Below are 288358 nucleotides of genomic sequence, written 5' to 3' on the forward strand. Positions count from 1 at the left end.
GTAGATCCTCAGTTAATGTTTTAACTTCAAATTAACTTCAGCTGTTGTTATGCTCCCATGGCATTCAATATGTCTGCATAGGATTTATAATCCTATTGGATCCTATATGTTTTTAAGAAAGGGTGACACTTTTTTTTGTTATTTGCTTTTGGAAAAGTGCTCTAAAAATCTGTGTTAATAGTTTAGATTTTGACTCCCGTTTTAACCTGTTTTTTAAGAACTGTATCCTATGATTTGCCATCCATTAAAACATACATTTAACCCAATCTAACCCAATCTTACAAAACTGCCACAAGATGTCCCCCTAGTGCCGCGCAAAAGGAATCATATTTGAGTTGGGAGCAAATTTATGGGAAACCGGGAGACTTTTTTGGTACATTATTAGATGCCTTTAGGTCCACTGTTGATAACAATGACACATTGTTTTAAACATTTGAAGCAAATTTTGCTGTAAACACTGAACGATTTTGTCGTCTGGCATACATGCTCCAGACATTGCTTTTAGGTTTGGAACAATAACTATTTTGTTAGCAAAATTTACTCACTTGACCAATAATATAAAGGGAATTGATGCAGTAGATTAACTGAAATCCGCTTGAAACCTAGTAGTGCTCTTAGTACTAATGTTAGATATATGTGCGGCTGTTTTCTGAAAAAGCAGGAAAAGGTCACAGACAATGTTTCAGTTCAGATCATATAAATATTTAATTTATTTTTTTCAGCTCCGCATTATCCACATGCATGCCAAACAATCTTAGTAGCGGTACAGAAGGTCGCTCCATCTCTAGTGAACGTAACGGGTGTAGCGCATAAGGGTCATTTCCTTCACAAAACACATTCGTAGGAGAACGATAGAACCAAATGAGAAACAGTCTGTTGGGCAGGGGGGAGAGTTTGGATTTTTGTAGGATGAAAAGCAAAAAAATGAAAAGGCAAGTGCGATTCCAAGATTTCTGAGTACCTTAAAAACCAACGCTTTGTTGATTCTAATTTGTTCATTGAGCTCGGCGAGTTTGAAACTCCCTAAAAAAAAACAGTTAAAAAAAAAGCTTTATATATATATCTTTTTTAAAAAGTAGTACTGTGCGGTAGTATTTCCTTCCTCAGCGTGAGGCCAAAACAGTTCTGGGAGTACAGTAGGTTTAAGAGGAGCCACGGGAAGCAGCTTTCCTGAGAGACAACCGCAATAGGCCACTTTTCCGATACAGGGTTCCTACACATTGTCAAGGACCAATCTCCGGACTTCTTGTATGTATGTTTATGATGTAAATTCATAGCGGGTAACCAACATATATGAACAATTATGCAAAGAAACAAACAAAGAAAAAGGTTAAAAGAGTGCTTTTGAAAACATGGAAACTGCTAAAAATAATTTTTCAAAACTATTCCTGGCTCCCCAATGGGGGCCTGTGTAGGAACCCTGTATGTACGATGTGTCAAGTCAACACGAGGAAAACAAATAAACAAACGGCTCAGCTATTGATCTGGCACTCAAGATATATAAAGAGGAAAATATGTAAAAGTAGGTTGCTGGGGTGACGGATAACCTTATATACCTTTTACACTTTAGCAGCTGTATACACAGGAAAACACACACACACCATGTTCAGCGGGAGAATCCGAAACTGCACACACGCCAAAGGGGGTCGCTGCGTGGCAGAGTCGGGGGGTAGACAAGACGGCTTTTCAAAATCCCTTTTGAAATCGTTAAAACTCGTTGGTGTGCAATCATAAGCCAGTTTGCACAGGAAACTGTACAGTAGATGCATATTGACTTCCTTGTTTTTTTTTTGTCTTTCTTTGTCTTTTTTTACATGTCATAGCACATAAGTCGTTAATTCATGCATAGAGGAACAAGACGACACAATGTTCACATAACGTACTGTTACAGGATCAGGATGCTACTTGTTTGTGTGTGTGTGTGTGTGTGTGTGTGTGTGTGTGTGTGTGTGAGAGCGTGTATGTGGGTCAGTTGGATGTAAAAAAAAGCCCAAAAAAAACACAAAGAATCCCTTCTGTGTTAGTAACCGACCGAAACGGGTGAAATGTTTCGCAACAGTTAATGAATCTGATCATTTGACTGTCAATGAAACGATTCAACTGTCTACTCGATGTGGCTGTGTGGGCGTTGCGAGCAAAAAAAATTTTAATTAATCAAAACAAGCACTTCCGTGTCCCATACAGTAGTATATGTCCCGTGAGAAACTGACTGAAGAAGCATGAGTGGTCAAACTGAACGTGTCCGCTACACTAACCTGGCATGAAAGGATAAGTTTGTTATTTTTCAAACCAGGCCTTATTTGGGTGTTACTTTCCATCATTTCTAACTGTTCACGACACAAAATCGCTAAACACTTGACTTTTGAGAAAGTTACCACTCTGATGCAGCTTCTCACTGGGCTTGAATGCAGTCCAATGGGGCAAACGTTTAAAAAAAACCTTGTAAAAAATATGTAAAATTTTCTTTTAGAAAAAACAAGAAGCCCACAATATAGCCACACATACTGTTTGTTATGCCAAAGAAAATAAATGGTTGCGAATCATGCTTTTTTATCAGGGTTTTATTAGCTTGTTTGCCTCCGTGCTAATGACAAGAGACTAGAAACAGGAAGTTGAGTGGCTTCCTACTGTGGCAACATAACCAAAAAAAAAAAATCGACTGTGGCATTGACGCTTTTTTTAAACATGCTCAAAAATATTCCAAGAAAAGCAGAAATATATTGAAGGGTTTCCATCTTCAAAAATATTTACTATGATTTAATATGTTTTTAAGGCTTAAATGCTTGCCCCATTGGACTGCATTTAAGCCAAGCAGAGCGATTGTGGGAACCGATATTTTAATAAGCCCTGGTTTGAAAAAATATCCAACCTATCCTGTAATCTGCTATTACGGCCACCTGGTGTTTCTTTGTTGTGTGTTGATTAGCAGTCAATAATAACAATTTTAAAAAAGCGAACAGTAAATGATCGATAGTCGCCAAAACCGAAGAAAGAGACGGGGGGTCGTCACTGAAACACCCGGAGTGGCCGCCGGAGGGATTTGGGAGACGTCCACGGATTCCAGTCGCATCCGGAAGGAGAATCTCATCCCAGCTTTGTTTTCGGAGGTCCATGTCTCTATTTTTCGCCTCCGCTCCTCCACACACCCCTCCTTTAAAACAATCACGTCTGGTCGTTGCGCTGCGCTTCCCCCCGGCGCCAATACAGGACGTGAGCACACGGGGCCATACGACGACCCAGGTGTTGCACCAACCCGAATTGTGTTATAGGTGTATAGGTGTGTGTATGTGTATGTGTGAAACTCTCCTCGTTGAGCATGTGTGACGTGGTGCATGTGTCAATCTGCCACTGCATATCAGAATGTTCCAGGCTACTTGTGGAACCGCTGCAGGTAGAGGGTGGAGTCGTCAAATAGGGGGTTCTTCACTTCCATTTCACCTGTCTGGGGGCAGAAAACAAGCAGGGCTTTGAAACCATACGTCCTCATTTATTGCTGCGAAATGGACGCAAATTTTTGCTTTGTTCTACATACTGTATATATATATATATATATATACACATCCATACATTCATTTCTAATTTCTTGATATATAATTTTTTTTTGATTTAGATTGTTATTATTTTGCTTCCAACCTTTTTTTGCACAGCCCTTGTAGTTGGCCCTTCTATCCTTTTGCTGCACCTCACTGTACTTGTATGAAGAGAATCTTAAATGTGGTATAGTGGAGTTTAATGTATACAGAGTTACACCGTCCATGTGGTTTGATTCTTGTCTCATTTAAACATGTTTGTGGATATTATTTATTTGGCAACACATACATCTGCAACATAATTAGTTGTTGCTTCAGTGTAAATTGTAGAAATAAGAAATAAAATGTGTGATGGCAAATGATAGTTGGGTCAACTAAGTCATTCTATTGCCACTGTTAATGCTGACTTGAAACCAATATCAACAGCTCATTCGACAAGCAATACCTGTAAAGCACTGTGAACATTAAATATACATACAGTATAACCTGTACTGTATATACAGTATATGTATATAAATATACACTGTATACATACACACATAAACAGTATACTGTATAAATATATACTGATCTATATATATACTGTATATAGTATATGCATACATACCATACAGTGTACATATATACACTGTACATACAGTATATGCAGTACACATATACAGTATATATATATATATATATATATATATACACACACACACACACACACACACACACACACACACACACACACACACACACACACACACACACACACACACACACACACACACACACACACACACACACACACAGTATATACTGTATATATCAAATGTTATAAGTAAATATATTATATTATCATAGAGGTTAAGGATAATGCTGGGCAAAATTCATATAAACAAAATAAAAATCGAACCAATGCTCTTGCAAAACAAACATTCAATTCACACATGTTTTTCCCCCCAACTGTCTATATGAGTAACGCACATTGCTTTAAAAAAAATGATTCCAGTGATCATTTCATTCTATTTCCACAAATCCAACAACTTAGATCTTGTTTTGGAATGTGTGGTGTGGTGGTGGTGTGTTTTAAGCAGCCACACCTGCCTTGGGTCTAGGTTATTAGGCCCGGAATCAGAGGTGGCTGTACACCTGTTGCTTGTCAATGAGCAATAGGTAAATACCCCCATCCCACACACACACGGGGAGAGGCTCTGTCATGACAATGTTCCATCTGCTTCCGGCTTGTTACATCTTCCCACTCCCTACAATAAACTGGTGTGTTTGCAACATCTCTGCCTGTGTCTTGGTGTCGGTGGGTCCCGGTGTGTGACACACGGAACTGCCACAGAATGCTTTGCAGTTTGGGTTCCGGAATGCGTGTAAGGACTCACCGGGGCCAGTCCGGGGCACTCGTAGACGGTGAAGTCTCCGTCTTCAGTCTCCTCGTCTGACGTGGCCCCAGAGTCTGTCACCTTTGGCTCCTCTAGGTGTCTTCGGAACAATGATGACAACAACAACAACAACATCAGCTATACCGCCATCGATGACTGTCATCGATTCATTTGGCATTTTTGGACCAAACAATTCTGGGGACTCCCTGAGGGGAACAAGGAACTGGGGAGGTCCCCCGAGAACTAAAGGGCTTTTTTCTGGTTGCATTCGCACCCCCAGTAGGAATGCTGAAATGACGCCGAAGTGACATAAGCCAATGGGTTTTCAGAGTTCCGTGTTGCATTTAGTCTGTAAACTTATCAGTCCACCAAAATTTGTTTCTGAACAAATTAGAGTCAAGAAATATGCAATACAGTTGCTTAGGGCTGTGATGATAGCTGCATTACCACGGTTATGTGACGTCACTGCGGTATTGAGCTCATTACCATTCACACACACACACACACACACACATACACATACACACACACACACACACACACACACACACACACACACACACACACACACACACACACACACACACACACACACACACACACACACACACAGACTTTTTTGCTCTTGTATAAACATAATAATCCATCCAGTTGTTACTTGAGCTTTGTGCGCAAAGTGCAAGGGGGGGTGGCGTCCATTAAACATATGGGAGATTTCTTTTGTGTGTATCCGATTATTATTAATTATTTCTATGGCTGTACCCGACTCAGAATTTTGTCAGACTAATCGGATTTGGCTGTTCAATGTGAATGGGGCATAGCCAGGGGCGGAAATTATGGGGGGCAAGGGGGGTCCAGACTCCCCCTTCCTGCGAAAAACAGTGAGTTGTCCCCCTCAATATATCATTGTAAACATAACTATATAATTTTAAATAATCATGGCTCTGTGCCCTGATCACTCCCCCTCTGACGGTAACGACTGTGCCCACGGCGTGCCAGCAATGGTGTGCCCGTGTGATGGGTCGCCCGTGATCGGTGCACCAAAACAGTGATTTTTAATTTAGAAGCAGGTTATTTTATTTTACTCCGTTTCCTTACGTAACAAAACAAGCACCCCCCCCACCATTCCCCCGTCGGTAAACCCCAATACTGTGGTTATAGGTTGCTTTTCACTGCGGTAGGGAAAAATGAATACCCTCACAGCCCTACAGTTGCTGAATCTTCACTCATTTTAGATCTATTAAATCATATTATAAGGCGTAATTAAAAAATTTGCTCAGATTTTTGTAAGGCAAGGGCAGGCATCAGGACATCGCACATGGATTTTTTGTTTTATTCAATTAAGGTTGGAAAATAAAAAAAAAGAAATGAAATAAATACGTTGATGATAAAAACACTTTTTTGATTGTTTTTTATTTTTATCAGTTATTTTTTTATTGGTGCCGAGTGTACTGAGGCCAGTCGCCGCCAAGAGCGATGCGAGTCTGCGGCAAGGTCGGGGCAGAGGGGCGCTGTTTTTCTTTTACCATAAGTGTTAATGTTTTTGAAATAAACAGTGAGTAAATAAAGACAATAGTTTAAATGAAGCATCTTGTTTTTGGCTTAAGTTGTTGGTTGTTGTTGACGTTTTACATGGGTTTTCAAATATGGTGGTTGCAGGTGCTGCATTGCCTCATGTGTTCAACCAATCACTGCGCACTTACAGTATGTCACTGAAGGATCCTTTTGTTAGTCCCTGTCCTGATAGTAGTAGGAGCTAAAAAAAGTAAGTCAAAAACGTATTTCTAAGAACTACGATTGTTCCTTATTCCTGCAGTGTGGACACAAAAAAGGGAGGGTTCCTCCAAAGGTTTTTAGAACTATGAAAAAGTTCCTGCGGTGTGAAAACACCTAAAGATCACATAGATGCCTTTTACTCTGTTTGAATATTGTACACATAATAAAGACTGGTGGACTGTACAAATTGAATAGACCTATGCATATTATATTACTTGGGTTTATGGAAAACAGATTTTGAATAAACATCACTTGAGATTTCTATTTCACCGAAAAAGTCACCAGAGAGCAGGAAAGTTTCTGAAATTGTAATTTTTCTTGGGGAATGAAGGTTATCTCTTCATAAAAAAAAAGACATGTGGCATACTCACTTCTCTAAGGACAGCATCTGCTGCTTCTGGTGCTGGTAGTGATACATCTGGGCGCTGTGGGCCAGCTTTTTGTCACCGGGCTGTGGCGAATAGACAAAAAGAAAAAGAAAAAAAGGGGAAATTGAAAAGGGAACTGGTCAAAATTCTGCGTAAAATTCAGACTATGAGGTGTGCCTGACTCACCACGCTGTTGTCGTAGGACTGGGCTCTCATTAATCCATACGCTGGGTATTCCACTTTCTGGGAGAGACGGACACCTTTCTGCAGCCTAAGAGCAGGACAGCATGGCATGTTTATGGCCATTTATTTATATATTTAATACACATAAAATATACCTATTTAATACACATGTAATTACTCTCTGCTTTTGCACTCCCTGCTCTTCCCATGGCTGTGGAGAGCAGTTTGTTTGTTTGACATTACTTTTCGTTAGTGGCTCATGGAGAAGGCGCTAAAAAAATCATACATTTAAAAAAATTGTTAAGACATTAAAAAAAAAAAGTAAAAAACATAATTTGAAAATACATTTGGATTTAGAAGAGAGTGATTGTGAAAGGCCTTTAATCTGCACGTGATCATTAAAAGCTAATTCAAAAAGGTATTTTTTCAGCTGGCACTTAAAGGAATTCATGAGCTTGCTTGCTTGATAATTCCATCATTTTGGGGCATAATCTCTAATTGTTTTCTGCACTGCGATGTTGAAGACATAGTACAATCAGCATTCGAGGACCTAAATGTCCATGATGTAGAGCCTCATTTAGAGCCTTAATAAAGAGGGACTTTAAAATGGATTTGAAACGCCACAGATTGCCAGTGTGATTAGTGTCAGAACTGATTGCAATTCACCCCTTAATGCAAAGCACTAAACTACATTGCGTTCCACTGTGCACTGTTAGAAGATTTCACTTCGCATTTCCACCAACAGCAAGGTAGCCATCGCACCAAAATTAAATGTCATCACAGTCTACTTGCAAAAAGTGGGCTGTAACTAATGGGCTGAACGTAGCTACACAGGCCTAGAGCCAAGGAAAAAGGGATACTTGGTGCCCTGCAACCTAACCCCCCCCCCATCCATTTGGGAAAGGACTGGGATATGTACATTTCATTTAACCAAACTCCGCTTCAAATTCAGTTTTGTCACTGTGAAAGTACAGTAAAACAGTAGTGCTCCCACTCCGATGGCTGGTTTCTTACTTCACAATTCAAGCCATTGTTTCAAAGAAAATCCCAACTAATTGCTTTGCAATATGAAACAAAGGTTTTTAGTGACCGGCGGAAGCAAAGTACAACGGGACCACAAAGGTCTCATCGGAGCATTATGTAAACGATAAAATTAATCATTGAAGGTATGTCACATTGATAGAGTTTGATCTTAAGTGATTTGCAGAGATGAAAACAGAAGGCAGGGGAATATTAGTATGTGCTCTACTGTGACAAAAACCTTGCTATGGCATGATTCTAGTTTGTCGTTTATTTTGGGACGAGAGACATGACAACACTAGAAATGGTGAGAACGAGAGAACAAAGGCTGAGTCCTTACCTGACCCAACAGACCCCGGCGACGACCAGAGCCAGGGAGCCCGCCCCAATGAACACGCTGCTCATGACTGAGAAAAGAGACATAACGAGAGTCACTGGGAGGAAGCGATGTGTCGATCCCACGAGGCCGTAAGTGGACATGGTTCTTGAACGACGCTGAAAATTTACAGGTGAAGAAGACACTGATTCTCCCCAACGTGTGTTTTAGTGAAAGGGAAGCAGCTGAATGAGACCCCGTCTCAATCTGTCGCGGTCGACGTCCCGAGGAGTGAATCGTCGGCATTTAAGAGCTATAAAACAGGACCCTTGAGCGTTGACACTCAAAAGAACATTGACAGCGCTAATGAGGCGCAGCAGAGCTAATTCATAATAGCCGCCTAGTTTTGCTGCACACTGCACAATTCCATTTTAGTCTCGAGGGGGAGAGACTGAGGAGGTTTTTTTTTTTAAAGTTCACAGGAAATGTCATGCTATCTGTGGTTCCAAGATTCAAAGTAAGTACTTTGGTTCCAAACAAGATACAGAACATTCATTTTTTTCTCCACATAATTACATAGTATCATTCCCTGAACCCAACCCAACCCTACCTAACCCAACCATGTAACAATTATGCAACAGTTCTGAAAGCAGCAGGTCACAGGACCTTGAATTGGCTTTCTTCGCTGAGCCACGTAGAGCACAACCAGCATCCAGAAACCGCCCGCCACATGTGATTCCCCTCAAAATCCAAGAATTGGACTGGCTGGAAATGGAATTCACATAAGTCGGAAAGGGCTCTTTTCAAACCTACCGATGAAAGGGTGGTCGTCGGAGGGGTATGGGACGATGGCAGGGCCGCCCGCCAGAGCCAGTGTGTGGTCCGTAGGGGGCGCCGAAGCGGGCACTGGGGTATTTGTTGGCTTGGAGCCCAGGCGCTCCGTCCCTTCGGGTACAGTCACCCCGCCCTGACCAGGAAGTGAAACTAGGTACACGGCCAAAGAAGAAAAAAAAGTTAGTCAGTGTGTTTACATGCACAAAATACCTAGATTAAGCTCAATATGCGGAAAACACCTCTGTCTACCATCCTCTCGGACAGTTTCATGATTATGCCGCAATTTGGGGTCTTGTGCCCATCCAAATATCTCACCAGCTCCTTCATCAAACTTGACATAAAAACGCTATCACTTTCACAACAAAAAGTGTCTGTGTTTACCGGTGGTTGCCATGGTGACTGTTGTCAATCTGCCCAAACAGCTCGTTGCCGGTAAGATATATACACAGTTTGGATATGCCGATCATATCCGAGTTCAGGTGTTTCCACACCACAATAAATGGAGATGGAGATGGTGATTCGTTCATCAGGTTGTGCTTGCGCCAATTTTGTGTGTAACCCAATGATGATAATCGGGGTAAGGTGTTGACACATTGCAATATTTAAAATATTGCCTTTAATCCGATTTTGATCGTCTTACGGTGTTGCATGGGAGTATTATTGTCCTATTCTTTTTTTATGTGTATAAAAACTACTGGTAAAAACACGTTCTTAATTCTGCCGCCTCGCTCTTGCGTGTGGGTGGCCATGGGTGGGACACCCACCCGGGCTGGGGGGTCTACTGTGGCTGCAGGGCGGGGTGCTCAGGCTTTCCTGCGGCTGTGGGGTGTCTGTACGGCTGTGGGACTCAGGGGTGGCTTCGGGGCCTTTTCCGCTGCTTGGGGGCGCTACGATATAATACTGACCTTATACACCAGAACCGATTGGGATAAGTCCTGGACACACACACACACACACACACACACACACACACACACACACACACACACACACACACACACACACACACACACACACACACACACCTGCTTTGAACACAACCTAACACTTTCCTGGGGTGTTGGGATGTGTTCAAAGCATCCTCCTCATTTCAAAGTTCAAAGCATCCTCCTCATTTACTGCCATAACAATGACAGGAAGAGGCCACGTGCCTAATTGCTGTTCCAGGTTTCCTGGACTTAATTAACTCGATACTTTTTCGAGAAATGTTATCGTCCAATGTTTGTTTTACTGTGTACATGTTGTTGTTTGGTTCTATGTTTATTTGTCTCAGCCATGGTGAATCTCCTCCAGCGTGTCTCAACCTTGCAGGTCACAGGGCCGACACTGATCGAGTGTATTTTACAAATTGGTTACCAACTGTTTGTTTTTGGCGGTATTTCATTTATAATAATAATAATAATAATAATAATTTCATAATAAACACTACTCTGGCTGGCTTTAGAAAAGATCATTTTAAAGTTTAAACATAGAGAAAACTGCAGGACACGTTTGACCTTTTTACTGTTGTAAGAAATTAACTTACTGACTACTTTGCATGGAGTACCACGGAAAAATTGGATAAACCGGTAGTATTGATGCAATCACACTGATACCATGAAACTGTCATGCGGCCCTTTGCATGAATGTGGGAGCTGCTTTGGTACCTGGCGGCCTGGCTTGGGTTTGGCGGTGTTCAGTGATGATGGTGGAGAGGAAATCTATCTCTTCATCCAGCTCCGGGTGGATGAAGGAAGTCTTTTGACCTGGAGGAGAAGCAGAAAAATCATCGCTTATAAGCTGGACAATTCTACTCCCTAATGGGTTCATCGTAGTATTTTGCAGTACAAAACTCTCGCCACATCCTTGTTAAAGATTTTTTATCTTTTTTTTAAATCGACAGTCAGCCAAATCTGCAAATTGATGCTGACAGTGCGACACTGCTGACTCCAGGAAATAAGTGTCTGTAGATCATGTTAACCACAACCAAAAAAAAGCAATGACATGGCTGCCCCCATGTGGCTGCAAACCTGAATGCAGCAGCCAGAAAAATAAATAAATAAATAAATATATATATATATATACACAGTTTATACACATCAATATTATAATATGTCCCACTTTGTGACAGAGTGGTGCAGTGGAGCTAGAGATTTACACAGGCCAATCAGCCCGATGTGCTGAGCTGCTAGAGGGGAAAAAGCAAATGTAGTGATAGTGACACAGGGTATGCCAGGGTGGACGTGTGTGTGTGTGTGTGTGTGTGTGTGTGTGTGTGTGTGTGTGTGTGTGTGTGTGTGTGTGTGTGTGTGTGTGTGTGTGTGTGTGTGTGTGTGTGTGTGTGTGTGTGTGTGTGTGTGTGTGTGTGTGTGTGTGTGTGTGTGTGTGTGTGTGTGTGTGTGTGTGGTACAGCATGCGCACATTTGCATGTGTGCTCCTGCAGAGGGTTCATTAGTTAGAGTGGGTAATGTGTTTATGTGGAACTGTGTGTGTGTGTGTGTGTGTGTGTGTGTGTGTGTGTGTATGTGTCTGCATGTATGTGTGAATGATGTAGTGCAGTGTGCGTGGGTGGATAGGTCAGAGCTCCGCCGTCATGCTGCACTGATCCCGGTGTGGGTGGAGGGCAGCTAGGACACTGTGTGTGTGTGTGTGTGTGTGTGTGTGTGTGTGTGTGTGTGTGTGTGTGTGTGTGTGTGTGTGTGTGTGTGTGTGTGTGTGTGTGTCATCCTCAGTATCATGAATGAAAAGCATCACCAAGGAGACAGGGAGGACTGAGAAAGGAAAAAGAGACAGAGGGAGGAAATACGATGTGGAGGAAACAGCACAATAAAGTTGCTTGGACAAATTCCATCATTGTTAAATTACTTAATTTTGTTGTGGGGAGACTCCAAATCAAAATGTATTCATAGAGCACATTTCTTCTGTGCGTGAAGTGCAATGTGCTTTGACCAACATGGGAAGTAAACAGAATGAGAAATAATGCACATTAAAAGATAGAGAATATGACGGAACGAGTAAACCCACACACGCACATACATTGCAACACAGGGCAACATTACATATGCAATCCAAACTAAACATGTATGTCGCGTGTTTGTGATAATTACATGTACTTCTACAAACTACTTAGAAAGAGACTTTTTTAAATTTCCCAAGTTAAGGGTTTGGCCATTTTGTCATCAACTGATGGAAACGCACCAATTTCCCATTCTATTTATAGAGTAATTTCTGACATTTGTTCACAATTCCCATGGAAAGATATGATTGTAGAATCAACCATGACTTTACGGAATCCTTTTTATATCTATTTTTTATATACCATCTTAATTTTTACTTTTCCCCATCATTACTCACTCAAGGGATTGTGTTTATTTTCAAGAAAAAGTGGCCTGTCCTGCCCTCTGATGATGCAGGATATCCGCTACCCCATTAATACAGATGAACGGCGCGTTCAAGGAAGGAGGCTCACAAAAACCATTCATCTTTACCTGTCCTATTCCCATGTACCACTGACCAAGTTAAAGTGCCTTGATTATACAGATGATACAGTATATTCTTTAGTTAACGACATGGAAAACAGCTGACAAAATAGGTCAGCTATCATTTCAGTAAGACTCACATAACGTGCAGATAAACTATGCTTTCAATTTTGATACTAACATTGTGACATAACAGTCATGTTCTAATACAAATGCCTTTAGGAAAAATTTTGTGAGTAGAATTTGGACTTGCTATCGTTGCCATTATTCAAGTGACATAGAATTTTTTACTCCATTTATCGTAGCCTTTGCTTTACAGGTGATTTGGATGGATGAGAGGTGTACATTTTTGAGAACCGATATAGTATATTACAGTACAACAGCACTGGAACGTTTCACTATACGTACTTTACGTCAAGGAACTACCCTTTCAGACAAAATAGCCTCGTCGGTGATGCAGGCATTTATGCTGTATGCTAGAATGGTTAAAAGACAAAAAAAAAAACCCATAATAACCATACTTCTACTGTAAATGATCCCCATTACCCCAGTAAATCCTGTGGCCACGACTTACCGAAATGAGCCACCCTCTGCCTCTTCACCACACACCTGCCATGAGAGTTCTCCACCAGGGGGTTGAGGCAAGGGCCGCAGTATGAGCTGCCCACAGGGCAGAAGTGGCGACCCACCCGGGCGCAGTCCAAGCTCCGTGGACACGAACGGGATCCTGTGACGGGGGGAATAAACAAACAAATTGTTTGTTTGGAAAAATGAGATCTACCAAGCTACGTGTGTGTGTGTGCGTGTATATATATAGATATATATATCTATATATAGATATATATATAGATATATACATACATACATACATACATACATACACACATACACACACACACACACACACACACACACACACACACACACACACACACACACACACACACACACACACACACACACACACACACACACACACACACACACACGCAGCTCGGTAGATCTTATTTATCCGGTGTTGACACACCGAAACACAAATGGATGAACAAGAAATCTGCTTCTTGATTAAGGCAAGCGGAATCTTATCTTACTGTAGAACTCTGCCAGAATCAGGCATATGAACACCCTACATAAGTAAGGCTGTAAAGGTGGGAAAAGATTGTTCTATTCACCACCACATTCTGATGAGTGAGGTTCGGATAACCGGGGCTAACACTAGAATTTAAAAAGAACAATAGATACACAATAGATATGTCCCTCGCACGGTACCTCCCACTTAAAACCTAATGTTTGCCCTTTGTTTTCCCTCCAGCCAGTGACTGTATTAGTCATGCCACGTTGGCAGGCTGAATAACAGTTAGGAACTAATGATGCTGCGGCATCGACAGGCATAAAGCCAGAACGTCGTAATGGCATGTGAACTGTGAAGCGTAGGAGGAGGAGGAGGACGGCACGGCGCGTCGGCATCGTGTCGCGCCGTTTGCGGCACAAAAACTTTGTGTTCCGCTGTAGCAATACGACGGCTCTTGCGCAGCGTGGGCTCCTCCTACTCCTTTGGACGTGGAGTGAAAGCAGACCAGGCCTTACGGCTCAGCGGCCTCCTTAATTGAATTAAAATGTCCGTGACGCAGGCAGGCGGCTCCTTAATCTTGTAGACGGGGTTGCCCGAGATCCACACAGATGTTTTTTTTCTCCTACTTTTTCTGGGGATGGTAGAATGACTCGCAAGAATCACATCTTGAGCGGGATTTCAATCGCAAATGGCTTATTGTGCGGAATGTTTGCTTGTCGTCCATTCAGAAACGCTCTATTTAGCCAAGACACCAAGATAAACTCGAAAACCTACATAATACAATATTAATCCTCTCTCTACGACAACATTGACACGTCTGGGACGCTTCACCACATAGCCGGTGGAGCCGGTGAGAACGAAGCTGTGTGCCGCGCTTGTACACTGCGCCAAAGCACCGGTGGACTTCTATCGTAAGACGACGCAGATAGCGACCGCAAATAAATGTGCAATTTATGGTGCTATTAGCGGCCACAATCCATTCTTTGAGAATTTGCCGAACAGTTTCGCTAGAAATTGTGAGGTTATTGAATTATTGTCTTTGAAAATAGGAATGTTGAATATAAAATCGAACTTACATTTAAATTTTTTATTAAATTTATTTATATAATTATTTTAGGAATTGTGCATGACTGATTTTTTCATGAGAATCTCTTTCCCCTTTACCTTCTGAACTTACTTTCCCAACTCTGTAATAATAACGTATATTTCAACACACCATTTGCGACTAAGATAACATATTGTTGCTATGTGCTATTTCCTATATACTATGTAATGTACTGTAATTTATTTAAGTGTAACTGCCACCTGCCTATTGTCCTCACAAATAAACATAGTCAGAAGTACTGACTACATATGAATACAAGTGTTATGTCTTTTTTTAACTTATACTTCTGCTATAATATGTGTATATACCCAATAAATAAATGATGTGTTATCTTCTGAAAAATTACTTTTGTTTTTGCCAATAAATGCTATTTAAACAAGGGAGCCCAATGTGTAGCACTCCTTGATGCCAATTTGGGGCTGAACGGTTCAAGGGCAGCTCATTTTAGTATTTTCAGTTGGTTAAATCAACTGTTGTTTTTGGCAAAGCCCCATCTCCACCTCTCACCAAGGCTTCTGCGAACGCTGGAGATGCTGACAAAAACAATTAGGCGAGACAGAGTTATCAGTGTTACACCCACCCGCCTTCCCTCCATCTTTTATTTTATTTTTTTTCAAATTGCTCTCCTCCACGGCCACCCACAGCCAGACAACCAGTTACCATGGCAGTTGTCATGACAACCTGGAGATGGCGTGACGTCGTCAAGGGGGTGAGTCACTGCAACAAATGTACAAGTCAAGGATGGAGTGGGGGGAGGGGCGTAGGCTTGGGCCGATTGATGATTCAATCGTCAATCACGTGTCCCCATTGTACCATGCCGCATCACGCACGTCTCCCTGTTGCTTTCCGTTGCTATGGGACTTAATTCAGTAAAAACTGGATGTTTTGTAAATGCATGTACAGTGGTATCTCCACTTACGGCTGTAATTGGTTCTATAAGAACGGTCGTATGTTTCAACAGTCGTATGTCGAAGCAATTTTTCCCATATAAATTATGAAATCATGAAGGGAGAAAATAAACAAAATACACAGCACAAACACAGTAAATATGAAAAAAGCTGACCGCTGACTGGCTGCTGACTGGCTGCTGACTGGCTGCTGACTGGCTGCTGACTGGCCGCCGACGCGCCAACTGAAAATTTCCACGGTCGTATCTTGGAGCAGTCGGTCTCAAGTCGATACAAATTTCCGCAACTATCACCACTCGTATCTTGGATTAGTCGTAAGTAGATGCGGTCGTAAGTTGAGGTACCACTGTATATGTAATTGTGAAAATACTTGACTTGTAAATAAAACACTGATTCACCTAAACATTAAAACCAGCACTAATAACCCCAAATATTGTGTAGCTCCCCGTCATGCTGCCAAAACTGCTGCAAAGCAGCCAATACTTTGAGTCCTATATGTTGCGAAGTGGGGCCCCCATGGATCAGGCTTGTTGTTCCAGCACATCGCACAGATGCTTGATTGGAGCGACCCTAACCCGGACCATCCACATGATGTAGACGAAAACGTGATTCATCAGCCCAGACCACCTTCTTCCATTACCCCATGGTCCCGTTCTGACGATCATGTGCCCATTGTAGGTGCTTTTGGAGGTGGACAGGGGTCAGCATGAGCACTCTGACTGGTCTGCGGCTACGCATCCTCATATGCAGCAAGCTGCGATGCACTGTTTGTTCTGACACCTTTCTATCATAGCCAGCATGAAGTTTTTCAGTAATTTGTGCTACAGTAGCTCTTCTGTGGGATTGGACCGGACGGGCTAGACTTCGCTCCCCACACGCATCAGTGAGCCTTGGGAGCCCATGACCCTGTCACCTGTTGTCCTTCCTTGGACCACTTTTGTTAGGTACTAACCACTGCATACCAGGAACACCCTACAAGACCTGCAGTTTTGGAGATGCTCTGACCCCGTCATCGAGCCATCACAAGTTGGCCCTTGTCAAAGTCGCTCAGATCCTTACGCTTGCCCATTTTTCCTACTTCCAACACATTAACTTCAAGAACTGACTTTTCACTTGCTGCCTAATATATCCCACGCCTTGACAGGTGCCACTGGAACGAGATGAGCAATGTTATTCACTCCACCTGTCAGTGGTTTTAATGTGAATGGTGATCAATGTAAATCCTGCACTTCTGTAATGGGGAGCCCGCATTTGCCGCATTACATTACGTTTTATGCACGCGCATCCCCTTCCTTCCAGATAGAATCGTCAATTTGAATTCTAATCTATTTAAATTTTGCATGATTGCCTCGGAGAGGGCCTATGTAGGGGGCTCCCACTGACAGGGAGTTATGGGTAGGCAAGGGAGTGAAGAAATGAGCCAAACTAAAGGGAATATACCACAGTATCGTTGGAAATCCCCACCCCATCCAGCCCAGTGTACCATCTGGCAAACTGGGTGATGAGCATTTAAATGTATTGCTCGTGCCAAAGGGCACCTAGGTTTGGAGTTTGTTGATCTGCGACAGCTTTGCAACAACAGCTGGTTAGCTCTTGATGGTTCCTGAAAATCAAAGCCCCAGCAGCTCCTGTAGACTGCACACTTTGTTTTAAGTTGCACAATGAGCTGTCCTTGAAAGGCTCAGGGATCCATGTATAACAGCAGTTGCAGATCTATGCAAAGCTTTACAGCCCATAGGCCGAGAGGTGTAGTGCACTTACACAATACTCAGTTTTTCCTACACCACATTGGGCCAGACATCATCTCTTGCATCTCAGATGAGCGGCAATGTCAAGCAAGCAAATAAAATTCAAATGCCACAAAAAAGAGTGAATGGGAATATAAATATGTCTAAAAAGCTGCCTGGAAATCCTCCTGCTTCTTGCCGCCCTTCTAGAAGACTTCTCAGGCTTGCACCAATACTGCTTTTAAATCCAGGCTCAAAATGTTCATATTTGCAATTGTTCAAAGTTAATAATTTTATTTGTATTTGGTTGAATTATGTAGTTAGACCCAAAATGCAATGTAGCTGGCCATCGTTTTGCTTAACCCGTTGGGCTTGAGCACATTCCACGACTCCTACTGTTGAACGGGGTCAATGTCAGCAAAACCACTAGCAAGCTGTATTGTGTTGTGCATTACCAAAATCTCAGATTTATAACATTTTGTCTCTTCATTTTTTTCATGTGACTGCTATGATATACAGGAGCAGTTTTGTTAACACTCATGACATACCTGTAAAACTTTTGTACGAAGGATTTGAGAACTTTTCCGAAGAACACTTTGAGAAATGAAGGCCCCTGTATTACATTTTTCTTTTGTAAATAGTAGCAGCACTCAAACAACTGGCCTCCAACAACCATTATCATAGAGCCTAACTCCCTTCTTTCCCGATTTCACAGTTTCCTAGCAACCCCCTTGATCTTGGTTCGATCAAGAGGGGAAAAAAACAGAAGAAACTAAATGTTTCCACCGTCTCTCTTTCCTCTTTGTCTCCGACACCTTTTCTGGTGCCCCTCCCCCCAACGTTGCATGTTTTTCTTTTCTCATTCAACAATTTATGATGAAATAGGTTTTCAAGTACCAAACGATGCACTGTGGTAGTTCCTTGGCATGCATTATATGAGTTAAAAATGTGTGCATATGTCAATCTATTATTATATGTCATAAGTGAGATGAAACAGTGGACAAATTTGAAATACCAAATATTTTAGATACATACCTTAGGTATAATTATAGGTATAAAAAAGAAGATTTCAACTTTTTTTTTTTTTTTTTTTTTTTAACACTGAGAAGTTCCCCTCGTTGGACTGCATTTAAGCCAAGAGAGAAGCTTCTGCATAATACAGCTAGTTCAGTGTGCTCAGTTGTGCTCTGAACAGTTGGGAAATTAAATGATGGGAAATAATGGGAGCCAACGGTGGAACAATAGCGAACCCAAACCTATAATCGGGACTGCTGTGTGCGTCTGTGCTTTGAGACTGTGACAAAAAGGACACCAGTGCTGTTATGGAACAGGTCAGGTGGAAAATACACCTCTGTCAGACCTTTGTTAGGGTCAATGAAAGAAAGAGAAAAACAAGTTATATAATCTACTAGGGTGACTCACACCATGAAAATAAATGTAACTTCCATGATCAGTTCATCCCCCTATACCCAGTTTAATTAAAGTCCCTGTAAAGTCAATTCCAAGATTTGTTTCTTAACCAATTATACAAGTTCTTTACACGTTATACATGGAAGTAATTGCTGAAAACATGTAAAAAGAATATTAACTATGTAATAATGAATTGTGGAGTTGGACCATTGAACTTTTTCTCACCATTTTTGTCTTCCAGATATTTTGGGCAGGCCTAAATCAGGGCTGCATGACATACGGTTGTCCGACTTCACATGGCACCTCCGCTTTATGAGAGAAGAGCGCATTTGGTTCAGTGGTTGGCCTGCTCAATCGCGGCAAGTTACTACAGACTACACTAGTTTGCTTTCTACAGTAGCTATGGCGCCTTCATCCCACAAATGCATCTTCCCTGGATGCCAGAATGTACTTGACAGCCGGGTGGGAGCGCACAGACCTGGGGGAGCCACCATGCTCCCCGCAAGAAAAAATCCCTGTGGTGTGGGGTTGGTGTGGTTTGAGCAGCCACATCTGACCTGGATCTAGGTGATTGGGTTGGAGTGGCTACATATCTGTTGCTCGTTGGTTGGTCTAACGAGCAACAGGTTTAAACCCCCGTCCCCACTCTCAACTCTCTGCAATAAAATGGTGTCTATAACCTCCCGTTGTCTGTGTCTCTGTGCTGGAGGGCCCTGAAAATGCCACTTGGATGGAGTGTGGGAGGAGAACTGACACAGTGGCACCTGTCCAGGGACTCTCCAGCACGGGGAAGGGACGCAGAGGGGCCTGAAGCCACCAACGGGTCAACGGGCGGCCCCAGCACCAATCCTCTCCGACTGGCAGCAGCAGTACCCAGGGTGTCTTGCGGAGGACCAGGGGAGAAGCAGCCGCAGCAACCACCATGAGTAACTGTCTGCCTGGCAGCCACTGCCGGGACCGTCCAGCAGCCCAGCAGCCAGGCCACCCCTCCAAGCAGCCCCCCGCAACAGCAATGTCCGGCCACACCTTCACCAGCCAGCGCAGCAGCCTGAGGCCCCACGCTCCGGAAGGGAAGAGGGGGCAGTCTGTCTTCACCCTGGGGGAAGGAGGCTGGTTGACCGTGCTGCTCCGGGAAACCAGGTCTTCTGGAAGGGGACCAGTTCATTTATTTTGGAAATTTGTTTGTTTAAGGTATGGGGACCCTGTTTCAGTTTCAGGTATATTCAGTCTGGTGTTTATAATTTAAGGTATTTCCTACACCTTAAAAAATGTGTCAGTCTGTTGTTTTAGGTATAGGAACCCTGTGTCAGAGTCTGTTTAAGCATTTCTCTTTATTTTTGTTCTCTGCTTGGTAATAGCGGTGGGGGTGGGTAGGCTTTGGCCAGGAATTCTTGGACATAGATTCAGCACCTTCAGCGGACATGCCCCCAGTATCTCAGAGCTGAGGGAACTGCCTCTATTTTCATGCTTTTCAAACCAAATTTTCTTTACTTGCCTATTTTTAATCATTTAAATTTGGACTGGGTGGTTTATAACTATTTTCTGTGGTGTGACATACTCGGAACACATATTTTTGCTTTACATGGACTTTTCAGTAGTAAAAATGGATGACCTCAAAATAGAATTCCCAGCAAAGAAACTGTCAGAACACTGATCAATGCAAATCCACAATATGAGTCTTTTATGAGTCAGCATACTCATTATTACTTTTTTTTTACAGAGAAGGCCATTGGATGGTGGTGAATGGCTATGACTTGAATTTTGGTATGTCAAAATGTGCTCTCCGTGTCGACAGTAAAAAAAAAAAAAATGTTTTTGTTCTAAAAACATTTGTTTATAGCCTATTCAAAATAAAACACTAACAGTACTGTTTTCTAAATGTTAGAGGGAGCAGAGTGTGCGTGTACACATGGCGGTGTGCACTGCAGGAGCTTGGCGTTCTAAGAATTCAATGCTAGCCTATCATAGAGATTTCTTTTTGGGCCTGCGATGTCAACGGCCTCCTGCCTTGTCCCATAATAATAATGCACGCACATCGCACATATGAGCCATAATGAGCCATAACTCGTGGGTAAAACCACGTAGTTCCCTAGCATTTTTCTAGATGAATATCATGATTAATCTATTTTGATTTTAGCCTACATTAGCAACTGCACACAAAGAAATGCATTGTTGATTTGGCAAAATGGTTCCATCACATTTAAACAACTAATTAAATTATTTCAATAATAACAGGCGATTGCTTTGAATGGTACAAAATTGTTGAATAAACGTTGATGATGAACGTTGAAAGCCCAAAACAGTAAGGAAAGGATTTCAAACCTCTGTCTCTGCTCCAGGCAATTGTGGTGCTGAAAGGACACAGCGCAGACACGGTGCCGCGTGATTAAATGTGGAAAAAGCAAATCCATATTTTGATGGGAAAATAAATAGGCCTATCTGGAAAAATAACTGTGGCAGTTTTTCCTACCATGCACCACCCAAGTGGCGTGTTCAGGGACTGAGACACAGAAGACGGGGGGGGGGGTTGTATACACCAATTTTATTGTAGAGAGTGGGCCAGCTGGAATTAGCCCAGGAGCAGATAGCAAGTGTCATGACATGGGCTGGTATCCTGACTATGTGTGGGGATGGGGGTTTAACCTGCTGCTCGTTAGACCAACCAACGAGCAACAGGTATGCAGCCACTCTGATCCGAGATCCACCAATTACCTAGCTCCAGATTAGGTGTGGCTGCTCAAACCACACCAATCCCACACCACAATAACCTTACGTCAAGATACATTTTGTGATGAATCAAGCCATAAACATACACCGATCAGCCACAACATTAATCGTGCCGCCAAAACCACTCGAGGCATGGACTCCACAAGACCTCCGAAGGTGTCCTGTGGTATCTGGCACCAAGACATTAGCAGCAGATCCTTTAAGTCCTGTAAGTTGTGAGGTGGGGCACCATAGGATCGGGCTTGTTGTTCCAGGACATCCCAGAGATGCTCGATCAGATCAGACCCTAACCCCAGCCATCCACTTGATGTAGAAGAAAATGTTTTTCAGACCAGGCCACCTTCTTCCATTGCTCCATGGTCCAGTTCTGACGCTCAAGTGCCCATTGTAAGCACTTTTGGCGGTGGACAGGGGTCAACATGGGCACTTTGGGGTTGTGTAGCCGGTCTGCGGCTACACAACCCCATATGCAGCAAGCTGCGTTGCACTGTGTGTTCTGACACCTTTCTATCATAGCCAGCATCAACTTCTTCAGTAATTTGTGCTACAGTAGCTCTTCTGTAGGATCAGACCAGACAGGCTAGACTTTGCTCCCCACGTGCGTCATGAGCCCATGGGCGCCCATGACACTGTCGCCGGTTAACCGGTTGTCCTTCCTTGGACCACTTTTGGTAGGTACTGACCACTGCATACTGGGAACACCCTACAAGACCTGCCGTCTTGGAGATCCTCTGACCAAGTCGTCTAGCTATCACAATTTGCTCATGCTCAGATCCTCACGCTTGCCCATTTTTCCTACTTCCAACACTACAACTTGACAAACCAACTGGTCACTTGCCGTCTCATACTGTATATGCCACCCCTTGACAGGTGCTATTGGAACGATATGATCAATGTTATTCACTCCATCTGTCAGTGGTTTTAATGTTGTGGCTGATATGATGTCTGTATATAATATATAGCTAGTGCATTTTTTAAGCTGATAGGTCTGCATCAGAATCTTAAAAAAACGCACACTAATCACACTAAGCGGTAAAACGATTACGTTAACATCCTCACTTGGAAATGCTGAATACATTTTCAGGGCTAGCATGTGGTACATTAATCTACCAAAAAGGACTTTGGCGCTGATGGTATTATAATGTATAACTTCAACCAAGAAAGGATCATAGGCATTAAAGCCATAATCAGTATAACCTTCAACAAAAAGCGACAGCTGAAGGAAGCCATATGATCCACACCAACATTGCCAAATGTGGTCTTGCAATGCCGTTCGGTTGATAGCTGAATGTTTGCTCATGCTTGGGAAAACTGGGGGAGTGAACTACAATTATTACTAAATTACTAAATGTACTTTTAAGACACAGCGAAGAATGGAAGGGTCCTATGCTCTTAATATTTCCATTGTCACCGGTAAATTTGTTTTTCCTTCTGAGTTGTGAATAGGTTGAATTTAAATTGGTATGGGTAATTCAGGCTCATTTCTCTCTGGTCTACTGAGGGGAGGTGACATTAAGCTGAGGGCAAAGAAATCATCCCTACTGCTGGGCTGACTTTCATTGGCATTTTTAAAGAGGGTCGACAGTGAGGTGGCTGCAATGCTTTACGCCCTTTGCATAACTCTGTGTACCAGCTGGATAGCCCGGGCCATGACAGCTGGCCTCACAGATAAGAACAGCCATTCATTAAAACCCTCAAAGTACATCAAAGAAGCCTAGAAAATAGATGAGAAAATGGGCAAAGGACAACAAAAATAAAAAAGGTGTGGACAGTTATTTTAAGCCGCTGAAATGTCAGATAAAAAGATTCACATTTTTTAAATGAGCCTCAGTGAACAATAAAGAAAGTGGCACCGGTATCATCTTCAATTGAAATACATCCATCAACCCGGAGTTATGAGCCAAAGGTCACAGGTGGGATTTGCGTCACACAAAGGACGCAAGCACACAAAGGGATGCACCCAGACAGATACTCACTATAATAATCTCACTGTCCTCTGTAATAGGGCCGGGCGATTAATCAAATTTCACTTTCAATTACGATTATGGCTTCCATTGATTACAAAAGTAAGATAATCGAGACAAAACGATTATTGTACCACATTCTGTTTTGCAATGATGCTCTAATTTTTTCTTGTGTTATAAATCCAGCGCACCCCTTTTCTTTATAGGGGTGCGCTTTCGCCCCTCCCCAAACTCACTCTCAGCCGGGCTGTTGTAGCATATGTGCGCCAGCGGTGTGACCGTACCATGTGGCATGTGTAATTCAGCTTAGTGATCAGGCCCGATACTGTGCAAATTCAAGATTCAAAATTCAAGAGGTTTATTGGTCACATACATATACATACTTTCATACATATATGCAGTGAAATGTAATGCAAAGCACCCCGTGATAACACACATGTCCTAGGAAAAATGTCTTTCTAATAGACCAACTAACTGATCCCTAAAACGTAATACAGTAAGTCGAATAATACTTATAGAATAAAATAAAAATAGAAATATATAGAATAAAAGAAAATAAAATATATAAAGGTAATATGATTATGTATATGGAATAGGCAATTATGTATATACAGATATGTGCATTAAAGTGGCATGTGAATGAAGTGAGGTAGTGTTAGTGGGATAATACAGAGCCATGTCCTCGTACTCGTATTCGTCCTTGTAAAAATGCTCCGATACTCAAATCCGATACCAAAGTAATGTATAGTTGTGTAGTTAGTGCTCAAAAAAGAGTGGGAAAGGAAGAAAATTACGGCTGTTTGGAGGTACTTCAAGATAAACGAAGACAATAAAAATCCAACAGAATGCAAGCCAAGTTCAGCCAAGATAATATTCCAAAATTGTGCAGAGTATCTATGGCTGTCACTACAGCGGAGCATCTGCTTTCTGGTTGTTCCTAGTGCAAGAGCTCCGCTCGTGATGAAAGGTTCGACTCGTTTTTGAGACTCAAGTCGTTAGATTTGATTCAGTTGGTTTAATGCACGTTGAGCGAAGGAGGACATCCAGTGAACAAGAGTGAGAACAGTCGGCCATATATTATATTATATATATATATATTAATATATATATATATTATTATTTTTTGCAATGATTGCAATTTACTTTGGAATGACAAGTACCATATGAATATAATAGAAAGGTATATTTGCATTCAAAAGTGAAAGAGACTTTCATTTGTATTTCCATGTTAGTTATATGTTGTGTCCAACTGAAACTCAGTGAGAGTTACAGGTTGCATTATACTGAAACTTGGTGACAGTCCCATATTCTATTTTACTGGAACTCAGTGATCATTCCATGTTGTATTTTATTTTATTGAAACCCAGGGGCAGTTTCATGTTCTATTATTGTTCCATAGTGAATAATGAACAAGAATAAACACACTCAAACACATCTTGAATTGTATCATCTATCAATCAGATTCATAATACAGCCTTTAACAATACAGGTCTTATACTTCTGTATTCATGTTTTCAGTACTCAAGCCTAGAATTGGGCCACAGGCCATGAAAGGAGGGCATAAACACAAAGTAACATGCAAAATTCAACCAGAGGGAGAGAAAGAGAGATAGCAGGGCGGGTAGGGGGAAGACCGTTAATGGAAAGAAACTGAAAGCTGAGTCACTTGTCCTTCTCTGCATGTTGGCACATACAACTGATCTGCAAAGTGACTAAATATCAAACTGATGCATTTCCAGGAATTTACAAGTCTAGACGGGGCGAGGCAGACGACCTCAGAGCCTTACTAATTTCCTTTTCAAATTTATGGCATTTACTTATTATCCAGTGTTGTCGAAAAAAATAAAATAAAAATCCTGTCCTGTCCCCACATCTGCATCCACTGACATGCACCTGATGTCGAGGGCCAGTCCCAGTTTCAGGGCCTTCTTGGAAATGCTAATTTTCATTTCCTTTTGGAAGGTGTAAACGACAGCTGATTGATAAGGGCAGACACGTGCCATATTATGGGTGGTTTAATCATTGTCTATTTTAATTATGAAAAATATTGAAAATACGAATTGTTTCAAACTCACCGCCTTCTCCTTCCAATTTAGTTTGTTTTATATTCTTCACAATTATTGGTGTAACTAAATTAAATGCTACAGTACATAAGTGTATATTTATATATGTATAGTATATGCTAGTATAGTCTTCTATAAAAATGTTTTCAACCATGTCATGGTCTCCATTTCCAGCTGCCTTGAAACGCTATCCCATATTCTCTCACAGCAGACACAATATTAATCAGAATAACTAACGGCATCAGAATAATGGGTTTATAGTCGATATACTGTATATATATATTAGGGCACACATCGGTTGCCTTCTGAATGGAAATCACAAATCTATCTAACTGCTTATTGAACACAGCAGTAGTCTCAATAGGATAGCAAATCTCTGATTCAAGAGGCATGTGGCAGAAAAAAAAATATGACAATACAGAGAGAGAGAGCGAGAGAGAGAGAGAGAGAGAGAAGCATGAGAGTAGCATATGTACAGTGAGATAAAAATCGCATAAGAGTCAATTCATACATACACTCAAACACTATGTCTGGTGATGGAGATGTGATCGGGACACACGGATAACATTGGATAGACAGATTTATAAGGCCCATATTTTGATGATATTTTGGGGATGGCGATTTGTAAACGTGAGGTTATTATTTGAGAAACAATCATGAGTAATGTGGATGTTATAACTAAGCAGATAGCGGTGGTGGTTCGAACACTCTATGAAGTCCAGAAAATGTCATTACTTTAATATAATGTAGGCTTAAAGACAACTCTTCAACTACACCATGATAAGAGAAATTCCAGTCCTGTTTCACTATATCAATATTATAACGATATGGTACCGCCCAGCCCTAAGGTAGTGTAATCAAGTTAGGTGTGGTTGCGTCTGTATCCCAGAATAAATTTGGTGACGTTGACAAGTCACCAGAGATATAGGAGATAAGTCTTGGGTTCTGACAGTGGGAATGTGTCTGTGACAGCGCCCTGATGACTGCCAGACACCCTTCCCTGCAGGAGTGGAGGAAGGGTGGATGCCGGAGGAGGCATTTTAACATCGCAGTCCGGTAATATTGAAAGTCTTATGCTTTCTCATGATTGTGTAAGCGGACAATCTAAATTTACCTCACACCTGGATAGGCTGTAACACAAGGATATCAAACTCACTCAAGCATATGAAATTCATTTTTCTCAACCTTTCTAATAACTCAAGTGTTTGATTTTACTGTTCCTCACTCTATCAACAACATTGACTGTATTGACTATGATATCTTAGGGGCCTCAACTAAACTGCAATTGGTTCAGCTCCAGTATTATTCATAATTGCAAGAGTAAAGACACTATCTTGATGAAAACATTCTGATGATTTTTTTTCTCCACTGTATATACATTATTATATACAACAATTTCCTCCTTTTTCTCCAAATCATCCCGCGGGCCACATCTTTGACACCCCTGGTAATAACAGGTTCAATTGCTCTCCACATAAACTCTACAGTGTGTGTGTGTGTGTGTGTGTGTGTGTATATATATACATATAAAAATCAAGAAAATTGATTTATTATAACCCCACATGTTAAAAAAAAAAAAGAAGAAATTAAATTCAGATGAATGAGTTGAAAAGAAAAACAGGCATAGGCGTATGGATAGTGAATGGTATAAATACATTGTTTAGAAACACTAAAATCACATTTAATGCTTAAATGAGATCTGGATAACGATCAAGTAGGAGGGTCCCATTACACGGGCCCTTCACAAACAGAAGCTTGATCAGGGAAGGTGTTGTTATGGAAGACGGATAAAGTCACATTTTGCCTCCATGTGCGTGAAAGCGACGTGCGTCATTTGTAAACAATGCCGACGCGACCTCGTGACGTCACCGGCCGCTAAGTCCTTACCTGTCGAGCAGGTGCCCACCGCGAGCAGGGCGGTGAGGACGGCGACGCGGACGAGCAGCGCGGGCCGCGAGAGCGGCGCGTCTCTCCCTCCCGGGGAAAGCATCACTGTTGCGGGGCGCGGACTCCTACGAGTCTGTGGGGAACGGAGGTGGAGGGGCCATCCCTCTCCTCCCCATCCTCAAGAAGCCCCGGTGAAACTGGTGAAGACCGGCACCCTTTCAAAATCGATTTATAAAAGAATCTCCCTTTGACAGAACGCAGACACGACGAAACGGACGACGTAGTTAGTTGCTGGAATCATGGCGAGTGGAGCCGCCCGCCGGTGGACGCACCTCCTCGGTCCGTGCGGCAGCAGAACGGGCGGACGGAGCAGCGGGGACGAGGCGCAGCGGTGTCAGTTGCCGCTCGGAGTGAGGAGTAGCGCGTACAGTGACGTCATGGCGCCGATCACGTGACCTCACGTATCACGCTGCCTTCCCTTAATGTATTTTATTTTTTTTTTAATCTATTTATTATTATTTTTTTAAACATTGAGTTATTTTTTATCTCATTTGTTTTAACGTGTTCCTTTGAAACATTTTAATGTATTCTATGATTACTTGGTTTGGTCATCACAATCCCGTTTTTGCGAAATTGAAATGGTACATGGATTGACATGGACATTTATAATACCACTTTGGATAATCATATGGACGTTAATAATACCATTTATGATTTTTATATATAGACGGTCAGCTACCGGGGACGTAAAATCAGGAGAAGTCATTATGAACAGATCACCAGTCATTATTCAGAACAACTGACCACTGATTGCTGACATTGACCAATCAGAATCTAGTATTCCACAGATCCGTGTAATAAACCATTTTACTGTATAGCTGAAGATCATTCTCTCACCACCAAGATCACATTATTGGAAAGGTCAATTACTAGTTACATGAATCATGTAAATGAAATTCAGTGATCATCATAGAACACTTTCCCTGAAAGCAAAGGGGGAAGAGCCCTTTCACAAACAGAGAGCAAAGGCATACAGGACGTACCGTTATATGTTTAATCGATAATGATTTATTATCAATGTACATGTCATTTGTATCTCCCAGTAAAATAAATCTAAAAGTACATTTATCAAAGACAGTAGGGACACCAGGAAAAAATTGAGTGCAAAAAATAGAATAAATAAAATTGAGAGGGGGGGCGGGGTAAAGTAAGGCACTGGTGAAACTATAAAAAAAAAAATTAAAAATAAAAAAAATACAGAAAAACATTTTCTAAGGAAATAGACCGTCAGTTTCGCAATTGATCAAATTTATACATACTATACATACTCTTTCTTAGTAAAAGGGATAAACTAATATAAAATAGTGTTATTCCCACAAATACATAAGAAATTGTCAAATCTTGGGAAATTGCATTTTACACACCAAGTTAAAATATGACAGATTGTCATATTTTGCATATTGAAGGGGATACACAAGTCAAAAGATGTGAGATTGGAACGCGTCATTTTTGTTCTCTTTCTGGGAGAAAATAAATGTATCATCTATTTAAAGTGGGAAAAAAAATGACTACATGATTTCCATTTACCATCGCAGTTGATTAGAGGTACCGGTTTAATTTGAACAGGGTTCCAAGACACATTTATCCAAGCAGGTTTTTGTTGAAATTCACTATGGTTGACTGGCATTACAAGACCCACAGCACAAAAAAATTAAAATATGGACATCACAAATGTTGTGTCTCACCAAAGGCATATTTCCAAAAACACCACAAGGACCCGAGGCCACCGTGCACAATTATTCAAAGAGTGAGAGTGTGGGAGTCCGATTTTGTGAATGGAGCAGTTTGGCCGAACCCTTTCCTATAACACCGACTGGATAACCAGCGCGTCTGTCAGATTAAATGTCGACATTGCCAAGTTTGTCAGGATATTGGTAAAGAAAAGCAAACAAACACATGACAGCAGCTGAGCCCTGCTCAGTGAAGACATTGGTGGTAGTGCATGTGCATACTTGGATAGATGTGCAGAATATTTATACCCCAAATAGATATCAAACTATGATGCAGCCATTTTATGATAAAATAAAGCAATCTTTCCATCATTGTCCCAAAGGAGAGAAAAAAAAAGGATAGATTTAGATATAATTCAGTTAAGGCCCTCACTGGCTGTTGTTTTCCGAGTCTTACTCCTTGTTCTCGCTGGGCTTTTTCGTTCTTTCCGACCGGTCCTGCTGAAGCTCAGCCTCTGACTGCGGTGCCTCCAAGTCGGCTGCAGGTGGTACCGCCGTTGCCTCCTCCTCCTCTTCTTCTTGGTCCGCCTTCTCCACCTCCTCGCTGGTTGGGGACTGGAAACCACTGTCGTCATGTGGAGGGGGCGGGAAGTCGGTGGCCGCCGCCTTGGAGTCTGTGACAGACACGGGTGGTGCGATCTCTGGAGCGGCCTCTGGGAGAAGCTCTAAGGTGGTCGTCGGTGGAGGCGGCAGAGCCTCCTCCGCACCCTCTTCTGCACCGGCTTCCTGGGTTAAGGGTGGTGGACGCTCCTCCATCAGCCGTTCCATTGACACGGCAGGTTCCACGAGAGATTCAACTTTCTGGGTGACATCCTCACGGGGGTCGTCTTCACCCTCCATGGGGCAAGAACCATTCGTGAGGGCCCGAGGACTGTCCGAGGTGTCCGCTTTTTGTTCCTCTTCCCCTCTTTCTTTTTCTTCCTCATATTCTTCATCTTCTTCTTCCTCCGGGATGCCGTCAACCCCCGGAACGTCCAAGCACGACTCGTTGGGCAGCACCGGGGAGCCCTCCACCTGAATCATGGACACCACCTGCTTCATCCGTCGCCTCTTCTGGGACTCTGCGCTCTCCGCCTCGGTCCCGCTGCTCTCCACCTCTGCCTCGCCCTGGGTGGCGCCGTACTCGCACGCCCAGTCGATGGAAGGGTTCTCCCCCAGGAGGTGCAGGTTGGGGTCGCTGTTGGTGAGCACAATACTGTCCCTGTACAGGTTGTGTCTCCTCTGGACGGCCGCCTCCTTTACAGCTGCAAAGAAAACAAACAAACAAATTCTGTGTTATCAACTGGGAAGTGATCAAGTAAAATCGCAGTAAAGAGATTACTGTAGTATACGGCTTTAACATTCATTGTTACATATGTTATGTCATAGACCGGAATATATGACTGAAATACGTGGATTTAACATTTTCTACTCAATTAAATATTGCACATGCAAGTCACATTCTTTAGGCTAGAATATGTACTGGAATGTATGACCAATATTGCTAAATGTGAATTAAGTGAGTTTTTGCAAGTTAAGGTTGTTTTTGATTTTTTCTTGGCCACCACAAATATAGTGACCATTATTCCAAAAGTTAAATGTTACTCAGAAGCACACACACACACACACACACACACACACACACACACACACACACACACACACACACACACACACACACACACACACACACACACACACACACACACACTTATATTCATTCTAATTATTAAATAATTATTTTAATAATTTTATTCTTAATAAAAATAATAATTAAAATATATAAATAAAATGCAAATAATTTGCATATGTACATAAACAAAGAAACTGAAGGGTGAGACCGACCCATCATGATGTCCTTCATGACTGAGTGCAGCACCACCTCCTCGAAGATGTTCTCCACCAGGATGAAACGCGAGAAGTCCTCGAAGATCAGCTCCTGGAAACGGGGCAACTCCTAAGGAACACAGTCAGAAAGGCTTTATTTGGTACTTTCTTTTTGAGCACTTATTTTTTCAGTGGGATGATTTCAAGTAGGTTGGTACTGAGAATTGGACGAGAGATGACTGGAGTAAGGAGTGGTGGGACTGTGGTATGTCTGCCAAGAGCGATTTCATAATCCTCTCACACAACAACCAGCCCTGTCTCAGGAGGTGGTCGCCAAAATGTCACGAGTTATGCAATACGCCATTAACAAATAGATTATTTTTTAGGTTGATGATTGAATCCATGATGACATCACAGACAAACATTGGATCCCTTGTCCTGGGAAAAAACAGATTTACTCCAAAAGGCGACTCACACTATCTTCCTCTACTCTAGCTCCACTGTGAACTGATGAGTTGAGATATGATTAGAAGCTGATTTTTCAATTTGCTATTCTAGTGCAGTGCCTGTTAAAAACATAACTACGAGAATGTTGCGGCGACTCGCTGTAAAAAACACCGGGGAAATATACTCTCTCATGGAAAAAAACACGCCCAAGTCACGCTTTTGGATGAACCTCGCTGTTTGCTTGTTTATTCAAAGTTTATCAATATTACACATGTTGCGTGTCTGCACCAAACATGGCTGTTCGGAAGGGGCCGACTGCTTTCAGGGGAAGCCCCGCCCCCCACTGACAAGCTGTTTCTGACGGGAAGCCCCGCTGTCTTGCTGTCTATTAAAAGTTTATTAATATCACACGTGTCGCGTGTTCAAATAGCACCAAATTCGACACTACACGTCCTTCTGTACCCAGCAATACACCCGCCAAGTGTGAAGTAGATCGGATGAACGGTTGTCGAGATAATCAAAGGACATACAGTACATACAGAGATTCCTTCTTTTATAGTTAAACAGACATGACATAATGATATAAATGTAATGCACAATTGGACAGAAGGAAGGTAGGAAGGTAGAACAGAATGAAGGAAGGACGGAAGGAAGGAAAGAGAAAAGGAAGAAACAAAGTAAGGAATAACACAAGAAAGGACAATCGGAAGGATGAAGTGGGAGGACAGAAGTAAGGAAGGACAGAACAATAGACAGAATGAATGTAGGAAGGCTAGAAGGAAGGAACAAAAGAGGGAATGAAGGAAGGACGGATGGAGAGATGTAATGAACAAACTAAGGAAGGGTGGGAGGACAGGAGGAAGGAATGACCGAAGGAAAAATAGATGGAAGGAAGGACAGAAGGAAGTGAGGGAGAGATGACAGACAGAAGGAAGCAATGAAGGATATAAGAAAGAAAGAAGGAATAAGGGAAGGTCAGAGGGAAGGAAGGATGGAAGGAAAGAAGGAACGACAGAATGAAGAACAGAAGGAAAAAGTGAAGGAAGGAATGAAGGACAAAAAGGAAGGAAGGAAGGGCGGACAGAAAAGACAGATCGGTCTATTTATTCATAGTTCGTTAAAAACAACTGTTCCCCATTGTTTTCATGGCATTAACATACAATTATAATTACCATAAATACTAAATTATTACAATTATCAAATTTGTCCTCACAGCAGTTCAAAAGATCCCTGAAATCACTTCTCTCAACCAACCAATATTTTCCATATGGGCTGATTATATAAGCTGGATCCAACCAATAGTTTCTTGTCATACAAGTCCAAAGGACTATTATGTCTATATTATAAGGGTTGTTTTTTTTCTTGCCAATATTTGTGTGTATATTCTTCCTTATATTCCGTGTCTTGTGAAAACTTTAAGCCATATCATGTGAGTGTATACTCTTACTCTGTTAATGATAGATTTATGTGTATACAGTACTTGCATGTATTACGAATGAGTATCCTTGATATGCGTGTGTGTATGCAAGTGTGTGTGTGTCTTATGACTGATTCATTATACCTGTGTAATAGATGGGTGTATGGGATTCATAGTTGTCAAGTGCTATGCTATCGTATGTCTCTGCTTTTTACTATGTCTAAACTTCTAAGCCGCGTTTCCAACGTGATCTGAAGACCCGCGAATATCAGGATGAAAAAGCAGCAGCTGTTTTGAAAAGGAGACCTATAAAGTGAAAACAAAGTCATGGTCAACCGCTGAAAAAGGACGTTTCGGGCAAGTGCGACTCTGTGAGCCTCTCAGAATCGAGCCTACACCTTGGATGGAAACGGCCAACCAATGTTGATGTGTAAAGTGCAATGGACAAAAAACAAACTGTACATACAGATTTTTTTTTTTTTTTCAATTGGTGGCTGAAATAAAATGCTGCAAGTACCAATCAGAAATGTTCAGCGCTGCAAACCCCACCCCCAAAGCTCCTGTACTTTTGAAAAGTACTACCCCCTGAGCAGGGACCTTTTGGACCTGGAGTTTAGACCCTGGTCTGTGCGGTGGAAACACACTGAGTTCCACCAACAGTTCCTAGTTCCTGGCGAATGTTCCTGCGGTGGAAACATGGCTATTAGGGCTGCAACTTATGACTATTTGATAGTCGAATAATCCGTACATTATTGAAACTAATAATCGACTATTCGGATTATAAATTGTACATTTACTAAATGGCTCTAATTTAGTTATCGACTTTTACATTTCGCTTGAGGTTGTTTTAGACATGAGCCAATTAACAATATAGACAATAAAGATCAATACTTCATTCAAAAACAAGTCTTAATCATTTTTCTTGCTGATACAAAATACTTTTTCTGTCAAAATTTAAAACCAAGGCTAAGCAAAGAAGCAACAATAAAATATAACAAAACTACATAATTTCCCCTTAATCAAATAAATCAAACAATTAATCTTAATTTTAAAGAAATAAACAAGAGGGCGAGTTAGTTTTCCGAGTTCCTGTGAACGCAGCATCACTTAAGAGCTTACCGAGGCCGTAAACGCAGCACCCTGCTCTCTCTCGATCCGATACAAACGTTCTAACCAGAGAGCCGTGACAGCGTGTTCTAACGAGACCAACTCCACAAGTTGATCCATCGCGGATGGCGTCGTTCTCTCAGATAAAGAAAATAAAAATAAAAAATTGCTAAAATATCGGTCGCCAAATATTCTTTGGCGGCAGTTAATATACCAGGGAGGCCCGTGGTGAACACTGCAGTCTTTGGCCGAGTTAACAGTGAAATGCTCGCAAACATTTTTTTTGCCATTGCGCTATTGTTCATGTCACTCCAGAGCAGTGCGAAAAACACACGTAATGACATCAGCGCCCAACAGACGAAGACATTTGTTGGCAACTAATTTTGGTCATCGATTTTTGTCCACTACATCGTTGCAACCCTAGCGGCTATTAATAGATACATTCAAATTGTGTATTCTACATTTCTGTAATTACCTCCTGCAATATGCAGCTTGGAGAAGCCCCTGGAGGGTTTTTAGGCAATTTCTCCTTCACATTCCCTTGCAAATGATATATTCTATCTTTTAAGAAATTGTATGTGTGCAAATAAACAAACGAAAGGACAGAAGTTAGGAATGAAGGAAGGAGGGACAGAAAGAAGAAATTAAGGAAGGAAGGAAGAACAGAAGGACAGAAGGAAGGAATGAAGTACAGAACTAAAGGGAGACTTACTGAGGCACAGGAGGGGGTGAGCTGCTTCAGTATATAGGGAATGAAAATCTGCAGCAGTGCCTCACGGAAGAAGCGCTTCCTCACCGTGCTGCTGTCGTAGTCAAATTTCTACAACCCCCCAAAACAACAACAAAAAAAAACAAAAAACAGGGGATGTTATATTGAGCGTGTACCATTTCATTCAACGTCAATAAACGATCAACCAACATTTCGTACCTTGATCACACGGTCCTGGCAGCGCTGGATCGTCTTACACAGACCTTCTGTGCCCTGGCACTCCAGACACTGGTGGAGAATCTGCTCAAAGGTGTACACAGCGTCGTCCATTTGCTGCGCACACACACACACACACACACACACACACACACACACACACACACACACACACACAGAGAGAGAGACAGAGAGACAGAGAGACAGAGAGTGCAACATCAGAATCTGTGTTGATCAAACTACCGCACCAATACTAGCATTACATTATGACTTGAGGTTGTGGTTTGTTCTTTTTAAACTTCCATAAATTTGTATTTACATTTTGAACTGACCAAGTGGTGTGTATAACTTGGATGTTGGTTTTCCCAGTGTCTCATCTCATTTGCAGTGAATGGCAGGCAAAAGATGCTGGTTCTTATTGAAGCTACCACTGGGGGGCACTCACTTACAATTGAATTCCTATGTGCGCACTCTGTACACAGACAGAGTTCTGTCCACCCCAACACATATTCAACAAACGGTAGATGAGGCATTTTTATTTTTGCCAATGTCAATCTTAAAATAACGTAGAGCACCGGACTCGTTTGAAAGTATTGGCTCTCGGTTGGATTAAAAGTAAACTCTTTTTTTTGCGGGGAAATGACTTTTTGCCCCAATGTATGTGGAAGGGACAGTTGAGGTGAAACCATTAGTCAAGGTATTTCAACAGCTTACACATACAAAGAGGAAGCCTTTGTATATGTAGTCCGTAAACAATCTCAAGTTGAGGTTTGGAGTTTGAACTCCAAATGACCTTGGAGTCAGGGCCATTACTCTAGCACGCCTCCACCCTCCGATCCCACACGCACACACACACACACACTCACTCACACACTCGCACCCCTTGCTCCCTGCCGGGTCCGGGCTCTGTTGAGAGGGGCCAGAATCACTACACGATTTCTCAACAGGGGTGGGCAATGTCTAAAATGCCCGAGAAGTTGTTGGGATCTTTTTCCCTCCTCGAGTACTGATACACAAGTCTAGGAGTGTTTTCGCTTCTGTCTAGGGGAGTCGTCAAGGGAATTGTGCTACATATCTGGAAAAGGACAAAGGAAATGCGTTGCATGCCGTGATTCAGCTTTGGTGCGACTTGAGCCTTGCAAGAAATTGTAAAGAGAGAATGTTTGCGGGAGAACTTTCTCAAATGAGAAATGTTGAGGAACCCTATTCAGCTTTGATGGCTTTCATTACTTAGCAAGCAGAGGGGTTTGCATTTCATTTTTTAAGTATTTTGCCCGCGAGGCCTGTAACAGTAGCTATTGTGGACGAGAGGAGATTTAGTGTCTTGAATTTATATGGTAGGGTAATGGCAGGTTCTTGGCTGGGTTCAAGTCTCAAACTGAAAATTGACTTTTGAGCCCATGTGGCGGTTCCACTACTCTCTCTAAGCCTTTCCTCTGCTCTTCACTTCCTGCATTCTCCCTCATTTTTTCTCCAATCCATAAGCAAACAAAGAAACAAAAGTGTGCTGGCCAACACAAAAAATTGTGAAAAAGAGTCAAAGTGATGGTAGGCGACCACTAAAATGAAAGTTTAGTGGTCACTCAATAGTCACGTTTTTCACAAAGAAGGGAATCACAAACTCATCTCCCAATAGTGTGTTCCTGCAACGGTAGAGTCGGTAGACCCTCGTCAGCCATCAACCCCCCTCTTCCACCAGTTACCTCTCTCATGAGGATCTGGGCCCTCTGGACAAACACAGAGGGGCTGGACACGTCGAAGCGTTGCTGCAGGCCGTCCAGACTCAACTGCTCCACCGTCTCGTAGCAGCTCTGCATCTTCACCGGGTGGAAGGCCAACATGGAGATCTTCTCCATATGCTGAAGTCAGAAGAGAGAGAACATAAGTGGAGAAAGTGAATGAGGGCAGCATGGAGGAGAGGAGGGTTGAGAGGAGAAGGAAGCAGCATCCTGCCCCCAAACCTACTGCTCACCTCTGCCACGGTCTCCTTGGTGCCGTCGTTGAGCGCGTTCTTGCTCATGTCCACCAGCTCCCGGAAGAAGACGTCGCGGACCTCGGCAAACCCCCGGCTGGTGGGCTCCATCAGGGCGTCCAAGATAGAGCTGATGTAGGGCTGGATGCTGACCTTCAGCAGCTTCTCCGCCTTGGGAAGCACCACCCCTTTGGAACATTTACATTTACATTTAGTCATTTAGCAGACGCTTTTATCCAAAGCGACTTACAATTGTTCAAAGACCGACGGACGCAGCCATCAGGAGCAATTAGGGGTTAAGTGTCTTGCTCAAGGACACTACAGCATGCTAGCAGGAGGAGCCTGGGATCGAACCAGCAACCTTTGGATCACTAGACCACCAGCTCTACCTCCTGAGCTACCATCCCCGCTTTGGAAGGGAGGAGGAGGGCACGGGGTGAGAATAAGATGGAAGGGGGCATGGCAGCAAAAGATTGATCCGCTGAACGCAGCTCCAAGCATGTTATGAAGCAGTACAGAACATTGCCAGAATTCAATTCAATTAAATATGAGACAGTAAAAGGGTAAGGGGAAAAACAGTCGCTTACAACCGAAACTGACTACAGCTCACCTAAAAGGATATCAGTGGGTTCAAGAGATGTCTTAATGTATTTATAGGTCAGTGTTTTAATTAACAAAATGAGCAGTTATTGCAAGTGGTATGACTTGAGAGCCATTGTATGTAATTATCATCATCATCATTATTATTATTTTTTTCTTTAGGAGATATATCTAAACCTTCAATAGTTCCATGTTTATTATTAAGACACACCCAGGATTTCTGTTGGATCATTATAGAACTGTAGAGACTGATCGTTTCTCTTTTTTTTTTTTTTTTTTTTGGTTGTTTTTTTTCAAATATTCCTATATGCCTTAACACTTAAAACTACCAGCAGCCACAGCCCTAAATTTCACCCCGGCCACAAATAAGTCGCCATCCAGTCAAGGTAAAAATTCATTTTGAAGGCAAGCCAACCCGGGGTGTTCCGTTGCCATGACAATGGAGAGATTCCTTTCCTGACTGCCATTGCGACAGCCCGCTACATACTTCTCTCATACATAAGCACCGCATGGAATGCTGTGAGACTGTCGCTTCTGCTCAGACACAGCTGTAAACTATCCGAGTTGACAAGCGGCTGTCAAACTGCTAATCAACGGGGGGGATTGAATGGAAGAATTCAAAGCATGGGGTGTCAACAAGCGCTTGAGGGACGTGAATCCCGACAGAAATGGTTGCCTGTGACAACGGTCATTATCAACAGAGCAGTTATTATTTAGAAATAATTGACTGCCGTTGGTGACCAATCAGAATCATCTATTCCACAGAGCCGTGTAATATATATATGTATATTACATTATGGAACAAATGCTCAAATTTTGGTCCTATCGCCCTGTCACTGAACAACAACGAAACTTTGAAACATCTTAATATGATGTTGATGAAATGCCACGGAAATAGACAACAGTGGTGTGTGTCGAGCTCACCTTTGATCTTGTTGGTCACGTGCTCCTTGGAGGTGATGATCTGGTCCATGTCTGTGCGGATGGAGGCCTCCAGCAAGGGGCGACTGGCCTCGCACCTCTGCATCACGGCCTCATACTGGGCCTGGCACTGCCTCTGCACCAGGCCGTACACTGCATCGCTGATCTGGCGCACACACACACACACACACACACACACACACACACACACACACACACACACACACACACACACACACACACACACACACACACACACACACACACACACACACACACACACACACACACACACACACAGCAATAAACAGAATATGTATAACACGCGGAAAGGGAATCAAAACAGTTGGGAAGCTACTTTTTAATGTTGAGACTGCTGATATGCTACTTTTGTGACTTAGACAAATCATAGAGATGGGAGTTTGCCATAAAAATGTGACGGGACGATCTTTACAACATTTAGGTTTACAGTGATTTTGTCGTATCTCCAGTTGACGCAGATAACTTGACAACAGTGTAGTGTTCAGAATTAAGTATAAGAATTTAATATTCATAGACATGTTATAGTGGTTATCTGATTATCTGTAATGTAGTATGAACTCCTGTGGTTCTTAGAGAGCTGTATACTGAATGGGGATGCTCACCAGCATCCAGTTGCGCTGCCTCTCGTGCATTTTGCCTTTGAGCCGTGGGGAGATAAGCTCCCTCAGCTCTGGGAGGAGATCCTCCATCACCAGGTTGGACAGAATCTACAGAGAGAGACAAACAACAGTAAATGTGATCTTCATTGCTGTATCCAATTACTATATAGTATGTTACATACAGTATTTTACTTACAGTTATGCCTAGACGATATTGACAAATATATGAGCACTATAACCAGAGCACACTAATAAAACTAGGAGCTAGGAGAACTAGGAGACATAAAGTAACAAAGTATTCTGGAACAAAACCCCTCCGAACATTCCTTATTCATTTTCTGCTCATTGCGATACACTATTGAAAGTCCATTAAAACAATAATATTAACTAATATGTAATATGGGTATGTATCCTGAACTTTCGTGAATACATTATTTTTACTCAGCTCTTACATACACAACAATGTTACACACACCACGTGTTTTTATTAATATTTGTTATACATTTTTTATAGTATAAATTCACAAATTATTATTATTTATATCATGAATAATAATAATAATAATAATAATAATAATAATAATAATAAATATAGCTTCAGGCAGCAATACACAGGGTCCAGTTTATACGTACAGTATTACAGTTTTTCAGTTTCTGTGAAATGCACCACAAGTTACAAAAGTTACAAACATTGTGGATTTATGTCTGGACCAATCAACATGGATTTGGTTCTGCATGTTTCTCTTCGACAGTCCAGTTTAAATATTCCCGAAGAAAGGTGTTTGAAGAATTGAGATTGTTTGTGCAGTCTAGCACAAGTTACAAGTTTTTATTTTTTACAACCACTTAGATACACATGATGGATTTATATAGCATTGGTTCATAATGATACAAAGTGACTTTCTTCTCAATAAAACCTCATTCCTTGTCAATGTTCGAAGAATTTGTAAAGTTGTATCAATTGTTCTTGATACAAATCTAGATTTGTGACATAATTGGTGTCACATTAGATAGGTTAGTTCTAAATAACAGTTATAAATAACTGAGTTGGCAGTCCTAACATTCATTTGGCATTAGAATTATTATGGAAGAATCTGTCATTACTTCACACCTTTTGCCTTTTCATTTAAGTTTGCTAAGTTAATCTGCAAGAAACTGTTTATACATGACGCTCTTTAAAACAACAGTTTATTTTTTTAACTTTAAACCAAACCTTGTCATTGTTACAACTAACCTTGTCTTGTGTAAGTACATGTGCAGTCTCAGTGATGGTAGGTGACGTTGTGTCTCATGTTTACGTAGGTTTGGGTATTCATGGAGACTTACGATAGTAGTCAAACTTAGTTTTTGTGGTGACTTATTTTGTGAATTACATTTGAGTTACATTTTCACTACATTTTGTTTCCATGAAATACAAAAATGTTGTGGTGTGAGTAATTACCATTGCACAGCTTCTATTTTTCCCAACGGCTCGCTGGATCTTGAACGCAACACTTACTCGCACCTTCGATTGGACACTCGATGTGTTCACGAGTTTTTGTGGACTACTTTTTGTCATATTTCTCATGAATCCAGCAAAGTAATGGGGACCACAGAGATAAAATATCAATCGAACAGATCTATAGACATCTACCAGGTAAGAAGGTACATAAATATACACGTAAACATATAGTTTGTAATCTCTAATCACTACAGAGCGACTGGTGTACTGGACCCGGTGCCAATGGACATTCTGAATCAGAACCTGCAAATTTATAGTACATAGTATGACAACATCATAAAGCACCTTACTGGAAATCTCAATGCGTTCATTTTGTTTACGAACAGTGGTGGTGATGTCTGTCAAGCACAACCACCTGGATACAGTGTCTGTAATTTGGGTCAAATTTGGTCGGTCGAAGAAAAAACATTAACATCATCTAAATTAGAGCTACTTAGACATCACATTTTCTTGCCTTTTTCCAACTAACCGATTACAACTGTGCACTCAATGATTTTGAAACTCTTTTTGAAAATATCAATAGTGCAGAAAGGGAAGGGATTGGGGAGGCCCTCCCGGCAATTACTCAGCATCCTGTGGCTCTGAGATCATCAGGTCCAGAGAAACAACATACAGTATTGAATGAGTGAGTGAGTGATATATAGAGAGAGAGAGAAAGAGAGAACGTTGCAACAGGCCCCTAAAGTCATATGTTACTATCAAATATGGAATCAAAGAGTCAGCAAAGGCCAGCAAAGGCCAAAGATGACCAAAAGGTTTCAGGGCATGGTCCTTCTTGGGCTCCCTCTGTCTGTCTCTCTGTCTCAAACACACTCGCTTGATCTTCAGCAAACGCCCTAGAATGGTAGGATATGTGGCCCACTTTTACAGACTAGAAGGGAGGTTAAATACCTCGTCAGCAGTTTAGTTGTGCTGATCTACAACCATTTTGAGGAGCCCTCACTGGCGTGACGGGGAAAGGGCAAGACCATTACCAGTTCAACCCCCCCCAAAATATAATTCAAAATGGGTAGTTAAAAGGAAAGGCTGTCTCTGCCGATATAGCAGTAAATTTTGTAGAAAGACCTGGGACCTTCTGGGTCCACAGCGGGGTCATAACACGGCAACGATAGTCCAAAAATGAGTGAGAAGGCATTCATCTCACCCTACCCTGTGACAAGGGTGTCAAACACAGGTCCCTATAACAAGGTTTCAAACAAGGTTAAAATGCCTTTGGGTCAGAAAAGAAGACTGTCTTAAGGGTTAAATTAGATCAGTGCACAGCATGTGAGATGAATTCCTTTTCTTTTTCTTGCTTTGAAATGGGAACACCAGCTGTATCCCTGTCTGGTCTTTGGCCCTCGACCGGTCGCTTTGGTCTGCTTTATCGGCGGCCTTTGCAGGTACGTACATATTCAAGTGTCATTAACAGACTAAATTTTTATTGAAAAAGAATAGGTTTTCCATTTCAGTCAGTACAATATCACACAATACCGCGAGAGACAGGATTTTGCAGTTTTTTGGACTCACCTGCGACGGCACGCCGCACATCATGTCCCAGGTGCCGTAGAGGCCCTTCACCTGGCGATGGAGGCGAACAGAATCCGTGAAGGCCGGCATCTGCACTTTACACTCTTCTGACAAACCTTGTGAGAGGATATGGGGGAAAGGATGGGATGTTGAGCATTTTATTTTGTTTGTCTTGCCATCATTCAAAGTGAATTTCAGACGACTGGAACCTGACAGAAAATAGACTCATTGGCCCCTTCTATACATATTGATCAACAAGCAACTCATTTCAACCAGTGTAGTCATCCAGTTTGTAGCTGGGTTCCCCTCAGGTTACAGTCCTCTAGTTGGATTTAAGCCTCACAGATTCACACAGGCCACATTGGTCATCACGGCCCAGCCACCCCCCCGCAACATCCCATACGGCCAACTGCAGTCTAAATGGGAAGTGAACACTCATCTTCCCCAAAATCATTTCCAGATTCAGAAGTGCTATTGCTGACGGTCGTGAGATCATTCTAATCGTGTGACTGTACATCACAGTCATTACGTCACTGAACTGGTTCTGTTCAGTGACATAATGTACACTTATAATAACAATAATAAGTGACTTATCAGTAAGCAATTGACCAACAACATAAGTTGACAACCTGAGATACTTAGAATCATACTGCTATCAAAAAAACATTCTGTTCTGTTTTTTTCTAGAGAAAAAAGTTTCTATCAGTTTCACCTGAAGTTGATTCAAATGTGGCTGAGCTGTGATTAATTTAATTAAATGTATTATTGTGCAATCGAGTTATGCAGCAATGTGTGAAAATCCTCATGAACCCTGCGTAAATGTGCGATATTTATTGGGGTGAAATCCATAGTATGAAAAGCAGGAAGTGTGTGGGGCTATGTGTGAATATGTGTGTGTGTGTGTGTGTGTGTGTGTGTGTGTGTGTGTGTGTGTGTGTGTGTGTGTGTGTGAGAATCAGTCAGAGTTCCTTGCAGAGCCATGGGCAGGAAATCCCAGACCCCTCTTAAAGCGGTGTGTGTGTGTGTGTGTGTGTGTGTGTGTGTGTGTGTGTGTGTGTGTGTGTGTGTGTGTGTGTGTGTGTGTGTGTGGGGGGGGGGGGGCTCAGGGAGTGTAGTTGAGAACATGTATTCTGAGGTGTTTGGGTGGGTTGGTGGGGGAGGTCGAGTGTGCTTTCGCCCAAATTGGCTGCCTGAATAGGTCCTACACACAAGTACCGCAAAACAGTACAAACGGAACTCGCTAAAGTTCATTCACACTCAAGGCGTTCGAGCCAACACCCCGCGAGCAAGTGCAACTTCAGCGCCTTAGCCTCCTACCTTCAGTAGCATACTGAAGCAGGAAACACACGCCTTGTTTAAGGGATGCGTTTGAAAAAAAAGAACATGACGTTGGCTAAAAAAAATAAAATTAAGTGAGTGCTTGACCCCAGGATTTTCGATGAAACGCTCCTCTGTGCCGCATGTGTTGGGAAACGCATGAAGTCATTTTATTCAAGATTTGCAAGCAGTGCATTGTTTGTTTCCTCTTTCGGAAAGACCCCCCTCCACCCTCCACCCAGATCCTGTTTTTAAGCACTCTCCCCGGTTTAAAGGCAAAAAATTAAAATAAAATCTGAAATAAATAACTCAAAAGCAGATTGAGGTAAGGCATATACAGAAAACGGCTATGAGGGGTTAAGAAATAATGCTTTAGTTTTATCATATTCACATTCCAGACTCCAAGTCCACATTTAGACTCCAAGTCCAGATGTGATGATGCCTAAAATCATATCCAGTGGCGTCAAAAAGTGCTCAAAAACCACTGATGTGTCTGAAATAAAGCAGTTCCGCAAAGAAGAGTGGCCTACAATTCCTCCACCTAGATGTGAAAGACTGATTACCAAATGATAGGAGGCGGAGGCCCTGACAAATTTTTAAGGATTACCTTTTATTATTTTTTTTCATGAATCCGGCAAAGTAATGTGGACCAAAGATTTTAAATATTAATCGAACAGATCTACTAACATCTACCAGGTAAGAACCTATATATAAATACACACGTTAATTGATAGTTTGGTAACGTCTAAACACTACAGAGTCCACGCCACACACTCGACATAGTCCAACTGGACATTCTAAATCAGAATCTGTACATTTATAGTAAATAATATGATGACATCATAAAGTGTCTTACTGTAATCACATAATTGTTTATTTTAGAATGAGACTTTTGACGTGTCAGTTAACCAAGACCAGCTGAATATTTTGAGTCAAAAATGTTTGGTTTTTCACTAACATCTGCTCCGTATGTGGATCGATTTGGATTCAATTTAAACCACGAGATCCTTGTGACATAGCGCTTTAAAAGACACATCAACCGTGATCGTAGATTATGCTGAACTATGGCTTGTAGATGGTTTTAGCTGGGTTGGACACATTTTGGCGTGAAATTCATTGGCTCTATTATCATGCATTGGCTCTATTATTAGTATAGTAATAGTAGTTATAATAATTATAACAATAAAATTAATAATAATAATATGGATGCAGGCAGCAATACACAGGGTCCAGGTTCGTCATGTTAGATAGGAATTACAGTTTTCCGAGTTCCCGTAAAATACACCATCACTTCGTATCAACACCAATTACACATTTTCGAATTCCCTTGGAACGTAGCATCAGTTTGTGCAGTCACTTGTCTTTACATCAGCATTACATCTAAAATGAGTTACAATTTTCAGAGTTTCCATTGAACGCAGCATGGGCTGACGTAATGACACGTTTTCTGAGTTTTCCAAGTTCTGGTGACACGCAAAATACAAGCCGATACACTTGTTGCGTGTTATTACTTTATCCTAAAAGTTAGAAGGCGGCTGTCTACTACCTGAAGTCCACAGAGTCCTGCCAAAACTTCATGCAAATAAGCAATAGCTGGCAATAGGCAGTAGGAGGGAAGATACGCTCTCAATGGCGCTGATCCTTGCAAAATATACACCCGGACCCCTGCATTGTTCCGATTTTTTTTGGATAATATGAAAAATGTCCCTCAAAATGTTGATAAAATAAGGAACACATTTTATGCTTCTCCAACAAAAACAATTCTTTATTTCCAGGGACGGATGGCAAGATTATTTAAGTATTTTTTATGAGAGGTAATTTATTTTGCTGAGTAAACAGGTAAGACGATACACACACACACACAAACGCTCAGTTTGCAACCACTACATACCAATAGAGTCTACGCCATGCACTTCGCACGATGCGAATGCACGGCCAGAGCCACCTGCAGATTATATAACGAAATGTATGATGATGTCGCAAAGCGCTCTGCTCCACAAATTCATCTCGCTTCACCACCTGACCGGAAGTTTTAAAATGCTGCCGTATCGGTGATGAGCAAATATTGTGCTACTTCCAGTAGATTTTTGTCAGTTTTTCAGAAATTCCTGCTCCAAATGTAGATCGATATGGATCACACTCGAACCACGAGATGTCTGTGACACCTTGGTTCAAATAAGACATCAACCACGTTCTTGGGTTCCGCGATTGTCATGTTCAAGACACTAAGTCTGCGTGGTGGACCCCTTATAATAAAAATAATAATAATAATAATTATAATTATAAGCCTGCCTTCTTATTTGGTCCTAAAACAAAATAATGACAACTTTTAATGACTAATCGGGCAATTAGACATTGTAGGAATACCAAAGCGAAACCTCCGGCGTTAAAACTTCACTGCAGCGTTGGGGGAAAATGTAATTAATGAGCATTCCAGACGCTGCCGTCCTGGTTCCCAGCTGCATAAAATATGAAAAGCTGAGAACACTGTCAACCAGCTGCCGTTCCACTTATTCCCTCTGCCATTACACAAAAAATAAAATATAATAAAAAAAGAGAATGACGAGCCTAGAACAAAGTGTTTTTGGTGCACTTTTGTACATCATACAATCCGACTTTCCACAAATTATAATCATTTCCATTTTATGGAAGTCTCATTTACTTATGAAGCCCATATAAAAAAAACATTTAAGTCCAGATGGGATTTCCATGATACATTACATTAATAAATGTTCCCTTCTCCTTACATCCCCCTCTTCATTCATTTTATTGTTGCAGTTTATCATTTTTTCCATTCTTTTCCATTTCCTTATTGTTATCAAATATAAGTTTTATTTTAAACTTCGACTGGCACACTATATGTGGGTTTAATCAACACTTTTAACCTTTTCTAACTATGTTTAAATTCATATTTTTAAAATAATTAATTATTATTTGTTATTATTGTTATTAACATTTATTATAATTGCATTTATTTATGTATCTATTTCTTATCTATTATTATCTATTATTTCTTAATGCCCCAATTGTGTTGTAAATAGAATCTGATGTGGGACTGGGGGTGGGAAGTTGGAGAAAAATATGTAAAATTGTATGATTTATAGTATTGCGATGAATCAATCTTAAAATCTTAAAAAAGATAAATGTTAAGTTCAAACTATCATTTGACTTCAATAAATGAAATAAATACGCAGAATAAATAGTCAAAGCATGAGATTGGCCACTCTGAACATGAAAAACATGACCAAAGAAAAAAAAAGATGAGTCAAATATCGAAGGAGTCATTAGCAGGGGACGATCTAATACGAAGCAGCAGGTTGTTCCAAAGTATCAGGACAGTAACAGAGCAGTAGAGACTGGTTTTAGTAGCGACTTTAGTCTCATAGCCGCTTGAAACTGGAACTTTTGTTTGCGAGGGATGCTGTGCACCTGGCATGCTATGGCCGATGGCGAGTCATTAACACTTCTACAAGGCACTCAATCACACAAAAAGAAAAACAGAAGAAAAAAAAAAACGCCTGTGCAAATTTCCGTTAAAAGCCCTGCTAGGGTTATGATCCAGGTGCTGGAGAATTTAGGTACAGGCCTGCTGGCGACACTCTGCGACACCTCTGCTGCTTAATAAACCCTCTGGTAAAGTAAACAGCCGTGGTGCACTGCCAGTCAACAAGACATGGGAACAAAACTGCCAATTATGCTGCGTCCGATTCCTCCTCCCGTAGACCTTTTATCTAAACTGTCGCCATGGAAACCAGGTAAACACAGATCACAATGTACTGTACATACATTTTGGAAAATCCAAAAAACAAAACATGGGAACATTTCAGAGAGAGGATTGCCAATGAAGGACTTGTCCCATTGTTAAGGATAGGTTGGCTATTTTTCCCCAACCCAGGCCTCATTAGGACGTGGATTCCCCATAATTTATAACTGTTCATAGCACAATGTCACCAGTCAAGCTTCTCAATAGTTAAGCGTTCAGCGAGGTTGTTTTATGAACAGTTTGAAATGAAGTTCTAATAATGCCAGGGTTGGACAAATAGCCAACCTATCCTTTCTGGAGCAGGTTACATTTTTTAAGCAATTTACAATTTTGGGCTTATTGAAAAGATGTGTAAGAAAAAAATAAAAAATAAAAAATCTGCAAGGGCAAAAATAGAGAAAGATAGTACACCAGTGCCACAGCGCAGTAGCAGGATGGTGGTCAGTCGGCAAGACACTCAGTTCACAGCTATTTAGGATGGTGAAGTACTGTGTTTGTGACAATCCCTCAATGGAATGGAGGGGAACTGTTTCTTAGTTATGTTTACATCTTTCGTTTCATGAGTAGGAAAGTAACGGAAATAAATTAAAAATATAACATTGTCTTTTTGACGGACCGCTCTGTCTCCTCTTTTTTTCTTCTACTTGCCATTCGCTGTCGCACGAGCTCTGTCTCATGTCCCCTACTTGATGTCACGTTCAAGTTCCTGTCTAATTTTTAGGTGGCTGTGGCTAATTGCAATAGAAAAAGGAGTCCAGCTGCAATGCTAAGTGAAAAAAAAAAAAAATAATATTTTTTCAAATAGAATTGTTACATAATTTCCCCACAAATTTATTCACTAGGAAGCCAACCTGCAAGGTGCAGGACAGGACAGGGCGATTACGAGAGAAATAACCAAAAGCATGTAACTTCTCGACTGGGATCTGCAAATGTCCCCTGTGGAAATTTTTGTCTGCAACTTAGTCCAGACAAAGAAAGCAAGCGGTTCTTGTTGCTCTCTGTTCCCCAAACAATTACGGGTCCAGAAGCAATAATCTCCAATCACCAAAACTGATCCAGCGGAGCCATTTAATAGTAGACACTTAAAAGCAGCCTTTGGTTGCACAAGGCCCCCGGCAGTTAGTGTTAAAATGACCATGCATTGCTGACCGAGAACGTTGCTGAGTAGATCCGTTTCAAAAGATAACACAAACATGTAAAGAAAATAAATAAATAAGTAAATAGTAGGTGATTAAAAAAATAATCTCCCCCGCCTGTCTGACATGTCTTAAGTCAGCCTCGGGAACAAGCTATCGGTGATGTTTGGACTGCGACTTGGACGGGAAGTTGTAGGACGACAGATGGATGTGGGGTTTTGGGAGGAGGTTGTGTGTGGGTATGTGTGCTGGTAATGGAGGAGTGTTGGTGGGGGGGGTATCTTCTCTGTTTCTAACCATCTTTGGTCAAGACTTGCATGCTCATCAACCGTGGTGCAAAACACAGAGAGTGTGCAAGAGCGGTTAGAGTTTGTGTGGAGGAAACTTTATCCAAACTAAGTTCCACATTTGTGTCCATCTCAGTTGAGTTCTTTCCAATTAGGGAGAAACTTTAGACAGTGCGAGCAAAACCAGGATTGAGACAGACATTAAGAATGTGCAGAATGGGAAACAAAGTAGAAAAAGGCTTATTAAGCAGAAAATGTAGGAAGTTGAGCAGGGAAGAAAAGAAGGAAAAAAAACAGATTTATGGCAAGGCAGCCAGCTTAGTACTCAAGTTTTCAAATCTACAAGTTAGTGGGCCGACTTGCATTCTGAACCCCCGGCCCCAATTCTCCTGGGAAAGACCTGACTTATACTCACAGTGTTTGCCGCTCCTCAAGAGTCAGAATTCAAATTCCCATTTCTTCTCTTACACAAGGACATTTCCAATCTTTTTTGGCTGAAAATGGCTGAAAATATTCAACCCGGTGTAAGAAAGTTGTGTCTCAGCCACGTGTGAGCCAAACTGCAGGTAGATAGGTGTAGGAATCTCATTGACGTCTATAGAAAGCGCTTGATTGCAGGTATTTTCGCCAAAAACTGTGCAACCCAATATTAAATCTAGGGTGCAAAGCATTTTGTCAATGCCATTTCTGTGTATTTTATGATTTCAAAAGACATGTTAAGTCCTGAATCAAAAAACAAAGTTTATGTTCTGTAAACAACAAAGTAAAGAATTTCAATGCCAATATTTTCAGCCATGACTGTACTTCTATGTCACCAAAACTCAGGAATCACATTCTCTGAAAGCAAACTTCTTTCCGTGGGAAATATTGACACACCTCCCCCTCCAAACAGCCTTGGGCTTCTCAAGGTTGACAAGTTCAGTATGTCTGTAGAAACCAGTTCAACAATGAAGACATAATTTTTTTTCTCAAAAAGAACTCTGAATGCAGTGACTGGGGGAGCTAGTGCGCTCTTACCCCCCGCCCCCCACTTTTTTTTTTAAATCTCCAAAAACGAAATTGCATAATATGCATTCCATTTGCCGTTCTGCGCTGACTGCCCTTATCACAACTTGAGCAAGGAGTTGTAGAAGCTGCCTGGATCACTTTGTGGGTGTTTTTGTGCAGACATGGACTTTATCAAATCAGAGACGCGGCTTAACTGTATCAAACAAGATCCTCCATCGCAAGACACCGCAAGCAAACCGTGAGCAATCAACTGGATTGGTAGATTGCTAACCTTTCATTGGGATTGCAATCAGGTCCATAAACTTTGTAGGTAATAAAGTGCCTCAAAAAACAACCGAGGAACGCAGGAAAATGTGACCATGTATTTTGGGTCTCACCATCGTTGGAGTGTCTGACGCAGTCCTGGAAGACAGCGAGCCACTTCTGCTGCTCCTTCTCTGTCACCATGCAGAAGTAGTAGTGCCGTCCGTACGGGTGCCAGAGGATCAGGGGGAACTGGGTGGCGCACTTCAGGAAGGGGGAACTTCCCACTTTGGCTTTCACACCTACCAGGAGTTAAAAAACGAATGCTAAAAATGACTAACGTTCAAGACCTTTCAGCATGTTCCTTCAATTGTAACGTAAGAGACTAGGAACAAACTTCTTACTGGCACCCTATTGTAGCAGTCGTTACGCATTGGGTATACTGCGGCAATGGCAAAAAGTCGTTTTATTAAAAGTGCGATATTACTGTTATTGATAATATGTTCAAGAACACACCAAGATACGGGACAACATTATGATTGTCACGTATTTCAAAAGGTGAAAGGCTTAAACATTTGCCCCATTGGACAGTGTGGTGTGAGGATGGTGTGGTTTGAGCAGCCACACCTTTCCTGGGTCTAGGTAATTGGAGGCCCGTGTTCAGAGTGGCTGAATACATGTTGCTTATTGGTGGTTTAACAAGCAACAGGTAAAACCCCCATCCTCACACAGACACTTGAGAGGAGCCCTTGTCATGACACATGTCCATCTGCTGCTGGGCTTATTCCAACTAGCACACACTCTACAATAAACAGTGCGTCTAAATTCATGTCGTTTGTTTCTCTGGCCGGAATTCCCTGATCACAACACTTGGGTGGCGTGTGGTAGGCGAAACTGCCACAGACGGCATTTAAGCACAGTGTGGAGCTGCAGCTACCCTGCAGAGTGGTAAGTTTCTCAATAGTGAAGCGATTAAGCGAGGTTGTGCTATGAAGCGTTCTAAATGATGGGAACCAACAATTTAATAAGGCCAGAGGTGAAAAGTAGCGAACCTATCCTTTCAGCTGAGAAAATGCCCCATGCCGTAACCAACAAAGAGAAACAGCAGTGCATAGATTATACTTTACGAACTAAAATCGACACTGGCTTCAAAGCGGGATTCTTTAAGCTTGCCCCTGGCAGTGCGTTTTGAAACGAGTCCGCACTCTCTGTTTAAAGGATTAAACGTGACATGACATTTAGGGAGAGCGGCAGCCCTGAAGAGGGCCTCTCTATTCCTCCTCTCCTCCCTGCTAAGACTCTCCCATGCTGCTGTACTATCTTCACCTGACCCTTTTCATCTGCCGCCTTCAATTTCAGCTCGAAAAGCCCCAATCCCATTCTTTGTTTGTTGTGTTTTGGTAACATCGTAGCATCTGGAGATTGAGACCAGTAATGCAAGACTCGCAAATGATTCTGCCGTAACGAAAAAATATTTTAAGCAATTCCGGAGTCGGGAGTCATTCTGGCAAAAGAGTGGGCAAATTAGTAAAATATTCAGCTCTCAAACTGAAAATAATTATTCAGGATTAAATTCATTAAGGCATCATTCACATTCAATATGGCCGATTTACACTTACACATTCCACCAAATAAATCAGAATTAAATTATTGTTGTGAGAATTCCATTCACTACTCAGAGCCAACCGACTCTTCCAACTCTCGTTCATCATTCACAGGAAGTCCTTGCACCGACTGAATCAAATGAAACAAGAGTCGGAAAATTAAACGACTCTTATTACTGAGAGACTCGCACCTTCCATCACTAATTAAAACACAATTTCTCAGAACACAAACTCGAGAATTTTCAAGGAAGTTTTACCAGACTAATTATATTAAAGGCTTCACAAACTTTAGTTCTTAGCATTGTACTATACGGCAATTCACTGTTTGAATCTTGAATACGCGAAATAATATTTACATCTCTAGATTGACAGATAGATCTATTGACATCCTGCCCCCCTGACCATTTCTCATCTCCCATCTCTGCTTACCGCTCCCTTCCCTCACCTGGCAGGCTGTTGCTTATCAGCTCCATGTATTGTTCTATGGAGGTCAGCACTTTGTAACCGGCGCAGTTGATGGTCCCCTTGGGGTGGAGCCCTCTGTCATGGGACTGGAGGCCAGAGCAGAGCGGTGGATGTGAGCAGAACAAATCAAAACACCAGCAATAATAATAATAATAATAATATAAAAAAATAAAAAAACCCAATTTTGACCACTGGAGGACTTCCTCACCGCTTTGCTGTCATAGTAGTTGATGTTGTATGAGTCGGGGACGAAGAGAAAGCGGTTCCTCCACTTCTTGTTCTCCTCGAGGTACTGGAACAGCGCTCCAGAGAAGATGGACCTGTTCTCTAGAGGAACCTGAGACAGACACACACACACACACACACACACACACACACACACACACACACACATACATACACAAATACACACATACACACATACACACACACACACACACACACACACACACACCTCTTCCTATTTATGTCGAATCTGAATTGTCTATACAGTGTTTATTGTTTTTGGTTATGTTTTTAGGTTTATATGTAAAATGCCACAAATTTTATTTTATAAAAGACTTTCTTGTTATTGTTATTTCCGATTTTTCTTGTTAATTTCAGGTCAATTTCTTTTCTATTTTTATCTTATTACTTTCTTATTTCTGCCTATTTATTGGATATGAGCTGCTGCTATACTGCAATTTCCGTGGATGGATTCATTGAATTATTATACAATCAGCCGGGAACTGTGCCTGGAACTATTTAATCTCTATTCCCTTAATTCCCTTAGAAATATATATTACTGCATGACAGGTATGGGGTTAAACATTCTGATACAGATTCGTGCCAGCCATCCAGATCTAGGAATTAGAAAGAACGTTTTTTGTTTTTTTTAAAAGATTCCGTTTTTAGAAGTTAAGATTCAAAGTTTCCGAGTTCCATTTGCACATGTCCACTGCCCTGATCAGAATGGCTAAAGGAGCGGAGGGACAGACAGCAGTGGAAAGGAGGAAAGTTTTTTTTCTTCTTAGGGGGCGTTCCCATACCTTGCGGTGCAGCAGCTGGGGCTGAGGGCCGCCTCCACCCTCAATGTCAAAGCGCACTTTGTTGAAGAGCGCCACGCCGTACTGTTTCTCATACAGGCGGCCAAACTCTCCCATCACCTCTCCAGTCCGCGCTGCAAGAGCAAAAACAACAACAACAAAATTAAAACTAATTATGACAAATTATGAAGAAGAAATATGTAAAATGTATTTAAACGTGTATTTACACACAATGTTGTGTATTTCCATTCATGAGAAATTTTCATCAGAGAAGAAGACAGAAGAACAAAAAATAGAAGAAAACTGAGATACCAGCCCAAGCCCATGTTGGCTTAAAAAGCTAATGAATAAAACAGTGCAGTAAAAAGTACAGTGAGAGCCTGCAGTGAGAATTTGCTATTTGCAGGAACTGCTTACTCTGTATATATTGCAGAGGATTGCTTATTTCTGCGTCTTTGTAGACTCTTTAATAATGTGCTTATGTTTAGTGAATCACTATATGAACTGAACTGTACAGCTCAAAGTCCCTGTAAAGCAAAAATAAATGTGTTATGAGTTTCTGACACCAAAGAAAAATGTTTTTTTTAACCACCCAACCAAATTTGAATGACTAAAAAAAATCGCCAAGTATATAAAATTTGGTTTCAAAATTAGGAAAAAAAAGGCAGTTCCCTTGGCTCTGAGATGCTGGGGGCGTGTCTGCTGAAGAAGCTGAAACCACGCCCAATCGCGTGAGAGGCCTAGCCTCAAGTGTCAAACACCACTAAACCAATACATACTGTACATATGCAAATCCAAAATCACAAAACCAATACCAGCTGTTTATCGCACTCCCAGCCCTGCTGTCCGGCCTGACTCTGTCCTGGCTCCTTGTGCTCCTACTCAGAGCCCCACTCAGAGGGGAGGCCGGGACAGCGCCCCATTGTCCGGGGGCACACAGAGCTAGGGAAGCCACCATGCTCAGAACAGAACGGAAATGTAAATAAGGAGACCGAGCTGTCGTGTACATTCTGGTATCAATAGAAGATGCATTTGGAGGACGAAGGCGCCACAGCTACTGTAGAAAGCAAACTAGTGTAGGCTGTAGTAACTCACCGCAATTGAGCAGGCCAACCACTGACGCTAATGCGCTCTACTCTCATATAGTGTTAGGGGAGGGGCCATAGCGGGTAGGAACGCGTTGTGTCATGCGGCCCTGATTAAGGCCCGCCCGAAAAAATGATAAATAAATAAATCAGGACCCTAAAAACAGTTTAGCGGTCTAATCCCACAATTCAGTGCTATATAGTTCACAGTCTTATTACATTTTTGAAGCAATTACTTTCTAACATGTATTGTGTGTTTAGAATAGAAACAAATCTCGGAATCGCCTTTACAGGGACTTTAAACTAGAGCCTCTATATTGAGTTGGAAACCAGTCGTCAACAAGCACTCCTTCGAGTCATTATTCGGTCACAAAGTTATGCGGCCAACCTCTCCCTGTGCAACCCCCCCACGACAAGAGTAATGTTTGTGAAGAAAACGTTTCCAAGCCGTTGATCAAACACAACCTTGACAAAAATCAAAGGCATTTCACGCCCTTTTTCCAAGGCCCTTATCAGCGTGGTCACGTCACCGCTGTTTGCCAGAGCTCCAGTTAACCTTACACATCATCAAACACAAAGTAAACCCCTGTGAACTTGGTGGAAGTGAAAGCCCTCCACTGTTGACTCCATTACTGTACAGCGCTTATTTGTTTGAACTAGACAAACCGAGATCAAATAAAAATGCAACCAAACAATTTCTCGTCTGGTACGGTACCTCTCCAAAATTAATACAGAGATGATCAGTTTTCCTAAACCTACACCGCTCTGGGGCAGGAAACATTGCATAAAGCATTACAAGGGTCCTTTGTATTACAAAGAAGAAAATATTAGTGTGTAATTTGTTTAAAGAAATCCAAATACCATTCTACCTTGCTTATACCAAAGTACGTGGTAATTTGGCTATATCGCCTGACTACAAATCAGGGTATCTTATAGCATTAGGCTACAGAATGATCAGGGGTTTGTAAGAAATGAGGGTGCGGGTGCCACTATAAACCAACAACAATTATTTAATGGGTGAAATATGGCTCTCCTCATTTGGCTCAGTGGGAAATATGTCTAAAGAGGGCGTTTGTAATTTCAAACTGCGAGCAGGGAGGCAAGGGAGAGATGATCCGTTTGATCCCATCTGCTCCGCTTTGTGGTTAGAAAATGTTATGTTTTGGACCGAAACAGGAGAATAACAAAACGGCTCTGATTTACCCCCCCCCCCCCCCCGCCAAATTAACGCAAATTGTGTTAAGGAGGCTACTAACTGGGTAAGCTATCATGTCTTGAGGACAGTGTGCGTTTGGACCACGAACAGGTTGTTGGGGATCAGCGATCAGAGAGGACCGAACTGTGTCGGGGGAGACAAAAGAAGAAGTCAAAATCATTGAGATTGTCATGACATACCAGGTGAACATAACTCAAAGAATTACAACATGCTAAACGACCGGAGGGGTAGTGTCTCAGACGCTGCTTGGCGACCTTTGGTGGCTAGAACCACATGGGTCACTACAATGTTCACTGTTGTTCCCTACGCCCCAAGGCTTATCCAAATAAGACTGATTTGGCGGCACTTGAGGGGACCGAAAGTTATGTTTTTTGTGTTGTTTTATTCAGGCTAACTTATGCTAACCACCATGTCTGTGAAATCACATTGGAATACATTGTTAAGAAACGGGATCATACATAACGGTGAAATTGATGCAAGACAAAAGCCTGACTAACATGGGCTAATGTAAAATTCCAAACTTACAGATAGAGCACCGAGAGGCAAAGTGCATTGTTTAAATACTGGAAGGACAACCCTGAGGACTGAGAGGACACAGAGGTGAGATCACCGTTTCAGGAGTGATGATTAACGCCTTTCCATGGAAACATTTTACAAAGCCTAACTGTTTGCTACTCCTCCACAAAACACAGACAGAGTTGTGTTGCTCAAATCTTTCTCCCACATACTCGAGATACCTAGATCTAGATCCCTCAATATCCCCCCCCCCCCCCCCCCCCGCAGGCACGAAGACTATTGGGACATCATGACATCAACAAGGAAACAGAAATAACAGATCGCCTGTACCATACCATTTTGTTCTTCGTCATAATCACACCCCCATAACTTCTATTATCTACCTCTAGCCACTTGGACTGCTGTCCATTTTTAACATGTCTCTTGGCCAAGGTTAAATCTGGTCAGTTCGTAGATTGCCCCTGGACAGACATGTGGTTGTAGAGTAAAGCAAAGGGAAACATGTTTTCTGGCCAGCTGGCTGCTTGGAGAGGAAGTCTCTGTGGAATGTGACCATTAGCTTCGGGAAAGGGGTTATGGGGAGGGGGGGGGGGTGCCAAATACTAAAAAGTTAGAAGGAAAAAAGCCCAATCTCAGGGTTAGTGAAAGATTTTCCATTTGAAAAAAGACAAAAAAGGAGCAGACATTTCACCTTCTATGCTCCTGACTTATTGATATGGCCTGTAGGACTTTCTTCAATTTAGTCCACCCAAATTGATTTATTTAAGAGCCACAGCCACATGACAATGAGTCACTCTGCGAGTGCGATACCCAGCTGAGTCACAGCAGGAGGTCGGACATGACTGACTCTACATGGAGAGGCCATTGTCTGGGGTGGCACAGGCATCATCCAACTTCAGACTGGTGAAAAACGGTGTGTATACAGCCCGCTGAACGTTTCTCAAACAGCCAAAGGCTTGGCAGAAGTTAAGTCGCAGACCTAACTTTTTGTCTCCAAAAATCAGCTTAGAGAGACTCTTTACACATTAGCTGCTGGGGGCAGCCATTGCTTTGAAATGGGACAACAGTTGACAAACTTGCTGTGGAGTCACCACTTGGTATAATCATATGAGAAATGGACTGCCTCGCAGGTTGCCAGGCGGTTCAAAGATCCCATTCATTTGAAGCAAATAAAAGGGAAACAGCAGGCCTTCGACTTAAAGATAACATGCTCATTCTTGTTTTTTTAAATGAACATTTGAGCAGACTTCAACAACCGACTTCAACAATTGACTTCAACAATTGCCCTCACCAACAAAGTCTGAATATGTGTGATAACTATTTTAGGCATTTCTTGCTGAACAACACTGGGATGTAATATCTGAGAAAGGCCATGTTCAGATATGTGTGAAGTTCTCTCCACGGTGTGAAGGTAAGGTCATCTATCCACTGACCGATAAAAGAGAGACAGACACTGCCTAAAGTAAATCTAATAAAAAGGTTGGAGCGAGTTTTGGTTGTGACTGGATGTTCTCATGGTAACATTTTACAGGCACATAACTGCTTTCTGGGTTGTGTATGCTATCCGCAAAGCAGATTTTTTCTGCACTTTTAAGTCAATCAAGCTTCAATGTACTGTATGTTTCTAAATGTGATATTAGTTGCCAAAAGACAGATCAAGAAGGTATATGAAAAGAATGTATACAGTATTCTGCAGTACTTTCAATTTGCCATTGTTTATGTAGAAAAGGGCCTTGCCACATTACTAGCAGACATGTAATGCATTACAAGCCTACAGTCCCATGATTCAAGTAAACGCAAATACCATCGGCTACAGTCAGAGACAGCCCTGCTATCAGCTACTGCTGGCACTTCTGCTATCTGGATTTTTCGTCCGCTGTCTTAATACCATTATGAGCATTTGTTTGTTTGTGTGTATGAGAGGTATGGTTTCCAACTGGTTCTGCATGGGGTTTTTAATATTTCCCTGCCCTTGAAACCACATGGCTATAATTGAAGACACCTGCCAATTTGCGAAAAGCTGATGCCATTACCCCACTGTACTATGAAACCAAGTTAAGCAACCTGGACAGAAACTGGCCTTACATGGAAACGGGGGTTGGGGTGTGTGTAGGGGGCTGGTAGAACCGAGTTTCCCCCCAGCACAATGAAAAGAAAAAACTCACTTGTGAATACTGCTATCCTGGATACAGACCACCCCACTCATTCCACATCAGGTCTGACAATCTCACATATTCTGATAGTTCATCAGCAAATGGCCACATACACACCTAACCCGATAACCCTAACCCTAAACTATAACCCCCCAATGACCCAAACTGTAACCAAAACTGGTTCGTGAGCATTATGGCTTAGAACAGATTTGGATTCTACAAATAACCTTTCGGACTAAGGTTCCCTAAAGAACAATAAAGAACAATTTCATTGAATGGGAGACCGGTTTCTTTTAAAAATAATTGACACCCGCCAATGAAGGAGACACCAAATAAGAATTAAGAAACTTTTAATACTTCAAAAGAAGCATATAAGTAACTTGAATAACCAAAAGGAAGCTACAGTATGCTAGTCTGCCTTTTCGAGAACCAGCTAAGAACCATTTTCTTTTTTTGTGAGGTGTCGGCCTGCAGACCTGTTGAAACCCTCTCTCCCAATGCACTCCAAGGCCGACACAGTTCTTGGAACTGAGCTCTGACCAGGTCAAAGAAAAGAAGAAAAGAGCACAGAAAACCTGGACGCCTGTATAAATCCACCGTACAGAGAAGTGGCCACACAACCAATGCCTTGGCATTAAGGTAAGATGAGGCAGCTTGTCATCATGCTTCTAGGAGTTGAAGTACACACTGTGCTTGAGCTGAACTGTAAGCCACGCCAAGCAGGACGCAGGTGTTAACACCCCATTTTCTATGGGCCACTGATTAGAGTTAATGAGCATCAAATGCCACGCCTAGCAACACAAGATTTACTTTCTTGACAAGGCTGGCTTGACTGCATGAATCTTCATCCCCTTTCACAGAGTTTAACGGAAAATTGCGTTCCACAAACCACAGCTGTGCAGAACACTGTTCACTCAACATCAAATTGCTACACACAAATTAGATACAATCACTGAAATTATTATAAGGACATGTATACAGTATGTCACATGTATAGATCCAAGGGCAACCAGGTCCAACATGGACTGTGGTTGCCCATGTGTACTTTTAAAACTCTGTACAGCTAACAAGCTGTGTGTTGCAAACACCATTAAAGAAACTGTACCCCTTATTTGGGGGGGGTTCATGTGTTTTACAAGCCCTGTGGATTGTGTTTGCTCAAACTTTAGACAACCCCCCCACTTCCCTTTGTATTAAGCCCTTTAAAAGCATGCAAAATATTCCATGGAACTGGGGCAACTGACGCATATGTTTGGAGAGTGATAATCTAGTGAAGGGACTGCCTCCAATGGGACGGGTATTGGAAAAAAAATGAAAATAGTAAACTGTGAAATATGCCCAGTAATTAGGAAACGGATGGGGGTGGGGGTGAAACCGTCCTTTGCATTGTGTGAAAGTGAAAGTCGGGAGAGGATGGATGGGGGGTGGGGGTAACATTCTTCACATGTGGAGTAAAACAATTCAGCAGTGTGTTTACTATACCAACTTCCCCAGTTTAAGATGACTCTCCAACCACCCGAGACCAATATGCATGCAACAGCAGGTAGAAATACATTTTTGTGTTAATTCTAGGCAGAAAATCCAGGATTCTGCAAAAAATAAAATACAATAATGATTCCTTGTCTTTTGACTTCCGTACAAGTATCTGGAATAAAGGCTGCATATGAGCTAGATGAAAATGTCAAACAGATGTACTGTACTGTGCAGTTTAGCTTATACGTGTTGCGCTGCTTGGTGCAGCCAGTCTCGCTGCCTTTCAGGTTAATTATCCAGGTTTCATTTCAGGTTAATTATATGGGGAGGGAGGTAGTACAATACTGAGTCTATCTATCCTTCCCTCCAATGACACCTCTGCGGTTGCCTCTATCACTACCGTATTGCGGTTTGTACAAGGGAACCAAACTGGATTGTCAACCTCTTTCAACTGGGGAAGGGGCCGACTCCCGATAGCGCGGAAGGAAACTAGGCTCCTGCTTAAAAAAAAAAAAAAAAAAAAAAAAAGTGCCCACACAAGAATGACATTAACCGCCAGCCCACCTCCCCACCCCACTCCAGCCCTTCACCATGGTCTTGCCTTAACAAAAACATTCAATTTTGATAGTCTTGTTCCTCGACTCATATTTTGACTCTAGTCGCCGTCTAGAGACGGTCAGGACTCAGGAGTTGGGAGCGGTAGGCCTCTCATGGCTCCCCTCCGAGTACATATGAGACGTGAACGGCACTAAAGACTTGTCTTAACCGGAAAATAAACCGGTATAAAAGGTAGTTTGTGTGTTGCCAACATGTCTGATGTGGGGTTCCCAACATTGGATGTGCTGCTGCTACCCCTGTTTGGTCAGGACTGGGTGGGGTGGGCGTATGTATGTGTGTGTGAATGAGTGTGTGTGGCCCCCGCCCTGCTCTGACCACACAGAGCCAGCTTGTTGCTCTACCCTGACTGCTCCCTCTGGAGCCAGCCTCAGAAATGTATCGTCACATTGTCCAAACTTCCACACCTGTCTGCACTATAGTTGGTCTCCAAATTCCACATTGTCTAGTGGTGCCAACTAATGGCGGAGTTTAACTTTTAATGAATAGTTAAACTATTGTGAATGAATAGCCCCCTCAACCCGCCCTGGAAATCCCATTGAAGGAGGGTCCCCAGATTTGGGTCTGGTTTGGATTTGGGTCCCCAAATCATACAAAGTGAATAGTCATAGTCATCACATGCCGTCTAAATGTTTACTCAGCACAAGACAGGCATTCACATCCTCATGTCAGGTTGCCAAAAATAATAATAATAATAAGTAATTATAAAAATAATAATAATAATAACAACAATTGATTGTTCGATTGCTGAAATCCACTTTTAGGCATTTAACTTCCCGTCGATCGATTATTTGATCTGTCGCTTCGCCCCTATTCCTCACAAGTCTACAGGGTCGACGGCAGAACATACATATCTTCATACATGACTCATGCAATACAGAAAGAACATGTAACAACGACCGGATTGCATTTGTCCATGTTGTTGAAGGGAAAGGTTTGCATTATAAAATGAATAATCAATAGGTACTGAGATAAGATTAGATGACACTTTAAAAACACATGATGGTGAAGGAGTCTGCAGGCTGCAGAGTGTGTGTGTGTGTGTGTGTGTATCTCTTCCAAGGTCTGCAGAGAAGGAGAAGAGCCTCCATGGAGAGGGGGGGCACCCACACCCCTTGGATTCCACATCGGATACGTGTGTTTCGCTCGGAATTGACCTGGCCAACGCATTTTTTATTAATATTTTATTTTTCTAAATTAAGACGCTGTAAATGCATGATCCCCCCCCCTCACACACACACACACACTTCTCCCCCCTTACATTTTTTCCCATTAAGAACACAGTAGTCCATTGCTGAAAACTGTAAATCATTGACAATGTGACAGGAAGGGTTTTTTTTACCAATAATCTGGGGAAATACTGTGTTGCGGGGGATTTTAAGTCTTTGGAAAAGTGGAAGATGTTCACAAACTACCCCAACTATGAGATATTAACTTTAGGTTTAAAAGGTAATCCAAACAGTAAGGGGAAAAAAACAACTCCCCACCCCCCACATGTCACCGCACTCACCTGCGATCATCTCCCTCTTGGCTTCATCCAGGTGGCTCGAAATCACATCCCCCATAGTGAAGAACTTTTTAGAAATAATAGAAAAAGAAAAAGAAACACTCTTCCCCCAGAGACTTATTCCGATGGAGGTTGGGGGGCGGGGGGTCGGTCAAAAACAAAACCCCACAGTGTATCAGGAGAAACCACAGACAGCTCACAGCCACACCTGATCCCGTCTCACATTGCTTTAGGGTGGAAGGTATGGAGGAGGAAAGACGGGCGGGTGGTGGTGGTGGTGGTGGCGGTGGCGGAATAAGACGAGTGGCAGGGAGGCGGAGAAACAAGTAAGGAAGTAGGAAAGTGAGAGGGAGAGAGAGAGACACTCCCTCCGTCTGGTGAGTCACTGGGTGGGAAGGTGGAGTTTCTGTCAGGACCGACAGATGAAACATATTGCATGGTGGTGTAGGGGTGTGTGTGTGTGTGTGTGTGTGTGTGTGTGTGTGTGTGTGTGTGTGTGTGTGTGTGTGTGTGTATGTGTTCTAATATTAATAAATTAGACAAGGGAAGGCTAAAGTTAGTATCATATATATATATATATATATATATATATATATATATATATATATATATATATATATATATATATATATATATATACATATTGGATTCCAGGGGGGCCGCGGACCCAAGTTTGGGAACCCCCTGAATTAGACTGCCTTAACCCATTGAGGAGCCTATAATATACCACTGATGCAACTTAGTTCGTCAGCCTGGTTTGATAACATTTTTGTCTAAATAAAGAACACACTCAAACGGTGAGAAAAAAAACAACTAAAAACAGTTCGCCTACAGCGGTTCAAATATTCATCGGATATTATTCTTGTCTCTTCTGGCATCTGGCGGTCAAAATGAAGTGCCTGACCAAATGTTTTATTTTATTTTATTCATTCATTTTAGTTATTTTATTGATTTATTTATTTTTCATTTCAACAATTCAATTGTACTCATTTAATTTTCCATTGATTGATTGATTTTTGAATGATTCGGTTATAAGTACATAGCATAGGGGTAGGAGAAAATACGTGTTGAGTTTATTCCTGCTGTCAAAAATGTATTTCTATGTATTCATTAATTTATTTATTTATGTATTTATTTATTTATGTATTTTTTTTTATTGTTTTCCTTTTAATGAAGTGTCAATCATTTACTGATTTTTTTTTTCTTTTAATCGCTATTTCTTGTGTTTCTTTAATGTCTTTAATACTCAATCAATCGCTCACCCCTATTACTAGATCTTTGTGTTGATTGACAGCAGAAAATAAATCACTTCTTTCATATAATACATAGTTGTCTGAAAAATTAAAGGCAAAGTCACGTGGTGAACGTAAACATTGACGCTAATATGATTGGCTGGATTGCCACACTTTTACACGGTACCACACTATTTATACAATATCTGTATTATCATCTGTATCATAACTTAAAGCAACTTAATAGAGGTCTGTAGCTCCAACAATGGAAATACTAGTTCAGGTACTGGCCATTCCTTCACCGTCATCTAAACTGACTATTTTTACTAATTTGCTAATTCAGTATCGATCCGAGACAATGTCTGTATATTTAATAATCAGAACTGCAATGTTTTCAATTAATTTTTCAAAATAAAGCGGTGCAGTTCATTATTGATGTAATAATTTAATGTTAGGTATTGTGGCTCCCATGCATCAGGCGCAGCTCCTTTGCCGTTATCCCCTGTGAGGGATTATTGTAGTTTCAGGCAAACTACAAAGATGGCGACGGCGCTTCTGCGCTTTGCCTTCAAAATAAAAATCTAAGAAAACTCTTTAGGGAAATAAAGATACTACTCAATTCCTTTATGATTTGTGTAAATATGTTAAATAACGGTACGATTGTTGAAAAAAATGTATGTGTGTGAGTGTGTGTCAAGCACTAACGATGCATCTCAAGAGAAACATCCGAGGTATGTGATAATTGTGATGAAGACTTACTTTTCCAAGGATTTAAAAAGACGTTTGCTGGTTATGAAATTATTGTAGGTGAACAGGGAAATAATAAGCCTGCTGAGATTCAAATCGGAATGGCCACTTTGAATTTTTCGTCCCAAATATGGATTAAATCCAATAAATAAATTAAAATGGTCTACCCTGGTGTATGTTTTTTTTTTTTTGTATAACGGTCCTGAGAGATTTAGAGATGTATTTGAAAACAGTTACTTAGGGAAAGCATTGCAATTAATTTCAGCTGTCACATCTTTTCCCACACTCAAAAAACAAACAATCAAAAAAAAAAAAACATTTGCATGCACAACAGAGTGGACGCTAGGCTTTTACTTTGAAAGGCTTTATATCTATCGCGGCAATCCTTCAGAGGTTTCCAGGCGTCCAGCGTGATCCCTGTGTTTTTCCAGCGTCATCCCTGTGTTTTTCCAGCGTGATCCCTGTGTTTTCCAGAGTTGGACTGAGGAGGAAGACCAGGGTTGAAGTGGAGAAGGTCTCATAATGGCACCACTTGGACTTAAAGCCGTCGTTTGCGACAGTAAGCGCTGAAATATTTCATCCATCCATATTTCATCCATCTATCCAGTAACAGGTTTCAGTGGCGCATAGGGATGTCCGTTGGGCACCTTAGTTACAAACCATTAATGAGAAAAAAATTCAATGTGAATAGCATAATTTATCTATCCAGGATACAACACAGTACAACTATTAGAAATAACTCCGCCTCGCTTGGAGCGCAACTTCACTTTGCGCACTTAGCTATTTTGCGCGCAAAGTCGAAACGCGCTTTTTTTGTTGAAGTCTTTACTTTCCCATATATGTTTCACATTTCGTGAATTCGGGCCATTCATGGTGACCTGTTTTGGAGGATCGCCCTGGTTTTGCAGTAAATCCTCACTCGCTAATCTTGGTCCCTGTGTGGGGATTAAGCGCTCCAGTTTGACACCCGCGTGTGGGGAATATTGATCCGACCGTGTGTGTTATCGCGACTGACTGGGACACTCTTGAAAGATGGAAATCATATTTTAAAATTACGCAAGGATTAATTATTTGACAAAACCAGAATAACCACATTGTAGTTTTAGAGTTATAGAGCCACGTTGTGGACTGATGATGGATGGGAATCCTACAGGACCGCCGATGCGCAATTACGCGCAGATTTCCAGTACCAGTCCCCTCTCCATTGTTTTTTGAAGTACCTGGGAAATCAAATCCGTGTTTTATCTCAGAAGACTGGTTCTTGATCGTAATAGGGACGAGATAGAGATGGCACGCATGGTATTGACTCAACCAGGGGCCTAGACTTAATGTGGAGGGGCCAGAGGTCCTGTGTTGAGGGCTGGTTGATGTTGTCTTGACAGTAAAATATAACGATACTGTATTAATATATATTTTTAACCGATACCCACAATATCGATCGGGATATTTACACACGAGATATATTTGAGAAACGATCATTAATAATGTGGATATTGTACCCAACAGCATTGATTAGAACAGTCGGAATTTGAGAAAATGACATGTCCAGTCTCATGTCGCGATACCGATGTCACCCAGCCTTAGCGATTTATTTTTTAAGCTATTTTGGTGCGTTTTATCACGTGTCTTAGTGTTTTCATGTATCTGCAACAGAGTACAATCATTTAGAAAAAATGTAACTGTAAAAATATGGGTAATTTGATTCAGAGGATCTAGAAAATGACAATTTATTTCATTTCTAAAATTTTAGGAGATATCAGCAAGTGCAACTGATACTTTGGACAGTTCCCTTGTATTTTAGGTTCATTGAATATTGCCAAGTTTTCTTTCTATGTCTTTGCTTATAATGGCCGATTGTTTTGATGTGTGCTGCTGTAAACACTGTAATTTGTGGACAAAGTATGTTTCTTTTTTCTTTTTCTTTTTTTAAATCTTTTTACAATGTGCAAATGGGACATCTGCCCTTTTTAGTAGCAGACCTACAAACAATCAAAGCCACCCTCAAGTGGAAGCAAGACAGAATATTTTGGCTTTAGACCAAATGAGGAAGGAAGACATGTCCTTCTTGGGTCATGAAACAAACATCCACGATTTGGATGACTGATAGAGGTATATCTTATAGGAAGACTCCTCTGGTATTTTTTTTATCTTACCCGTATCCTTATTTTTCAACCATTGGGAGTCCGAGTGATTGGTGTCAAATCTTTGGGCTGAGACTGTTCTCTCAATAGGCCTGCCTGAGATTGACCGCCAATGATCTAAAAATAAGTCATAGGGTTGAATAAAATACAAGTTTTCCCTTAATAGTGATGTGTGTCAATCATTTATATGTCACAAAATTTTCCAGTCGGCAGTAGTATCTTGTCATACCACAGCCTTCTCTCAGAGCATGTTGATGAAGGTTAATATGACACAATATTAGAATAATTACTTCATTTGCCAAAATCTCCTTTTGCTGTAGGTTTCTTATTTTTATGTTGACACACTGCAATATAGAAAAAAAAAACACACACAAAAAAAACAAAAAACCTTGAATCAACAAAGTTATTTGCCAATGGGTGGAGAAAAAAATGCTTGATGAGATTTATTAAAGCAAAACAAAAAACAAGTAAGTCCTAAATATAAAGAAATATGTTTTCAAAATTCTTCTTCCAGGGTGAAGAGAATGAAGTCTGCTTCTTCACTTTAGCAAGGCCTCATCCACACGTATATTGGTATTTTTAAAACCATACCCCCCCCTCAATTTTCATAAATATTCCTGTCCACACCAACAGTGTTTTTGAAAATATCTCCATCCACAAGAGAATGCAAAAACAATTGAAAATATAAGCATGTCAGGCCAGGTGAGGGAGCGCTAAAACACCACAGAAGAACATTGGGATCATGCGCATTGATGGGCTTCTTGAGCGGCGAATTCAACAACAACACAGCACAGTGTATGAACTATTGGGCGCAGTGTATTTATACGCGTCTGCACGGCGGTGTAAAGATGAAGCAACACTAGGTTGGTTTGTAAACATGTAATTCAACTACGGTGACCAGATGTCCCAGTTTGTCCAGGATTGTCCTGGTTTCAAGATCCCGGTTATGCACGCTTACGCAGGGTGTGTTTTTTGTTTCATTCATTGGGTGAGGCCTAAGGTACTTGAAGGTGTAGTGTGTAGAATTTAGTGGCATCTAGCGGTGAGGTTGCAGATTGCAACCAACTGAATATCCCTCCCCATGGCCGCCATGTTGCACCACCATGTTTCTTCTATATTAGCCCAGAACGGACAAACCAAACTCTGAATCTAGAGTGGGCCATTTGCGCTTTTCGTGAGTTTCACGGCCACCGCCTCTTCCACAGAGGCCGCCATGTTGGACCGTCATGGGAGGGGTATTCAGTTGGTTGCGATCTGCAACCTCACAGGTTGATGCCACTAAATTCTACACACTGCACCTTTAAAGCTATCCCTAGAATTATCTCTTATGTCCAAGTAAGATAATTTAACTTTAACTGTGTTTCCTTGCCTTTTACAGATATTTACAGTATTTCAGTATTTGCTTCTAATGTCGGTTAGCGTTGGCCTCCCAACTATTGGCATCAATTTGTCACAGTATGTGTGACGATACTATGGTAGAATCTACGCAGATGTACAGGTTCATGGAGGGAGACGGAGATGTCCGGGAGGAGTTTTAATTATTACAGTCAACTAAAAGGCTCGCTGGCCAAAATGTGAACATAAAGCAACATTAATTAATCGGAGTCCGGGTCCGTTCTGGTCGCGAACTGGTCCGCAGGGTCACGTCTTCGACACCACGCGACCTCCTTCACTGTAAGGTAAACAAAAAAAATGAAAGCTCTTCTAGCCGGTTCGGGCCGATCAACGGCAATGGGTCTGGACTGATTAGACCGACCCGGTACAGCTGCCCCTCATCTGCCACAGATACGAAGCAAGGACTTGACGTCAAACTCTCAAACAATGTTGGTCGAATTATTATTATTATTTTTTTATTAATTAAGCCATGAAAATGAATCACGTTTTTCCCGGTGAGTTGCTACGACATTCGTCCCCAACAAACAGTTTGTGATTGTAAAGTTAATTCCTGATCGTGGTTGTCAAATTGCCGTTTGGATAGATAATAGATAACAAACCAGATAGTATGCTCTTTATTCCTGGAAAAAAATGAAAACAAAACCGACTGGCTTGTAAACCAGCGACAAGCGGGTTTTCCCCGACACTTTGATGGCATCGGGGGCATTCCCACTTAATCCCATTGAGTAATTGGATAAACTGGAACCCATTCACCAATGTAAAGGCCACACCTTTCCATGACGAAACTTGTTGTTCCGTTACTTGGCTGAGAATACGGGACCCGATTGGAGAGATGAGGCAAGACGCAAGGAGTCTTTACCGACAGAACCTAAATAACTCCGAAAAAATAGAGAGCAAGACAACACAAAAATGCTTGGACTAAATGAGCACGGTTCTGGGCAAAATACACAAACCCAAACAATAATAGGGTTAAATAGGCAGAGGTAACAAGACTCTGGATGCTGTAAAACAACCAGTCCTGATGAGCTCAGGTGATTCCCCAGAGAGCTCCCTCTGGTAGCCAGGTGAGGGATAGACCCCTTGTCGTCAAGGTTTTTGTTTGTTTTTGGTGTTTACGCGGATTCTGGATTTGACAAATTGTGACTCGGCGCAGTACAGCCTGTTTGATGAGTGTTGTCAGATGTATACGAAAGATGTATAACTGCTTTTTATTGTAGCCGACTAAAAAAGCCGTGCGTGCACACTACTAGAGAGCACAAGCATATGTAGCTGCATGGTGCCATGTAGATATTCTCATGAAATAGTTTCCCCACCAGGGGAAACTGAAAGAACTGCTGTAAACGTTACAAAGAAATCCTGAGGAAAGAATCTGAATAACTAAAAAAGAGCAGTAAAATTAAAATAGAAAGTTAAATGTATGTATGTTTATTGTAGTCAGTGCAGGTTATTTGTTCATATATAATCGTGAGTTTGTGTGAATTGTCGGTGTAAACATTACAAAGAAGTCCCAAGGTGTGAAAATAGTCCAAATCTTTGGACAGAGACAGGGCTATCTCCTTGCATTAATTCAACGGCATGTGGTTATTTTTGTGGTCACGCATGTATGGATTGCATGGATTGTGCGATTGTTTGCACAACCTTCCTTCGGAACACGTCCATCCTGAATTTCCTGAAGCGCACAGTGCAGAGTTCCAAAAACTGGGAGGTGTGCGCCCTTGTGAAGCTGTCTGAACTGACGTCATTTGTGACGCACACAGTAAGCGACACTACGGCTGCGGCGACTATAAACCCTGCTTTATAGTAAGTGATGCAAGACTCGCAAAGAAGAAACAGTCTTTAATCGTCACACGACACTCCACAACACATGCTTGCACACACACACACACACATGCTTGATGGTGGCCGGTGAAATGGCTCCTCTGCTTTTGACCCATCCTGGCTTGTCCTTCCTCCGGGGGCACAGCCAGTAGCAGTGGGCAGCATACGTGGACGCGCCCGGGGACCATGTGATAAGTTTCCATCGCTGGTCAGACGATGATGGGTGCATGTTTTTGGTGGGGGTCCTTACTGACGTGAGGTGGAGGAAACCCCATGTGAACACGGGGAGAACATGCAAACTCCACACAGAAAGGCTCCTGTTTTGGAAGATAACCCGCCGGAGCACGGTGCCAACAGTGCCCCAGGCGGGAATCTAACCCAGGACCTTCTTGCTGTGAGGCAGCAGTGCAATGCACTGCGCCACCCTGCCAAGGATTTGGTCGCAGCGAGCAAATCATTTCAATGACTCAGGAGTCTCTCAAAAATAGTAAAATAGGGAGTGAATCTTCAAATCTGAAAATGATTTCAAAGGACTAAATTAAAGTCCATGGCAAAAAAACAAAACAACCAAAGGTCCATTAATATCGAATGTGACTGATTTACTCTTCCCATTCCACCTAAATAAATAGTTTAGTTAGAATTTAATGTGAAAATTGTATTCACAGCTCGGATCCAACTGACTCTTCTGACCCTTGTTCATCGATCACAGGAAGTCCTCCCTCGCTCACTGTGTGTTCCACCAATGAATCAAATGAACAAAGAGTTGGAGAATGGTACGACTCCTTTTACCGAGTGACTCATCAGAAACCGAATCTCAAAAAAATAATTAAACCTTTCATCATTGAGTATAGTCCTCAGTCACTTAGAGTGAAACCTCTTCTACTGTTCTGATGGAGCTGCTATTTCGACTAGAATTGACAAATTACATGAATTAGTGCAGCCTCGCAATTTTGATCTTGCAACACAAAGGCTCATGTCCATTATCTCCTTGCTTTTAAGTAGAATTTGAAACATGTTCTCGGCACACCTGGCGAACTCTCACGACCCCACTGTGGTGGGAAAACCGTGGTCTAGAACCAGGTAAACAAGATATCTGTGTCTGCGTTAGTGTGCGACGGTTGAGCCGCCTGTGAGTGACGCCACAGCGCTGACACAGAAAAAGCACGGAAATAGCGGTAGGAAGCGTCGGGATAAGAGGATTGGGAAGAGATTAGACTGAATGATTGCTATAGGCCAGTCGCTCTCTCTCTCTGTCTCTCTCTCTCTCTCCCACTCGCTCTCAAACCGTGTGTGATGGTGGTCCTGCCGCCCTCGTTTGGCCACTGGGAAAGGATTTGCGTGGTCACAGCATCATCGTCGCAGCGATCCGATCTAGATTAAATTGTTCACAGAATTGTTGGTTTTCCAATTAGATTAGATGACATTACACTCTTTAAGTAAAGGTTGTTGCAAAGTTGATGTTGGTTGATGGGTTGGGATGAACGTGGGTTAGGTTTAGGGTTAGGGTTAGATGCAGCACAATGGTGACGTCATTTCATCTATAGAGCGCAGTGCCATTCACGGATAGAACAGTCTTTAAAAAAGTTTAAAAAGTTAAAAAAACAATAACCCCTCCACTGTGCTCTTCAATGGGGAGTGATTCATTAATAACGCCCCACACGGATTGATATTGCACTTTATATTCCGATGCGGTCTTTCTGCAGAATCAACGTTTCTCAGACAGTGTCCAGACCTTGTGTGTATCTCTGAATTATAGATAGGAATGAATATTCCCCCAAATTTGATTTAATAAAAATGATTTGGTTAAATATTTTGGAATTCCTTAACCAGTATTAACATTCAAATATTGAAATGATTCACATTGAACAGCTCCCTATCAGTTGTGTATTGTGCCAGTCTACTTAATGTCTACCTGTTGTCCTTTTGTAGTTGTGACCGTTATGTCATGTCTGCTTAAACAAAATTTGCCGATATGCGACTGCTGTAATTGCAACTGTGCTTTTTGTGTTTTTGATTTTCTCCACAGAGATAATGAACAATGTCATAAAGAAGGCAAGGGAGAAAGGAAAATGGAAGGTACAACCTGATTTTGACCTGATATTCCTTATATAGGGGGGTATCATTTTGAACATACATCCCACTATACATTTTTGACAAATAACTGATTTCATAACCAATAGCTTTTTTAAGATCTTGTTCAAAAGTGTCTGCTTAGTTTATTACCATGGTTGCCACAGTTTCACAAATGTGTAATGGTGAACTGCTAAATACACCCCCATTGTAAGGAGGTAAATGGAGGGTGAAAGCAGGAAGTGAAATTGACTGGTGGTGGTTTTTAAGGCGGTTTTCTAAGGAAGCCCTCTTTCAAAGGACCAAACTCAGTCCACTCAAAGTGGACCAAAAAGTGGAAGTTCTAGCAAGATGGATTATCTCTATGTTTTTATCTGCTGTTGATCATTGAGCTTGGGCTATGGTCCTTGAAGAGCTGCAATCTCCTCAGTCAATACAACTCCTGTTTCAGTTTGGAGCTCCTTGTGTTCACCATACTGTACGTCAATGAGCGCACCTGCCAAACGGACTTGTAGGGATCCGCACTTGGATGCTCTGCTGAGACCCCCTCCTTGGACCATCTCAGACCAGTTCTGAAATCATGGAAACCTGGCCCACTTTAAGAAAACCAGTGCGATGTGTTTCTTCACTCGTCCAGGTGCTGGTCGTGGACAAACTGAGCATGAGGATGATATCGTCCTGCTGCAAGATGACGGACATCATGTCGGAGGGGATCACCAGTAAGTAGGCATCCTCCGATGACGTGGTCTTCTTGATTGATTATCAGCATCAGTTGTTACTAAGGGTGTAACGATTCACCGGTACAAATTGGAAACAGGTTTTAACGGTAAAGATGCAACTACATCCATAAGCATTGAATAATAAAAGGCTTAACAGTCTGAAAGAAAGAGAATTAAAAAAAGAATAATATAAAATAGGATAAAAAAAATAAATACAATTAAAATGTCAGATATATATCTACAATAATATCTATAATGTGTATATATATATATATATACAGTATATATATATAATTTGTATGTATACAAATTGCACAAAATACAAAACAGAAATCGTCAGATATTTAAGATATTCTTTTATAGAATTGATGGATGATATATGATGGAAAATTAAGGTCTACATGAAACAAATGTTAAGAACTGTATCAGATTGCATCACATCGCATTGAACAGAATCGTTACGTTTTAAAATGTATCGTCCTTCCCTCAGGATGAACATAGCCATAAGGTAGCATAATTGTGACATGTTTGACACTACGTCAAACAAAGTTATCACAATTGTATCAAATGGTGCGGAACATGAGGGCAAAGTGCAGGAAAGGTCTTTAAATCTTTATTTTTTGGGACCTTACAGGAGATATTTTTGTTTTTTATTAATTTATTCTGGCTGTTCTCGTCAATTGATTGGACGGTTGGACTGTTGTAACTTTATTACACCTCATTATTAACTAAATTGTAACAGCATAATCTGCCCCTCTTTGCTTTATATTGTTTTAAAATTGAATGTTTATGTGCTATAATATTATTATTTAAAGCTGGTGGTGGGAGTGATATCTCTGCTCACATTTCGATTGTCTACACATCAGTTAAATGCAGCACTGATTCTTGTTTATTTTGGAAAACCACTTGTTATATCTTCTCATACCTCTGGATATCAAAGTGACATCTTGTTGTTTCAAAATCTAACAACAAATTTTCAGCATCAACACACTCTAGCCCCTTTACCAGTCTTCAACTTGGAGATGAGGAATCAATTTTAAATGCACGAACTTGAATGCACATTCACTCTTACTCTACAAACCTTAAGCTTTATTTTTGGCTCATTATTGCTGAATAGAGACGACTTATGGATCTAAATTTGGCATAGAAGGCCACTGAATGCCACAAAAGTATCCTGTGTTCAGGGCCGTTTCTAGCTTTTTGGGGGTCCTATGCAAAATGTTGTTTGGGGGCCCCTATTTTGTGAAACTAGGGTGGGGGTATTCCACACCCTCTAAGGTGGTCCGGGGCCATGCATTTAATGTTTAAATGCATCAATCTGCTGCACTTTCAGAGGAAAAGAGGGTAGATCCGTAAAAAACTCTTAACATCTTTTTTTTTCTGTCAAATTCAAATCAACCATCTCAGGTTGACCCCAGCAATTTAAACCTACAGAAAACAATAATAAATGGGAAACACTGGGATACCCTACAACAAGAAACTCCTGAAAACGTACAGGATTTACCCAATCTGCATTATAACATCTCCCAAATGCACATAAAGGAGACGGATGCCTCATTTTCCATATAATGTTTATTTTAAATGTTAGGAACAAGTTTGTTACGGAATCAAAATTAAAGTAAACATTGCAGCTGATAAATACCAAACATATAAAAAAATCCCTTAGAGGGCGCTTAGCTACCAAGAGAGGCCGGTCGTTTTCATTTCTAAAAAATTAAAGGAAAAAGGCTAAAATGGCAGCTTAGTGGCCCCCTGGTGGGTTCGGGGACTCCATGCAACTGTATAGTCCGCATACAGCAAGAAACGGCGATGCCTGTGTTAGAAATATCTGTATGAGGCCATTAACTTGGGTTGAACGGACTTGAGCAAAATTCCTGTGCTCCCCAGTTGTAGAAGACATCAACAAGCGACGCGAGCCTCTGCCCAGCATGGAGGCCATCTACCTGATCACGCCCTCAGATGAGGTAAGCGCTTACACACTTACCAACTCATCAGAAAAATAATCTTTTATTAACATTCTAGGTTCATTGTGTATTGCCCATTTTTTCACGTTTGTTGTTTATTTCCAAATTCCACAATTGTTTTGTTGTGTATTATTGATTTCTAGGTGTACCGTTTATGGCCTAATACTTTGTGTTTATTGCATATTTATTTACATTTATTTTATTGTTTATTTTTACATTTAATTTTTAGTGTTTATTGTTGATTTTTAGGTCAACAATTTCCTGGCTTCTTGTTTATTAAAGGTTTATTTTGATTATTATTTACCATTATTGCTTGTTTTCATTGTTTATTGTTCATTTCAAGTTTATTGACAATGTTTTATTTTTTTGTCAATTTTAGGTTGATTGCATATTGCCGATCTTCTCTAATTTGATTCTATAACTTTATTATGGTTGCCTATGGTTTGTGTTGAAAGCTGCTGTAACACCGCAATTTCCTTCCCAGGATGAATAAAGTATCTATCTATCCGTCTATCGTAGCCTGCCCTTGTTAAACTCCATACCATTGCATATACCTTGACCTCCATACTGGTTCGTAATTACCTGTCTTTGTACTGGAAGTAGGTCATGGTCAGGAGGGCAGGAGGTCAAAGGTCATGAACTTCTTAAAAAAAAATGCCTCTACCTTGTTTAACAAAAAACAAGAAGAAAATGGCATTGCACACACGCATCTACTCTTTCTGTATAAAACTTTAGCTTTATTTTGGTCTCACGGACACAAGAAATTAACTGCTATGGTATAAAACGTTGGTAATTGAATGCCACAAGGACGTTACCATACTCTACTATCTACAGTAAGATAAACCTTTATTAGTCCCACAACGGGTACATTTCCACAGCAGCAAAAAGTGACAGCAGAAAATAGAGAGCCTATAAAGAGTTGTGATAACTACAAGTAAGTAAGAGTCAGGGTAAGCACTGTAAACAATATAAATATTTAGAAAATATATACCTTTGTAGAAACAACATAAATAGTAATCAGGGTAATGAAGCGTATTACACATATATTGACAGATTGCACATAACAGTAGTTCCAACTCCTGACATTGTGCATGTTTGTGCAACTGTGTGTGACTGTCTGTGTGTGTACGTGTATGTGTGTGTGTGTGTGTGTGTGTGTGTGTGTGTGTGTGTGTGTGTGTGTGTGTGTGTGTGTGTGTGTGTGTTTGTGTGTGTGTGTGTGTGTGTGTGTGTGTGTACTCTTGCGTTCCAGTCTGTGGAGGGCCTGATTGAGGACTTCAGAGACCCCAGTTCTCCACGGTACAGAGCGGCTCACGTCTTCTTCACCGATAGTGAGTGACTGGTGCCGTTTATTAAATCTGTTTGTCTCTTGTAGATTTGTATTATAATTATTAGGGGTGGACTGGTAATCTGGCATTCCGGGCATTTTCCTAGTGGGCCGACACATATGGGGCCGATATAATAAAATATATATATATAAATAAATAAAAGAATAATAATTGCAATCGAGCGGCCGGCCCATAAAGTACGGACAGTGGCCCATTGGTTCATTGTGAGCAGTATGGAAATCTCCATGCTGGAAATACCAGCACAGTGTTTCCCAATCTTGTTTCTTCCATGACAAAAAAAAAAAGAATGACTTGACTCACAATCTGAAAATAATTACTGAGGATTAAATCAAAATACAAGGAAAAAAACAGGCCAATGCATCATCACATTATATATATATATTATATAATATAATTATATAATAATCAATATAATTATATTATATAATTATATTGATTGTCACTGATTTACTCTTTGCGCAATGAAATGATTCTCGTGAGAATTCCATTCACAACTTGGAACCAACGACTCTTCTGAGTGTGTGACTCTTCTGACTCATTACCGTGCGTTACACCAAATTAATCAAATGAACAAAGAGTCTGAAAACCGAAAACTCTTTTTACTGAGTGACTCATCAAGAACTGAATCCAAAGAAAGAGTCAAACCCTTTATAACTACGGAGAGTCATCACTCTCAGAGTGAACCTTGTTCTGCCGGAGTTGCTATTTGGTCTGGAACTGATGAATTGGTGCCGCGTTGCAATTGATCTTGCAACACAAGAGCTAATTTCCATCCCTTTTTTAAAGTGAACTTTATAAGGTTTTCACGGCACACCTGGCACAGCGGTTGAAAAACAATGCATGAGTAGAAATAGGGTCCTAATCTACTTCGAAAAAACTACTGAAAATCAGCTCTTATGTATTGAATTTATAATTTATCTATTTAGTGGTAACTTTGTGCCCTCCCTACTCCCCCACAGCGATCCCGGACATGCTGTTTGGCCTGCTGACCAAATCCCGCGCCTCCAAAGCCATGAAGGCCTTGACTGAGATCCACGTGGCCTTCCTGCCCTACGAGTCCCAGGTAATAGGCTTTTTAATGTTTTCACGTTCATGTAATTAGCGGGTGTAGCAGGCCCGGCGCCAGGATGAAGTGACTGAGGAGCCAGTTAAAAATGGAGAGGGGGGTGAAGTTGCCATGCGGGGAAGGTCCGATGATGTCATTCTGCATAATAATTGTCATTGCCCTGTGCTTAGGTTCACTATAATTTAAACAAACATTCCAAATAATAATTATAATGAAATCAATCTACTGAGGCAAATTTATCTTTTTTGATTCGTCCATTGTTCACATTGTTGTTCACACTGCTACAATATTTGCTCTCGCGAGCATAGATATTCTGCGTACGAGGGCTATGAAAGCGCTCGCAATAAATAAGATGCGTGCGTGGCTGTTTGAGTTGCGCACGCTCCTCCTCTACATCCTTGCGTGTGGATCTCATTCGCACTTGAAGATTTTGGCACTGATATGGCTTCATAAGATTGCTTTGGAAAAAATTCCTGCCCAGCTTCTCATGGCCCGGTGGCAAATGCTGCACCACAGCCCGGCACGGCTCCGAGTACCCTAGAACCTGAGAACCCTATCGAATACAGCTGAAAATACAACTTGTGGAGTGAACAAAGCCCCCCTCATGGAGCCAGGCCTGGGGTGCAGTGAGAACTGGACTTTATTTCGAGGACTAAATTAGTTTGATTCAGTTTTATATTGAGTTTGATTACCAGGATGAGTACAGAGCAGTTGCATCTATTGTCTATTATGAATTAAAACTACCAATGTGGTGACAAACAGCTGTGTTATAAACTGGAATATATGTTAATAATGCTGTAATAAGTTAGATGATCATCCGTTATTAGCCGTGTTCATGCTGTTGTAAACATATTATTCATCATGTACAGCAATATCCAACTTTATTTATATTTATACCCAGTCAATAGGCATCTGTCAACAAAATGTTCCAAATTTGAAGAAAAACTTGCTGGGTTTTAGCCCAGACATATGCGTGTGCATATGTGTCATACATGCATGCATGTTTGTTATGTGTGTCTGTGTGTCCCACACACAAATCCATCACAAACTCACTGACTGAGGTTTGGAATGTTCCCGATCATCTCTAGCCTCCAATCCTCGGCCAGTGCCCTCTAGATTTAATCCAGGAGGGGGGATGGAGGGAGGGAGGAGGTGCAACATGGGCCCCCTCCTCTAATCCCTCGCCTCATTGGCCAGAAAGAGGATAGCTCCGGCTCACAGCCAATGGGGTTCGAGGTGGTATGCGTAACAAGGGAAAGCAAAGGGGATTGTTGAGATCCGATGGGTCCCACAACAGATGGTTCCTCGTATTTGTGTGATGGTGCCGTGTGTGTGTGTGTGTGTGTGTGTGTGTGTGTGTGTGTGTGTCTGTCTGTCTGTCTGTCTGTCTGTCTGTCTGAGTTAGGGATGCACCCCTACTGATTAGATACCAGGCCACCATATCAGATATTGGAGAGAACAGACTTGACCTAATGCTTTTCTTTTGACAAATATAATATACAGTATATAGGCTATACGGTATATATATATATATATATATATATATATATATATATATATATATATATACAGTTATATATATATATATATATATATATATAACTGTAGATGTCTCTTATGGGAAAATGTATATGCATGTAAGTCGAGACGTTCTTATGACCACAAACTGCCTAAGTCTGTATTGTTCTCCACCTATAGCCCTGTGTATTGACTGGAGAAACTGTTGGCGCAGTGATTTCCTTTAGGATAAATACAGTTTTACCTTATCTTATCATATCTCTTTTCATGTTATCTCATTTTAACTAATTTGATCTATTATATATTTTCTTCCTCATGTCATCTTATCTCTTTTTTTTCATCACATCTTATGTCGTATCTCATACATCACATGTTTTCTATCTCCATCGTATATCATCTTACCTTATATGTCATATCTTATCAAAATGTATATATCATATCTGTCTTATCTCATATTATCATATCTCATATTATTGATCAAATCTTATCTCATATTATCATATTATCCATTATATCTTATCTCATATATTATAACTCATATTATCTATCTTATGTTATCTATCAAATCTCATCTTATCGGATCTCATATTATCTACCATATATTATTTATCAAATCCTATCTATCATATATCTTATCTCATATTATCTATTATATCTTTTCGTATGTCATATTGTCCATCATATCTTGTTTTTCATATCTTATCTATCTTATCCATCATATCCTATCTATCATATGTTATCTATGTTATCCATCATATTTCATCATATCATATCATATCTTATCTGATTTCATATTGTCCATCATATCTTCTCATCTCATTTTATCTATCATATGTTATTATATCTAATTTTATCTATCATATCTTATTAAATCTCATCAATCATCATATCCTATCTCCAGGTGTTCTCTCTGGACAGAGTCGACGCCTTCCAGGACTTCTACAGCCCGTTCAAGGCTGACGTGAAGAACAACATGTTGGAGCGCTGCGCCGAGCAGATCGCCACCCTGTGTGCCACGCTGAAGGAGTACCCCGGCATCCGCTATAGAGGGTGAGAGGACCCTCCCTTCCTTTTTTATTTTTTTAGGTGAATATACTCCCGTTGGGTTTATTTACAGTCAGGGCTATATCCTCATTTTTACGGGTCATGGTACTTCAGGTGATCTAGGTACAGATAATTAAATTAGCAAATTTTTAAATATTTCAGATTTTAACAGACATTTACCCTGGAATTTCTAGCTAATTATTTCTAATGTCTAAAAATGTATGATTATTATTATTATTATTATTATTATTATTATTATTATTATTATTATTATTATTTTATTAATAGTATTAATAACACTAATAACAACACAACACAATAATAATTCTACAAATATGAATACAGTTTATATGTGTTTTGAAATTTTATAAATTTGTATTTTATTTCCATATATTTTCTGTGTAATTTCCCCAATGCTCACCAAAGCCAGTTTACATTTACTAAAATAATGCATATATTGTATTTTTTCAATAGATAGATACAGTAGACAGACAGACAGATAGCTAGATAAATAGATAGATAGATGGATGGATAGATAGATAGATAGATGGATAGATAGATGGATGGATAGATAGATAGATAGATAGATAGATAGATAGATAGATAGATAGATAGATAGATAGATAGATAGATAGATAGATAGATAGATAGATAGATAGATAGATAGATAGATAGATAGATAGATAGATAGATAGATGTGGATAGATAGATAGATAGATAGATAGATAGATAGATAGATAGATAGATAGATAGATAGATAGATAGATAGATAGATAGATAGATAGATAGATCGATAGATACTGTAGACAGACAGAGCCTTTTTTTTTTTTTTTTACTTTTTGAGATGTCAAATTAGAAATTAGATCAAATTCTTCAAAAAGTGACCATATGCAGATTCCCAAGTACTCATTGTCTATTTACAGTACAGTATAAAGGACTCAAGTCCTCGGTAGTTGGTTGCAGTAGAGTACATGACAGGCTTCCAAACCAGGTACTAAGGTATTATTGCATATCAGATACACTCATTGTTTCAGTGTTTCTGTTGTCATTTTCTCAATGTGGTTGCCTTGCCGATCCGGGAAAGTCTTTCATTTTGATGTCTTTCCCTCAGGGAGTACAAAGACTGTGCCGTCCTGGCTCAAATGCTTCAGGAGAAGCTGGATGCGTACAAGGCAGACGACCCCACCATGGGAGAGGTAGGATGGTGAAGATATTTACGAATGATGTCAGTAGAACGTCGTAGTAGCCGTAGTAGTAGTACAAAGCATTCGTTTTTTTCTAACTTCTATAGTTTACCCCTGAGGTGTTGAGGTGTTCTGGGGAAGTGTAGAGGCCAAGTTGGCATTGACAGTACAGTAGTTCACTGTCCAAGCAATGTCATCTATTCATCACACAAAGGAAGTGAAGTCCTTTGGTTTTTATGTGTTCAAATATATAAAATCGAATTTTTAACCCAGGCCTTATTAAAATTTTTGTGAGAGATTGCACAGACTCCGTTTGTATCGTTGTGACAGCGGAGCTCTGCTCGTGATGTAAGGTTCGACCATGTTCTTGACGCATTTCTATTACTGTATATTCATATGGTACTTGCCATTCCAAATTAAATTGCAATTGTTGCAAACAAATAAATAAATAAATAGATAAATAAATGTCCGACTTTTCTCACTCTCTTTCACTGAAAGTCCCCCTTCCACCGTGAATTAAACCAACTGAATCAAATCCAATGACTCGTTTTACTGAGTGATTTGTACATTTGCACTTCAAAGGGAAAGAGACTTTCATTTGAGGTTTGAACTGGACATTTCCATGTTGGTGTTATGTTGTGTCCTACTAAAACTCAGTGAGAGTAACAGGTTTCGTTAAAGTGAAACTTGGTGACCGTCCTATCTTCAATTTTATTGGAATTCAGTGATCATTCCATGTTATATTTAATTTTATTGGAACTCTGTGACAGTTTCATGTTCTATTATTGTTCAATAGTGAATAATTAACAATAATAAACACACAGTTTCAAAACTGTCGTAACTGAAAATTGCAGCGGTTGTCCGTATGTGCAGCTGTCTCATCGCGTGAGCATGATCAGATCACGTGATGTATTTGTCATTGACGTACAGCAGATTGAAAATCTGAATCAGCAGGTCTTCTTCAAAGAAATCAGAAATAAGAATCGGCCAAGAAAATTTCAATCGGTGCATCTCTAGTTGGTTAACATGTTCAGTAACTTTTCAAGATGGGGCATTTCAAAGGATATATTCAAATTAGATAAACGGCTATATAAAGTCAGCCGTAGTAGCTTGCATACGATGTGATTAGCCCCGTTAAGAGACAGCTACGGTGTGAATAACTGAAGGAGTAATTTAGCTTTAACTTAGCTTTTGCAGTAACTCAAACGGCATGGAGACACCCTGTTACACTATTGTAGTACTCCAAATATTTTCCCAAGGTTGGCAGGTCTGAAATAGGTCTAGGGTCCCAGGGTCAAAGAGGAGTTTGAAGGGAGAAAACCCCGTGGAGGCCTGGGGAACCTCCCTACGCAAACTACAGGGGGTCCAACCACTTGTCCCAATTACGGCTATCATCGTGAACAAACTTCCTAATCATGTTTTTCAGAATTTTATTAAAGTGCTCCACCAGACTGTCAGTCTGGGGATGGTAAAGATGGTCCGAATTGAGCGGATGCCCAGTAACTCATAAAGTGAACGTGACTTTAAGGTTCGGAATCCCGACTCAGGAGTTAACCATAAACAGTGCCTGCGCCACACTTTTGGCTGTTTTAATACTGCGAAATGGCACCGCCTCGGGGTAACATGGAGATTTAATCTATTTTAAAGTTGTAAAATAATTGCCCCATTGGACTGCAGCAAGAAGCTGCAGCAGAGTGGTTAGTTTCCCAATAGTAGAGCGTGTAGCAGGATTGTGCTGAACAGTAATAAATGATCGGAACCAACATTTATATACTACTACATACAGACTTTAAGTACTATATACATAATGCAAAGAAATGGCTTAATATGACAGTGACACTTCTACTTACTACTCCTTCCAGGGTCCAGATAAATCCCGCACTCAGCTCTTGATCCTGGACCGGGGCTTCGACCCAGTGTCCCCGCTCCTCCATGAGCTCACACTGCAGGCCATGGGCTACGACCTGCTGGGCATCGAGAACGACGTCTACAAGTGAATAAAAGATACTTCTGACTTCTTCTTCTTCTCACTTCCCTCGCTTCCCATCTCCTACATGCTAATGCTAACGCTAACACTAACTAGCAGTGATGTATCGAGAGGCTGCATAGACACTAGTAGCGCTACAATGGAAGACTTGAAGAGAGGGATGTCCTATTTAAGATGAATAACAGTTAAGGTTAGTCATATGTATGTTGTTGCAGTGTTAGCTAGGCTGTGTTTTCTAGTTATTAGTTAGTTATAAAAATAGGTACATTTAGCAGACGCTTTTATCCAAAGCGACTTACAAGGGAGAATAACATTCAACAGTTATAAAGTAATTTCAAATCAATATTCTGTGTCAATGTATTATTTTATTTAGTAAGTAGCTGTATAATAAGCAAGATAATGTGTAGTCATACACATAATCGCAAAATAACCCCCTCTGAGCGGCAGATGATAAAATAACCTTTGGAGGGGTTATTTGGCGATAATGACCTTTTGGCTACACATTCTACCTTACCCAAAGGTTCAAATCAGTAACAGGACAATTAGCAACAATTAGCAGAGGGGTCTTGCGACGGCAGCCATTTGGAAGCGTTGAGTGTTCGTTCATGCTTGCGCAAGCTAAACTGAAAGCAGTTTGGGGATATACGCAGCATAGTTCACAGGGCGGGGATGACAGCTATCGGGGGCTGAGGGCGATTGGGGTACAGTGACCTGACCGATATCTGACTGCTTCTCATTTCTTTCTCCCCGCCTCCGCTGTCAGATTCGAGACCAGCGGGATGGGAGAGGTGAGGACGAAGGAGGTGTTGTTGGACGAAGACGACGACCTGTGGATGAGCCTGAGGCACAAGCACATCGCCGAGGTGTCGACGTGAGTGAACTTGCCTAGAGACGTAGAGACGTAGAGACGGTGGACACATACTGCAGAAAAAATAAACATTCATAAGCCACCAAAATACAAGATTCGTTTTACTTTTGCAGTAGACTAGAGTTTTGTGCGGACAAGATTACTGAGTTTGCCTGGAGAAAATGTGTTTTTAACTTTCTTACCTAGAAAACTATTTATTATAGAAATGTGTTGAGGACTGTTGAGTAACTAAGTAAAAATTCAAAATGATTTTTCGTCCTTCCACTGTTTTTCCCTGCCCACTTTCTTTCTTCCTCTTTCCGCACAGAGCTGTGACCCGTTCGCTCAAGGAATTTTCAGCCAGCAAAAAGCTGAACACCGGGGAGAAGGTGAGAGGGCTGAGATTTGATTTCCGGCGCTCTGTCCGTGTAAGGCAGTCTGCTCGGCTGTACCTACCGTGAAAGAAGTTAATCTCGCTCCCGTCTCTTTCAGACCACAATGAAAGAGCTGTCTCAGATGCTGAAGAAGATGCCCCAGTATCAAAAAGAGCTCAGCAAGGTAGGGGGCGGGCAGAACAACAGCTAATTCACACCTTTAACTAAGGAGCCATACCCTCTGTGAGAGGCCATGACTTCCCCGCATTGGTGGAAATTAATCGTACAAATATTTAAAGCGAAGTAGAGCGGTCTTGGGGTTGGTTCCGACTCTTGGTCTGTCCTTGCTGACTGCAGTACTCCACTCATCTCCACCTGGCCGAGGACTGCATGAATCGCTACCAGGGCACGGTGGACAAGCTCTGCCGCGTGGAACAGGTAAGGGTGGCTGGCTTCGTTAAATGGTCCACGTCCATTTCCAGGTAAAAATGTGAGCATTGTGTGGAATTTACACATGAATACAGTATGTCCAGAATGTAAGTGTATTAAATACCTGAGCTTTTAAGACCAATACATTGTTGGATGAGCCGGATTGGACTGGCTTTTTGCTCACCTATATTGAGTGGATGGGGTGTTGAACATGCAGGAGAGTTGGGATACCATCAAGCAAATTCATTGTTTTCAATGTAGGCGCACTGAAACACGAGAGCGTTGTAGCAGTGGCGTGCGCGCGTTTATCTTGGTGCGACCAAGGCGCACTGAGATAAAAGTATTTAAACTTCTTGAAAAGCTGCAAGTGCACGGCATGTCACGTGAAATGAAATAACAAATCATCCACATCTTCTGTCATAACATCCTGTCCGTGTAATCGACAGTCCCCATTGTCAATATGGAGGGGAGGCTTGGATACCCGGAGCTGTACGACCTGGGGATTTAATAACATTAGCTCTCAGCGAAGTTACCGTTAGCTCTAGGCTAAATGTCCCAATACAGCGTTTAAAGAAATGTAGTGGTCACTTTTACTTACGTGCATAGATGCAAGGCAGAACATTTCAATTAGGGGTGGACCATATGGCAAAAATATCATATACATTTTTTTCAGGCAGGATCATGATCCACAATTTTATCACAAGTCTTTTTCATGTTGGTTTTTTAGACTATTTTGCAAGTTACTGAACAGTACAACCAAACTAATTTACCTGTTTAAAATAATATAGCCCTACAAGGTCACAAAATCTCAAAGAACAAACAAGACCATTTAGGTCTGTTATTCGCACCGTGTCATTGCGTTGCCATTGCTCCAAACAAAACAAATAGAAATAGTGCGTTCCCGTTCCGTGAATTTTTTTCTGTCACCAACCCGCCGGATCAGCAGCCTCTCTGTGTTCCGGCACCTTCTGATTTACAAATCACGGACTAGCAAATAGTAATAGTAGTAATAGTAATAGATTTAAGATTTGGCTGAGAAAACTACTTTGGATGCATGTATGAGCCATAGAACTGCAGATCCTGGAGACATTTAAATTGTTCACGATCTAATATCCTCATATCGCACACTCCTAATTTCAATATTAATAAAAATATATTGTTCTTTCCTGTTTCTATGTGTATGTGTGCACACACAAGTTGTAGTGGTCACGATAGGGCGAGAGCGATGTTGCTAACGGCCCAGATAAAGATTTGAAGAGATTTAATTTAAAAAAAAAGTTTGTGCAAAGTCTTGGTTGTTGGTTGGTTGTTTGGTTGTTTGGCAACGCAGCTCCGCCCTCCAGGCACAACCGTGCGCAGCCTTCCAAGCGCCTTGATAAAAACAATTCAGCATCGTGCCTCGCATCTTTCAAGCGTTTTAGGGCGCTTCATGTGAACCGGCCCTAAGTTAGTTGCATGAAGTTGGATCTTATGACTCTCTAACATAATGTACTGTAATACCTAACGCTATCCAATATCGCAATTGGACAAACCCAACAGTGCAACACTTGACTAGTTAGCAGACTAGTGTCCCAGTGTATTTAACCTTGTTAACGCTAGAGGGCCAATATTACACAGTGCCCCTTCAAGTGATAAAATGGTCAGTCCTGAGTGTATGCAGCTTAAATACAAGAATACCTGGCCGTAGTGCCGTGTCTCAAAGACACCCTTGTGCCCTTGGTGTCAGTGTCCAAGGCTTCATCTGGAAGTTATACTACAACCTATAAAAAGATTGAATATGAGAATGGACTGACTGAAATTGCAGGCAAAAGACAGCTCACAGGCAGATGCCATAGTAACAGGCTTTTGGTGGAAATGCCATTGAATTGGAAAGGCACATCACAAAAGACATCCTCGGTTTTGCCAGGGCTTGCCCTGACAAAAAAAAAGACTAACCATAAAGTTGGAGGAAGAGGCATTTTATTGCAGTGGAGGGAGCCTGTATTGCTTAGCGCTGCTTCAGACTTGTAATGTTGGAAGGTCGAGGATGATTAACAAAGCATGACGGTTGGGTTATCCCCACAGGAGAATCTGCAGCAGAGTGGTATGTCTCTCGATGAAAGTGGCCACCGATGTGCTATAAACAGTTATGAATGATGGGAACCAACAAGTCCTGAGTTGAAAAATGGCAAACCTGGCATGATTTGGCAAGTTGGCCCTCTTCTTTATTCGATGGACATTCTTTATACTGTTCATCCCCCTGCACATGTTAGCAGCTCAGTGACCACAATTAACACTACCAAGTTTAACAAGGCTTTGGAGGCCTGACTTTTGGCTGCGCATTTAACAGAGCTGGTAAAATCCATCTCCAGAAAAAGCATGCCAGAACACTTTTTTTCATTTTTTTTACAATTGTATTTCCTGTTAAAGTAGCCTACACACTTTCATATTCTATTTTTGTTCAGCTACAAGAATGCCTTTTACTCAAATGTGACAAAAAATCTATGATTGAGGAATGTAACATGCATTTTGTATTCTGTATGTCATAACCTATATTTAGTTTTTATGTTATCAAACCATCGATTTAGGAAATTCCTTTGAATTTGCATCCCTTCACATACTCCCCCCTTTGTTCCAAAATGACTGGAATTGCAGTGAAATTATCCATTATCCACGCATTTGGGAATAGCAGCAATTCTATGAATATTGCTTACTCCCTCTGTTATTTCCAGGAAAACTGGAACATTGGGGAAAAGAGTCATCAGTTGAAAAAATATGGACATGATTTATTCTACTACAAATATTTTAGTTTTTCCACTATCCTACCATTAGTAGATTATACATTTGGACAACAGTTATTATCGAACATCGGCCCAGGGAAAATCTCTTTGCTTTTGGGCGAGGGGGAAAAACTGTACTGGTGCTGCCAGGTGTGATAGCCAATCTGTCTGGCAGTTATAGGAAGATGAGAAACTTAAGTAGACACAGGCCACAAACTCACCATACCACTAAACAGAACTGAACTGCCATCAACAGCAATTTAAGACTCTGACCTTGTCCTCCGGGTTGTACTCTGTTTTGAGGAACGTACCGTGTGAAACGTGTGTACAATTACATTTTAGACAAATCAAGAGAGAGAGAGAAGCTTGGATACAGGAGCTAGCTTCCGAGGGTTATTATATTTTGACAACCATATTGGAATTGGGGCAAAATCAGAGATGGCTCCCTTGTTTAATTGCAAGAGAAGGGTCTAAGTATGCAGATTCCACTGGGACCTGAAACCTTGACCAATCAAAGTGTCTTTAAATTGAGGTGTTCATTAAGAGGCTCATTCTCAGTGCACAGTCTCAGAGCTGTTTTGGGAAAGCGGGGTCGCACGTAGAAAACACACTTAATTCTAAGGTCAATCGTTAGGAGGCCCAGGGCATTGACGTCTTTTTGCTTTTCTTCTTATTTTTGATAAATTAATGACTATTCAGGATCTGGCCATGGGCACGGATGCGGAGGGAGAGAAAATCAAGGACCCAATGCGGGCCATCGTGCCTGTCCTGCTGGACGCCAACGTGTCTGTCTTCGACAAGATCCGCATCATCCTCCTCTACATCTTCCTGAAGAACGGTGAGAAGCCCTTATTTCGTAATCACAGGGTGGCAGTTATTTCAGCTCGTCCCAACGATTTAGCAATATTGTTTCAATCAATAGATTGATAGTGTGTGTGTGTGTGTGTGTGTGTGTGTGTGTGTGTGTGTGTGTGTTTGTGTGTTTGTGTGTGTGTGTGTGTGTGTGTGTGTGTCTGTGTGTGTGTGTGTGTGTGTGTGTGTGTGTGTGTGTGTGTCAGGTGTAACCGAAGAGAACCTGTGTAAGCTACTTCAGCATGCCAGCATCCCACCGGAAGACAGTGACATCATCTCCAACATGGCCCACATGGGCATGCCCATTATCTCTGAGGTAGGCTGTACACCTGGTGTAATAATCCAGATATAATCTAGATATAATCCAGATATCTTGATACGTTGCGATACTTGCAATATAAATCCCTCAGCTTAACGCAATAATAAACGCGTCCATATTGCCCAAACCTACCCCTGAGGTCCGAATGCAATCAATGAAATGAATGAAATTTTCAATGAATTAAATCATATTATTTTCTTACATGCATGTGGCATGTGGTTTGGGGGAAAAAAACATTTCTGCGGGGATATTATTATGAGTTTTGTAGAACATATGACTGCATATGTTTCTTATCCTCAATATAAGTCCATAATCTACTAAAACTAACTTTTACCGGACACTTACTTCTGTGGCCGAGAGGTGGAGGAACAAAGATTTTTCTCCATTGACTTCCAATGCTTCCGCAAACATACTGTCATTCTGTAGTATGTAAAACCATAAAGACTCAAAGAATTTTCATGTATATTCATGTATTCATGGACATATATTAATGTACAATGATCAACATTGTGATTTTGGCATCAAGCAATCACCTTTAAGTGTGGAAAAACCAGTACTCACAGCCAATGCTAACCGAAATGTGATCAGCTACACGTAGTGCTATGACAGTGTTGCCAGATGCCGGAAACCAAATAATCGTACCTGGACTCCAGAATGATTGTATTTCAGGGCAAACAATTGTACGTTCAAACCCAGACCACGGTGCAACCAAAACTGCGTTTGCAACGTATATGAATCTGTGCGGAGGACCCCTCAGCGATGTGATTGGACAGATCTCGGTTCAGTTTTCCAGAGCACATTATTGACATAGGTAACGTAAGATGAATTATCAGGCTGGTTCCAAACCAGCTCCGTACCATTTCACTATGAAGAAGAAGAAAACCCTGAAACTATGACATATCAAAATGATCATATATTGAGGGTTGTTAAGAATAATCAAAAAATAATAATAATAGTATAATTGATTATATTATAATAATTTGGATTTTATTATTATTATTATTATTATTATTATTATTATTATTATTATTATTATTATTATTATTATTATTATTATTATAAGATAAATTAGCTCTTTGTACATCTTACAATGACCTAAATAATCGTAGAAATATGATAATTATTATACATCTGGCAACGCTGTGCTGTTATCACCCTTCCAACAATCCTTTGCTGGAATTCAACAGAAGTGTACAGGGTGCACCAGAACAAAATAAATACATTACTACTGGCTCAAGGGCAGAACAATGATCCCATAGTCCCTTTATGGATAATTGATAGCCTACGTTGTACTACAGAGTTCTGTCCTGGTTCCTATTTTAGTCAGAAGTAGTTAGAAGTAGAAAAGAACAGAAGAGTCTTTGTTGTCCATGCAGCGACCATAGAAGCTTCTGTAAAAGCGAGTGTCAGCGTATGGACTTATAACAAGGGTAAGGCACATACACAGTCAAATGTTCCACGGGACCTCCATTTCCCCTCAATGGCAAGTTACATGAGTAGTTTGCACAAAACATCAGCCCCTGCTTGTTCAACAGGGCACCGCCAAGAAGACCAAAAAGCCTGAGCGCAAGGAGAGGATCAGTGAGCAAACTTACCAGCTCTCCCGGTGGACTCCACTCATCAAGGACATCATGGAGGTACAGCTCCACGTTTATTCCAGCACCATCCGACTCTGAAAGGTTGTATTTGTGTTTATTTTAGTGGGGGTTTTTTCTGTGCTTTTCTTTTCAAAATTAAAGATGGCTGTTATGGTACTGAAGGCACTTTAGCTTACCTGAACAGCTGAACACACAATAACAAAAATGAATACTTCATCCCTCTCTGCTTGTTCTATTGTCATGTTCAAAATTAATACAATTATACTACTACATACTGTAACAATGTATTTTTGCCTAGACATGTTACGGAAATGAATTATTTTGCATAAGAAAAGCACAGAAAAAACATTAGAGTAATTTCATAGTTAAAAACAACTGCAGTAAGCGGGCCATATAGTAGGCATTGTGCACTTTAATATTTTAATGAATTATTTCACATTCTCTGAATATGTGGAGCAATTCATTTCGGACATGTTTTGTAGTGGTTTCACGTGAATGACTAACTGTAGCGTTTACTTTTTGGAACAATTTACATACTAGTTCAGACTACAGAGAGCATCTTGCTTTCTGAAGGATATTGCAAATCTAACTCCATTAATACACTGCAATCCATGAAAACAATGGTCTGTGTGACTGCCAAATACAAAACAGGGTTTTAATGGGGTACTGGTAGCAAAAAATAAAAATGTAATAAACTGACCTATCCTTAAAGTACTTTTATGTGAGAAACTGCGAACCTTACTTTCGGCTTATTTTTCCGGCAGGATGCCATAGAGGACAAACTGGACCCAAAGCAGTACCCGTATATTTCCCAGCGGCAAGCTTCCTCCAAATCCAGTGCTCCATCAAGGTACGGAAACCCGCTTTCAGCCACGAATAGCGGAAGCATTTCACTTGTGCTGGGATTGACACCTTCAATTGCTAGGTTTTCTATTTTACATAGTTGTTAAAATGAGAAACTTACCACTCTGCTGCATCTTCTTAAATCCCCTTTTGGAAAACAGGAAGCTCAAATGCTCACCTGTTACACCAAAAAAAATATTGCAAACCATGCATTTCATCATGTTATCGGGCTTTGAGGGTTTGCCTCATCAAGTGCTCCATTGAAGCACAGCGAGAAGCTGCAGCAGAGTGGTAAGATTCTCAATGGTAGAGCCTTCAGCGAGATTGTGCTATGAACCGTTATAAACAATGGGAACCAACATTTGAATGAACCCTGCATTAAAAATGGCAAACCTATCCTTTAAGTAGCAGAAATGAGAGGCAGGTCAATTGAAAAAAGTTAACTCTAACGTCACTATTTCAAGAAAGCATTAATGAAAAAAGATGGAACTATTGTGTCGTGTAGCAGCGCCCGATACGGCAACTGGCACAAGAACAAGGGCCCCACGGAGCTTAAGACGGGGCCGAGGGTCATCGTCTTCGTCATCGGGGGTATGACCCACAGCGAAATGCGCTGCGTGTACGAGGTCACCCAAGCCAATGGGAAATGGGAGGCGATCATTGGTGAGTATAAAGTTCACAATACCATTTGCCATTTATTTTGGTTTGTTTTTTTTAAACAACATTTTAACAAGCTTCCCTAACAAGTTATCACATTATAGAGGGGGAGCTCTTGGTAGTTGGCAATATCTCAAATTAATAAAAGTAATAAAAGTTGTTTTTTACAGACTCTTGTCTGACAAAGCCTTGTTCCCACACAGGCTGATTCAGCAGCTTGAGAGATATCATTCTCCCCTGTCTCTCTCTCGCTCTCTCTTTCTAAATCCCATTAAAACCGCAGCCTCCTGGCGCCGAGCCGATGCCTTGCGTTGCTGTGGACCGAGGGGAACCAGTGCAGTATCAATTATAGAGTGGGGGTGGGGGGCTTTGTTGGTACTCGCAGGAAATGAGAGAAAATAACTGAATCTGCAGAACCTAGAGTCTAGGTTCTGCAGATTCAGCCTGAGTGCCTGAGTTTATCTTGTACCGTCTAGGTCCTAGACGGTACAAGATAAATTTTCACACCAGCATCTCGCCGAGCCTCACTTTTTATTTTCACTTTTGATGCCTTTTTTTTTCTCTGTGGTGAGAGTGTCATTGTCCACTTTTTTGGTAGAGGGGAAAACATTTAACTAAAGGTAAGAATTAGGGCTGGCTGATATAAATGTGATACACACCAATCAGCCACAACATTAAAACCAGCACTAATAACCACTAACATTGTGTAACTCCCCATCATGCCGCCAAAACAGCTCTGACCCGTCAAGGCATGGACTCCACAAGACCTCTGAAGGTGTCCTGCAGTATCTGGCACCAAGACGTTAGCAGCAGATCCTTTAAGTCCTGTCTGTTGCGAGGTGGTGCCCCCATTGCTTGTTGTTCCAGCACATCCAACAGATGCTTGATAGAATAGGACCTAACCCCGACCATCCACATGATGTAGAAGAAAATTTGATTCATCAGGCAAGGCCACCTTCTTCCATTGGTCTGTGGTCCAGTTCTGACGCTCAAATGGTCATTGTAGGCACTTTCGGCAGCATGGTCACTCGGACCGGTCTGTGGCTACGCAGCCCCATACGCTGCAAGCTGCGATGCACTGTGTGTTTTGACACCATTCTATCATAGCAGCATTCATTCTTTTAGCAATTTTCGAAGCAATTCAAACCAGACAGGCTGACTTCACTTTCCACGCGCATCAATGGGCGCCATGACCCTGTCACCGGTTCCCCGGTTGTCCTTCCTTGGACCACCTTTGGTAGGTACTAACCACTGCATACCAGGAACACCCCTAAACATATCAACTTCAAAAACTGACTGTTTACTTGCTGCCTAATATATCCCACCTCTTGGCAGGTGCCAATGGAACAAGACGAGCAATGTTATTCACTTCACCTGTCAGTGGTGGTACATGTTGTGGCTGATCAGTGTAAACTGTTGGACTATGTGATAATGTAAAGTATGATATCTGGGCCCAAACTACCAAATCTCCAACCCGGTATCACGCTTTTTCACGCTCATGGTCTCAAAATTAATCTATTGAAATGTGTCCCGGTTGAAATGTGTCCTGCACGATTGTCCGATTTATTTTGTGGAGCAAATAACAAAATTTAAACCAATTCATTTGAATTGCGAGATTTTCTTCAGCAAGGAGATTCTGTATTTATCACCCGGCACACACATGCAGTGAGGGTGACCAACATATGCTTCAAATGGTGGCCGGTGAAATGAGTTCTCTGCTTTGAACCCATCCTGGCTTGTCCTTCCACCGGGAGGCAGCCAGAAGCAGTGGGCAGGATACAGCGACCAGTCACAAGTGTCCATCGCTGGTCAGACGACGATGTTCTGCATGTTTTTGGTGGGGGTCCTTACTGATGTTACAAGGAGGAAACCCCATGTGAGCACGGGGAAAACATGGAAACGCCACATAGAAAGGCCCCTGATCAGGAAATAACCCTACGGAGCGCGGTGCCAACAGCGTCCCAGGCAGAAATCGAACCCAGGACCTTCTTGCTGTGAGGCAGCAGTGCACTGTGGCACCTTACCCACCTAACTTTAGAAGGGGGGAAGGGTCATGGGGAAGGAGGGAGGATGCAAATACATACACTCAAACTAAAACTAACCTGACGAAAGTGCGCCACCACGGGGAGGTGGGGGAGCGTGCATGCATTATATTTTAAATGCATGGGTTTCAATTTTGTTCTGACAAGCACAAAATAAAAGCGGGAGACTGGTTTCGCTTTTTCTCTATTGAATGGTCTCAAGGGTGGGCGAGACTAGGGATGTAGGGTCATACCCTCAGTATGAATTTCAGTCAGTAAACATTGCGGTTAACATTTCCATGGTAACAGCGAGCTCCACCAATCATAGACGTCGCTGTTACACTATGGGTAATCTAGTATTTTTCCATGACATTGTGAATAAAACATGTTTTTCTTAAACAAGGTTGATATCATAGGGAGTTGTGGCTAATACAGAACCAAAAATGAAATGTTATATGCATTGCATAATGTTTACGTAATTATTTATAAACGTTTGAAACCGTGATGGTAACCCTAGCCCATTGCAAAAACCTCTGTGCCATTTTATTATCCATCTTGAAGAAAATCCCTTATGGGTAAAGTTATATTATTATAAACCTCAAAACAAAAAGAAGGTATGGTGAAAAACGACATGCATGTGTTACTAGGGGTTCATTTGGTCCGGGAATATACCTGAATTTAATTGAAGAGGTGGATGTTATGATCATGACTTAACAGCAAATCTGTTGGGGGATGTTTAATGCAAAGACTGGCATGGGCCTTGAGATCTGAGCTCCCAGGCTTTGTGTGTCCCACCCCCCCACACACACACACACACCTCTAGGTGGGACCCACATACTCACGCCCACCAAGTACCTCAAGGAGCTACAGCACACAGACTTCCTGGACCCCAATGCCCCGCCCGAAGGGGGTGACGGCGCCGCCGAGCCACCCGCCGAATGAAGCACCGCCTGCTGTGAAGTAAATGCGACGTTGTGGTGTTGTGTTGTGATTCGCGGCTACCACCCCCACGATCCCCCACCCACCATTACAACCCGCTATCATTAAACCCCGACCGTGTAAAACAAAACATTAGCAGTGGTGGAAAACACTCAAATCAGCACTCTGGTCAGAGTGATCCATGATCTATCTGAATTGGAAGAGCTCAAAATTGTCCTTAAGTACACTGCTTGTTTCACCCTTGCCTATTAGAGGGCACTTCTATCCAAAGCAAATGACCATGACAGTGGCTCAGTGCCTTGCTCATGAGACCCGTTCCAGGGGAAAAAGTGCCTGTGAGTCGGCCTTTTCTAACAGAACAAATTCTGACCATCTATCCTTAGTTCACATTCCAATTAAGATCCGACCACAGTGCTGTCCCTTGTGGTTTCTGCCTTCTAACCAGGTTTTTAGATCGGACAGATTTAAAAAGGCAGGCTCTCATCACCGTGTCGTTGACTCGTACTTGTTGTTGTACCTGTGTTGCGCCTGTGCCTTCATATTTCCTACAGGAAAACCCCTCCATGTGCATCCGTGTGTATTTGTACGCATCTCCTCCCATTCCCTCCAGTTTGAAACAGTATTTTCATGTCCTCATATCCTGGTGAAGTGTTTTTTGTTAGAAAATCTGCAAGAACTCTTGGCCTTTGGATTTTTTAATTTGAGCTGAAAGTCAGTTGTTGTCTTTAGATGGGTAAACACTGAGTTATAAGATTGATTTACACTTTGCGTTCTTCTTAAATAACTTTTTGACAGAATCCAATGATTCTTTGAACTGACTCGTGACACCAACTGAATCAAACAAATGACGAGTCGGAAAATTGAACTCGTCGTAAAGAGCCGAAACTACAAAAAGAGACAAACTTTTCATCACTACCATGAAGCGTTACATTGTTTTGGTCAAACCGTCGACTCAACCAAGGGAAGCGCTTCTCTGGATGTCAAGACGCTGACTTTTTGCTCACTGGGATCTTTGGCCATACCAGGAATTAGATCTGTGTACGGAGGCTGACAATACTTTAAACGTCCCTGTCCGTCTTTGTTTTGTTTTTGTTTTAAACTCCCAGGATCGACTGAAATCTTCACTCCTTCACGCCTTCTGAGAGCCCTCAAAACCTTGGACAAAGCAGATGAAGAGACAGGCTAAGGCCACCTTGTATTTCAATTTCCACTTCAATCATATCCGTTGCATAGTTTATATAGTATGTAATCATGTGATAATACTTCCAATGGGCTAAGATAAGTGCTGAAAGCCCGCGGTGTGCGTTGACGTCTCCAGATACGTTTTGCTGTGGTTAAAGGGAAGGGCAGGGATTGAACGTGCGTCGATTTACGATTCGAATTTAACGACTATCTCAGGATTAATTTCATTTATTATTATTATTTTTTTTTTTTTCAAGTATTTTTTTTGTTTTTCCAAAACCGTATGTTCTGTAGACGGGTGGGATGGGAGTAGAAATGCGAGAAAAAGAATAAAGGTAAGATAAATAGCCAGCTCGCTAGCTAAACTAGCAAAAAGGCGAGTTTTGGGATTTTCACCGCTTCATATGCAAAAACAAAAATTATAAATGAAATAAGAAATTGGTTGTGTGTAACAATCTGTGACGAACTTACCCAGATACAGAAATTGGTTGTGTTTTTATAATCTGGGAATAATTTATCAAGAGACAGGAAACGAGTTAAAAATGTATACGCACTCAACACGGAACAAAATGGCTGCTGCACAATTTCATCAATTTCATTGGTAACAAAAACACAAAGAGCGTTATTTATTGGCTGTATTAGTTACCAACTTTGCCATTGTGTATAAATGGTTTGGATGGAAAGTGCGGGAAATGTCAACGTGACGCGACTTTTAATACAGTGGTAATGGAGCCATAGTGACCGCTAATGACGGGGGCGTCGATTCTCCGAAAGTTGATCGATACATTTGAGTTGTCTCTGTTCGGGTGTGTTGTCTATGAAATGATAAATGGTTTGTTTGTTTTCCGTTTTATTTGTGTTATTCCCTCTAGAGGTTTTGTCTCGATCCCCTGCGTCCAACTACAACGGTGTCTTGCTGAACTCACACGTCATTTCATGTACTCTTTTTAGGGGTTTTTTTCCGTTGCTGTCTTGTGATTCTTTGTAACTAGTAAGTCACTGCATATGGAGGGTTATGAAAGCCATACTTCTAAAGCTGACACCAGTGATTCCCCCTCCTGCAATATGATGTACTAATAATGTGCTAATAAAGTGTCTTCCTTTCAGATTGTTCTGCATTCTGTAATAGCCCTGGATCGAAACTGGCTGTAGAGGATTTATGAGCTTCATGTGCTTTGCTCCGCGTCGATTTATAAAGGCTCAGCCCCCCTGATAATTTGAAATGGGAACACTGCTGTAAATAGCCACGTATTGCACATGGCCTGTGTCTGATGAATTATTGCAATATTCCCTATTGTTAGTTTCAACACTGGGGGGAAAAAAAAATCCCTCTGATCCTAAAAAAAATAACATGATTGGAAAAGAAAAGGTTCAGAAAGTAGGGATTTCACTCCGGGATTTGAGTCAAACGTTTAGTTATTGTAACCGTCCAACTGAAGAACTGTGGACTGCGCTGATCAGTGCGGGGGTTTAACTAAAACATGGCAGTATTATTACTTTCTGGACCTAGAATTGTCCACTGAGGAAAAAAGAAAAAATGAAATGAAGTTATGTGAATTATATTCAGTAACAGGTAAATGACAGTAATGTAACTACCTCAGGTGGCCACAGGGGGGACATGTTGCCCCACGCAGTCTGACAAGGAAAGGCTTTCAAATACAAGAGGCAACTGAAGTCCTTTCACAGCCCCGTCCAATAATTACAATTATATATATCTATATATATATATATATATATAGATATATATAATAATTAGAAGTAATAACAATAAAAATATAATAATAATAATAATAATAATATAAATAATTATAATATTTAAGCCGAAAGAAGAAGATAATAATTATAATTATTAATGTTATTATTATTATTATTATTATTATTATTATTGTTACTATTGTTATTGTTATTATTATCAGTTTAAAAAAATATATTATTAATAATGGCAGAGCGGGATAGAAGAGAAAGGGGGCTATATGTAGTACTTAATAGTTTACAGTTCTTCTCAGCTTTATTTAGGCCAAGAAGCAATACTGTATATTCCTCCCACACAGCGAAACTGCTTTCCGCCTGGGTTGGTTATAGCCATGGTCAGGGCCCCTATTCTATTTTTGTTCTTTTTTGTAGAAATCCTGAGGTGATGCTACCTGGCTCTGTCTATTGGATACATCCTTCTGTTTACGCAACACAGTAGTGGACTCAAGGCCTCGGGAAGGGGGTGGTATGAGATGTTCAGAGTCATTTCAGCGCTACGGAAACGTTATCTTTCATTTTCTTGCTTCAGAGTGTGTGGTGAGTGAGTGAATAATCATTGCATTAAATCCACTATTTAAAAATTCCATTTTCAGATAGTAAACTCCATGTCATTTTTTTGCACCAACCATGCACTGATCCAGCTGATTTCACTCATTGGTTGGACTGGGACTGGGTAGCGATGCGAAACTCGCAAACAAGTTGGTTGTCGCAAACAAATCATTTAAATTACTCACTAGTTGGGACTCACTCTTGGAAAAGAGTCTGTTTGTTTTTACGAAATGAGCAACATGCCCAAACAAGCTCATTGAGTTTTGATGCAGTGAGTGGGGTGAGTGAAAGAACCTTCCACTTGTGAACTGAAAATAATTACAGAGGACTAAATAAATGTTGGCGTTTGGCAAAACTCATACTAAATGTGACTGATTTTTACGTTCACTGTCCACCAAAATAAATAGTTTTGACAGAAGCAAATCATTTTTGTGAGAATGAGACCAAAAGATTTTCTGGAATCCACGGTTTGTATTCTTCCCCCTCAATAAGTCATTTTGACAGAATTAAATGATTTCTGGCAGAATTCCATTCACAGCTCAGTGGCAAATTCTCTTCTGACTCTTATTCACAGGAAGTCCTCCATCGCTCACCACGCGTCACATTGACTGAATCAAATACTGTCTGGAAACAACAAGTCAGAAAATCGAGACAACTCTTTTTACTGAGTGACTTCGTCAACAAATGTCCAAAATGGTAGCTGTTGGAGCAGCTATTCAGGCTGCAACTGATGAATTGGTACAGTCTCACAATTTTGATATCGCAACACAAAAGTCAACTATTTTCACTGAGTGACTCATATAGAACCTCAGGATCTCCAATAAGAGTCTTCCTTTGGATCATATGGATATTGATTCTACTTCCATGTGCTTTTCACATGTTTTATTCTTCTCTTAGCTGAACCTTATAACACAGTAGCCTGGTGCCTTTTTTTCCACAGTCTTCCTTTGTGATAAGACTACTGTATGAGTGTTATCCTGTGAAGGCCATACGTTGTGACAGTCTTCCCAGAGGAGGAAGAGGAGGAGGCGCGTCTATAGAACCAACTCTTTTACTAGAATGTTGAGAATTTCCGCAGGCTTCCTCGCTGTACACTGTTCAATTCTCCTGAGATATCTCAAAAAATAACTTCTGTATTATTGTATTCTGAGATCCTGGTTTATTTGCGGAGCTCAGACGTGAGTTAAGCGCCTAACCTGAAGTCAATTTGAACTTCCACAACACCTTTCATCACTACCGCTGCGATCGGATTATTCAGCAGATCCTCATTGGTTGACTTTTTTTCCGAACCTGGATTTTCCACCTCCTGATAAAAATCTGAACACAGTGAACGCGACCAAACATAACAGGGAATCCCGCAGTTTCTCCATTTTCAAAAGTCTTTATTCCGTTCTCTTTTGTTTCCCCCCCAAACGCTTGCGTCGGACCACAGGCGCGGGTGGTGGAGTCCCATTTGATCACACCCACCATCATTTTTGAAAGTAAAATTGCACTAAGTGGAAGCCCAGCCACATCCGATGACTTTTTCCACGCCCGACGTCCCCGTAGACCAATAACGATTGAAGGAGAGAGTACAGAGGTGATATCAAGGGCCGGGAGTGCTCATCATCATTTATCGTTGAGGTGCAACCTCTGATGTAATGGTGGTGGTGGAGGAGGCGAGGCGGGGCGAGGGAGGTTGGGGGGTTTAGCAGCTACATCAGCCACAAAAAGCGGGTTACATAATTCTGTACATCCAGGTTGAGGTCAAGTCCCTTTATGTATGTCTGGGAATCCTATTTACAGCTCTTTGCTTTTGCACTGATTACACTTGCCTGTATACGTTCAGATACCCTTTCAGATGCTGCGCGTCCGTCCCTTCAGAACATCCTCGAATCCACTTCTCAGACACACGCCCTAAAATAAATCAAATACACGGATTGTGCAGTTCCTACTACAAAGGTGTGACAACTGTCATCTGCGCAACATGTTTCTTTTGATCGTGTACAACAAATGATTTAATGAGTGAACAACAATACAAAGCAAAAAATAAAAAGTGATAGAGGTATTGCTGGGGTCATGTTAATATCTGTATTCCCAGGTATAGATTAACTCATTAACTTATGACTCATGAATATATATTAATATATATTTAAGATAAAATAAGATAAGTAATTACTATCTGGAGTAATACTGGTGTATATATACAGTGGTGTATATATATATATATATATATATATATATATATATATATATATATATATATATACTGGATATATCGTGGATATATCGTGTTATTAGTTCCATTGTTCTGATTTTTTTACACTTTATTTCATTTGTATTCATGTATATTTGTGTATATTATATATATACTGTATATATTACTCCAGATAGTAATTACTAAGATAGTACTCAATAAAGTACTATCTTATCGTAAATATATATTAATATATTATATATATATATTATATATATATATATATATATATACACACACACATCATACAGACATCATAGCAATATCAATATATCAATATATAGATATCAATATACTGCAAATAAATGAATCATTTCATTTGAATCCTCAGTTAACCACTTGGGTGTCTCGGGTTGGCCCAGACCTTCACATTTCTTCAATCATTCCTTTCATAATTCCTCCATCACCTATAGCGCGTGGACATAATTTGCAGTGACAGCGGGACCTGCCTTGAAAATGCATTTTCCCCTAGCAGTGCATTAGTGTGCAACTGGTTCATTACTCTCCACAGAGTCCACATTTGCATGATCGTAACTCCGTAGATCCTCCGCTGCGTGGGAGGCTGGATGTGCTTTTACATATGGAACACGGTCTGCCTCTCGAAGAAATCTTAACAATGGAACTCATATACGATTCTATAACAACTCTAATATATTAATATAGACCTGTTAGTAAATACAAAATATGGACTCTTGTAATACTGTACACTTCCCGGTGTTAGAAAATTAAAGTACTGCATATATACACCAGATAATGAATTTACAGCTAGCATTTCTGTTTGTTTGAAATAATATCGATGGTGATGGAATATTGAGATTGAGAGGTCATAAAAAAGATTGATAGGGATTGAACACGGTGGTGGGGTTGGGGGGGGTGATCGCATCAATTTATTGTTTCATTTCTTGTTCAATATTCTGTTTCATATCTATTTTTTCTCCTATTCCCCCATTCTAAAATCAGTTTTTGCTTTTAAAGGACATAGGATTTTAAGGGTGTTTGTTAAGATTAGACAAACAGAGTTGACTAACTTTTATACAAGTCCCCCATTTAAGGCAGAGTACTGAGCATGCATTATTTTTGGCAACAGATGGGGATAACAGATTATTATTATTAATATAATTTTCCTAAATTGGCATTCACAACATTAAACCTGACTCTATTTGCAGCTGCGATATATTCATAGCGTAGTATTTATACTGTTTTGGAGGATCGGACGCATGGGTTTGGGGGCGTGATCTGAATCAACGCCATCTAGATGTCAGGACAACTCAGGATCACGTTATAGAGAGAGCTGGAGATTGTCCTTCGTTTTCAGTCAGGCGAAATGTAAATTGACGTTCAAGTATTCGCTGTGATTGTCCAAAACACTCGAGGCGCTCGCACTGTTTCGACTCCCGATGTTCACTCTCCAAAAAGCAAACGCTGCAGGTTTCCGCCATGTGTCGCCAAGTGTCCCCGTCCTATGCCAGGTTCGTCAACACAGTTGTGCAAAAAAAAATAAAAATAAAAAAAAATAACAATCCAAAAAGTGCAATCCATCCGTCATCGACATCCGGCCGAAGACGTCCTTTCCATTGACCCCTTTTCCCTGACACGCTCATGGTCCGAAGACTAGAAGCCTGGCTCAGCCACCAGGAAGTCGATGTGGTCGGCGTCTTTGGTCTTGAAGGCCTCCGCGATGACGCACGCCGCCTCCCGGTGCTCCAGCCCCCGCAGCGGCACGCCGTTGACCTCCAGGATCACATGGCCCACCCGCAGCTGGCCGCAGCTGTGGGCCGAGCCACCCTTCTGGGGAGAGGGGAGAGGGAGAGGAACGGGAGGGGGCGAGTGATGGTGGCGGTGGCGGTAATGGGGGAGGCATTTAGATATATTTTAGCGAGATGAAAGGAATTTTAAAAATAAATGCAGCTAAAGCGAAGAGAAGAGGTTGATGACTAAGGCTCATGAGTGGTTTGCCAGTACAAAGCCACTTGAGTCTCGGTGTGTGTGTGTGTGTGCGTGCGTGTGTGCGTGCGTGCGTGCGTGCGTGCGTGTGTGTGTGTGTGAATACAAGCCTTACATTCAGAATAGTATACAATGTACTAACAACTACATGTTTGTACCATCGTCCAACGAACGTTGTCTTCTCGGACATATTACATCGCCATACAGCTACTCCGCTTCCTTTCAGCGTGCGAGGGTTGATGTCGACACTGCCTGGAAACCTTTACAGTGCATTGTGGGATACGATTGCCAGCATCGAGTCCCGCATTTGCTTATTACAATTTTAACCAGCTGTAGAATGTCATCCTCGTGCTTTTTGTATGCTATTTGAACACAGGGCTCGACGTTAATGGTTGCTCCAGTCGCCCCAGGCAACCAGATTTGGGCCATTGTCAGCCATCTTGTGTCATCTAGTTGTCAACCGCGCCAAAGAGATAAGCGAATAAGGTATACCTTGCCTTGCATTTAGAAACGGAAGATGTAATAATAAGGCATCCGAGCAAAACTGTGCAAAAAAAGGTTAGACTTCAGGCGAGATATTGATGATTGCATTGTTTACCAGTTCAAAAAACGTAAATATAAAATATAACCAAAACATATCTATCAATATGTCTCCCCTTTCTTACTATATATCAATCTCTTAATATTGAAATACAGATTATAATGATCTACGGTATGATCAATGTCACTCCATTATAAAATGATAAAAAGTTGGATACCATTTTGTCAGTCTTGGCAACCAGAATGGTTGATGCATGGTTGCAAACTTGGCAAACACATCTAAACATTAGTGTCGGGCCCTGAAGCACACTATGGTTTTGGACATACTGAACATTAATACTGAACATTAATTACTATGATATTCCTGACACCTCTCATCTCTCAGTTCATTTCTGTTTCCCATATATATTTTGCGGAAACACTTGTAATTCTCACTCCTGATTTAGGAACATTGAACTTCAGGGCGGTGTGAGCTGTTTGGAAATCAAGCGCACAAGTTACTAAAGCCCCAAGTGATCGGACATGAGAAGCGATTTGAATGGCAGTGCAGACAAATGTGAATAACTAAGGAAGCCCAGATGGGACATAAGTGACAGTTCTGAGACATTCTCTCGCTACATGCGATGCCGAATGAAGCGGAACAATATTTTTTTTAATCATCATATCAATCCACCATATTTAACATATTAAGCAGCGGAACAATGCGGACAGGGATGACCCAAGCAAGGTCAAAGATCATTTTTTAGTATCTTGAATACTTATTCGCTCTCTGCATTTGCCAATCCTACTATTTTACAATGTATAGAAGTAGGAGAGAAATTAAAATTTATATAATTTAGATTCTATGATTATTGTCTTCTTACCTCCATGTGTAATTTTTGAAAAATAAATAAACAAATCAAACAAAAAAAATGTTAAGGGTAACCATCCTAAACAAATTCTCTTTTGTGGAAAATGTAAGTTTATTTTTATTTAATTTGTCACAAACTCCTGGGCTTATTCCAACTGGCCCAATCTCTATAATAAACTAGTGTCTACAACCCCGTCTTCTGTGTCTGTGTGCCGGAGGTCCCTGAAAACGCCACTTGGGTGGCGAGTGGTGACGAAACTGCCACAGACCATTAATGAGATGTAACTTGTGGAGCTAGTTCTGTCAAACAGCTTGACAGCTCCACACACTTCCACGCCCTTATGGGGCAGCCTATTTAAGAAGCCAATCCTTCCTGCTCCACCTGTTTTACTTACTGTGTTGCTGCACTTCTTTCACCCCCCCTGCATCCACCTGTTGGGCTTTAATCTTCTATCAAATGGGGGGATTCAAGTCATTCACTCCTATATTCCTTGTTTATTAAGTATGCCTATGTTTGCTGTACACCTATTCGGGAGTGATGGGCAGTAGAACCCATACGCCCAAACTCAAACATCCATTGACTTCCAATGAAAACACTCCCAAAAAAATAGGATGTTGGTTAAAAAATATTGCAGGTATCCTTTACCTCTGGGCGGGAGTCGAATCAATGGACACACGTACATTCCTGACTCCTAAGGGGGTATTTATTCCAAAGACACACACCGCATGAAAATATTTTTTGTCCTTTGCTTTCTAAAGGCCTTGGGGGTTCCGGAGGGGGTCTGGTTATGATTTCTCACCTGTATGGTAACGATGCGAGGCAGTGGCTGCCTGGTGTTGGCTCCTCCCTCGATTGCAATGCCCAATGTGTTGGCGTTCTTCTCCACACGGACCAGGGTGGCTGTGGGTAGTGGGATGGGGGAGCCCGTCTGTTGGGGGACTTAGACTAATTAGTACTTAGCAAGTACTGTACTGAGCACCATTATTAGTCAGCAATTTTTTGTTGAATTTCCATGAAGGTGGGAACACAATATAGAATATCTTTTCCCCTCAAAGAGCAAATACAGTGTCTAAACGTAGAGGGCAATTTGAGTCAAGAGCACTTTGTCATAGATTTAGCAGTCTATTTGACACTGTTAGATTATAATACTGAGAAGGTTTAATGTAAAGGCTCCACTTCAACGGCTTCTCCCTTCCTGGTTGGACAAGCCTGTCCATGCAAGCGCCCAATCGGCCCGTTAGAATGTGAAAGGATGCCAATGACCTCAAGTTCCTCTGAGCCCACAGCTGAGCCGGCTCGGCTGTGTGCTCTAACAATATGCTGCTGTGGTTCTGTTTTCTGTCCTGACCAATGCATAAGGCAATTCTCTTCCTAAAACCCTTTTCATGCACTTGCCTCCCCAAGCCTTTGAGAGCTGCAGCACCAAGGACTTAAGTGTATGATGCCACTGTGGAGTCGCACGTTATTTAATTGTTATTATATGCAGTATATACTGTTTGTATATATATATATATATATATATATATATATATATATTTATTTATTTATTTATATATATATATATATATATATATATACATATATATATAATATGATAATATATTCATCTTAATAAATGCAAAATGAGTCCTAGTGGGGTGCAATTCTTATGAAGAACAAGCAAAGAAAGAAGCAAATTTTGTTTCAGGAAGCAAATGTTTCAGGCATTTTAATTTTGTCATTATTCGGAACTCAGAGCTTAATTTTCTGTTCTGTGCAGCTCCTTTAATTCTATACATTTGATATGTACTTCTACAGCCCAGCTTCCCATTAACCCGCTTAGACTCCGTAATGGCAGCCAAATTATACGTTGACGCAAAAAAGGGCAACCAAACAATTTTATGTCAGGCGTCAGCAAAATTACAATATTATATCACAACATCGGCAGCAGAAGAATATTGCTCACTTGGAAATAAAGACATTGTGATAAAGATGCCTCACGGTGGGCTAACAATGATGTCTCTGAGCCTCACCTGTCTGGAGACCTGGGAGGTGGGGCCATGGGGGCCCTGTCGCTCAGCAGGGCCCTGCTGGCTCTTGCTGGGCCGAGGGCTGCCGTCCTTACTCATCCCACCGGCCTCAGCTATGTCCACCCCGCTGTCCTCGCTCAGTGTCTGGCCACTGTCTGACAGCTGGGACAGGGTGGCCCCTGCACCGGGACGGCTTGGATGTTATTATGCAAATGTGGCTCATGACTTTGGACAAAGGCAAAGAGAGACTGGACTAAAGACGATGGAGGACTCTTTTTAAACCAGAGAAAAACTCGGCCAAAGTTGGCCTGGTCTGTCAATACCTAATCACATTTGGGTTATGACGACACCTACCAGGAGGAACTTGGATTGAGGTTTAGGGTGCGACAGCATACGACTGAGTCCTCAGTAGCGCTACAAATTTTACTTTATATTTACTGGATAAACTGGGTGAACAGATATCGCTATTCATACTGCACTAGGCCCAATGGTACATTATTGAATATGAACCATTATATGCTTATATACTGTTTATCTAAGGTCACCAGATATTCATACTTTACTATTTATGAATACTGTAAATTACTGTATATTACAACAATGTATTGTATTCACAACAAATTGCATTTAAATACAGCTAATCATATTTAAAGTTAAATATTTAGAACTATAATTGGATAAACATTGGTTACATATGTATGGTGTTTGTAACACTTTTGCACATCAATTTATATTACATATACATAAAAAAAACCATACATACACACGTACGCACACACACGCACACACACACGCACACACACACACACACACACACACACACACACACACACACACACACACACACACACACACACACACACACACACACACACACACACACACACACAAATATTCATACATGCATCATGAATTTCTCCACAAGTATTAATAAAGTGTTTATATATATATATATACAGCAAAAATATGAATAAACAACGGATTCTTCATTTTCTTTCAAGAGAAATGGACTGGCCAATAATCATGTTTAGGAAACTACTTATTGATCTTTGAAGAAATGAAATCTTCAGAGATAGCAAATAACAAATTCTAGATGTTTCTTTGAACAAATTAAGTAACTCCCTAAGGAGAACATCACTGTTTTGATGCTCTCCACTCTGAAAGAAAACCATCAAGGACACCTTTCCTTATTTTAAGAATAGTGTTTTGTGTTCTGTGTTCTTGTGACCATAGCATAATAGTAATAATTCTCACACTTGTATACCTCTTTGCTGGGACTGTGGCCTGGTTTCCGCAGACAGCCTGTTTATGTCCACCACAGGGCCCCTTGGGTGGAGGGCCGGGGAGCAGGGCCGGTCGGGACTGCACGGAGGGGGGGCCGGCATGATGAGAGAGGGACACGGCGAGGGGCAAGGCGAGGGGTGAGGGGACGGCATGGGGGAGCTGGTCTTGGAAGAGGAGGCTGACCTCGTGGGGGCGCAGGACCTCTCGTAGGAAGCGGATCTGGCGCAGAGCTTTGCGGGGCCCTCCTGCCAGGCGGAACCGGGGGGCTCCCGACGGTGCAGGAAGCCCGGGCAGGTGTGGTGCACCGAGAAGCTGGGCTGGTTCTGGTGGCCAGCGGAATGGTAGTGATGGTGGTCGGGGTGGTGGTGGTGGTGGAGAGGGTGGGGTTGTTGGTGGAGTTTGGAGGCTATTGGCAGCGGAGGGGAACTCTGGCACGTGTAATGGAGGGAGCCCATTGAAGTGTGGTGGGGGTGGAGGCTCAGGCCGGGGTATGCGCCGGGTGCCATGTAAGGTTGGTGGGCTTGAGGGAGGGCCTTGAGGGACCTGTGGAGGCAGTCCTGGAACAGCCTGGTGGGGCCTGTGAACAGCAGGCTGGAGGCAGGCGGGGCCAGCCTGGTGGAGGGCCCCATGGTCAGCTCTCTTTGCGCGGAAGGATGTGGACAGGGTGGGAGAGATTCACCCAAGGCCCTCACATCATCCTCCATGTTAACAAGAACATACATTGACACGTTTGCATCTCTTTGCAAAGCTATAGTGACCATAAAGCGGTAAAAGCATACTCCATGACTTACCAGAGCAACATCTTGTAAGGCATTTACTCCTTCGTCATTTTCCATTCTGCCACTATGCGAGCTGTCATTCTGAAAGAAACAGCAAGACAAAAATAGCACTGAGACATTTCGAGGCTTTTTGTCTCCCCATACAGTGAATTTTTTACGCTTTTTAGGCTTCTTCACATTTTTTCCACATTTTGTTATGTTCAAGCCTTATTCTAAAATGTATTCATTCTCAATCTACATATAATACCCCATAATGACAAAGCAAAAACAGGAATTTTTTGCAAATTTATAAAAAATAAACTGAAATATCACATTAACATCAGTAAGACCCTTTGCTGTGACATTTGCAATGGAGCTCAGGGGCCTCCTGTTTCAACAACTTGATTTGAGTTCAAATTTATATAAATTTAAATCAATCGATTGGACACATTTTGGAAAGGCATGCACCTGACTATATAGGATCCTACAGTTGACAGTGCGTGTCAGAGCAAAAACCAAGCCATGAGGTTGAAAGAATTGTCCGTAGACCTGCGAGACAGGATTGTGTTGAGGCACAGATCTGGGGAAGGTCTAAAAACACTTCTGCAGAATTGAAGGTCCCCAAGAACACAGCGGCCTCCATCATTCTTAAATGGATGAAGTTTGGAACCACCAACACTATTCCTAGATCTGGACAGCCGACCAAACTGAGCAATCGGGGAAGAAGGGTCTTGGTCAGGGAGGTGACCAGGAACCCGATGGTCACTCTGACAGAGATCCATAATTAATTTGTGGAGATGGGAGAACCTTCCAAAAGGACAACCGTCTCTGTAGCACTCCACCAATCTAGCCACTCCACCTTTATGGTAGAGTGGCTAGATGGAAGCTACTCCTCAGTAAAAGGCACATGACTGCCAGCTTGGAGTTTGCCAAAAGGACTCTCAGACCATGAGAAGATTCTCTGGTCTGATGAAACCAAGACTGAACTATTTGGCCTGAATGCCAAGTATGGAGGAAACCAGGCACCGCTCATCACCTTGCCAGTACCATCCCTACAGTGAAGCATGGTGGTGGCAGCATCATGTTGTTAGGATGTCTTTCTGCGGTAGAGACTGAGAGACTAGTCATGATCGATGTAAAGATGGACGTAGTAAATTACAGAGAGATCCTTGGGAATGGGAGAAACTCCCCAAACACAGGTGTGCCAAGCTTGTAGCATCATTCCCACGAACACTCAAGACTGTCAGTGCTGCCAAAGGTGCTTCAACAAAGTACTGAGTAAAGGGTCTGAATACTTAAGTAAAAGTGATATTTACATTTTTTTATTTGAAATAAATTAGCAACATTTTCTAATCCTGTTTTTGCTTTGTCATTGTGGGGAATTGTGTGTAGATTGATGAGGAAATAAGAAGACGGCTGTAACATAACAAAATGTAGAAAAAGCGAAGGGGTCTGAAAACTTGTATCTGATGTATCTGCCTCATGAAACAACATTGTGCTCAAACGTCTCTTTTCTGTCCGATTGTTTCCTACTCAGCCGTTACTAAGTTGCTATCAATTAGCCAATATTAGAAATTTACTGGAGGTTATTATTTCACAACCATAGTAATTAACGTGTCAGCACGGACAATTACACAAGAGTGTTCTCTGAGGCACTCTGCGTCACCGGCTGGTTTTAACGGCGGAGACAAAAGAGGCCCCGGAGGCCAGAATGAGATCACAACTCTTGTAACATAGATCAGAACAACGCGACAAGTGTACTGTCGTGTCACCTTTGGCAGGACCTAAGGAAACAGCTCTGTCACAATAGGAGTCAAAACCCTGTGCTGTCTTAGAACAAGAATCCAAAAACAGTGTTATCAGATCTTTGTTCTTTTCCCTCCTTTGGGGATGTTTTTGCCAGACTGCAGTGCAAAGTGGATCGGAGGATGACCATCGCCTGGCAGAATGAGGTCTCCCTGGATTGATATGGCCAAAGTGATACATCAACGCAAACGAGTTGTTAACGCACCTCAGCGGAGAACAGGCTTCTGTTCTGAGACTGGCGCCAGGCTCTGGATATAAATGGATGGGTAAGCGGGAAAAAACGAATTTTCAGAAACAACAGCTTAAGCAAACTGCTAAGATTCAGCATGGTTTATAGGAGAGTTTTTCAGCAAATGCTTGAAATGTTAAACCTTGGGTACCAAAATCAGTTAATAATCCAAAATACATGATGGTAACTGTATGTAATACCATAATGGTAAATGTATGTAATGCAGAAGGGGGGATGCCATTGAAAAACATTAAATACTTCCAATGGGTAAGGTTATGCTAAATACACAATAGAAAAGACTTGCTACCAGGCTAGAAATTCTCATTTCCCCTTTACATATGAATGAACACTTAAATTTGCAAGCACATCTCACAGCCAGGATATCCACTTTGGATTTGCTTTAAACTGCAAACCACTGGTAACCAATCAGCAGCAGTATGAGACAGGAACAAGGGTTCACACAAAGGGGCTGTACATACAAAGGAAATAAAAGTTTGATCTTATAAATTTAATAAAGGCCCTCTGACAGATCTCATCTCTACCTGGGCCATCGGGACAGGTCCGGCACTGGCTTCGTGGACACAGTGGTTCTGCGGATGCAGCACTCCAAGACCTCCCTGCAAAGCGCTGTGAGCCTCCCGCTCGCGGTTGAGCACCAACTCGTCATACAGCTCAAGATCCTGGGGGGCCACCAGGGCCCTCACCTCGGTCAGCAGAGACAACTGGAACCAGAGGGGAACATGCACGACGGCTCAAAGCTCTAACAATTTCAACTTTCATTGTATCTCAACTTGGGATACATTTTTAGACGTGCAGCACACCAGGGGTAGAGTTGGTACCATTTTCGGTGTCAATGCTCTCTCCATGAAAAAAAATGGTTTGTGGGGTATTGAGCTTTTTGGCTGCTGATTACGTGCAAGCAGCTTCATGTACAGTACACTGGGGCTTTGTAGGTTGTACAATTTTCTGCTCCTACAGAAAGTTAAATTCATGTCAACCTATATTTTCCCTACAATGTAATTTTGTTCAAGTGGTGCTAAAGCTGTAATCTGTACCTTGGCGTGGGTATTGAAGAGCTCAAACAGGGCCATGGTCAGGGACTCCACTCTAATGTGTCCATCCTGGTACTCCTGGAGGTAGTAGACCATGGTCTGCCTCTCCGGCTCCGTCAACAGAAGGTAGGCCTGCTGCTCCAGAGTTACCTGTGCACCCGGACGCCCCACACCCCTACCCACCACTGGCTACAAGAGTTCATGGAATGTCCAAAAGGTGTATGGATGGATGGATGGAGGATGCAAAGTGGTCAGGAAAGAGAATGGTGAAAGGCGATAAAGAAAGAGTGAAAACAGTTAGCTACGTCCGCAAGCTTACAGTAGAAGTAAATTTACAAACAGCACTCAGTTTTTGAACCTGCTTTGAGTACCTCCCTCTTTCCCTACCCCACTCTCTTATCCTGCACACAACTGCAACAGCTGAGCTTATCGTGTCCAAAGAAAGGGAGCCACTTCAAAGCCTCTGGGTGCCTCAGTCATGACTCGCTTGCCCTGGAAATAGGCTCTCTCCCTGTTGGTAAATTGACTGGGTTTAAGCAACTTCCTGAGGCTTTAAGCCAAATGTAGATTAAGAGAAGAAAAAAGATTTTTGAAAGAATTAACTAAGCCCTGGAAGTGGGAAATGGAAGTTGTTAGAGGGAAGAATTTCAATGCCACCAATATTTTTCTGTGAATAGTTCCAACCAAATAAACAGTTGATTAGATGGGGGAAATACAGCGTTTAAAAAAGCATTGGCAAAATTGTACTCTGTTGGTTGGGTGCAGTGCGATGATGTGTATCACAACACAAGGTAATAAATGGGGCAGGACATAAAAAAAAACTCTTCCCAGTATGTCGAGCAAAAAACAGAAAATACAATTATGCACAGCCGAAGGCTAGAATGATTAAAGCGGGAATGAAAGGACAAGAAGGTCCAAAAAGAGCAAGATAATAAGTGGAATAACTAGGGGACTGGCCTCATTGCTTACTGTATTTAAACTTTATTTAAAGTGTGCAGATTGCAGCATATGACGCTCAGCTTCTTCGAGCTGGATGATAGCTGGCCTCATGCCTTCCGACGCAATAAAAGAAATTGAGTCTTCGGCATCAAGTCGGAGGAGGGAGGGGAAGGCGGCTTGGGAAGTGCAATGGAGTGAAGTCAATTGGATGAAGTCCAAATGTGATTTCTTAAGACATCCTCGGGGGACAGTGCGGCCAGAGGATCCATCTCAAAGAATCAGCCACATCAGCCTTCATTACAAAGAATCAATGATTGCTTCCACAGGGCTTAATGTAAAGGGGGTTTGTTCAGCTGGAACATGATGGGAGATTGGGGCGAGGTGGGTTGGGATGGGTTGGCCATCCTAGGATTGGCTGACGCTGATGTTCTGTGGCCAGTGAAAGACGAATACCCCCCCCCCTTGTGCTGCGTTGACTGCCTCTCGTACCTCCGCAGTGACCTTCTGCTTACGGTGGGCGCTCTGGTGTGCTGCATCATGGACAGCCCTGCAGTGGCTGCTGCAGACCATGTTCAACGCTTCTATAAAAACGTATACCTTCATTTATGCAAATTAGGGAATGTTTGATGTTTGCGGTTATTTCTGTGGTCATGGCCCAGTTATCGTCTTACTTGCAACACTTTCTTTGAAGCTGGTGTGTATAACCACTTTACAATTCTTCATAACTGCAGTTGAAATCACACAGAGGCAGGTAATGGTTTGTTGCGATATATATATGTATAGGTGACAAGGATTTTTCGATAATAAAAAAGTAGGAATACAGTAGCATAACACAGTTTGCCTATGAGGTGTAGCCTTATTTTTTGACTATGGAAAGTTTGTCTTCCGTGAGAAGCAGAAAAAGGGCTCAGTGGCCCATTGGGGCCATAAGCTGCACCTGCGTTGCAAATAGCTCACTCATTGTACTTCCCGTAGGAACGGACAGATGAGTCTCTGGAAAATAGGTGTGGACGCAAACTTCCATACACACCGAAAAATAAAGACGCTAACTGAAATTGATAAAAGGTTGGGAAACACTGCTTTAGTGATTGATGGTTCTTTGTAAAACCACACAGCTCTTTAACAAATTTGTTAAGGACATTATTTTTCTGTTTGTAGATTTAATGGGAATCCAAGCATAGCAGTTATTTGAATATTGACCGCTACCAACTCATGCCCCTTAAAGGGGAATATGGTAGTTGATTATAGAATTGATTGTTATTCTAGTTATTTTTGTCTTCTGCTTGTAAAATAAAGAATACCTTGTGGAACTGAGCCTTAGTGCAATTAATTTGGTTATATAAAATTGAGTTATTCGGCTTACTGTATGAGAATATACTGTATATATAACAGGCGTATCAAGAGGTCATCCTTTACAGTGCTTTTTTGTTTTGTTTTTCAAGAGATGACAGATGTCACGATAAGCGCGTAATGAAACTAATAAACCGGGATGACTTATTGCTACTACATAAACAGCTGTAGTACACCCCTGTGTGTTGTAAAGAAAGCAAAGGTTCTATAAATCTTTTGGATGTAAAATCAATCACCGTTAAAGGGGCAAAACAGAGCTCCAATGTGATTTTCCATTGTGTATGCGAATCTGCCTGTATCTGTTCCTGTACTTTGGGAACTTAAGGTGTGTGTAGAATTCCCTGGTGTGAAAACAGATTTCTACACTAGCTGGGATGTCCTATAAATCCATTACATTTCATTTCATTTAGCAGACGCTTTTATCCAAAGCGACTTACAATTGTTCAAACACAGATGGACGCAGCCATCAGGAGCAATTAGGGGTTAAGTGTCTTGCTCAAGGACACTACAGCAGTCTAGCAGGAGCAGCCTGGGATCGAACCAGCAACCTTTAGATCACTAGACCCACCAGCTCTACCGCCTGAGCAACCACCCCCTATCCAATGTGCAAATGGATGGATCCCATACTTCCATTAAACTGACTAATAAGGCTAGTTGATATGCACTGCCACTCTGTTCACCATAAGATGACCCAAGCGTTCATGCAGAACACATTCGGCATTCATAGGAGGATTTCATTAAGACTGACGTCTTTTGTTCACTCTCCCTAATTCATTAATTGTTAGCCAAGGGCTATGGAAACGGCCATCTGACCTGCATTAAAACCAACATGGCTATCTATTCAAATTCAAATTACAAATCTCATTAAGGCCGGGGCTGCCAGAGGCGTAGACATTTTTGACCCGTTTTGACAGAGCCCCCCCCCCCCCCCCCCCCCCCAAAAAAAACAAACAGCTGTTGGATTATAAAAGAGCCTTTGATGTAGATCAGGTTGCCACTTTTGTATGCATTTACATATGGCCCCATATGTTTAGAATGCTATTAATAAAAGTAGCCGTAAGCTGAGCGATAGCGGAGGATGAGAGAGGCACAGGGGACCAGACTGCCTAGCTAGCTATTGTGTCCGGGTCCTTAAAATATTAATTCAGTCATCTTATTTTAGCTCCTTAAGTATATACTGTCGACTGACTTCAGCTAGAGCCCACAAAGACGACTGCAGTGGTCAGTGGTCCCTGTTCCCCATGGCCCAAATAGCACAGAGTTGGGCAAATTCAGAAAGAATGGATTGTGGCCGCTGATAGCACCATGAATTGCGAATCAATTGCGCCCGCTATCTGCGGCGTCTCAGTGCTTTACAAAAGATATTGCACTTATGAAATGCCAGCGCAAACACACCCATGAAGTTTTGTTGCTGAGTGGAATTTGTCCTTGTTTTGCGTCTGTGACTGCGCCACAGTTATTCATGTGGCAAGGTAAATAAGGGCAATTGGGGCAACAATTCAAATAGCTCACTCACACCGTCTCCCAATGTGTCTGATTGCAAAATACCTGTTAGAAAGGGGCCAATTTAGCACCAAATGTATGAATAATACCCAATTCAAATACATGCAAATAACAGCAGCGCAATGAGACACAATTTAGAGGAACACACTGCCTTCAGGAAGGAAAAGTATTATATTTCTGTCACAACATAACTTCAAAGGTGTAAGACAAAATACCACTGGGGAATGGGTGACAGAAGACGTTTTAAAATGTCTTGTCATCACCACTTTGAGCTATTTATAACATGTTTGTTTGGGGTATGACCCATCATGGCATCCAAACAGATACGGTCGATGATATTGCTCTGATCAGGGTCCACCACATTTTGGGAGATTTGGTTTCCTTAATGCAAGATTGGAAGATTGATCAGTGAATTTGTAAGGACTATTTTAGCCACCAGAAAGAGTCAGACAGAGACAGAGGCAGTATCTTATAATGGAGAAAGAACTTGCTGAAAAAGAACCAAGCTATACTTACGTGTACAACATTGTTGGGATACTCAATACAAAGCCTGTTCATGAGGAACAAACCGCAAATGACCATTGAACTGTGATAGTTGGACCATTGCAGGCATGAGGGAGGTGGTTCGGTGAACTGTTGATAAACTGGTGCATAGCTCATAATGTTCTGATGAGTATACTGGCACCTTAAAAAGGGAAGTTTAATCTTCCCAGAGTGGCAAGAGTCTGGCAAGCCTTCAGATGTGGTCGACGGCAGTGGTGTGTTCTGCATGTCAAATAGCCATATTTCATTATTTGCCTTCCAAGGCAGAATGACTAGCGTGCTGACTGGATACATGTGCTCATAAAGATTGAGTGCACATTAAATAGAACCGATCAGAGTCCAGTTTGGAAGAGTGTACCCTGTAGAGCCTTGTTCATCTCGCTTACCTTTACTAATGCAGAAGGAGCTCTTGCCGAGGATGGTCTGTAACACAATACAAAAAAGAAGTTAGAATATATAACTGATACCCTATTTGACACTAACACACACCGGGCAATTGAACCCATAATAAGAGCAAGAATCAACATGCTCACGCATCTCGCTAATTTTCGGTTGAGGGGCGTTAATAACGCAAAATAAAAATTGTAAAGCAGACCTTAAGCCTTGGGCGGAATTGAGAAGACATGAGTTTAATACAGTGCAATGCCACTGTGTATGATGATGTATGGTTTCTAAGGCAGTGGCAGGCGAGGGGGGGGGGGGGGGGGGATTTATACCTAGCAGAGTTCTCAATTAGGCCCTGCTCCATTAGGGATTGTGAGGGAGAGAGCTGCAGACGGGCAGATAGAGAGCAAGGGAGAGGTAGGAAAAAGAGAGAGAGGGAGTCTTGACATGCTGCCTCTCCATAATAAAAAACAAAGACAGGGACCTTCTGTGAATTAATGCAGTGCGTGGCCTTGTGAAATTTCAGCTGCGTTCAGCTCTTGACCCGAGTCCAGGAGTTGTTAAAAATAATCTTGGCTTCAGTTGAAATCTTTCTGGCAGATTAGTGCAGGGACTAATGCAGGCAGGGTCTAATGCATAGGTCTAAAGGCAAGGACTAATGCGCCGTCGTTACTCAGATAGAGTCAGGTGTGTCAGGTACGCTTATCTAAATCATGCCAGGCTGTGAAACACTTCTCTGGGAGTCAACATTTGACATCTTAGCAGAATAAAGAAAAATTAAATAGAAAATTAAATTAATTAATAATTAAAAATTAAATTACAGCCATTTGACCTTTGCTTGCAGACTTTTTCCCATCAGCAATGCAAAGAAAGTAGGCACAAAACAGCTTTGACGGAAATTTTGTAGTTGTATGAATGACAACAGACAAGTAAGTCCACAATCCTTGTATCCTTCACTGGCCCCTCTGATGAGCCATTACTTCCTGCTGTCCTTGGACCGTACTCACTTATATTGTGTCCCCACATGAGAGAGATTCCCGTTTGTTAGCGTCCTTGGATAAATTCACCTCGACCGCTTGAGTCAGCGCCTCACCTAGTTACACTAGCAGCGGAGGAGGCGACCCCGGCCCGGCCGGGGGTGGGACTAGCTCCGCCTGACAGCGTCATGGGCATTGGCATGGCGGCTGCGCTCTCCGCTACGGCTGGACTGTTCGCGATCCATCGCGTTTCGTCCACAGCAGTGCGGGCGTGGGGCAGGCGGCCCACATCCCTCACCCTCACCAGCAGGTGGCGGCCTGTCTTGAGAATGTGGACGGCCTCGTCGTGGGAGATGACAACGAAGCTACGGCCGTTTACCTCCAGTAGCTGGTCGCCAACCTGGAAGGATGCGGGATGGGGGGGGGGGGTTGCAGGTTTGTTAGGTCAACACGTAGACAACAGGGCAAAAAGGATCTTCTTAAAATGATCGGCCACATAAAATATCTCTCTGTATATTCGGTATTCGGACAAATGACAAATATTTAGACCAGATGTAAACCAGTAACCCATGGCAGTAAGCCATGATGCTTATGGTATTGTTTTTCAACCACTGTGAGAGCTTGCCAGGTGTGCTGTGAAAATATTTCAAATTCCACTTAAAATAAAACATAAAACATAAATAAAACATAGAAAATGGAAACTAGCTCTTGTGTTGCAAGATTAAAATTGCAAGACTGCACTAATTAATCTAATTCATCGCCTCCGGTTAGAATAGTAGTTTCTCATTGAAGGTGAGAACTATAAATTGCGACGGAAGGTTCAACTCTTTTTTGAGATTCGATGATTGACGAATCACTCAGTAATGAGCAAAGAGTCGTTTCAATTTTCCGACTCTTCATTAGTTTTGATTCAGCTTAATTGTGAACAGGAGTCAGAGGAGTCGAGTTGGCTCTGAGTTGTGAATGGATGTGTCTCCCATGAATTATTTGATTCTGTCAAAAATATATATTTTGGTGGAATGCAAAAAGTAGGCCTGTCACATTCAATATGAATTACACCAAATGCCTAGACCCCTTTTTGCCTGGGTCCTTAATTTAGCCATAAGTCATTATTTTCAGTTTGTAAATCGATTTGCTTGCAAACTCTTTTGCCGGAGTGACTCCAACCTACCAAGTCAGTTAAAAGATTAATTCACAACGAACGAATCGTTGGCTAATTGTTTTGCATCACTATTAGTAGGGATAGAACCAACTGTTCTGCGGGTCTGTGATGTTTAGTGGCAATATTAGTGGTTAACAGGATAGTGGTGCGCAGACCTGTTGTTATGGGCAGGCCCCAGGGGGCCAGGCCCGCCCATCCAGGAATTTGGCCCACCCTAAAGAGAGAGCGATAGGGGTGCAGAGGAGCAGAGATTATGGGTGATTCCCTCCAAATAATACAAACTAAAATACATTTTAAAATATGTACTATTATAAAAATAAAACACCTAAAATAAAAACTGTGTTTTTGTTTTAGGTGTATTTACTTTAATCCTTTTCCATATTGAATGACACAAAATAAGCCCCGTGCATAACGGGGACACTATCTCAGTCACTCTCTTACCTCCTTGTTTGGCACGACAGTATCTGATATTTGCAAACAACCACGTTAGTGTATGTGTATGCTACACTTTCGTTCTTTCTCATTTATGCAGTGCATATCATGCAATTAATCATGCTTCCAGTGCCAGCAGAATCTGTAACCAGCATGAGCTGCTGTAGTTCCTGCTACAAGAATTTATTTTAATGACAATGATCTCTGTCATTTCCTTTGCATGTGACCCATGGAGCAGGAGTTGCTGGCAATTGAAACCTGATACGTCTTTGCACATGACATGATACATGATATGGAGACTTCTTTTTACCCTCTTGTAGTTTTGCATCTGAATTTCAATTAAAAGCATAAATAAAAAGGAAAAAAAAATCCATTTATACAAAAGCAAATAAGTAAATGCAAAAAATCACACACACACACACACACACACACACACACACACACACACACACACACACACACACACACACACACACACACACACACACACACACACACACACACACACACACACACACACACACACACACACACACACACACACACACACAAACAGCCTCACAGCAGAGAGGGCACATAGTGGCCAGAACTGAGAACTCCCTGAGAATTGTTGACTCAATACAGATGAGATTTCTGGTTCCGGTGAGAGCTACCACTTCCAGTTCCGATGACGTCTTCGCTCGTGCGCTGTTGCTGCTGCTGTTGCTGCTGCTATTATTGCTGCTGGTACAGTAGCCGCTAGTGTTGTTATTGCTGCTGGTGGTGTTGTTGGTGCTGCTAACCTTATACCTAAACTTAACCATCTCTGCCCTTATACCCTAATTTAAATATCTCTAACTTTGTACCTCAACTCAACATCCCTAACATCTCTAACCTGAGTGACTTTTCCGGTTCCGAGAGCGCTACCACTTCCGGTTCCAGTGAGGTCTTTGTGTATGCGTTGCTGTTGTTGCTCCAGCTTTGGTTTTGCTGTTGTTGCTGCTGGTGTTGATGTTGCTGCTATTTCTGTTGCTGTGGTTGTTTCTGTTGTGATATTACACTTAGAGGATCATAAGAAGGGTGTGTTTTCGGAGAGAGAGAGAGTCATAAGGATCTCCCTCCTGAGGTCTGATTGAAAACTTGACACGTAACTTAGGGTCGCTAATTAAAGGACCGTGACTGGATTAAGATGAGATGGTACACACAGTTGAAATTTCCGATTCCGGTGAGGGCTACCACTTCGGGTTCCGGTGACGTCTTTGCTGTGCTTTACTTCATTGAGATGAGATGGTACACACTGTTGACTCAATACAGATAAGGAGATTTCTGGTTCCGGTGAGAGCTACCACTTCCGGTCCCGGAACGTCTTCGCTTGTGCACTGTTGCTGTTGCTGTTTATGTTGCTGCTGTTGTCTGCTGCTGGTATTGTCACTGCTGGTGTCGTTGCTGCTGCTGCTGGTGCTGTTGTTGGTGCCGCAAACCTTATATCTTAACTGGTGTTGTGATTGCTGCTGCTAACCTTATACCTAAACTTAACTCTCGCTTAACTTATACCTCAACATAACGTAACCTCATACCTCGACTTAACCTACTCTAACCTGAGTGACCTTTCCAGTTCCGGTGAGAGCTACCACTTCCAGTTCCGGTGACGTCTTTGCGTGTACGTTGCTGCTGTTGTTGTTGCTGCTGGTCTTTTCTGTTGCTGATGCTGCCACTGTGGTTGGAGTCACTTTTCTTGTTGTTTTTGCTGTCTTTGTTGTTGCTTTTGTTGTTGCTGTTGTTTCAGGGGCATTATTTTGTAATGACCGGCTGACAACTACGTTCTCTCTTTCTTTTTTGTACTTCTTTGTAAAGCGCATTGTGTGGCCCTGGTGTGAAATGCGCTCTATAAATAAAGTGTGACTTGACTTGACTTGACTTGTCATGACATGTGTTCCATCTGCTCTGGGCTTGTTCCACCTTGCCCACTTTCTACAATAAAACTGGTACTTTTCAACCCCATCACCTGTGTCTCTGTGTCAAAAACTGCCAAAAACAGTTCTTAGTATTATGGCTTACTAATAACTTCTTGTGAACAAATTGTTGTAGCAAACAAATTATTTTGAACGACTCAGGAGTCAGGAGTCACGCCGGCAAAAGATTTAGGTGAGTGAGTGAATCTTCAAATCATAAACTGAAAATAATTACAGAGGATTAAATTAATGTCCCAGGCAAAAAATGGTCTAGGTGTTTATCACAATTCATTTTGAATGTGACTGCTGATTATTGTGAGAATTCCATTCACAACTTGGAGCCAAAGCAACTCATCTGATTCTCGTTCATCATTCGCAAGAGATCCTCAGTCGTTCACCACGCAAAGCGAAGAGTCAGAAACTGGAACGATTCTTTTACTGAGTCAAGAATGAATCTCAAAAAAAGAGTCGAACCTTTCGTCATTACAAATAGTCCTCACTTTTTGAGCGAAACTCGTTCTGCGGGTGCTAGTATTCTGTCTGGAACTGACAAATTTGATGAACAAGCACAGTCTTGCAATTTTGGTCTTGCAACACAAATGTAATTTCCATTCGTTATATATTTGGAAAGTGGAATTTGAAACATTTCGCTGACTCCTGGCGATCTCACAGCACACTAGTGGCTGAAAAACACTGGTTCAACCTGTGATTTTGTATATATTGTTCATTTTTTGATAGATACTGGTGCATTGATTAACATGTTGGCTTTGTTCAACTCCACACATTACACTGGCTCCATTGGTTCAATTGAAAAAACAAGTCCTTCTGATCCTCTGCTAACCAGGCCATGGTGTCCTGTATTTTGTTTGTGGAAACAGGGATTTGTTGAGATGTTGAAAATTATTGTATGAGAGGTTTGTAATTATTTTCCAGCTGCCTCATTGAATTTTTTTTCTTCACTCTAAAGTTCCTTTTAAATGCAAATGATGTGACCAGAAGTGTTTTGTTGACATGGCTCTGGGCTGTTCTGGTACTGTACATCATAACATGTACTCTTTGAATTGGCTTCAAAGGCCACCTCGGTTTTCTGTATACAACTTGCACCAAATTCGACACTGCATGTCCTTGGGTCCCCAGCAATACTTATGATATTTCACACTTGGTCCCCCAAGTGTGAAGTGGCTTGGATGAATGGTTGTCGAGATAATCAAGGGACATACATACATACAGACAGACAGTCAGACAGACACACACACAACATACAGATAGACAGACAGATAGAGAGACAGATAGACAAAGATCTCTAGATTTCTAGATAGACTAGTTCATGCCCGTTCAATACACCCGCCAAGTGTGAAGAGTGAAGAAGTGAAGTATATATATATATATGTATATATATGTATATATATACATATATATACGTATATATATATATATATATATAGATACTATATATATATATATATATATATATTTATTTTTTTTCCTCCCTTGAGCTATTTCATGTATTACTAAGGCACTCTCAGCGAGTCACCACAATACATTGTTGTTGTTTTTTAATAATTGATTTGAGCACAAAAACAGTGAAACAGTACTGAAACTTTACTGAAACATCCATCAATCCATCAATCCATCCATTTTCCTCTGCTTATCAGGGGCTGGGTACGGTGGTAGCAGGCTGTGCAAGGAGCTCCAGGCCTCCTTCTTCCCGGTAACGTTTTCCAGTTCATCCTGGGGGACCCCGAGGCGTTCCCAGGCCAGTTGGGATATGTAATCTCTTCACCCTGTTCTGGGTCTCCTACCAGTTGGACGTGCCCGGAAAAAAGGCCTTCTCCAAAGGAAGGCCCCAGGAGGCATCCTGATGAGATGCTGAACCAACTCAACTGGCTCCTTTCGACGCGAAGGAGCAGCGGCTCTACTCCAAGCTCCCTCCGGATGTCCGAGCTCCTCGCCCTATCTCTAAGGCTGAGCCCAGCCACCCTACGGAGGAAACTCATTTCGGCCGCTTTATTCGCGATCTCGTTCTTTCGGTCACCACCCAAAGCTTATGACCATAGGTGAGGGTTGGGACATAGATGGAGTGGTAAATTGAGAGCTTTGCCTTCTGGCTCAGCTCCAGTTTCACCACAACGGTCAACGCCCGCATCACTGCTGACGACGCACCCATCCGCCTGTCCATCTCACGCTACATTTTCCCCTCACTCGTGAACAAGATCCCGAGATACTTGAACTCCTAACCGTCCCAGTGCGTGCTGGAGGTCATGGTCTGATGAAGCCAACAAGACCACGTCATCTGCAAAAAGCAGAGATGCAATTCTGAGGTTCCCAAACCAGACACTCTCCTCACCTCGGCTGCGCCTTGAGATCCTGTCCATTCTGTGCCGAGAATACGAACACAGCTCTCACTTTGGTTGTACAAGGCCCGGATGGCTCGTACCGACGGCCCAGGTACCTGGTAAAAATTGGAAACTGAAGAGGCGTGTCAACCAAGACAGCCCAACAATGTCCAGAGCCTTCAGCATCTCAGGGCAAATCTCATTCACCGCCGGCCCCTTGCCCCCGAGGAGCTTTTTAACTGCCTCAGAGACCTCTGCCAGGCATATAGACGAGACTACCCCTGAGTCTTCAGACTCTGCCTCTTCCCCTGTGGACGTATTGGTTTGGGTTCAGGAGTTCCTCAAAGTGCTCTTTCCACCGCCCGACAATATCCCCACTCCGGGTCAGCAGTTCTCCTCCCCAGCTGAATACAGCCTGAGCCAATCCCTGCTTTCCCTTTCTGAGTCACCGAACAGTTTGCCAGAACTTCCTTGAGGCCAACCGAAAGTCCATCTCCATAGCCTCTCCGAACTCCTCCCACACCCGGGTTTTTGCTTCAGTGACCGCCGAAGCCACAGCCCATCTAGCCTGCCAGTACCTGTCTGCTTGGCTGTCCTTCTTCAGCTTGAAGGTTTCCTTGACTGCTGGTGTCCACCAACGGGTTCTTTGGTTACCGCCACGACAGGCACCGACTGCCTTCTGACCACAGCTACTAGCAGCCGCCTCTGCAATGGAGTTTTTGAACATAACCCACTCAGATTCCATGTCCCCAACCTCCCCCGGGATGCTTGAAAAAAGTTGAAGACCACGCGGACAGGGGCATCCACCAGGCATTCCCAGTTCACCCTCAACACACGTTTGGGTTTGCCAGGTCTGTCTGGTGGCCTCCCCCGCCATCTGATCAAACTCACCACCAGGTGGTGATCAGTTGACAGCTCTGCTCCTCTCTTCACCCATGTGTCCAAGACATACCGCAGCAGATCTGATGACACGACTACAAAGTCGATCATCGATCTTTGAGCAAAGGTGGTCTGGTATCACGTACACTTATGAGTTATGTTTGTTATGGCCAATCCATGACTAGCACAGAAGTCCAATAACAAAGCACCACTCGGATTCAGATCAGGCAGGCCATTCCTCCCAATCACCCCCTTCTAGGTTTCTCCATCACATTAGCGTTGAAGTCTCCCAGTAGAACTATAGAGTCCCTAGGCAGAGCCCCTTCCAGGACGCCACCCCAAATACTGGTGGTGTTCGGTGCATAAGCACACACAGTCAGAGCACACACAGTCAGAGCTTTCCCCTTAGCAACTTGCAGTCGCATAGAGGCGACCCTCTTGTTCACTGGGGAGAACTCCAACATGGCGGCACTCAGCCGGGGGCTCGTGAGTATCCCAACACCCGCCTTTCACCCTGGGCAACTCCGGAAAAGGAGAGAGTCCAGCCTCTCTCCAGGTGTTGGGTTCCAGAGACAGTGCTGTGCATAAAGGTGAGCCCAACTATATCTAGTTGGTACTGCTCCACCTCGCACACCAGCTCCGGCTCCTTCCCCACCAGAGAGGTGACATTCCACATCCGTAAAACTAGTCTGCGATGCCGAGGATCAGCAGGCCCAGGCCCCCGCTTTTGCCCGCCACCCAGCTGTCATTGCACCTGACCCCAACACATATCCCTGCAGACGGTGGGCCCACAGGGTGGCGGCTCCATGATATTTCTTCAGGCTATGCCCAGCCGAGCCCCATGGGTCAAGGCCCGGCCACCAGATGCTCGCCGGCGAGCTCCCCTCCCAGGTCTGGCTCGAGGAGGGGGCCCCGGTTTCCCTATTCCAGGCGAGGTACCATATTGCCTTTGGTGTTTCTTCATTTGGGTCCCTACCAGGGGCTCATGCCCCCGACAACACAGCTCCCAGGGTCACAGGGACACACAAACCCCTCCACCACGGTAAGGGGCGATTCTTCGGGGAGTTGGGGTCCTTTAAATCACTCTTTGTCTGGTCCTTCCCCTGGGACCACTCTGCCTTGGGAGACCCTACCAGGGGCTAATGTCCACCAACAACACAGCTCCCAGGGTCACAGGGACACACAAACCCCTCCACCAGAGTAAGGTGGCAATTCTTCAGGGGGGTCAAACAACGAGACCATTAAAATAAGGGATCTTCAAAAACCTCTTGCGTTTGCTATGTTCACTTTCCCTTTCCATTCCGTAGTCTAGTGCTTGTGAGAATATGTTTTGTTTATTGGCTGACCTGGTAAGTCATGCTTCTATGGCGACATTGTGTGGTCCATAGGAGGACCCCCAACCAGGATGATCCAACAAACTTGAGCATGTTGTAGTAACTAAGGGGTACCTACTACCAGCAAATGTTTGCCAAAATAAAACACTGGGTACTAAGTAGAGGTGACAACAGTCACAATTTAGGACAATATGATATAACTTGGTACATTTTCAAAAATTTTCATTAAAGTCGGATCAAAAGGGTAGTATCTGTTTAGATTTTAGATGGCAATAAATGTACAAATTGCAGCAGTGATTTCCCTAGCTCTGCCCTGCCCTGAATCAGCTACTTCCATACTTTGACTCAACTAACAGGGGTTGAATGCTTTGTCCAATGCTGGTTGGAATATCAGAAGCAGTACTGAGATGGAGTCGGCGCGCATAAAGCAATAACACGCCGACCGACTGCTGAAACGGCAAAAACAAAAGCTCTCCATTTATTACAGTGTATGCACTCTTGATGGGCATTCTCCTCTATAGCATGCAAAATGTTATAGGGGCAGAAATTAGTTATCGATTTCTCACTCCGCCCCCCCTCCCCCCATCGCAGACACATTTATGCCCTGGCGAAATCGAGCTTGAGTGAAACGCCATAACTCACAGAGTGAGAGTGATGGATGGAGGATGAGAGCACTCCCCCCTACCCCCATTTTCATTCTAAACATACCTACCTCTTTAACCTTTAACTGACCTCAGGGTTTTTTACGTCACAATTAATTGTTTGCAAAATGTGAATCTTGGTGAGCACAGCGCTGAAGAAAGGACAGAAAAGACGGCAAACTACTATTTTTCTAGACAACTGGCAGATTTGTGATGGCCTCATGGTGAAGGCCACAATGGAACAAGGGGGTGGGGGGAGGATCTGTTAAGGATTTTGTGGAAGGCTGTGATGTCCAATTCTATGTGGGTGGGCGAGAGAGACATATAATCTTTTGGATATTTCATCCCTTTTATTTTACTTGAAGAAAGGGGACGATTCTTCCACGAGCCCCTGGCTGGAGAATCGGACATTTGAAGACAAGACAAGACATTGGAAACCATCAGGGCATGAGATAATGAGGACTGTACCGCACAAAAAGGCGGAAAAAACATGAATATGAAAATTAATAGGGAAAAAATAAAATTGTTTGGGGAAATAGAATAATGGGTAAGTTCTAGAGGTTTCTACTCGACGTTTGATGCTTTTCCGGGCATATTTCCAATTTTCATCTGTTTCTTTGTTTGCTTGTGGTGATTCCCCACTCTTGGAGCAGCAATGATGAGTACTTACTTAGTTCATAAAAACATGTTAAGGTGCTCTCGTTCCACAAGTTATCCAAAGGTCTGAGTAATTGTCAGTGGTTCTTGATTGTAATTAAAGATTAGCCTTGCAGTTTGAACATTTTAAATCCATTTTCAGATTAACTCTGTCTTTTATGCAATGGCATACAAATACTGTTCCATTTTTGTATGCCCAGCTTGCTGACAACATAGGTTAAAAAAATCTATTTAACAACATCTATTTAATTCGGTAGCGCAATTCCATCACCATTCCATAACCTGTGCTGTCATTTTATTTCTTTCCTCTGCTGATATTGATCTTTTTTCGCACCGTGTGCGAGAGACCAAACCCTCGGTGATGTGATCTCACGGAGCGGAATGAGATGTTAAAAAAGCAACGTCTAACCGGCGGCGAGAGGGAGAGGAGAAAGGATGTTTAGTAACCCAGGGAGGTTGGGGGAGGGCAGAGGAGAGCCGAGTAGCGATAAGATGGTGGGGGGATGGCAAATCTGGGGTGACGACAAGGGTCAGAGGAAGAACAGGGCTCAGAAGAGGAAGATGAGAAGTGGATCCTGAAGGCCACCAGCCTCCCCTCCCCACGAAAAAAGCAACTTCAAATAAAACACGGATGAACACGGATTTCAATTGGATGCCAGATCGGGTTGCTTTCAATCTCTAACGCCAAAGTCCCTGTGCTTGGCAAGGTTTTTCCACATCGCGCCCCCGGCTAATTGGATATTTGGAGGGTTTCCGATTTAACTCTGCCGGTGACTTTTCTTTTGCTTTCGACTAGTTCTGAATGAGCCAACAAACTGTATGCAGGGTTTGTTATCACTGCTATTGGTGTAGTGCCGTGGTGGTGATGGAGTTGTGCTTCCAAATTAAATGGATGTTTGGGTTACAAATTTTTTAACCTGTTCTGTCAGCAAGCTGGGCATACAAAAAGGGTATTTGTATGCCATTGCATAAAAGACAGAGTTAATCTGAAAATGTATTTAAAATGTTCAAACTGCAAGGCTAACCTTTAATAACAATCAAGAACCACTTACAATAACTCAGACCTTTGGATGACTTGTGGAACGAGAGCACAGCATTTTTGTTATACATGTATGGCCATCAACAACCTTCCTTTTCAGAGAACGACCTCAACATGTTTTTATCAACTAAGTAAGTAGTCATCATTGCTGCTCCAAGAGTGGGGAATCACCACAAGCAAACATAGAAACATAGAAATGAAGGACAACAACAACCCAACAATTTCACAAAACATATTTAAATTGATTAAAATTGGAACAACAATTATGGCATGTGGCTTCCATTTGTAACAACAACAGCAATAAAGGAGAAGAAAACACACGTGTAATTTGGCGGGTCACAGGACTGTTCCTGTAGTGCTGGTGTATAAGGTTAGAAAGTTATCGTAGTGCCTCCAAGCAACAGAAAGGCCACCCACAAGCCCCACAGCTGTACAGACACCTCACAGCCCCAAGAACCTTCATAGCCCAAAGCTCCGCCAGCAAAGCAATACCCACCACGCCCCCAAATACACAAATACCAGTGATTGAAGTGGAAAAAAATAAGTGCCTGTACTCCCTTTAGTCACATGCTGGCGGGGTATAAATCTGCTTTATAATAAAGAAATGCTGCATTGCATTGAAGTCAGAACTCTGAAAAATCTATTGGAAAATTGTAAAGAAACGGCCATTTATGTTGGAATTTCAGTTTTTCAGAATTTCATCACTTGCACCCGATTTTACCAAGATAACAGACCTAATATGAAATATTTTACAATATGTCGACATAATTTGTCCACTTGCGAGGGCAGAACAGAGTACCGGTAGTTTGTAAGAAGTGCCAATGTGCAAGAAACGTCCCAGTATGCAAAGGAGTAAAACGTAGAAGTGCCATTACTGCGTACCAGTGAGTACCGGCCCACTTCAAACACTGATGCAAATCAGTCCCCAAATGCACAAAATTAACTTGCACCTCAAAGCACACACACACAACACACCCCCATGTGCAGACATCAGTCGCACTTGCAAGCGCAGAACCTGGGCCACAGATGGCAAGCACAGATCCAAGGCCTGGAGCCGGGCCCCGCAAGAACGCCACACTCACAACCTCCCCAACAAGCCCAGGATTTCCCCATGACTACAGCATTCACCGCCCAGGCCCATCACCCACAGCAACAAAGAACCCACCCAACCACAACACCTGCAACCCGAGAAACCCCAACATGTCCTAAACCACGATAACATCCCAAATCGGGTGTTTATAGATAGAGTTGTGTCATTGATAAATGTAGCCCATATTTCATTAAATGTGACAACTTTGTTTTTGGATAATGCCGATAATCTTAATATTGAGATATATTCTATTGATAGACGTAACCATTAGGATATGGTGAGATTATTATTCTAATTTTTTTTTTACTTTACAGATAGAGGAGCTCCACTTGTCTTGGTTCTAGAGCAGGTTTCAGTTTTGCCTCGTATAAGCAAAAATCACATACATGTTATGAAAATGCAGACCCAAATGCAGGACATGGACTCAGAGAGGTAGGAAAAAGTTTATTTGTAGACGAAGGTCTGCCGTGGAGGTTAAGCAGGGGAACAGGATCCAGTTGAAGCAGGAGAGAAGACTGGGAATGGAGGTGCGTAACTGGCGGGTAGCATGGAAGGGGAAGCGGCGGCAGGCAGGCAGGTAGGAGGAAGGATCCTGGGATACGGAGAGACAGATTAGCGTATGCTAAAAGGACGACACAAGGATTTAATCTTAGATTCTAGTTGCCTAAACACATGGTACCATGGAGGTGAAACAACAAAACGGTGAAGAGCCGGGTTTTTAATGCTGTAGAAGAGATGAGGCACCGGTTGCCTGTAGGTGTGCCGGCGGAGCAGGGAGTGGAAAAGGGAAGCCACGCCCATGGCAACATACACACACACAGGCATACAGGGAAAGACAGGAGACACAAGGGAACAGGGCACATATTGTAGAAAGACAAGGGAAACAAACAAATGGAGGCATGGCCAGGGCCTTGACAATACATAGGTTTGGATTACATTTATATTTTTTTATTTTTCACTCACATTTCGATAAGTTTGGGAACAAAAATAACGAAACCCAGCATTGATTGAACAATGTTCTCAATTAGATTAAAAATGTTTAATCCCAAAATATATAACATATCAAAAGAGAATCTAAAGGGGCCCCTCTTATGCAAAAATCCCTTTTTCAGTGCTTGTGCACATAAATTTGGGTCTCTAATGGGCCTACTAACACACCGTTTTTTGTGAGCTGTCTGTGTCAGAAAAAATGTCCTAAAACGAGCCGTTCAGCTTTGCAGCCCTGATCTACGTCATTAAGGGCTTCAGTAACATTAGAACCGTCCTCCATCTGAGTAACTCCACCCATGGCTGGAGCACCACCAGACACGCTCGCATCCAAGCTGACTCCTGGGCTAGACCAGAAGCAATATTGATGATCCGTCAAATCCTTCTGAGACCGACTTCAATCCGTCTACGACACGCTTGCTTAAACAGCATTCTCGAGACTTTAAACTTCAAATTGTGAAATTTCTCAGCTTTCAATGGGTAAGTGACTCTTTGCTTTCATTTTCAACCTTTTGTTTTTTATTTTATTTGCATTTGGAGTTTATTAAGGTAGTTGTATTAGTTTGTGAGTTTAGCGTATATTGTTTATATTTCAAACAGCAGCATTTATCGCTGGAATGAATAATAATCTATAAATACATTGCATTTTAGCACCGGCTATTAACAGGAGGAAGGCGGTGCCAGTTCTTCTCCGAGGGAGAAACAAGGGACGGCAGCGGTGGCAGGTTCGTCCCATTAACGAGAGGAGGATGCAGGCGATTTCCACAATCTATATGTGTATTTATTGAGCTGTTTCTTTAATAATGTGTTTTCGGATTATATTGGTTATCAGTTATTTGTGGTTTGATTAATTAAATAATTAAAACATGCATTGGATATATTCTGATACATTTGATAAAACATATTAATACCTTGTAAAAAAAATTGGCAGATTTGTCAACTACAAAAATCTATTGCTTGACAAGTCAGTTTGACTAGAGCCCACATACTCCAAGCAGCAAGGACACCATCCCTCTCCTGTGTTTCTGAGGTACAGTATACCAGTCCAATTAAGTTTATAAAACTACTTCCCAAGTATGAAGTAAAATATAAAGTATTTTCCTGGGCCTGATATTTGTTTTCCTACTGGAATGATGATATTTTCTTTATATAAGTGAGGTTTAGTTTGTTGTGAGGGAAAATGTATTAGTTTGTTAATTTAACTCAGTAATCCACATTAGGACCGCACACCAGCAATTTTATATATGGTTGATGCATTCCAGCCTGGGTTATTAAATATTTATAGAATAAAAATAGAGTCGAGGCAAAAAAGCACAAGGGGTTTAGGAGCCTCGTGGCATGACGCCTCCGTGACACTGACATGTTGCTTCCGGTGTGGCCCAGAGGTTAGGAGCTAATCATGGGTGTGCTCTATTGTTGGCTGCAAAGACCTGCACAATTATTTTAAAAAAGAGAGGAATTAATATCAAATGTCCATGAATAAATTGCAGATGATGGAAATGTATTAGTATTTGAAAAATAATTCTGGTGTGTGTGTGTGTGGTGTATAGACTGTAGGCTGCGGTGTGCACTGTGCGTTTCTCCAAATAAAAATTGTGTTTTTTTTATTGTAGATGTATTTTCTTTTATTTTTTTCCAATGTTTACATTAAACAAAAAAACCCTGTGTGCGGCGTCCTGGTCGGTGTCCCCCACAAGCTTAAAGCACGGCAACGAAAGTTGGAGCGAACTTTTAAATTGGCCTTGAAGATTCAGCAATTGCTGAATTGGTTATTTAAAAAGTAAAGAAGTAAAAAGTAAAGAAGTAATGCTCAAACCCCATTAGTTCACAGAACCTGTAACGTATGCTCAAACCCCATTGGCTGACAAAACTAGGGCAGTTCATTTACACAGAAACAGCCAGCCAAGAAGAACCGGGTGAACAGCCGGGTTAGAGGCATGTTAGAATAACTAGAATTCACTGTTTGAGTGGTATTTTCAGAAAATAAACTTGAAAAAAAATTGGGGGACCTCAAAAACCAATTTAACTTTTGGAAAAGGAGCATAATAGGTCCCCTTTAAACAAACTGTAGCAGAGGGACACTGGGACCCCTGCAGGGGGTATTAGCCAATTATGTGAGAGTACAAGCTAATAAGTAGGCTCATGGACAGCAGGTGTGGAGACTGCAGGCTGCCCCCACACTTTGTGTGCTCTCTCCATGTTTCTGTCCTGTACACTTGCGTAAAATGAATATAAAGGGTTTTATATTCATTTTAGTGTTTTTTTATGGTTTGGGAACTGTAGGGGTGCACGCACCCTGAGGGATTTTTCTTTTTAAGCATTATGATAACGGGTCTGTGTGGTGTGGAGGTGGAGTGGTTTAAGCAACCACACCTGTCTTTGGTAGGTTAATTGGACCCTGCAGGTTGGCTGCAAGCCTGTCTCTCGCTAGAGCAATCAACGAGCACAGGTTAAATCACCCATCCCCACACAGACACACAGGAGGAGCCCTTGCCATGTTTCCGTCTGCTCTGGACTTGTTCTATCTTGCCTCTCTCTCTTTAATAAACTGGTATGTTTGAACACAGGTGGAGGTGCAGGTGGGACTACCACAGTCTGCCATAGCTTTAATTCTAGGTAGAAAAACTGAAGCGATGACTGACCAATGAATCAATTTAGAATTTATCTCACAATTAATTTGTAACAATGTTCTGCTTGTTTACAGGCAGAACTCTGTCTGCCATTTATTTTAGGATTGTTTTTTATTGAGTATTTTAGCCCTTGTTGATCTTTCTATTTTTTTTTCTATTATAGAATTGATTTTATATTGTTTAGGGTAGTGCTGCGGCTAGTTGTGGCCTCCAGGCACATTTTATGAGTGTGATGTATTATTTGAACTATGTTTTGGTTTGGTACATTTCTCACAGGTAGATACTCCTAGTGCTCCATCAGTGGGTGGTTGGCTTTCCGGTCATGGTACAACTGTCTGTCCCCTCCTCCTTTCTTTTTCATTTCAGAATTTTGCTAAATGTTTTGATAAATAGCCTGTTATGGCAGATAACCCACATTGACTGTTGTGGCCTCTCTATTGAAGACCCCGTGTCTAAATTAATCGATGCTACATTTGGTGTAGTCGGCAACATGAAAAAGTTAGTGTGTGGTGCATGTTTGATGTGAGCATTTGTATTTGATGATAGATTAAATATTAAATGGCAGTCAGTGCAAAAGACCAGGGAGATCCCCAGGGCTGGTGCTCCCCATCCAGGCATAGCAGTAGCTGCAACTTGGCATTGTCATTGATTTAAGGTGTTGGTTCCAACATGAGTGAAACTGAGGAACAATTAGCAGCCTGACGTCAACAGCTTAGAGCTTTCCAGCTCGACAATAAACTCTTAAAACATGCTGCCTCCAACCCTCCTGCTCATAACCCCTGTGCTACAGCCCCAAGGTTTGACAGAATAGCTTTATTTATATAGCACCTTTTGAAAACAGGGTTTACAAAGTGCTTTGACGGGGAAATAAAAGAGTGTTTAGATCATGAAATTAAAAGGCAATGGAACATTAATAAACAGTAATTGAATTTTATTCAATGAAATTCAATTTCATTTAGGAAATTGTAAAAGCGGATAAAGATACAAAAAAATAGATACAATAGGATAATAAAAAATAGTAATAAAAGGAAAAAATATAAATAAGCAAAAAAGATAACATACACATAAAAGCGGATCTAAAAAATGGGTTTGAGAAGTGAATTTAAAGAATTCACTGACTCTGCTAGCTGAAAATTTCTCAGGCAGGTCATTCCAAAGTGAAGGGGCCCTGACAGAAAAGGAACGGTCACTTTTAGTTTTAAGTCTAGACTTTTTAACAGCCAGGCCTGAGGATCTGAGGCTGCATACTGGCTCATATGAGGTCAGCATATCTGTTATATACAGTAGCTTGGAGTCAGACACCAGACGTGCTTTAGAAGTGATCAAAAAAATCTTAAAGTCAATGAACCGGACAGGGAGCCAATGGAGAGAAGCCAGGATTGGGGTGATGTCGTCTTTTGCTACTGGCGAACTGCTGTGTTCTGAACTAATTGGAGGGGAGAAAGTGACTTTTGGTTGATGCCAGAAAGGAGGGCGTTACAGTTGTCTAGTCGTGTGAAAATTAGGGCGTGGATTATTTTTTCCAGGTAGCTGTGTGATAGTATTGGTTTAATTTGTGAAATGGTTCTGAGTTGAAGGAAGCAGGACATGACATTTTTTTAAATTTGTTGTTCAAAGTTTATGTCGAGGTTAACAACAACCGCCACTGGTGTCGTTAGCCAACAGGGTGCCAGTGGAAATTGTGCTAGCGTTGGCCGAAGAAGAAGAAGAGGAGGAAGGCTTGTCCAGAGACAGCAGGAGAGGAAGAAGGGTAGGAGAGTAGAGTTGAGAGTAAGAACTTTGAACGTTGGCACTATGAGGGGTAAAGAGAGAGCTGGCTGACGTGATGGAGAGAAGGAAAGTAGATGTACTATGTGTACAAGAGACCAGGTGGAAGGAGAGTAAGGCCAGGAGTATCAGAGCCAGGTACAAACTGTTCTACCATGGAGTGGATGGCAGGAGAGATAGTATTGAAGGAAAAATATGTCAAGAGTGTTTTGGAGGTGACGAGAGTGTCGGACAGAGTGATGAGCATGAAGCTGGAAATTGACGGGATGATAATGAACGTGGTCAGTGCGTATGCTTCCCAAGTTGGGTGTGAGATGGAAGAGAAAGAAGAATTCTTTAGTGAGTTGGATGTAGTGGTGGAGAGTGTCCCCAAGGGAGCGAGCGTGGTCGTTGGAGCAGATCTCAATGGGCATGTTGGCGAAGGAATCAGAGACATAGGTGACGAGAAAGTGATGGGTAGGTATGATGTCAAGGAGAGGAATGTGGAAGGACAGATGGTGGTGGATTTCGCTAAAGGGTGGAATTAGCTGTTATAAGTATTAGATTACATAACAGATTAGATTACAATTATTGTATTTCAAGAAGAGGGAGGAACACAGGGTCACATACAAGAGTGGAGGAAGGTGCACACATGTGGACTACATGTTATGCAGGAGGTGATTAGCGAATGAGAAGTGGTGGTAGGGGAGTGTGTCGCTAGTCAGCATTGGATGGTGGTCTGTAGGATGACTCTGGAGGCCAAGAAGAGGAAAAGAGTGAAAGAAGAGCCAAAGATAAAATGGTGGAAGTTGAAAAAGGAGGAGTGCTGCATGAGTTTTAGGGAAGAGGTAAGGCAGGCAATAGGTGTGAATGAATGGTTACCAGATGACTGGGAGACGGCCAAGAAGGTACTTGGTGTATCATGCGGGAAGATGAAGGAAGACAAGGACTCTTGGTAGTGGAATGAGGAAGTACAGGAGAGCAGAGAGCAGAAGAGGTTGGTGAAGAAGAAATGGGATAGTCAGAGAGATGAAGAAAGTAGACAGGAGTAAAAGCTGATGCGGCGGAAGGCAAAGAAAGAAGTGGCAAAGGCATACGACGAGTTGTATGGGAGGTTGGACAGTAAGGAAGGAGAAAAGGACTTGTACCGATTGGCAAGACAAAGGGACCAATCTGGGAAGGATATACAGCAGGTTAGGCTGATGAAGGATAATGATGGGAATGTGCTGACTAGTGAGGAGAGTGTGTTTATAAGGTGGAAGGAGTACTTTGAGGAGTTGATGAATGAAGAAAATGAGAGGAAGAGAAGAGTGGATAATGTGGGGATAGTTGATCAAGAAGTTCATCAAATTAGCAAGGATGAGGTGAGAACAGCATTAAAGAAGATGAAAAGTGGAAAGGCAGTTGGCCCAGATGACATACTTGGGGAAGCATGGAAATGTTTAGGTTAGAAGGCAGTGGTATTCCTTAACAAGGCTGTTTAACACCATCCTGGAAAGGGAGAGGATGCCGGAGGAGTGGAGAAAAAATGTACTGGTAGCCATCTTCAAGAATAAGGGAGACATACAGAGCTGTAGTAACTACAGGGGAATAAAGTTGATCAGCCAACTTCATGAAGCCCAAGCTTCAAGCTCCCAAAGGGTAGTGGAGGCTAGGTTTAGAGGAGAGGTGGGGATCAGTGAGCAGCAGTATGTTTTCATGCCAGGAAAGAGTACTACAGATGGAATGTTTGCTTTAAGAATGCTGATGGAAAAGTACAGGGAAGGTCAGAGGGAGTTGCACTGTGTCTTTGTGAATTTAGACAAAGCATATGATAGGGTGCCAAGAAAGGAAGTGTGGTATTGCATGAGGAAGTCGGGGGTGGCAGAGATGTACGTATGAGTGGTACAGGATATGTATGAGGGCAGTCAGACAGTAGTAAGGTGTGCAGTAGGCATGACAAAGGCATTCAAAGTGGAGGTGGGATTGCATCAAGGATCAGCTCTGAGCCCTTTCTTGTTTGCAGTGGTGATGGACAGGTTAACAGATGAAATCAGGCAAGAATCTCCGTGGACTATGATGTTCGCGGATGACATTGTGATCTGCAATCTTCCTGCAATACTAGGACAATAAAAAGGAATGTAAAGTAGGAAAACTCAGACTTATCTATGGGAAAACCTGGGCACGGTAGTATAGCTATTGCCTTGGATGCATTGTCCCATCACCCCCTGACTAACCTCAATATCACCCATTAAGTTTGTAGTTGGAATGTGAGAGGCTTGGGCTCACCAGCTAAACGTAGCAAAATTCGAAGTCACCTCACTGGGCTTGACCCCAGCTTCTGTCTACTGCAAGAAACTCACCTCATTGCATCCGAGCACCTCAAACTCAGAGCTAAATGGGTAAATCAGATGTTTTCTGCATCATACAACTCAAAAAAATAGGTGTTTCTATATTGATCAATAAAGGTATCCCATATCAGAATAAAACCCCAATGTCAGACATAGAAGGCTGTTACATAATGATTAACAGATTTTTAGGTAACATCAAATTTACCATAGCTTATATTTATGGCCCCAATGAGGTCGACCCAAATTTCTTTCACAATATATTTACAAAACTCTTTGAATTCTCTGACTCAATTATTATACTGGGAGGAGACTTCAACACAGTAGTGGATCCAAGTTTAGACCATTCATAATCACAAATAATCACAAGCCCTGGCGTTCGTCGGACACTATAAAACAATATATGAGTGATCTTGCTCTTTGGGATTGTTGGCTACACTCACCCACTGAGCAAATCTAAAATGAGATCCAGACAATTACACCTCAAGTTGATAATATCATCCATCAAAAGACACAATTCCTCATGCATCAAACAAGAGCAAATTATTTTGAATTCAATGACAAATCAGGTAAATTTCTTGCCAATCAATTGAAACCCGATAGAGAAAAAACACTCATTACAGCCACCAAAGATCCACAGGATAGAATAACATCACACCCTACAAGACATCAATAACATATTTAGAGAATTTTATAATCAGCTATATCACTCAGATAATGAATCAAATATATCAAACATTAACTCATTCCTCGATGATAACCAGAGGAGGGAGCAGGTTAAGGAGAGCCTGGAGAAGTGGAGGCATGCATTAGAGAGAAGAGGAATGAAAGTCAGCAGGAGTACGACGGAATACATTTGCCTGAATAGGAGGGAGAATAGCGAAATGCTCAGAATGCAAGGAGTGGAGGTGGAGAAGGTGGATGAGTTCAAGTACTTGGGGTCGAGAAGAGTGTCCGGAGTGATCTGTGACAGAAGGGTTCCACCAAGAGTGAAGGGGAAGGTCTACAGGACGGTAGTGAGACCAGCTACTGTATGTTGTACGGTTTAGAGGCAGTGGCACTGACAAAAAGGCAGGTGGCTGAACTGGAGGTGCCAGAGTTGAGGATGTTGAGATTTTCAGTGGGAGTGACAAGGATGGACAGGATTAAGAATGAGCACATTAGAGCTCAGATTGGACAGTTTGGTGAAAAAGTGAGAGAGGCGAGATGTGGATGGTTTGGACACGTGTGTAGGAGAGATGAGAGCTACATTGGGAGAAGGATGCTGAGGATGGAGCTGCCAGGTAAGAGGAAAGGATGAAGGCCAAAGAGAAGGTTTATGGATGTGGTGAAGGAGGACATGCAGGCACTTGGTGTAAGGGAGGAAGATGCACAGAACAGAAGGTATTGGAGGCAGATGTTCCACTGTGGCGAACCCTAATGGGAGCAGCCGAAAGAAAAAGAAGAAGAAGAAGAAGTTTATGTCAGAGTCAAACAGTACTCGCAAGTTTCTGGCAACAGACTTAATATTTGTGGACAGAGTGCCAAGGCCACTTTCAATATGACTGGTAGAATTTGGGGGAGTGAACAGTATGATTTCTGATTTTGAATTATTGAGTTAAAGAAAATTCTGTGCCATCCAACGGTTGATATCATTGAGATAATCGACAACAGCAGCTAGGCTGTTTGGGTCACCAGGTCTCAGAGAAACGTATATCTGTGTGTCGTCTGCATGGCAATAAAAAGAGTCATTGTGTCTTTGGATAATTTGGCCAAGAGGCAAATAAAAGTGGACCTAAAATGCAACCTTGTGGTACACCACAGGTAATTTGAGCTGTAGAGGATCGTTACCTATGGAGAGTGCAAAGGTTTTTTCTAAAAGGTAGGAATAAGCCCCCTGAAGCGCCACATCATTCCAGCCACTCACCGCGGCCAGAGTTCTAAATTCGACAGCTGACAGGGATCACCATCTCTTTTTTGCTGTGATCTCGGGAGAAGACGAAAGTGAGTACAGATCAAACATGACGGCACCCTGCTGCAAGGACAAAAACACAGACAATCTGCTCCGAAAAATAACAAAAAATGCTTTATATATATATATATATATATATATATATATATATATATATATATATATATATAAATAAAGAGTAAAAAAATAAGAGTCAAATATGCGGAGCAAACTCATCTTTTTCGGGACCCCAGAGAATTGAGTCCCCAGAAAACATGGTGAAAGACTTCCTCCACAGCACCCTAAAACTGCCCACGGACACTGTAAACGGACACACAGCTGAAAGGAACCCGAGGGTCTGAATGACAAATTCCCCCGTGAGATCAATGACCAATGGAAAGTGCTGTACCCCATCCTGAAGGAGAAACGGCAGAACAGTAAAAAGGTATCGCTGGTTGTTGATAAACTATATATAGACGGTCTGTTATTCCGAGACTCCTCCACAACATCCTGGTTATTCTGATAATTATATAAAATTCTGGTAATTATATACTGTGAGATGTAGAAATTAGCATGCTATCTATGTCAGGATTTAAAATATTGCTCACTCTAACCTTCCTAATCCCACCCTCCCTACTTCTCCCATCAATCTCACTCTATTCGGTCACTCACTATATGTATGTCTATCTCTGCAATGTGCTATGCCGGGTGTGCTTGAAGCGGGGCTCACCATGTGGCCTCCTTTGGTGGGGGGCGGACTCCTGTCGTCACACTTGGTACCTGTCCTCCTCTGGTGCTCTCGGTGCACCGGGCACTGGTTGCTGGGAGGGGTATTGTGGGTGGGGTAGCCATCTGCCACCCTCTGTTCTGTGGTCGGCATGCTCAGCGGCCAGGGGCTGACCAGGGGCCTGATGGGGGCCCGGAGTTGCCCGGCATGGCGGAGGCACATGGCAGGCCGCCCTGAGCCTGTGGCTTGTTGCTGTAGGTTGGGTGCCTCCAGGTACGGGAGGTGGGCGTGCTGGGGCTCAGTCGGGTGTGGGGAGGACGACGTTGTTGCTCCCCGGCCTGCTGCCCCACTGCATCTATCTGGTTGCGCTTCGCCTACCTCTCCCAGTGCCAAAATACTTACTCAGTACATACACCACACAATAGGCCTAGGGCTGGGTGGGGTGTGAGATATGTTGGTGGGGATGTGGCGGGCGACTGCCATCTTGTCCGCGACCCCAGTGGCACACGGACCCGCCGACCACGGGGCGCACTCCCTGCCCCCAACCCGAGCCCCAAACCCGCAACCACTCCTCAAACCAACACACAGACGCCAGCTGCAGGCACTCCCCAGAAGAACCCCCCCCCCCGCTCATTTCACCTCTCCATCATCAGCATGTGCAACCTTCACGTCTCATGTCACTTTGAAGTGGTGCGCCGATCCTACACCAAATTCTTCTCCTCCCCCTTATGGAAATTCACATGACTGCTTGGAAGCTGTTGTGGCTTTGCCCTGCCCAGATCCTGCTACTGAATCTCTTCAACTACGATGATTTAGACTCATGAGTACAACTATTAGGAGGATTTTCACTTTGTCTGTCTGTCCGTCAACTGGTTTTTGTGTTTGTCCATTTGGTACAACCAGTTGTGTTTGTCTATTTTGTGTTTGTGTTGTGTTTCTATCTATTGTAAACTGTCTTGTGTTTTATTTCGATTCCATGAATGTGTAAGGGCCAATGTGTCATGGTGCGGTGTAACTAATTAATGTGACAAAGAGAACATCTGTTTTTGCTCTTGTCTAATAATGGTTGTTTCGTCCCCAGATGAGGACACAGGATTCCTCACTAATCATATTTTTTTCCTCTACTCACAGGTATTGTGCACTGAAATATTGTAGTGGCAAACCAAAGTTTGTAGTGGCAGAGCCATTTGGTACTGTGTGATCTGCAGGGAGAGCAGTATCTCCCTCACTAGTTTTATATTTCTTTGCTTGTTCTGAGTACCATTTTTCAAAAAGGGGGGATAGTTAGAGAATGGAGTAAACATAATGATTGTGCTAAGAACAATACAAGAAGAGGCGTTTCCACCGCCAGCCTTCTGCATTCACCTTAACAATACCTCATGATGGGCTCTATCGAGCTGACTCTCTATCATGGTTGAAATATTGTTTTGTGATAATTATCATGTTTTTCTTCATGGAAACTCGGTGAAGGTAAGCTCGACTGAGTTTCCTTCCTGCCATTTGTGATAATGGGAATGCAAGGAAGATCACATGGCATGACCAGGGTCCACGCATGAAGTAAACACTGGGAGACCAATGAGGTTAGGTCTGTCTTCCATCAACAAAAGCCACATATGAATTACATTATGTAATCTACTAATAATTAGATTAGCCAGTTAGTGTTTATTACTTTTAGATTTTACTTAATTAATGGATTGTGTAGACAAGTTTATGTTCAGGCACATTTGAGAAATGCATTCTTGAAATTTTTGAAAACCCTGCATGACAGTAGAATATTTTGTAGCCTAATCAATATTCTATGGACATTATCCCCTACATATTAGCCATTGTGATAATATAATTCTGTTGTTACACTAAGGTGCACGCATTTACTTTATGTGCCGAGACTGTGGTCAGCTATTCAACATAACTGTTCGGGAATCACAGAATTATTCCAGACACCCCACTTTTACAATCATTGACCGAGAACAAACAATGATGTCACAATGTGTGTCTCTACCCAAGTGATTAAGTCTATGTGCCCGGGTCAATGCAACCCTACCCATCCCACTTGAAGGACCACTATACGACCAGAGATGTGACCAATAATCACAGCAGGCTACAACTGGTTCACTGCCTGGGATCCCAACAGCAGTGCTGAGCCGCGTGCACCCAACACCAATCATCCCCGCCACCCCAGCCCCAGACTGAGAACACCCTACTGCCTCGGCCCTCATAAGAAACCTTGGTTTCTTATGTACCTGTTATATTAAGATTGTTGTTATGTGAAGGTTGTCATTTGGTAATCTTTTTCTGTTTATGCCACATAAGAGACAGATTTGCATATTTTTATCAATCACAAATAACACAAACATCTCACATAATTTACTGATCCTCACAGTTGTTGTGTTATGTTTTTGTTTCTTATACTCACCACAGTTGTGTGTGCATTTTTCTTAAACTCACTACGTTTGTTGTGTTATATAGTTGTTTCGTATATTCATTTACGTGTATTCATCATCAGTTTGATTATGCACTTACTTAAAGGTACATTTATGTGCCTGTTATGTTACGGTTGCCTACATTATATCCTGCATGCCCATTGTTACAATCTATAAGCCACATGTTATCCAATATAACCAGTGTTACTACATATACTTTCATTTATCCTAGTAATTTTGTTAGAATGTGACTTTAGAAGTCCCAAAGAGGGGATGTTGTGGTTAAATTAGTTACCCCTCATGAAAAAAAATACTATATGTTATACTGAAATCAATGCGATAAAAAACAAATTGAGTGTATAAAAAACCCTAGTAGCCAGTAGAGGGAGCCTAGTCTAGTACATCCTATGACCAGCAGAGGATGCCAAAGCTTGCCACAATACAGAAAGATTAAAGATTATCTCCCAAGGTCACACAAGGGACAGCCGAGGATTGCAGTGTCAGCTATATCGTTTTTTTTTTTTTTTTTTTAAACCAGCAGCTGCAATGGAAAGTTACAATGATGCCTTCTCCCAAGAGAGATGAGGGTGTTCAACTAGTAAGGCTGTGATTGGCTGTGAGGGAGTTGACATCAGAAAGCGAGGAAACAAAATATAAGAGTTGCGATTGGCTCAAAACGGGATTTTGATGGTTTATGACACAAAAGAAGGCTGGATATGTAAATGAACAGAGCTTCTCCACGACTATAAAATATGAGAACAAAGGGATGTAAGATCAGTCGGTTTTGCGAAGCTTACTCCAAGTTTATTGTTGTTTGTTTTTCTGATACAAAATAAACTTGATGGGATCAGATTTTGTTTTGTTCCAGTGTTTTTTTTTAGGTTTTGAAGCCAGAAGTTAGAAACGTCGTGCAGAGATCCAAGATTTTTTTCACAGGCCCATGCCTGAATCAGCCCATATGTCTAAATTCATATATGCTTCATAGCTAACTTTGATAAAATAAATGTTGTGAATTCGATTTTTCTTTTACAAAATCATTTTGAAATATTGAAAAATAATTAACATTTCACAGATTAAAATCTAGCTTTTGATGAGATTCTAGATGTTTTAAAGATGGAACATATTGTTATGTTCATAAATTTAAACCAATCCACCTTGGTTGAAATAAAATTTTGATTATGTTTTTATCCAAATCTTAAAAATATGTACTGTATACAGTATAAGGTTTATATATTATACACATGAATATCACATTTATCTCTTGACAGACTGTCCACACCAAATTTCCAATCTGAAGACAAATCTTACCACTGTCACTCAGAATGTTTTTGTATGTGTGTGTGTGTGTGTGTGTGTGTGTGTGTGTGTGTGTGTGTGTGTGTGTGTGTGTGTGTGTGTGTGTGTGTGTGTGTGTGTGTGTGGTGTGTGTGTGTGTGTGTGTGTGTGTGTGTGTGTGTGTGTGTGTGTGTGTGTGTGTGTGTGTGGCACAGCCCAATACAAACATTTGTTGAAAACCAAAACACCTCTCCCATCAAACATTAGGAGGTGTTGCATTGAAGTAAGCAGAAAGATTCATGTCTTCATGGGAGTGCATGTGGACAGAGCGCTGAGGAGGAGTGCACTTACAGTAGGTAAATGGGGGAGTCTCGGTCTCATTGGGAATGAAAAACAGCCTCTTTGTCCGTCTGCCGCTCGCACTCACAAACACATTGGCGGAGACGGACAGCTACTCAGAGCCCGAAAAACAACTATGAACAGCAAAGACATCTGAGGAAGGATGGATCCAATAGACTGTGTGTGTGTGTGTGTGTGTGTGTGTGTGTGTGTGTGTGTGTGTGTGTGTGTGTGTGTGTGTGTGTGTGTGTGTGTGTGTGTGTGTGTGTGTGTGTGTGTGTGTGTGTGTGTGTGTGTGTGTGTGTGCCAGTTTACCACGTCCCTTTTTATAGGCCTTTCCTGCTCCCTTTTTCCTCTTGAATTTGTCTTTGTTTCTGTCAGCCTGCGCCCGTGTTGTCAAATAACTCCCCATAGCAGTCTACCATGGAGCCGGCAAGCACAGCTGAACAGAGGGCACAGAAACTCCTCTCCGACTATTGAAAAAGTCTACAAAATTTTTCGAGCGGAGGAACCTTGGCTATAAATCTGATTGCATAATAAATTGATCAAAACTGGATTCAATGATAAAATGAAAAAAGAAGTATTATCATAAACATATTAAAGCTACCTCCACTCAATTTCACTTCCTGATTTCCCGCTCGTTTTTTCTCTAAATGAGAAACTGGGGTGTGGTGAACAGCGCCCTGAAAAGGCTGAAGTCAGTTGCAGAGAACGAGAAACTAAAGAAGTATTTAATAGTCCTTAATCAATTCTTAAATTTTTCAACAATTTTCATAGATCATCAGTTTTTGCCAAATAACCCTTCAGCAAGAGATTGAACATTTTCCATGAGCTTTTGTTGGGAAAAAAAGACTGATTGTTGGTTTGTGCTTTGTTTGTTTACTTTTATATATATACATACATAAGTATGTATGAATTTAGTGCTTATCGTCTCACTCGGTGCTTCACATTCCCCAATGAATTGGTGCAATGCCTGAATTTCCCCTACGAGGGATCAATAAAATACTATCTTATCCTTTATATATACAGTATATTAATAATAAAAATTCCCTTGATATTGTGATATGTAATTTACCCGAATAGAAAGGACTCTCATTGAAAATATAAACTTTTTTTATGTCTATAAGTGAATGTGCATGTCTATGTCAATGCACACACGCATACATATCCACACATACTGTATGTATTTGATGTTTGTATGTGGATGTGCATGTTTTTATACACATAAACCTATACATATGCATTCTTTCCCCTGCTACATACGAATAGTTTTTGACCATCTTGCCTAGCTGTTTCTCTGTTAAAATTTTTTATTAAAAAAATGTTACTATATATATATATATATATATACAGTGGTACCTTGATTTACAAGCTGCACTAACATACAAGTTTTCCGAGTTACGAGCCATCGTTCCGTCAATTTTTTGTATTGATTTGCGAGCAAAAATGTGAGTTACGAGGAGTGACTTTCAGGTACGCCGCCAGTTGGCGTGGCAAGTGAATCTGGCCAGCATCCCGCGTCTCACTCATTCACTTCACGTGGTTACCTGACCATGGAAGCATCTCTTTTGTGTTTTGTGCTCGTGTTTTGTGCTTTTTGTGCAGTTATTTTGCCAATGGTTTTTTTCAGCAGATGATGTAGATTGAATTACAGCATAAAATCAAAGAAAAACATGAGCGATTTTCTTCGACATTCTCTTTTATTATGTTTTTATACAATATTTGTGATTTATAAATACATTTTCCTTATTTTAAAAATTGGGGTGGTTTTTGGGGGGCAGGAACAGATTAATGGCATTTCAATTAATTTCAATGGGAAAAACTGATTTGCTATACGAGCGGATTGAATTAGGACCTCTGACACGGAAGAAATTAAACTTGTAAGTCAAAGTACCACTGTATATATATTTATATATATATATATAAATACAGTATATAGTTAGAAAAAAGTATTGCAGTGATCAAAGTATTGCAGCAAAGAGTGTCATAGCAAATCATGAAAGAGCAGGAGAGGGGGGGGGGATAAATACATTTATATATATTCTTGGTGGAATATATTATTAGAATTTCTTCAGGATGAGGGGGAATATTTACAGAAATAAAATGTTTTGTTGTTGTCTCCGAAGTGGGGCAGAAAGAAAACAACGGCATGCTGTTGTACAGGTAAGCTGCGCCACTGAGGTTATCGGCCAGCTGCCGTAACAGGAGGTGGGAACGCTATCGAGTGCCACCGCCTCAGGTAGCAACTGTCCAAGGGGGAAAAACCTGGCGAGAGATGGAGTTTCCCCTCATATGAGGTAAAAGAGAAAACTTCCAGATTGGATACAGGAGAACAATTTAAGGACTGGCCGAACCTGCTAAATTTTTGAAAAAATAGTACATAAAACTATTTTTTGCCAAGAAGTATCTAATGAAAGAAATTTGGTTTTAATTTGTGCCAAAGGGGTGGTGGGATTAGATGATATTGGGATAGGATGTTTTTAACAAGAAAAAAAATCTTCTGATAGAAATTATTTTGTTGATTGTTTTTTTTTTGTGTTGTGCTCTTGACATTGAACAGATTATCGAAAGGACAAAGGAGTTATTGTGCGTTTAATGTAGTGTTTTTCTGATGGTTATCAATGATAAAAAAATTAAATACGATTTTGCAGTCTTTAAACATTTAAACAGTCCAACAAAACATTTGCCGCATCCAAACTAACATATAAGCATACTATTTTAGTACGCCAAAATATGTTGTTTAGTATGTCCAAAACCAAACCCAAAATCCATGCGAAAAGTACCAGGATGACATACGAAATATCTCAGTATGCAATCACTTCCTTCCTTTCACTGACTGGTAGTCATGTTGAAAAAGTCATAATTCTTTATATTCACAGACTAAAGTACACTAAACTATAGTACAATTCTGTAGTATGTGGTACTTAAATGTCTGGAAATGCATCTTTGATGGTGCAGTGCATCAAAACTCTATTGTAAGTGAATGTTTTTTCTAAAGCTGGGTTCACACCAAATCCTACAAACAACAAGAACAAATCAGATGTCCATTAACTTATGGAGAGTCGGATTCTGCACGCTATGAAATGCTGCAGTGTTGAATTGCTCTCCCATTTTTCCCTGATTTTGTGATGCAAAACTCAGACGCAGTTCAAGCGAAGGCGAGAGGGAGAGGATCAGACTGTCGGATATGACGACGGATTTGGTGTGAAGCTCTTTAGTATGTAAGTAGCTGAAGACATATTTTCCTCAAAGATAAGTTGAGCAATTAATTTATTTATTTTCAAGATGGTCTGGGTTGTTAAAGTTACATTCAAGAGCTCCCACACACTAGTAGCTGTGATTTGAGATATTAAACTTCTTCTTAATATTTGACAATATTAATGTTTCTTGACCAATGTTAATCAAATCTGCAAAAGTCTGCATTTATTTACATCAATTTAATTTCTTTGAATTTCACTCACTGCAGCTTTTAGATCTTTTTTTGGGGGTGTTTGTTTTGTGAAGGGACCGAGGGTGTATTATACCTTAAGGCCCCCAATGTATGCCGCAGAGCCAGGATCTACTCCTGTAATGAAGATTCCCAGACCGTATTCTGCGCCTCCTCGGATCATGAGGCCCAGAGAGCGACCGTCGTCCATATTCAAGTTCACCTGTCAGAAAAAATATATAAAACAAACCAAAGAGAGACAAGAAAAGGAAAACGATAAGTCAAAATTTAATTTTGAGAATAAAGTCGGAATTCCAAGATTAAAGAATACAACCATGAGAGGTTTTGCTGTCATGGCATTCAGCCCAATGCTGGCTCTCTCTCTCGCCCACGGGGGTGGGTTCCATCGAAACCGGGCCTGAACGTGGAGTGGTTTCTGGAGGCCATTGCCCATTGGGTGGGGCCCCAGAACTGTCCTTAGCCTCTCGCATGAGAAGGGCGGTGAAGATGTTCCTCAATGAGAACTTCTATGTGGCCCAATTGGTGGAGAGCGGCCTCTCGGTGGACAGCCTGTTTGTGCAGGTGTCGCCTCTGGAGCTGCCCTCCACCAGGGTTGTGATATCAGGGGTTCCCCAGCTCATTTCTAAAATTGTCAGCCCATTGTAAGACGATCCTGCTCTGATGCAAAAACGAGGAGCTGAGATATGTTCAATCGTTACAGAGACAGGTGCTCATCCTGCTCAGCTCCCCGGAGCAGGATCTGGTAGTGTTTAGAGTGTGGGTCTCCATTTTCAGAACTCACTCCGTCCATCCACAGAGTCCATTTCCCCCTCCACCCAGTTTAATGAGGTACACACCGGGTCCTTCTCGCTCCAATATAAGAAAGTAAAGGCAGTTTATGCTGAGTTTATGGATGAATTTACTCTCCGCCCATGCGTCTCCAGTCTCTGCATTAGCATGCGCAGGATACAGTGGGATGGCGGCTGCTTACTGGGCAGTTTCACCCGAGCGGTGCAGATTGGAACGAGTCAGACATATTGATGTCGAACCTCCCAGTAATTAGACTCCTGGGTTGCCAAAGTTAGAGCAAAAAAAACTAACTGATTTCACCTCAATGGGGGCGAAATAAGTTGATTGGAATATTGTCAAATTCGATTCAGATCTATTTCTGTTTAGCGAGCGATCCATTTTTCTATTCCCACACCTTTGGCAGCAAGTTCACAGCCCTTGTTACATTTTAGGATACAGGAGGTTGTTAGGATTCCTCTCCACTCCCCCACAGAGAAAAATGAGTTTCCAGCGTCTGTATGAACAGCCCCGAGACAAATGAACTCCACGCTGATGTCCTTTAATGACACTGAATGTTGAAGCGTTAAAAGAGAGGTAATGGACACATTGGTGTATTAAAATGAAAACTAATGTAGAAACTCAGAAACGAGCACAAATATTACCCCAATATCATCCCTGGGGGCCGGGGGCCTAGGTTCTTACCATCCTTTCGTTCATGGTGGGCCCCTGCGAGCCACTGCTGCCGTCGGGCGCTGGGGTCTGCTGCAGCTCCAGCCCCAGCTGGTGCTCGTCCAAGGCAGGCGGGGGGGACACGCTGCGGCCGTGGGGGTCCACCCAGCTGTAGATGTGGTTGGTGATGTAGCCGACGGGAATGCGCCCCCCAGAGCACAGTGACATGACCAGCATCTTGCTCCCCTTCAGTACCTGGGGGGGGAGTCCATCACATATCAGAAAATAAAAAAATATAATATATATATATATATATATATATATACTGTATATACATGAGATATATATATATACAGTAAATATTTGTATATGTATTTATATATATATAGTATATTGTATATAATGTATTATATTGGAGACATTGATGAGTCATATGCGGAAAGATTATGAATCAATTTTATTGTCATTTTATTTTTCATCTCCTGAAATTTGCCTTAATTTTTCAAGGAATTCATTAGTGCTGTTAGTCCCATATTGAAAAAACTATTGAACTTTGAAAATTTTAATTAATTGGAAAAATAAAATCGTGCAACTTTTTTTTGAAAGGCTAGACAACATGTAGCTTATAAAACAACGTTTGTATAACATGAACCGATCTAACATTTTCAATTTGATTGGTGGTTAAAAGTTGCTTTGTAGTCAGAGTTTTGAATATCATGTTGTGTAATTTGTAGATTTGTATTCCACTCAAAAAGTTGGCTGACTCATATCGCTGCTGTTGTCCCCTAAGCAGAAGCTAATTTGACCATTCTCGATTATGGGTTACAGTCATAAAAGTTGACGGATAAGTTTAATACATGAATTACAAAGTGATTTGACCTTTTAATAAACCATTTGATCCCAACAGAAGCGAGAGATTCTAGTTGGGCAGAGTTTCTCTATTCTGAGGGGAGCTGGTTATGAACTATTGCATTAGATGGGGGATATCTGTTAGAAGAAGAAAGAAGAAGAAGAAACCGTTAGATAGAACACTGAAAGATATGAAGTTGCTAACGGGTCGAGGTCGGGACTAATTAAGTCCACCAGGTGAATCTCATGTTATGTTGAGCAATGATTTAAGAGAAATTTGGAAATCATCTGAGAATTTCTTGGAGACGAATGATTCAAGACCAATAACGATTAATAATGACCTGTGAGAGAAAAATCCAGATGATCTATTTTTTGAATGATGTTTCACATGCAGCTCCCCTTCCAGCCATCAAGTTGCATGAGCGTGGAGTGCAATACCAGGGAGACCGCTTCGTCCATGGGTCTGTTTGGCCGGTACGCAAACTGCAGCGGGTCAATGATGCAGGGGAGGGAGGCGCTGATGTAATCTGTAAATTGTATGTAAACTGTGTGTATGTAAAATGTAAATTCCCAGCGATGTAACTCCAATTAGCTTGCAAGCTAACGGTGTTGTTGCCAACCTCAAACCCCGCGTGAAAGGAGTTCAGTTGGTTGGCTAGGGAGGCGTCCACACTTGTGGCTGGGGAGGGGCTGCTCTTGCAGTTAGTAATAGCTAGTAGCCCTTGCCACAAGCGCCTGGTGTCCCGTTGCTCCATCTGTCGCTCCATTGTGTACATGTTTGTCCGTTTAGCATCCTTCACTGCCCTCTGCAGTTTGTAGGATGCAGCTTTGTACTTGTACATGTTGCTGGATACAAGACCTTTATTCTAAGTGGCAGTGCGAGCCTTCAGAGCACCGCAGATGTATTTATCGACCTGATTTCTGTTTCGGAAATATCCAAACTTTCACTGTGGGAACGTTGAGTAAGCTTAAAGATTGTATCGATTTTTGAGGATCATTGAAGAAGGTTTTGTTAAGCTCAGAAATCCGGCCCTTAGACAGACGTATCACCAACTGTGTGCTGCGCAGGTTAGGAAGGGCAGCGGATATATTGGTCTGGAGGACAGTGGCCAATTTTGCATCGATTAAGAGAGATAGTGGTTTTTGTTTGTTTATTTTTTATTTTCATTTTTTTATGTTAATCAATAATAAATTCGACATTTTTGAATACATAATTATTAGACTATAGCTATGTAGATTACTCCTGACAAATCTGTAGAAAAGCGCTGAGGGGAAGAAAGCAGAATAGTAATCTTGTTCCCTCTGTAGAAAGCGTTGAGGGGAGGTGAGGAACTTCGGGTGTTGTCAAAATAAAAGAAAATCAATTAATAACTAAAGTAAAATTGATGATAATAATAAGAAGAAGAAATAAAGCCACCTGTTGGTCGTGTGGTGTATCAGCTTTCGGGTGAAATTTCAGGATGAATCTAAAATGCACTATAACCTTTACAGGTGAACTTCATTTGACCTTCTCTAAACTTTTGAATGCACATGTCCAACTGTTCAATGTTTCACTACTTTTTGCAAAACTTGCTGTTCTCTAACAAGGAGCTGAACGCCAAAATTCACAACAGGTGTTTGATCCATGAATCGACCAATACATTTCCTGGTTCAATTAGAATTGGTATTTAAACAGTCCTCTTCATCATGCTGTTCACATTTTGACATCATGAGACCCAAGACAATACCAAACAATTGATCAACAGTACCTCGCCATTGCGAGGCTTCAAACAGGATGTTCTCAGAGGGAAGTGGCCACTGAGCTTAGAGTGTCACAGAGTGTCATCAGCAGGTTCCAACAGAGATACAGAGAGACTGGAAGAGTCACAGAAAGGCATAGAAGTGGACGTCCTTTGGCCACATCCCACACTGATGACCGCTTCATTGTGAACAGTGCCCTGCGGAACCGGATGATGGATGCCACTCAATTCCAGGCACATTTAAGGGAGGGGAGAGGCTCCCAAGTATCACGTCAGACCATTCAAAACCATTGACATCAGCGTGGTCTGCCTGCTAGACAAGCTGCAAGGGTACCTGACCACACCACCAGGCACAGGCATCATCGTCTTGCATGGGCCAGGGAGCATTTACACTGGACGAGGGACCAGTGGCCTCAGTGCTGTTCCCTGATGAAAGTCGATTCACGTTGAGCAGAAATGATGGCCGCCAACGATGTTGGAGACGTCAATGAGAGCGCTATGCATCAGCCACTGTTGTCACCAGACGAGCCTTTGGTGGTGGTGGTGTTACAGTGTGGGCAGATGTGTCTAGTCAATACAGAACTGCCCTACACTTTGTTAATGGTACAAGGACAAGCCCATACTACCTGAATAACATCATTAATCAAGTCATTGTGCCCCTGCATGAACAACACAGGCTTCATTTCATCTTCATGGACGACAATGCTCCAGCTCATGGAGGTGGCATCATTAGGGAACGGCTGCTAGAGACTGGGGCACCTCAAATGGAGTGGCCTGCACTTTCTCCAGACCTGAATCCCATAGAAAACCTATGGGATCAGCTGAGTCGCCGTGTAGAGGCTTGTAACTTTGTACCCCAGAACCTCAATGACCTGAGGGCCGCCCTTCAAGAAGAGTGGGGGGCCATGCCTCAGCAGACAATAAGTCGACTTGTGAACAGCACGTTGTTGTCAAGCTGTAATTGATGCTCAACGGCACATGACAAGTTATTGAGACATTGACATTTTTGTTGTGGTAAACCCACCACTGTTGTTGGCTTTTGTTTCAATAAATAGTCTGAGATGAGGAAATCACCATTGCCTGCTTCTACTTAAATGCCCTACTCTCATGATATAATATCACTGTAGCATGAACTTTTTACATTTTCCATAAATTTCAGCCGAAAGCCAAATATCCCTAACTTTTTGTGAATAGTGTATATATATATATATATATATATATATATATATATATATACAGTATATATACTGTATATATATTGATAGTTCAGCTATGCGACTTACTTTAACTTACTTTAACTAGTTTTAGTACATTTTGAATAGTGAGGGAGAGGACGGAGTTCGAAGGTCCATTAGGTCACTCTATTTACAGTGATACATAAATCCTGGGTGATCTAATTGGTGTCTGGGGCATGAGACCGCCACGCCGTTGGATCGTATTGAAGAACGTATGGATGAGATGAGTTCAGAGCTATTTTATCAGTCTTGGGGTATGTTAGCTACCTGACTGATAAAAATCTTGATAAGCAATTTGATTTAGAAGATTTAGAAGTTAATAAAGTTTGAGTTATTCTTCTTCTTTTGTTTTATGTTCTTGTGTCAAAGAGATCTGCTGGTTGAGATAAGATAATCCGTTAACTATCCCATGGTGGGGTAGACTGTAGTGTTACTGCAGTAACGGATGGGCACAATTGCATGAAGCATTACTAAATTGGTAATTCTAACTTATAGGATATGATAAATAAGTAAACAGTATAGACACTTTACATTACATAGTAATATTGCACGAGTGAATTGGCAGTTTTGGTGTGATATACAATTGTGTTCAAATTCTTACCGATTCCTTTTTAAGGCTGTCCAGGGTGTACCCAGCCTCTAGCCCAATGACAGCTGGGATTGGTCTGGCACCCCCGTGACCCCACGAGGATAAGCGGTATAGATAATTGTAATTGTTTAAGTATAATCTAACAGCATTATTTTTTTTTTTTTATTATTATTATTTTTTTATTTTTTTATTTTTTTACTCTAGAAGTGATCTCAATTTGAAATTGAATGAGGTAGCTGTTGATATACAGTATAAAACTTATCAAGTAGTTTAACAAAGAGGAATCATTGTTTTGTTTTGTACACTGGAGAGATAATGTAATGTATAAGTTTGCTTACTGAAAATTGAAACATTTTAATATATGTGAAATATGTTGGCTGTTTCAATGGCTTTTAATTTGGGCATTCCAAAATTGAAATTTTAAATTTGAAAATATCTTGTGAATCGATTAATGTTGTTATTGTGTATTGATGGATATTAACCAACCCCTCTATTCAGTGTTTTATTTCCGCAGTTCTAAGCTGGAATCCACTGGCTGCAGTTTTGACTTTGGACCAGCATAGATGTGATTGCGTCTGATTGGGAAAACCTAAAGGATTGACAACAGAATTGATCAAAGAGAATGAGACAGAGACTGATTAATGAGACATGCAGAGCATCCGTTTAATGCTTTGATGCCATAACCCCCCATTCTGATCTTCCTATTTATGTTGCTTACATTAATGTACTTGACCCCATCTCTATAGCTATATAACCCAGTCGCAGACGCAGTTAACAATGCCGCCGTAACTAATATTGCTCTTGTCTAATGATGATTCACTCCTGCACAGATGAGGACACAGGATTCCTCACTAACCTTATTTTTCTCTACTCAAAGGCATCCTGCACTAAATGATTGTAGTGGCAGAGCCAGTTGGTATTGTATGTACTGAGCTGTACCTCTCCCGCTAGTTTTTCATTGTTTTGCTTGTTTGACATATGGTAAGTACCATTTGTCAAAAATGAAGGATAGGTAGAAAACTAGGTAAACATTATGATTGTGCTTGGAACAATAGAGGAAGAGGAGTTTACACCGCCCATTTTCTGCATTCTATTCCAAGTGCTCCTCTGAAACACATGATGGATTTATCAAGCTGACGCTTTGTTATGGTTATAGGATATAGGATTTCTTCATGGAATCCCAGTGAAGGGAAGCTTGATGAAAGTGTTATTCCTGCCATTAGTAATGATGAGAATTCAAGGACAATCACATGGTGTGACAGGACTGTCCACACATGAAGTGCTGACAGGGGAGACCAATGCGGTTAGTTCTGTCCCTTGCGGACAAAAGCCACCTATGAATTACATCACGTAAACCAGTAGTAATCAGATTGTCCAGTTAGTATTCATCACATTTAGATACTTACAGTAATTAATGGATTTTGTAGATAGGATTATGTTCAGGCAACATTCTAGAAATGCATTCTAGGAAAACTTGATAACCCTACATGAATTACATACTGTTGGTTATTTTGTAGCTTAATCGATATTCTATGGACATTATCTCCTACATATTAGATAATGTGATAATATTATTATTTTGTTAGGCTATGGTGCATGCATTTATCGTTGTACTGAGACTGTAGTCAGCTATTCAACATAACTGTTTTGGAATCACAGAATTATTTCACGTACCCCATTTTACAATTGTGGACCTATACCAAACAATGTTGTCATAATGTGTGTCTCTCACCCAAGTGTTTAAGTCTATGTGTCAAGATCAAAGCAACCCTGCCCGTCCAACTTGAAGAACCACTACACGACCAGGTGACTAGGTGGTGATCCGCAACTTCCGGAGGAAAAGCTGGAACTCTGCCAGATTCCTGTGACTGTTCCAGATTCTCCTCACCACCGTAGCAGCAGTTAAGGTGATAGAAGGTGGGTATACGCATTTCATTGCAAGAAAGTCCGCAACATTACAGAGGACCGGAAAAACGAGAACAACAGAAAATCATCGGACGTGAAGTGTACGATCCTTTTGGAGAAAAAGATTGGTCAGGTCTCTGTGATCTTCCTCATTACCATTGCCATCGTCCTGTTGATCACTCAACCCTGGAACACAGTTCCACAGCGGGACTTAAATAACAGCCGCTCCCCCAACCCACCCACCTACACTAGATCCAGCGGAGGAGCCCAAGAGAGAAATAAACTGTCTGTCACTAGCGTAGTCCAGTGATTGAATGTTGACTCCATTAGATGATTGGAACCACCTTATAATGATCACAGAGACGTTGAGACACTGAGATGTTGAAATGTGAAGATGTTTGTCAAATTATGTTCATCCTTACTTATAAGATGTGTTAGTTATTATGTTCACACAACGCATTTTGTTTTTGTCTTTATTAAGTGATAACCATTGCTTAATCTGCATAGCATTATGTATTTGTGGAATCTCTCCATGTTCGTTTATTTCATAATGTTCATGATTTTTTGTTTTCTAGTTAGAACCTGAGAATGGCTTCACAAAGGATTTGTCCCCTCTGTACAACTTGGGTTTTTCCAGTGTGTTGTCATAATTTAGTGTAGATAACCCTTAATGGTCTTTTACTCTTCTCTAGTCAACTGTGGGACAAGAGTTTTGGCCAATTTGAGGTGGAGATGTCAAGGGATGTTTTTTATCTTTCATAAAAATTTTGGTTATGAGTTTTTATTAGATGTCTGTTTTCCAAGTTGATTTCAACGCAATAGAATTCTTGGGATATCTCTGTAGTATAATTGTATTGTATTCAGTTTATATGTAATTTTCTGACCCCTTTGCCTCAATTATATGGAATTTTTAGCATTATTGCATTTTTTCTTGAGGTATTGTTCTGGTAGGAACAAAATGAGGGAGCATGAGAGAAAAATGCAGATGATGTATGATCTATTTGTATGTCACGTGTGGAGATAAGGATAACCCCATGGGGGCTTGACAGAGATTGCGGTTTGTTTTATGGCACAGTAAGATTGTATCTGTGACTGGAGTTTAACTGTTAAATCACTGTATGAGGTTAACACGAGGAGATACAATTGAGGTGGCATAGTCATGTAAATGACGAGCTGACCAATGGTACACAACTTCTTATCAGTATAAAGGCCTCTTCAACAGAAGCCGAGGCAGACTGATCAGATCACTGCTTTGAAGCAGTTCTGTATCTTTCTCTTTATTCTGCAGAAAAAATGTCTTTAATACTCCCAGTTAGTTTTCCTGTAGCGGGAAGGTTAACCTCACAAACCACGCAGTGAGAATTCTCCAAGAGACCCAAAACTGAAAATATCAATCACTTTGAATTGGCCTCGTGCATGAGATGAGCTGTAAAAATAACCGTCCTTGTATAGCCGGATGCCCCTCCAGTTTTTCCAGTCACCACCTACTATACTTGGCATCAATCACACGGTGATTCCTCTTGGGACTCTCAAGGCTTCTCGAGGTTTTCTTAACTCCACTCGACTCTATCGTATCGTTATTAATAGCCGTGAACCCCACCTGTTTTACGGACGTGGATTGGACTGTTCCGTGACAGAGCGACAGCCTTGAGTAGCGATTCATACCAGTCAACCTGGTATGAATTGCTCATCTTTGGGTGAATTCCTTTGTCCTCCCCAGGCTTGGCTATTTCCAACTGCCGAGTCTCCCACTTCCCGCCTCACAAGTGTTTTGTCACACGTCTTTGCCCCCCCCCCCCCCCTCAGAAAATGACAGAGACGCAGCGAACAAGCGGTGGCTTCAAGGCCACCGCTCCAACAATCCCCAGTGACTCACAGAAACAGAGACAGGATCTCTGTGACGGAAGATGATGATGATGGTCAGTGGTGTTCTTCACTTTTTCTTGTACTTTTCCTTTTCCACACACACACACACACACACACACACACACACACACACACACACACACACACACACACACACACACACACACACACACACACACACACACAAACACACACACACACACACACACACACACACAAACACACACACACACACACAAAAAAATAAAAATAAAAAGTGAGGACCGGCCAAACAAAATATCCTCACTTCCCAAACCGTCCTCACTCAAATGTTTAAAACTCACACTGGTATAGTCCTCACAAGTATAACGATACAAACACACATGCACACACACATTTTTTGCTGGCAGGTTTTCAAAGCTTCATCACTCAAATCTATTAATCAAAAGAGCTAGTGTGTGTGCATGTATGTGTGTGTGTGTGTGTGTGTGTGTGTGTGTGTGTGTGTGTGTGTGTGTGTGTGTGTGTGCATGTATGTGTGTGTGTGTACATGTGTATGTGTGTGTGTGTGTGTGTGTGTGTGTGTGTGTGTGTGTGTGTGTGTGTGTGTGTGTGTGTGTGTGTGTGTGTGTGTGTGTGTGTGTGAGCGCACGCATGTGTGCGCATGAGAGGGTTGGCGAGGGGGGGTTAACTGCAATGTTGACCCAAGGTTGAAGTGTTGTGGGGGGGGGGGTTAATGACAGAGCCACAGTTTTCTGTCCTGGGGTACTCTTTCTGTTTGACTGGCTCAGAATTTATGGGTTTTTCTTACAGCAGACACCAACAGTTTGAAAAGTAAATGTAAACAGGGTTTCAGGATAATGACAATGAACCGTTTTATTCAATTATAATTTTTTTCTCTCGGTTGGTCATATGCAACAAACAAACCCATGGCACTAGTAGGTGAATGTATGCGGATGCAACCTCCTTCGCTTCGGTGTGACTCACCAACAAAATGAAAAAGAAAAAACAAGGACACCAATAAAATGAAGTTGCTGGTGCCAGCAGCTTCATTTTATTTCATCATTTTATTATTTTTCATTGAAAGTCCTCCTTCTTTGTTGCCCTCCCCCCTACACCTCCTTTGTCGTCCCTCTCCTCTTCCCGTTAAATGGTCTCAGAACACTAAGCAGCTCGCTGGCACGCTCCCTCGCTTGCTCTAGCCCCCCAACACCCAAAGCAAGAAATACTGCATTCCATCCAACAAAACCTGATTAAAAGGGAAAAGGAATGGAATGGATTGGAGGGGACAATGTGCACAGACACACACACACACTCACGCACACACAGACACACACACACACACACACACACACAAGCACACACCTAAGAGGGGAAACATGGAGGAAGCTTTCTGGTGGAGGCTTTATGTGCACCGTAACAGTGCAACATTTACATTTACCATTCATGAGAAACAGTGGGCGAGAAAATGGTAGTGATAAGAAAGAAGAAAGAAACAGTCTTTATTTATCACGCAACACACCACACTACAACACATGCTTGCACACACACACACATGCACATGCTTTGATGGTGGCCGGTGAAATGGCTCCTCTGCTTTTGACCCATCCTGGCTTGTCCTTCCTCCGGGGGGGCAGCCAGGAGCAGTGGGCAGCATTCGTGGACGCGCCCGGGGACCAGGTGATAAATGTCCATCGCTGGTCAGACGATGATGGGTGAATGTTTTTGGTGGGGGTCCTTACTGACGTGAGGTGGAGGAAACCCCATGTGAGCACGGGGAGAACATGCAAACTCCACACAGAAAGGCTCCTATTTGGGAGATAACCCGCCGGAGCACGGTGCCAACAGCGCCCCAGGCGGGAATCGAACCCAGGACCTTCTTGCTGTGAGGCAGCAGTGCAATGCACTGTTGCACCGTGCATTTTATCAGGTTTTATTCAATGTTTTACTGACTCTTCCGCTCTTGGCTACATCCGCATCAACATAGGAAACTAGAAACTGGAAGTTGCACCGCTTCCTACCAACAATCTATTGCTGCCATCATTATGCTCTAGATGTACAACAGCTATAATAGTAGTTTTAAATAAAATGCAAAATGCAAAGTGAAGTTGTGATACTATGATTAGGAAAACATTTTGCATTTAACATTTTAATTTTAAATAGCCTGGGTTTAAAACCTGGCAAACCTGTCCAATTGGCTGTTTGAGCGAATGGCTGTTTAACACTGGCCGCGTCACAACACAATCCACTATCTCTTTCAATCACTTCACTGGAGCCATGCTTCAGCTTCAGAAATGTACTTTCAAACGCTCTCTCTGCCCCAGCCCCACCTGCATTGGTCTGCTTTCGTGTGCAGGTCGTGGGGATTATGTTGCTGCTGCTTGTTTTGCGACAAAGCAGATCTATTGCCACCGAAGCTTAGTCTATAGTGCTGTGTATTCATCAATCTCCTCATTGAAATCCACTCATTTTACCAGAGGGATGCATTTATGCTAAAACACATCGCAAAGCTGGGAAAAGTTCCCGCACTAAGGGGAATGGGGGTACTTCTTCAGGGGCCCCCAAAGCCCTTTTATGTTTCGGGCCTGGTTGTATTCCGTGATGGATGCCGCCCAGCTCCATCTGCCAGTGGCGGGACTTGCCACCATGATGGAGCCACAATGGCTGTTTGATGGGGGCACGGAAAGAACTTCCATTTACGGTGATGGTCCCGTTCCCATGTGTTCTGTGTGGAATAGTTTGGCGGGCAGCGACATTGAGGTGATTATAGTTCAGTCAACTCTACTGGTTCAGTTGTTTGATCGATGGGGAGTGTGAATAAATAGTCGCAGGGGTCAAATAAGCAGCTGTTGTTTGTTTTTCATTATAATTGCTTGTCTCTTTTCTCACAAGATGCAGAACTTGGAACTACATGGCAAACAATGTAGGTAAAGAAAAAAGACAAAAATAATTTAATCGGGCGCCATAAACAGCTGCCATTGGGGAAATTCCTCACGACAAGAAAACCAATGTTCTTGAATCTTGAAAAAAAGTATTAAAGCTAGATGATTAATTGCATACACACAGTTCTAGACAGGTCAATTTGAGCTAATAAGAATTTATCTCTATCAATTTATCAAACAAAAAATAGGATATAATATTCGTTTTCACCATTTGGTTTTTTCTGTTGTCTAAAGCTAAGACGGTGTGTGGGTACTACAATATACAGATCAGCCACAATATTAAAACCACTGACAGGTGAACTGAATAACATTGCTCATCTCGTTCCAATGGCACTTGTCAAGAGGTGTGAGGTGTCTGGAAGGTTTGAGGTGAATAGGTCACTGAGCTCCCAGGGCTGAAATATAGTGCGGGAATAATAGTAACGTATGTTACTGTAGATTTACTGCCTTGTTGTCATAGGAAGAGCGAAGACAACAATGGGTCTAATCAGAGGTCCTATGGGAGAGAAATGTTGTTTCCTCCAGCTTGACCAGAGGAGTAAATGTTTAGACTTATGACAGGACAGAGGCTGAGCAGGCACCTATCGGTTGGAACCAGATGTGGTATGTTATCTCTGTACAGCTTTAAAAGCGAATGCTGAGCGTCACTTGGGAGAGATTCCATCTGGCTCGGGTCTCTCCCAGGACATCCATGGCAAGTCTGGTTTGATGCTGATTTGTGTAATAAAATTATTATTTTATTCAAGTCAGTGTCAGCGGTCACTCCTTCATTCTTCAGCACATCACACCCATCAAGAAACTAAACTACAAAGTGACGTCACGAACAGGATCTGTTGGGCCTCATCTGCCGATGCTGCCTGCTCCAGCGAACTGCCGCTCTCAGGGTGAGTGACCTCTCACAAAATTGAGCTGTTATGTGGTCTGGAGCAGTTGTGTTTTTGGCAGGGAGACTGCACTGAGATTATGCGGAGATGGAGATGATGTGTTGATGTGTGAAGTAAGTTTCCGTCTAAATTGGGGTTAATTAAGATGTAAAAGACGTAAATAAGGGGAATAAGAGAATAATAAGTGAAGAAAAAGAGAATTAAGTTGAAATAGAGAATAGAGACAAGAGAAATAAAAGTTAGAAGTTGAAATAGAGAATAGAGACGAGAGAAATAAAAGCTAAAAGTTAAAAGTTGAAATAGAGAATAGGGACGAGATAAATGAAAAATGAAGTTAAAAGTAAAAGTTAAAGGCTTAAAAGATGTTGAGAAAGTAGAAATAAAAAGTAATTGTAGAATGGCAGAACTAGTAGCCAAAAGTTATTTAAATAACCATGCAAGATAAACGAAGACAGGGCCCGTATCTCGTTAAACAGTAAGACATGTGTACATTAAATGCTGCGTGAAAGTTGGCCGAATGAAGATATAATATAGTCAAATCTAGGTAGGAAAAAACAAGAGGAAATAACCTTGGCCAGGGGAATTGACTCAAAATAAAATTATATGAATAAAGATGAAAAAGAAGAAAGTAAAGTGAAAAAGAGATAAAAGTTAAAAGCCTAAAGTGAGATGAAAAAGATAAAGTCAAATAAAAAGAGTTACAAGTTAAAGGCTAAAGATGAAAAATAAAGTTTGAGCTAAAGTAAGATGAAAAGGATAAAGTGAAATAAAAACAGTTACAAGTTAAAGGCTCAAAAGATGAAAAAATAAAGTTTGTAAAGAAAAGTGAGGAAAAACAGGGCAGAACCTGCTCTGGAGAACTAGTGAACATGCATGATGAGAGAATCTGATTAAAAAGAATTTGCTAAAAGTGTGGCCAAAATAAAATTTTAAAAGTCTGGCCAAAGTGAAAATTTTGATGAAATTAGAAAAGTATATATGAGTCGACGTAAAACATAAAGCTAAGCGCTGTTGAAGTCTCTGGGGATTAGATGTTCTGCTGGTCAGACATATCTTTTTCTTTTTTTCTTTTTGTGGGTGTGAGTGTGAAAGTGCCGCGGCTGCAGAGGTAGAAGAGCTTTGTGTAATGTTTTGTGTATGTGATATAGAATATATGTGTTATTAATAGGTATACATATGTGGTGAGCAGTTGAATAATACATAAAGAGAACCATTTCTTGCCCCTTTAGTGATAAACATATATGAGCCTGTTTACGGACTTTGTAAAGTTGATAAAAATATATGAGCCTTTCTTTAAGGACTTTTGATAAATATATAAGAGCCTTTTTCTCTAAGGACGTTTGATAAATATATATGAGCCTTTTTTCCAAGGATGTTTGTGCATTTGATAAAGGATATGAACCTTTACAGATCTTTATATAGTTGATAACAAAATGAGCCTTCTGAAGGACTAGAGCCACAGTCTGCCTACACATACATGAACACATCCAGAAAAGAAAAGAAAATCTCCTGCTCTGAATTGGAAGGAGGATTTGTGAATTGTTTGATTAGTGTGTGGGTTTTTTCTTTTTCTTTTTGTGCTTGGGGTGTGTGTGGCGGTGATTTCTGTGAGTCCTGTCTGGTTAAAAGAGCAGATGGTCTTGTTGGGTGAAGGGAGACTCTGGTTCTTGATGCAAGAAAAGAGGTTTTGTGTTTCGAATGCTGAGAGAAAACAGTTTTGATTTACGAGTGCGCGTAACTGCATTGAGCTGGGCTGTCCCTACGGGAGCCAAAACAGGATGTTCACTCGCTGACGACCAGTCCATACTGGAAGCCTTTGCTAAACTTAAGAGGTGGAGCAAGGGGTGGTGCTTCACACAAGAGTGGAATTTAGTTAACTCCTCCTGACAAGAGGGGCTGGTGAGCCCCCTCTCTACTCTTTACTCTCAGTAGTTAGAAGAAAGAATAAAAAGGATAAAATACAATTAAATAGATAAATAGAATAATAATAATAAAATAAAAATAAAAATAAATAGATAAATAGAATAAAAATAACTAATTAAAAGTGATATCAGATTGACTAATATACTCTTTGGACTTTAAATGCATTGCATGATTAAAAGTAACCATTGCTTTATTTCAAGTGTGCGGAAAATAAAAAAGCTGATAATGTATGTCACACTGAATTGTGTTACAGTGTGTATAAGAATTTAGAGTGAGCCTAAGGCATTGAACTCTTCTGTCGTTCTTTTTCATTTTTCTTTCTTTCTCTCTTTTACTATGCTGAGTGAAAGCTGGGGAAAGACAGAAGATGGAATGAGTCTGAACTGAATCATCCATAGGGCAGATGACAAGACATCTGGCAGATCTTCACAGACACTGAGGCTTGCGGATGACAACGTTCTGGAATCCTGAATCCATCCAAACCAATTAAAGGCCAGTACGGTTTTATCCACAAACTCTTTCAACAGACCTCACCTGCATTTACCTATATACCTATAAATTTAGTTATAATAAATGTGTTTAGCTTGTCTTCACATATGCGTTTGCAGTAGTTCTTTTTCATACATTGCATTTGCAATTATTTAGTGAGAGACTTGGCAACAGACTGACCAATTAATGCATTTGCCTAATTAATGGAGTATAATTGATTAATTGATTGATCACATATGGAAAAGCTAATTTGATTTAAATACTGTTCTGTGAATATTGGTTTCATTATCTGGGTATGATTTATCTATGCTGTTTTGAGAATGAACACTGATGTAATTTTGATAATTGAACATAAATGAGTGTGATCAGATGCATCAGATGGTGAACAAGTGAATTGGCTTTCACAAGTGGGAAGCGATTTGTCTCCTTTGGGGTTGGCAAATTCAGCTGTTGTTGGTTGAGTGTGATTACACGGTGCTTTATAAAGACATTTTTAAAATAATTCAATTTGATTTACAATAAAAGAAAAATAAGAGAGTCATTAGGATGTCAAAAATGGATACTAAAATTACAAAAGTAATCACTCCTATTGGTGTAGTGCAAAAGAACAATCCCCTTATTAAAGATATTGCAAAAATATCAGGAAAATGGAGCAAGCGTTGGCCGGACATTGAACAACCATGGCCAGTTGAAGGAACTCTTAACCCGGATGTGATTAAAACAATGCAGGTGCTTGTGTCCACATATAAAGTAAATCAAAAGAAAGGCAAGAAAGGAAAGAGACGCACGGAGAAAAGACAAACAGAACTTGGCATTGTGCAACTGTTTGCAAAGGAGGGACAGACATGGTTCGAAGCTGCAAAGGAAAAAAGAGAACAAAGTAGACAAGAAATAAAGAAAAATGAAAAGGAAACAGAAAAATTGATGGAAAAGATTACCACGCCCTTCTCACATACAGTATCTGTAAAGAAGCCCCCACCTTATGAGAAGGAGGTGAAGTTCACTGATGTTTATCCCCAGCTCCCAGTGATTACACAGGAAGGCAACTATCTCTGCAAAGATGAAGATGAGCAAATAATAGAAATGGGCAAGGCTACAACAACCATAAAGATGTATCCAAGCTCCAACAGTACCAAGAGAAGGAACCGTCTGGGAAGCCAACAACGAGTCAGAAGTCTGGAAATAGGAGAAGAGATTGGGAGTGACTCTGACGAAGCTATTGGAGGATAAGACCCAGCAGTCAGACGGATGTTGGCTAAAGCAGAGAAAAAGGGAGATTGACCAGTGAGGAAAATGTCACCAGGAACAGACGACACGGATGAAAGTGCACAGGGTGAAAGCGATGAAGAATCGGAGAAAGAAGGTCCTTCCTGTTTTCAACCGTTAGCAGCCAGCACTGTGGTAGGAGATGACAGACGCATGATTTTAAGAGAGATTGAGAGGAGTATAGACGGATGCCTCGAGGACATAAGTGACTCCACCTGTCCAGAAGTTCAACAAGTATTGGAAAAGCAATTACACGAATTGCAAATAACAGAGAAGAAACTCCAGAAGAAAAAGCCTCAAAAGCCAGACACGTTGAGATATGGGTTACGTCCAAGAAAAGGAAAGAGACCCAACAAAATGTGTCCAGTGATAATTCGAGGACAAAATTTAGAATACAAGCCTTGGCAGAATACAGATATGTCTAACATACTTGAAAAGTTACCCACTCTTCAAGATGGAGCACATCCATGGATCTCAAAGCTGGAAGAGGTTTTGGTGGGAACACAGCCTGCCATGGGAGATATAAAGAGACTTCTGGCTAGCCTCATTGGAGTCCCAGCTATGGAAGAGATCCTCCAGACGGCAGGCCTTAACAGATACGTGGCAACTGCTGTATATGACCCAGAATTGTTTGCTGCAAGCAGAGGTCGGATGTGGAGAGCATTGAAAGATGCTTTTCCAACAACGTACACCCGGACAATATCTTTATCGAGGCATTGGGCCCACAGGAAAATCCAAGAGCTTATGTGTCAAGAACTCATCAAGTGTGGAGAAATGTCACAGGAAATGACCCAGAACTGAATCAAATGGAGAACTCGATTCTCCGAGCTAAAATACAGAAGGGGCTGCCTCTACAAGTGAGGAGCAAATTGGCAGAAGTGGTTGGTCTTGGAAGCATGACCAAAAGTGTTTATACGGACCACATAGCACATCAAGTAGAGCTATATCGGAAAAAGGAGCATGACCAGAAGGAACAGGACCAGGAGACTCTCAGAAAACTCAACCAAATACAGTTGGTGGATAACAAGAAGAAGGAAAAGAAACAAGCTGTGGTTATGCAGAGCCAGTCACAACCAAATCAAGCACCACCACAACCACAGCAAGGACAGATTCAGGTTCTACCACCTGTGGTCCCCACTGTCTCCTTTACACAGCCAGTTTTGGACCAACCACAAACATGGAGAGGAAAAGGCCAAGGAAATTTAGGAAGAGGAAGAGGAGGAAATTTCCAACAGTCTCAAGGAGCGTGTCATAGTTGTGGACAACAAGGTCATTTTGTACGTGACTGCTACAGGTTCAGAGGAGGCTTCAGAGGAGGCTTCAGAGGAGGCTTCAGAGGACAACCACAGCCACCCAGGGGACCAGCGAACCCTTACAGGGGTCCAGAACCTGGTTTCTAGGGGTGCCCAGAAGACTCGAAAGGGAGGTGTCAGCTGGTAGTATCAGGGCCGGAACAAGATCCAAAAATAGAGGTGAAAATAAATGATAAGTCATTGGAAGTAATGGCAGATTGCGGAGCAGCTTTCACCTGTGTTCGGCCTGAAGATGCTATACATCTCCCCATGTCTGACCAATTGGTATGGACAATCGGGTTTGAGGGTGTGAAACAGCTGATTCCTCTCACAAAACCAATTGAGCTCTGCTGTAGAAATCGGAAAATCACACTACCTATTTTGGTGTCAGAACATACGCCCATTGCACTCTTGGGAAGAGATGCTATGTGCAAACTAAATTGCACAATACGGTGTTCACCGGACGGCTGTCTGGTGGATGTGCCACCTGATGTCTACCACCAACTATTTAGCGCACCAGAGACCGAGACTTCTTCAGTATATTGGATTGGAAATCTTAGTCCAGAGCTATTAGAGCCAGCCAAGATGTGGGAGAAGTTCATTGTGGCAAATATGCCTGATGCTAAGCCCCCTGAGTATCCACATCATTGCACGTTGAAATATTTCAAGAAAGCTGACCAATTGGATCCAGAAGAATGGTTGAGTAGTCAACCGAAGCATGTTCAGCTGACCTCATGCTGCATAATTGTGGGACCACAAGGAGCAGCTATGAAGATAAACATCAATGAATATCTTGAGAAAGAGTATGACATTGTGAAAAGTGTGCCACATGTGACTTTAATGGTGGCTGAAGGATTTGAGCAGAAGCATATAGGAGAAATGATGGCAGAAGCTGAGGAAGCCATTTTTTCACCAATAAAGGAGAATCTTGCTATCTGGATAAGTGAAGAACAGAAGTTCATGAAAATCATGATTTCAGCTCAAGGACAAGGACAACCACAAGTGATACAGATGACACATGAGTCAATGTTCAGCGCTAAATTGGACTCAGACAGCATGAGAGAGGAGATGCTGCAACAAATTCCAGAATGTTTGTGGTCACGACCTAGTACGGACATCAGACTTGTGAAGTCAGCCCAACCGGTGAGAGTTGAACTGAGACCAGGAACCAAACCTCCTTGGAAGAACCAATATCCACTAAAGGAGGAGGCAATCAAAGGGATTGAACCACAAATTGAAGGACTGTTAAAAGCAGGTGTAGTGGAAATATGTTTGGATCCTCAGAGCAATACACCTATATTGCCTTTAAAGAAACCAGATAAGTCCTATCGCTTGGTACATGATTTAAGAGCGATAAATGAAGTGGTGCAGGATTTTCCAGCAGATGTACCAGATCCACATACCTTGTTAGCCCAAATTCCTCCAGAGGCTACACACTTCACAGTGTTGGATTTGTGTGGAGCATTTTTCAGTGTTCCACTGAGCGAAGAAAGTCAAGGATTGTTTGGATTCACGTACAAAGGACAAACCTTCAAGTACAAGAGGCTCCCTCAAGGATTCAAACATAGCCCTCACATTTACAATAAAGTATTGCAGGATGACTTGGCTGGGATTGATCAGATCTTGAAAAGTACTGTCATTCAGTATGTGGACGACATCGTCATCTGTTCACCGGATAAGGAAACATGCCATGAGGATTCAATCAAACTGTTACAGCTATTGGCAGACAAAGGACACAAGGCCTCTCAGAAGAAGCTACAGTATTGTCAAGAAAAAGTTGTTTATTTGGGTCAAACAATAACCCATGGACACAGAAGCATCTCTGAGAGTCATTTGGAAGCCATTCGAACGGCACCAAAGCCTAGAACAGTCAGAGAGATGATGACATTTCTTGGCATTGCGGGATATTCTTCAGCCTGGGTAGAAGATTATGCCTGCCTAACAGGGCCTTTGAGAGCCATGATAAAAGAGACTGGGAATGCTCAACTCCATTGTAACCTCACCTGGACACAGGAAGGTCTTATGGCATTTGAAACGATCAAACAGAGGCTACAAGAAGCTCCAGCCCTAGCGCTGCCAGACTACTCTAAGAACTTTTTGCTGTATGTGGCTACGTCCACTGGAGGCAAATATGCATGTGCAGTTCTTTGTCAGCCAACAGGTACAGGGACAAGTCCTCAACCTGTGTCGTATTATTCTACTGCCTATTCAGAAGTAGAATCGGGGCTACCACGGTGCTACAGAGCAATGGTGGGAGTTTATCTAATGTATGAGAAAGCATCATCAGTAACTATGGGCTACCCAGTGACAATTCCTACCCATCATAGTCTCAGAAATCTTTTGAACTTCGGTAAATGTACATTGACTATGTCTAGGCTAAGAGACTATCATAGGCTCTTAGAGCAGGAAGATGTCACCTTAGTAAGGTGCGTCACGGTAAATCCAGCTGATAATTTACCAACACCAGGGGATGGAGACCCACATGATTGTATTCAGGAAGTAGAGAGATATGCAAAGCTCAGATCAGACTTGCAAGCTTTCCCACTGCATGTGTCAGATGTGGAGTATTGGACTGACGGGTCCTGCTATCGAATAGGAGACACATTGAGTGCTGGTTATGCAGTGGTCAAAGCCCAGGGAACTGAATTTGTTGTTGAGAAAGCAGAAGTAATACCACAACCTGCTTCTGCACAGCTTGCTGAGCTTGTGGGCCTGACTGAAGCTTGTCTATTGGCCGAAGGCAAGCGAGTGACAATATATACAGATTCGGCATATGCACATAATGTGTGTCATTTATTTGGATCAGTGTGGAAAAATCGAGGATTTAAGAAAACCGATGGTTCTCCGATACAGCATCATGCCCAAATAATGAAATTGTTGCATGCAATGATGAAACCAAAGGAAATAGCTGTAGCTAAGTGTGCAGCACACAAAATGGACACGTCAAGGGTCACACAAGGTAACAAAGCGGCTGATGAGGCTGCTAAAGCAGTTGCAGGAGCAAACAAAGCAGGCAAGGTTCTTCTGGTCACTCATGAAGTGGACTTGGAAGACAAAATCACGCTCAGAGATGTGATCGCGATGCAAGAAGCGGCGTCAGCCATCGATAAACAATTATGGTTGGCCCGAGGGGCCACACAAGATTCTGCTGGTCTGTGGAGAAATCATGAAGGACTGATGGTAGCAACCCCTGACCTACTAGGTCTGATGATTCAGGAAGCACATGGGTTAGCCCATGTTGCAAGGGGGGAGGTAAGGAGAAAGATCACGAAAGAGTATGATTTTTGGGCACCGTACTTGCTTGAGCAAATTGATTATGTCATAGGCAGATTCACATCTGTCTTAAAAATAACGTTCGGAGGGGTGTGTTGAGTCCACCCGGTCACATTCCCGCACCGACAGGTCCTATGCGTGAGTTGGTTGTGGATTTTGTTGACATGATAAGACCAATAGGAGGTAAAAGATACATGCTAGTCGTCGTGGATAGATTTTCACGGTGGCCTGAGGCATGTCCAACCAAGCGTAAAGATGCTCAGTCGGTTGCCAAGTTCTTGTGTCGTGAGGTCATAAGCAGGTGGGGACTTCCAAATCGGATATCCTCAGATAATGGGAAAGAGTTCGTGGATAGAACACTAAAACTAATTCTGCAAAAATTGGGAATTAAACAATGTTTAGGAGCTGTTTATCATCCACAAAGCCAAGGAGTTTGTGAAAAAATGAATGGTGTGCTGAAAAATCGCATTGTTAAAATCTGTCAGCACACAGGTCTGAATTGGGTAGAGGCGCTTCCGTTGGCATTAATGGTGTGCCGTTCAAGTGGGCTCCGTGATTTGCGCATGACACCCCATGAGTTAGCCACGGGTAGACGGATGCCAACACCATGTTTGCGCACAAGTGGAAAGGGTCCAAGCTTAGCCCTTTTAGAAGATGAAATGCGAGTGTATGTTAACTACATGGCTGCACTGCATAAGAAAATACACACATTTGTCTCTGACAGGCAAAAACAAGAGGAGGTGCTAGAGAGACTTGATGAGCAAAAGAGGAACGCGGTGCAACCTGGAGACAAGGTATTCGTGAAAGTGTTTAGGAGGAAATGGTTTAACGAACGCCGCGAAGGACCATTCAAAGTTGTTCGCAGTACAGGAACTGCGGTTCAGGTTGAAGGTTCTCCTACATGGTACCATTTATCGCATTGTGTTAGAGCGCCAAACGAAGAGGCGCCACGATCCCTGAGCAGAAATGTTGAAAGCTCAAGAGAGCCAACAGAAGCTGCAGAAACAGCAGAGGTTCATGAGGACCTCAGAGGTCAAGACCCAGAAGAAGGGATTGGCGATGATGTGGGTGTGCTTAATGTTGATGAGCACACTTTTGATGATCCCAGGGATGAATTGTCAGTCCCTGAGCAAGAAAGACACTTCGGTGACATTGATTTACAACATGTCCCAGACACAACAGAGTCTAATCCCAGAGAAAATGAATTGTCAAAGACTCCAGAGGGCTGTGACATCTCTCCAGGAAAGTGTACCGACCCAGTTGGACCCAGGAGTCCAAGACAATCTCGAAAAAGTGTTAAACCAATACGATACGAGGACTAGAGTTGAAGTGATTTTGGGAAAGTCAGTTCAGCTGCCATGTCAGTGTACCAAAGAAAATTATGAAAAAGGGGAAGTTCAAGTCCAGTGGGAAGATAACCATGGGAAGGTAATTGACTTGTCGGGAACGTCACCGCTAAAGAAGTATGTGCTGCTAAATGATCGAAGAAGGCTGAAGATGGAGGATGACTGTAGTCTTTATCTACGTAGACCCCAGATTGAAGATCAAGGAGACTACAAGTGTTCTTATTATGATCCTAAATTTGTGATTGTGAGAGAGGATGGAGTGCAAACAAAGCCTGACTACAGATATAAAATTGTGACTCTTGTGGTTTTGAATGAAAGTAAAATTGTAGAGCCCACAGTTTTTGAAGAAGTAGGAAAATTAACAACTGAAGTATCAACTCCCCCACCAACTGAAGAAACAAAGCAGACGTCTACCTTGTTAGGTTTGAAATTCACCAATGTTACAGAGGAATTGCAGTTAACTACTGCTGTGCCTCAGATGATTCCAACAACTTCAATTTCAGTGAATACTGTGATTAGAACTAAATTAGGAAATACAGCTAACCTTCCATGTAAATGTAGTAAATGGAATACTGGTGGAAATATCTACCCCAAATGGAAAAATGCGCGTGGTGAAGACATAGTGCTAGCAGTACCTGATGTTAGCAGTGTGCCTCGCAATCAGCGAAAGTTTGTGTTGATGAATGACAGGAGAGGGGTTAAAGTTCAAAGTGACTGTTCGCTTTTAGTACATAATGTACTATGGGAAGATCAAGGAGAATATACTACATGATGGAATTTGGAAAAAGTATAAAAAGAACGATTGGTGAAACTTATAGAGTGACCTTTCATGCGCCAAATAGTCGTCACAGTAAAACATTGAGCGTAAAGAATCAAACTGTACCGGGTAATGTGACTATAGGAACATTCAAAGATATTTGGTGGGTATGTGGTGATAAAGCATACTTATTTCTGCCGTATGGATGGACTGGATGTTGCTATATGGCACAGTTGAAACTTCCTTATGATGTTTTTGTCCTTCAGAAGGGACAAAAGACAGATGAGGGTGATTCTGCAAAGACTGCCAAAAGTAGGAAGAAAAGAGAGTTGGCACAATTTCACAATTTGGAGTCTTATCATTGGAGGATATCTTTAGGAGAAAAATGGGCTATAGGATTGTTTCCATGGTACGGGGTTACATTCCTAGCTGATCATATTGATAATATCACATATACTCTACAAGGGTTTGCAAATGAGACCATAAGAGGTTTTGATTATTTGTCGAACGCACAGAGGAGTCATCGATTGATGTTGCTGAAACACGACATGGCTCTTGATTATATTTTGGCCAAACAAGGTGGCCTTTGCGTGGCTTTAAATCTAACCGGAGATGCCTGTTATACGTTGATTCCTGATGTCTCTGACAATATGACTAACATCATAGATGCGTTAAAACGTATACGGGATGCGTTTGGGCCATCAAAAGGAGCTGGGTGGTCAGCTAATGCTTGGCTGCAAGACAAATTAGGACCATTAGGAGCTATAGTAGTTCAGGTTATGGGGGCTGCTCTTCTATCACTGTGTGTGATGTTTTGTTTTTGTACGGTGGTGTTGACCTTTGCTAAGGCCATGATATTGAGATGGGTAGGAGTTGTAATGCCGGGAGAAAGTGTTCAGATGCCACTCTTGGGTGGTAAGGACGTCGGGGAAGATGAGGAGGAAATAGTGATAAAGGAGGAGCTAACACTAGCAGAGAAATACCCATTTTGAATATCTGATTCCATCATTTACTCAACACTATTGTTAACAAGGGAAATACATGGACAAAGGGGGGAAAAGAAAAAAGTTAATCATATATTGGAATAATGTTAAAGTATAATGCAAAAGTAAAATTATTATACTGTATTTGATGTTTGTGCAAGATACTGGCTGGTGATTCTTTCTTTCAGGACCAGTCAGAGGATGGCTGTGTCCAGAGATCCGAACAGCCTAATGGACTTGAACATTCAAACATGGACACTCGAAAATGGAGGAGGAAAATGGACGGCGGACCCTGAATGAAGACATCATGATCAGGAGTGTCGAGTGAAATATCATTAAAAGTTGATGGTGTTAAAAAGCAACAGTTCAATACATACATATGTGTCCTGAATGTTTTTATAATATTGGAGTTTGTTTACTACAATGTAACCTGTATTATTGATGAATATCCTGTACTCTACGCTAGATATTTTTAGCAAGACATATTACTTTGATTTGCTATTGTTTTCTTTGAGTTGTCTGTAGTAGGATGAAGTGAATACATTGGGACCTCAGGTATTTCCTTTTTTGCGGTTTTTGAGGGACATTGGTGCTAGGCAGGGAAAGGTCCACTGGAAGGTCCGATGGGTCGACCAGCATGACTTTGGACAAATTTTTGATTTATTTCTGAGGCTCTAAATGTATGCATTTATATGTAACATCCCATATAGTAGTCTAAACCCTTCGTCTTTTTCTGTTAATTGATTTGGAGTACCTTAGGTGGTTGCCTGGGGCAGAGGGACCGTGAGAGAATTTTCCTGTCTTGATTGATTGATGGATGTTCTAAGAAAGGAAGCTGCCAGATGGGTTTTTCGCTCTCACACTCCACAAATTTGCTGTATTGCTATGACTAATCATGGTCAGAAGGGTATATCATAACCAATTGTGTTTTTTATTAAGTGATTTCTATTAAGCCAATTAACATTGCATGTTCAATTACTCTTCTCTCTGTCGAGACTTTGTGTAGTCTCGAAGGGGGGAATATGAGGTGTCTGGAAGGTTTGAGGTGAATAGGTCACTGAGCTCCCAGGGCTGAAATATAGTGCGGGAATAATAGTAACGTATGTTACTGTAGATTTACTGCCTTGTTGTCATAGGAAGAGCGAAGACAACAATGGGTCTAATCAGAGGTCCTATGGGAGAGAAATGTTGTTTCCTCCAGCTTGACCAGAGGAGGAAATGTTTAGACTTATGACAGGACAGAGGCTGAGCAGGCACCTATGGGTTGGAACCAGATGTGGTATGTTATCTCTGTACAGCTTTAAAAGCGAATGCTGAGCGTCAATCGGGAGAGATTCCATCTGGCTCGGGTCTCTCCCAGGACATCCATGGCAAGTCTGGTTTGATGCTGATTTGTGTAATAAAATTATTATTTTATTCAAGTCAGTGTCAGCGGTCACTCCTTCATTCTTCAGCACATCACACCCATCAAGAAACTAAACTACAGGTGCAAGTGAACAGTCATTCTTGAAGTTGGTGTGTTGGAAGCAGGAAAAATGGGCAAACAGAAGGATCTGAGCGACTTTGACAAGAGACAAATTGTGATGGCGAGATGAATGGGTGAGAACATCTCCAAAACGACAGGTCTTGTGGGGTGTTGTCTGCTGAACTGGCGACAGGGTCATGGGCTCATTGATGCGCGTGAGGAGCAAGTTTAGCCCGTCTGGTCAAATCCCACAGAAGAGCTACTGTAGCACAAATTGCTGAAAATGTTAATGCTGCTAGGATAGAAAGGTGTCAGAACACACAGTGCATCACAGCTTGCTGCGTATGGGGCTGCGTAGCCACAGATCGGTCAGAGTCCTCATGCTGACCCCTGTCCACCACCAAAAGCCTACAATGGGCATGTGAGTGTCAGAACTGAACCATGGAGCGATGGAAGAAGGTGGCCTGGTCTGATGAATCAAGTTTTCTTCTACATCATGTGGATGGTCGGGGTTAGGTTCTGATCCGATCGAGCATCTGTGGGATGTGCTTGAACAACAAGCCCGATCCTATGGGGCCCCACCTCACAACTTACAGGACTTAAAGGATCTGCTGCTAATGTCTTGGTGCCAAATACCACAGGACACCTTCAGAGGTTTTGTCCATGCCTCGACGGGTCAGAGTTGTTTTGGCGGCACGATGGGGAGCTACACAATATTTGTGTTGCTCACCCTGGTGGTGGTTTAAAGTTTATCGGTGTATAATATACTATGTTTCAATAAAAAAAAAAACACCCTTTTTAAATGTTTGAATGCATTCTAAGTCAGTCAGAGTCAGCTGTCAATGACAACATTGTGCAGCTATTTCCGCATAATACCAAGGCACCGTAATAGCATAACAGCTGCCCTCAGAACTATTTATTTTACAGCTCAGTGTAAATATCGCATATTCCCTACTCCAGCTCACGCATGAACAAATCAATAACACGCGTCAGAATAGGGACATATGGAATGTGTGCTGAACGGGATACAAACAAAGACCTCCTGGAAAAACAGTTCCTCTATCCATCCATCCTTTCGTCCACCCATCCACTACCAAAGACTTTCCACTAAGAGGCTGACCTAGATAAACTAGGCCCGGGTGATGGTGCCACGCAACTGGAGCTTCACTAATAGATGTGCGGAGAGAGAGAGAGAGAGAGAGAGAGAGAGAGAGAGAGAGAGAGAGAGAGAGAGAGAGCAAGACACCAAAAAAATAAACAAGGCGAGGAGAGGAGAGTGCCAGGGGCGGCTTCTTCACTTTGGGCAACCATTATATCACAACGGAACTTTTTTTTCTTTTTTTTTTTTTTTCTTTTTTTTCAACGAACAAATGGCCAGTTTCTATTCCGGGGCCAAATGCGCCTCCAGGCCCCCGGAACCATCCAGGCCGAAGAGCGGCAAAGATCACCTCCGCAACTGGTGGAGACGAGTGGCACTTAAGCGCGATTTGGGCTATATATATATACACGTATCTCCGCAGCACTCAGCACCGTCCATCCGGCTGTGGAGTGGGCGGAAGAGTGCGGGGCCCTCAGCGGGTACTGCGTGGTACAGAATGGAGCGGTGGGAGGGAGGGGAGGGGTGGCTGGGGGAATGATGGCGGAGGTGGATGCCGTTTAGATTTTTCTTTCTTTCTTTCTTTCCACCCCCCAATTACCGGAGGGAAGGTGACAGCACGGTTGGGGTCAGAGACTTGTGCCGCAGAGGCTACAGATAAAGGGAGATGGGCATTGGAGGGCGGGGGCGGTGTTGGTGTTGGTGTTGGTGAGGTGATCTCTGAGGACCTCTTCACAACGAGTGAGCCTTCAGCCCAGTGTGTGGGTGGAGCCGTGCATCCCCCACCCCCCCAACCTTCCCCTTCTCCCGAGGCACTCATATGCCAGAGGCGGGTCAAATCTGTCTCGCTTGATTATGTGTCATGGCTGTTTCCAGTTGGTCAGTTGTATATGTTGGAGATAAAAAAATAACTATAAAAATAAAATTCAGATTAAAGATTTGAGCTTCGTTCCATGACAGGCAGTGACACTTGTCGTGTATATAGTGGTGACATTCTGTGAGTCAAAGGACAAATTCTAACTAATCTTTTATATTCCTTTTGCATGGTGAACAATTTCATTTCATTGATAAAAAGACAAACAGTATTTTTTTCATAATTAGGTTTATAACTTTTTAGTGATTTGCTTTGAGAAGGGGTTGTTTTTACAGAGTATCGTTTTTCTATGATTAAATCGGTGCCCCGCCCCCTGAGAGTCAGGATGCCTGTGTGCCTGACTGCAGCCACCAAGTCGTGAACGAAACGAACGTAACGAATGTAATGAACAAAACAAACGCCACTGAATTAAATTAAATAACTTTGCAGTTTTCACTCCTGTGCAGATAATGCTAGAATTCACAAGCCTGCCAACAAACACATCTTTGCGGCAGCATGTTTATTCCAAAAAGAGGCAATGGAACACATTTAGCTCGGAAGTGGACTTGGAATTATCAAGTGCCAACTTCCATTGAGATTCAGAAATAGTTCCTGTCCATGCACTTGATGTAATGACACAGCACATATAACCACAGAGCTGACATAACAAAAGTACAAGCAACATTAATGTTATGCGTAAATTTATCTTGGCAGCTGCTCTACTCGCTCCCTCCATCTATTACCGTTACCACACCTGATTCCTGCGGACAGCCTGACACACACCACACACACACACACACACACACACACACACACACACACACACACACACACACACACACACACACACACACACACACACACACACACACACACACACACACACACACACACACACACACAGGCACACACACGCGTACATAACAGCGTCTTTAGAACTCCTGCATCAACACAGTGGCTTAGTACAACACACACACACACACACACACACACACACACACACACACACACACGCACACACACGCACACACACAAACACACCCACAGCTTGTTAAGGTTCTTTTCTAATCCAGGGAGCTTGGTTACCGTTGGGTCCCACCCACACTCACGCACACTCAGTGATGATTGTTACCTAGAATATGCACTTTCAAAAATGCAGGGCTGCGTTGAAGGACACTTTACTATGGAAGCAGCCAACCAACAGACTAGTTTTGATGGGAAAAGCTGTCAACTAAGAAAGTCGTAGGAAGCTCATGTTTGCGTGTGTGTGTGTGCGCGTGCGCGCGCGCGTGTGTGTGTGTGTGTGTGTGTCAGGCTGTCCACAGGGAAGGTCCATGCGGGAATCAGGTGTGGTAACGATAATAGATGGAGGGGACGAGTAGAGCAGCTGCCAAAATAAATTAACGCATAACATTAATGTTGCTTGTACTTTTGTTATGTCAGCTCTGTGGTTATATACTCAAAGTGTAAGTTAATAAGATAAATGCAAGCTAGAGCATTCTAGTTTCAACCGGGTGACCAAGGCCAGCAAAAAATAGTATGAATAGTTCAAGTACAATGCTAAGGAGATCAAACCTTATTCATGTGAGAACGTATGGACAATGTATCATTGCTTAGTCCTTATAATGTCACATCGATATTGGATTTTGGTGGCCATATTGGATCCAGCATTGAATGCAGTCAGAGAGATACTGTTCTGTATAAGCATGGTGAAGGCACCCAATAACAAAAACGTCCACTGTAGTATGACATTTTCCATGTTTGCACAAACCTTGAATTTGTAATATTTTGAAAGCCATATTGGATTTAGGCAGCCATCTTGGATTTGGGGAAAAAATCTGAGGTGGCTACCTTTCTTCATTGCAAGGGGAGGGTCGAAGTTTGAAGAATGCACTTGAAAATAACTTTTACGGATTAAAGTACTTTCTGGGTCTGGGCCCTGTCTATTTCCCCGAAGTAAGATTCAACAGTCACAATCACTTCAACAAGGCTGATGTTTGAGGGTAGCCCCAAACACACCGGCCACCTCTTGGAGGGGTCAACCCCTCAGCAAAATATCTGAGGAAAGGATTGAAACAGAGAAAGACAAAACACGCGTTGTCTGCCAGACAAACTTGATTGCCGCCACAGGATTAGCGTGACACAAGCAGAACAGTGATTGATCGCCGCAGGTTCTGCAGCGTGCCGTGCTGAAGGGCCTTTTGTATGCACAAGCAAAAAGCAAAGAAACCTTTCTCCACGCTAGAAAGTCGCGGACGGCCTGCAGTAAAAATACAATTAGCTGGGGACGCCCTAGAGACGCCGACCGAACAAACTAACTGGAAGGGGTGAAGGAGGTTAATGAAGTGGCCAAAGGAAACAAGAAGAAATCTGCAAACTGCTTAACATGTGTGAGGCGTGGTGAGCCATTTTCTGCAGTGAGGAATCGATGCCAGATCCTGTCCAGCAGGGAAGTGAAGGCCAGGGGACATGAAGGTTTCATCTTTCTTTCACCAACGTTTTTTGAACTGATCAACGTCCAACGAAGATAACAAGCCAAGTTTCGACTCAAAGGCTGAATGACCGCACGTCCCGCATAGTTTGGTTTACACAATGGATTATTGGGAATGGAGATGTTTATACAGACCGGTTATGGCGACGCAGACCAGATCCTTGTGTCATCTTTGCAAGGGATACATTTTTCTGCAATTCTGACTGTTTTGTTTTTGTTGTTCCATTTTCCTGCATTATCCAGGGTAAGCCTGAATCCTTCTACAGTAGATAGGCCTATTACCTTTTGTTTCTTATCCCAATAGTCTTCTCTCAGGCGCGCGTGTGTGTGTGTGTGTGTGTAAGAAGTGTTGCAGATTCTGCCAGCACAGTTTGGCTTCACTCATTATTTACTATTCAGCCTCAACTGGAGACACACACACACACAAACAAACACACACACGCACACACACACACACACACACACACACACACACACACACACACACAGACACACACACACACACACACACACACACACAGTCACTTATCTCCCTCTTGGCATCTTCATTTCCCTCCCAAATAAGCACAGGCGGATCAATGCTCTCTCTCACTCCTGTATATCTCAGGCAAAAGTTAAATCTCACTCTCTCTCTCTCTCTCTCTCTCTCTCTCTCTATGTGTCTGTCTCTCTGTCTGTCTCTCTCTCTCTCTCTCTCTCTCCTATTTCTTGAAAACATGAACTTTCATTTACAAGGGAGGATTTTGGTCGGTGCACACCTCAGGGAGACAGAGAGAGAGAGAGAGAGAGAGAGAGAGAGAGAGAGAGAGAGAGAGAGAGAGAGAAACAGAGTCGGAGGAGAGATGCAACTCAAGTTAGGAGAGTCAGGTGTGCGGATTGGATAGGCTAAAAGAGAGAGAGAGAAAGTAAGAAAAGAGGCGGGTGATGAGACAGCTCCGAGGATATTTGTGACAAGCATGGGGAAAGCAGAGCATTACTGATGGAGTGACACCTCGGTAACAAGGCCGAGGACTCTTCTCTTACCGAGTCAGCCACAGTGAGAACCGAGGTCCGGTCGGGGCAGTCATATGGCAGAACACTGCTCCTAGATACATCAGTTACGGATGGTCAAATGCAGAGAAATGCATTTCGTTGCCTCAGTACTTGTACTCTGTGCAATGACAATTGGTTAAATCTAATGCATTTGGAACATTGAACGATCTGAACTCAGTAGTTATGGTAAGAGTGCTAAAGATTCTTGCAAAAATTCCATTCACAACTCAGAGCTGAACCAACTCTGCTGACTTTTGACACCCCCTGAATCAAACATGCAAAGTGTCAGAAATTTAACAGATCTTTAAAATTAGTCAAAGAACCAAATCTCCAAAAAGAGCCAAATCACTGGTTCTGAAATAGTTCTAAAGTTCTATCATTACTTCTAGAATAATATTTTTTGTAATTTTCCCATTTTCCCACAATGAAATATTGTTTGTGATTGAGAGCAACAGTGTTTTTTAGTACTTCATGTAGATTTGAAGACAGGCAACTCACCCGTACTAGGGGTTGCATGAAAGAATATTGTACTTGGAGTCAATAAACCTGACCCTGGACCTTCTGTAAAAAGGTCAAGTCAAGGTTTTCTGCAGTTGATTTTGCAAGCTGTTACCTCAAGTAAAGGGTGTACAACAACATTGATACTTGATTGATACTGAACTCAAGTCTGAAGTCAATACATTTGCGGCTCAACTCTGACTCCAGTCCTAGTCACAGGGACTCGAGTCCACAGTTCTTTGAGAGACCCCATTGTTGTCTGTGAAGGCTGTGATCTCAGTAAGGCATGGCCACGTAACGTCATTTTCAAGGTTGATTTGGCAACAATTTGGGTTTGGGCCCTGTCGTGGTAGTCAAGGGTATTCTGGGGTAGTCGCGCTGTAGAATCGTGGCTGTCATCAATATGTGTGAGTGAAAGACTCAAATCCGTCTCTATACAATCCCAACTGGCCTGGTTACGATTCAATCAACATGTTTGATTTTATTGGGGCGAGTCTTTCCAAAATCATCTGATGCCTGCGGATCAAGGCCTCAAACCGCAACGGCAATTTTCAACGGCCAAGGAGATTGTGCAGCTGCATGATAGCGAAGCCATGTTTGCTTTGGTGTCAAAATATCAGAAGGTATTTTGCCCCCCGGGAAGATTCTCGCGCATGCTGGAGTACCACCAAACTCCTTTCATTGGTTCTCCGTCTTGAATCAGCAGTTGCTATGTGTGTACGCAAGAGACTGAAATCTGTCAGTCGATAAATGTGCCCTGCTCAGTCTTTTCATTGTCCTTCATGATTGAAAAATTCACATAATGTGAACGTTAAGGTGTGCAGTGTATGTGGTGGTGGTAGTGCTGGGTGGTGGTGGGGTTACTGAATCCTCATCCTGGGATTCATTCTAATCAAGCTCCACCTGGAGTTGGGATGCAAGTGCAGGGGATTAATATGGAAAATACGTGAGCTAGAATTAGACACAGTGATGTAATTTTTTGCTCATCCCATCCTTGAGTGTGTCTGCCACAGGGTGTTCCCTACGTTTAATGCATGCAATTTATTTTTTTATTAATTTTAATTTTTATTTCTATGGCGGAGGGTTTGGGGATCTGAAACGGCAGCACCATCTCATTCAACTCCTAAGGCTTTGGAAATGCCCCTTCAAGGGCCAGATTACAAGTGTAATTTCAGCGCATTGCGTTTGTCCACCCAAAGCGAGGAACACTCTTTGATGTATTTTTTTGCTTTCGCTTATTTCGCTAACATTTCAAAAACACCCTGGAAGCATGCACACACACACACACGCACGCACGCGCGCGCGCACACACATACACACACACACACACACACACACACACACACACACACACACACACACACACACACACACACACACACACACAATTAGTCTCCACCCCCAGGAATAACAGCAGTTGGCTTGAGAGGTCATTTGTCTGTAATGTGTCAATACTGTGGGAATAAACTCTCGTGCCTCCTATCGAGTTGGGTATGGTTCTCAAACAGCTGTAATCGTGTGAAACCACTTTTTTTTTATGACTTTATTTATTTTTAACACTTATTTTAGGAACCATTCTGTCGCTAACGACAAGTTAAATCTTGTTTACAGTCCTTGTACCAGTAACATTATGACATCACGATGATACGTTCAAGTTTGGGTTCAGAAAAAGTGTTTTTGAGGATATTTGGAGCCACATGAAGGAGGAAAGAGGTGAGATGTGTCTCAAATAAAAGCAAAGACTGACAAAAAATGAAAAATAAAAATAACATATTGTATCACTTCCTTTGTGAACACACTCAAGTGAAATTACTTCAAAAGTTATAATAATCTACACAGAAAAAGTACAATTTGTCATAAAAAACTGAATGATATCCATGTAAGTGCCTGCAGTTTTATTCTAGTATTACACCTCTGAAATTCTAAATAATGACTTTACTACAACTTTAAATGCTTTTTCAAAAAAGCACTATGAAAGTTGTTCCATGACTTTTGGGGTCACTGTCCTCATTTCACCAGTACTTTTAAGCTCTACACCTAAAGTATAGCACCCCCCCACTTGCTATTGTGCTCCTTAAATAGCAGTGGTATTTGGAGGTCTATCTCTTCCCTGAGGGGTGGGATTTCAGTCGCGCTGTGGCTGTTTTGGAGATGGAGAGAAAATTAGCTGTTCAACCCACTGTCCCATCGCCTCCCGCACGCCACTTGTATGCCATAACGTGTGTATGTGTGTGTGTATCGCAATGCATGCAAGAGTGCACATGTACGTTACAGGAATGCAAAACAGCAGATCAGAGGGCAAACAGTCTCCTTAATATAAGTTAATTTCTCATAAGTGTTATTGGCAAAGGGTCAGTGGATGAGTCTCCCTCTCTATTTCTATCCCCCTTTACCAGTGGTTAGTACAATTCAAGAAACCTGCATCTGCAGATGTGGTACCTTCCGCATACTCCCACCCCACCCACACCCTGTAGCTGAGGGTGTTCAGGTGCAAAGATTTGACCAGATAAATGGCGATCCATGCTCTGGTGGTGGAGTATTAAATCTGTGTCATTATGACAGGACAGATATTGACACAAACCACTAACCACCCACCCAAAGCCAAACCACCTTACTTATGCTGCCATTAATTACATAGTTTGTCCAACAAGCTTTTAGAACCGTGCTTCTTGTGATAAACAATGCTTCGGTATTACATTTTTTGAATCATTTACATCATTTCACAGGTCCAAAGAAGGTATAAATGCAAAATTTAACGGGCACACTGAACTTCACCCATAAAATTATTAAAAAATAAAGATCCAGAGAAACCTTTAGGGATATTTTCCCCCTATCGGAAAACATCCAGAAAACTGTTTTAGTACAAAGTATGTATTTTGTTTTTCGAAGTAAATTCAGGGGGCTCAGTGGGCTTAGGGGGGCCAAATTGCTTGTAAACAGCTACGCTTTGAAGAAAGCACCCGGAAAGCTTTTTCCATGCTTTTTTTTTAATGGACTACTTAGCTGTGGTTGAGAACCCCCCCCAAAAAAAAAAAAACAAAAAAAAAAAAAACAAAGATCACACACACAAAACAACCAACACCATCAAACCAACAATTTATATCACCTTATTTCCACAGCTGTGGCTCATAAAGCACCCAACTCCACTGTCTAGCTATACCCCCCACCCCCCCTCAGCCATACAAACCCTCAACTTTATATATTCAGCCAATTGCAGGTGTAAGGTCTTGGAGGAGACACCGTGGAGCCTGCAGCTCTGAAACTAATGCTCGATAATAAAGTTTCACAGTAAAATATTGTTGTATGATCACACAAGTAAGCCTTACAACCATGCTGCAGTATACAAGTAAGTGTAGCCGGCCAAACAGCTGAATCAGATGCAAAGATAGAAACCACAGCTCGATCGGTGCACTAAATAACCATGATTTAAGTTGAATTCTAATACTTCCACCCTGAGACTTCCACCCGTGGCTTTCCTGAGTCACAGGTTATATACTGTGTCTCCATGTTTTGTGGAAGTGAAACGTGTGTTTTCTTTCATTGCAGCATTTTTATGATAGTTGAATATAAATACTTTTAATGTTTTAATGTTTAATGTTAGTGTGGGGTTGTCAGGACTCTTTCTCTTTTAAATCAAGATTATTTATGTAGATCATAGTCACAGTACATAAAGGGCTTCTCAAGCCCACATTTCATTCGGAAATCAACAAAATACTTTAGTATATCTACTCCTACTCTCTCCCAGGAAAAAAAAAACGTTCAGAAAGAAAAACATTTTGTTGAATTGAGAAAGGGCCTTGAGAAAGGGACCCCCTTCTTCCAGGACAGGCCAGGATGCATTGGATGCAGAGCGGGCGACACACTTTCAGGGACAGTAAAGTACAACAACTACACAGCCACACATGCACAGTAGGGCCCATACCTTGACCGCCTCTATGTGCGTGATCCGGTCGAACACCAGGTCATTGACCGTCACTATCTGGTCCCCGACCCTCAGACCCTCCCGCTCGGCCGACGAGCCGGGCTCCACCAGGGACACGTAGATGCCCACGCCGTGCTCTGAGCCCCCTCGGATGCTGAAGCCCAAGCCTTCGCGGCTCCTGCTGCGCGTCAGGGTGACCTGGCGGAACTCCCCGAAAGGCTCCTGCGCGGGCGCAGTCCAGTCCACCGAGGGAGCGTTCCACACCGGCGGAGCTGTCCAGTCCGCCGCGGTGCTGAAACCCTCCGGGCGCACCGAGGCGACGGGCTGCTCACGCAGGCTCGCGAAGCGTCCGGCCACCAGCGTCTCACCACCACCATCCCCGGGGCTCTCCGCGGCGGCGGCGGCGGCGGCGGCGTTGTTCGGAAATAACTCCGTCTTCAGGTACAGACCCTCCGATGTGTACTGGTCGAACAGCAGCTGGTCGGAGCGCGGGATGACCAGGCGCAGCATTGGCAGCAGCCGGCGCTTGTCGGCGGTGTCGAGGATCACTTTGAGGGTTTGCACCAGGTCGAAGACATTGCGCTTGGCGTGGTACACGTTGAGGCAGTGGATGAATTGCTCCCTCTCCGGGTCGCTGAGCAGCAGGTTGAGCGAGTTGTGGAGCTTGCGGACGTTGGCCGAGAGCGCACGGCCGCCCGGACCGCCCGAGGTCACCGTCGTGCTGAGTGAAACGCGCTCCAAGTCGGTGCTCATTCCTACAGCGCGACGAGGAATCACCGCATCGCATGTGCAGACACGACGGATCTGGCGTCTGGTGTGGCGCGGTGCGCGTCTGCGCTGCCTTTGGACGCGCGGCGGCGGCGGCGGCGCATAATCCGCGAGAGACACAGTAGAGCGGTCATCACAGCCAAATGTCTACACATCCATCTGGAGATAACGCGCCAGGAGACTAAAGATCAGTCTGCTTACTTCGACAGGTGACCCGAACTGGGTACACAGCGCCGACCGTATGCGCCCACCCCCCTCCATACACAACTTTCCTCCACCCCAGAGGGACAGGAGCAAGTTATTTAACCCTCCCTACAGTTCTACCGTTACACCCAAATACACAACAGACACAGGCCCACTCATTGAAAAAAAAAAATGTAATTCAAATAGAATCCATCCAATAGCTTCCTTTCCTTTTCCCTTTTCTCAGCGCCCACTGCCTTCACCCGTGCGCGCCCGTGCGTATTACGGCCAACTCCCGAGGTCAGTCAATGTGGAGTCTGTTTGGTCTCCATGACGACGAGCATCTGGGCGATGCTAGCTTCTAGACCTTATAGGAAATGACGCAAGCACGTGTATGTGTGTGGTGTTTTTTTGTGTGCGTGTGTTTCATGTGTGTGCCTGTGCGTGGGTGTTCTTGTCTGCGTAAAAGTGAGTTGCTTAGGAACTGACAAGACCATCCATGACAATTTTAACGAAAGGGGTTTTATATCTTTATTTTTTTTTTTTTTTGGCGAGTTTCTGACTGATGCCACAGTGGAGTGAGATACAGGAAGAGAGGAGCCAGCTGTTCTGGAGAGCTCTTCCAATGTATAGTGGAGACACAATGCAGCACAGATCTTGCATAGCACAGATCTCCCATGAGGCAGATCCGAAAACAAACACCAGTTAAACCAATGTGATTTATCATAAAAACAACAACAACAACAACAACAACAACAACTACAAAAACAACAACAACAACAACAACAACAACAACAACGACAACAACTTGGGTTTGTCTACAAGATGTGTTCAAGTTTGTTCATCTATATCGGGATGAAAGTAGGTTGGCTGTGTGTCTGACACCTTCCTAAGCTGATCAAGTTGCATTAGCAAACTCCCTTCTGAAGCCTCTTGTCATAACCAGGACCCGGAGCTATTTATAAGCAGCTATTTATAGTTTACAGGAGTTATCTCCCTGGAGTCAGCCCCCACACAACAATTCTGGCTGACTGCACCATGGCCATTATCACCATTCTGATCAGAACTGTTTTGACAAGACATCACCCTATCTCAACGGCGGTGAGTGGACCCTCATATACTGTACATGTGACTTTGTCAAACTATCCCGGAAAGCGTATTTCCCCCGAATTTTACATCCCTGTGATACAGGCCTATGCCAATACATCTCACTTGACTTGACTTTGGCATTCATCTGATAGGTGACCGCCATGGGGCTCATGTGATTCTGAGCAGCGGATTCATGCGTACACAGTGATGTAACAGTTTCACATTGTGACTATGAATAGTACCGACGTCATGGCTGTATTCTTGAAAGGCTGTAGCTGAGCGTGACGTGCCTCCAGAGCAACCTGTGTTATGTCATTTTTGCAAAGCGTGACAGCGCGCTGAAGCAGAGGCTCCTTGATCCAAGTGCAGACCCCCGAACACAATGAACGCAATGATGTAGTCAGCTCCTCCATCTGCTGCTTTTTTTTTTAAGAGCCTACAGTATTTGATTTCTTAAGCATCTTCTCGCTGGAAAAACATCTTTGCACTGCCGTGCTCTTGCATATTAAAGGAGCAGCGGGAGTGGATTATATATATTTTACTCTTGGGTATCACAGTGACTGAGCGGGGATGATGGTAGAACGGGTAGTGCAATACATTGACCGCATGAAACCCTTGTACCTATCTCTCTCTCTCTCTCTCTCTCAAAATAGACTTGGATGTGCATTTCACAATGACGCAGTTGTGGAGGAGAACTTTCATCTCGACAACAATTAAATGTTGTGGTAACTACGGTTATTGCTCATTGGTCATTGTCATTCACCCCCCCCACCCCCCCATAAGAAGGGGGGGGCGGTGGTTCACTCCACAAACGCAGACAATCAAAAACAATGGGGTTGTTGTGGAGTTGTTTTGTGGAGTTGGCGGTGGGGTTGGGGTGTCTATGTTTACGCTCTTGAGAATTCCAGTCTCTTGGAATCTTGGAAGTGCTGGGAAGCAGATTGTCAATCAGTGTTGTAAGTGTCCTTGTAATGAGACCCCCCCCCACACACACCCACCCATCCACCCACCACCACCACCACCACTGCCAACCACCACCGGCACCTCCTAGCGGAGCAGGCTGAGTTGACTCAGGCCGTGCTGGTCCCCGTGGTGACTCCAATAGATGGGGATCGATCGGAACATCACAAGACCTGCTGCTGTTAAGCTTGATTTAGGACTGGGCCACACAAGCATGATCCTGCACTTTTGTGCCGGTGTGATCCTTTAGCAATCATTCGAAAAAGAAATCGTTTTTTCGAGGTCTCTGTGAATGAGAGTACAAGGGTACAATGAATAATATGTCATTTTTTGTGTTTCAGAAATTGACCATGGTAGCAGCGCAAATTGTTGGTTTTGAAAGGTGGTGTTGATAAACGCCAGTCAGTCCATTTGTCGATTTCAAGCTCTCAAAATTGGCAGGAGAGAGACAGCAGTCTGTCCCTAGTTTTTGTTTAGCTCTCTGGCATTGATTTATGAAGAAATAATTATTTTATGGTTCCTAATGGTGCAATGTTTTAAGTGGTTGTTTTGACATAATTGACCTTGCCGGCTGGTCCGTGACCGGATTAGTGACAGGTCTGTGCTTATCTGAATGGAATGAATGGATACATCCGGCTGGCAGAAATTCTCAGTGGCTGGTACTAATGTACTAACAACATATCCATACTTATATTGCACTAACATACCGGAAAGAAACAAACATAATTTTTACTAATAAAATGACTTTTATTCTGATTCCTGAAACAGCTATCTCACACTTAAGGTTGCTTAAATGGTCGATGTATGCTTTGATTGTTTCTAGCCTCTCATGTAAATTGCCATTTTGTACCAGTTGGTGTTTGTAATATTTTGTGGGAACACAAAGTCTTCCCGGCTCAACACACACGGGTAAAAATATCAGAACAACTACTTCTCGGAATTCACACTTCCCACCACTGTATGGACGGAGAAAAGACAAATGATTTGGCGGAGGGAGGTGTAACAACACTGCACGGAGAGAATGTTGACACGTTTCACACTGTAAAAATAAAACCACTCGTAATGTGTTCATCCTCGCTGCGTTTGTGGCCGGGTGCTGGCGAGGCAGAGGTACAGTAGGCGGTGATTCCGCACACAGGAGAAAAGCCTGTTAATTAGAGGAGGCTTCTGTTTCATAAGCCGGTTAAACAAAGCTCTTAGCGGCTCTGATGCCCACCTCGCCGTTTTTTTTTCCTTTTATTTTTTTTAGATCCGCCGTTTGTGACGACAGCTAAAAGCACCTGACATTTCACTTGCTGATGATTAATGGCCGCACCAGGGAACTTCTGACCGTTGAAGGAGAGACTAGGCCACCTCTTCCTGGCCCAAACACTCTTTAATAATAACAGTGCATGTTAAGCCTGTGGCCCAGACGGACAAACCTATTAGTCGGATCTCAATGAATGTTCTTTATGTCATCGGCTTTTTGCTTAAATTTTGAGGCAGGAAGTGTGTGACTGCTTGATCCAACTTTATTATTAATGTCACACTGGGCTGGGCTGGGGTGGGAGTGAAATGATAGACGTCAGGCAAAATGGAAGGAAATGCAATTTCTTCTCAGAAGTTTATTTTTTTCTTTTTAAAACTTCCATTATTGCTGAGAAGATGAGGATGATCTGACCAAGCATTGTTTTTTGTCATTTATTTCAACATGTAAAAAAATAAGAATACAGCAGTAGAGAAGGAAAGGAAAGTACAACATATGTGCAGGAGAGGTAGGAACTTAAGCCCATGGGCTTAATCTGAACATGGCAGATGGCAAAGACAGCCGTGATGAAAGGAAAAAAATTGAGAAATAAAAATAGAAAAACTTTGCATAATTATCAAGAACAATAAAAAGTTCCATGAGACCGCAGTTGCAGCCAAAAAAAAAATATTGTTCTCATACAGGCTTGTAGTGATGGTTGTTTTTTGTCAGTATAAGAACCGCCTGAGCATATTGACATCAAACCTCCCCAACGGTCTTCTTTAACCAGCGTTGCGTTGATCGCTTGATCGTTATCCTAACTGAAAATATTCAAGGGGATAAGTTAGCAAAACAAAGACATGTCAACCCGTGGCATTCAATTTCTTAACAGCCTCTTGGCTGGGGGTGATACCTCAGCTTCAATGGCCTGGTGATAGAGCAAAGATGAGATCACATAGGATCAATTTTATCATTTCAAATTTTCCCTTAAGACGTTTTCTTGGTCAAAAACTTGGAACCTAAGTTATAAAGCTAAATTGGCTCCTTCGGAATTTTCTTATTATTTTTTTGCACTTTCCACTTTTCCCCTGAAGTTATTTTCATACTCACTTAAAGTATAAAGGGGTGTTTCCTCCTCCATAAGCTTACTTAATTCAAACATGTAAACTTGTTACTTTAGAAATAACCCATTTTTCCCATGCTTTTGCACCCTTGTATTTATATTTATATTCTAAAGGTGTTATGGTGCTATGGTTATGGTGTTATGTGTCATTGTTCAATCTGATCTCCTCATTAAAAGTCTATAATATAATTATAGACTTTGATATAATATAATTAACCGGCTACTACTGAGATATGGAATTGGAGGTGGGCATATGGATAGTCCATGTTGAGTTTTTTTCTTTTTTTGAACAAATCGCTCTAGAGTGAGAACTCAGAGTCAGCGTCCTATAGCACAGTGCTGCTATCCACGGCGGCAGTCTCCCTGTACGCGAAACAGGAGGGGAAGATGCCGATGTTCCCCGCGCAGTGCCCCTCCAGCCACTCCTCATTTACTGGAGGAAGGAAAGGAGAGAGAGAGAGAGAGAGACAGAGAGAGAGAGAGAGAGAGAGAGAGAGGGAGAGAGAGGGGGGGGGGGGGGGTGAGTGCAGACAGACATAGAGAAAGAGAGAAAGAGACAGACAGACCACCTCTAACGTTACCCTCGGCAAGAATGTCGATGGTGTCCCCCTTGCTGAACTCCAGGTCCTCTGGGCCCTGTGCAGCGTAGTTGTAAAGCGCCAACATCTGGTAGAGGATGGGACGGGTTGGGAGCGGGTCCTCTACCTGCAGCGGAGAGGGAAGTGAGTGAAGGTTGAAATTGTTATGTTTGTGATTTTTATGGGACAATTTCGTGAACCCTATAACACGTATAGGGTTCATGCAATCTGCATCTGCATCTGCATCTGCATCTGAAATGTCGAGCAGAAGATTGCGTATGTATATCACAGTGTGTGTTTCCTTGATAATACACGGCTTTGGACCCCAGATTACATGGCTAGGTCTTTCTAATTTCCAAGTGATCAAAAGACACCCAGAATGTGTTGTTATAACATGTTATAAAGGAGTCACAGGGTCACAGTCAACAGTTATAACACCATTACTACTATTGTATCTCACTATACTATATATTTTATTCAATGTGCATGTTCTATTTGTTATATAACAACTATTAGTACTGCTGTACCTTAAGGTACTGTACCTGCCACCTGTAAACTGTACCTGCCAACTTTACATTTCACCTTCTCGCCCAATCCCTCCCTCTTCTGTTCCATCTGCTGCTAAAACGCTTCAACCCCCCACCCCCTCACCCCCCCCACCCCCACCCCCCGCGAGAATTAATAAAGTCTTATCTTATCTCATCGTGCAACACCTTGTTTCGTTTATACGCGCTCAATAGCTCTTTTTCCATGCTGTTCCGTGACAGCGCCAGGGAATTCATGAATGAAGCGATATCTTATCTTCTCTAATTCTGCCTTATCTTGTCATACACTGGCAGCACTACTCTGATGAAATGTGTTGCTTCTGTGTGTGTGTGTGTGTGTGTGTGTGTGTGTGTGTCTGTGTGTGTATATGGCCCCTCACCTGACACCACAGTGTGGCCCTGCCGGACTCCGCCAAGTGCAGAAGGGCCCCTGGCTCTTCAGGGTCCCTGTCCTCCACCAGGGGGCGCAGTGCCTGGAAACCGTGGGGTTTGTACCTGGAGGGTGTGGGCGGGCGGGAGGAGAGACAGAGGAATGGAATGGGTTTCATTCCAAAATAACAAAATTAAATCGTGTCTTTATTCCAAAACTCATTAAAAGTGCCACAAATCCTTGGGAAATGACTAGCCTACTGGCAGAGAAAGACGAAAGCCTATGAATTGAAACCGTTTCTTGTGAGCCATCCATTTCCAAAACACAAACTTTTTGAATCCATTTTTTTTAAACAGGATTGACTGCAGAATTGATTTGTTTAATAATATTTGGTGTACCAATAAACGTCGAGTCACGTTTACTGAAATTCCAAAATGAACTCTGGAGTAAGAATAGTATAATGCTTTTGGACGTAAAGCCACTGAGCGCGGAGTTGGCAGAAGTAGGAGCAGGAGGTTGCCAGAAAAAAAATGGAGGTAGAGCTACAGAGAGAGTGGTAGAGAGAGAGCGGGCTAAAAAGGGGGCGTGGAGGAGTTCTATTTTTAGAAACTGCAGCAACACTTGTTGAAATTCAAGGTGACCGGCTCAGACCGGGGCCGTTGTTAAAATGTGACGCAGTCATGGGGAAAAAAAAAAAGTAACTCGCCAACCATGGCGGACCAAGGGGCGCGGTTGAGCTATGGCTGCAGACGGCAGCATGGCTTCCCTTCCCGTGGCCGCCCAGCTGCCCCGAGTCGACCGAATCGGCGCCACCTTCGGTCCGATCCGGGGCAGGGAGCTTTCTTCATGTCAGGCACACAGACCCGCCAGCCGACCAGGAGCCAGACTGGCGTGTAATTCCTCCAGCGCCCAAATACATTATTCTTTATCATTTCTCCTGTTGGCCAGCGAGCTTTTTGTTCAGTTTTATAATAACAACTCTTGCCATGTCAGCAACCCACCCACCCTCAAATCTGTCCTGGGAAACAACAGATTTACTCCCAACGAAAAGGATATCTGTTGTTCCTCCAGCAGAGGAAACAAGGGTGTCTACTCCACCTCTACTCTACTGCTACACTGCTCTACCTCTACTCCTCCCTCTACTTCTCCTCTACCGCTAGTCTACCTCTACTCTCCCTTCCTCTGCTCTACCTCTACTCCAACTCGCTCTGCTCTAGTCTACCTCTCCACCCCCTACTCCACCTACCTCTACTCTAGTCCATCTCTTCTCTACCTATACCTCCATCTACTCTACCTCTCCTCTACCCCTGGTCTGCCTCGCTTTGCTTTAACTCTTCTCTACCTTCCTCTGCTCTACCTCTACTCTCCCTCTACTCCACCTCCCTCTGCTCTACTGTAATCTATGTACCTCTCGTCTCTCTACTCTTCCTCTATCTCTTCTCTACTCCTACCCTACCCCCCAATGCTGTAGTTCTACCTCTACTGTACCCGTACTCTACCTCCATCTACTTTACATCCATCTACTCTCCACTCAACTCTCCCGCTACCTCCATCTACTCTACCTCCCTATATGCCACCTCTATGCGATTTATACTCTATGCCCCTCTACTCTACTTCCACCCCTCCACCCCATCTCCATCTCTCTCTACTCTAGTTCTTCTCCACTTACACTCCATAGGAAACTAACGAGGAAATCCAAGGTGTTTATAAATATCTCGATGAAAATACATGACGTGCAAAGTCAATTCTGTGCATTGTTTGATGTTTATCTCTCTCGGCGTCAAACTGTGACATCGACGTAGATGTAGACAGTCACCTGAGGCGGAGTTGGGATCCCGGCTGTCCCAGTTTGCGGGCGACCCTCTCCTGCAACTCACGGTAGGGTGCATCCGCCGGCACGGCCAGGGCCACGGTGTACCTGTAGTGGACTTTGACGATCACAGAGTCAGCCTTGATGCCTGGGGCGGAGCCGTTTGTCCTGTCCTGGCACACAAAAGGAACAACACAGTTTATTGGGCAAATCCAACGACTGTGAGTTGAGTCTTACAGTTGTTTCTTAAGTTAACACCATTCCAACCCATCATGATCTTACTCCTAAATGCCATATGTAACCGTCTACCTCAACATAACCATCTCAAGACGTATACCCAGACTTAACCATATCTAATGTTATATCTAAAATTAACCATTTCTAACCACAGACCTGAACCTGGGTCAGTCATACTTGACTCAGTGATACAGATTATTATTATTTACAGTGCACAAAATAATACTAAGTCAAGTATAAACACTGACTCAATTGTTGGTGAACTTATAGACAAGGATCTTCACAGCTGATGCAAAAATGCATCTGCTAGGAAGATACAATAAGCCTAAATCTTTTTTTTTTTTAATGAAACACTTGTGCACAATGATTACTGCTGAGTTCTGGCCAAGGTCTTCCTGCTAGCCCCGACAGAATGGAGAAAAAAAACCATTTAAAAATTCATTACAGGAAGTCGAAGTTGTTCACAGAGAGAACTTTAGACTTTAGGCCTTTTTCTATGTTTTGACATTTTTTATCACTTTAAGAGACTATTCAGGTCGCGCATTGAAGCGGAAAAAAAAACAAAAAACTCAAAAACATCTGAAATAGTAGAGAGAATATTTATATCCAACCGCTGCCTACCTTCACTTCACCGACTTTCTGAGAGCGGCAGTGACTTAATCAGGGCACATCGGCACTGATACCTGCTGTTGTTCTGGTCACACAAAGCAATATCACCCGAAAGGTCCGTGCACAATCTCTCTATATTTAGATGGTGCGGTGAAACAGAGCAGGAGGTGGAAGGATTGTTTTTGTGTGTCATTAGCCCAAGAGCTTAATCAGGATACATCAGCATTCCCTTGGCTAAGTTCAGCTCTTGCGAAGTGCATCATATGCTGGGCCATGTAATCCCTTCGTAAACATTGCGATCAGGAAGGGAAAGGGAGGGGAGTGTTTTGGTTCTTTGTGAACATAATATCACACATTCTCAAGGTACCTGGTCTGAAGGGCCGCTGGCATCGTCCGTGTGTCTCTCTCTGGTGGATAGCGGCGACAGGGTGGCGTTGATGTATGACGGAGGTGGAGTTTCAGTGACCGAACGAGCTGCATGGAGAAGATGGACTGCAGATAAACAGCATATTTGATGGAGAGAGCATGGAGAACATTGGAGTATATCTGGAGGATCGATACACTGGATTTTTTCAGATTTTTAACTTGAATGTTGCAGCTTGATATTGTCATCTATGCTCAATTGGATGGATTTGTTGTATGGTTGATTATAAATTATAAGCAGGTTTCACTTACACTAACTATGCCTTAAGTTGTCTCCAGACAGCTCCACTGAATAAAACTGGAAGCCCTTTAAACCATCGAAGTCTCAGCTTGGCCTTAATAGGCTGTGATTGGGCCACTGTCCGGGCGCTATTGGTCTATGTGGAGTGCACACGCACCAGCCCGACCAGCTTTTTGTCTGTCATGGATCTCAGACAATTGGGAAACCCCTGTCCAAAGATTTAATATACCTCCACACCCTATGAATGGATTATTATATGCTGGAATTGGGGTTTGAGGTCACATCTGCCAGTTGTTACTTGTTCCCTGACCTGTAGTGAGACCAGTATTGCCTTTGTCTCTGCCTTTGGGGGTTTGTATAGGATTCATCGGTTTTGCCTTGCGGTCAGTGACGGTGGTATATACACTATGGCATAGTAAGAACTTGAGTTCGAAATTTAGAAAAACGTTTGGGTTGTGCTACAACCCTGGTTTTACAAATGAAGAACGAGAGTTCTTACTGGTGGCCTCACTGACCAGCTTGCTCAAGAGCTGAATATGTCAGAGGAAGTATGACAGGCGGTGAACCAGTATATATACTGGGGGGTGGGCCTTATTATGGGTGCCCGACTTGCCCGGTCACAGCCTGTCAAGGCCAAGTTGTGACTTGGTTGGTTTAAAGAGGCTTTCAGTTTTATTCAGGGGAGCTGTCTGGAGACAGCCCAAGGTGTCGTAAGGACTTTCGTTCTTCATTCATGAAACTAGTGGTGTAGAATGCACTTTATTTTAAAGTTGCATTGATTCTGAGTACAGTATCAGCAATTTTCTCTATTTGAGTAGCTTTGAGTGGTATGCCAACTCAAGCTGTCAAAGATAACAGGGATAATAATGCAATTTCTCCATCGATACGCAGAGTTATGTTGGTGACGATACAATTGACGAAACAGAAAATTCCAGGATATCGCCGGTGTATCTGCTAGTATCAACAAATTAAGTAGTAGACTTTCTTATTGCTGGTTTTACGTGCATTTAATATTTTCTTTTTAAATCTGAAAGATGAACTTAAGAACACTTGTCATATATATATCTATTTATTTGTCATGATGGGCTCATACTGTATGTTAATCTTCAAATTAGTTTACCAAATTGTTGTTACCCTAAAATGAATTAAAAAAAACATTTATATTTATTTTGCCTTTTTCCCTATTGCAGGCAACCCTCAATGTCCAAATCAACACCCGTAAAAATGGAAATTTTCTGACTTTTTTTCTGTCAATTTCGTGAATTAACTCTTGCTGAATTGATTCAATACTGTTTAAGACTTTTTAACTGATCGAGGAAAACGCAGTTTTTTTTATAGTTGTTGTCATTCGAAACAGGGACAAAGTGAAATATCTGCAGAAGAAAAATAACACCAAGATTCCATCGCGGCAGTATTACCAGCATAACCCATAGTGGAATGACAGAGAAGTGTGCAGTAGGAGATTAAGAAGACTCAAGAGTCCATCATGCCAGCTAGTTTGGCAGGGGTAGGGTTGGGGGACAGAGGGAGTTTAATTATGTACCCGGGGCAGGAGCTGCAGGGCTGGGCAGGATCTTCGGACGAGTGGGCTTGAGGGCCGGAGGCATAGGGATGCCACTGGGAATGCGCTGTGTGAGGAAAAGCATGCAGAGCAGTCAGGAGAGAGAGATGATCCAACACTTCAGTGTGGCTTGTGTCATCCCACCCTTCTTCCCAAAGTGGTAGACGCATACTTGTCTTCTCTGAGAATGTGAATATAGGTGAAATAAAAAAAAGTTATAAGGAGGTTGGCATTACTTCCTCCTTTCTGCCTTTTAACTTCTTGACGTCTGTGGGCTCGAGTAGGGTCATGGGCAGAAGGCCTCTCTGAAACAAAAAGGATCAAGAACAACCAATGAGATGCAGAATTCCAGAACATAAATAATGTTAAACCCCGATAGCAGCACAGTTAACTTAGACACTTCTGTAATGGTATAACACAATAAATCTATGAGCCATGACAGCAAAGTTCCATTACAATATATTTACAGACCAACCGATGAAATCCCCTAGAGTAATCCTCTGCGTTCTCACCTGTCCGTCGTATATGACTGTGGCCATCCCGTCTTGGTCCACCTCGCTCAAAAGGAAGACCAGGGCCGCTCCTGGCACGGTGAGCTGACCGGGGCCCCGGGTCATGTAAGGGGTGCGCACACGCATGTACCGGGAGTCTCTGTGTAGTGAGGGGGAAAAAGTCCAAACGGTTACAGGACCAGAGCCCTCCCCATTTCTGGCTGGATTTGTGATAGTGGTGGTAATCTATCCGGATGAAGTACCATAATAGCAGTCAGAATATTTGCACACATTTGAACACATGCCCATAAACTTGGCTTTAGGACAAAGACTTTGGTTCTTACTGAAATTCATCCACCTTGGGCTCATAGAATCCTGGTTTCTGTCAGGAAGGTCAGAGCAGCGGTCAGACAGGGGAGAGGGAGAGAGAGAGAGCGAGAGAGGCCAAAAAACAACAACTGCCCAGTTACATCCAGAATGGACAGATTAAGAGCGCTGGTCCTACCTGCATTCTCAGCGGTTCAAAGCCCCCAAAGTCATCATTGGGGATGAGGGAGGTAATCACCTGGAGAAACAAAGTCACACACAGTGTCAAGCCTTGGTGACACACAAGGTGGAGAATAAGCATGTTTGAAGGAGGGCCACCACTGGATCTACAAATGATATTCAATATTTTTCTTTTAGCTTTTTAGGGAACGAGAAAGTCTAGCCTAAGCCCTAATTCACAACAAAAGCATCAAGCATACATCTCGCATCACATGTTTGTTGATTTGTCAATTCACACCGACTCCACCTTCACTCCGTCTACAATGTGTCAGTGAATCTTTGGTTTTGTTTTTACCCCTTTGCTTTTCATTATAATCGCATTTGGAGTCTGTTTGTTTATGAACGTAGTTGGATTGGTTTGCGAGTTTCGCATTCATTGTTTATATTTCACATACCAGCTTCTGGCTTGAATACGTCTTTTTTTGCTGGCATTAGTAATAACCTATAAATACATTTTGGCTATTAACAGGAGGAAATAATATAAATATGAAATAATTATATATGTGTATTTAGTGAGGTGTTTCAGTAAAAGTGTTTTCTGATTACTTTTTGTGATCATTTATTTGTGGTTTGATTATTAAATGAAGGAAAATATGCAATGGATATATTCTTGTACATTTGTAAAAACCCCCGTTCCACTGTCCTTTGTGTTGCCGACAGGTACAGTATATCGTAAGTCTATTCCTGGGCATGATATTTGTTTTTCTGTTGGTAGTGGGAGTTCCTGTTGGATATTTTCTTTAATTAATAGATAATATTTTGTTGTGGGGGAAATTTATTAGTTTGTTGATTCAACTCATCCACATCAGCGATTTTATATACTGTATGTGGTTGATGCCTACCAGGCTTGGTAATTAAATACTTTCACTAAATACACCTTTTGACTGGACCTCTATGGGAATTTACGCTCCAGTTTAAAAAATAGGGTCGAGGCGTAAAAAACGTGAGGGGTCTAGGAGCCTCGTGGTATGACGCAAGGCACTTGATGTGTAGTTGTGCGTCTTACTGAGCTGGTGTGAATTGCAGCACTGACCCGTCGTAGATGTGCTGCCTCTAAGGGCCGAAATATTGCTCTACTTTCTTCATGTTTTTCCAGTTGTAGAACTTTGGGACTGTGTCGCCCTGAAGCATTCTTACCTTTGCCTTGCCCAGGAAGTCCCTCTGTTGAACCTGTTCCACCTCCTCTTTCCTGGGGCGGAACACTTCCCCCTCTGGCACCAGGAGAGGAGCCAGGAGCTCCCTCCTCTGGAATACGAACCCAAACCCACACACACACAAGTGTAGAGAGGCACAAAACACACGTTTATATACTGTAAATAAGCACACATGCACACATTTACACACAAAAACAAGTGTAAATACACATATTGACACCCACACCCGCACGTACGCACGCACGCACACACACACACACACACACACACACACACACACACACATACACACACACACACACACACACACACACACACACACGTTCATATACAGAGACACAAATGCAGTACATGTGCATTTACACACACAAACACAAGAGGCACATAAGCACACATGTTCATAAATACACAGACACACAACTAAAGAGGCAAGAAAACACACACATATTGATACACAAAAACAAGTGTAGAGAGACATAAACATAAATGTTGATGTTGATACACAAACATACACAAGCACACACACAAAGAGGAGAGGCACATAAACACACATGTTCATATGCATACACACTAAAACAAAAATAAGTATAGAGGCACAGAGACACAAGTTCATACAGTATATACACACACATACATGTGCATTTACACACACAATCACAAGTATACACACACACACACACACACAAACACACGCACACAGCTCAGCTTCAGTCACCGATAAACCTGAGTAAATGCATTTTTTCCCCAAAGACATCCATCCACAAAGTTCCTCTATACTCACAAAGACACTCTCCATCGCAAGGTCGATGGTGCCACCGCGTCCCCCTCCTCTCCCCTGGGAGGCTGACGTCAGAACCTCCACAGCCTGGTCCCACTGGCCCAGCCGGCAGTACACAGCTGCTGCATTATATAAGACCTAAGGAAAAGATGGTACTGAGCGTCGCCATCTCTACAACTCTCCATGTCCCCATTTTGTTTTCTTTTAGAACACTCTCCGGGTGCAGGGCTGAACTTTCAAACTTTATGCTTTAATGTACTCATTTTTACATATAAGGGTTAACTTTCAAGTTTGTGGAAACTATTAAGCCGACCCAAATCAGTGCATTCAGTCGAAGGTATAAAGTTCAATTCATTAAAAGATGGAGCCGCATTAAAGTGTTTTTGATTTACAAAATTTTGATTTGCACATTTAGTATGAAGTACTTGTTTTTTTACTTGAGAAGAGTGTTGAATAGAGAATTTATGCTTCTACTCTAAGTATGGCATAAGAGTCCTTTTTTCCCACCACCCACTGGAAATTAGTTGTTGCCTAATTTCTCTCTTGGTGCAAGGTCTTAAATATGAGAAAGAGAATTGTTTTTGGAGTTTTGGTCACACATGACATGATATTGTGAGAAGCAATTCTACCACAATGCCCAGGCTGAATGGCGTATATATATACTCCCTTATGTGTGTGTATATGTGGGAGAATATTATTATAAAAATGTTTTTTTATGAATTCGATTTTTCATACTGCCTTTATGCAGATGTAAAATTACACAGAGGCCTTTGAAATGGCACTCTAATGAGTAATAGGTCATAAATAAGTCATGAGTCATACATCCTCTACTCTGATCGACCTTTCTTATCACGTGTGTGTGTGTGTGTGTGTGTGTGTGTGTGTGTGTGTGTGTGTGTGTGTGTGTGTGTGTGTGTGTGTGTGTGTGTGTGTGTGTGTGTGTGTGTGTGTGTGTGTGTGTGTGTGTGTGTGTGTGTGTGTGTGTGTGTGTGTGTCTCCAATAAATGAGTCCCTTTGGTTAAAACATTTCCCTGAGCTGACAGGCTTTACAGGTGCACGCCGGCTTAGAGAATATGATATCTAATACCGGTAAAGTGAAATATTTGCCACATCATGTAATCTCTCCTTTCAGCCTCCTATCAATGAGTCTTTGTTGAGGCTTCTCAGGTGGATGGGCGGCCATTTGATCCACACAAAGGGGCTAAAGATACACTCAGATCTTCTACGTGAGTTTATATACAGTCTATTAAGAGCAGGACAGCGGTATTAAAAATTCTGATTACTGTGGACTCGTATCCAAATTACAAGTAAAAGTATTGGTGAAATAAATGATTCACATATGAGTTAAGAACTTAGAAGGAAAGCTTACATAAAAACGGCGAAGTATTGACAAAATGTATTATACACATATACTACGGGTCAACACCCCTTTTCTTCCAGTTTTTACTGATATTGAAGCAGTTCAATCCGGTGAATATCCTAAAATGGTAAAAAGGAAAGCGATAAACTGCCAGCGGATGCAAAAAAGTTTTGGTTACCAAAAACTTAGTTTTTTCTTTGTAAATTTCAGAGATAGAAAAAAAGGCCTTTTTCAGGGCTCAAGTAACAGGTTAACAACGTCCAGCTTTTCTGCAGCGATGGAAGTAAATTAGGCATCAAAAGTTGATGCAAACAATTCCTACAGGTGTCCCACATTTCGTTGATCACTAAAAAAACCCTCTCTCTGTATGAAAGCAATATTGGAGCAGACTGTTATTACACCCTCTGAAGCATTATTTGGACAATTTGGCACTGCAGGAAGCAGAAAATTGCTATCATAATGGCGAAGAAAAGGCAATTAACACAGGAAGACAGACCATTTTAACACTCAGAAGTGTAGGTTAAGGAAATTGCAAAAAAAGCCAAGTTGTCAGTGAGTACAGTTTTCTACACCATCGAACATGGAGGAGGAAGCGTAATGGTCTGGGGTTCTCTTTCTGGATCCAGAGTTGACGACTTGCACAGAGTGAACTGAATCACCAGGAATCAAAATCACCCTGAATCAAATGGGCTACTACAGCATTTTGCAGCGCCATGCTATACCCTCTGGTCTACACCTAATTGGTCAGGGGTTCATCCTACAGTCAGAAAGACAATGACCCAAAACATACCTCCAGTCATGTCACAACTACTTAATAAGAAAAGAACAAGACGGCAGGCTTCAAATTGTGAAATGGCCCGCACAGTCTCCAGACTTAAACTCCATCGAGCTGGTTTGGGATGAACTGGACAGAGGGGTGAAAGCAAAGCAACCTACAAGTTCAACACATTTGTGGGAATTTCTGCATCAGTGTTGGGAAGAACTTTTCCAACAATATTTGATTTCCATTGTAGGAAGAATTCCACGAGTGTGTTCAGCGGTTTAATCTGCAAAAGCTGGCTACTTTGATGAGTCAAAAATGTAGATAGCCTTTTGTTCAACTAAAAGATTCCATGATTTATTTTTTAATTTATCTCCAATTGTTTATTTGTTCTATGCTTTAATTTCAGAGTATATTGAAACATTAAACTGTGTACATTTCAATAAAAACTGGAGAAATGTTAAACTTTTGACGGTAAAGAACGTAGTGTACTTAAAGCTGCAATTAAGCAAAATCTAAGGAAATGACGATTGATAGAAACAAACTCGGACAAATTCATACTCTTTGAAATTACATAGGAAACATTAAAACCACTTAGCAAGTTGACCCTTTTGAGATACTGTCATAAATAATGGTGTCTGAACCTGCCAGCTGTAGAGTTTGTAGCGCAGCCCGAGCTGCTTGTAGTCGATGACCGGGTTTCCCCTCATTCGTTTCTGAGCCCAAATGCAGTCGGAAAGCGCCTCTTCCAGCCTGTAAAAAGGGAAGAGGAAGAAAACTACTGCACTGGAAAGGCTGACCATTCATCTATATAAGGAGAAAAAATGTAACTGTATTTATTTATTTTAATTTAAATGACATAATGACTGAGTGTTCAATTTTGCACAACCCATTGTTGCACTGTATTGAACTCTACAAGGATTCGATCCAGCTGGCTTCTACATATAAGGAAATTAAGATGTTACGATGGGAACTGTGTACTTTCCGGTACACAGATACTGTGAAGGTACTATCCATGTACTAGCCAGTGCACAGAGCAGTTGTTTCATAACATTACACTGCGTTGCATATTACAAATTATTGTAATAGAGTTACTACAATGGCAGTTTACACAACCAAACAACTGACGCCAACAACCATCGCTTTTAACGGTGGCTTATACTGATCAACAACGTGGCAACCGAGCTAGAAAATCCAAGAGTTTACTATCAGACTTTGCTTTCTGCTTTACCTGTTAACAAAATTCACTGTGAAATCGTTTGTAATCGCCTCATGAATCTGGACAGATTTTCCCAATTCCATAATTCCCTACCTGTCCAGCTGCATGTGGACCACGGCCCTCTGGAAAAAGCCAACAGCCAGATGTTCATCGTTGGCAATGACCTGGTTCAGTGCCTGGATATCACAAAGGGTCCAAGAGAGAAATGGTCTTGGTGGCAGTGGTATTAGTAGCAGATTTGAAGAAGAGTTTTGCGTAGATGTCGTATTAGCGTAGGCTTATTTGGAAAAACTGGAGTCTTGGTCTGATATCACACTTCATAACCATATATAATCAATACATCAATATAATGATGATAATTGGATACTTTAAAATGTGGTTTTTGACATATCTGCGCAGATGTATTATATTTTGTTATAATGCAAAATTCTCTTTGCAATATTATACTTCTATACTTGTAAGAGCACTGTTAACACTGTAATAATTTAGTACATACATATATATAATATATAATTTATATCCCAAAGTTCACTCAAAGTCCCGGAGTGGATTTTGTTTCATTTTTTCTGAAACCGGATTTTCCCCCAACCCTTTGCCCTTTCACCGGCTGAACAGGACCTGCAAGGCAAGCTCCAGCTGTTTGAGGGCGAGGTGTGCAGAGGCCGTGATGAACAGCGTACGCGAGTTGGGCTCTGTGATCTCGTGAGCTTTGGCCAGGGCCTCCTGCCAGTCCCTGGCGTCCACCGCCTTCACCGCGTCGTTCCACAGCCGCAGCAGCTCTGTGTGCAGCATCCTGGGAGCCACAGCTCAGACATTATACTCAAGGAAAAAACATCAGTTGAAGCAGCTGCTGTTTTTTAGTTGAAATATTTTAGTTTTTAGTATGAGTATGCAAGACCTGTTTTTATCCTGCTATGACTTTTCCTAAAATATGCGCGCTGCAAAGATTTGACGCCGCAAACCATCTGTTTGTTAAGTTTGTTTTTTGTACTAAAAATGTCCCGTCCGTTCCATTGTCTAAAAAACAAAACCGATTCTATTGCCTAGTCTCTCGATAAGCGAGGATCTGTGTTATTTCACAGTAAGGGAATGAATTTCTCGTGGGATGTGAATGTAGGAATGAGTATCTACTGCCTTTGCTGGATATTTTCTATCCAGCAATGTTACGAATTCCCCGTGGGAAAGGGACTTACGACTGATCGGTGACAGGGGTCAAGTGGGTTGAAAAAAATCCACAGGTATTTATCTCACAAATCAAGCTTCCTGAAATCTTAACTATGGAGGAGGGGGAGGTAGCTGACCCTTCTATATAGTGGAGGAAGATGAGAAGGAAGCTTGTTTGATTCCATTGAAGTTCATATTTAAAAAATGTAAAAGACATGAACACTTTCTGTGAAGAATTATGGACAGACTGTGTCTGTGTGGGGAAAGAAAATGTAAAACCACCTTTTCCCTGTTTTCACGGAGAGAAATTTAAAATGCAACATTGGCCTCTTATTATAATGTAATACAGGCTTTATATAAGAACAGAAAGTGTAGTAGTTTAAAATACACCTGGTCCTGAGTAGTCAGTGTGGAAAAGATACAGTAAAAGCCACCTTAACCCCGTTTTCACAAATTAAAGGTTTTACAAATCAGAAATAGGGTTTGACCAGCAGTAGACCTCTAGACCTGGTTATAAGTGGTCTGTGTGGAGAAAAACAGCCAAAACATTCAGAGGATATTGAATGCCCCATCTGATAATAGTTAATTCATATATTATTCTGATAACAATAACTCAATACATTAATGAAATAAATTAAACTAATAATAATAATAGTAATAATAATAATAATAATAATAATAATAATAATAATAATAATAATAATAATAATAATAATAATATAACAAAAAAAGGGATCATTGTAAGATTCATAATTTTCATGCTGTATTATTTCAACCATCACCATCCAAAGCAGCAATTCCCTGCAGCGGTGTCAGCTTTAAACTGACACCGACCTGGCCCAAATAAGTAAGCTCAAACACTCTGAAAGTAGGAGCACATACCTTTTCGAAGTCTCTTCAAATCCACAGAGCGGAGTTCGCGGGTTTCAGTCAACACCCTTTCAGGACGAGTCCGGCACCTGCTGTTCCCACGTAGCTCAGAAACTACTACACAGGCGTCTGCCCCCACTGGGAGTGTCCACTCACCCCGCCTCTACGAGGAAACTACCGAGCAGGGCCCGGAATGCAGCAGGGTCAGGTGTCATTGCACGTACACGACGCAGTGCAATTACTTGATACAGAGCTTAACCTGCAATTTAGATGTAATTGCTTGTTGCTAGTGAATATACTAGTAATTTGTCATGGTGAGGTTTAAAAAGAAAAGGCAAAAACCAAAACAAACAAAAAAAACAGCTTAACAGTCGAGTCAGTCCGGACAAAATGGAGAATATATATATATATATATATATATATATATATATATATATATATATATATATATATATATATATATATACATATATATATATACACACACACACACAGTAATAGTCACAAGTCAATAAAGGTAAAAAGAAATGTATTGTTTAGGAATTGACGTCACGGGAGACTGAGACGTCCAGATGGCGAGGAGGAAGCACAGTAAATGACCTTTGAATAGACTTTGCTGAAGGTATTTCAGGGAAGGAAGTTGCGAAATAAATAAATAAATATATATATATATATATATATATATATATATGCAGTATTTCTTTCCTTAAATACGCTCTCTTTGAAACAAACATGTAAAAATAGAAATGTATTTTTTGTGGTAATCATTTGATGTTTATGCGAAAAATGTACATCACAAAATATGTGTTTTTCTAAAATATATATATATATAAAGGTATTCATAATCCCAGATTTGAGGGAAAGGTTTGGTTAAAATTTGGGAATTTATAACATTTGCAACATAAGACCTGCTTCGAAAGATACCTTCATCTTTGATTTGCACAGCAGTGGAACTGAGTGGAAGGAAACAGCTTGTGTACCAATGATGATATTGCAATGTCTTTACACTAATTTGAAATATATAAGTATATATAAGTATATCATGGGATTGTCCCAACTGGGGCTGATGGAGAGTGACTGGCCGCTGGAAACCAGTAAATCTGTATTTTGTTGTCATTGATTGTTGTTACTGTAACTCGAGCCCATGTGTGCATTTTACGGTAGAGGTAGGCGATACCGCAGAATTTGGTTTTGATCAGATACCAAGTAATACCAGGGGAGAATCACCAATATCGATAGCGATACCGGTTTAAGTTGGCATGCATGAGTTGCAAATTAGCAATAGTGAGTTCATTTAGTACCACTTCTGGCTTTTGTACTTGAGCCAGATTTAGCAATGTTTTTACCTATGCTTGGTATGTATGCACAAATATCACTTAATTTATTCAATGTAATTATACTAAAACTTATCATTTCCAGAATACATCAAATAATTTAAAACAACATTTTCAAATGTTTCGTTGTATTGATGGTTACAGAATAACTACCCTAGTTGTATAAGAAAATATAACACACTACAAATGAAATAGTATAGTTAATAAATAATTACACAGTTCTATACTGACACAAATATTTCAATTTAATTTTTATGATATGCGTTCACCACGCCAACAGTGACGGGTGCCGAGCTGAAGCAAGTGACGACATATATACATAGAATTAAAAAAAAAACAGACATCAATTTTACTTGTTTTGGAAAGGGAAACTGATCCAATTCTCATATCGATCCAATTGACGCTAGAATCGATCTTCAAATCGAGATGTTGTATCGGTAGTATCGATGGGTTTGGTATCGATCCGCCCACCCCTAATTTAGGGCATTTATGTTGGAAATGGTTCAATGCCTCATGGTTTATGTCGTATTCTTTGTGAATACACGTACAAATAGAAGGTTATAATGTATACGGTGTATTACGTTTTTTTCTTCTCTATTTGCACGTGTGTGTACTTTTATTATTATGTAATGAATACACATTAAACATCAAACTAGATAAACGCATAATGTATGTATTATTACGGGTCGAAGGGGCGGGAGCCCTACCGCTTTCTTTAACAAAAAATGACGTCAGTGGTGTGTGGACAGACAAGATAAAATTTTTATTTGGGGCAGTTCCGACATGTCGTCGTGTAAGTTTGAGCCAGATCGATCGATTATTGTGGAATAATTTAGTAAAAAAAAATAAAATAAATAAAAAGTTATTTATCATCGCCGCAACGCGCGCATACGCAAATGATGGCTCGCACAGCTCAGACGATAGCATTTCCGTCTAGTGATTGGTCACCAACCGGGTCTGCACCAAGAAGGCCGCACGTGCAGCTGTAACTGACGTCTGACCCTTATTGATGTCACGGATCTGACTATCCCACAGACAATCTGAAAAAGACCTGTATTCGGTGTAGTTGAGTTTAATCTGCTCTGGGTTACTGCATACTGCGCTGTATTGCTCTTCTGTGTCGTACTGTTGTATACTGTACTGTATATCTCCTTACTCACTTTATTCACATGCACTTTACTGCACATATCTGTATATACAAAGAGCCTGTTCCATATACATAACTCTATTCCCTTCTATTTTGTACCCCCACTTTGTATTTTCTTTTTGAGTCTGGTTTTATTTTTATTTTATTAATCTTATTCTATTCACTAACTGCATTACGTTTTAGGAATCGGTTAGTTTCAGTTAGTTAGCCAGGTAGGTAGGAAGTAGGTTAGCTATTATGTTCGGTTTAGTAACTATTGTGCATAATCTCTGGGTGCGTTGCAAAGACATTTCACTGCATATAGGTATGAAAGTATGTATATGTATGTGAAAAATAAACCTCTTGAATCAATTGTGGGAGAAGTTTGTGATCGCCAATCGCAACCTCACCAAGATGGTGTTACCCATAGCGCACATGTGCAAATTGATGGAGTACACAGATCACCTGATAGCACTGCAGTCTAGTGACAGATATAGATATAGTCGCGATTGGACTTTAACTTAAGTAATATAAGATACAAACTCTTAACTATACTAAGTTACAAAATGACAGGTATTATATTATAACCATTTAACTTTATTATGTAAAAAAAAAAAAGTCAAAGTATTATCAGAAGACAATTGGATTAAGCAGAGCGCCGCGTATTACACGTCTTTTTGTGTTCCCTTCCAGATGCTTCAAAGATTTGTTACAATTACAACACAAATGTGTAGCCCACTACACACAATTTATTTCATTATATATCCTCTACAATTGAAGTCAGTTAAACCCCTTACCTTAGTTTATTTACTTAAATGTTTATAAAAAACATATTTACAAAGTGCCATAAAATAATTCTGTTCTCCAAAATGGATTAATAATCATATTTAATAATCGCGACTGAAATAATCGTGATTATCATTTTAGCCATAACCATGCAGCTCTCCTTCAGAATGAGCCACAAACACGTCTGATCATAGAATTACACTGGAATCAGACAAATGAACGTCTGCAGTCACAAAACACACCCGAACAGAGAGCCAACGCACACCCCTCCATTGAACTTTAAAGAAGGGCCGACTACCCTGGACGCGTATTGCTGCCTGCGGCTATATTTCTATATATTATTCTATATATGTTTTGTATTTTATTAATAAATGGTATATTATCATATTATGCATAATAGTTGATACCCTACTTCGCCTTTTTAATTAACGACACGTCAATTGATGTCAGTTAATCATAATCTGAATGGTGCTACTCTGCACTATGCATTTTTAGTCTAATTGTTGAAATATATGTATCTATTTGTGAATATATAATGTATTTTTTCATTCATTTTTTTTCCAGTGTTGCAGTTGCCGGATGGACTTCGACGTATAATTTACTTTGCTTTGTAATTTAACAAAATACACGTGACACGTCGTGACGAGTAAACACGAAGCGAAACTAAACAGGAAGAGGATACAATGCTGCATTCGAATTCAACTCGGAAATCGGTAATTTACTAGACCCGAGTCGGAATTCGCCTTGGCGGTAAACCATGGGGCGTCTGCATTAATTGTGGGTTTGTTTGCTACTCTTGTGATTTTACAAGTTACGAAGCAGCGTCGACGCGATATCATGAAAACGACATCGTTATTTCGTAGGGGTTAGGAGCGTAAATCCCATGCAAATGGGACGCATTCACCGCCATCGGTGTGCGCCGCCATGTTGCTGTGAGGTTGTCTGTCTTTATGGAGGCAAACAGCGAAGACATCCGGCCCCAAATTCCGACGTAAATCGCAGTTCCTCTCTTACGTTTCCCCAAACGGGTATTTCATGTTTTTCGCGCTCACGGGAACGCAGCACGTCGTGTGATAAGTCACATGACAAGGCACCGGCGGTGCTGATGGAAACACCGTGTCGCCACATGTCGAACATGTGTTGGTTTGCCGTCGTTCTAACGGTGCTAAGTCTTTTCCCACAAAAACAGGAGGGCCTGCCGAAGACACATTTCCAGGTAATAGTCCTGGTTTTTTTTTTTTCCAGTTTCTATTATCTTTATTTTTAAGGTGTTCCCCTTATTCGAGCTCGTCGGTTTAACGGAACATTAAACGTTTCAGGGAACAAAACAAAATGTCCTATATACCGTAAGGCCAACTGAACGGCAGGTGTCGAGGGTTAAAAAAAAAGGCCCTCAATCAATAAAAAAAATATACATGCATGTATGTATGTATATATATATTTTTGTCTGTTTTAGTCGAGAAGGCATCAGGGTTTCAAGACACACGATGAACCTCAGTTCACAGAGAAGAGTTTCACTCAAATGCTCGACCACTTCAACTTCAACAGCATGGGGAACGGTACATTCAGCCAGCGGTACCTGATCACAGGTGAGCAACTGACTGTCTCCCTATACTAGTTTCTAAAAAAAAAAAAAGGTGTGTGTGTGTGTGTGTGTGTGCGCACACACACACACACACAATACAGAGTTTTACTGATTCACGCTTTCAATCACATTTTGTTTTACTTCTCAGATAAGTACTGGGAGAAAGGACATGGACCCATCTTCTTCTACACAGGCAACGAGGGCGACATCTGGGATTTTGCACAGAACTCCGGATTCATCACCGAGTTGGCTGCGACACAGCGAGCCCTGGTCATATTTGCCGAACATGTAAGGGGGAATCTGATGGTTGACCTTTCTTTGGATATTGATCGATGGAGCAGTGATACATTCATTTCCTTTGGGTAAAAACAACCAAAAATACGGTACACTTGACCATCAGAGTTAAAATACTTTCTTCACTGCCGTTCCCTGTCAGAGATACTACGGAAAATCTCTGCCGTTCGGCGAGGAGTCCTTCAACATCCCAGAGGTGGGGTTGCTGACCGTGGAGCAGGCCCTGGCCGACTACGCCGTCATGATCACAGAGCTGAAGCAGCGTCTGGAGGCCACGCGCTGTCCCGTCGTCGTGTTCGGGGGCAGGTAACGGCCGCTGCGGCAATATCTGCGTCTCACCGGGTGCTTAAGGTGCTGGGATATTGTCCTTGGAAATTTAAAGTATTGGAATACAGTACCTTGGAAATAGCCCATTTTGTGCTAAAGTAAAAAAAAAAAAAACCGTGATCATTGAAAACCTGTGAAGAGAACTTCCAGAATTGCTTTTACGACATTGATGATGCCAGGGAAATCCTTCCATCCTTGAAAATTGACGGTGAGACAATTTTCAAGTGATATGGGTCCTGGACGTGATGGTAAAATCCCTCTCGGGACGATGATGCGGTGTAATCCTCTTGCTTGCAGTTACGGAGGCATGCTGTCTGTCTACATGAGGCTGAGGTATCCCAACGTGGTGGCAGGTGCCCTCGCCGCCAGCGCCCCCATTTTGTCCACCGCCGGGATGGGAGACGCCAGGCAGTTCTTCCGCGACGTGACATCTGTGAGTCAGAGCGATCGGCTGAGCGAGCCAAGAAGGCTTTGGATGGCTGTGGGTTATAAAGAGGCTTAGGGTTTAACTCTAACCCCTTATATCTGTCTGTAGAACTTTTAATTATAGAAGTTATAGTAAGTTTTAGGTCTCATCTTACATTCACTGTTACCCAGCAGAATTGTGCATCAAGACAAGATGTGTCATTCTCATAATGAAACCCTAACTAAAAGAACCCCAAAAAAATCAACTCTACTTATCAAAGGTGGACTGGCTAATATATCAAACTCTATTCTTAACATCCCAGTGTTTCCCATACATTGATGCATTTGTGGCTGCCTGCCAAAATATCAACATGGACCGCCTCATTTATTTTCTATTATTATTTTTTGTACAGCGCCTCCCCACTCTCACACTCATTGACAACAGACCTGTCTGTGACTAGCCCCCCCCCCCCCGCATACTCTGAATCATCATGCATGGGATATTTGGGTTGGTTGTCTACCAGACCGAATAGCAATGCAGATTTCGGTGCCATGCCTAGATACCTATTGAAATTGCCGCCCTCCTGTGCTCCCAAACTGCCAGACAAGCCTTCACTTCACCTACTCACCAAAATAAGCGCAGTAGTCCGACTTGGCATTATAATCCATCCATGTTTGTTTACACTCGCGGTTAGACACGTCTTTCCAAGCAGGAAGCGATGCTAACTAAAGAAAATCAAACGCTGTTTTTATCTTTGATCTATTTTTATTTTTCTAAATTTCCTTACTGAACAAAGCGAAACAAAATGCTCTGTGCGTAACGGGGACACTCTCGTAGTCACTCTTAACCCCCCCCCCCCAGTCTGCTATCACCACAAATATAATCCCATTCTGTGCAAAACACCCCATCCATATGTTTAGGCCAAGGCCTCAAATCAAAAACCTTGCAACCTCATGTATCTTTAATTTGAACTGTTGGATGGAACAAATTGGGTAACGACACATTATTGCTAAAAATAATGTCAAACACCCCATTCTCCCACAGGACTTTGAGGGTCACTCCTCAGAATGCCGAGCTGCGGTGAGCGGGGCTTTTCAGCGGCTGCAGCTGTTGGCGGAGCAGCAGGGTAAATGTTGGGTCTGGATCGAATCTTCACACACACACAAGTGCGCATGGGTGACTACAATCGTTTTTCATTCGTACTCATTGTTTACTTTCCCTGAAATTGCATCCATCGAACACCCAACTCTCATCCCTGTGCTGCTGCCACAGTCCAAAAATCTGGTTCTCCCGCCCACCGCAGATTACGATCGGATCCGCTCAGACCTGGCGCTGTGCAAGAGACCGTCCTCCGACAAAGACATCCGCCAGCTCCATGGCCTGTTGAGGAACGCCTTCACCCTCATGGCCATGTTGGACTATCCCTACAGCACCCACTTCTGGGGCAACCTGCCCGCCAACCCCGTCAAGGTACCACGCTGCTTGAGACTCCTAGAGCCGATTTTGCATACAAAACAAAATGACCTCATGATCTTATCCGCCGTCCTGATGTTGTCGTCCAGGTGGCCTGCGACATGATGCTGAGCGGCAGTGACCTGCTGGTGAACTTGAGACACACTGCAGGTAACTGGCACACAGTAGGGCTGCAGATATTACTCTATAATCACATTCAAATTTGTATGCTTTATTTTTAATATTCAAGAGCTTATTTGTCAAATTTGGTATGGGGGTCCTGCACCGCTACGGAGCTCTGATCAGAGCAATCTTTTCTCCAAACAAAGCAAATATAAAAACTCTAGATGTATTTAATTTACTCAGTTTCCTGCTGCTGCACCGCTGCGGAGCACATCGCAGATCGCTCCTGAAAAAAATCCAGCCCATGTTCTCATGATTCGAGCTGGTGGTTGGGAACCTCTGCACTAGTGGACATTCCGTTGGTGATGGTCGGGTTTATTTCCAACTTTCATTGCCACATCTGTGGAATTACTGGACATTCTGGTCAAAAGTGCACTCTCCCTTGCACCGTTACTGGGAATATTTCTCTCTAATGTGCGTTCCCTCTGCAACAAACTGGATTACCTTATATTGACTAACTTTATTGTCCATAACATGTGACTTGATTCCATGATGTTAGCCAAAACATTTATAATAAATACACGATCAAATGACAATCTTAGCGTTCAAAGTGATCTTATTTTTATATTCTAATTGTATTCTAATTTTGTCCCTGCAGCCCTTGCACACACTAGGTTCCAAAAAACTAGCTGCCTAACTGACCTTTGATCGTCATATGTCCCTAATGGCGTCTGAAAGTTTTAGTCCACGTTTATCATTGGTTTAGGCTCCGTTAACGTGCAGATTCACCACATGCACACTAGAGGGCAGTAGTTTACTTTTGAAAGTCCCCAATGGAGAAATAAGTGAGCTACCAATTTGCAGAGCAAAATTAATGCTGTGAAACTCAATGTTCACATCTTAAGGTGTAAAATCACATTTGACATAAGTCACAACACACACATTGTACCTACACACAGCTGTGTGCTCATTGTCCCTCAGGGATGGTGTACAACTCCACGGGAGAGCTAAACTGTCTGGACCTGTATACCCTCTTCGTGGAGTGCGCCGACCCCACCGGCTGCGGCCTCGGCCTCAACAGCTTGGCCTGGGACTACCAGGTAACGCACATCGTATCCCTGGCCGGTCCGCGGAATAGATTGATGCACAAATTAAAAGATTTTGTTTGTCGTCCGCAGGCGTGCACAGAGATCGAGCTTTGCTATGAGAGCAACAATGTGACGGACATGTTCCCTCTGATGCGCTTCACGTTGGCCGACCGTGAGACGTACTGTTCCAAGCGCTGGGGGGTGGTACCCCGACCCGGCTGGCTCAGGACCCAGTACTGGGGCAACGGTGGGTGGGGTGAAAAAAGTGCAATTTGTGCAACAACAAAAAAGAAGGCAAACACTTTTTAAATGGAGGTTGAAAAATTGTTTTTGACTTGTAAAGAAAAGTAGGACGTCAACTATTTAACTTTGCAGATGTAGATACCGAGCTGAGAAATGTCTGGGACAGCCAGATCCAGACAAATATCTTGCAGTGTGAACGGCATAAAAGCGGTATCGCTGGAATCATTTTGATGTCATTGTTGCAGCATTTCCGCTTTTCTTTACATTTCCACTCTGTTCTTTTCCCTGTTCAGCCCTCTCGACGGCAAGCAACATCATCTTCTCCAATGGGGACCTGGATCCCTGGGCCAACGGCGGGGTAGGTAGCTCCATAGCCACTCATTTTTGTCCCCCTCCTTTTTTGTCTCCCCCTCTTGTGTTTTCAGCACTTGACGCTCTCTCACCTCTGTCACCTTCAGGTGCGGGAGTCCTTGAGCTCCTCACTGATCGCCATCAACATCACCGGAGGAGCTCATCATCTGGACCTGAGGTAAAAGACGCTCCGCCTCCCCCAGTGGTGTTGACAAGCAACTTATTTTTTCCTTCTTCTTTCTCGTCCAGAGAATCGAATGCTGCTGATCCAGAGTCGGTTATAAATGCCAGGAAAACTGAAGCCGACCTCATCGCCCAGTGGGTGAAGACTGAGAGGATGAGGTTTTCGAACAAAGTTTGAATTGAACTCCAACGACAAAATTGTTCAGACATATCACAACAGTGCATGTGCTATATATATTTTTTTAATCAACTTTTTCAAAAATTAAAGCATATTCTGTCAGTTGTAAACCAGGTGACAATTGGTCATACGTAATGTGTTCATGGTACATAGTATTTCAATAAATTAAAAAGGGGGGGCGGAAGGTGATCCCTCTCGAACAAAGTCCTTGAAATGGTCGAAATCAATTTACAATGATCAAGTAAACAAAGGTAAAATGACATCTGGACAACTACAAACATGTTGTAGCTATACTTTTTTTTTTTGCAATTCATTCACATTCACAGCCAATCCACGTCCGGTGCAGGTTTGATCATGAAATAGCTGCAGGACTGCTACACATTTGCCATTTCTTTGAAGATAAACCGAATTGCAACGATATGGAGCTTCAGAATATTTCTCACACGCGCGAGGAAACATGAGACGCTTTGGGAACTCCACAGAACGGCGAGCAACTCGTGTATATTAGGATGCTTTCCACAGACTTTGTGCAATTTCCAAACTTTACATGACCTGAAAAGTGATGAGCCAGTACAGCCATTTTAATTCGGCTGCAAATGTGGCCCCTTGTTAATAAACATGTTCTAAAATATAGTACCAGGCTTTTCATTTATTTATTAAAACTGCCTGACAAAGATTCAACGATCATTCAAAAGCTATCGGATCACTCCTCCCCAACCCTGGAAAATAAATGTCCAGAATATGCGCACCAATATATCTTTCTCATTAACATTCATAACTTTGTAACTACTCTGTGTTCTAAACCTACATTTACAAAATACACCTGATTGTGGCACCAGCGTTTCACTGCTTGGACACTGTCGGCAGAGGACGGTGCAGACTCTAGGGTACGATATCAAATATCTGAACATTCCAGCAGAGCTTTAGGAAAGGACATGGCTTTGGAGAGATGGCTTGTTCTTTTTTTTTGATGTGAAACCAATTTCCAGCATGTTTGCCTCGGGAATGATGCTGAAATAGCAAAGCGAGGGTGTAATTTGTCATCTGGAGGAAAATAATACATCGATTGAGAGAGCCCTTGTTGGCAGCTGACCTGTACAAACTGGGCACAAAACCATTAATTCCGACCTATTGTGAGCATGCATAATGAACGCCCCATCCTTCCTACATTAAACTTTTGAGTTCAAATGGTAAAAAAAATGAACGGTGATGTGGGAACGTGCCAAAAATAGCTTGGACTATAAATGCATATTAAAGGCCACTTCCAGCTGATTTGAGTCATCCAATTGGGAAATGGGGGAATGTGGTTAGGTGTGTCGGCAACACCATGGCAACCAATGGTAAACAAAGCAGTTTCTCAGTGACATCAACACTAGGCTGCCAGCTAGTGTCAACAATGAAGTGGCCGCTACAACCAGTTGAATTTTGAGGCGGCGGATTTTCAACAGACAAGGTTGTAACCTCTGTCACAAAAAGGCAAATGTGAAGAAATTGTTTGATTTCACAGTGAGTGGGTGGCCAGGTTAATCACAATCATCAAGAAATCTAACTATTTGTGCTTAAAAAAAAACCCAAAGCGTATGCTGTGTGACTTGAAACGTGTTGCAGAAGTTTATCCCATTGAAAATCATTCAAGGTCACATATTATGCTCCTCAACGTGTTAATATAAGTCTCTGAGGTCCCCAAAACCTGTCAAGTTTTTTGCTAAAAATACCACTTAGATTATGCATTCTAGCCATTCTAGGATGCCTCTATACCCCTCTGTTTCAGTCCTGTTCTCGACAGGCTGTTTCTGTGGATGCAAATGTGCTGGTGTTCCCCACGCCTCACATAAAATAACTGGTTGTGGCTTTCCAGCCGTGCCTCCGTGATACCATGGTTACCGTGAGTGTTTACCCCCTATGAAAACAACCGATATGGCTGGTAACAAAAACGCAAGAGTTCAACCACATGTTTGATCAGGAACAAGGAGAGGCTCCTGCAGAAGTTCAAACATTGCTAATGCAGCGCGCCATTTCTGAATGGTTAACACGTTGCCAAGCGAAGGAATTTGTGCAGTTTGATTGACACACGTGTATTGCTACTTGCTAATCTTTCCAGTCTAAAAACAGGACAAGCAGTTCTCAAGCAGTGGGTGGAGACACTGTTCTCAGATGGGGGGCGGTTCTCATGCTAATGAGCCTCCCCTTGACGTAGGAGGAAGAGGCAAATCTGAACGGCTTGTTGAGTCACATTTTCTGAACTAGGCTGACCACAAAACTGACTGAGTTGTCTTATTTTACAGTTTGTGTGTTAGTAGGCCCATCAGAGACCCAAGGTAAGTTTTGCATAATATGTGACCTTGAAATAGCTCAAAAACGCCCAAACAATTTACTCGAGGTGGCCTTTAAGATGGGTGACGTTAACAGATTGTTGTTTAAAGCAACAGTGAAGGCACGCAGAGAGACAACCGCCATGGGCGGGTGGAGGTGGGGTTGGGCGGCGGAATGAAATGCACGATGGGGATTTAGTCTAGATACTAAATTACCCCCCCCCCCAAAAAAAATCCCCCAAAACTACCACTACACAAAAAAAGTAACTAGGGCAACCTGCTCTGCAGCTAGGATCAACAACAACTCCATGAGGCAAAACAATAATGCACAAATCCACAATGGTAATTCAATCTACAGGAACATCCATAATTATTATCCCAGATATACGAGAGGACATGAATGAAACTAGAATCTCACCCTGCGTATCCTCTCCAGCTGGACAACAAAAGCAAACGCAAATTATTCTCTCGACGCTCAACATTCAACACAAACACAGTAGCAGCTCCTCAGAACAGGATAAACAAATACATCTCTACAAACAAACAAAAGCCCCTGAACAAACATGAATAAAAAATAAAAAAATTAATTCAGATTCTAAGTGCATCCCTCCCTCCATAAAACTATCTTCACAATATTAAAAGAAGAAACTTGATTGAACTTGGAAGTGTTCATCCATGGAGGAGGACAAACTTAAGACTGGACATAATCCTCATACACAGACATAATGAGAAGGTGGACAGATTTGGGCTTTGGGCGATCGCTGCAAGGGCGGACACAGTGATGAATTATTTTGCCACGCCCACGTCCAGAGTTGTCAACGCATCGAGTAGCTACAGGTAGGCGGAGGACATGTTTGATACTGCGGGAAAAAAAGGACATCCAACAACAACAACATCTACGCCTAGACAACTGGACCTGGGACTCAAAACCCTTCACGTGAAACTACGGCCAAACTACGGAGGCCGACGGCCAACGCCGGCCTCAAATCTTTGTGCGACCGAGCTAACTGAGCCAGGCCTAAGCTGACACACACACACACACACACACACACACACACACACACACACATACATACACACACACACACACACACACACACACACACACACACACACACACTCACACTCACACAAATAAGACACTAGCTCGGATTCAAGTCACGGTCCAGGCTGTTCTTCAATGCCAATGGTATGCGATTAAAAACAAACAACAAAAACATTGCCCCTGACTGACCGGTATAAACAAGCAGAGGATCTGAAACATTAAAGTCTTCCGCCCACAAAACGATCTGTCTTGGCTGTTTTATTACCCCGAGAGCCTCATTCCCGGGGCGTGCGCGAGAACCCATCCGGCCGTCCGTCACTCGGCGGCGGGCCAGATGGGCAGTGGGTGGGCCTCGGTGTTGAACACGTAGCGGTCCAGGCTGAGGAGGTCCGTCTGGTTGGAGAACAGCAGGTACAGGTACTTGAGGGTCTCCCCTAGGAAAAAGCTCTCCATCTTGTCGCGGGGGCTGGGGTACTCTGGGTCGCGCACGTTGTTGATGGAGGTGTAGCCCCCCGTGGAAACCTGCAAAACACGCAAATTGTCTTTTAGCTTCGGTGGTTGATCAATTAATAACCACATCGTCTCCCATCGTGATGAGAGCATTTAAGCTGGCTGTGTGGGCGCTGTCGGCTGACCTTGGTGTACTTATCGAAGGCCTGCAGGATCTCCCAGCCCCAGTCCCTGTACTTGGCGTCCTTGGTGAACCTGTACAAGTAGAACAGACTCTCCACCGTCTCCGGACGCAGGAGGTTGTGTCTGTCGGCGAGCTGGAGGGAAGGAAGCCAAACACACACATACACCTTTGTCTTCGACCATTTTGTAATAACAGACTCGTTAGTTTCTTCTAGAAAGCCCCGCACCCACCTTGACATCCACATCCCGTATGCTGCCCTGGTGCATGTTGAAGTGGACAATCTCCGGGCTGAGGCCCGTCTCCATCTGGGCATACATCTGGTAACAGGTCTCCATCAGCTGCTCGGCCAGCGTCATGTGCTCGGCCGGCAGGCCGTTGTGGGCCCCCAGCGCCAGGGTCCCTGGCAGGAAGCACACCAAGTGGTCCTGGGGGGATAAAACAGTGGTATAAGCCAGTCGCTAAATGGAACATCACTTTGTCAAAAGCGAGGTATAATGGGACATTTTTTGAAGTATGTGTGAGGACTTTTAGATCATTTCTACGTCTGAAGTCATCGTTGTGCTGTAATATTACTCACTGCTCATTTCCAAATTCATACAATGTAGAACAGCGTTATCTTTCCTCATCATGAGGCATTTTGTAACTTTGTCTAGAAAAGTTTGAAATGCGATTATTATTTTTAGTATTATTATTATTCCCACTACTGACCATCTTGGGGCTAAACTGTCCGTGAGAGAGCTCTCCCACGAAGGTGAGACCGCTGGGCGACGACTTTTGCAGCAGGTTCTTCTTCACGCCCTCCACAGCCTGCAGGTAGTCCTCCAGGAACCTGAAACAAACACACATCAGTGAGACGCCTGCCTACAGCCACAAATCTAGGCCAATCCCAGAGACAAAATGATCCCCACCCCCCACCTCCCAAATGCCCAACTGTTCCAACCAACAGTTGTAACATCCGAAAAGCTGCTTAATCTGAAGGTGGTGGGGGTGGGGGTGGGGTGGAGCGGGTTGGGACGAAGAATATGAATCTTTAATCCGACTGAGCTGTTCCGCCCATGTAAAGGAAATATCACTAGACGTGGCAGCATGAATATTTTAGGTTGCCCCTGGTTGCGATACCAAAATGGGCGTCTGATGCATACGCAGATTGGAGGGGAAAGCGGAGGTACTCCACATCCATCAGTGTTCAAATCAGCGTTTTAGTTTCATTTTTGAAGCCCGAGCAGAAAAGGAAACGTTTGTAAAACACTAGTGTAGGCAGATTTATGTGAGTTTCGGCACTTATCAATCTTTAAGTAGCTCCGTTTTTGCTCGTCCAAATTCATATTCATGTCATGATGAAATGTGCATGTGATGAAACCTAAAACCAATGAAATGGTAACAATTCTCTCCTAAAATGTAATTTTTTTAATGCATAACACATTTCTACATTGTCATTACATACCAGTTCTGACTAGAACCATTTCACATCTGGTTGCATTGAGAATATAACAAACTAATATTTCCTGTATGCACAGCTAAATAGAGACACGCCCAAATGGGAATTCTTGGCCGAGGCTGAAATTTCAGGATTATCGTTATCAATTCAGAATTATCATCATTTGGTTTGCAGTGGATGCTATGATCCAATGCGAGATTTGCATAAATTAGAAATTGCATGAACCCTCAATGGAAAAAACACAACAACTTCTTGTTACAAATTCAACATCAATAACTTTAGGGTCTCAATATCCATGTTTACTCCTTTTAACAGGAGTCTTGGCTGTGATTTTGAGAATAATTCTTTGATAAAGAGAATATTAAGGCCTAGAGGTATATTTGGAGGCGTACTTGTCTTGATTGGCAGGTCTCATTCATATTTGAGTCAAATCAAAACATTCAAAGTTCTTTTGCAGCCAAGACTGCGACGAGCGTAAACCCATACTGGACGCTCCAAATAGTCTCACGATGTCGCAGGCACAACTACGATCCACGTGCTGACACCATTCCTGAACCTCAAAATATCCATGGGGTTCAGTCTTCTTGTCCCCATCTTAGCCCGGTATCAGACTGCTCCCTCAAAGAAATACATCGTCACTCGAACGACAAAAACATAAAAGACAAGAAGGTGGGAAACAGTTGAGTGTACACCAGACAAACACATCCATGTTGGGCTTACTGGCTCTCCCTCTTGCCCCCCTGGATCCACTGCTTGAGCAGGTACTCGTAGTAGCTGTCGGCGCGGGCCCCCAGCGTGTAGATGCCCTGGTGGGTGAACTGCCCGCTGTTGGTGTTGATGAACATGGGCACCAGTCCGTCCAGCTTGCCCTCCAGCTTGTGCACCTGCTGCGTCACCCTGCCCACGGCATCCTGCGGATGGAGAGCCGGTCACTTCCAGAGCTTGTCGTGGAATTATGGTTTCACAATATTCACGTCCGCGGTCTAGACTGATGGACTTACAATTTCTCACAATGAGATCTGAATTATGACGAGTCTTGTTTAAAAGACCATTGAATAAATCAAAAGTAAAGTAAAAAAAATAAAATAAATAAAAAAATAAAATCTAAAGTAAAATGACGGTTAAATAATTGAAATAGACTAAAAATATATAAAAGCTTTCAATCATTTTCTTTGCCTCCAATCAGTTGCTATATGTTTTTAATTTTTTGTCTGAAACAAGTTTTATTTCGCAGTACAAGGCTTGAGCGTGGTGCGTGCTTGCGCATAATTTGTAATGTAACATGGCAAAGTTGATTCAGACAATACACTTCATAATGAGGGTTAGAACAGTCACACACCACGAGAGGGAAAACATCACAGTATTTTTTTACGTGCAATACAACAACACTTTTACGCAATGAACATCACAAATTATCAATAATAAATCCTAAAGATAAAAGTGTTTTTGCAGTGCATGCTGGGTAACAGTGCCGACTACAGCACTGTTTGTTGCTGGTTATCCTAACAAATAAACAGAGAGATTATGAGCTCTTCAGAATTAAAGATCATTTCACTTTTCTGTCCCGCCGTGTTTTTGCGAAGTTGCCCAGAACAAGGCGAGCAACTGGTGTCACCTGGTACTGCGGGTCCTGCGTGAGGCGGCTGAGCTCCCGGAACTCCAGCTGGATGGTGGTGACCTCTGCTACGGTGCTGTCCGATGTCCAGCGCGGAGGGTGGGCCGTGCCCTTCCCGATGTTCACGTCCGAGTAGGGGATCTTGGACGGGGTGTTGAAGGCCGGCATCAGCCTGGAGCCGATGTCTTTCTACACGGGGATGAAACAGTGAGCTGTAGAGGCGTAGACATCCAAACACCATGTCTATCACACACTGTGATGAAATGAACCGTGATAAGGATGATAAAGTTACACAGCAACAAGCAGGCTGCAGTTTCAGGCTGTACGTGCTTAAGTAAATGTGGTTAATATCGATAACGAGCCCAGCCCTCGCCCAAAGGGGGCGAGTGCTGGTCTGCCAGGAGGGCGTGGTGGGGGGCTCACCGCTTTGTCAAGGAACAGCGTGTCTCCCGTCAGGTGGTAGGTGCTGAGCAGGCCCCCCAGGATGCGGATGGTGCTCTCGAACAGGTTGACGTCCACGTTCTTGCTGAAGGACAGCTCGCTGGCCACCCACGCCTTGGCCTCCTCAAACTCTGGTGGAGGTGGTGGTGGGGAAGGGTGAGGGGTCAAATCGAGCACATACGCACCTTCAGGCACAGCTAAGAGCCATGGCGCAAACTGGCTGCTCAATTTATTCCATTGTGTTTTTTATAACAGAGCTCGTCTGGGAAACTCACACTTCATAAGCTTTTGACTTTTAACTGCGAGGGGTTCAATAAGTTCAGTGGGGCAGAGACAAACTCTAAATATAAAATATAAAGATGGATTCTAAATATAACTAAAAGCTGCTTTTAGAGATGTTACTAACTGATAAATTAGTAACAGTCTGTGTTGACAGAATGCCAAAACCCTCATGTTTTGGGGGAAGGAAGGGAGAAGTTTAAGAATACTGCGTTTAAGATGACTTTAAAATATATATATTTTTGTACTGTCAATAAATTGAGATTAGATCACAATAAAAAAAACACATTTAAGATAAGATAACACTTTATCAATCTACATGGATGGAAAATTCAGGAAATTTGGTTTATTCAACTACTGAGGCGCCAAGCGTTCTTATTGAATACTCACTATGAGTAACTGAATCGATCACAAGCAAAAGTGTCTCATTTTGATACACAGACCTGTCATACGGACACGTAATGGACCCGCGTCTCAATAATAATAAATGAGTGAAAAACAGAAGCAGCGAGGTGAGCGTACCCTCTTTCAGCCCCAGGATCCACATGGTGTCCAGAGCGTCGACGAGCGTGAGGCCCAGGCCGAACCACTCGCCGTATGACTTGGAGATGGGCCGCAGCTCGTCGTGGCCCCAGGCAAACTCCTTGTAGCCTCTCCAGGCGTGTCTGAAGGCCTGGCACACCGCCTCCAGCCGACCGGCTTCTACAAATGCACAAAGCGCAGTTCAGGGGCTTGGTACTCAAAACAGACAAATTCAATTCTCGATGCCAGGATTTCAGTGAAGGGCCAAGACAGAATGAAAAAGAAGAAATAGATTAAAAAAAACACATATATAACCTAACTCCCCGGAGGATTTCTCGGCTCGGGCGGCAGACAGAACCTCCTTGGCCTGCACTTCCTTGGCGCTTTCGGTGGCCCGGTCGGCTTCTATCACCGCCCCGTGCCAGCTGAGGGGTGGGGGAGGACAAAATACATAGGTATAATGATAAAAGTGAAACCAAGCGACTCCCTCTGTTGGCTGAGAGGAACATCAGGACACATGGACAACCCCCTTACCATCCCCTTCTTAAAGACAGGCCAAAATCGTTGAAGGCATTTTTTGTGTTGACAAACCTTGAATGATCATATCATGTCTTCTATCATTTTATCCATAACGACTCTCGGTTTGTCACCGTATCGTAGTGAATACACATGGTTCATTTTCTGTCAAGTTCTTCCTTCGCTTGAAGCCTGCGCCTCACTTGTGCAGTTCTTTTCAAACGGTTTAAAGGTAGACTCCAGTTTTTATTTTGTTTATCTTGCCCAATTTCAGACGCAGGTCAACACCACCGACACTCATCCCTGTGTGTCCAGCACCGAGATAGTGACGGGCTGCTCGGGCTCAGCCAGTTGTTTCATAATCGAAGGATCGAGGGTCATCGAGCGCTTAAACACCACACCATCCCTCAGCAACCCAGCAGACAATACTTGTCCCTGCAACAATTGGGCTGTCTGTGAAGTGTGCTGTCTTTGAAAACACAAAAAGCGTCAGCCTCTGGTGTGACATTTCACATAGCATTGAGGAGATACCCACTGATTTAATAAAGGCATTAATAAGAATTATAAAATATTTAAAGTTATTTAATTGAATAAACACTGTAGCCGTGGGTGAGGACGGTGCTGACTTGCTGACGGGGGAGCTGTGAGCGGCCGGCGGTGCACCGCCACCGTCTGCGCCGGTGTGATGCGTACCGTATCCAGCCGTAACAGTCATCCAATGCCCGCTCCGTCTCCATGCTCCAGGCTCTGACGGAACTTGACACGTTTTTTGGATTGTTTCTCCATGTGGGAGCTTCTCTCTCAAGGAGGAGAATGTGTGAAGAGAAGAACCGTGTGTGTAACTAATGCTGTGTTGAGATGGAACACGGTCTGAACGGAATTGGGAGAGAAAAACAAAAAACGGAGCGAGGAAGAGGTAAGACGGCAAAACGAAACATGCGATAAGTTGCTATGGTGATTCAGGTGGTATTATAAGGATTCAAGTAATGTTTGGTCATTTTATTAGCCTCTTGTTGTCCATATCTGCACCAGACTTGATCTGCTACTCCAACTCATTCCTTCGCGGAGGACGGCAAAAAGTTAAAATATTGAACTCCCTTAAAGACAAATCGTAAATATTCCTGTATGAGCGAACCAGCTCAGCGACTCTCGCCTCAAACGTCTCCATTTTTAAATGAAATGAAATGAGGAGAAACACTCCTCGCGCTAAGTCACAAAATCTCAGAGGTGTGTGACGTTGCATAGGTCCCCACGCACCATGGCGCCGCCCCTGGCGACGTCATTAGCTTTTGTAGTCAATCGACAATTATCGACTAAGGAAATTCCTTTAAATTGTCATCCCTAATGTGAATATAATTAAATATTACAAATAATAAAGCATACAAATTTAAATGAGATTATAGAGGAATATCGGCATAGTTTTATGGTTAATTTTGACAAGGCGCAGCTCCCGAATGGAGTTGTTTTTTTTCTGCGACCAACCAACCAATGAAAAACTCGGTCATCAAAACGTCCCAACCCTGTCCCGGCAAGATGGCCTTGCCTTTTACACAGGAAGCGTTTTGTCTCCTTTTCGGCTCTGTCTACCTCTGCTGCCTGCTCAGAGGCGGATCGCCAGCGGCTCCCCCATTCCGTCTTCGTAGCTTTTACACAGGAGGACGAGGCGGAATAAATGCGCAACATTCCCGCCTTGAACAGACGGTGTAAAGGGGGGGCTTTGTAATAATAATAATAATAATAATAATAATAAAAAAACAAAGAAGAGGCTACTTCTACCCTATTACGCTAATGCATGGCTGCGATGGGGCTCAACTGGCCTAGCTCCTGTGAAATTACGGAAATACGCCTTCCAGGATGTCAAAAGCTGAGTTATTTAGGTGATAAATCTTTGGTCTTGATGATGAGTAAATACAAATGTTCCTCAATGTCTTGGTATCTGGACACAAAGGGGTGAAATTGGTATCGACCTTCTTGTTCGTTTGAATCTGGGTAAGAAGTAAGCGACAACAGGCGAAATTCCTCCCAAAAACTGGAGTAGCCCTCTAAGGCTTTAAACACGCTATGAGAACCAGTGAGAAGGCTTGTACTCGTGTCCTTTAGGTCTCACCTGATCACGACGTCCTCTCCCGTCCCTTTCTTGCCGTCCCGTCTTTCCTTCCCCGCCTCCGCCTCCTCCTCCTTCTTCTCGGCCTCGCCTACCGCCGCCAACACGCCTGAGACGTTGGCTTTCTTCTGCTGGCGGCCCTGCAGGACGGGGGGCCCTCGTTTGTTGGGGGGCCTCTTCCCCATCTGCGGCAAATTGACCATCAGGTGGTAAAATATGGAATATAAGCTCAATTGACAATAGACCCAAATTCAACCGTCTGCTCACTTTTGAAACCGTTGACTTTCAAACTAAGTGTTGCATCTAAAAATGATGTCATTAGAGGCAGATCGGGTCCAGCAGTTAAAATTCAGCAATCAATTCTTTGTTGGAAAAGTGTACTTTCATATTCTTCAAAATATCAAAATCCATTTATTTCCAAAAAACACATCAATACATTATTCTCTCAGGTTGAACGTTATCATCCACATACTGTTTCTGTATATTCTCAAATACTGTTTTTTGTGTTTTGTCTTTTTTTCCCCAGTCAGGCTGATTTTTGGACAAATCATCTCTCTTATTAAATTAGAAAAGTATTAAATATATTTCAGTTAAGTATAAAGGTAAGTACTATACTATACTACCAAGTAAGTACTTTAGATTTGGTACAGGGCAGTGGTAGGGAAGTATGAGGTAGAAACAAGGTAGGTTAGGAACTAGATGATTGGGGGGGGCAGAAATGTAGACAGCATCAGACCTGAGGGGAGACCTCTGGCGGTGGCGGGCGTTGGCCTTCTTTCGCAGGCTCGGGCAGCACATGGGGGAGGACGGGCCTGGGGCCACTGCCTTCAGCCCTGGTGTCGCTGTCCTGCCCCTCGCCTACAAGGCCTGAGAGATAAAGGAAGGAAAAAATATATAGATTTAGTCAAATGGCCCCAAAGCTGTAATCGCGTAATAATACACATCCACTTCTTGAACAAGTGCCATCCATTGACGTTGAACATTGGAACAAGTCAATTCAGGTGGACTTATTAATTTAACAACAATAATAATAACAAAACTGATACAAATGCACCTAAATTTGCATTTTATTTATCATAAATGCAAATAATTGCTCTCACGTGATAATGTGAAAATTATGACAACTGTAAAGATATCTACTCCCACTCCTTAGAAATGTGTTGTGGACAATGTGTTTGGACAATGTCTACTTGAATGATTACCTTTTAACCTCCACTTTACTTTTAGACAGTCACAAGCACATTCCATTCACAAAAGAAAAATCTCGTAATTACGAGATAAGTTAAGGACTGCCAAACCGGGACGTACTGCACGCTCATGCACCTGCACATGTATGCACTTATGCACACCTTAGGTGTTTTCATCAGGATGGGGGACATTATTTCTGCGCTTGTTTATTATTGTTATTATTATTATTATTATTATTATTATTTATGTGACAGATTTATGTCACTTTTTTATTTTGCTTGCACCAGGTTTGTTAGGTTTGTCCCTCGGGTGACGTGAGCAGTGGTGTGTTCTGGGAGAGGGAGAAAAAGGAAAAAAGAAAGTACCGAACTTCATCCCGTGATTGTATCTGATTATTTCCATCAGTTATGATTCAGACGAACCCATGCGGTCGGCTACATTATCATCATTATTTTTATTTCCACCATGCACGGCCGACAATGTACTTTTGCGGCGTGTGCAGAATGCAGCATTTTCATTCCTGGCTAATTCACAAAGAAAATAATAAGCCCGTACTGGAGGTCTTGAGAAAAGACTATCTTCGGTTGTTAGCATACTGACGGATTCTGTCGGACAGAGCCACAAGTGTCAAAGGAAGCGTATGACGCTTGCGGCTGACAGCGCAGAGCAACAGCCTCGACGACGACGTTGATTGATTGATTGACACACATACAGACAAATCAGTGTTGAATTCAGACGCGTGGTGGCATTGTTTATGTATTTTGATTGGGTTCGGTAATGAGTGGGACAGAACATGATAAACGTCAATGTAAGTGCTGAAAACAAGCAGAATATAATTATTTTTATTTTAAATGGGGTAAAAAAAAAAAAAAAAAAAAAGGGACAATTTAGTGTTTTACAGATATTTGTTGGGACTCGAGATAAAACAGCTTGAAATCGGTGCAATCGCAGACAAACCAGGACGATTTCAGGCGCTCATGATGAAAATAATAACAATAATAAATAAATAAAATCTAACAATAATAATATTTTTCGAGAAAATATCCCGTAATTAGTAGATATTATCTCGTAATTATATCTTGTAATTATGAGGTGTCTATTTTTTTACTTAGAACTAATGCTATAAAATGAATGATTCCTCACTGCCGGGTGGACGATTAGCTAGATTGCACAGTGAAGCAGGGAATGTGATTCAATGCAAGATGGACTTTTTTTGTGTTAGAACCTTAGACTTAGAACATTTTGGCACCGCTCTGTTTTTTTCGATAACAATTATATGGATTTTGCGGGAACACTGAGTTAAAAGTAATGCACGTAATTTAAAACAGAACCTTCTTTGCCAAGCTTTAAAAACGAAAATCCTTCTTACCAAAAAGGACGATGATGAATGACGATTAATTGATACTCTTTGTGTACAAACCTTTAGTTTTAGCTTGGTCTCACCAACTCCGAAAGATGAATACTTAGGTATTACATTTTGGTACTGGATGCACAGAATGTTTTGATGGTGAATCATGAATGTCATGTCGCAATTCAATCGATATAAGAGTCTAGGGTTTTTATATTTGATGCTGATTTTGCTACATGTGATCTAGATGATATCAATATCTAGTCTCAGTAGAATCGGTTCAATAGGGAAAGGAACAGTCATCCATGCATCCATTCCACTAAGACATCACCCAGGCCCAGACAGGTGGATCAGCTGGCCTGGCTTTTGGCGCCGGGGTTCCTACCTCTGAGGTGCTTGGTGACGTCAGGAAAGGAAGCCATTCCACAGATCAACAGGAGAGCCATGGTGAAGAGGATGAGGCTCCGCTGCAGCCGGGACAACTGCTTCCATTTCTACACGCAGCGAGAGAGGACGATCGGGTTACAAAGAAAGGTTTGAGTTCAGAAAGTAATACAAATAAATAAACATAAAGGCTTCTCAAGGTCTTAACTGAGAGTAAATGGTGTTTGTCGCATTCAATAAAAATATAACCTCCAACGTGGTTAGTGAAAGAATTGTACGCCACAGCACATTGTCATTTAAATCTCCCCCTCAGAATTACTGCAGAAAACTAAAACTTGCATTACAGTCAAATATGTTTTGAATAACATCTTTTCGAATATCAGTAATGTCACAATTTATCTTTTTATGAATATAAAAAACTTCTAAATGTAACGTTGGCCTCAGTAGATTGCCACTAGGAAGTTCCGCAACTTCATGTTCTTAGTCTCTTACATTAGAGTGGCTGGAGCCAAAACAACTCATTTGCAGAAGTGCGAGAGTCTATAAAACCCTTAAAAAACTGATAAAATGCACAATTTGTGACCATTTTTTAGAAAAATGGCACATCTGGCAATATTGTGAGCTTCCCATTTAAAAAAAAAAAAAAGTCGATTTTATGTCGGTTTTTTTTAACGAGTTCAGCAAGTTTGTGCTGTGAAGAGTTATAAATGATGGGAAGTCGGGTTGGGCAGATTAAACATTTCAAACCGGTTTGATATGAAGCCCAACACCAGACCGGACTACCGAGTTTTACGGCTGATCCCGTGTCTCTGAACCAAAAAATTAATGTACGTTTATTTTAGATGTATTATTTTGAGGAGCACGGCACCCAGACGGCAGTTGAGTTCAATTAAAGCCCCGGTCACTACTTGAGGAAATATGGGTACTGTCAATAAACGACACTGAGTTTGATTTCACTATTTGTTTTTTCACCTTTATGTAAAGCAAAACCACTCCCAACTCCTATCGCTGTTGAGTTTGTGCTTCTTTCACCGCCGACTTCTTATTGAATTCCTACAGATCATTCTGCTGATGGTGTTTTGGGACATGTTCTCTGGTGGTTCTAACGTCTTTTGTTCTCACATCTTTTTAAGTGCATCTCCACCTTTAGTTACTCGGCGATACACTTGATCACGTTGTCATATTGCTTATTACTAATGTAATTCAGCCGTTTAATGCCAAAATGAGCATGTAAATGCAGGTTTTTGATTGCTGGTCAACCCGTTAAAAATCGGCGAATAGCGGCTTTCCCACTGCCAGTGAATGAGTATACCTTTCTTTTTCTTCTGGTGTGTCACACTCGTCACAAACGCGTCAGAAAGGGGCATGTCATGTTTCCAGAGTCCAGAGCCCGGCGAGGGCACCTACAGAGCGGTCCCCACACTCAAAACGTGGTCCATGGTCCCTCATGTGGGGAAAAAATGGTTTGGATTCGGGATTCTAAATCAGACATGAAATGATCGAATGCTACGTGGATGTTCCTGTCTATTCATGCGGCAATTTGTCCGGTCAAGGGGTGAAAATTAGTGTGTTTACTCGGGCGTCATTTTTCCAGCGATGGAGCTGGGGCCGATAAAAACCTGCAACTACTGCAGAGTCATTTGAGTGTAACCTTTCCCACCGAAGGCAAAAGCCAGATGTTGGTGAGCGTCAGCTTGTTTTTGGTGCAGTGGAAAAGAAACACAAATTGGATTTAGCGCCCTGATGCTGTCGGCGCAGGTTGCTGAAGCCGTCGGCGCAGGTTGCTGATGTTGGCTACTTTTTAAATTTGCCAGAACGTCTCATCATGACAAATGCCTGTTCAGTCAGTTTGCATTAAATCAAAGCGGTTTGACCCCCGGGCCTCAACAGAAGCGTCACGTCACCGTTGTGAAATCGTCGCAAAAGCGCTGCGTCATTTTGTAGATTTGTCAGTTCACACCGGTGTGAAGTGAAATACAACTGAAATATAATGGGGAATCCAGAACAACCTCCCAGGTATAAAGTAAAATCTAAAGTCTATTCCGTGGCGTGATATTTGTTTTCCTGCCTGGATAGTAATATTTTATTTACATAAGTGAGGTTTAATTTGTTGTGGTAATCCAAAAGTAATCCACCTTAGGACCGCACACCAGCGGTTTAATATATGTGGTTGATGCATACCAGGCTTGATAATGACATAGTTTCACTAAACACATCTCTTGAATGGACCTCTATGGGAATCTACGCTCCAGTTTAGGCTTTACGCTCGGAAAAATAGAGCTGAGTGGTAAAAAAGGCGAGGGGTTTAGGAGCCTTGTGTCATGCGGCTTCTCACGACGCTTCTGCTTGGTGTGACCTTCCATATTGATTAACATGGCAGCGTATCTGAAACGCTTTCGCAACGCTGACGTGTCACTTCTAGTGTGGCCCTGCGGTTAGGCTCGTGTGCCGCATCAAACCGGCAAAACCGGAAATGGACCCAACTCTAATGGTAACCAAAATTCTAACAAGGCCCGGGTTGAAAAATGGTGAACCTATCGTTTGAAGTCACCAGCAACGTTTTGCTTTCTCAGTCAATTATGCATGACACACAAATAGTTTGTGGAGTCAATAAAACAGCAGTTTGCTGACCATACGTATGTTTCTTATATCGCCAGTGACAATACACCAAACACAGCACCGCAGTGACCGCACATAGACATGTATCAGTTAAAACAGACTGACGCTTCCAGCTGCTATCAAGTGTTTCTGAGCTGCATTCAGGTGATCTCATGTTCATTCAATATTGGGATCTCGTAAGCTGATTTGAAAAGAAAAAATAGATTTAATCTCTTCTTAAATCAACTTTTGTTGATTATGAGCATCAACAAACCAAGCTGCATTTGCCTCAGCAGATCATAAAAAGAGATTGTTAATGTTCAGTGGAGTACTGCATGTAAACAGACACATACAGTATATACACTCCTCACAAAAAGCTGAAAAAAAACTTTCGGGTGAAATTTCAGGATGAACCTTAAATGCACTATAACCTTTACAGGTGAACTTAATTTGACCTTCTCTAAACTTTTGAATGCACATGTCCAACTGTTCAATGTTTCAGTACTTTTTGCACAACTTGCTGTTCTCTAACAAGGAGCTGAACAGCAAAATTCACAACAGGTGTTTGATCCATGAATCGACCAATACATTTCCTGGTTCAATTAGAATTGGTATTTAAACAGTCCTCTTCATCATGCTGTTCACATTTTGACATCATGTGACCCAGAAGACACCAAACAATTGATCAACAGTACCTCGCCATTGTGAGGCTTCAAACAGGATGTTTCTCAGAGGGAAGTGGCCACTGAGCTTAGAGTGTCACAGAGTGTCATCAGCAGGTTGCAACAGAGATACAGAGAGACTGGAAGAGTCACAGAAAGGCAGAGAAGTGGACGTCATTTGGCCACATCCCACACTGATGAGCGCTTCATTGTGAACAGTGCCCTGCGGAAGCGGATGATGATGCCACTCAACTCCAGGCACATTTAAGGGAGAGGCACCCAAGTGTCACGTCAGACCATTCAAAACCGTTGACATCAGCGTGGTCTGCGTGCTAGACAACCTGCAAGGGAACCTGACCACACCACCAGGCACAGGCATCATCGTCTTGCATGGGCCAGGGAGCATTTACGCTGGACGAGGGACCAGTGGCCTCAGTGCTGTTCTCTGAGGAAAGTCGATTCATGTTGAGCAAAAAAGATGGCCGCCAACGATGTTGGAGACGTCAAGGAGAGCGCTATGCATCAGCCACTGTTGTCACCAGACGAGCCTTTGGTGGTGGTGGTGGTGTTAGTGTGGGCAGGTGTGTCTAGTCAATACAGAACTGCCCTACACTTTGTGAATGGTACAAGGACAAGTCCATATTACCTGAATGACATCATTAATCCAGTCATTGTGCCCCTGCATGAACAACACAGGCCTATTTTCATCTTCATGGACGACAATGCTCCAGCTCATGGAGGTGGCATCATTAGGGAACGGCTGCTGGAGACTGGGGCACCTCAAATGGAGTGGCCTGCACTTTCTCCAGACCTGAATCCCATAGAAAACCTATGGGATCAGCTGAGTCTCCGTGTAGAGGCTCGTAACTCTGTACCCCAGAACCTCAATGACCTGAGGGCCGCCCTTCAAGAAGAGTGGGGGGCCATGCCTCAGCAGACAATAAGTCGACTTGTGAACAGCATGAGACGTCGTTGTCAAGCTGTAATTGATGCTCAAGGGCACATGACAAGTTATTGAGACATTGAGTCATTTTTTGTTGTGGTAAACCCACCACTGTTGTTGGCTTTTGTTTCAATAAATTGTTTGAGATCAGGAAATCACCAGTGCCTGCTTCCACTTAAATGCCCTACTTTCATGATATAATATCACTGTAGCGTGAACTTTTTACATAAATTTCACCCGAAAGCCAAATATCCCTAACTTTTTGTGAGTATTGTATATAAGTGATTGTGTAAAGGGATGTAGTTGATCTGGATCGCACCCCACGGTTCAGCACACACGTGAACCACGGATCAGTTGCAAAATTTAACCATAAGTGAAATACAATTTTACTGCCGCTGTTAGTTTTTAAAGTAATACTTCCATAAATCTCGATGCAGAGTGTCAGTGAATAGAAGATATACATGACAGATGCGTGCTGTGTTCTACTCTGAAGCGCAGTGATTGGTTTACAGTACGTCGTGCTATGTTGCTGCTACTTTACGACATATCGTGAAGCAAATGTCGCCGCTATGCTTCTGCTCGTCAGCCATATTGGAGCGGTCAAGATCCGCTAGTAAACAAGTACAATGGTATTGAGAGATGCAGACTTCTCTACAAAATCGACTGTAACTCACTTAATTCTGAACCAATTTTTATGAAATTTAGTTTGTTATAAATGTGATAACTTGAACATGATATCGGAATTAAATTCAGATACTGGGGGCAGATCTAATACATTTTCCCGTTCATGACCATGTTTAAAGAAAGAAAACAAAAGTTCCTTGCTTTAAGGGTTTTACAGAAAAAATGAAAAGCCAAGTTATGTATGTCTCCCTTTTTTTTTTTTTTTTTTTTTTTGGCTGATCCGAAAAAATGATTCAATCCATGACTCAAAACGGTGATACGATCTGAACTGTGAGTTTTGTGATCCGTTGCACCCCAAGTCTATGCCGTTATGGAGAACATAGCCCCTAAACAAAAACCGAGAATTCATCTGCCTGTGAAGGATTGCTTCCCATTGACAACAAACATCTGTACGTGGTTTATCTCGTGAGGTCTTCGCCTTCCCAAACACGGACACGCAATTTTCGCTTTTGGGCAAAGAGATCACGGCTATGACGACCGCCTACACAACAAGATACTAATAGCTTTAGCTTAAAGTCACCCAAGTATGACTGATAAGTGTTCTGCCATATCCTGTTGGCATATCTACAGCGAAACACCAAAAAGCACGACGGAGGAGCAGAGAACTGAGCCGACAGTAAGCTGATGTAAGCTTCCTACGGAGTGGCAGCTGAAAAACACAGGAAATCCCTTGACAGCCATGCAAAATTCCATTCTGTATCATTTAACAGTGGGATTGAGTTGTCATTTAAACACAGAACAGCTGAGATTACAGTCTTCACCTTTCAGTTTCATCTTAAAATAGTTCTGCGGAATGCTAAAAATAGCAGCTAGAGTCCTGGCCCAGTATTGAGATTTCAAAATAGCCCGACGGTAGTCAGTTATTGTTCAGGGAACCTATCTAGCTCTCAAATAAGAGCAAGCGGTGGTGTTCTGGGTGACTCTCACAACGCCTGTGAATAAAATTGTCATACGATGCTGGGATTTGGAAAGGTCAACACTGGAATCGTCTAAAGGTAGAATACAAAGATACTCAGCGAGGGAATGTATATCTTCAAGGTTCATTGAAAACAATCGATCGAACCACAATCACATCAAAAATAGCAAAATTATTTGCAACAATAATCCCTTCTAGACTGCGCTTCATTTCCCAGAATCATCTTCAAGCTAAAATGATCTTAGTTCATGGGACTTAGATCGTCTCAGCCTTAAGATATTTTAGGAAATGGAGTTTTGGTCTGAAACCACACTGTGAAGACCTACCGTGCCAGTGACACCCACCAAGAAAGTGAGAATATCAATCAGAAAACACGTTTGTGTAAACTGAATGCTAATTTAACTTGTTACAATATGGATTTTAAAAAGCTTTTTTTTTTTTTTTTAACTTAACTCAGATCAGGATGAAAGAATAGGCATCAGGCTGGAAGAATCATTCTATTTGTTTTGTTTTTTATTGGGCAAAAAAAACTCGTACAAAATCAGAGGCTGTGTCTGCCTAACACTGTCGTTTTAACCTGAGGAAACTCGGACAAATCTAACATTTTGAGTAAAGTGCCTTAAAGAGGCTGTAGCAACAGTTTTCAGTAACTGCCTCATTAACAAAAGTATAAAGGACAACGGATGAGTCACCTTTGCAGCTATGTGTAACTACAATACAACGGTTTCCAGTGAAATTATGGAAAAAATTTTGTTCTAAATCATGATTATTAAGACAGTTGTAAATGCTGAGTGTTTGTTGCAGGGGAGTGCTGAAGGAATGTCCTGAGTTGAGATAAGAGCGGCTGCACAGCCAGTCAGCAGGATGACCGCAGCATCACTACAGGAGACATGAGAGCGACAAGAGGGACTTTAATTCAACAGCTCAGATCGTACATCACTAAGCAGCCGCAGCATCTCGACAGAAACATTTAGACATGCACGGCACCCATTCCTCCTGACTCACAAGATGCATTTACCGGGGCTGAGGAGGGGGACTTCTCAGCTAATCAACTTGACAGTGATGGTTTTACTTCTACAAACTGAATTTGGTTGTTTTTTTTTTCTTATTGCAATCTGTACAGCGGCTGCATCTGCAAGTGTTTATGAAGCGTGGGCACAACTGCACAACATGGGCTACATAGGCGAGCGTATTTAGCTTTGACGTCATGGGCAATGCAGGAAAATCTATATATATGGCTCTCACGCTTTGTGCTGTGTATAAACAGTCTTACTCATGAGCTGGCGCCTCTGCCAAATGTGCATTTAGAGGGAAAAAAACCGACGAGACTCACCTACTAAAGCTGGATCTGTGCGCGGACCGGATATAATCCTTGAACGCAGGCGTGACGACAGGCGTGACGACAGGCGTGACGGGCGCCAGCCAATCAGGCGTAAGTCGAGTCGGGCGCTTGGACCCCGCCCCCTCAGGCCACAAATAAAAGCTCTCCAAGTTTATATTGTTCAATGTTCTATCCAACATCCCACAAACAGAAAATTATAAAAAAGGTATGATTCAAAATATGAAGTATACATTGATCTGACGAACGAAAAAAAAACAAAAACAGAACCCCAACATTTCAGATCATTCAAATTGTCACATTCTTGATGTGTCAAATCGAACTGGTGAGCCTGGCCGCCATCCCTCGCTGTCCTTACCCTCCAGCAGGACTGCCTCCTCCACCGCTTGCTGTTGTTGTAACTGCCGCTGCTCTGCCCAGCGAAGGTCAGTGATACGTAGTCCTTTCGGGGTGGCGGGTGCATGTCTTCAACCGAGTCCACTGGGAAACCATAGACACGACAGCGACACTGTGGCGGGGGGGGGGCAAATGGGAACAAAACCGTCAAAACACGGCGGGAAGTACGGCTGTCGTCGAGACAAAGAACACACGGAGCGGTGTGCACGGAGGAAAGTGGGAAAACACCAACCGGCAGGAGCCATGGTGGCCCCCTTCACTCACACGACACACTTTGTTTATTCGTGGAGCCCAGTACACAACACAAGACTCGCCTACGACGGAAAGGGGTGGAGGGGGTATCTGCAGCCACAACAACAGGACCCATGGGTTCCCCAGTAAAAAAAAAAACATTTACAACAATTCAACTTCACCGATGTTTCATTTACAAGGCGCCAGAACCACCAGAGAAAGCAGAGAAGTGGCCGTGTTGGTCGTGGTTTCACTGCTAGCTCCCTAAACTGAACCACCAGAGAAGTGGCCGTGTTGGTCGTGGTTTCACTGCTAGCTCCCTAAACTGAACCACCAGAGAAAGCAGAGAAAGCAGAGAAGTGGCCGTGTCGTGGTCGTGGTTTCACTGCTAGCTCCCTAAACTGAACCACCACGAGCAGTTAATCAACAGGCTTGTTTACCGTCAAGTTCACGGTTCCGTGTCACGGCTTTCCAAACATTGTCGATAGTAAATGTAACACGTCGAAAGGGCGCGCAGGGCGAGTTCCGTTATTATCATTGTATCGCTACCTTTCACAACGGCGAAGCCCGGCGGGTGGCTCGGCGCTGTCCGCCGACACCTGAGTGAGGCTGGGCGGCGTCACAGCCTGACGACAGACCGAGGCTTCGCATGAGGCCCGACAAATATCCGGAGCTAGAAGTAGAAGCGCCGCGTTAAAAAAAAAAACAAAAAAAAAAAAACACCACTCACATGAAAACCCCATCAAGGTGGCTGTTGAATGCGCAATGTGAAAGAAAAGATATAAAGTTTAAATACCTTGTAGTGGGGGGGGCGGGATACCAATCAGACGTGACACCAGCAGTACTCAGACTATCAACAGCCCTGTTCCATGGTTCCACGGTGATGTTAGTCCACGCAAAGCACCGATGTAACCTAATAATCCATCGTTAAAATAGGGTTGAAAGGACTACACGTATGAGTGTCCACTTGTAGCTGGATGGTGGGCTCTTGTCCCCTCTGTTGTCATGTCGTCCGCCCCCTCCTCTCTCTCTCTGCAAATACCGCCCCGCGGAAAACAGATTACTCGGACCCTCGGCGACATCGTATCGTCATCGAACGTCGTCATATCGCGACACACAATTCTGTATTATTTGTGCTCGTCAACTCCACGCACCAGGATATACCCACGTTTATTCAAGCGCTAACTGGTGGCGGGGTCCGCCTTTCCCGGCTAGAAGTGGCTATTTGTGATCAGGAAAGAAAAGAAAAAAAAAATGAACATTCACAAGAAAGAACCCAAATGGCAATTAAAAGTCTATTATTATTATTATAAATTATTCCATGTTTTTCAGCCCTATCCACTAAAACCGTGCATTAGAAGAGGGTCACACTTTGTCTTTCGAACACCTGCAATAGTTCTTAGAATGCAATCATGTGGGAAATTGCACAATTTTTCAAGGAGAAAATATTTTTTTCCACATGAAATCCTTCTGCAGGTTGTTGTTTTTTTTTTTTTTTTGACCAATGAATCTGTAGCTTGGGCACGGGTTACTTGCCGTTTTCCAAACTGCTGTTGGATATGTGGCTCATGTTGCTTTGAAAACTCACACATCAAAGTGTTAGTTGTCAGGCTTCTTTGGTAGCGGAAACGTACCACTAATCAGAAAGCCACCTGTCTCACCATCACAGCTGCATGTGTTGCAACACATGCAGCTGTGACTGGAGATTTTACTGTTTTGTCCACCCCCTGTATTAATGAAAGCACATGAGCAGTAGTTACATTACATTTTTTTAGCAGACGCTTTTATCCAAAGCGACTTACAATTATTCAAACAGTTGCATACATACTAGTTGAAGTTATAACGTGATCGGCAGGCCCCGCCGGACACTTCCATCTTGCACTTAGGAGGGTGTATCCGTGAAGCGTTCCCAAACGCAATGCGATTTTGAATCTTTCGATTACCATATACAAATAAAGTGTAGGTTCGGTCAAGAGTAAACAGAACTATATAGCCATGTAAAAGCAATACAGTTAAGTCCCTTCATTTATTAATATCTGTGCAGCATCAGCAGGGAATTACAAACAAAAAACAAAAAAGAAAACAAGAATAATGTTTCAAGTGAGGCAGAAAAAAAAAAAAATACAACTTGAATTCCGGCAAGGTAACATAAATAATATTACAAAATCCAAATACAAAATCGATTCATAAATGGACAAACAAAATGCAAAAAAGAAAATAACCTTTCGACTCATTGCAACAGTATTAATAAAAACCTTGAGGCACGGACAACTTATTAAAAAAGATAATCTACAACTGCAACCTTGCACATATTTACAATCGTGACAGTAGACAAAAGGGGTGGGGCTCTAGCCAGTGTAGGGATAATGTATTTCTTTCGAACCAAAATTGTGACCGTCACTTACTATAGAGGTCAGGATCCTATTCTACTGAATGCAAACTGGTTCAGCAGATTGATTTACTGACTCTCTGGTTAAGACTGTGTCCAGGAAGACAGGAAGGATGTTTACGTAAGAGGCAGAGATGAAGCAATAGAAAGGAACGGAATGAAGGATAGCGGGATTAGAAAAAAAAACAATCATTTTAAAACAACATCTCACTGGGCCTGTCTGGGCAAAATCAAAAGGAGAGGTTTGCTATTTTCAAACCCAGGCTTTGTTTTTTCGGTTTACATCTTTCATAACTGCACAACCTCGCTGAGCACTTTACTATTGAGAAACTTACCACTCTGCTGGAGCTTCTCACTGCCCAATACTCACTTAAATGCAGTTGGATCAAAGGTTTAAGTCTTAAAAACTCTTAAGGCCTGGGTTGAAAAATAGCAAACCTAAATATCAAGGTACTCGGGTTCTGTTTTTGTGCAACAACAGCAACATCTTGTCCGTATTTGCTATTAAACCAGCAGGCAGAAGCTGTGAGAGTTCAACTTTTGACTATATAATCCGTTTGAGACAGCATTACTGAGATAGGTCAGCAGAGGAAATTAAATGCTGCAGTTTAGAGACTGACGGTGTATGATTGAAGGGTTTTTTCCCCCCAATGGGTGCTGAGACTAGAAAGGTAGCCTCCGGCAGCAGCAGCGGCACTCATAGCTGTGAGGTCAATTAGACAAAGCAAATTGATTTTAGCCATGTCTCTAAGATGGAAGCACAGGTAAGCCAAAGCAAAGTCTACACTGTCACCTAACCACAGAAATGTGGACCAACATACCTGAATGAAACTCAAAATGCCTGAAGAGGTGACATTTTAAACGAATTGTATAAATAAGCAGCGGTGTCAACCATACGAATACATGTTAACACAATGTACAGAAAATGTTAACCTAAAAGAGGTTTAAAAACAAACAAACCAAAGCTTCTCTTTCCGAAAGAGACACCTTGATGGAGGGGAGACAAACCACGACTTCCTTGTGGATCCGTTTCTGATCTGGATAGTTTCTCCCCCTGCCGGTTATGTCAGTGAGGAGGTTCACAGAGAGGCATCAGGCGTCTCCCGCCTAGCTAAAGCACACAGGCCCGATGGTGAAGCCAAACTCATGGGTTAGTTCATTGTTGCCCAGCACCGCCAGGTCCCTGAGTGGCAGCAGCTGAAGATCCTCACTCTCGAACAGGAAGACAGATTCCCGGGTTCCTGAGTCCAGCTCTTCTGAGGGCTGGGGGGGGGGTTAAACACATTAGAATCACCTATGTATCCACAACCCCACAATCCATCCACACATCTCCCTCGATCATGATAATATACTGTGCAGATAATTCCCGCCAGCCGTGTCACTGCTGCTCACCTCACAGCCTCTCAACACCCCCAAGTAGCTCTGTGTCCTGGTGTCAGCCAGGAACTTGACCTCCCTCTCTGTTGTGCCTTGCCTGCTTCCTGGACCGCAGGAGTAGGTGACTGTCTGGCTGGAGACTCTGCTACTCAACCTCAGGAACCTCAACTGCACCACATCTGCCCCCGGATACTCAAACTGACGGATGGAGAAATATGTGTATATTTGTGATGAGGGAGTTAGAGGTGAAGGTACTGATTGCCTGTCATTAAAAAGTCACTTTTTTTTTTTTTTTTTAAATTTGAACAGAAACCTTCAGGTGAGACTAACCTGGAAGCCCTCGTCTTTTGTACTTATCCAATGGTAGGTGGTGCTGACGCCAGAGTCTTTGAGCCAAGCCTTGACTGGAACCTGAAATGTTTCATTTGTCTGATTTTATTACCTTGGTTTTCATTCATCACCACGCATAATAACACAAAATTAGCAATGTCAGAGTGAGATTTGTGTCTCTAATACCTGTGGTTGAAGTGGAGTCAAGCAGGTCTTTGCTTGTCCTGTGAAGTCACAATAGACCAGAAAGGCATCTGCGGGGCTCCCCTGGTTGGGATCCATGTAGTAATTTCCTTTGACAAGGAGGAATTAAGAGCAGAACCATTTTCCTTCAGAAACAGTCTTGTATTGTAGACTGATGACTTTGCAGCTCCATAAGAAACAGCATGCATTATATTCAATAACTGCACATCCAATGTAAATTATACATTAAACAACACTACTCTTACCGCTAGAGAAAATAGGCTGCGCCAGCCACAGCTCCAGGCATGTGGTGGCTGGATGTTCTTTAGTGCCATCTGGCGGATCAAGAAACCAGCGCAGATCTCTGTGGAGGTAGTCCAACAGCGTCTGGACCAGCAGGTAGTTGGGTTTGTCGGACACGTACATTATTTCCTAAAATATTAGGCATGAGAAATTTGGTATAACATATAAAGACTGCCTAAGAATATTGTGCGCTTCCCGTTTTCAGAAAAGAGATTTAACATGTTTTTTTAAAAAGGCTTAAATGTTGGCCTGAACGCTGCAGAAGAAGTTGCAGCAGAGTGGTAAGTTCCTCAAAAGTAAAGGGTTCAGCAAGGTTGTGCTTAGGGATAGCTTGATACCACTGTTTCATGTCTGATACTGCAACCTTGAGTATCTCCCGATACCGATCTCTTTTCCTCCTTAAACAACTAATCTGTAAATAATACATTTGTCTGGATGAACTTACTTTAACCTAGCCATCTAAAAAACATCATGCTCAAACTGTGAAACAAATATTCTACTCCAGTTATGCAGAGTCAGAGTACCCGTCTTCTCATTCAGTTTCTGGTCGTCCGGGACCTGAAACTCAAACGTCTCTGTGAACAGGAACACAAGGAGGTGTGCTATCTGCCACTTCCACTGCTGTTCTAAACACATGCATTTGCTGGCCACAAAGACATTGGTCTGTCGATCAGTTAAACAAGTTCAATGTAGAATTTCCATTGAAATGCTGTGTCTTTGTCCCAAATATCAATACCTTTTAATATTTATTGTTTATTATGGGCATAATTCATATAAACAAACAGTGTAATTTAAAGTACACAAAGGATGTATTCTTCTGCATGCAAACATCACATAAAACACAACTTTTTATTCTTTGTCTTTTGTATTTTTGAAATGTCTTTTCTATACTCTCTCTCCAAGTGTTCAAATGAACCAAGAGTTGGAAAATCAAACAACTTTTTTTTTTTTTTTTTTACAGAGTCACTCGTCAAGAACCAGATCTTTAAGAAAAAGAAGTTAAACAAAAAAGAAAATGAATCTAAACTTTCATCCATAGGTGTGAGCGAGCGGAGCATGTGTCACTGTCACTATGGATTGAGGGACTTATTTTTTTCTCCATCTTTTATGTTTAGAATTTATTTTAGTGACGGTATTGTTTTTTTTATTAGTTGTGGCGTGTAGATACAGGGGGTGGGGGGTGTCGGACTTCACCAGGTTGACACAGAAGCACGGCCCTAAGATCTCTGCTGCTTCCCCATGTTCTATGGAGTGTGCGCAGGTTTGACATCTCTCTTTACAGCATGTCGCTCGATCATTTTAGCATTTACATGTTGGTGTAGGCTAATGGATCAGATTATACTTTGTTTTGCGCATCCCTAGTTGTGTTATGAACATTTATACATGATGGGAACCATTATTTTAATAATGGTCTGGGTTGAAAAATGGCGAACCTATCCTTTAAATATTAACTGATTTGTTAGTGGTATTGCATTTCCAAGCCTAAATGAAACCATCAACTACAGAAGCAGATAATGCCCCTCTGCCCCTGCTACTATGAGGATTTTGCCAAACACCCGAAAGTCTTAACATAACAAGCAGCTTTTCCAAATAAAAGTTGACATGCCAATTCATCCTGATTCAGCCTTATACCTCTTGATTACAATTTGACATATTTCTGACTTGTTTGGCCACTATTCCCTCCAATTACCAGACACACTTGCCTTTAGCTGAGTTAGAGTCAGGTTCAATGAAGTCCCTGGAGGTCCAGGCAGCCCGGGAGGACCCTGGTACACAAACAACACAAAGGGTGAATACTTTGTGAAGCGATGTGGCTCTTTCTTGCCAAGTCAACATTTTACAAGTCTAAATATCAGAATGTTAATAGAGTGTACTCACAGGTAAGCCCTGTTGTCCTACGGGACCTGATAGTCCAGAAAATCCTTTCAGGCCCTGATGCGCACGAATAGCACTGGATTAGAACATGAACTCTGTAGAGTTTCCTGAATAAATTCCTTTTCAGAACAAGTCTTTCATCCAGCCTTCCAGCAGTCATTTTAGAAAAGGAGATATGTACATATGGTATATATTCTTTCAAATGCAGTGTGTGTGTGATTGACAAACATATTACATGTTACAAATGGACACTTACAAAAACAAACCAACGCATGTCAAATAATGGACAAAATATTATAGTGAATTACAAATTGTATATCTTCATTGTTTATTCCCTTGTTTATTCAGTTGCTCAGGGTAAAGGTGGAGTAGAGGGAGGTAAAGTGTGGTAGTATAGACATAGAGTAGGGTAGCGTTAGAGCAGAAGGAGGTAGACTAGAGGGAGGAAGTAAAGAGGAGGGATAGCATAGTAGAGGTAGAGTAGAGGGAGGTAGAGTAGAAGAAGCTCTGAACAACACTCCACCAGAGCAGGGTCTGCAGGGCAGGAGGGGTGCAAGTGATTCGGGTTCGACTTGCTTGGAGGACTCGTACTATCACACCCTGCAATTTGGGGGGGGTGGGCCCCCTGCTGGCTGGGTTCCAGTCCTGGCAGCTTGCGCCTGGTGGTTTCTGGCACGCTGCGACCTGGCGGGGCTGCAGAGAGCGCTGCTGGGTGCCTTCCGGGCTTGCTGTCGTGGGTGTCGGTTGTGGTGTGGATGTCGGCCTTTGCTCCCACTGCGTGGCTTCTCTGCAGCGGGTGCAGGTGGTAGGTGGAGGGCCCACATATCCGGCAGCCTGCTGGTGTTGGCGGGGGGGCTGACATCCAGGTGCCCTGTGCTGAGCACACTTGGCTATGTGGATGGGTGCTCGGGGCTCTCAGCTGGATGGGTCGGTTGAGGTGGGACGGGGTTGGCCGCGGGTGGGTGTGGGGGGTGGTTTGGGCGGGGTGTCGGTCTGTCAGCGTGGGACCTGGCTCCTGGCCTGCGGTCTGTGCCTGGCGCCCGTGACCTGGGTTCTATGCCTGCGGCTACATCTTGTGCCTGCACATGGGGGTGGGTTGTATGTGTGGAGTGCAGAGTCTCCTCACGCTCGGGGACTGGGTTAAGATCCTCGGGGCCGAGCGTGAGTGTTGCTCCGCGGGCTTCGGGCTTCTCTAGGGGCTAGGGGGAGCAGGGCGGGGTGCTCGGGGGTTTCCTGCGGCCGTGGCATGTCTGTATGACCGCGGACGTCAGAGGTGGCCTTGGGGCCTTTTCCGGTGCTTAGAGGCGCTACGATGTAATACGGACATCATACACCAGAACGAACTGGGACAAGTCGCGTAGACTCACGGTGGACACAACACACACAGTCAACAATGGAACAATTTTTTTATATTTAAAAAAAGAAAATGCAATCCCTGATGTGCAATGTGTCAAGATATGTGCAATACACTTAGTACTATCTGGTTCCTATTTATGGTGATTTATTTTATTTGTATGTTTCTATATATTTTATATTGTTTATAGTGTGTACTTCATATGCTCTTTATTTTCTGCTGTCCCCTTTTTGCTGCTGGAACGACGTAAATTCCCCCGTTGTGGGACCAATAGAGATTTATCTTATCTTTTCCATGTACATGTTGTTCATTTCTATGTTTATGTTTTTCCATGTACATGTTTGGTTCTATGTTTGTTATACCTGTGGTGAACTCTACTTGCAGACTAACTCTGTCCTAGATGCAATGGCTCTGTGTTGTATGCCCAGCATGCTGACCGCACAGGTCAAAAAAAAAAAAGGGAAGAAGGTGGGCGAGAGGGAGGTAGTATAGAGTAAGTGTAGTGTAGAATAGAGGTAGGTAGAGTAGAAGGAGGTAGACTAGAGGGAGGTAGAGTAGAAGGTGGTAGAATAGCATAGAGGTAGAGTAGAAGGAGGTAGAGAAGAAAGCCTTGTCCCTCTATTTCTGGAGGAACAACTGACATCGCTTCCTTTTGGAGTGAATCTGTTGTGTCTCAGGACAGGGTTTTAATGTTCTCTGACATATTTGTGGTCTTTGATGTACTCACCTTCAGCCCAAACAGACCCTAAAGGAACAAGTGAAAAAAGAGAAACAGTTACATTTGCCTCCGTCAGAATGTCAACCAGACACACAACTCATGCTCCGTAAAACATGCAAGACTTACAGGTAGCCCCGGTAAGCCCGGCCTTCCCCAACGTCCAGGTGGTCCGATGTCGCCCTGAGGACAGACGCGATAATCGTGACTAACTACTAAAATAATTCTGACTGTAAATTGTTTTCCAGAGAAATGTTCTTGTAGTAAGCGGGATAGGTGTAGGACTGCTTCCAGTGACAGTGCTGGGGTTTTGGTGTGAGCCGGCTAAACGGTTGCCATGGCTCGCAAGGCAGGAGCAGACATGGTGTTTAAAGCCAGAGCAAAACTCAAACGCTAATATTCTCCGAACATGACTTTTAGTTTTACTCATTGCGTGTTCTGTACTGCCTCTTCCCTTTGAGAAGGAGAATGTATTTTCTATTGTTCTCATTTTGAAAGAGCGCCGCTTGGTTACACCTTCTGTCATGATGTCACCGGATACAGTCATTCAGTCACATAGAGCCAATCAAATCATAAGTTCTGCTTCGGTTGAGCTGACCATGCTTCATATGCATGTTATGTTCCTTTCATTTGGTGGTCGTAGGGTATTGTCGTCAAAGAGTTATTACATTTTCCAAAATGAGTTGTGCAACTTGTAGACAGTCTCTAAAATTCCGTGGAAACAGCGCCCAACTCTTGGCACTGCCTTCTTCCGTAAAACAGCAGCACATTCTAGGAACATGAGCAGCCGCTCTCGCTTATGAGTTACGGATGTAAAGATTGGTAAATATTGGAATATCAAACATTGAGCGTATGAGCCCTCTCGTGTGCACAAAACAAAAAACATTTTTGGGACGTTGCACGCAGGTAACAAGAACGACGGCTTCCTGGACATGACTACACTTCTGGGAGGCGTCCTGGCAAGAAAATAAGTTCACCTGTTGTCCCTTTTGTCCTGCACCCCCGGGCTCCCCAGCGAGGCCTTGAACCCCCTGCAACAACGCAAAGTGAAACTTAAAACAGTGCATTTGTGAGGAAAAAAACAAGTGTCTAATTAATTCACACCGTATTGTGTGGTTAATAACTGAAGTGACGCTTGTTCAGATTTGGCATTACCTTCAACCCTTCACCACCAGGCGGGCCGGCCGATCCCATCAATCCAGTTTCCCCCTTGTAAATGAAAAAAACAAAAACAAAACAATGACCAAGTATAGTAAACATTGTGCTCTATAATGTAAATGTAATACTCTTATGTGTATATGATGTTTATTTAGATGAGAAATTAGTTTGCAATGCAAAAATAAATCCTATGGTTGAGGTTGATTGACCTGCGGATAATGTGACATTATTCAGTTAACTTTGGGAGCCTTAAAAAAACAAAACACAGATTGTAATGACCTAATTAGGTGGAATACAACTTTTTCAATGGGAGCAGCAGGCTTCTGCTGCTGTTTTTGCTGACTATAAGAAACTTTGACGAGAAACACTTGTTTCTGAAACAAGATCACAGATCATTCTGCTTGATTCAAGTATTGTTTTTTTGTTTCTAAATAAATAACTCTTTTCAACATTTGTTTTCCGCAGCGCAGGGTTTTCTGTACCTTTAAGCCGGTTCTACCCCGTTCAGCCTTTGTGCCGCGTGGGCCTGCCGCACCCTGACGAGGGATATCAAACATTAGATGTGACGACGACACACTTATTGGTTTTTACAAGAAGAAAAAAAAAATTCAAATTCAAATTCAGTCATCTCAGAAACACATACATAACTCCCCGGTCTCCCCGGCGGACCGAGAGGACCAAAATCTCCGTTCTTCCCCTGAAGTGTGGTTGAAAAGAAAAAGGAAAAAATTAAATAAAATCAATATTCTCGCTGCTCTGGGAGCCTAGAAGCACTAAGCGTTGTGTTAAGGGTCAGGCTCAGCGCTTGCGATGCCTGGTGCATAATCAGGGGCAGATTTTCTCCCCCTGTCCGGTCAGAACTGACCTTGGGGCCTCTGGTCCCTCTTAATCCTCTGCTCGCAGCCTCTCCTCTTCTCCCCTGTTTGCACAGGAACACATCTAGATTTTAGCACCCGGCGAGTTTGCTCAGAGCCCAAGCACCAGTTATGTAACATTACCCGTTTCCCGATATGGCCCTTTTTTCCAGCACTTCCACGTCGACCGCCATCCCCCTAAAGTCCAAGACGGCAAAATCTAATGTCAAACTCTTGTTGTTTATTTTTCTGGGTTATTTAAGAACTACAACAGTGTTTCTTATTTCATTGGCAGCAGAGACAACGAGACTTCTAGACTTTGTTCTCACCTTTTGACCTTTTGGCCCTTTTCCTCCCTCGGGCCCCAGTCGACCTTTTGGTCCCTAAAGAAAAAACAATATATTTGAGATTTGATTGATAATCAGAGAGAGAGAGTAAAAAGACAAACTACTTTTTTTTTATTTTTATGTCAGTGAGTGACCGTGGAAACACTGACCAGCGGACCGGGTGGACCAAACACTCCGTCAGGTCCCATCTCTCCCTCCAATCCCTGGAAATATGCATTGAGAACATCAAAAAAAACTAGGGCTGAACGATTAATCAGATTAAATGAAATTCAAATTCAATCTCTGTGTCCCTCTCCAACCATACCAAGATGCACGTGACAGCAATGGGGTGCCCGTGATCGGCCACAACACTGTGTTTTTAATTATTTATTACTAAGCGGGCCCATTTGTGCCACTCAATAAATTGATTAACAGATAAATTAATTGACAAATCAATAATTAATTAGGGAATCAATTATGAAAGGTGCAAACCAATGGATAAATATATGAAACAATACAGATGAATCAACAATTTAATAATAAAAAAAGGAATAAATAAAAGTAAACCAAATGTTTATCAATTGGTGACAAATTGAGTCAGTGATAATAAATTAATCAATTGATAAATAAAAATGATAATACAAATAAAAACATATTTCATAACGTATTTTATATTTTTTTCAATTTTTAACAAACTGATTGACAGTTGCATTTTTGTTATGCCGATTGCTTTTCTTATTACCCTTGTATCGATTCACCTATTAACTATTGTTCCACTGTGCCAGGAGGTGGGACCCAAACTGCTTGTAATCATTGTGTTAATACGACTTATTGAAATCGACACATTGTTCTGAAAAAGATCATGTTATTTCATGTTACTACGAAAGTCACATTGTACATGAAAAGAGTATACGATATGATGAACTTTTACGCTAATACACGTTAATGAAGATATTACGTTGTCTCATGAAAATATGCCATTATTACGTGAAATGATACATTAAAAAGGTGACGTTGAATGTTGTTGGGTCAGATAAGGTACGGGCAGCTACGATGGCAGATGGCTGTTAGATTTAATAGTGTTTTTGTCCCTTGGGGATTAAAGCATTTGGAGATATTCTCTATTTTGGGGCAATATGAGGTTGTTATTAGTTTGTGGACTTTCCCCAGGCACCTAAAGACTTCAAGACTGTTCAGACATAAAACACACTCTGATGTATCATGCATTCATTTAAAACACGCCATTAGTAATCATCTTTTCACATTTTAAACATGATAGCTTGTACATTTTAATGTGATCTCTCCACATTTGTTAACTAGCAGGGACTGGTTACTTCCACCTATAGCTGGCTGTTGGAAGGTATCTCACTGTTCCTTTGTACAGCATAATATTTTGATATTTTGTTGCCATTTCACATCAAAACATTTTGTTAATGCAGCTTTAAGCCCTTGCCCAGCCCTAATCTTTAATCCTTTTGGAGTATTTGAATAATAAACTAAGGAAACACACAAGTGTGTCAAGTGTTTTCCAGATCAGGTCTTACTTCTGATCCCGGCATTGCCGCAGGTCCCTTGTCGCCCGGCAGGCCCACCAAACCCTGGAAAAAGAGAAGGTACATGTTCAGCATCGACAATGGCACCTAAGCCTTGAGAGCACAGGTGTCAAACTCATCTTAGGGTCCAGTGACACGCTGGACCAAAGGGACTGCAGACGAAAATGAGCTGAAGCTAAATCTGGCAACATTTAGGGTGAACTCAGGATATTTTGGGGTAATAAACTGGCAGCCAGTCAACTCCGTGCTTCCTGCTCAGGGTTGGCTCTCATAACACATCACACAGGTTGTGTCTATATGCCATTGTAGCAGATATTGCTGAATGTCACACAGGAAGGTAATAATTACTTTCTAATACTTTTTTGGAAAAGTCTATACTTTAAGAATTCGAGGGCCTCAATATCTAGTTTACTCCTTCTGATGGGTGTCTTGTTTGTGATTTTGAGAATGATTGTTCCATAAAGAGGATCTTTTTTTTTTTATAAAAAGGGGGCATAGTATTTTGGGGAGTTTTTGCCTTAATTGACAGGTCATTCACATTCGAGCAAGGTGGGTCCACACCTCGACTGTGTGGTGGTTGGTTAAATGAATGGACACAGTCACAAACTGTGATCTGCTGAGTCTCGGGATCTCATTAAATGAAATAACTTTGAAGCACAGCCTAAATGTATTATTAGCTCTTACAGTAAACTAATATCAATCACCCTCACCGGCTCTCCTGGTTCCCCTTTGATTCCCGCCTCGCCCCGGGGACCCTCAGGTCCAGCAAAACCCTTTTGACCACCATAACCTGGTCCGCCTGTGGCTCCTGCAGCCCCCTGGGGAAAAAAAAGTGTCAGTTATTTAGTTGGAAAAATCATTGTCAGAACTGTAGGTATCATGTTTTGGAGGAGTATCTCCTGAAACTATCTTCGGGACTCCTTTAAATTAGACACATTTTTAACCCTAGAACAGTTTAGCTTCTGTTGAACGATCTTTTATATAATGAATGCTCCTGTTTTTCTTGATGTGTCTGCTTTGTCCCTGTGAAATGTACTCATTTGTCTTTTTTTGTAATGTATAAGTAATTTGTCTTGTGCTTGTTTGTATAAGAACATTGATTTTTCATTTTTTTTTTTTCTATTGTATAACTTTTTTTATTTTGGTTATGTATTTGCAGGTCACTGTGAATGAGAGCTTAGCTCTCAATTGGTCTTCCCCTGTATAAAGGTTATCTAAATTGATAGTGCAATGATATTGCTTTTTCCTATGATGATGATAAATCCAAAAGGCCACCTCCCTGCTGTAACACATTTTCGACTGAGCTTGGCACCAAAAATTTGACATGGCAAGCTCTGATTGAAATGGCTCTTGGTAGAATGTGGTGTATGCAGACCTGTCAACCTTGGGGAAATATTTCAGTACCAGAATAGTGTAACAGGGAGTCTCTGTGGCGTTTGAGTAACTGCAGCTTAATGACTCCAGTTATTCACACCATAGCTGTCTCGTAACAAGGCTAATCACTTTGTATGCGAGCTACTATGGCTAACTACATACAGTACAGTATACACATTCATCTCATTAGGATATACCCCTTGAAATGCATCTTCTTGTAAAGTTACCAAACATGTTTACCAACTAGAGATGCACCGATTGAAATTTTCTTGGCCGATTCCTATTTCTGATTTTTTTTTTAAGTCTGACCTGCTGATTCTGATTTTAAATCTGCTGTACGTCAATGACAAATACATCATTGGATCTGATCATGCTCACGTGGTAGTACAGCTGCACATACAGACTACTGCTGCAATTTTCAGTAACCACAATAATGAGATTGCTGATTTTGACACTGTTTATTATTGTTCATTATTCACTATGGAACAAAAATACAATATGACTTATGACAATATCACTGAGTTCCAATAAAATAGAATCTCAGACTGTCACCAAGTTTCAGTATAATTCAACCTGTAACTCTCACTGTGCAAACCCAACATATAACTTGGTTGGAAATGTCCAGTTCAAACTTCAAATGAAAGCCTCTTTCAGTTTATGTCCAAATATACATTTATATTATATTTATATGGGACTTTGCAAAGACATTGCAATCATTACAAAAAATTAAAATAAAATATGAATAAATAATTTATCTAATCTTCTTTGTTAATCTTGAAGTACCTCCAAACAGCTGACATTTTCATTCTTTCACTCTCTTTTTTTTATTATCCACCTGCATTGTGGATAATAAAGCACCGCTCAGTGCGCTGCGTACCAGCGGATGTTGAGTGTGAGGTTACACAACCACAGGTTGTAGCATCTGGTCCACTACGAGAGATGTAGTTTAAATACCAAATAAATGTATGCTATTGTTTTCATATTGATTTATTTCCGCCATTAACTGAAAATTACACACACACACACACACACACACACACACACACACACACACACACACACACACACACACACACACACACACACACACACACACACACACACACACACACACACACACACACACAGTTAGGGATATTCGGCTCTCGGGTGAAATTTCAGGATGAACCTAAAATGCACTATAACCTTTACAGGTGAACTTAATTTGACCTTCTCTAAACTTTTGAATGCACATGTCCAACTGTTCAGTGTTTCAGTACTTTTTGCACAACTTGCTGTTCTCTAACAAGGAGCTAAACGGCAAAATTCACAACAGGTGTTTGATCCATGAATCGACCAATACATTTCCTGGTTCAATTAGAATTGGTATTTAAACAGTCCTCTTCATCATGCTGTTCACATGTTGACATCATGAGACCAAGACGACACCTAACAATTGATCAACATTACCTCACCATTGTGAGGCTTCAAACAGGATGTTCTCAGAGGGAAGTGGCCACTGAGCTTAGAGTGTCACAGAGTGTCATCAGCAGGTTGCAACAGAGATACAGAGACCCTGGAAGAGTCACAGAAAGACATAGACGTGGACGTCCTTTGGCCACATCCCACACTGATGAGCGTTTCATTGTGAACAGTGCCCTGCGGAACCGGATGATGATGCCACTCAACTCCAGGCACATTTAAGGGAGGTGAGAGGCTCCCAAGTGTCACGTCAGACCATTCAAAACCGTTTACATCAACGTGGTCTGCGTGCTAGACGACCTGCAAGGGTACCTGACCACACCACCAGGCACAGGCGTCATCGTCTTGCACGGGCCAGGGAGCATTTACACTGGACGAGGGACCAGTGGCCTCAGTGCTGTTCTCTGATGAAAGTCGATTCACATTGAGCAGAAATGATGGCCGCCAACGATGTTGGAGACGTCAATGAGAGCGCTATGCATCAGCCACTGTTGTCACCAGACGAGCCTTTGGTGGTGGTGGTGTTACAGTGTGGGCAGGTGTGTCTAGTCAATACAGAACTGTCCTACACTTTGTGAATGGTACAGTGACAAGCCCATACTACCTGAATAACATCATTAATCCAGTCATTGTGCCCCTGCATGAACAACACAGGCCTCATTTCATATTCATGGACGACAATGCTCCAGCTCATGGAGGTCACATCATTAGGGAACGGCTGCTGGAGACTGGGGCACCTCAAATGGAGTGGCCTGCACTTTCTCCAGACCTGAATCCCATAGAAAACCTATGGGATCAGCTGAGTCGCCGTGTAGAGGCTCGTAACTCTGTACCCCAGAACCTCAATGACCTGAGGGCCGCCCTTCAAGAAGAGTGGGGGGCCAGGCCTCAGCAGATAATAAGTCGACTTGTGAACAGCATGAGACGTCGTTGTCAAGCTGTAATTGATGCTCAAGGGCACATGACAAGTTATTGACACATTGACATTTTTGTTTCAATAAATTGTTTGAGATGAGGAAATCATCATTGCCTGCTTCTACTTAAATGCCCTACTTTCATGATATAATATCACTGTAGCGTGAACTTTTTACATAAGTTTCAGCCGAAAGCCAAATATCCCTAACTTTTTGTGAGTTGTGTGTGTGTGCGCGCATATATATATATATATATATATATAGTAGTTTCAGCTGCCACTTCGTACCTGCGTATTTTGCGTATTGCGTAGTTGGTACACAATGGGTGCAGGTTGGCAGGTCTGCACATGGTCAGAGGTGGGATCTTGGTGGGATTACTTTCCCCAAGGATTTTGGGTTGGCTGGATCAGTGTGTGGGTGGTAAAAAACACTTGCATGGCTATTATTTTCTGGAACCTGGATTTACCCACCTTCGTGCATGATTACCCGAGCGGACGAGCCCATTCACCATGAACTAGAACTACTCGCTCTCCCCCTTAGCAATGATGGCCTTTTGATATCGGGTCTACTTCAACGAGCGAGAAAAATATACACTGTAGAAAACCCTTCATCTCAAAGCTTTTGTTTGAGCGGTCACTATTACACTTTAGCTTCTTGTTGTTGCTTGCGAGTAGGCTAGTGTTGGTGGTGAGCGGGTTTGTCTTTCAGAAAGATTGAAGGGGGAGGCAGGTAGTGGAATTGGCTATAGGGAGGACTTTTCATCTAGTTTAATATTGTTTATTCTCCACATCAAGCCCACTTCATGTCACTACATCATTTTGTTCACTCACCTGTGGTCCCAGAGTTCCCATGTCACCTTTTATGGCCCTGCTCCCCACCACTCCCTATATCGACGCAGAGCATGTCAAGAGAGCAGGGACAACATGTGTACAGAATAAGCTGAGTGCTGCTCTGCACTGCAGCCAGTGATGGTGTCCTACCTGAGGCCCCAGAGGTCCGGAAGTCCCAGTCAAACCCGGGGGACCCTTTTCTCCCTGCGGTCAGATGACAAGTGGGGTTTTACACCTTTTCAGAATTTTAAGAAGATTTAATGTTGCAAATTTCTAAAAGCAGCCTGTTTGGTCAAATGACCATTCCATGTACCAGTGGAACCTTACTTAGACAAAAAAGGAAGATTGGAAAAAAAATCGTGAATGAATATCCATGTGAACTGTTCCTGGATCAGTTCAAGTGGTTTATTTGGAACAAACATGAACATTAGGGCCATACCTGACTCAGAATTGTGTCAGTCGAATCAGATTCAGCTGTTCAATGCGAATATTAGATTTTTCGGGGGGCAGTTGTTTAATTTGGAGAAAGGGGGCATGGCTCTCCGTGTTTCTCTCTGGAATCAGTTATATTTTGTCACCTAGAAATAAACTATTTGACAACTCCCTCAGAGTGCGATCAAAAATTTTAAACTTTATGCAAAATAATCATTTAAACAGAGGACAAAACATTGATTTGTAACTAACTTGAAATGGTTATACTACGCTACTTACCTTTTGACCAGGTGATCCATCAGAACCAGGTGTTCCAAAAACACCTGGAAAACCCTAAAGAAAAAAATAGATGAGAAAAAATTGCAATTACAATCTATCTTTCTGTCTCTCTCCATAGCTCGTTCAGGTTTTTACCTGTAGTCCTGACAACCCTGTTGGCCCAATTTTTCCAATCAAACCCACTTGGCCCTAAAAAAAAAAAAGAAGAAGAAAATGGTTAGATGTAGTTTTGTGCATACGATAGTGAGTACGTGGAAGAGGCAAGGGGGGGCAGATAGACAAGAAGCAATAGACAACATTTTTGCATATCTTTTATCATTATGAAGTAAATTTTGATTGCACAGTGTAATGGCTATACAATAATGACACCATCGGCGTTTAGAGTGGTTCCCTATAAGCCTCTATCACTATGCGATTCCGACTGCTACCAGGTATGAATCCCCAGAGAAAATGACTGATTTACGGCAGTGCATCACAGGAAGTGCATCAACCATTAGCGGAAATGGCGGACGGTGGAACGATGTATTGCACACAGATCATAAACCCTTGAATATAAAAATGACTCATTGCAATTGGTTGAGAAATGTAAATGTTAGTGCTTTTTTAATAGTTATAAAAAATATATAATAATAATAATAACAATAATAATAAATAAATAAAAGTAAACGTTATAGTGCTTTTTATCCAGAAAATCTGCAGCTCCCCTGTTTACTTGAATTTGTTTACAGGCCAGTCAATATGCTTCGTTCTTCTCTCTTATTTACAAAGTGGTGTTGATCATTTCAATGGAGTGCTTTGAGGAAAACGCAAAGCAATCCGGTTGTCTTTGTGACAACGGCGCAAACAAGCAAACCACTTGGAAGCTCTAAGGGGGCGAAGTTGAAAAGTTGTCTATTGCCCCTTTAAATATCATTCCAAATGCATTGTTTTCAACATCAAATCTTTAATTACGTTACGGCATTCATAACGAATGAGCCTGGAAACGTTATTTGTCAATTATTTTCGTGATAACAAAAACGAATGTGATCGGGCAGTTCAGTTGACGCAGCCATCTTTGGCATTTCAGATTCCCTGCTTCGACAATTTCAGCAGTGTGTGTTCTGTAATAATATGGCCTCTGACTGAAAGACAGAGAGACTGACGGACTGAGAGAATGCGCAACGACCGGAGCGTAATACAGCCAAAAAGATAGAGAAAGCTGAGTCATGTACCATGAGTCCTGCGTAACCCTTCTCTCCCTTTGACCCTTGCAGTCCTTTGTTGCCATGGAGACCTGTGGGGCCCTCAATGTCAGACATTCCCCGCTGTCCAATCCCCCCCTGTTAAAGCAAAGTGGATGTTAGGCAAAAAGATCTGAGTAACTACATTACCACTACATGAAATCGTATTTAAATCATTCAACTAGACCGCCTGTACCTTTTGTCCCTTGGCCCCTGGGTTTCCCATATTGCCAAGGGCTCCGTCACTTCCCTATGAACACAAGGACCGTGTCACAATCCGCCTGACAACAAGCAGCAGAATAAAACATGATGCAATGTAAACGGGATGTCTGAGCTGACCTCTTTTCCTCTGCACCCAGGCGGGCCTTGCGGGCCCTGGGGCCCCTCTGGTCCCAACTCTCCCTTTGTTCCACTGAGGCCCTGCCACCCCTGGGAGCCTGGCTCTCCCTGTCTTACCAAAAGGCAAGCTTTCAATGTCCGACATCAAGGCTACTTATGCTTTGAAAAGGATATTTAGCATTTTTTAAGGCGCAAATGCTGGAGAAGCTGTGGCACAGCAGTACGTTTCTCAGTAGTAAGCGGTACAGTGAGGTTGTGCTATAATGGTTTTTAAGTTTATGACACGGTAGTTGGAGCTTACATGCCTGGAGCCTTAGAAAGGGACCTTGAAAACAGACAAAATGATGTAGTAGTGTTTTTGTGTTTTTTTATAAACATGTTAGGATTTATGTAATAATTTTACAGACCTGGCTGCCTTTCATGCCAGACGTCCCCTCTTCGGCAACTGGGCCCGGAGCCCCCTAAATATGAAACAAATTAATCACAGACGTCAATCATGAAGCTGGCTGCTATCATTAAGGTTTAAATAGATTTAAAATAACATAACATATAATATAAACAACAAAAAAAACAAAAGCTACGTTTGTCAACTAAGGTGTGAAGCATCGGACTAACCTGCTGCCCATCCAACCCTGTCGGGCCAACGGCACCGTTGGGCCCAGGTTCTCCCTAAATAAATTAAAAACAAAATCACATCAAGCCCGCCTCTGTAGATACTGTGCGGAGACAATCACAGTGATTAAGTTCAATATCACAATCATAATGTCTAGGAATTTGTCATGGTGATTATAGGTGTGTGTCTACAGTACAAAATAAAATTTGCCAAATATAAACACAAACCACCGAACAAAGCTTAACAAGAATAGTCAAATATATAAAAATAGAATGTACAAATACAGAATATACAATTTACTATATTATGTATCAATGTAATATTGGTTACCCGTTCCCCCTTTTCGCCGCCTGCGCCCATAAATCCGTCTATCCCAGGTACGCCCTGTGTAGTAAAAAACAAAACAACAAAAACATTTTTTAGGCCAAATACTTTTAAAATAACATTCATAACACATTTTTTATAGGAAACAATATTGAAATACTACATTTGCATTTCTACACCTGTTAAAGTTGAAATTGTGAAAAGTACCCACTCACTGGAAACCCTCTGGGTCCAGCACTCCCTTGTGGCCCCAGTGGCCCCTCGCTTCCTGGGGGACCGGGACTCCCGATGCTGGCCTTCTGGCCCGGCTGGCCTAGAGAGCCCTGGAATTTTTTTTTTTAAATAGGGATTAAAAAATAATAGCAGAAGGTCACCTGTACCGTAGTCACTGACTGTTGACCTGATAAGACACAGATCAGTGGTCTTGTACACATTCGTACAAAGACAGTATTTTTCCGGTTCAACAATGACTCACAGGAAGGCCCCGGATTCCTTTGGCTCCAAACTCGCCTCGGTGGCCCTGAAGTGGAGAAACGAGGAGCGATCACCATCAGACAAATCTAAACAATAACGGTGCAGTAAGCTTTGATGTGGAAAGGTTGAAAGTAGCATCATGATAAGTATCTGATGATAAGATTAGCTTTAATTTTATTAATAACATTGTAAATTCGGTACACTTTAACACACACACACACACACACACACACACACACACACACACACACACACACACACACACACACACACACACACACACACACACACACACACACACACACACACACACACACACACACACACAATATCTGTCGGTTTTAGAAGTACCACAGCCCAGCTTTGGATCGGCACACACCGGTTAAGAACCACCATTCTAGAACGTCTACCGATTGGTTTCTTACCGAAGGTCCAGGTGGCCCTCTCTCACCAGGGGGGCCCGGTAATCCCTGTAATAAAATGAATGAATAAAATGAAAGGAAACAGAGAAAACCTTAAAACACACTAATTGCAATGAATGAAGTCTCTCAAGTCAAATGTTGGAAAATAATCAATCGATCTCATTTATTTTCTTTTGAGATAAATTGGTTGCCCTAGAATTGTGTTTCAGAACCTCGCCTTGATTTAGAAAAGATAGATACTTCTCAGGGTACAGTATGTTTGTCATACTATAAGATAATCTGTATCAAAACAATATCTATTCAATTATAATAATTAGTATATTCAAAGTATTTTTCTATATTGAGTTCTTATTTGCCCTTTTTTTTTTGTAGTACATAGTTTGCCGGCAACACATTTTCGGTTTGAGGCATTACATTTTTTGAGACAATATGCAGCAGAAAACCAACAAGAAGTTTCAGAGAGGAGCTGCAACCAATTCCACAAGCAGTATTGAGTATTTTGTGTGGTTGGACACTCACCGGAGGCCCGGCCTTTCCTGGGAAGCCAGGAGGGCCTCTGACACCTGCATCCCCCTTCAAGCAAACACACAGCAAAAATCATTACTTTTCACTCAGAGACACAGACTGGACAAAGCTGACCATCAAGTTGATTAAGGATGCCTTTCTATAGACTATGGAAGGGATAATGAACAACAATCATTTTGATTTGAGATGTGCATTGTCTTGTTTATTACATGGCTAATTTCAAATTAATACATTGATATGAAATATTGATTTGAAATGATTTTATTGCTAGAATGGCTAGTTTAAGAAAAATAGACCATAGAAAGCTAGCACTGCAACAAATCTTTGGGTCTCTCTGAATAAATTGAAATGAATATTTAACTCTTCCATTGTAGTTTCTAAGTAGTGCGCCACTAACTAATGTTATCAAGAGCAACTTTCGGTCAGTGATGTGAGGGACATAAACCCAGGGAGAGAAGTGGTTGCCTGTGACAATGGTAATTAGCGGCCCTTATTGAGCAATAACTGACCACTGACTGCTGCTAATGACCAATCAGAATAGAGTATTGCACAGAGCCCTGTTACAGGTAGAACCTACTTAACCCAAAATCTGAGGGAATGACAGTCGCACTTTTGTCTTTTTGATTTGGATACAAACTCTGAGGTATAGGTACAGCAGTATGTTTTGAACTTTAATTAAGTATTTAAAGCATTCCTTACCCGTTGGCCCATGTGACCCGGTCTCCCAGTCAAACCCAATGCTCCTGGGTAACCCTGAGAAGGGGAGATTGTTTTTATTTGTTTTGTCAGAGGAAGAAGAATACATATTAATTTCATACTAAAAGAGATTGCCTAGATTGGATAAGTTTAACAAACTACTTTCTTTTAAAAAGGTTAAAAAAAACTTTGATTTTTTTCCAATCCAATTTTTACCAATTTCTAGTTTGTTCTGTCTTGCAAAGAACAAAAACATGATATGGTACACATGTAAAATTTAGAGAAAAAAATAATTGGTATATACTTGGTTTGTAGTATGTTCAATTTGTAACTTGTAAAAATCAATGCACTCACAAAGCCACTGCCAGCATAACAAGCTGCTTGTCAGAGGGATGGTAGCAAAAGCTGCTAGAATCTTTCGATTTAACCTTTATTAAACCTGCTAATCCCATAATGGTGACAATTTCTTTCACCAAAGACCTATCCCAAATATCTTAATTGTGAGTCATAAACTGCTTTCACACATGCACTCCGGTAATGTTTCGATAATGTCCGGACCTGATTATCCGGACATTGTCCGGATTTACCCTTTCACACATGTAGCAAAAAAAATACGGCGATTTTCCGTGTCAGACGCGTTTACACCACCTGGAAATAATCAGTTTGGTTTAGATAATGGGTGGAGCCTGGATAGAGCGTGCGGGAGGCAGGAGGTGACGCAATGACGCTGCAGAGTTTTACAGCACAGGCAAAATGGCGGACGAGGCTACCGATTTATCAGTAGTTGGGCTTTTTTTGCGTTCATACTCCATGTATTTGGACATATTCGCAATATAAACAAGAGAGTGGAAAGGAATAATAAAGAAAGCAGAAATGAGTATGCAGCAGTAGGCTGAAAGTAGGAAAAATTCATTTTTCCTGACGGATAAAAAAAAATCAAAATACAATAGTCTCATCAATGGCAATTGCGATCGATGGAGTCGGTCACAGATAGACGATTTAATTGTAAATCTGGCCCAAGCCTACGTAGCAGCTACACTCCGTGCACAAAGATCCGCACAAAGGTAAATAACTGGTGCATGATAGAGACGTTATCAACACACACGCGACACGCCTTCTCGCTCGCTGTGAATAATCCGGACAATCACCTGCTCTGTTCACACATACCACTCAGTTGGACATTACCCGGACTTTGTACTAGGGTGAAGGCTGGGTAAAGTCTGGGTAATGTCCGGGTCAAATGATTCCAACATTTGCTTTCACACATACAGCTCATCCGGGTAAAGTCTGGATAATTTGAAGTTTACAGTGCATGTGTGAATGCAGCATTAGTATGGCCACTTACATACATGCCCACTGGCCCCTGGGGGCCTTGAACTCCTGGTTTCCCTGTGAAGCCCTTCAAAAGAGAAATCAATTCATACATTAAAGCATTAATGTCACATATACAAGTTGTCCATTCCATCCCCTGCCCCCAATAGCTGAGGGGCAATTCAAAAAGTCATTATAATTATAGATCATATAATATTCAAATACCAGGGCCTGTATTTATAAAGTACCTCAGAATAGGAAATTGGTTCTAATTGCCCCAAAATGTTTAGGGTTGCAAATTGAGTCCAACATTTAGACATAGGAGTCTTAGACATAGGATTTTCTCAACTTAACCCAGGAAACTACTCCTACAGTATTTCCAGCAGGATTTGGGAGGTTAGAGCCATCCTAACCCGTGTGGAGCTCCCAGCAGATGGCCTTCAGGCAAAGACAGGTGTGTCCATTCTGGAGGAACGCTTGACAACAATCATCTTATTCGTTTCCATTGAGAAGGAATCATTTTTGTGACGGCCCTGTACAGGGAGTGATTACACTCTCTACCAAAAGATTCCACGATTCATTCTGCGGAAACAAAATTTCCTGTAACTTTACATTTTCGGGCATTCGTGAGATGAAACACTGATGATTCAGGTCCATCACAACTAGCTATTTGTAGAATCATCATTTTAATTTAATTGCTTACAGTGCAAACAATAATATTCCGATTATTAATTTTGCCACTGCTAAACATGTGCTATGCAAAAAAAAATAAAAAATACAAACTATTTTCCCTGGAGTTGTACAGTAGGTGTTATAGATGGCTGACAAGACATATACGTTCTAAAAAGAAAAGACGACAATATTTCTATTCTGCACCTCAGACTGATAAAACTGCAACCTCATTCACTTTCAAAAGAGAAGCCCCACTCCTTGGTCTCTGTATTCGGATCGAAGACTGGAAGTGGGCGTGGTATAAGTCACGTACAATCGGGCAAATGTTGTATTTTCTAACCTAATATTCATTGGCAATACAAATTTTGTGCCTTCAAAGCATCATATTGATTTAAACAGGAGATCCTGGGTTTGAATCCCAGCGGTGCACTGGGCTCTTTTATGCACTAATTAGCCCAATAATCTTGGGGTTAATATTGTTACCAGGACCACTAACGATATTATTGTAACGTAGCCGCCGGAGTACGCTAGCTTCGTGTTCGCACCGACGCTAACACTTTACAGTCACTACTTAGTTACTTTCCTCCTCTAACTAAAGCACTACCAAAACAACACACTGTTCACAACAGTGTTGTGCTTATACAAATACTGATCCTTGATAAAGTAACTTTTAGGTACTTTTCATTGTTTTGTCTAACTCGCTGTAACATGTTGTCACCGCTCTAGACTCAACTCCTTCCCCTCCCTGACAATTCACTCTCCCCAAAAACTCCCGCCTCTTACCGATGATATGTTAGGAAACTATTTGTCTCTCTATCATTGACAAATCAGAGGTGGTATAATGAAAAACAAACAAGTTATCTGTTACATCCATGTGTAAATGTATGTAAAAATCACACATTCTATATACAAGCCTTAAAAATATAGTGTGATCATATGTGCACAACATTTAACACTGATTAATAACCCAGGGGTTACATCCGAATAATAACGAGCAACTTTGAGTAGAAGAACTATGTCTCCATCACATTATTTGTGCTTTCCCAAACAGCGTCTTCGGATACATCCCTAGTCCCATCCCAGATGTTTGACGAACACACCCAGACCTTCCTGAGTTAAAGGGCAACTTGCAGGGTGGCAATATCCAGTGAATTCATGTCTGGGCAATTCGATACGAAACATATTTTCATTAAATGTTTTACTTACAATTACAGCTGGACTAATCTTTGTAATGCTATTAGCAATTCCCAACTAAAAAGTACTATCAACATTGCCTACGTACTTGAAGGTGACATCTCAAGGGGGAGACAGGACACTGCGGACAGAGCACTACTACAGTGAATGGCAACTTGGTAAGTAGAAGAGACGCGGAGAGACGCTGGGATTGTGTTCATATTTTAGATTTATTTCAGAGTTTCCTACTTGAATGAAACGCAAACACAACATAAACTAAGACGGTACCGCTCTATCCCACCGTGAGCGGTCCCTCTGGGTCCCAGCTCTCTCTCTGGAGAGCTAGCGTCTCTCGCAGAGAGGCGCTTAGAAAAGGCCCTCTTCCATGGGTTTTTGGTTTTGCCCAGTTGTTGCGTGCCCCCAGTGTCTCATCTCAACCAGGAGCGGACTGCATCGAAGTACCAAGCGTTCTTCAGGCGTCTGCTGCTTGACAATGGGGCCGATACAACACAAAATATTGTTGCATTTGGCGATGTTAGCTAGACAGGACTCAGTGAAGGCGACCCAGACGATAGTTCCGGTAGTAGCCGAAGCCCAGCCGGTTCTATTCCCTGCCGAGTGGCTCACAACCAGAGAACGGCTGTGACCCTTTAAGAGAACTTCTCTTTATGTTGTTGTTTCTTCACACTACAACCAGCAACAAGTGAACATCTCTGCATCACTCTCCCTCACAGAGAACAATCCAGAACCCGCCCTCCTCTCATCACCTCGGCCAATGAAGTAATTTTCTGGACAACTCGCCCCAATGATGCAAATAACACAACACAACACACTGATCAACTGGACGCCCTGGAACCCACTCCCGTACAGTCACACACACACACACACACACACTACTAAAATACAGACCAAAAAAAAAAAAGTGGAAAATTGATTGGTATGTGTCATCAAAATTAAAAATGGATAACAAACAAGGTAAAAAATGAAAATGAAAAAAATAGTTATTGCTGTTGTTGCTTTACTTGAGGAAAGCTAGATTTATTTTTAAAATGTATTTTATCGGGTCATTAATTTGTGATTTACTTGCATAAAAAATTCACCAAAATGCAAGAATAAAGGTCTCTGAAACTAAATTTCTTCCTGTCTTAAAAATAGTTAAGGGTACAGACACCACTACTCACCACCTCACCCCTTTGTCCGGGAACGCCATCTTGGCCAGGCTTTCCGGGTGGGCCCTGTCGGCAGAATAGTGAAAGTCTGTTGTAAAGTTTTATCAAATATAAATCTTTAAACCAAATATAGTGTGTGTGACTATATTCGGGTGATCCACACTGAATGACGTACCAGAGCGCCCGGTGGACCTGCTTTCCCCGGGTCACCACCCACACCCGGAAATCCCTGAATGTAAAGAAAGACAATGCAAGTGACTGCCTTCCAGACACATAGCTAACACAAAAAGATATAGACAGAGAGATATATGGATAGATGGATATAGAGATAGATAGATAGTACACACACATACTTTGCTAGGATAATAACGTGATGGGAAGATGCTTGTGGTGCATCGTTCTCAAAGGATATTTATGACCTTCCTCCCCCTCTTCTCCTCTAATATTGTGCAATTAATGTCAGTCAAGCGGCCACTGACTATGCCTTAAAGCCCAGCATTTGCCCACTTACCCTGTATGCATTTAAATGGCGGTAGATCCTGGCCTTGTTTGACATTCATGGACTTGTGCCGGAAACGCAGGGCAACATTTTACAATTATCGACCCTGGGCAGAATTGGTTTGTTGGCGATAAGCCAATCTACGCCCTTGTTCTCCTGAATTGCACTTACTTGGAATAAACTGTCAAAAGAGGGTTTGAAATTTTAAGTCTACATCGACACTGGTTTTCCCGACATTGAGCTTAACATGTTGACCGTATATAAACCTGATTGGCTGTGGGGGAAAAAAAAAAAATTTAATCACATGGACCCCATCGCACCTTGAGCCGTGGTTGAGCGTATTATACTCACCATATCTCCTTTGGGCCCAGGTACACCAACCGAGCCAGGAAACCCCTGCCATGAATCAGAAACACAAAACTGTGAACATACCGCTGTGTTACAAAAACTGGCATTTAGGAAAAATTTTATGAGATAAAAGTTGAGTGCAGTCGCTCAGTATGAGATTAAAAGGTATAAAATGGGAACCTGTGTACCAGGCTTTCCTTCTGGTCCCTCTCTCCCAATAAATCCTCTAAAACCCTGAAACGAAACACACAGACATACAGTGTAGCCGCGAATCAGTTCTGCCGCCATAAGACCATGATCCCTGCGTCTTTAGGGCCCCTGTTCTTACCAGCATGCCAGGTAGACCAAACAGACCAGAAAGTCCTGTGCGACCCTAGAAAAGCATATATTTAAACATTTTAATGTATTTAAGTTCAGTTAAAGATGGTTTTAAAGATGCACAGCTCTGCAGAAAAAACACTTAGAATATTATAAGTATTTTAAGAATAATTATTTTAATCAACAGTCTGAGTGGCAATTACCCTGGATCCTTTGGGTCCAAAGTTTCCATTTTGCCCTGTGTTGCCTCTGTTGCCCTTGAGTAGGAATAGACATGAAGAATCAGTAATGGAATAACGAGAATGATGAAAAATTATGAAATGCATTAATACATTATACTTTACAACAATAATTGGGAATAACTAATGACTACTATTAACGCCATATCTTTTGAATCTATATTTAACCTGAATTTTGAGAGTATAGTTTTGTAATTTTGAATAATTTTCTATCGAGTCCAACACAGTAATGTTTTTATGTTTTCTGTGATCAGCATGTTAATGTATGCGTGATTAAGCATGATTAATCTGCCATTTTGCAAAACAATTACGACTTTTTTTTTTGCATTCAGCAAGAAGATTGTTTTTTTTATACTTCGTGTCTTATTTCAATGTTACAGTGGTTGTTACCATGTCATATAAACAACCTCCATGTCCCAAAAACCTAGAAGCAATATTTAGATTTTTTAGACACTAATTTTCTTGTTGTTTTTTTTGCTAATTTCAGTTAAAAGCAGACAACAGCACACATAGTATCTTGGAAAGGAGGTGATGTTTTCACACTCCACTCCAACTAGTTTTGTCTGTTTCTATTGAACAAAAACCTGCTGTAATTACCTTACAACATGCTTCATATATATGATGCTTTTTTCCTGATAGTTGGAAGTATAATGACACAATTATATGGTTTTGTCCACTTGGTGGCGCTAGACCTGGAAGTACTCTTAAATCTGGTATTGAAGTGGACTACTAAATGTCTGGAATAATGTTCTATGGCACATATGGCTCACTGCAAGTGAGCCTCATTATGTCATACTTATGTAATTCAAATATGATACACATGTGTACAAGTGCCAAAAGGAAGGTACATGTGTTCTGACACATTATCAGTCTAGCCCTGGAGGCGCTCTATATTCTCCTTAGTGCTTTCTGATTAGTATTAGCAGAAAAAGTGATAATATCCTCCATCATGATCATATGTGTATAAGTGAAAGCCGTCTATAATGTATATAGGTTTTGTTTTAATTTTTATTTATCACTTAAATCATTCTTTTCTCCTTCGTTTGACTCAGGAGTCAAACAAAGGAGTCAAGTGAATTTCCCTGGTGTGGTATTAATAAAGTCTATCTTATCTTAAATCTGTTGCCAGTACAGTTTAACACATCTTTTTAAATGCTGCTTCTTCCTAGTAAAAAGTGTAACTGGTATATTAGCCTAGCAGGGTAACACAGGTGCAAGTTTATTTGGCAGATAATGAATCTTTTTGTTTATCGTAAGGGATTAAGCAAACAGCAGTCAATTCTGACCTTTGCCCCCTCCTTCCCGACAGCTCCCTGGAGGCCTAGCTCACCCTCTTCGCCCTAGAGCAGGGCCAAGGACAAAGTGCAGACTGTCAAATCATAAAAATGTATAAACTGGAAAATTATATTCATCCCAAATTATGTAGATAGTCTTTCTGCCCAATAAAAAATGTCTACTTCCAACAAAGTATCTTACATAAAAATAAATCTGATTAATCTTATTTCTTTAAGTGAAATAAGTGACCTTTTAGAGAGAACTGTTGATGCTATCCACCCGGAAAGATGACATTTCAAACCATTCTTCTGTTTGATTTCTCCTTTGTTTGACATTGATTTTCTTTTTTTGCAGATTTCTTCATTAATATTTCAAGCATTTCCAGTCCATTTTCTACGGAAATAGCACAATTTCCTGTACAGCACCAGTAAAGGTGTAAGAGTGCAGTTTGCCATTTACCACCACTTTTGATAAGCAACATCTCAACAAACCTAATCTAAACCCCCCCCCCAAAAAACATGGCACAATCGAACAGTCCATCGCTTTCCAGACAGCTCTCCGTCTTTTAAAAGCCAGTCCCCAACGTCGTTTACAATTTTAGCCCACTTCTTTGTAATCTCATGTGGGAGTCTGTAATCTCATTACTTTGACAGGCAATGTTTGGCGTTGACAGAGATAGACAAACCGGGCTTCAGCGTGGATGAAGAGAGGCTGTGATGACAAGACCAGCTGATTTACTGATTTTTTTTTAATATATTTTGGCCATTCACCTTAGTTTAATGAAGCCTGTCCTGTTCACTTTTATAAAAACTGGTGGATTGTAACAGGCCGATCTCGGGTAAACATGAGAGTCATGAAATTAATCAATCAACATCGTTACGGGTGAGCAGGCAATGAGGATTTAATAAAAAGATTGTGAAGTGTACATTCAAATAATTAGATCCTCTAATCCGTACCGCTTTTCCTTGGGGCCCAGGTTGCCCTCTTGCACCGAACCCACCCGAAGGGCCACGCTCCCCCCGCTCTCCCTGTTGACCTCGGATCCCTCCGGCCCCGGGTAGACCCTGACGAGAGATGAAATAAAATAAATTACATATACTATCTGTGGTAGTTTTGCCAACCAAGTAGCATTTTCCGTTCTCCGGCACAGGGACACAGACAACAGGGTTGTAGACACACCAATTTATTGTAGAGAGTGTGCTAGTTGGAATAAGCCCAGGAGCAGATGGACATGTGTCATGACAAAGGCTCCTCTCCTGAGTGTGTGTGGGGACGGGGGTTTTATTTGTTGCTTGTTAGACCAACCGAGCAACAGGTACATATGCAGCCACTCTGATCCTGGGCTCCAATTACCTAGACCCAGGTCAGGTGTGGCTGCTCAAACCATACCATCCCGACACACGCTCAACATCAAACTGAGGCCAGGGAGAATACCTGGCCGAAGCCTACCACGCCAGCCCCCCACCAAGCAGTGAACACAAATGAAAAAAACAAACTAAAATACAGACTCTGACACAGTACTATACCTAAAATAAATAAAACACTGGACTCTTATACAGGGTTCCTATACCTTAAACCAACAAATGTCAGAAAAAAATGAACTTGTCCCCCGGGGCAGCACGATCTCTCGGCTTCCTTCCCCCCCAGGGCGACGACAGACTGCTCCCTCCTCCCTTCCGGAGCATGGGGCCTTGGGCTGCTATGCTGGCTGGTGAAGGCGTGGCTGGACTTAGCTGTTGCAGGGCTGCTTGGAGGGGTGCCCTGGATGCAGGGCTGCTGCATGCTCCCGGTGGTGGCTGCTGGGCAGAGTAGCTAGCTGCCAGCGGTTACCTGTGGTGCTTGCTGCGGCTGCTTCTCCCCCGGTCCTCCACCAGACAACATGGATGCTGCTGTTGCCAGTCGGGAGAGGGCTGCTGCTGCCGTGTCCCTTCCCCGTGACGAAGAGTACCTGTTCAGGTATCAGTGTGGCAGTTTTGCCTAGTACGGGCCACCTAAGTGGCGTTTTCAGGGATCTCCGGCACAGAGAGACAGACGACAGTGGTATAGACACCAGTTTATTGTAGAGAGTGGGCTAGTTGGAATAAGCTCAGGAGCAGATGGACATGTGTCATAACAAGGGTTTCTGTGCTGAGTGTGTGTAGGGATGGGGGTTTTACCTGTTGCTTGTTAGACCAACCAACAATCAACAGGTATGCAGCCACTCTGATCCTGGGTCCCCAATTACCTAGACCCAGGACCGATGTGGCTGCTCAAACCACACCATCCCCACACCACACCATCTTTACATTTTTTGGCCAGAAACATAGATTTAGACGGTTAACTTGGGGGACAGTAGAACATAATTTACATACCATCCATTTCAAAAACGAAAGAGATCTGAAATGCTTCTGTGTTAAAAGCTATCAATTGATTTTCTTCAATAGCTGACAGGTTTGATAGGGCTCTTGGTAATAGACTATTGTAACGCTCCCAGTATTGGTATCAGTGATTATGATTTATTCCTTTTGATTAAAAGGAGAAGTGAGAAAAGTCTTTATATTTGGAAACATCTGAAGACACGTAGGGACAATTTTGCAGACCTGGTTTAATCTAAATCAGGACTAAGATAATCCTACTTACTGTAAATAAATCCACAATTAAAAAATGCCTTTCTGAGGCGTAGCTTAGTTCAAGATGAATAAGGACTAGACTAGGAAGTCCTAGACTACAGTAATGAAGGACTAGTTGGCTCTTTCTGTCTGGTCTTGGTGCTGGTCTTTGTCCAGATCATCCATTTCCTCTATTGTCAAGGTCCACCTGGAGGCCAACGTCCATTAATCCAAAAATTATTATTGTTATTTGAATTATAAATGTATTAATTAATTAATTTAAACCTTAACTTATACCTAGATTAGCTCAAATCTTCCTCCTGGAAAATCAGATTTTTTTAAACTAAGACTAGGGCAAGTCTGAGGCTATTTTAAAACCATGACTGAGAAAGGCCATTTCAGTTAGTCCAGATTAAAAGCATGATTTACTCTAAGATTAGGCCTAATGCAAAACTGCCCCATAGTTACACCATTAATTCAACCAATATGGCTCATGACCTCCGCAGAATAATAATTCTAATTATATGTTCTCACCTTGTCGCCGTTCGGTCCGGGGTCACCTCTGTTCCCATCCGCTCCTATAGCACCCTGGAAATTCAAAAGCCAGTTTGAGTTAGTCCAGTATGAGAGTTCAGAGTTCAACATGTTATGCTACCGGAGTTTTGGGCCATGCAACACTTTTAATTAATCCAATCCAGGTGACCTAGGTTTTCGCCCCCCTACAGACTCATGAAATCATGTCACATATTGATGTCTAGGGGAAGAAAATCAGATAAGCCTGAAATCATATAAGAAAATTACATCCTATTATGTTTTTATATAGACAATTTAAATAATGATAAAGGTATTGATGGAAGAGGAAAAATTCAACTTCGCCTCCAAATTATTCACAATTTCATGTCATTTTCATGACAGTCCTGGTGAATAGAGGCCTTAAGTGTCATTTCAATGACCGGTCTCACTGGGCTGGTTCTTTGATAGTCGTTTGCCATAAAATGCTCATATCAACAAGTGAGTGTGGATATGATGTTTAGGTTCTACTTTGCATTTGACTGATTGAAAGTGAAAGTGATTCTCAACTCTGGATATAAGCTTTAAAAAAAAAGAAAAAAAGAAAAAAGATAAAATCAAAAGGAAAGAAACTCTTACCGAGTTGCCAAGAAACCCATTTGGACCAGGACTTCCGGGCATTCCCTAGACAGGAAGATAGATAATAGACAATGGTACTGAATGTATGAAAATTTGCAAATGTGTTTATGTTGAATGATTATTTATCGTATAGTTGTTTACTATACTTATTTAATCAGTCTATAGAATACATACAGTATGCTATTCAAGTGGATGGAAAAGGGGCAGGACAGAGCTATGCCTAGGTTTCAGGGCCCATCCAAATAGAATAGCTTCTGCCTCAAATGTGAGGAATACGGTAGAGATGCCCCCCTACAGCAGAATGTGAAGTCAGGGCACAGAAAATTGAGAGTCTCCCAGGAGAACAGGGAAGGTAGAAACATGGGTCACAACAGGGGTTGTGGGGTCTGTAGCCTCATGAACATGGCTTAAAATTGGCCAACCAACCTTCCGCAACACAAGGGGTTGAACATCAGTCGATCTTGATGACTGAGCCAAGTAATTTGACAAAAAAAAAAAAAAAGAATGAGAAGCCTTCTTGGTATCAAAGAGGGTCGAGCGGTGAAGTCAGATGTGAGCCACATGCAGATTCCAGACCAGTTATACTGTGGATCCAGTATTTACTAGGCCATAAATCATACCACAAATCCAGCGATGGAGCCTTTTATTAAGGGCATGCAGACACTCTTTACCAGGCAGCTTTGGAAGGGCATCAACATGCAACATAATACAACGTTTGGCACAATTTTTTCTCCGATACCTGCATGATAATGGATTCGCAGCTGTCAATAAATCCACCGATCTCCAGTGGGTAGAGTTACTGTATGTCACCTCCATTTGTCTTGGTCAGCTGGACACATAGAACCATCGCATACTCACTGCGACAAGCTGAATATACGATCCTCACAGAGGGCAAATTAAGTTATTCTGGAGAAGCACCTGAACCAGCATGTACTTCTACAACGGCAGTGTTTCCACCAAATAAGTCGATTCTGTGGAAAAGTTATAAGTCTGTGGTATATACAGTGAATGCCGTGTTGTAACTTCTGCTTGCTGTTTAGACCCTCACGCATGTTATTGTCGGAAGTAGACTGCCAAGCCTTGAACCTCAATCACAAGTGTCGTCCACGTCATCGTACAGCACCATTGACTTGTGAATTCCTCTCCATCTAAAGTTCCAGATTCGAGGAATCCAGTCATAATTTTCATAGCCTTTGAATCTGAATCTCCTCTCAGGTATCTCTCAAAGTGGGAGTTGCAGTTTCCTCCCAACTCCAAAGATACACAGGTTAGGCTTGGAGAAAATGAATTGCCCCTGAGGTGTAAATGGTCTATGAGTGAATGTGTGCGACTGTCTCCCCCTTTTATGGCAATTTGCAGCCTGGATCATACTCTAACCCCCACACCCTGGCCAGGAACAGTGGGTAAAGAAGATGGATGGATGGATGGATGGATGAACTGATAAATAATTTCTTCTACCAAAGGGAAACACAAGATTGCATAGTGTTTCACATTACCAGACGTCAACATACATACTGTCAACAGGGTCATAATTGCACTCACCACGGCGCCTTCGATGCCTGGTGATCCTTTGGCTCCCATTGGTCCTATTTTGCCCTGTCAAATAAAATATGCGCATTCACGTCAGTACAATATCGTATGAGTGGGAGGCCACTGAGAAAAGATAAGATGTGTTAAAACGTACTGTGTCCCCTTTCAAACCCGGGGGACCGCTCACTCCACGATGCCCCTGAAAACATATGAAACATTCAAGGAATGCACAAACCAAACAAAAATGACTTGAGATGTCTTCAACAGTGAACAGTATTCTACAGTATGTCAACTATTGCCATAGTAAAATATAGCAACATTAGCATCACCCTACATTGTTATAAACAGGACACAGCATTTAACTATTTCACGTGTTTGCCCATCTATTCCAAAGAGAACATGGCATTAAGCTTGTGGGGTGATGTAGTTCCTAGATTGTTACCTGTGGCCCTCTGGGTCCAGGAGGGCCATTCTCCCCTGGCAATCCAGAGGGGCCCTGTGGGAGATGGAGTTAAATAAAATGAGTACTGCAGGTTGCCTCGTTGCTTCACGGTGAATAGGTCCGTTGCAACAGCCACAAAAATACTCTGATAAGTTTGAGAATTCCAGGACATACTTGAGGGCCCTTTCGACCACGTGAGCCAATGGGACCTGGATCTCCCTGCACAAGGACAGGAAAACAAAGCAGAACACATGGGTTTGAGGGGGCGAGATTTACTGTGAGCTGCTGTAGCTTTAGCTGAGAGAATGAACAATGAAATATCCACTGTAAGAAATAAAAGATTATTTGGGCGATATAACCCATTTTGCTTATTTTTGCGTATAATATATGTATTATATACTCTATGTGTTTATGTTTTATCATCTGTATACATAGCACGTATATACAATATTCATGTGTCATAGGCACAAACAGAGGGAGTGATGGAGGGTGCCGGAGCACCTGCCCCTTGATGTCTATGGTGCCCTTTTTATCAGGCACATTTTATTTATTTATTTTTAAGCGTGAATGGGCATCAAGTAGCAGGTTTATTTTCTGGGCAAGATATGCATATTCATGAGGTACGCCTTCTGAATGCATACCTCGGCGCACCCGCGATCGGGGTGCCCATGATCTGCACTTTGCTGTGCGTCCCCGTGCCCCATTCCCTCAAATAAAATAACTGAAAACAGTGGGGCAAATTCACATAAAAGAAGAAGAATCTTCCTTTGTCACACGACACGCCACTACAGATGGATTGCAGCCACTAATAGCACCATCAATTGCGCCCGTTATCTGCTCCGTCTCAGTGTCCGATTCACAAATGATATTGCGCTAATGATATGACAGCGCAAAGACACCATAACAATTTGTGTCTGATCGCAATTATCGATGTGGGGGGAGGGGGGGGGGGGCTATCAATGGCTGACATGAGACCAGACCCGTGCAGAGACCTTAAGTGTGGCAGGTGCTCAAAGTAAAAAATAAATAAAAATAAATTATGCACGGTGGTTTTTTTGTTGTTTAATAAGCTAGCGGAGTGAAATAAATTTCATCTAAAATAAAAACCCTTTTCATTTGTTTTATTTGAAGGAATGAGACACGGGGATGCGCAGCGGAGCAATTGCCTAACGCTCCCTCTCTGCAACCCCCTCAGTAAGTTTCTTACTACACCAATTTCACCAATAAAGACTTGTTTGGACTCGACCAATGAGGGCGGACAATGAGGCATACCGCATGAATTCATATCTTGCCCTGAAAATAAACCGGCTACCTGCTAGTCGTATGAACTTTCTATTTGTTTGTTTGTTTTCTTCTTTTTAGCGGCAAAATAAAGTTGTTTATTCTGCAATATGTGACTCATTAACAAACTATTGTTGCCACATTATTTGCCTGCAATGATTATACTTTTTTTTTTTTTATAAGATAAATAAATGCTCCGCCTTTGCAAATCTCTCTGGGAGAAATGGTCCCCCATCAGCAGCACCCCCCTTCCAACCATCTGACTAATAGGGGTCTGTCGGGTTGGGGACCCTTCATTTAGTCAATATACAGTATAATACAGCTGTTTCCAACAAAAACTTGATGCCCATTCACGCAAAAGAAAATAAAAAACCCGGCTAATAAAAAGGTACCATGGACATCAAGGGGAAAAGCGGCAGGTGGTCGGGTTCCTGTCTTCGATTAGGAAAATAATTTGAAAATAATGGAAATTGTCTGACTATCTCTCCCCCACCCCCAAACAAGATGTTGACAGGTAACAATGATTGCTTGTCGAGTGTAGGCACTTTTTTTTTTTTTTTTTTTTTTTTTGGTCCACCCAGTTACCACCAGCTCTCTGCAGACGGTAATAATTTCACTCTAACTACGTGTGGCTATTAGCGCTGGTGTTTGTGATTTGGACGTTTTTGTGTAATAATTGCCATTTGCTTGGCAGAGCAGTTCAATGCAGGTGCATTTCACCGTTTGCGGGTGCTTTGAGAATTAGACAGTTGCTTTTTATGGTATTTGCGCAGGTTTAGCGGCCGCAAAAGCCGCGCAATCCTTTTGTGAATTTGCCCCATTGTATTATACTTTTTACTCAGTTTCCTTATTGAATGAAACAACCCCCCAGGCCTAGTTCCAGGTTCCATGCCCTTTTTTGTTCTTCAGTTTGCCTGCCCTTCTTAAGGTCTCTGCACAGGCCGTAAAGGACAATCCAGTCATATCAAGGCTGCGATAGCCTCTCTGTCAATAATCAGTCTAAAACCAGGCGTTCCCAACCACTGGACCGCGGACCGGTACCGGGTTGTAGAACATATGGTACCAGGCCGTGAGGTTGGTATGATTCTGCAAAAAAAATTAAAAATAGTGCCAAACTTTCGCCATGGTCTGTACCACGATGGGACCGTCTAGTTCCCATTCCAGCCCTCCCAATGACTGAGCGAAACTCAAAAGTCAGTCTGCGGGACAAAAACGGTTGGGAACCCCTGGTCTACACAATAACTCACCTCAGAACCGTTCACTCCCTGTGGTCCAATCATACCAGTGAGCCCGGGAACACCCTGCAAGATTTAAGTCAAAACTTATTTCTTTGTTATCACATGTTTCTGGTGAGGTGTGAACAGCGTTTACACACTCACCACTGATCCCGTTGGGCCCTTCGATCCCTCATCCCCAGGGTCTCCCTAATCAAACCCAAAATACAGCATATCAGGTAAATGTAGAGAATCGAGTGGCATTTAGGTGGAATAAAACCAAAGTTGACATACCTGCAGCCCTGGTGCTCCAGGAAGGCCTGCAGTGCCTCGCTGGCCTGGTTGACCCTGAATCAACAAATGGTTATGGAATGGATTAGTTGCTTTTTCTGACTCACTGGCCCGTGAAATCAGTTCATTAATTTACTCATCTATTGTCATTAAAGTCATTCTTACAGATGGTCCAACAGAGCCGGCATCTCCCTGTTCCCCTTTGAAGCCCTGTAGATCACAACAAATACATAGAATACTTTAATCAAAAGAAACATGTAATAACACACATGCCTTAGTGAAACCTGATTCAAGCAAACAGGTGGGGATGGGATGCGTCATTGATGGGTATATCGTCATTATGGATAAGTAATGACACCACTGCCTATTGTATATTCATAAAAACCTGTGAAAATGCTTTGTAATGGCTTACTTTGATGGACTATTCTTTTGCACCTTGATGCTGTCTTTTAAGCATGGCATCATAATACATTACCCATTCACACCAGTATGGGGCAATGCAGCTGGGTTCCCGCGGAATGAGCAGGGCACAATCAGAGGTGTGAAAGCACCAAATTTCTCTTGTAAGGAGTGAAAAATATCATGCACTTCCAAGTCATTTTGTCTTGTTTAGTACATATACAACACTGACCTTCTCCCCAGTCCTTCCTCTGTCCCCGCATGCTCCGGGCTCACCCGTGAAACCCTGCCGTTAAGAACACATCAAGAAAGTCAAGAGATTATTTTTATTTTTTTTAACGTTCCTTCACCAGAGTGGTTATAGCGAGCCCCGCACTGGACTTCATTGTAGGATTAGGGACCTCCGTGGCAATTGTCGAGGATTGTCGAGTACTTTGCGCAGCAGGGCTGCGCAAAGTACTTGACTTGTTCAACTTGATTCATTTCACAATGGAAACCTCTTATAGTGATCACGGCAGTCAAATTGATCACTATAAATGGATCATTATTATAACTGATTTTCTTTTCCTTTTTATTTATTTCTCATGTAGATTGATCTCGCAGATCGCAATGGCTCTGCGGAGCCTAACACGGGACATATGGGCCTTTTTTTTCCATTTTGTTCAATTAGGAAACAGAGGAAAATAAATAGATCTAAATTAAAAAAACACGGTTTTTAGTCATTCTTTTTTGAGAAACGGGAAACAGGGACATGCAGCGGAGCAGAGCTCGCACACTCTCCATTACGCAATTACGCTACTGCTCTACACCTGCCTGTTTTACAAATTATCGGTCTTCAATACATTTTAAACTTAAAATAATTATTGGTCAGGATTTAAAGTGTTTAATGAAAATGTTCAATTGTAAAGAAATATTTTGGGGGTCTGTGCCGGTGCTATACAAAATCCTTATGGAGCTATAGCACTGGCAAGCCCTGGTGTAGCACCGCCACTGCAGACGGGTTACCATGAGGGAAAGTGTCATGGGAGTAAAGTAAAAAAAATGGTGTTACCGTAATATTTTTTCCCGTATGTTGTCTTGTACGAAAATCCCTAAAACACTGAACACTGTAAGCGTTCACGAAAGCTTTAGGCAGTGTAGAATAAGTATGGCAATACTTTGATGTACCTCTCCAAGCTGTACAGTTTGGAGAATTAGGAAAAGCGTGTGAATGATTGTTTCGCTGAGGTGCTATTAACAACATCAAAGCTGATTGGCATACAAGGAAGTTGCTTTGAAGAGAAATGGAGAATAACTGGCTTGAAACACGAAACTGATGTAATGAATGCGGTTCCTCACATGCAATTTTGTGGTTGTAAAATGTTAGTGAGGACAGCCAAAGAACTGAAATAGTTTCTATGTACATTTGGGTTAGGGCAATGCAATGACCTCAATTTCCCTTCTCCAACCATATTCATATCCATATTTCTGCTAATATCTCTGTAGTGTCTTTGTGTCATGTGAGAGACAGTGGAGATGGTGTGGTGTGCATGGGTGGAGAATAGTGGCCTGTAATAATAATAATGACTTAAGCAACTGCCCTTCAACTGCAACACAAACATTCATGAGCCCTTTGTCAACTATCGGAAACCCTCTTGTGGTGTCTATAGGCGTTTTCACACTGCAGGAATATTTTCATAGGTCAAGGTTTTTTTTGTGTCCGCACTGCAGGAACTAGGAATGATCTTAGTTCTTAGAAAGCCGTTTTAGAAAGCCCGACTATTTTGGCTCCTACTCCAGGGCAGGGACTAACCGGCACAAGAGGAACCTTCAGTGACGTAAGAGCACGTGATTGGTCCAGACGTAAGTCCACGGCCCCTCTCCCCCGGTGCACTGAGGAGAGTCCGCCCGGTCGAGTCACATCGCTCGGGGTGGGGACCAGCCCACGCACACTCAGCAGCAATAAAAAACAATAAAAATTGTGTTTTTATTGTAGATGTATTCATTAAATTTATTTTCCGACATATTGAATGAAAAGAAAAATCTGGAGAATAACTCAAAAAATCTGCATGCGGTGTCCCGAAGCGACCCCTTGTCTTACAAAAGTCACAGCAAACTTTGAAATTACACCTTGTCAATCTAATATGAGTGAAGATTCAGCAACAGGATTGCTTATTTCAAGTTCAAGTTCTCGCCTCAAATTTGTTGAGGAGCAGATTTTGGTGGACTGCTAAGGTAAAATCAATGAAAGTTTAAGGAGTAAATTCAACAGAACCCGGAAGTAAAGCTCAAACTCCATTTGCTTACTTCACTTCAGCGTTCCTACTGCCTGTGCGTATGCAACCAGAAAAAAAGCCCTTGAAGGTATCGAGTTCTCGGAGGACCTCCCCAGTTCCTAGTTCCCCTCAGGGAAACCCCAGAACTGTTTGGTCCGAAAACACCTTATGACTCACTCAGCACAATTTTGCCTTTGTTAACCCAAGTGGGTAGCAAGTCAAAGTTGCCTGGGTAACTCTGGCAGCCACTCATATCACGAGACAACTGCTCTTGAAGTGAAATTTCCCCCAATTCCCTTACAAGTCACCTAGAAGATGGCAGCACGTGTTGGTGTCTGTTACGATGTTTAAGCTCCTTCGCACTGATAACTTTTGCCGCCTTTGAACGGCAACTGTTGTATTTGCTTTTGACTTTGCGCAGACTTTTGTAGTAGCTGCAGCGACTGGGAGAGTTGCTGCTACTGTAGAAAATCTCTTCCTGATGTTTCTAACAGTACATCGCTAGTGTGGCAGTGATGCACAAGCAACTCATTGTCTGATGCTACAATACATTAATTAGTAGCCAAAGAATAACTCTCACCTCATCCCCTTTCTCCCCTGGTGGACACGATTCCCCCTTAAATCCTCTTGGACCCTGGAAGGACAATTCAAAACACCCAGCGTCATCAACTGATGTATGATTATGAAATGCACATTTCCACACTGATGCCTTTAATTTTATGAGTTCTTCACCTGCAGCCCTGGAAGTCCTGGAAGCCCACGATTCCCATCCACACCAGGGCTACCATTGCTGCCCGGCTTCCCTGGCTGTCCAGCTACACCTTTGGGCCCATGGTAACCCTATGGTATTTGTACAAACAGACAGTTGACGGTGATTAGTTGACAAAGTTAATTAGATGTCTTTCACTGTGTCTTTTTTCTTGTACTGTATGCTAACCTCCTTATAATCTCCTATGGAAAACTGTATTATCTGTATAATATATTCTTGTCTGGTTCATATGTCTGGAGAGGCATATCAGTAAGAGGCAATGACATTCAACAATCTACTGGTAGTGTATTACAATAGATGATCCAACAGAGATGGAGAAAACAAACGTGGTTGTTTAAAAAGCAGAAGAGCTCTGTGCTCATACTTGCAGATCATCTGGCACATCTGTGGTGTTTAACAAGGTTCATTTTTTATAGGCTACTGCTGTTGAAGAAGACAATTCACTGCATCTTTTTCATTCATGCAACCAGTACCAGATGTATGTAATTTTTTTTTTTTTTTTTTAATATAAACAGAATTCAAAGAGAGCACCATCTAGCTGAAAAGCACAGTCAGGGCAGACCACTTTAAAGGGATGGGTTTGGTATTTTTATACGCAGGCTTTATAAAGGTTGGTTCCCATAATTTATAACTGCTTATAGCAACACTTCACTATTGCGAAACTAAGAGCTCTGCTGCAGATCTCACTGTGCTTACATGCAGTCCAATGGTCCAAACATGTTCAATCTCCCTTTCGAAAACGGAAAGCTCACAATATAGTCAGATAGTCATGTTATACTGGGGGGAAAACATGGTCACAAACTGCAGTTTAGTCAGTGTTTGAGAATTGCATTGACTCTTTGCATATATCTGTGCCAATGTCTGGAATGACTAGAAACAGGACCACTTCAGCATAATTTCCAACTGGCAACCTACACTTTGAATTAATTGCGGCTATTGCAAAAACTAGTTTTGAATAAATATGATAAAACTTTTTTTTGGGGCAGAGTTCAACAGTTCAGGAGTCTCATGGCTTGTGGGAAAAAGCTGTCCCTGACCCTGGTGGTTTGGGTGCTGACGCTCCAGTAGCGTTTGCCAGACGGAACCAGAGTGACCAGCTTGTGGCTGAGGTCCCTGAGTACACTCGGGGCCTTCCTCGTACACGCCTGAGTGTAGAGGTCCTACATGGCTGGCAGCTCAGACCTGATGATGTGCTGTGCAGTTTTCACCACCCCTGAGCCTTGCACCTCAGAGCGGTGCAATTGCCATACCAGGCGGTGATTCAGTCAGTCAGGATACTCTCAATGGTGCATCGATAGAAGTTGCAGAAAATCCTGAGTCCATGCCGAACCTCCTCAGCTGGCGGAGGAGGTTCGGCTTTGACGATGATGCCAGTGTGATGGGACCAGGAGAAGTCCTCGCTGAAGTGGACACCAAGGAACCTGAAACTGCTGATTCTCGACTGCGGACCCATTGATGTGAATCGGGCGTGTTCACCTTTCACCCTTCACTCCTTTGTTTTGCTGATGTTTAGATGGAGGTTTTTATCCTGGCACCATGATGTCAGGGCTCTCACCTCCTCTCTGTAGGCCGTCTCATTGTTACCGGTGATCAGGCCAATGACTGTGGTGTGTCATCAAATGTTATGGTGTTGGAGAGGTGAGTAGCCAGGCAGTTGTGTGTGAACAGGGGGTACAGGAAGGGCTGAGCATGCGAGAGTCAGTGATGAGGAGGTGGTGGTGCCCATCCACAGGGCTGTGTTGAATCCTAGGTCCCGGAGCTCAATGATGAGCTTAGAGGGCACGATGGTGTTGAATGCTGAACTGTAATCAAAGAAGAGCATTCTCACATAAGTGTCCCTCTAGCCCAGGTGGGAGAGGGCAGTTTGGGGGCGAGGTCAATGGCGTTGTCTGTAGACCTGTTTGGCCTGTATGTGAACTGTAGTGGATCCAGGGTGCCAGGCAGTGAAGAGGTGATTGGGTGGGTTTTGACTAGCTGCTCGAAGCACTTCATGATGATGGACGTGAGCGCTATGGGAGGGTAGTCAGTTAAACCGAGGACTTTTTTTTTTTTCTTCTTGGGAACAGGGACAATGTTGGTCTTTTTAAAACATGTGGGGACGATTGACTGGAGCAGGGATATGTTGAAGATGTCTGTAAAAACATACAACAGCTGGTCTGCATACGCCTTGAGTACTCTGCCGGGGATACAGTCAGGGCCAGGTGCCTTGTGTGGATTAATCCTTTAGAAAGATTTACACACCTCTGCCCTGGATATTTCCAGTGGGCAGGGGTCCTGGTCGATTTGTATATCCACAGCACGAGTGTTATCCTCAAAGTGTGCCTGGAAGGGGATCAGTTCATCTGGGAGAGATGCAGACACTTCCTCAACACTGTTGGTTTCCCCTTAATAATCCATGATGGTTTTTAATCCTGTCCACATGTTTTTGGTGTTGGAGACATGGTAGTTGGACATTTTTTCCCCTGTATTGCCTCTTTGCGTTATTTATCGCCTTTCGGAACACATACCAGGATCCCCTGTATTCATCAAGATCCCCCGATATGTAAGCTGCAGTCCGATGTGGACTGCTCGCGTGGTGTCTGATTGCCGTGGAATGTAAACATCTGTGAGAATGATCAGTATAAATTCTAGATAATAAGGCCAGCATCCGATCATAAAATAGATTAGGAGGATATCCCGTCGAAATAATCCCCACATCTGAGCACAACAGACTGTTGACCATGAAGCAGATGCCTCCCCCCCCCCCCCGCTCTTCCCTGACTATTTTCCGGCCCTGGTGGTAAATGGAATATTCCTCAGGAACAATGGCCTAGTCAGGATTGGAGGGGTCTAACCAGGTCGCCGTCAAAACCATAACATTACAGTCGATGTCATGTTGAAAAGCCAACCAACTTCTAAAGATAATCCAGCTTGTTTGCTATTTGCTAGGAGAATGCTTGGAAGAAGAAGCCTGTTTCCCGGAGTCCTCTGCCTGACCAGGAGCCCTGCCCTGCCCCCCTTGTCTCCTATGCCGGCGCCACCGTGTTTTTTCAGTAAAACCAAACAAAGGGATGGCTGTTGATCTGATGGCTGTTGAAATGAGTTTCCACTCTAGTTCTGATGTCTAAAAGTGTTTGTCTATCATACTGTTTAAGAGTACTCACATATGTTCCAAAAGTACTAAGAAATAGCAAGTTGGAGAGGAGCTTGAAAGACGGCAATCATACCATACGGTGCCATCTAGTGCAACTTTAACTGCATGTGTTACACCCCAGTATCCTAAACTGTGATATCGCTATTGGACAATTCTAGTAATAGAAACCCAAAGTCTCCAATTTTGTTTTTGTTCCACCTAATGCAGAAAGCCATTGGGGTGTTGTCAGGCAGAACTTTGAGACTCACTGTGATAAAGGACAACACATATACACATAGATTTAATACAGAATAGAGAACAATCAGGAGGGATTCATATCGGTTTCCACATTTACCACATCTCCTCTGATGCCCGGCATTCCGCGGCTTCCGGGTTCCCCTGGGATTCCCTGCATTTGGATTAAAAAAAGGCATGAGTATACAGTGGGGCAAAAAATTATTTAGTCAGCCACCAATTGTGCAAGTTCTCCCACTTAAAAAGATGAGAGAGGCCTGTTATTTTCATCATAGGTAAACCTCAACTATGAGAGACAAAATGAGAAAAAAAAAATCCAGAAAATCACATTGTCTGATTTTTAAAGAATTTATTTGCAAATTATGGTGGAAAATAAGTATTTGGTTAATAACAATAGTTCATCTCAATACTTTGTTATATACCCTTTGTTTGCAATGACAGAGGTCAAACGTTTTCTGTAAGTCTTCACAAGGTTTTCACACACTGTTGCTGGTATTTTGGCCCATTCCTCCATGCAGATCTCCTCTAGAGCAGTGATGTTTTGGGGCTGTCGCTGGGCAACACGGACTTTCAACTCCCTCCAAAGATTTTCTATGGGGTTGAGATCTGGAGACTGGCTAGGCCACTCCAGGACCTTGAAATGCTTCTTACGAAGCCACTCCTTCGTTGCCCGGGCGGTGTGTTTGGGATTATTGTCATGCTGAAAGACCCAGCCACGTTTCATCTTCAATGCCCTTGCTGATGGAAGGAGGTTTTCACTCAAAATCTCACGATACATGGCCCCATTCATTCTTTCCCTTACACGGATCAGTCGTCCTGGTCCCTTTGCAGAAAAACAGGCCCAAAGCCTGATGTTTCCACCCCCATGCTTCACAGTAGGTATGGTGTCCTTTGGATGCAACTCAGCTTTCTTTCTCCTCCAAACACGACAAGTTGAGTTTTTACCAAAAAGTTCTATTTGGGTTTCATCTGACCATATAACATTCTCCCAATCCTCTTCTGGATCATCCAAATGCTCTCTAGCAAACTTCAGACGGGCCTGGACATGTACTGGCTGAAGCAGGGGGACAAGTCTGGCACTGCAGGATTTGAGTCCCTGGCGGCGTAGTGTGTTACTGATGGTAGCCTTTGTTACTTTGGTCCCAGCTCTCTGCAGGTCATTCACTAGGTCCCCCCGTGTGGTTCTGGGATGTTTGCTCACCGTTCTTGTGATCATTTTGACCCCACGGGTGAGATCCTGCGTGGAGCCCCAGATCGAGGGAGATTATCAGTGGTCTTATATGTCTTCCATTTTCTAATAATTGCTTCCACAGTTGATTTCTTCAACAAGCTGCTGACCTATTGCAGATTCAGTCTTCCCAGCCTGGTGCAGGTCTACAATTTTGTTTCTGGTGTCCTTTGACAGCTCTTTGGTCTTGGCCATAGTGGAGTTTGGAGTGTGACTGTTTGAGGTTGTGGACAGGTGTCTTTTATACTGATAACGAGTTCAAACAGGTGCCATTAATACAGGTAACGAGTGGAGGACAGAGGAGCCTTTTAAAGAAAAAGTTACAGGTCTCTAAAAGCCAGAAATCTTGCTTGTTTGTAGGTGACCAAATACTTATTTTACCGAGGAATTCACCAATGAATTCATTAAAAATCCTACAATGTGATTTCCTGGATTCTTTCCCCCCATTCTGTCTCTCATAGTTGAAGTGAACCTATGATGAAAATTACAGGCCTCTCTCATCTTTTTAAGTGGGAGAACTTGCACAATTGGTGGCTGACTAAATACTTTTTTGCCCCACTGTATATTATCTGGCAAAAGGTGTCAAATAACTGGAGAAGGAAACAAACAACAAACAACTCTCAGGTGCACTACATAGTCTCATTGATGTCATCATCAATGTCACATATTGCCCCGAAACAAACAAAAGATGCCAAATAAACAAAAAAAAGATGTCAAATCATGACTGAAAATGTTATATTGTATTACACCTTGATATATTTTAGTCAATATATTGACAAAAATTGTTGACAGAGGGAGGTAGAGTAAAGGTAGAGCAGACAGCCATGTCTCTCTGTTCTCGAGGAGTAAATCTATTATTTTCCATGTAAGGGATTTTATATTTGCCTGTGACGTCATCATGGATTCCCTCATCAATTGCCTTAGTGATTAGTCAAATTAGTCAAAATGATTTGCATAACAGTCACATTTTAATGACGATTTTAACAACAGCTGGAAGTCCAAGAGAAAGGTCGCCTGCAGGATTCTCTTCCAAGTTACCCGGATAGATAAGAAAAATAATGCAACGCCACTCAATCGGGAGCATAGTGCCACATGGATGTTGTTTATGAATTGTGGAGACAAAGAAAAATGTCATTTGAACAGCCAACAAGAACATCAACCAGAAACAAAAAAACTTTTATGTGGGGGAAAGTGCCCAAATTGCTGTCGAAAGAAACAGCACCCAACTTTCATGTGATTCTACTTTAGTACTGGTTAAAACAGGGAAAGTAATTTGTTGTGGAATTTTTACTTTAAAAATCCCTGAAATGGAATACCTGATTACAGTCAATTACAAATCACTAAGGGGCGGTATCGCACATGGGGTTTAATCTAAATCAGGACTAAGATACTTAAATTAATCCAGAATTTAAAAATGCCTTTCTGAGATGATGCTTATATTAAGATGAAATATTCTAGATCAAGTCCTAGAAACTGATTTAGTCAGACCCTGTCTATTACCATCCTTCTGTCGGGTCTTGGTGCTGGTCTTAGTCCTAATCTTCCTTCTGGTAATCTGATTTTTTAAACCAAGACTAGGGCAAGTGTGAGTCTATTTTAAACCATGATCGAGAATTTCAGTTAGTCCAGATTAAAAGTATAATTGAGTCTAAGATTAGGCCTAATCTGTGTCCACCAAACCGCCACTAAATGTCTGCAAGTTTAATTATGAAAGACTGCCTATTATCCAAACATGCATGATGTAAAAGCAAATTTCAGTTAGCAGCCAGAGCAATCTTGAAAGGAAGATAACTACTAAAGAAAGAAATGAGAAAGATGAGACATTGACAAGTGTAATCCTCAGTAAACCTGCATTTACCGGAGGGCCAGGCTGTCCAGATTCCCCGATCTGTCCAGCAGGGCCAGGCTCTGTCTTGAGATACAAACAGGAGGAGGGGCCATGTCACACTTTGTGCATAAGGATCAAATCTCTTTGTGCAGAAGTCCAGTGCTCAGCCATGTGACTGCAATACTCACCGGCCAGCCTGCACGAAGCATGTGGTAGAAGGTGGATCTCTGGAAAGCAAAGAATAATCCGGAACTGATAAACTGCTATAATTGTGGTTGATAAATTAATTTCAAAACAGTTTTTCTCTGTAGCACTTGGAGGTGCAGTTTTTCTCTGGTACTTCTTGCTGCAATACATTTATTATAGCGACAAAAACCAGACAACAAAACAACCCCCCAACAAACCCTTAAGAGTTGTATGAGTATGTGTGTGATGACACAATTTATGCATTATTATACCATTATTGCATAGCACTTTGGTACAAAACTGGTTCGTTTTTTGAAAGCGCAATATTAAAGTTATCTAAGCGGACACGCCCATTTGATGTGAAATAATTAACAAATCAAGATTTTTTCACATTTTCCTTCTGCGTCTTTGTGACAGAGACTGGCTTATATAAGACAAGTCCATTGACAAAGTCAGCAATCTATATATATAATTCCTTCACCTCACAACTTTAGTTTGCGTTGTCGTTATGTTCACTTTCGCTCTCCATTATTGACGCAAGCTAGTAACAGAGTAGGTTAGAATCTGCTTTGTTTATCTGTGGTTGTCATGGTGTTGTTAAAACTAACCACACCCCCATTTTAGATTATGAGAAAATTTAAGGGTGACAGCAGGAATTCAAAATTGGCTGGAGCAGAAACTTATCCTTAAAATGACAAAACAGTCAAAGAAAATGATATCAATAAACGAAGCGTAGCTAGTTCTGTCAGAACCCAATGGAGCTATGCGCTTTTGGGCCGGCCTGTGGTCCAGCCCATTTAAGCAGCCAATTCCTCCTGCCCTTCCTGCTTTGCTGTCTGCCTGCTTGCAGAGTTGCTGCACTCCCTCCACCTTCCCTGCATCCACTAGTTTGGCTCTACTTTTCTATCCAATGGGCGGATACAAGCTCATCACTCCTATAGTTCTCGCTCATTAAGTATGCCTACGTTGTTTGTACACCTCGCCGGGAGTGATGAGCAGTAGAGCCCAGACGCCAAACTTTAATAATGCAAATAAATAAAGATAATTTTATATTTATTCTAAGAGTTGCCTGTCAAAATTATTATTTTGCTTGAAATATCGCATTGGATTTCCTTTTGGGCTATCTGGCACTGTGATGCATTTACCTCAATCTAGCAACTCAAAATCCTCCCTACAGGCTAAGTTCTCTGCATGGGCGACACTGTAATAGGCGATTGAACAAACTGGAAGTGAAAGGCAACCACTTAGACTGCACTGCTGAAAAGGAAACGCGTGGCCGCTTGCTCCAGGCTCTGCGCTCACACTCTCCCCCTTTGTGTGTTGGCGAGGGACGTGGTTTGCCTGATGGAGCCAAAAGCAACAGAGCCGACTTGGGACAAACTGCCGGGGGCCCGGTGTGGCCCCAGTGAGGCCGCCGCCTGTCCTGTCCTGCTTTCTGATGTGGCTTTAAAGATGTGGCACGGAACACTTTTTCACTGCGCTCTGACGTGTTGGAAGGGGCAGGGTGAGGCGTTGGTGATTAATGATCAACTACAACATTGTTTCTCAAACTACAGTACGCAGGCTCAGGGATCCTGGGATCCGTCGTGCACATCAAGGGGGTCCAAGCAACATTTATTGAACCTCTTTTATTTGAAGGCTCAAAGTTAAAAAACTATGCAATTGAGTGGTATAATAACAAATGCTAACTATAAGGTCCCCTCTTATACTGTTAAGATTGACAAAGGCAACATTAATGCGCAATTATGGATGAATAAGGAGAGAGGGGCAAATTAATACAGCAAATTATCCTTATTATTCAAATAATACATCTTTTATCTGTATCAGTATCTTTCATCAGACCTAGCTATATTCATGACTGAGTTTAAAATGAATGCCCTGAAGCTGCCCAAACAGAAGCAACAAATTGTTGTCGACGCATGATTCAAAACCTGCCAAGGTTGGGAAATGATTTTATTTTCCTAACTCCAATTAAGTTATTATAAGCAAAGACAAAATAAGACATAATCCACAGGATGAAGGGGGCACTCTGTTAAATGAATACTTCAACCTTCCACACAAGTCATAACAATAACCAACAATAATACTTCCTCCTCCCTCCTCCTTATTCCTTCTTCATCCTTTCCTCCCATCTTCCTCCATCCATCTATCTTTCCATCAATCCTTGCTCCATTCCTTCTTTACTCCCTTCTCTCCTTCCTTCCCTACTCCATTCTAGAGAGAAGGACCTTTCTTTATTCATTCCTTCCTCCTTTCTTCCCTCCTTCAGTACCTTTTACTTCCTTCCCTTCCATCCTTCCTTGCTCCCTTCCTTCCCCCCTCCTTCACCCCTGTCTTTCTCCCTCCCATTCCTCCTTCCCTCAAATCCTTCCTCACTCCCTCCCTTCTTCCTCTTCCCTTCCTGCCTTTGCTCCTCCCTTTCTTCCTTCTTCTTTGTCACAGTTCCGGTTCCACATCATGAATTAGTACTGCTTACAAAAATTAAACTGCTAAACGAGTGTTTATGTAAATGAAAAAAAAAAATGCAAAGGCCAGACCCCTGAACAGTGTTATGGCAATGTTTGGAGGCAATTGGAGGAATGGTGTGCGATGCAAATCCGAACACACACGAACGAGCTGTCACCCAAATTGGGATGGGATAGGTGTTATTGCTTTCTCTCTATGATAAGCAAACGGACAGGTCATTGTACCATTTTTTCCAGTAATTTGGCATCTGTGAAAAGTAATTTGTTCTTGAAAGGGGGTCAATCACTTTAAATACTCCAAGAACACTGATCACACACACACACACACACACACACACACACACACACACACACACACACACACACACACACACACACACACACACACACACACACACACACACACACACACACACACACACACACACACACACACACACACACACAGAGGAGGCCTATACTGTAGGTGTATGAAAACCACCCAGCTCTGCTGCTCCACATTATGTTAGTCTTGGCCTCAGCTCCTCAGCAGCCCAGTCAAGGTGAAGCCTCAGACAGGGGGGTGGTGGTTAGTGGAGTGGCAGACCTCCCCCCTTTAATCCAAGCAGTGTCTCTGTTGGCTCAGAAAAGCGGGGGGGCTGCGAGAGGAGGTTAACAGGCAGTCAGAGCTCTCAGTGTACTTTGACAAGGGGGCTACAGCGAGGCCATTCACAGCCAGCTTGTACCCCCTGCTCCCCGGGGCAGGTCAGCCGAGAGGGGCAGCCAAAGCACAGGGCTTGACACAGGCTTGAGTGTCCGGGGCACAGACCTCCCAGTGCAGTAAGACAATGACATCTGATCTGACGACTCCATACAAGATCAGATTCAAGGGATTCCAATTTCCTTTATCCCCTGATTCTCTTAGGATTGTGATGTTGGGAGTATTGTAATTTCTTAACATTTTGGCAGATTTTCAAATATTTAGCTTCGCAATTTTGATACAATGGAGGAACTTCACATTTCAGACAGCGCAAACACGTAAAAAAAAATATATATACAATTACACCCGTCACCTGACAGCGTTGAGTCCAGTGAATAAAGATTGATCAAATTGAAGCACACACTGGTACCATTCAAGTTGATTCATTCAACCCAAGAATATATTTGACCAGTTTGAAATAACATTCACAAAGTCATAAGAAAAAACATTATGGTTGCATGCCACTATAGAATTGTACCAATTTCAGGACTTGACATTACCTCATTAGCTATAAAAAGGAAAAAAACTGCTGCTCAATTGGGAGTTTAGAATTGTGGTGTGGCTGTGGGGTAAAATTAGCTGCAAGAATAGATTGGGGGTTATTCTGGTGAGGGATCTGGTACTGCCGCCTAGTCCACTGGGACAACCCAATATGACCCTGAAGAGGACAAACCAAATCATACTGGCTCGCTGGGAGTTGGAGCCATAATTTTCAGGGCTGAGTCCACCCAAAAAAAAAGTTCTGAAACCAGCAAGAGCTCCCAAAACAATCCCCGTCAGATCTGTCGCGCTCTGTTTTGGTGTCTCCAAAGTGAGCTCTTACCCTGAAAGCAGTCCAGTTCTCCTCAGAGTTCCTCCAGGGGTACAGAGTGGGCAGTCCTGGATGCCCCTGAGGGCCCGGCTCGCCTCTCATCCCCTCGCGGCCCTGGATACCCCGAGAACCCTAGAGAGACAGAAGAATTGTAGAGAATTAATAGGTGTCATTTTATTTATTATTATTAATGAAATACACAGAAAGACCTTGTTTATCTGAACCCCACAGGAATAGTGCTGTTTGGAAAATGGAAACATTCAATTGGATGAAACATGAATGAAAATTCCTCTGAAATCAATCCAAGTGGCCCAAATGGTCCGAGAGGTCAATCCAAGGTTATTGAAACTGGCAGGAAAAACTGGAATATCTGATGTAAGCTATTTTCTAATAATACAGTAGGTTTCTCAACATAAATTGAATCAATACATTCAACTTTGTCAGAAACAAATATCTCAACATCTGATATACTTCATTCAGTAACTGTAGCCTGTGTACCTAAGAATCCTGTAGGGTTCATTGATGTATTATAAAGTTAGAAAAAAAGACAATTATTTTGAGTTTCCTGGTAACCAAATGACGTGGCTGGTGGGGAAAAAAATAAAAATAAAAATCTCGTTCGGTTTGGATAAGTGAGGGTTGGAAAAACCCAGGTTCTACAGTATACAAATTAAAAAAAAAAAGCACATGCAAAAAAAAAAAAAAAAATCATAGCCACATCAAGCTGGGACTTACACATGTCTTACCTTGTCTCCTTTAAACCCAATATAGCCTTCCCTCCCAGCACATCCCTGTGAGGAGGAAAAAGAAACACAGTGAGCCAGCTTGACCACACTGGCGTAACCTGGCAGAAGTGCCGCCATTTCACAACAAAAAGGTCATTGTGGCCTGGGCAGAGTCTTACCAGCGCCACATGTTTGAAAACATTCTATTTTTGGTTTCTTGAGCAGAGGTGGACCGGCGTGACTCAGTGTCGCATGTATCGACACAACAGCATTTTGTGTTTTCGTCCTAGCTGACCGCAACCTCCACTTACAACTCAAATATAGGCTGATTATAGAGCAGCAGTAGTTAGGGGTATTACACAAGTATCATAACGTGGGAGATTTATGAATTGAAAGACGGACCGAAATCAGCATAAATGAGTCTTAACTAAGTGTTTTTCAACCACTGTGCCGTGACACGTTGACACGTTGTGAGAGCTCGGCAGGAATGCAGAGAAAATTGTTCAAAATCCAGTTAAAAGGATTAATAATAGAAATGAGCTTTTGTGTTGTACGGTCAAAATTGCAAGGCTGTACATATTCATCACTTCCACCCACATTAGCAGTTCTATGTCCATCAATACAAGCTCAAGTTTCAGTTTTCTGTTGTTTTTAGTGGAAAACAGGAAAGTGTTGTTGTGGGATTACTTCATTGTAAAAAGTGTGCCATGGCAGAAAACGGGAAGGGACACTGATAAATTTGTCATTTCTACAAACCTTCCTCACAGCATTTTAAACATATTTCCATTTGTAAAATCACCACATGACAAATTATTGTAGGTTACTTAGGACAAAAGGGTCTGCTAAATGACATAATGTAATGTTATATTAGGTTTTGTATAGTTGTATCTATAATGATTCAATCATCTCATGAACTAAAAGGGAGAAGGGAGGGAAAACTCTCAATAGCGCCAATTACGGGTGAGCATTGGAAAGGTCCATGTAAAGCAAGCTCAGATATTTGCTTCCGAATGGGATTATTTGATCTAATTGTTTGTAATGATTTATCTGATGACATGAGAACCAAAAAAAAAAAAGATTGACTGAGAATTAACTAGGGGGCACTCTCAAAAAACAAGATGAACTGAAATACCAATTTCTACCTTCAATACTTCAATAGATTCATTTAAAAGTGAAGTAAAATGCATGCATGATGCGTAAATTCACAAGTGGTGATAGAAAATATTGGTGTTTTAATTCCGGTGTGACTGAATGACAGCTCCAGTCTGTCATTCACTGACCAAACTTCTTAATTTACAAATAATTTTATGAAATGCTTACTCTCTTTCCCCACGGCCCTGCCGGGCCCGGAAGGCCATTCTGGAGCCGATACGTCCTGTTATCAGACCCCGTTACAATGACGCCCCCGTTTCTGGATGCCGAGACTTTGGGACGGGGGGCTTCAACCTCATCACCCCGCGCCAGCGAGAGGGGGTTCTGCATCGCCTCGCCGTGTTCACTCGATCGCATCTCCGCCACAGGTATCATGTTTTCCTCCACGAGAAAACCAACTTGGGGCGAAGTTTCTCTTGAATCCAGATCAGCGACGTCATCAGTCTCAAACACGTTTGTTTTCTCAAAAGGGTTTTCATCCAAGGGGTGGCTCTCTGGAAGGAAATGAACACGGGAGCTCCCGTTGATGGAATCCAAGTGGTTGGTTTCATCTTTTCGTGCCAGGTCTAGAGGATTGTTCTCAAGCAGTGGATTCTGGGAAAAATAAATATAATGCTTACGGTTACAAAACATTAGTCTTCAACAACATCCCATATTTGTACTAGAGAGTAACTGGTGAGTATACCTGATGACATGCAAGATAGTGAGCACAAACAAAGTTTACACACAAACAAACCTCTGGCAGCATCAGCTCTATAAATGTAGGTCAGTTTTCTAAATCTGGAGCTGATAAGCTTCAGAGTGCCTCCTGTGGTATGGTATAAAAAAAGATGGCTGCTCGCAGGTGGGTGCCACAATGATAAGACAGAATGGAGAACAGATACACACACAGTTGGGCCTCCTTTTCAACGGCAAACAATGCTGCTTTATCCTGGCTAAGCTAGCCCTGTCATTATACCTGTCCCTGGTAATAAGCAAACGCCCTATCCCCATGCAACTTCACCCAGCTAATCTACTATGGACTGTCTATTATCATAGAAACCCTCCTCTCTCCACAGAGAACTCCGACAATGCATTATATTAAAGGATATATTCTTTAACCCAGGCACATAAACATAACCAACATAAACTTACCACACTGTGATTGAATCCAATGGGGTACATGTTTAAACTTCAAAAAAACATGTTGAATCTCCACAGGAACCTCACATTATATTCAGTCTATATATGTTACCGAAAAAATGCGCGCGCGCATTTGATCACTTTTTAAGCCCATATTTAGGACTTAAAAATAGGAAAATCACATTACAGTTCCATGTGTCACGTCCCTGATTTACTTTCTTTAAAATGCTTTGAATAATACTTTATTATTATTATTATTATTATTATTATTATTATTATTATTATTATTATTATTATTATTATTATTATTAATAATAATAATAATACATTTTAGATATTCCAAAATGCCTCTTTTCAATTGCCGCAGTATCTCCAAAGTGTAACGTTGGCTACAGGGTACCAGTAGGAAGCAGTGTAACTTCCTATTTCACAACCACTTACATGAGTGGATGTCGCCAAAATAGCTGATTTACAGAAGTGCTAAAGAGTCAGTAAAACAGTGAAAAACCTGTTCAAATACACGGTGTATGACCATATTTTTCCTATTATAACATAATGACTATTAGACTGTATTGTGAGCTTTGGGCTTTCAAAAAGGAGATTTAACCTGTGTTTTTAAGGCTTTAAACTAGTTGTTTCTTAATTATTTAAACGTGATAAGGATCATTTTGAAAAGATACAACGCAAAGAGAAAATTCAACTGAGAATCACTTTCATCGCTATGCAACTTAGCAAACACTCCGGTTTATCAGAGGCTTATAAGATTGTACTACTATATACTGCAATTCAATTAAATAACCACAAATACTGGAGTTCTTAGAAAAATAATACGACACAATAGTATAATTATATGAGAACTGCAGTTTGAAAGTCTTTTGATTCAAATGTAGCTTTGTCAGCGTTCACCAAACAAATTGGTTTTTAACACCTTGGTACAGTAGGTGGAGGAAAAAGGAAATGGAATTACCTTGGTTGGCTGCATTCGAGCGTCATGTTTTTGTTCTTTACATAGATAGATACAGAGATATACGATAATTGAGGAGGTAATGCATGATGACATCACAGAAGAACATCACGTCATCGTCCTGGCAAATAACAGATTCCGAATGGGATATCTGTTGTTCTGCCGGAAGAGAGAGACAGACTACTCTACCGCAAACTACAATCTAACTTTACTCTACCCCTACTCTGTGGGCCACTGATGGAGTCTGCGATTTTCTTGACAAAATGTAGATGATACAATTTGATTAAACATTGAGTGAACTAGAATGTTGTCAGTTGTTTGTTTCATGAGACTTGAGACGTACATTCCACGTACATGAACAACACTGGCACACAAAAAAATTTAAATGTTGCTGGAACCTGTACGCACAGCTGTGAAGGG

The 288358-nt window shown here is 42.2% G+C and overlaps 8 protein-coding genes across 10 annotated transcripts; 2 read left to right on the forward strand and 6 right to left on the reverse strand.

The window, feature by feature from the left end:
* Nucleotides 1-3283: 3283 nt before the first annotated feature.
* On the reverse strand, nucleotides 3284-27827 carry npdc1b (neural proliferation, differentiation and control, 1b; the record flags this gene model as incomplete). Its single annotated transcript, XM_080004316.1, has 9 exons — nucleotides 3284-3442; nucleotides 4907-5006; nucleotides 7054-7133; nucleotides 7237-7321; nucleotides 8594-8737; nucleotides 9379-9553; nucleotides 11050-11148; nucleotides 13436-13588; nucleotides 27725-27827. 9 exons carry the CDS (start codon nucleotides 27825-27827, stop codon nucleotides 3371-3373), a joined length of 1011 nt encoding a protein of 336 aa, XP_079860442.1. The 3' UTR covers nucleotides 3284-3370.
* A 954-nt stretch (nucleotides 27828-28781) lies between these two features.
* niban2b (niban apoptosis regulator 2b) lies at nucleotides 28782-62019 on the reverse strand. The gene is made up of 14 exons (XM_080003603.1): nucleotides 61777-62019; nucleotides 53212-53342; nucleotides 52392-52520; nucleotides 52164-52269; nucleotides 50249-50416; nucleotides 42361-42476; nucleotides 39354-39458; nucleotides 38713-38875; nucleotides 37189-37376; nucleotides 36920-37075; nucleotides 35220-35333; nucleotides 35004-35111; nucleotides 31339-31450; nucleotides 28782-30758 (listed from the first exon to the last, which is right to left on the reverse strand). The coding sequence occupies exons 1-14, from the start codon at nucleotides 61829-61831 to the stop codon at nucleotides 29908-29910; spliced, it is 2502 nt and encodes an 833-aa protein (XP_079859729.1). The 5' UTR covers nucleotides 61832-62019; the 3' UTR covers nucleotides 28782-29907.
* A 2255-nt stretch (nucleotides 62020-64274) lies between these two features.
* stxbp1b (syntaxin binding protein 1b) lies at nucleotides 64275-93648 on the forward strand (the record flags this gene model as incomplete). 2 transcript variants are annotated; one of them, XM_080004467.1, is made up of 19 exons in its annotated part: nucleotides 64275-64311; nucleotides 71133-71182; nucleotides 71814-71895; nucleotides 73783-73859; nucleotides 75112-75190; nucleotides 76168-76271; nucleotides 78694-78842; nucleotides 79948-80032; nucleotides 81883-82013; nucleotides 82771-82878; nucleotides 83183-83243; nucleotides 83347-83412; nucleotides 83586-83666; nucleotides 87116-87254; nucleotides 87475-87584; nucleotides 89123-89224; nucleotides 89950-90035; nucleotides 90534-90691; nucleotides 93530-93648. In XM_080004467.1, 19 exons carry the CDS (start codon nucleotides 64275-64277, stop codon nucleotides 93646-93648), a joined length of 1824 nt encoding a protein of 607 aa, XP_079860593.1. The 2 variants fall into 2 exon arrangements, with proteins under 2 accessions (XP_079860593.1, XP_079860594.1); XM_080004468.1 differs by having other exon boundaries at nucleotides 90537-90691.
* A 7327-nt stretch (nucleotides 93649-100975) lies between these two features.
* Nucleotides 100976-181727, reverse strand: LOC307233104 (whirlin-like; the record flags this gene model as incomplete). The annotated part of the gene is made up of 12 exons (XM_080004317.1): nucleotides 100976-101152; nucleotides 103499-103627; nucleotides 104712-104887; nucleotides 105973-106690; nucleotides 106784-106852; nucleotides 109328-109507; nucleotides 109841-110026; nucleotides 111266-111335; nucleotides 115650-115933; nucleotides 144940-145065; nucleotides 146334-146555; nucleotides 180975-181727. 12 exons carry the CDS (start codon nucleotides 181725-181727, stop codon nucleotides 100976-100978), a joined length of 3090 nt encoding a protein of 1029 aa, XP_079860443.1.
* Nucleotides 181728-185692: 3965 nt separating this feature from the next.
* noxa1 (NADPH oxidase activator 1) lies at nucleotides 185693-199894 on the reverse strand. Its single transcript, XM_080004097.1, has 15 exons — nucleotides 199623-199894; nucleotides 199098-199180; nucleotides 198430-198538; nucleotides 195669-195803; nucleotides 194871-194978; nucleotides 193693-193752; nucleotides 193532-193569; nucleotides 193209-193347; nucleotides 192933-193001; nucleotides 192679-192763; nucleotides 190839-190945; nucleotides 189632-189798; nucleotides 187826-187940; nucleotides 186904-187027; nucleotides 185693-186755 (listed from the first exon to the last, which is right to left on the reverse strand). Exons 1-15 carry the CDS (start codon nucleotides 199794-199796, stop codon nucleotides 186649-186651), a joined length of 1620 nt encoding a protein of 539 aa, XP_079860223.1. The 5' UTR covers nucleotides 199797-199894; the 3' UTR covers nucleotides 185693-186648.
* Nucleotides 199895-205055: 5161 nt separating this feature from the next.
* dpp7 (dipeptidyl-peptidase 7) lies at nucleotides 205056-210540 on the forward strand. Its single transcript, XM_080004095.1, has 13 exons — nucleotides 205056-205500; nucleotides 205741-205873; nucleotides 206018-206157; nucleotides 206306-206469; nucleotides 206788-206923; nucleotides 207941-208022; nucleotides 208200-208366; nucleotides 208459-208519; nucleotides 209453-209571; nucleotides 209650-209806; nucleotides 210096-210160; nucleotides 210261-210331; nucleotides 210403-210540. The coding sequence occupies exons 1-13, from the start codon at nucleotides 205168-205170 to the stop codon at nucleotides 210512-210514; spliced, it is 1740 nt and encodes a 579-aa protein (XP_079860221.1). The 5' UTR covers nucleotides 205056-205167; the 3' UTR covers nucleotides 210515-210540.
* A 22-nt stretch (nucleotides 210541-210562) lies between these two features.
* man1b1b (mannosidase, alpha, class 1B, member 1b) lies at nucleotides 210563-233132 on the reverse strand. 2 transcript variants are annotated; one of them, XM_080004094.1, is made up of 15 exons: nucleotides 232906-233132; nucleotides 232659-232782; nucleotides 231841-231990; nucleotides 224342-224450; nucleotides 222157-222287; nucleotides 221424-221605; nucleotides 219116-219225; nucleotides 218801-218980; nucleotides 217982-218130; nucleotides 217559-217747; nucleotides 216664-216854; nucleotides 215214-215334; nucleotides 214736-214930; nucleotides 214507-214638; nucleotides 210563-214393 (listed from the first exon to the last, which is right to left on the reverse strand). In XM_080004094.1, exons 3-15 carry the CDS (start codon nucleotides 231943-231945, stop codon nucleotides 214187-214189), a joined length of 2001 nt encoding a protein of 666 aa, XP_079860220.1. In that variant the 5' UTR covers nucleotides 231946-231990; nucleotides 232659-232782; nucleotides 232906-233132; the 3' UTR covers nucleotides 210563-214186. The 2 variants fall into 2 exon arrangements, with proteins under 2 accessions (XP_079860220.1, XP_079860219.1); XM_080004093.1 differs by lacking the exon at nucleotides 232659-232782.
* A 941-nt stretch (nucleotides 233133-234073) lies between these two features.
* Nucleotides 234074-236493, reverse strand: LOC307232946 (collagen alpha-1(I) chain). The gene is made up of 4 exons (XM_080004161.1): nucleotides 236392-236493; nucleotides 236206-236286; nucleotides 235891-236073; nucleotides 234074-235761 (listed from the first exon to the last, which is right to left on the reverse strand). The coding sequence occupies exons 1-4, from the start codon at nucleotides 236485-236487 to the stop codon at nucleotides 235606-235608; spliced, it is 516 nt and encodes a 171-aa protein (XP_079860287.1). The 5' UTR covers nucleotides 236488-236493; the 3' UTR covers nucleotides 234074-235605.
* Nucleotides 236494-288358: the final 51865 nt, after the last annotated feature.

This window comes from Zeus faber (genome assembly GCF_960531495.2).
Source record: "Zeus faber genome assembly, chromosome: 7".
NCBI lineage: Eukaryota > Metazoa > Chordata > Actinopteri > Zeiformes > Zeidae > Zeus > Zeus faber.

What these genes read in the sequence shown, in the direction of transcription:
- niban2b (XM_080003603.1), bottom strand. Translation starts at nt 61,831, where the DNA reads ATGGGGGATGTGATTTCGAGCCACCTGGATGAAGCCAAGAGGGAGATG. An exon ending in CGTCAGACACTCCAACGATG is followed by an intron (nt 42,477 to 50,248) that starts GTGAGACCCAAA and finishes TCCTCTCACAAG; the next exon opens with GTTTGTCAGAAGAGTGTAAA. An exon ending in CCCAGATCCTCATGAGAGAG is followed by an intron (nt 35,334 to 36,919) that starts GTAACTGGTGGA and finishes GTGTGTGCGCAG; the next exon opens with CAAATGGACGACGCTGTGTA.
- noxa1 (XM_080004097.1), bottom strand. Translation starts at nt 199,796, where the DNA reads ATGCTGCACACAGAGCTGCTGCGGCTGTGGAACGACGCGGTGAAGGCG. An exon ending in TTGAACCGCTGAGAATGCAG is followed by an intron (nt 193,570 to 193,692) that starts GTAGGACCAGCG and finishes CCTTCCTGACAG; the next exon opens with AAACCAGGATTCTATGAGCC. An exon ending in CCCTGCAGCTCCTGCCCCGG is followed by an intron (nt 190,946 to 192,678) that starts GTACATAATTAA and finishes TTCTCCATGCAG; the next exon opens with CTCGTTCGGTCACTGAAACT.
- dpp7 (XM_080004095.1), top strand. Translation starts at nt 205,168, where the DNA reads ATGCAAATGGGACGCATTCACCGCCATCGGTGTGCGCCGCCATGTTGC. An exon ending in TGCCGAAGACACATTTCCAG is followed by an intron (nt 205,501 to 205,740) that starts GTAATAGTCCTG and finishes TGTCTGTTTTAG; the next exon opens with TCGAGAAGGCATCAGGGTTT. An exon ending in TCTTCCGCGACGTGACATCT is followed by an intron (nt 206,924 to 207,940) that starts GTGAGTCAGAGC and finishes ATTCTCCCACAG; the next exon opens with GACTTTGAGGGTCACTCCTC.
- man1b1b (XM_080004093.1), bottom strand. Translation starts at nt 231,945, where the DNA reads ATGCACCCGCCACCCCGAAAGGACTACGTATCACTGACCTTCGCTGGG. An exon ending in CGTCACCAAGCACCTCAGAG is followed by an intron (nt 222,288 to 224,341) that starts GTAGGAACCCCG and finishes TTTATCTCTCAG; the next exon opens with GCCTTGTAGGCGAGGGGCAG. An exon ending in GATCCTGGGGCTGAAAGAGG is followed by an intron (nt 218,131 to 218,800) that starts GTACGCTCACCT and finishes CACCTCCACCAG; the next exon opens with AGTTTGAGGAGGCCAAGGCG.
- LOC307232946 (XM_080004161.1), bottom strand. Translation starts at nt 236,487, where the DNA reads ATGGATCCCAACCAGGGGAGCCCCGCAGATGCCTTTCTGGTCTATTGT. An exon ending in CAAAAGACGAGGGCTTCCAG is followed by an intron (nt 236,074 to 236,205) that starts GTTAGTCTCACC and finishes TCCATCCGTCAG; the next exon opens with TTTGAGTATCCGGGGGCAGA. An exon ending in GGGTGTTGAGAGGCTGTGAG is followed by an intron (nt 235,762 to 235,890) that starts GTGAGCAGCAGT and finishes CCCCCCCCCCAG; the next exon opens with CCCTCAGAAGAGCTGGACTC.